Source organism: Dama dama, chromosome 23 (assembly GCF_033118175.1).
Source record: "Dama dama isolate Ldn47 chromosome 23, ASM3311817v1, whole genome shotgun sequence".
In the NCBI taxonomy this organism is placed as follows: Eukaryota; Metazoa; Chordata; class Mammalia; order Artiodactyla; family Cervidae; genus Dama; species Dama dama.
In genome coordinates, this window is record NC_083703.1 from 78,478,502 (window position 1) to 78,763,053 (window position 284,552).

At 49.0% G+C, this 284,552-nt stretch overlaps 5 protein-coding genes and 2 long non-coding RNA genes across 19 annotated transcripts; 4 read left to right on the forward strand and 3 right to left on the reverse strand.

The window, feature by feature from the left end:
* The first annotated feature begins 5,551 nt into the window (after positions 1-5,551).
* On the forward strand, positions 5,552-7,692 carry LOC133045224 (uncharacterized). The gene is made up of 3 exons (XR_009690151.1): positions 5,552-5,651; positions 6,416-6,544; positions 6,921-7,692. It is a non-coding gene; the product is annotated as an uncharacterized LOC133045224 (long non-coding RNA).
* Positions 7,693-9,647: 1,955 nt separating this feature from the next.
* On the forward strand, positions 9,648-66,357 carry BCAS4 (breast carcinoma amplified sequence 4). 3 transcript variants are annotated; one of them, XM_061127514.1, is made up of 5 exons: positions 9,648-9,810; positions 26,239-26,310; positions 34,030-34,131; positions 40,385-40,519; positions 65,805-66,357. In XM_061127514.1, the coding sequence occupies exons 1-5, from the start codon at positions 9,721-9,723 to the stop codon at positions 65,925-65,927; spliced, it is 522 nt and encodes a 173-aa protein (XP_060983497.1). In that variant the 5' UTR covers positions 9,648-9,720; the 3' UTR covers positions 65,928-66,357. The 3 variants fall into 3 exon arrangements, with proteins under 3 accessions (XP_060983497.1, XP_060983495.1, XP_060983496.1); XM_061127512.1 differs by having other exon boundaries at positions 9,662-9,810; positions 65,808-66,357; XM_061127513.1 differs by lacking the exon at positions 34,030-34,131 and having other exon boundaries at positions 9,662-9,810.
* Positions 66,358-75,038: 8,681 nt separating this feature from the next.
* Positions 75,039-111,412, reverse strand: ADNP (activity dependent neuroprotector homeobox). 9 transcript variants are annotated; one of them, XM_061127500.1, is made up of 6 exons: positions 103,844-105,540; positions 93,537-93,614; positions 92,916-93,072; positions 85,523-85,635; positions 83,673-83,765; positions 75,039-80,524 (listed from the first exon to the last, which is right to left on the reverse strand). In XM_061127500.1, the coding sequence occupies exons 4-6, from the start codon at positions 85,628-85,630 to the stop codon at positions 77,417-77,419; spliced, it is 3,309 nt and encodes a 1,102-aa protein (XP_060983483.1). In that variant the 5' UTR covers positions 85,631-85,635; positions 92,916-93,072; positions 93,537-93,614; positions 103,844-105,540; the 3' UTR covers positions 75,039-77,416. The 9 variants fall into 9 exon arrangements, with proteins under 9 accessions (XP_060983483.1, XP_060983481.1, XP_060983485.1 ...); XM_061127498.1 differs by lacking the exon at positions 103,844-105,540 and adding an exon at positions 102,834-102,848; XM_061127502.1 differs by lacking the exon at positions 103,844-105,540 and adding an exon at positions 93,778-93,793.
* On the forward strand, positions 105,778-113,132 carry LOC133045221 (uncharacterized). 3 transcript variants are annotated; one of them, XR_009690150.1, is made up of 4 exons: positions 105,778-105,880; positions 106,669-106,743; positions 111,771-111,867; positions 112,681-113,132. It is a non-coding gene; the product is annotated as an uncharacterized LOC133045221 (long non-coding RNA). The 3 variants fall into 3 exon arrangements; XR_009690148.1 differs by lacking the exon at positions 111,771-111,867; XR_009690149.1 differs by lacking the exons at positions 105,778-105,880; positions 111,771-111,867 and adding an exon at positions 106,316-106,339.
* DPM1 (dolichyl-phosphate mannosyltransferase subunit 1, catalytic) lies at positions 108,170-126,650 on the reverse strand. Its single transcript, XM_061127508.1, has 9 exons — positions 126,453-126,650; positions 123,352-123,451; positions 119,890-119,923; positions 118,299-118,375; positions 118,193-118,218; positions 116,433-116,528; positions 113,375-113,443; positions 111,301-111,415; positions 108,170-110,237 (listed from the first exon to the last, which is right to left on the reverse strand). Exons 1-9 carry the CDS (start codon positions 126,611-126,613, stop codon positions 110,133-110,135), a joined length of 783 nt encoding a protein of 260 aa, XP_060983491.1. The 5' UTR covers positions 126,614-126,650; the 3' UTR covers positions 108,170-110,132.
* Positions 126,651-126,773: 123 nt separating this feature from the next.
* On the forward strand, positions 126,774-129,732 carry MOCS3 (molybdenum cofactor synthesis 3). Its single transcript, XM_061127507.1, has one exon. It carries the CDS (start codon positions 126,907-126,909, stop codon positions 128,308-128,310), a length of 1,404 nt encoding a protein of 467 aa, XP_060983490.1. The 5' UTR covers positions 126,774-126,906; the 3' UTR covers positions 128,311-129,732.
* A 33,995-nt stretch (positions 129,733-163,727) lies between these two features.
* Positions 163,728-185,390, reverse strand: KCNG1 (potassium voltage-gated channel modifier subfamily G member 1). Its single transcript, XM_061127511.1, has 3 exons — positions 185,320-185,390; positions 173,224-174,023; positions 163,728-169,952 (listed from the first exon to the last, which is right to left on the reverse strand). Exons 2-3 carry the CDS (start codon positions 173,995-173,997, stop codon positions 169,182-169,184), a joined length of 1,545 nt encoding a protein of 514 aa, XP_060983494.1. The 5' UTR covers positions 173,998-174,023; positions 185,320-185,390; the 3' UTR covers positions 163,728-169,181.
* Between the last annotated feature and the right edge of the window lie 99,162 nt (positions 185,391-284,552).

A 284,552-nucleotide genomic window follows, 5' to 3' on the forward strand; every position in this document is an offset into this window, starting at 1 on the left:
CTTCGGCGCTCAGCCTTCTTTATAGTCCAACTCTCACATCCATACATGACCGGTTTGTCTCAACAGTTGCTATTGTTGTTTAGTTTCTAAGTCATGTCTGACTCTTTGGAAACCCACCAGCCTCCTCTGTCCATGGGATTTTCCTTCTGTAGGATCTTCCTGACCAGGGATCAAACCTGGGTCTCCAGCACTGCAGGTACATTCTTTACCACTGAATTACCAGGAAGCCCTTGCCTGAACAGACATTTTTTAAAATGCGTTCTTGGTGACCAAAACCTTGCCACCACTAGCCGTGTTACCTATCTGGCCATCTTCTCTGTCGTCCCTGGAAAACACTCTAGTTTGTCGATATTCCACTTATAATGTAGCATTTATTGAGCACTTACTCTATGCCAGCCAGTGCTTAAAGCAGTTGACATAGATTGTCTCATTGAATCACATCAGCAATACCGTGAAGTTGTATCATGCCACTTTATTGATGAGGAAATTCAGGCAGAGAGAAGTTAAGCAACTCCACCAAGACCACCAGCTTTTGGTGGCTGGAGCTCAGACCACTTGACTCTAGAGCCTGTGCTGTTAGTCACTGTGCCTGGCTTCCTCCCAGAGGTTCACTCTGAACCTGGCAGGGGCCCTCCAGGAGCCAGAAGACTGTCCACTTCTCACTCTTTGCACTGCATTCTGTAGTTCAAAAAAGCAAATGCTTCTTCTTTATTCTTTGCTAAACTTCACTGTTACAGCCAGAGGCTCCTCTTGGCTTATTGTCCACTGCTGGTCTGCCTGCAGGCTTCATACAGAGCAGAATCTCATTTACCGAGAGCCTGCTGTGTAGACAACGCTGTCCATGTTACGCCAGGGACAGCTCAGGGCCTTTGAACCCTAGTGAAAAGAGACACAGGTTCCTAAAACAGGAAAATAAATACACTCCCACGTCCCAAATAGCCTGACGAATATTGTTTTACCAGGGCACTTCCTTTTCTAACTTTAGATCCATCTCAACGTGATCCAAGAGAAAGAACCATGGGCTTGAAACCCAACTCCACTTAGTTACATGCACGGGCCTGGGCCACAGTTTCCTGAACCTCAGTTTTCCAGGCTGCAAAACAGAAAATCAAGTCCACAATTCCTTTTTTTGGTACTTTTAAAATCCAGGGAACAAAACCATTTGGTTTTTGCTACATCAGGCCAGCAGAAATGCAATGACCAGCAAAACCTGAGCCGAACTGGCATGAGACTTATTTAAGACCTCCAATTCACTCATGGAAGGTGAATGTTGACACATTTTGCTGAGAAATACAAAGCTTGATAACAGGGTGCTTCCTCCCTCCAAAACCCAGGAGTTCTGATTCTGAAACCTGCTGGCCCCAAGGGTTTTGCATTAGGAATGGTGGGCCTGTAATACCCAGTTCGGCCTCTGGCCAGCAAGAGAATTTACAGAAGGCCCTAAGCTCATCCTGGGTCACCCGAGTCCTGTCCCTTCACACTTTTGGCAGCATCTTCCCTCCAGCGTCTGTTTAGACGGAAGCAGAACAAACAGCCTGAGACCCACATTTCAGTAACTTGTTCAGTTGTTAAATCGTGTATGACTCTTTGTGACCCCATAGACTGCAACGACCAAGCTCCTCTGTCCATGGGATTTCCCAGGCAAGAATACTGGAATGGGTTGCCATTTCCTGCTCCAGAGGATCTTCACGACCCAGGGATCGAACCCTGCTCTCCTGCAGGGCTCTTGTAATTTCTTTTTTTTTTTTTAACCACTGAGCCACCAGGGAAGCCTCATATTTCAGTAGCTGGAGTGGGTGGGGGGGGAAGCTCCTCTTTTCTCTAAACCCGTGATTCTCCTCTCACTTCCCAGGAAACAGGCAGTGCTAGCCAGAAAGCCAGACGACGCTTAGGGAGCACTGTGAACCTTGCCCCTTGGCCTCTTGCCTCCAAAGCTACAAGACCCTTTGTGTAGCTTTGTTGCGGAAAGAAAAGCCACAGTGAAAGCGGATCAAATTCCTGGGGAGAAGTAGAAGCTTTCTTTTACAGAGAAAGAATGGGATGTGCTGTCTCCTATTACTATAGAGAGATCATTTCAAAACTGTGTTCGAAAAAATGCTTTTAGAGCCTAGCTTTTCACTGCGCTGCTCTCAAGAGGGGTTGTGTTCTAAATCATTTTGCTGGTGGGGAGGCAGAGACACTAAGCAGGAGAGCGACTTCAAATTCTAGAGAAGCGTGTTTACTGAGGACTGACCTGTGTGTGCAAAGGCAGCCACTAGACTGCTAGGGTGAGCCCCCCACATGGCCGCCGCGGGCGCGGGATCGGGAGCTTCCGTCTGACGGTGGCCCTGCAACTTGGCAGAAGGTACAAGGTAGCAGAAGGTAAGCTTAAAGGGCCCGTCTGTTTGGGGGTGGGAAAACGGGCCATGGAAGAAAGGCCTTGAAGACTAGGCGGGAAGGCAGGGAGGGTGGTGAGCCCCAGGGCAGCTGAGGCCTCCAACACAGACACACGGGCTCTGATGCGGAGCCCAGCAGACGTGGGGCGTGTTCAGGGGACCCCGGGGCCAGCACCCAGACACCTTCCTGGACCGAGAGGTCAGGGAGAGACTGAGGCCAAGTGAGGAAGAGTGTGCCAACTAGGGCATCCCATTAACTGCCCTCTCCCAGTGCGGGCCCATGGTTTCCTAATCTTTCCTTTTTTATTGACAGAAGCCACAGTTCAATGTCTGTGTGGACTGTCAAAGGGCACCATGTTGAAAGATACAGACATTTAAGCACAGTTCAGTTCAGTCGCTCAGTCGTGTCCGGCTCTCTGTGACCCCATAGACTGCAGCACACCAGGCTTCCCTGTCCATCACTAACTACTGGAGCTTGCTCAAACTTGTGTTCGTTGAGTCGGTGATGCCATCCAACCATCTCATCCTCTGTCGTCCCCTTCTCCTCTGCCCTCAATCTTTCCCAGCATCAGGGTCTTTTCAAATGAGTCAGCTCTTCACATCAGGTGGCCAAAGTATTGGAGTTTCAGCTTCAGCATCAGTCCTTCCAATGAATATTCGGGACTGATTTCCTTCAGGATGAACTAATTTGATCTCCTTGCAGTCCAAGGGACTCTCAAGAGTCTTCTCCAACACCACAGTTCAAAAGCATCAGTTCTTCAGTGCTCAACTTTATAGTCCAACTCTCACGTCCATAATGACTATTGGCAAAACCATAGCTTTGACTAGATGGATTTTTATCGGCAAAGTAACGTCTTTGCTTTTTAATATGCTGTCTAGGTTGGTCATAGCTTTTCTTCCAAGGAGCAAGCGTCTTTTAATGTCATGGCTGCAGTCACCATCTGCAGTGATTTGGGAGCCCCCAAAATAAAGTCTGTCACTGTTTCCATTGTTTCCCCATCTATTTGCCATGAAGTGATGGGATTGGATGCCATGATCTTAGTTTTCTGAATGTTGACTTTTAAGCCAGCTTTTTCACTCTCCTCGTTCACTTTCATCAAGAGGCTCTTTAGTTCTTCTTCACTTTCTGCCATAAGGGTGATGTCATCTGCATATCTGAGGTTATTGATATTTCTCCTGGCAATCTTCATTTTAGCTTATGCTTCATCTAGCCTGGCATTTCACATGATGTACTCTTCACAGAAGTTAAATGAGCAGGGGACAATATACAGCCTTGATGTACTCCTTTCCCAATTTTGAATCAGTCCATTGTTCCATGTCCAGTTCTAATTGTTACTTCTTGACCTGCATACAAATTTCTCAGGAGGCAAGTAAGGTGGTCTGGTATTCCTAGCTCTTCAAGAATTTTCCACAGTTTGTTGAGCATTTAAGCACAGTGATGTGCATTTCTAACACACCTGTGAATGTCTTTGTTTGGGCAATGCTATAACAAAACAAAGACGCTTACTCCTTGGAAGGAAAGTTATTATCAACCTAGACAGCATATTAAAAAGCAGAGACATTACTTTGCCAACAAAGGTCCGTCTAGTCAAGGCTATGGTTTTTCCAGTAGTCATGTATGGATGTGACAATTGGACTATAAAGAAAGCTGAGTGCCGAAGAACTGATGCTTTTGAACTGTGGTGTTGGAGAAGACCCTTGAGAGTCCCTTGGACTGCAAGGAGATCCAACCAGTCCATCCTAAAGGAAATCAGTCTTGGGTGTTCATTGGAAGGACTGATGTTGAAGCTGAAACTCTGATACTTTGGCTACCTGATGCAAAGAGCTGACTCATTGGAAAAGACCCTGATGCTGGGAGGGATTGGGGGCAGAAGGAGAAGGGGATGACAGAGGATGAGATGGCTGGATGGCATCACTGACTCCATGTACATGGGTTTGGGCGGACTCCAGGAGTTGGTGATGGACAGGGAGGCCTGGTGTGCTGCGGTTCATGGGGTCACAAAGAGTCGGACACGACTGAGCGACTGAACTGAACTGATATCAAAACACCTTAGCCTGCATGGCTTATAAACAGCAGACATTTATTTCTCACAGATCAGGAGGCTGTAAGCTCAAGATCGGGGTGCCAGCAGGGTCAGGTTCTGGTGAAGGCCTGCTTCCAGGTTGCAGGCTGCTGACCTCTCCGCATGTCCTCACACGGCAGCAGGGGCAGGGGAGTGCTCTTGGGGTCTCTTTAATTTTCTTTTTTTTCTTTTCTTATTGTGTGTGTGTGTGTGTGTGTGTGTGTGTGTGTACACACACACATGCTTATGTGAGGCTTCCCTGGTGGCTTAGAGGGTGAAGAATCTACCTGCAATGTGGGAGTCGCAGGTTCAATCCCTGGTTCGACCCCCAGGAAGATGCCCTGGAGAAGAGAATGGCTACGCATTCCAGTATTCTTGCCTGGAGAATTCCATGGACAAAGGAACCTGGTGGGCTATACAGTCCTTGGGGTCACAAAAAGTCGGACAGGACTGAGCAACTAACACTTTCACTTCTCATATGTGCATGTGTGTGTATATATATACATACACACATCCCTCCAGGGCTCCTGCATCTTGGCGTCAACCATGTGGAGGCGTCGCGGTGCAGATCTCCCTGTGGACTAGATGCCCCAGCCTGGTCTTCCTGGCTCACCGCTGTCAGCGCGCTACAGCAGGGAAGGGCTCCACCCTCGTGATCTAACCACCTCCCCAAGTCCCCACCTCCCAAGACCATCACCTTGGGGTTAGGGTTCCAATGTATGAAGTGGGGACACATTCAGCCCATAGGGTCAGGCTCCACGGCAGGGCCAGCACCCAGGTGAGGCAGGAGGGATGCCCAGGACAAGCACACCCCAAAAGGACACCCTTGCTCCTGGGGGCTGCTCCTGACCAGGAGGCCCCTAAACAGTCTGGCCTCCAGGGGTCTCTCTTGCCTCATGCCGGTCCTAGCTCTGCTCTGCCGGCTCCGACTGCCATCTCAAGGTTCAGAGAGAAAAGCAGTAGACACAGTGGCAAGGGAGGGCTGGGGGCGGGTCTGAACTGCACCGCTGAACCTGAAGTTCACTTGGGGAACTGAGAGCAGGAAGCCATTGCCCGCTGGTGCTTTAGGAGGGCAGTGAAAAGGGGGGGGGGGGGGGTTCTGGCACAGGGGCAGGGCAGCTGCCCACCTTCCCAGCAGGCCAGGCTGGGCTGAGGTAGCAGCACCGGGACCAACAGCAGGGTCATCCTGTAGGAGGCAGGATGGGAACAGCAGGTAAGGACTTGGGTTCTTTCATTTACTAATCATCAATATGTTGTGTTGTTGTTCAGTCGCTAAATCGTGTCCAACTCTTTGTGACCCCATGGACTGCAGCATACCAGGCTTCCCTGTCCCTCATCTCCTAGAGGTTGCTCAAATTCATGTCCACTGAGTCAGTGATGCTATCTAACCATCTCATCCTCTCCTTGGCAGCCTCCTTCTTTTGCCTTCAATCTTTCCCGAATCAGAGTCTTTTTCCAGGGAGTCGCCTCTTTGCAACAGGGGCCCAAAGTATTGGAGCTTCAGCTTTAGTCCTTCCAATGCATATTCGGGGTTGATGTTCTTTATGATTGACTGGTTTAACCTGCTTGCTATCCAAGGGACTCTCAAGAGTCTTCTCCAGCACAATTGGAAAGCAATCAATTATTCGGAGCTAATTATAATCCCTGACAAGTGATTTAACCTCTCCGGGTCTCAGTTTCTTCATCTCGAAAATGGGTATCAGTAGAGTAGCCCTGTCTCCCAGGGTGCGGAGGAGATTTCAAGGCAAGCATCTATGTTTGGAGTTTAAAACACAGTCTGGCCCCCAGGAAGCTTTCACATTCTCAGTGAGGCCAGCGGACCTTAGAAACGGGCCACAGAGATAACCAGCGTTGGAGCCGCACAGATAGAATCACCTGGGGGAATCCTTTCAACCTCCCCAACCTAGGCCAGGGTCCCCTGCACGATTAAACCCCGGTCTCTGGGGAGCGATCTGGGCATCAGTATTTTTCCGGAAGTCTCCAGGAGTTTACAACGCGCAGCTGAGTCTGGCAACCATGCTCATCTAGAACTTCGGGCGCCTGAGGCCTGAGCGGACAGAGGTCACCTTGAAAAGACACAGACAGGCAACCATTTTGCAGCTGGAGGTGAAGCCAGATGGGGTGGGGGGTGGGAGGCTGGGGGGCCTCGGGGCCCAGCCCGGGGGCGGCTGCGGCGCGCTCTCGGGGGTCGCGAGGCCCGGCGGGCAGGGCGCCCGCTGTCCCGGCGGGGAGGCAGCCAGGGGCCGGGCCCCGCGAGCCGGGCGGGCAGGAGGCCGGAGCGGCTCGGAGCGCGGCTCGGGCGCCAGGGGGAGCTCGCGGCCCCGCCGCGCCCCCGTCCCCGCAGCTGGTTCAGACTGGTTCGGGCAGGGTGCGGCCCGGCGGGCTGCATTCCAGGCCGCGGGCGCGCCGCCGGCTCCGGGGTCGCCCCGAGCGCCTCCGGGGGGCCGGGGAGGCTTGTTTGTATTTGTCTTCTTTGTTTCAGATCATTCATTTGGCCCCCCACGGGAGCTCCTGAGCCCGCCGACACACCCTGGGCTATCCTGGTGTCCTGCGTGCATCACGGACCACCACAGAGCTTTCCAGAGGGCCCCCGCCCAGCGCCCCTTCTCCCCAAAGACTCCGACTCCGAAAGCTGGGGTGGGGCTCCGGGCAGCTGCATTTTAAGCAAAATGTTTCTAATGCATCATTTATTTAGGAGGGGAAAACAAAAGACTGGAAGCAAAATGACTGTTGGCTGGCCAACTTGGCCCAGGGTAGGAATCCCCTTGACGCTTGTACGGAGCGAAGATCTCTTCCCCCGACACCCCGTCTCCAGGAAAAGCGGGTCGGGGTAAGCAGCGTTTTGAGCTAACACTCTAGGGTCTTGGTTTTTCTATTTTTTTCCCCCCTCCAATGAGTCATATTGGGCATCTTAAAAGTTTAAATACTGTAACAAGCATCAGCGGAAGAAATAGAACACTACGAATACATAATTGAAACCCCTCCCCAGTTTCCTTTCCGCCACCCCAAAGTAACCAGTTTCCTGAATGTGGCGCCGCACCCCCGTGCACAGCCTTATACTTTTACTCCATATGTCTGTATCCATAAACAATATATAGTGCGGTTTCGCGTGTTTTAAAAACTTTATGTTAATGGCAGCGTGCCCTACAGAGCCTTCTGCGACTTGCTTCCCCCCACTCCCCTTCCTTCTCTTTTTCTTAGCATTATGGTTTTGAGATTCCTCCCTCGGGGGAAGTTTGCTGCGCTTAGGCTTGTTTGGCTAATCTGAAGCCGTTTCTGGGTTTTTCCGAGGGGAGCCCGGGTCCCTCCGCAGGGGTGAGGGTCAGAGCTGGGCTCCTGGCTGTCTTGTGTGATGCAGAAGAGCTCTGGGCATCAGACGCTTCGGGACAGTAATGAATGTCCAAGTGCAGGTTCAGTGAGTTTCTGTGAAATCCTCTTCCTTAGCACCTGAGGCCCAAGTCTTAGCCAAGAATTTTCCAGAATATTCCTCTGGCCCGAAAGCCTGGATATTTGGGCCGCGATGCAGTGGACAGCTGTAGAAGGGGGAAGATGGATTACCCAAAAGACACACCAAGCATGTGCTCATGCCCCCCTACCTAAGCTTGTCGGATAAAATACAAACTCAGATTTAACAGGATGGGGATAAGGGGAGTCCCGTATACTTATTTCTAGCCTTAAGCCGAGCCCGATTTTTAAAAAACCAATGTAACACTTTAAAGAAAAATAATCATGGGAAAAATTAGACTGCTAGACCTCCAGATACCTCGTTACATTATTTAAAAACTTGACTCACTAGCAGGTCCGTCTAGTCAAAGCTATGGTTTTTCCAGTAGTCATGTATGGATGTGACAGTTGGACCATAAAGAAGGCTGAGCGCTGAAGACTAGATGCTTCCGAACTGTGGTGTTGGAGAAGGCTCTTGAAGAGTCCCTTGGACTGCAAGGAGATCCAACCAGTCCATCCTAAAGGAGATCAGTCCTGGGTGTTCATTGGAAGGGCTGATGTTGAAGCTGAAACTCCAATACTTTGGCCAACTGATGCGAAGAACTGACTCATTGGAAAAGACCCTGATGCTGGGAAAGATTGAAGGCAGGAGGAGAAGGGGAGGACAGCGGATGAGATGGTTGGATGGCATCACCGACTCAATGGACATGAGTTTGAGTAAACTCCGGGAGTTGGTGACAGACAGGGAGGCCTGGCATGCTGCAGTCCATGGGGTTGGAGTCGGACACGACTGAGCGACTGAAGAATGATAGCATTTCTTTGGACCCTGCCTTCTTCAGCCTCGGAGGAGTTTAGACTAGCCTCTTAGGGGGTGGGGGTCAAATTTAGTGCGCTTAAGGAGTCCCTGTGGAGTTTATTTTAAAATCTGCCCCGGGGAAGAAGAGGATCGCTACATCCAGCTTCCCTAACTGTTAGGACTGTCAGCCAGGCGCAAACAAGCTGCTGTCCAAGGAGAGGCATGGTGGGCGGGGTGATGGGGGAGGGGTGATCTTTAAAGAAAGGCTCCTCTAAGTTAGCTGTTCTCTATCCTGAATGCACGCTGGAACCACCCGGCGAGCTTTACAAACTACTGATGCCCAAGCGCCACCTCCAGAGATTCTGGCTGAATAGGCCTGGGGTGAGGTCTGACTTCCGGGCTTTTAGAAACTCCCCAGTTCAGTTCAGTCGCTCAGTCGTGTCTGACTCTCTGCGACCCCTGGAATGCAGCCTGCCGGGCTTCCCTGTCCATCACCAACTCCCAGAGCTTGCTCAAACTCGTGTCCATGGAATCGGTGATGCCCTCCAGCCGTCTCATCCTCTGTTGTCCCCTTCTTCCTTCAACAAACTCTCCGGGCCACTCTAAAGTGCTGTGGGAGCTAGGACCCGCTGCTCCACCGGATTTCAATGCAACGGGGTAGTCTGCAGCCAAGCTTCTCAAACTCAGCGGTGTGTTAGACTCACCTGGCGAGCATGAAACCATGCAGATGCCCAGGTTCCAACCCTAGAGACTGTGTGTGGCCTGGACTTGGGGTGTTTTAAAGGAGCCCTCGGTGATCGCCATCTGAAGGCGGGTTTGAGACTCTGGTTTGCCAGGTGGTGCGGGGGCCGGGCGCAGGGAGCGCGGCGCACCACTGGGCGGCGCTGCCCACTCGGCCCGGCGCTCCGCTCGGCGCGCACCGGCCCCGCCTCCGCCAGGCGGGCCGCGGGGCGTGCAGCGGACCGGGGGCGGGGCTCCGAGTCCGGGACGCGGCGTCGGGCAACCGGGCAGCCTCCGCCAGCCGGACTCTGCCGCTCTAGTGATGCTGCTCCTGGACGCCGATCGGCCGGAGCCCGTGCGCGGCGGGGCGCGCGAGCTCGCGGTCTTCCTGACCCCCGAGCCAGGGGCCGAGGTAGGGGACGCGGCTGGAATGGGGGAGGCGGGTCTCGTGGTTGCGGGGTCCAGGACCCGCGCGCCCCAGGGGCGAGTGGACGAATGGGGGTGGGGGACCCCTGAGCGCTGGGCCCGGACCCTCGGCTTCCCCGCAGCTTTCTCTCGTACCTGGCGCTGGGGCTCCGGGGACGCACGGGCGGCTCCGGGACTCTTCTCGGCGGCGCGGTGGCTTCCCAGGGTCACCCAGTGATGCGCGTCAGGTCCCTCCCGCTCCGTCCTCCAGCCAACACGGCTCTCGGGGGCCCAGACTCGCCTCCCATCCTTACCTGATCACCCCCTCTCTCCGACTCCCCACCACTGGCATCCGCCGGGATGCCAGAGAGAGGCGCGCTCAGAGCTGATGCCCTTTGCAAACCCGGGCTCTCGGGGAGGCCGAGCCCCGGTCCCGCCTCTGCCCGCGCGTTCGGCCTGCTCGGCTCTGAGCTGACGCCAGATTCCCGCAAGAGGCAGGCAGGCTGCGTCTGTGAGGATGCACCCGGCCTCGGTCCGCTTCTGTTGCTAGGAGGGAAAATTCCTCATCTCTGGCTGTTCTTGCTGTTTTAAAGGCACAGAATAAAAAGTAGATCTAACGCTGGATTCTTTATCTTCCACCTGAAGCCAGTATGTTGACAGTGCCACGAAAAAGTTATTTACCCAAGTTCACCCGGAGTTATTTAGGGCCAGAAAGTCAACCCATTCTCTTTTAAAATCTCAGAAGTGGTACGCAAGTATTTAAAATAAAGAGGAAGCACCTTCTTTCTCTCTCACTCCAGTTCTGGTTCCCAGAGATAACCATCTCCCACAGTTTGGTGTACATCATGCCAAGCATATTAAAAATGCATTTACAAATGTAGGTGGGGATGTATACTAATAATTATACATAATTAGTTTTTACAAAAAACCCGCTTGATACCAGAATACTTTTCTGCAACTTGCTTTTCGTTATTCAAAATAGCATGGACAAGTAGGAAGTGACTTAATGGTAAGGCACAAGGCTTCTTTCAGGGTGATGAGAATATTCTGGAATTACTGCTAATGGTTGCACAACTTTGTGAATTCAGTGAAAACCACAGAATTGTACACTTTCAAAGGTTAAATTTTATGGCATATGAATTCTATCTCAATTTAAAAAATAGTATGGACGTATTTCCATGTCAGAATGTAAGAACTGTCCAATAGAAATATAATTTGAGCCAAATATGAGCCAATAATTTTAATTTTTTAACATTTTAAATATTCTAGGAGCCATATAAAAAGGGGAAAGAAACAGGTGAAATTGTCAATATGTTTTTTTCCAGGTTTATTGAGATCTAATTGACATACAGTGCTATAAGATTAAGATGTACAAGTTTCAGTGTACTTAACATACCTATCCAAAATGTCCTTTCAGCATGTCATCAATGTAAAAAGAATTCAATGAGATTTTTACATTCTCTTCTTTGGACAAAGTTTTCAAAACCAGGCTTGGAATATTAAGCTTACAACACACCTAGGTGTGGACCAGCCACATTTTAAGCATTTAGTAGTCGTGAGGGGCTTCCCTTGTGGCTCAGCTGGTAAAGAATCCACCTGAAATGCGGGAGACCTGGGTTCGATCCCTGGGTTGGGAAGATCCCCTGGAGAAGGGAAAGGCTACCCACTCTAGTATTCTGGCCTGGAGAATTCCATGGACTGTATAATCCATGGTGTTGCAAAGAGTCGGACATGGCTGAGCATCTTTCACTTTCAACAGGCATAAGAGGCTGGTGGCTTCCATGTTGGAGAGTGTAGGTCTTCATCCTTCTTCAGCTTCCTAGTGTCCTGCCATGATGTTGTTGTTCAATTGGCAAGTCATGTCCAACTCTTTGTGACCCCATAGACTGCAGCACCTCGGGCCTCCCTGTCCCTCACCATCTCCCAGAGTTTGCTCAAACTCGTGTCCATTGAGTCAGTGATGCCATCCAACCGTCCCATCCTCTGTTGCCCTCTTTTCTGTCTGTCTTTAGTTCTCCCAGCATCAGGGTCTTTTCCAGTGAGTCGACTGCTTGCATCAGGTGGCCATAGTATTGGAGCTTCAGCAACAGTCCTTCCAATTAGTATTCAGGGTTGATTTCCTTTAGGATTGACTGGTTTGATCTCCTTGCTGTCCAAGAGACTCTCAAGGGTCTTCTCCAGCATCACAGTTCGAAAACATCAATTCTTTGGCACTCAGCCTTCTTTACGGTCCAACTCTCCCCTCCATACATGACTACCATTACATAATAATCCCGCCTATTTTCTGAGCATTTGCTATGTTCCAGCAGCTTGCTGCACTCTGTTCATGGACTATGCCATCACATCCTGGCAGTGACCCAGTGGCTAGGATGTTGCTATATCAACTTCATAACTGTGAAACCTGAGGCCCTCACCGAATACGCGGCGTCCTGTGGATGCCCGGTAATTTCTGAGCCACACCCCCAGGCATGGGCATCTAGGCTGTGTACCTGCTTAAGGGTTTAAGTAACCTGTGCGTCTTTCTTGTTCTTTCTCCGCCTTACTCTCAGCAGCAAGATGTCATTGTGCCCAGGGGCTCAGCCTCATTCTGTCTGATTAGGGACAGCCTCCAGGAGAAGCTGCATGCATTCATTTCATTTGCTCACTCGGGGCTCTCTCTAACTCAGACGCGAGCTGGCTCATGCTCATTTGTAAGGGCTGTAATGAAGAGCCGAACTCCCCGTAGCTCCATGCGGCAATAAAGGCACTTCGAGCTCTTGCTGAAGTTTATTTACCAAAAGAAGCAAAAACTGCCCGGGTGGAGTCACTTGCAGTGTCTACTTAAAGCTTAATTCATTAGCAGTTCCCCGTGCTGCAGCTGTCTGCAGAGATGGGCAAATGAGCTGGAAAAGGGAGGAGTGGTTTGGGATCAGGCCTGGGTGCCTGGAGCCTCCTGTCGCAGCCCACGTCCTCGGGCCACTTTGGGCTTTTAAATGGCGCGGTCGGAGTCCCAGACTCTAGTCCTGGGGGTGTCCTGGAGTTCCTAGGGAGGCGGGTCCTTCAACACCTCGAACCCCTGCTGTTAGAACCCACACGAGGGTCCCCCGAGCTCATGGCCCCACTCTCAGACAGTAAACGTGTAACACACCAAAGCTCTGCGCTGTGATGAGTGCCGTGGAGAATGCAGCTTGGGTGATGTGGTAGAGCGTGTCTGGGAGACTTGGGTGGGGACAGCCTCTCCAAACCCCTGAGGAGTGTGCAGGGAGGAGGGAGCACAGACGTCCAGGAGGCCGGGTAGCAGCGGGACCCCCACTTTGTCCGGGAGTGGCCAGGGGGGGCTTCCCTGAGGCGACGCCAGTTTAGGCTGAGCTCTGAAGCATGAATAGGAGTTGACCAGGCTGAGAGGGAGGAGAAAAATGTCCCAGGCAGAGGAAACAACTTGCAAAGGCCCTGGGGTGGGATGAAGCAGGGTAATCATGAGGGGAGAAGAGCAACAGGTAGAAGGGTGGGCAGTGAGGGCAGGGTGGAGCCAGTGAGAGGACCAGGAAGAGGACTTTGCACTGCCTGCCTGGATGGAGGAGCCACTGAAGGGCTGTGTGTTGACCAGTTGACCAGGGAGCATTTCAGTCTTTCTAGAGCCTTTGGGTTTTTCTGTCCAACCAACTTTTTTGTGCTTTACTTTCTCTCTCTTTCTGGTTTGAACTTCCTCTTGTGGGGGAACTTTCAGGCAGGGTCTCCAGAAGCTGCTTCAAGATGGCAGGGAGAGAAAGAGATGTTTGCCTCTTGGGGGCTCTCCTGGATGGCTGAGTCCTGATACCCACCCAGGGGGGAGTTCCTGACAAAACTCAGAGTTCCATTTGGTTCCTGTGCTGGGATGCAGGACAGGTTTGGCCCACAGACGGGGTTCATGGCCTGCCTGGAAGGAATAAAGGACTTCACTTGCTCACACTTGCTCTGTCTGAGTGAGCAGAGATGAGAGGGGAGAGTTAACCCATGGATGAGGTCCCGGGCCGCAAACTCGTGGCCCAGGGGCTGAATCCAGAACTCTGATATGATTGGTTCACTTCACATAGGGGTTCTTTTTTGTTGCTGTTGTTTAATTCTTTTTTCACATAGGGGTTCTTAAATGGAGAATTTTCATGAAAAAAAAAATCTGAGTTTCTTGTTTGTTTAAAATAATGGACAGTCTGGAAATCCGTGGTCCCTGTTTTCTAGTCATGGTCCCCTGTGTGCCACGGTCCTCACCCCTTCTTATTGTCTCCCTCTACTGAAGCTGCTATCAGTTACCACTTACCTTTGTGCTTGAACCTGTGACGTTCCTAGTCATGATGAGAGGAGAGGAAACTGTTTCTCCAAACCAGGAGTCTGGACTGAATAGGAAGACATGAGTTCGACCCAAATGCCCCTGGGTCTCAAGACAAAATGTAGAAGAGACCATTTCTTTGTGGAAGCAAAGACTATTGTGTCCAACCTGCAGACACCATGTGCCTCTGGGAACCCTGGCACATATCTTATTCTTTTGACCTACTGGTCCCCTTTCTGCTTTCAAATTTTGGATGTTCAGATTAGAACCCTGTGGGTGGATTCCAGGGCACAGTTTACTGAGTCTACTATGTCTTGAGATACAGTTCTGGGTTAGTTTATTCCTCTGATCCTTATGGTGGACTTGCTGTGGGCCAGACAGTGTGCCGGGCACAGGGGAGAGGCCAGCAAGGTAGACGCAGCGCCTGCTCTCAAGCACAGGAGATGAGCCGGCTAGGAACGATCCTACAGTTAGCGAACGGTGGTATATGCCCCAGGGGAGACACCTGGGGGCTGTGATGGAGACACACAGGGAGGACTGGAAGGAACATCAGGCAGAGACCTGGCATCGTGTGCTAGAAGCAAGGAAAGATGATGACCCAGGAGGTGCCCGAGTGGGTGGACCTCAGTGATCAAGGAGAGAGTGGGCAGGGCCAGACCAGAGCCTGGAGTCAAAGGGAGGAGCCTGGAATTTGATTCTAGGGGGTCATGGATGGAAGCTGTGAGCAGGGCCGGGCTGGGTGTGAGCAGGAGAAAGACAGGATCAGACCTGTGGATTTGGTGCAGTGCCGGAAGGAGCTGAGGGGCTGGCGCGGCCGCAGGGGCACCACCGGTGTGGACGTCCAGGTGACGTGGGCTGAACCGGCCGGGCTCCCTGAATCAGAGCTTTCAGGGGTGTGTGAGTCAAGGCCACAGTGGGCGCTTGGAGAAGGGCAGTGTTTCTCAGAAGAAAGTTCGTGTTTTCCCCGGGGCAGAACCGCCCAGCAGCGGAAGGACCCATTCCCGACTCTGAACAGTCTCTTATCACAGGACATCTGGGCTTTGGGGGTGGGTCACCTTGGAACCGTGGCTAAATGCTCCCAGTTTGCTGACTCTCAGCATTGGTCAAGAAGCTTGGAAACAGGTTCCCCAAAGGTGGGAAGTAGCCCTGGTGTCCACCCGCGCAGGCTGGTCACGTAGGGATGCTTCTGCACAGGGGGCAGCTCACGGTTGCAGCAGGAGTCCGCTCTGAACACACCATTCTGGAGCCAGGGGAGAAAAGAAGATGCCCAGAGGTGTGTGTGGTGTAAATACAAACTTTGAGGGCAAAAAACACTTATCTCATGCATCTATATAAATAAGAGATGAAGATAGATCCATCTCTGGGGGGTGGGGGAGTATGGCCAAGCTGTGAGCACTGGGGTAGGGCGTGGTCCCCAACTTCACCTCACATTGGCCTCATCTGTGACCTCCATCAACGACGAGAAGAACTGCTGCCTCCCTCCCCCACCCCCAATACCCTCATTTCATTGGTGTGGGCACCTCCTGGGCACTGGAATGCCCAAAGCTTTCCAGCAGAATTGAAAAGCCCGGGATGACCAAGACTGATTTGTCTGTTGGAAAGTCCCCGTGGCTGCTGACTGTTGGGGGCACCCAGGAGGCACCCCAGGCCTGGGGATCTGGACTTGTAAGCCCTCTCCGGAGATCCTGATGGTCAAGCTGGTGGGTAGCTCACGACTTGCCTCCCTGCAAGCGGGACCTGCCGCAGGCCCGGAGTGCTGTCTCCCCGCCCCCTGCAGAGGGCAGAAAACCCTTCGATTCTGCCTGCTGCCGTGTCTACACCACCGGCTACTGACTCCTCATGTATCAATTGAACCAGCATCCTTTGCAGCTGTGTGCCCCGCACTGACCCCACCTGCGCCCCTGCCCTGGTCAGGCTGCGTGGTGGGAGGTCAGCTCCAGAGCCACAGGGCCTGGGTTTGGATGTCGGCCCTGCACCCCCTCCGCCCTTCCTCCCGAGCTGTGGGGTTGGGGGAGGTGATGCCCGGGCGATGCTTGGCTCAGAGTCTGGCCCACAGTAAGTGATGGGCAGCATTAGCTGCGATTATCCATTTATTCATTCTGTAGGTGTTTCCAGAACAGGTACTGGGTGTGGACTCCGAACCGGGTGCTGGGAAGTAAGAGTGCAAGGGAGGCACGCCCACCCGCAGGGCTCCCCGAACCAGTGGGAGAGGGGCCAGGACACGCACTGATAATTCTACTCCGTGTTTGCAGGAGGGCGATTTCAGCCTCCACTTGCGCAGAAGATGGTGAGTTCTCACTAGCATGACCTCCTGGAGGCCTGGAAGTCCAGGATTAACTTTCTCTATCTGTGTACAGGAGGCCAACCGTAGATCCTAGTTTTTGGTTTGCAAAACAGTTGCTCCTTCCATGGTCCACATGAGCCCTCGGTTCTCTTAAACTGTTTCAGGATCTGAATTGATTCCTTGGGGCAAATGTGGTGGACATTTGGCCTGTGGGTTCCTCTAAGTGGATTGGAGTTGATTTGATTTTTAAATAATTTTATTTATTTTTGGCTGTGCTGGGTCGTCGTTGCCGCTCAGGCTTTTCTCTGCTTGTGGCGAGCGCAGGCCCCTCTCGGGTTGTGGTGTGCAGGCTTCTCGTTGAGGTGGCTTCTCTGTTGCAGATCACGGGTTCTGGGGTGCATAGGCTTCAGCAGTGGCGGCTCCCAGGCTCCAGAGCACGGGCTCAGTAGTTGTGGCACGCGGGCTTCGTTGCTTCTCGGCATGTGGGATCTTCCTGGATCAGGCTTCCCTGGTGGCTCAGCTGGTAAAGAATCCGCCTGCAAAGCGGGAGACCTGGGTTCGACCCCGGAGTTGGGAAGATCCCCTAGAGAAGGGAAGGGCTACCCACTCCGATATTCTGGCCTGGAGAATTCCATATAGTCCGTGGGGTCGCAAAGAGTCGGACAGGACTGAGCGACTTTCACTTTACACCTGCACTGGCAGGTGAATTCTTTACCACTGAGCCACTAGGGAAGCTGGGAGTTGATTCTCTTTAAATCGGTTTTGTTTAAAAATAAACACTGTGTGCGCATGGTACGAACCCAAAGGTCCCTGTGACCGCGGAGCGCCGCGTGAGGCCCCGCCCTGCCCCCATCCCGGCCACCCGCCGCCCCCATCGGCATCCTGCTTTCTTCACTCCTGTGTCTCAGCTCTACACGTGAGTGCACGGTGAGCTGGGCAATTGTTTCTAGCTGCCAAACAATCTCACCGTCTGTCTGAATGGTAATTTAGGTATCCGTCCCTCTCCTTTTGCCATCACAAAGTATTACAATGAGTATCTCTGTACCTACATCATTCTGTATTTGTGCAAATATGTCTGGAGGATAAACACCTCGCGGGGGAATTACAGGGTCCAAGGATACCTGCTTTTAAAATTTAAGGGGGACTTCCTTGGTGGTCCAGGGTTGGGGAGTCTGCCTTCCGACGCAGGGTACTTGGGTTGGATTTCTGGTTAGGGAGCCAAGATCCTACATGCTGCACGGCAGCTGAGCCCGTGTGCCACAGCTAAGACCCAATGCAGCCAAAGATCAATAAATAAATATTAAAAAAAATTTTTTTTTAGTTGCTGTTGCCAAATTAACCTTCTTGTCAGGGTCAGGGCAAGAATAGTCAGCCCTTTTGGACATTTAGACCTCAAGGTCAAGGGTCCCTTGGGGATGGGAACGCTTTCTTGGGCTGCTTTGGGGGCCTGGGAGGAAGGAGTTCCCGTGTCTCCTCTTTGGGAAGGGGATTATCATCTGATGGGCCAGGCCCCTCTGGGTTTGAGATTCCAGCGCAAGGAAAGACATTTCCTTCCTTTGCTCTTTCCAGGCCTTCATTCGTGGCTTGCCCCAGCTTCCAGGATCTTTCTGACATCAATCCAGCCTGTTCATCCCGTGCCCAGAGACGAGGCTGCTTCTGCTAAAGGCCTTTACTGAAGGTAAAGGTCTGAAGCGGCCGTCTGAAGGGGCCACCATGAGTGCTTTTGGAGAAGAGGAGGCATTCTTAATTTACCTGCCCTGAGTGTGGGCAGGCCTCACAGTCCTTGGGCGGGGTTCATTTTCACCCCCATCCTGCACTCATGGACCCTGGCCCAGCCTGGCTGGGGGAGAGAGGAGCAAGGTCAGGCCAAAGCACCAAGTGTTAAGCAAAAGCTGAACCCACCCCACCCCCCAGACTTGATCTGGTGGCACGTGGGTGTCCTATGGTTGGCCCAGTGATCTGATTTGTAAAATGCTAAGTAGACGCCAACTCTAAAAAAAAGTGGAGTTTTCACATAAAAATCCTAATGTCTGGCTTTTCTAAAAATGTTGTGACAAAAGGTGTAGATCTTCAGTGGCCTTGTTTCCAGGCTGAGCAGAGCTTGTGTTTTCTAGAAGGATTCTCCAGACAGAGAGAGAGAGAGAGAGAGAGAGAGAGAGAGAGTGTGTGTGTGTGTGTGTGTAAGCAGTGTTATTGTGATATAATTCACATAACGTTCAGCCCACCATTTAAAGTATACAGTTGCATTCAGTTCAGTTCAGTCGCTCAGTCCTGTCCGACTATTTGCGACCCCATGGACTGCAGCACGCCAGGCCTCCCTGTCCTTCACCAACTCCTGGAGCTTGCTCAAACTCACGTCTGTCAAGTTGGTGATGCCATCCAACCATCTCATCCTCTCTTGTCCCCTTCTCCTCCTGCCCTCAATCTTTCCCAGCATCTGGGTCTTTTCTAATGAGTTAGCTCTTCGCATCAGGTGGCCAAAGTATTGGACCTTCAGCATCAGTCCTTCCAATGAATATTCAGGACTGATATCTTTTAGGATGGACTGGTTGGATCTCCTTGCAGCCCAAGGGACTCTGAAGAGTCTTCTCCAACACCACAGTTCAAAAGCATCAATTTTTCGGCACTCAGCTTTCTTTATAGTACAACTCTCAAATTCATACATAACCACTGGAAAAACCATAGCTTTGACTAGATGGACTTTTTTCGGCAAAGTAATGTCTCTGCTTTTTAATATGCTGTCTAGGTTGGTCATAGCTTTTCTTCCAGGGAGCAAGCATCTTAATTTCATGGCTGCAGTCACCATCTGCAGTGATCTTGGAGCCCAAAAAATAAAGTCTGTCACTGTTTGCATTGTTTCCCCATCTATTTGCTATGAAGTGATGGGACTGGATGCCATGACCTTAGTTTTTTGAATGTTGAGTTTTAAGCCAGCTTTTTCACTCTCCTCTTTCACTTTTATCAAGAGGCTCTTTAGTTTCTCTTTGCTTTCTGCCATAAGGGTGGTATTATCTTTGTATTTGAGGTTATTGATATTTCTCCTGGCAATCTTGATTCCCACTTGTGTTTCATCCAGCCCAGCGTTTCTCATGATGTACTCTGAATATAAGTTAAATAAGCAAGGTGACAATGTACAGCCTTGACGTACTCCTTCCCAATTTTGAACCAGTCCATTATTCCATGTCCAGTGCTAACTGTCGCTTCTCGGCCTGCATACACATTTCTCAGGAGGCAGGTCAGGTGGTCTGCTATCCCCACCTCTTTAAGAGTTCCCCGCGGTGTGTTGTGACCCACACGGTCAGAGGCTTTGGCAATTTCCCTGCTTTTGGTTTATTCAGGTTGCACAACCATCAGCCACAATCCATTTAAAACACTTTTGTCATCCCCAGAAGAAGCCCTGTCCCTCTTCACTCTCACACCACCAAGAATCCCCTGAACGACTTTCTGTTTCTGAAGAGTGGCCTGTTCTGGACATTTCATAGATGTTTGTGCTTGAAAGACACTGGGAAGCCAGAGGGGTGAAGGCCACATTCCGCTTGCAGCGAGGCTTGTTTGGCCACCGTTGTTGTTCGGTCGCTCAGTCGTGTCCCACTCTCTGAGACGCCCTGGACTGCAGTGCACCAGGCTTCCCTGTCCTTCACCATCTCCTAGAACTTGACAGTCACAGTGTTAACTTTTTAGGTTAGTTTTCAACATTTTCAAATTGGGAGAGTGTGTAGGAAGACCTCTATCACTGTCCATCTTGAATAAAACCAGTTTGGTGCATTCCCACCTGGAATGAGCCACTCAAACCAAGCGGCAGGTGTCCTCTGTAGATGGGGTCAGGGGCCTGTTGGCCACAGTCTCCACCCCTCCCTTTTGTCTTCCTGCCTGAGTGTCAGCTGCCATTTATTACCCCGCTGATGCTACTGTTTCTTAGAGAGAAGTAAAAAGTCTCTGTCAAAAGTGGGAAACTGAAATAAGCAATGTGAGGAAAATATCTTCTTAAGCTTGGCTTCTTCTCCCTAGCATTCACTTCCTACCTGGCTTCCATGTCTTTCTGAGTTTGGAGACCCCAGTGCGTCACAGCCCTCTCCTGTGTGGGTGGAGCATCATGCCAAGAGTAACCTAGAGAAAGAACTTACCAGACCCTCCTCAGCTTCCTGCTCAAGACAGAGGAAGTCTGAGGCGTTCCCCCCAAAAACACTCTTTCACATGGGGAAACAGGCACGGGGATGGTCAGAGGCATCGTTAGGACCACACAGCGTGAATGGGAGAGCGGGACTCAGGCTATCCCTCTTCCAAGAGAGCACTTTTCCTCCTTCTGGCCTTTCTCTTTTTTCCTCTCTCCTCTCTTTCTTGCAACAAATATTCATTGAGCATTGTATTGGTTACCGGTTGCCAGGTAACAAACCACCCCCAACTTCAGTGGATAAAAACGACCCCCACTTTAGAGTGCATGATTGTGTGGTTGGCGGGCTCCTCTGAGCCATTCTCTCCCGTGGCGCTGGGTGGGCTGCCCCACGGGGCTGCAGACAGCTGGGGGTCCGCGGCAGCCGAAGGTCCAGCATGACTGCACTCGTGTCGGGCGGTTGGTACTGGCAGTTGGGGGCGCCTCGGTTCTCCTCCACGGCCGCTCGTTCTCCGGGACTGCTCTCGCCCTGTGGCCTCTCAGACGACCAGAACTGCCTGCTGTCGTCTTCCAAGAGGGTGAGCCAGAAGCTGCAGGGTCTCTAGTCTCGGAAGTCAAACGTGGAGCAGCGCGTTGCTTCCACATTTTATTGGTCAAAGCAAGTCCCAGGCCAGTTCAGGGGTGGAAAGCAATGACGCTGCCTCCCCATGGGCAGAGGAGCAAGGCCATATTGCGAAAAGACATGGAGAGAGTTGGAAGGCTGTCTTAGGAAACACAAGTACCTACTATGTGCCAGGCATTATTTTAGGCCCTAGGGGCACAAAGGTAAGTGAAACGAAAACCCCTGTTCACCAGGAGCTTTCATTCTGTTGAGGGAAGATGACAACAAATAAGTAAAATATGTAGTAAGTTAAATGGTGATGCAGGTTAAAGAGAGAGATAAATTGGTGCAGGATGGGGCATGGCAGGAAAGCTACAAGACCAGGGAAGGCCTCACAAAGAAGAATCATATGGACAAAGGCTGGAAGGAAGTGTGAGAGAAGCTTTACCAGTGACGGGAACAGCAAGTGCAAAGGCCCTGGGGTGAGGACATGGTTGGCATAGTTGGTGGGGCGTAAGCAGTCAGTGATGAGGTCAGAGAGAGGTGGAGGGCTGGGATGGTGTGGGGCTGGGGAGGCCCCCAGTAGGTGTTTGCTGACTGAGGCAGAAGATACAGTAAAAGTTAAGATATAATCCATGCAATATAAAATTTACCATTTTAGAGTATACAGTTCAGTGGTTTTTAGTATATTCCCTATGTTGTGCAGACATTACCACAACCTAATTCCAAAACATTTCCATCACCCAAAAAAGAAGTCTCATAACCATTAGCAATTATTCCCTGCTCCTCCCCACCCCGCACCGATTCCATGGGGGAGACAACCACTAACACACTTTCTGTCTCTGTGGATTTGCCTCCTCTGGACATTTCACATAAAAGGAATCATGTAAGGATTATTTTCAAGGATTATCAACATTGTAGCATGTATTAGAGCTTCATTCTTTTTTATGGCTGAATAGTATTCCATCCCATGCACATGTCACATTTTGTTTGTCCATCCATCAGTTTATGAACATCAAGTTATTTCTACTTGTGGGCTATTAGGAATAATCTAAAAGTTTTTCTGTAAGAACCTCTGTTTTCAGTTCTTTTGGGTACATTGCTGAGTCATAGGGTAACTGTTTAACCTTTAGAGGTTGGTCTCCAAACCAGGCTTGTTTCCAAAACAGCTGCACAATTTCACAGTCCCACCAGCAGTGGATGAGGGTTGCTTCATATCCTCACCAACATTTGTCACTTGCCATTTTTGTGATCATGGCCATCCTAGTGGCTGAGGATGGTAGAGTGGAAGATTGTGAGCTGAAAAGGGCTTTGGTTTTAACAGAATCTCTAAGGACCAGATTGAAGGGGAGCAGAAGAGGAAGGAGGGGACTAGTGAGTAACAGCCTGCTGCAATGGTCCCGTCAAGGGGGAGTGGTGCCTTGCACCAGAGTGGTGGTGAGGAGTGGTTGGATCTGGGATGTATTGTGAAGGCAGAACTGAGAGGGTTTGCATAGAGGATGGATGGGGTGAGGGGTGGGAAAGAATGATGAGCCAAGGATCCTCCCAAGTGTTTGGCCTGAGCACCTGGATGATGGAGTTTCCATTTGTTGAGCTGGAGAAGACCACGGATGGTGGAGGATCTTTTTGTGTTTTCTTGTGCCAGTCGCTGGTGGACAGGGCCAGTCCTTTTTCGGTTTTTGGCACATCTGGCTGGGAAGTTGGCTTGGCACTTTGGGAGAAATCAGGGGGTGTGGAAGAAGACAGTAAATCATAGTTCACACGTATTAAAAAATGCCCACCTGCCATCTCCACTGGTCAAGCCCTGAATGTCACTTAAAGAGGAACCACTTGCTTCCCTCCCCTCAGGGTGGGACAGTTTCTGCCCAGGGAGGTGCAGAGGATGATAAGGGCATTCATATTGCTTATGGGCTGGGTTAAAAAGGCATGTGGGTTGCAGCCTGCAGGAATCATACTTCTGGGGCCACTTTCTGGGAGAAAATTGTCCGCTGAATGATTTGTGGGGCACAGTGGGGTGGCTGATCCTTCCCTGTTGGTTGGGAATGTCTTGGGACCTGTCCCTCCCTTAGCTGACCAGGCAGTCAGCAGATCATTTCTTCACTCTCCTCCTGCTGCTCTGTGACCCCCTGGGTACCAGGAGGGGGTGGGGGGGTGAGGGTGACTGTAGTTGACAGGCAGCTGTAAGGTGGGCACGCTTCCCCCTCCCCAGAGAGCACCTTGGTCCTTACCAACTTCTGAAGTCAGAGAGGTCAGATGTTGGCTTCTGTATTTATTAGCTGTGTGACTTTGGGCAGGTGACTTAAGCTCTCTGATCCTCTGCTTCTCAATCCATAGAAAGAGGGAAATTATGGCACCTGCAGGAGAGAGTCTTTGTGAGAATCAAAGGAGATAATTCATATGTAGTGATTTGCCATTTCTTCTATTATCTAGTGAGAGAGATCCATAAAGCTACCGTTTATTCACGCTTACTGCATGCCCACACCCTGTTAAAGGACTTAGCCACAGCATGAAGTGGACCTAGCAACCCTGCCAAGTGGGCGTGGCCCTTCTTGTCCCGGGTGAGCCAGCCCAGATGCCCAGCGGAAGCCACTGGGTTAAGGTCCCACGGCTGGCAGAGGGAAGATGGGGTTAGAACTCAGGACTGACTTTCTTCCTGAACGTGCTTGGAGAGTTCCAGAGCTCTTCCTGCGAGCAAAGAACTGCACGTGTGTCTTGGGAAGAGGTCACCCAGCCAGAGGTCCTTCGTGTCCCTCCGGGGTTCCGTCTTCCTAGGCATGTTTGGACCTGGGGTGTAGATCATCTTGGGGTTTCCCTGGTGGCTCAGACACTAAAGGATCTGCCTGCAATGCAGGAGACCTGGGTTTGACCCCTGGGTGGGGAAGATCCCCTGGAGAAGGGAATGGCAACCCACTCCAGTATTCTTGCCTGGAGAATCCCATGGACAGAGGAGCCTGGTGGGCTACAGACACGACTCATCTAGACTGTGCTTCATCGCGGATCTCTGCCCTCTCCCGTTTCTCGTGCTTTCCTCTGTGTCCAAAGGAACCACCAACCTCCCCCCTCCCAGCTCAGTGGCCTCTCAGCTCCTTCTTTCTCCCTTAGTGCATTAAGGACATTTTTTTAAAACCATGCTCTTCTTTTTGGGGGGTGGGAGGGGGAGCTTCCTGTGTGTTTCCAATCCCCCTTCCACTGTGGTCCCCTTCCCCTGTCAAGCCTCCTCCAGTCAGGCACAGAAATAGTCCCAGCTGTGAGACGAAGGCTCCAGAGTTTAAAATTGCAGCTCTGTACTATTTATACTCCAGCCGGAAAGAGGTTTTTTTGCACTGCCGTTTATTTGGTTGTGGTAGTGACGGCCTAGGCTGCAGGCGACAGCTCCTACACTGTATAAACATTTCTCTGGGGACAAGTAGGCGCTGAGGGCAGCCTTCAGGTAAGGGGGCAATGCCAGGCCTGCCCAGAAACGCCTGAGAACACCTCCCTGCAGCAGAACAGTTCGGCCTCGTAAGCCAGAGAAAGTGCTTCATGTTCCAGCCGAACTTCCTTCTGAGATGCCTGGTTATTAGGGGGAAAAAAGACAAAAAAGCAGGTATTTTATTCGTCATGAAAATAGTACATGCTTGAGGGGGAAAAGGGTTCAAACTACTCCTTTACGCAAGTGATTGAAGCAGACTCTTCATGTTCTGTTTTGCTTGGCCCACGAAGCATTAAAATGGAAAAATAATTTTTTAAAAAATATGTGCCACTATTTAAAAAGTGGGACATTTTCTATAAAGTTAAAATTTCTGGCTTCTCTTAAAAATGGAAGATTCTGGCAACCTTAGCCTATTGTTGTCTGATTTCTCTGAATGGCTGGGTGCTCTCAAACTAGGCTAGTGCTTCTCGAGTCACTCCAAGCCCCAGAGGCCTGCTTCATTCATTTGCCTTACTCCACAGTCTTGGTAACTTTTGAGTTTTGGACCCTTCACATGACATAAACTATTCAAAGCTCCCATATCAGACTGTATTCTCCAGTTCCTACTCCCCAGGGCTAAATAAGCACGATTAGTAGGGTCTCCAGATAAACTACAGGATCCCCCGTCAAATATGAATTTCAGGTAAACAACAAATGCTTTTTTAGTCTAAGTATTGTTGTTTAGTCTCTAAGTTATGTCTGACTCTTTGTGACCCCATGGACTGTAGCCCACCAGGGTCCTCTGTCCATGAGATTTTCCAGGCAAGAATGCTGGAGAGGGTTGCCATTTCCTATTCCAAGAGATCTTCCCGACCCAGGGATCACACTTGCATCTCTGGTGTCTCCTGCACTGGCGAACGCCCTGACTATCTGCAGGTTGGTACATGTCATTCAGGTGGCTCCAGTGGTGAAGAACCCGCCTGCAATGCAGGTGACATAATGAGACTCGGTTGGATCCCTGGGTCAGGAAGATCCCCTGGAGAAGGAAATGGCAACCCACTCCAGTATTCTTGCCTGGAGTATCCCACGGACAGAGGAGCCTGGCGGGCTACAGTCCATGGGGTCGCAAAGAGTCAGACATGACTGAATTGACTTAGCATGCACGCACATGTCACTCCGGTTGAAATGAGATGAGGTAAAATCCCACTGTTGAAACATGCACATTTCTCGGTGTTCATATAAGGACAGTTTTATATTCTGCCTCTTGCAGTTAGTTCACTGTTTCTCTCCAGGGTGTTTCTCAGGAGGCATTTTTCGGTGTTGATAAGAGCAGGCTTTGAGGCTGGGGGCTCAAACCTACCTGAGAATGTGGGCCCTGACGCTTGTTAGCTATGTGACCTTGAGCAGGTTCCCTTACTTCTTGGAGCCTCAGTTTCCTTATCTGGACCACGGATGGTGCTAAGGGGCACTTTGTTATCTCCAGTATTTATTTTTCTCCTTTCTTTTGAGACCTGCATAGAGCAGATGGTCCACAGTGGCTTTAACCAGAGTGGTTAGAGGAGTCCACAGGCGTCAAGACTGCCACTAGCACTTCCAGGTTTCAAATGAGGCTTGAGAGGTTTTGAAAAGGCAAAGTAGGTCTGGAGGGAACTGGGCAGATAATCCTAAGATTTAGTTTGCTTTAAAAAAAAAAAAGAAAAGAAAATGAAGGGCGTTTGTCTCCCTGGAAACCACTTGCTAATCTCCAGGATATTGTCTCTTTTCAGGCGAAGGAGGTGGAGGAGACCATCGAGGGGTTGCTCCTCAGGCTGGAAGAGTTTTGCAGCCTGGCTGACATGGTGAGTGGCTGGCTGACATGGTGAGGGCCTGCCTGGGAGGCGTGGGTCGAGGCCCAGGCCAGGCTTCAGGGCCCTCCTGGGCCTCCCTGGGGAGCCATCTTGGTGGTGGCTTAGCGAGCAGGAGGCGTGGGCAGCGGCCGGCCTGGGGAAGCCACCCTCTCTCTCTCCTCCCTCTCTCTCTCTCTCTCCACACAAGGCTCCCTGAGGCGGCCATCTTGTTAACGCCCTTCCCCCCGAGACGCTTTCGCTCCATGGAGGAGGCGGGAGTCGGCCACCAGGTGGCGCTCTCGGCCCCGATGCGGGGCGCCGACCGGCGGGGATGCGAAGACTATATTTAACTTTCCTCGCCCGGCGCCGCTCACCAGGCAAACGTGGAGACAGCCAGGAAATGGCTGAAGGCCTGGGAGGCCCAGGGGGAGCCTCCCGGCCGGGCCCTGGGCCTGGCGGGGTCGGGCATGGAGTGCCTTCCTGAGCCCTTTGCTGGCTCCACTGTCGCCTCTTCCCCTGCTGTGTGGGGACGGCTCCTCCTGGCTGGAGGGAAGATGGTGCCCTCGGCCAGGAAGACGAGGTCTCCGGGATTGCTGCCAGATAGATGTGGGGCCCTGAGGAGCACTGACGGAATCTTCTGGAAGTTCCCAAGCTTATTAAAGGCGCACCAGCAGCCAGGGTTCGTGGTTTCTGTCTGGAGGCCCAAAGGGTTGAGCTCCATGTTGGGAACAGGCCTGCCTCTCCCCGGAGCCCCGGAGCGGGCTGGGTGCGGCCGTGTGGAACGGCCCCGGGTGTCTGGAGACGCGGTGGTGGGAGCCCAGGGAGCCACGTGTGCTGAGCATCTACTCTGTGCCAGGCTCCGTGCGGAGCCTGCTTCCCGTGTCCTCCCGTCTCACCTCAGAGCAGCCCGCCATGATGGGTGCAGCCCTATCCCCGGACGTTCAGCGGATATCTGAGCGCCTCGCTGCGCCAGCCCCTGGGGACACTGCAGTGAACAAGACAACAGACGTTCCCACAAGGACCTGCGTGTGTTTTTCTCTCGAGAGCCGAGTTTTTAGTTCAGATGTGGGTCCAGGTGGGAACCAGGTAACGAGACGGACTTTGAACAGCCTGAATAGTCCTTTCTTCATCCGAACATTGTGCGCCTTCTCCGGCTGGTCCCTTGAAGAGCCTGAGAACGCAAAGAGAGACCAATCTGTCTCCCTACCCCCCGCCCCCTGCCCCTCTGATCCCCTAGGTTACCGGGGAAACCGATCTGTGCATCAACGCTGGCCTGGAGGTGTGTACCAGGTGCAGAGTGGAGGCTTTGTGAAGGGAAAGAGCTTCTAGAAGGAACCAGGCACATAATCTCAAGATTCGGTTTGCTTTAAAATATATATATATATATATATATGAGGAGCAGAGGTGTTAAATTCTGCCTGGAAAATTGGGGAGGCTTTGCAAAACAGGTGGTGATTAATTTGGGGTTTGAAAGAGGAACGAGAAGAATTCAGTTGCTGGGAGTGGGGGGTGGGGGTGGCAGGCATCCAGGCAGAGGGACTGGTCTGTGGGGGCGATGTGCTGGGCGCAGCGGGACTGATGTGGGCCCCCACGGCAGGGTTATTGTGAAGGTGGTAGGGACAGGCGATCCTGGGACATCTTTGATTTCAGATCCCAGCCCATCTTCCTCCTGTGATGAGAGACCCACTCTCCAGCCTTTATGAGAGCTCTGGACAGAAGCCCGCTTGGATAGACAGAAAGGGGTCCAGATAAGGCTAGTTTTACTAGCCTTAAAAACGTCAAGGCTTCCCAAAGCCTGCGTTTATCTTGCCAGGAGGCCCAAGGTTGCATGCAGCATGGAGAAGGTCCTTTCTGAACTCAAAGTCTAGAGATGCATTGATGCAAAGGTTTTAAATCCAGAGGTCACAGGATGACCTGCGGGCCCAATCCTGCCTGCAGACATGTTGGATGCTTCTGGGAAAAAAGAAAGGAGGGCTAAGCGGCTGACATTTATAGAATGTCATGCAAAAAAAAAAAAAAAAAAAATCTGAATTTCCGGCTTCTCTTGGAAAAGCAACGATCTGTCTTCCACTCGCATCCCCCCACCCCTTGGGTGCTTTCTCTCACCCGGCCAGCATCAGCCGGAGCCCCTGTGGAGAGCACACGTGCTCTACAGCTTGTCACCGTCCCCGTGGGAGCCCCCGACTCCCCTGCAACCCGCCAGCGGCATCCATCCCGCGTGTGTGTCTTCTATGGTAGAGAAAATTTCTCTGTGCTTCGGGCCCTACTGAAAGCAGGCATATATCAAACAGAGCAAGAGAGTCCTGTGTTTTAAGAAATGGAAAAGAGTGCACTTCTTTGAAAGTAAAGACTATTTCTGTGCGCTTATATGCAGATGAGCATGTCTATGTCATAACAGAACGCACCTAGTATGATGCTTTTGTGGCCCTTGGAGGCGTTTTTTTATTTTGCAGTCCCTACGATGAGGCTCTGCGCTGATGCCATTTAGATTATAGAAACCCTGTCAGTCCCACCAGCTGATGGTTAGCTTATCCGGTGTGTCTGTGCTGGGGTGTCGTGGACTCCACGGTACAGAGAGAGATCTGTCCAGCTAGTGGCCCTGGCTTGGGACCTCCTTTTTTCTTCTGATCCAAGCTAGAGACAAGTGGGGACCTGTGGGAGGCAGGTGATGTCACAGCACAGAGCACCATCCCCTGCTTTGGCCTTTGTGAATACCAATCAGGTTAGAGGTCCCAGAGAGGCTGGGCTCCCCGGTGCCAGTCCAGAGAGAAACACTTCATTTCTGATGAAATCAGGCTACTGGAAATGAGAGTCCGGTTTCCAGTCTGTTGTATTAAGTCCTCTGCCAGCCTGTCCCAGATCACTCTTGAGTAAGCAGCGTTCACACTGTGTGCTCAAGACCTGTTCTGACCTTGGATGTAATGCCCCTTGCCATCACCCCAGGCTCTGACGCTTCCCAGTGTGAGGCTGTGGTCATCGTCACTCACCTCTCTGTGCCCTGATTTTCTCGTCTGTGAAATGGAGATGGTGGTTGGTTCCGAGTATCTATGGCAGCATCAGACTGCCCCAAAACTTCGTGATGTGAAACAACCATGAGTTTATCACTTGGGCCAAGACAGGGCACAGAGGGTACGGTTGGTCTGAGCCAAGTGGCACCTGCTGGGGTGAGGATGTCCAGGGTGGCTCCTTCGCTCACTTGTCTGATGTCTCAGCTGGGAGGGCTGGGTGGCCGGGGACTCGTTGGCCACATGGGCTTTCTTGTACCATGGCAGTCTGGCCTCCCGGAGCCAGCATTCCAACAAACACAACGTAGACATCTCTGAAGCCTTGGGTATGGCAATTGACAGAGAGTCACTTCTGTCGTATCTTATTAGTCAAAGGAGCCACATAGCCTACCCAGATCCAAAGGGAAAGGACATAGACCTCTCTTCTTCATGGAAGGAATGTGTGGCCATCTTTCATCCACCGCACATGGTACCCATCTCCAAAGAGTCATCGTGAGGAATAGACAAGGCAGGGGTGTGCCCTTTACATCCACTAGAATGACCAGAAGGCAAAAGACAATAGCACGTGTGGATGAGGGTGTGGGGACGCTGAAACTCCCCTTCATTGGCTGGTGGAAATACGCAAAGGGACAGTCACATGGAACACATAGCCGTTTCTTGTAAAGTCAGACATATACTTACGCTGCATCCCAGCAGTTCTAATCCTAGATAATAACCCACGAAAAATGAAAACAAGAGTTCAGAGACTTGCTGATAAATGTAGCAACGCTAGTATCTGTCAGCAGTTTTAGTCGTTGGAGTCTTTTGTGACCCCATAGACTGTAGCCCATGGATACTCTGTCCGTGGAATTTTCCAGGCAAGAATACAGGAGCAGGTTGCCATTTCCTGCTCCAGGGGATCTTCCTGACCCGGGGATGGAACCCACGTGTCTTGCATTGGCAGGCAGATTCTTTACCAGTGAACCACCAGGGAAGCCCCGGTCAGCAGTAGAAACCAGTAAATAGGGAATTCCCTGGCGGTCCAAGGGTTAGGACTCCGTGCTGTCACTGCCAAGGGCTCGGGTTTAATCTCCGACTGGAGAACTAGGGTCCCACAAGCCTTGTGGCATCGCTGAAAAATAAAATAAAAAGAACTGAGTAAACAAGCTGTTGTTTATTCATATGCTGGGATGCACAGCCGCGGAAGAGAATGACCAGCCATATACAACAACACGGGTGATTCTCACAGACATGCTGTTAAGAGAAAGAAGCTGGACACAGGAGTACTTCCTGTGTGGGGCTCCGTAATCTGAAGTTTAAAAACAGGCAAAACCAGTCCCTGTGATGGAAGTCAGATAGAGGTTAGCTTTGGGTGGGCGGTCATGACTTCACGGAGGCTAGAGGGAGTCTTATAAAGCAAGGGGTGTTCCATGGGTTGGTCTGGTTCCACAGATGTAAGCACATATACCAGTTCATCAAGCTGTTGACTAAAGCCTGGGCTCTTTACTGTATATCATTTGCACCCAATTAATAATAATTGCTTAGCACAGTGCCTGCTATGTCTTAAGTGACCCGTGAATAGGAGCTACTGAGGTCATCAGCGTCATCAGTTTCAAAGCACCAGAGGGTCATGCCACCCATGAGTTTATCCACACAAACTAGATTTGTGAGGCTGCTCAGCTCAGTGCCCTTGGGGGCTTGGGCAGCTTGTCTGGGCCCTCTGAAACCCCAGTGGCCTTGGACCCACCTTCTGGCAGGAAGCGGACTCTCCCCTGTCTCACGTAAGTGGAGAAAACTTCCTGTTGGCCTTGGCCCAGCAGTTGCATTTGGCATTGGTGTGTGTTCTTAGGTCAAGTGCATTTGGCTCTCCTTTCTGGGCCCTGCGTCGTCCAGGACAGCCGCGTTTGCTCTGTGATAACCCCCTGCATCCGCTGCCCAGACTTCAGGGCTCCGGAGACCAGCTCTGGGGAGTGGAAATGACAGGCTCCCAGGTCCATAATCCTGGCTGGAGGTTTGTCCGAGCAGAGGCTCGGAAAGCACTGATTCTTCCTTGCCACCTTTGTTCTGAGCAGTAGGCACAAGCGTGAACTCACATGTCTGTGATGTGATGATGTGAAGTGGGTTGGATGTAAGAAAAGCAATGTCTTCCTTTCCTTACACTCCCCTAGAAGATGAAACACTGTAGGGCGTGGCCATGGACACTATGTTGGGGAGACTTTAGGGAGCGGTGGAGGCTGTGGTTAACCCAAGGAGGCCATTGTCACCCGGCTCCAGCTGATTGTTGCCACGTGGAACATGGGCTCAGTGTGGCTGGGGCCTTCTGGCTTTTCACAAGAAGCTAGAAATCTGAGTTTCTAAGGGGAACGTCCTGAACTTTAGATCTTGGCACCTAGATTGGTTATACTTCTGGGGCTTTAAGCATTACACAGGCCAGCTCTGCATGGGCCTGCTGGAACACATCTGCAGACCTCTGGTATTAGCAGGTGGCCTCAGACCCAAAGAATCCACCATCTCCCACTTTGCAGCTGTGTGACCTTGCCCAGATGATGTGGCTTTTCTCAGTTTCGTCACCTATGCAGTGAGGTTGAAGAGCGAACAGTTCCTGCTGTTCATCATTCACGTGATGAATGCTCCTGGATGTTGGTGTCCCGCCCTCACTGGTTTTTGCCATTTGGTTCCCAGCTTACTGGGAGCCCAGGGGAAGGCTTGGGGTTGTTTCAGACGCCCTCCATTTTCCCCTCAAGGACCTGCAGGCTGCCTTCCGGGCAGGAGTGGACAGCTGCCCTCACCCTCAGCCAGGGGAGAGGCCTCTGCAGACAGGGGCCTTCCTGCTCGGCCCACAGACCCTTGACCTTCCAGTTCCTGCAGATCCGGAGGAAGGCGGGGAGTGGTCCCTGAATCTTCTCTCTACCACGTTCCCTTCACCCCATGGGTTGCTAGGTCCAGTCCCTGCTGATGCTCACGTGTTTCCCCTTTTTAGAAATCAGCAGGAAAAAAAAGATCTGCCTTTGATCCTGGTGCTCCCGATTGACACGAGTTTCCTGTTCTTCATTGTATCTTAGCAATTTCTCCTGAGGTTAGCCTTGTTTGCTGACAAAAGTCCATCTAGTCAAAGCTATGGCTTTTCTAGTAGTCATGTATGGATGTGAGAGTTGGACTGTGAAGAAAGCTGAGTGCTGAAGAATTGATGCTTTTGAACTGTGGTGTTGGAGAAGACTCTTCAGAGCCCCTTGGATGGCAAGGAGATCCAACCAGTCCATCCTAAAGGAAATCAGTCCTGAATATTCATTGGAAGGACTGATGCTGAGCTGAAGGTCCAATACTTTGGCCACCTGATGCAAAGAGCCAACTCATTGGAAAAGACTCTGATGCTGGGAAAGCTTGAGGGCAGGAGAAGGGGATGACAGAGGATGAGATGGTTGGATGGCATCTTCGACTCAATGGACATGAGTTTGAGTAAGCTCCAGGAGTTGGTGATGGACAGGGAAGCCTGACGTGCTGCAGTCCATGGAGTTGCAAAGAGTTGGACACAACTGAGCAACTGAACTGAACTGAACTAGCCTTGTTGAGGGATAGGCTTCTCTCTAGACATTCAGCCTGGGGGAACAAGGGAGGATATTGAGCACTTTTCCCTATTCCTGCTGACAAATGCAGGTGCCTGTGGGAGCTCCAGCATAGGCTTGGAGCTTGGCTGAAAACAGGTTGCCAGCTGACCCCACACAAGCTAGACCAGACTTGGAAGGGCCTGGGAATATGCATTAGGCTTCCTCCAGGGGATCTGGATGCTCCTTAGCACCTGAAAGTCATATGTATACTGACTCTCTGCATGATGAAGATGTGATAACATGGAAATTGTATCTCTCTCTCTCTCTATCACACACACACACACACACACACACACTCTTAAGGATTAGACTTGTCCTCTTGGCTCTGAAAGAAAATGGAGGCTTGTGTCCAATCTCAGTGATTAAGAGGAAGATACAACTTCCCAAACTTCACAGTCACTTTTGGGGTCCTTCCAAGCAGAAGAAACTTAAGTGAGATGCGTGATGTGCAGGAAATACTTCACACAGTGGCTACATATAGGAAGCACCGTGAGAGTGAGATTTGTGGTTATCATTATTAGTGTTAATGATTACTATTAACTCTTCTCATTAGGGCTTCCCCAGCGGCTCAGACGGTAAAGAATCTGCCTGTAATGCAGGAGGCCTGAGTTTGATCCCTGGGTCAGGAAGATTCCCCGGAAAGGGAATGGCAACCCACTCCAATATTGGTTTCAGTGGAACAAAAACTCGACTTTGCTCAACTTTAATTTAGGGGAAAGATTTTGATTCTTTCCATTTGGTCCAGTTCAGTGGTTAATAAAATAAAGATACTTAGTTTGAAGCTGGTGCTGTTTTAGATGTTTGCAGGGGACAATTAACTCCCTTTTCCAGGGGATCTTCCCAACCCAGGGATCGAAACCTGAGTCTCCTGCATTGCAGGCAGATTCTTTACTATCTGAGCCACCAGGGAAGCCCAGTTAATTTGTAGCTCAGTAAATCACACCTGGTTGGGTCTGGGTCCCCAGGGGCAGTGACATCGGTCCCTACCTGGGACTCTGGGTCATTCCTGGGCCTGTCCCTGGGCAGGGTGACACTTGGTGTCTCGGCCACTGGCGAGGTCTCTGCAGAGCCTGGCCACCCCCAGAGCAGGCGGAAGCAGGGGCCGGAGCAGGGGGGCTCATGAGCTGTCCTGTTCCCTGCAGATCAGGAGCGACACCTCACAGATCCTGGAAGAAAACATCCCCCTCCTTAAGGCCAAGGTGGTGGAAATGCGTGGCATCTACGCCAAAGTGGACCAGCTGGAGGTGAGTCCAGGGTAATTAACTTTGTGAGCCTGTGGACTTGTTCTGACTCTTCTGGCCTCTCTCCCAAGACGCTGATCTGGCGTTGATAGTGTTAGGCCCTAGACCCAGTGGAGGAGGTGGGCAGCTAAAAGGGGCCTATATGGTATTTTTAAAATATAACAAATATGAATTTATATAATCTCATTTTAAAGTCGGGGTACTTTCTATAAAAACCTGAATTTCAAGCTGCTTTTTGTCATTTATTTATTTTTGGCCATGCCACACAGCTTGTGAGAGCTTAGTTCCCTGACTAGGGATTGAACCTGAGCCACGGTTGTGCAAGTGCGGAATCCTAACCACTGGACCGCAAGAGACATCCCTAAGCAGCTTTTAGAAATTTAGCATTTCTCAGAACTCTGGGCCCATATTTCTTTAAATAGTTTGATCTGTTTACTTTTTAAGGTGTAAATACATAAAGTGTACATATCATAAGTGTACAATTCAGTGAATTTTAACATGTATCAACCCCCATGGGGGCTTCCCCGGTGGCTCAGCGGTAAAGAATCTGCCTGCAATTCAAGAGTCGCAGGAGACGCAGGTTCAATCCCTGGGTTGCGAAGATCCCCTGGCAGAGGGCATGGCAACCCACTCCAGTATTCTTGCCTGGAGAATCCTATGGACAGAGGAGCCTGGCGGGCTACACTCCATGGGGTTGCAAGGAGTCAGACACGCCTGAAGAGACTGAGCGCACACACGCGTGAACGCCCACATGAAGATGGCCCAGGTTGAGAAACTGAGCCTTTCCACCCCTGGGGCTGTTTCCTGGTAGAATTGGCGCTCAGACATGGCGTGGGCTCTTATTTCTCCACAGTCCCCACCCCGCCCTGTTGCCTCCCGCTGACTTAGTTCACCGGCCTTTTGTCTGTGTGGGCGCCGGGCCAGGTGCAGGGTATCTCATTTGCTCCTGGCTGCTTCCCGTCTCCCGGAGGAGGGGCACGAGTTCCTCAGGGTCAGCCCCTTCCCAGGGATCACACAGCTGATTCCATGAAGCGGGGGCTTCAGTTCACATCCACGAGAGCCCAGGCTTTTCCTCAAACTGGGGCCCTTGGGCCGGGCTCCTGGCTCCTTGCGCAGTGAAAGACCAGGAGGCTGGAAGAGGCTTCAGGGTAGCAGAGGTGGCCTGGACTGGACGTGAGCCCCCCTAGTCTGCCCAGGAAGGGAGCCAGTGGTGGGCCCTGGAGTTCGCAGAGAATTAACATTCTTGTCAGCAGAGGAGGCAGGAATATAATTAAAACTTTGCCCTTGGAATAGCTGATTCATTTGAATTTTATTCCACACGTTTGAAGGACAGAAAAATGCAAAGATGTGCAGCCCTGCTTCTTGCCTGGCTTGGGCCGCCCCACCGCATTGTTTCCTTGGCACTCAGTCTCCTAACGCTTATTGAGGGCCTATTTGATGCCGCTGCAGGCCCTCACAGCGAGAAGGACAGAGTTCAAGGCTGTGGCTCCTGCCAGGAGAAACAGCAACCGAGTGTAACCATTGTGTTTCCTGGGGCTGCTGTGACAAGTTATCACAAACGGAGTGGCTTCAAACAGCATGAACTAAGCATCTTACAGCTCCAGAGGTCAGCAGTCTGAACCGTGGCAGCAGGAGTCAGCAGGGCCGGCTCCCTCTGGGGGAGAATTCCCCTCCTGGCCTTTGCCAGCTTGCATCTCCCAGCTCGTGGCACCTTCCTCCCATCTTCAGAGCCACAGCACAGCATCTTCCAGGCTCTGTCCTCCTCTGAGTCTCCTGCTTCTGTCTTATAAGGACCCCCGTGATTACCAGGATAGTCTCCCCAGCTCAGCATCTTTTTCACACCTGCTGAGTCCCTTTGGCCATGGAAGGTGATATGTTCACAGGCCCTGGGAGTGAGGCTGGGGACCTTTGGGTGGGGTCATTACTCTGCTGCCCACATTCACCAAGGGTGATTTCAGAGGCGTGTGCTCTGGAGGGCAGTAGGGAACGGGCAGTGGACGCTCCAGGCCCTGGAGCGTGAGTGGAAGGAGCTGTGTTGAGTGGGAGGGGCAGGTGGGCGGCACAGCCCGGGTAGAGGTTCAGTGGTGGGAGGCTCTGGGCTCTAGGCAGCAAGGAGATGATGGACCAGAAGGATCTGAGATGGCCAGGTTACAGGGGCAAGGGGGGTGATGACCACAGTGGGGCTGGAGATGCCAGCAGGGTCCAGGACTGCTGTGGGCAGCCAGGGATGAGAAGGCCAGCCCCAAGCCACTCCTCCTTGTTCTCAGGGAACAGTTGGAGCTGAGACGCACTCTCCCTTCCCATGAGGTGTGAATCTTCAGGCCGCCGCAGTCGCCACTCTGACTTAGAGTCTGCCACCATCGAGACCCTTTAGCATTTGCCTCCTGTCAGCCCTCTGGGCTGCTGTTTTCTGTAGAGCAGAGAGAGATTTCTCTGCAGCTGGGCCCTAGTTAAAAAGAAGAAAAACTGCATTGGTCCAAGAGGGTCATGGATTTCAAGGCAAATGGGAGACTCGGTATTTCCTGCTGAGCTACATGCGACATAAGACGTAGGACCTGATCAGAACCCAGCGTTGTCCTGAGGCAGATGGATTCCTCAGATCTGCCCCTTGGAGACTGTTTTTTGTTTGGGGTTGTTTTTATTTTTTTGACTGCACCCTGCGGAATCTTAGTGGCCTGACCAGGGATCAGAGCGGTGCCCACTGAATTGGAGCACAGTCTTATCCACCAGGCCACCGGCGACATCCTGGGTCTGCACCGCGGGTTGCTCACTCCCCTCGCGCGGTCAGCTTCCTCCTCCAGGTGGGCTGTGTCGTCGTGAGGGTGTGAGGCTGGCCCCTGGCATCCTGCAGGTGCTGGGGAGGACAGGCTGTCACTGCGGGGGTGCCCGCAGGCCGAGAGCCGGGATCCAGTGCCTGCTCATCACTCTGCCCAGCCAGCTGGAGGCTCTGGGGAGCCCAGGAGCACTCTGCGCCTATATCACTGTGACCCGCTGGGGGCCGGGAGGCTTGAGAACCGTGGGGGTGACCTCTCAGACCAGAAAAAACTAAGTTACTGAGCAAGTGCTGTGACCCAGGGCCTCTAAGTGCTTTAGATGAAAGAACTTGCTTACCCCTCACAGCAGAGCAGGTCCTGGTATTGGTCCTGTTTTATAGAGCGGTGAGTCACAGAGAGGTGAAGGGATTAGTCCAGGGTCGCACAGCCGGGGAGTGGTGGAGCTGGGATTACAGAAGTCCGTGCTCCTGATGCCTCCTCAGTGCTGGGCGCTGGCACCGTCTGGACCCGGGCCTGCCCTGAATGCCGGGGCCTTTGTCACAAGGATGCAGGCACATCAGAACTCACACCTGTATTTTAAGACCACGTCTCACCCCTCCCCTCCTCCTTCCCTTCCTTCCTTCCTCCCCTCGCTTCTGATAATAAAAGTGGTTCGTTTTCACTGTAGAGACAATTATGTGGAAGTCACCTCTGCTCCCAAGGGCGGTCACAGCCCCCAGCCGTCCCCATCTGTGCCCTCTCCTCCCCTCTCCGCATGGATGCCTGTCGGGGTCGTCCCGCTGCCCCCGTCAGCTTTCCTGACCAGGTTCGGCCTCTCCCTGGCCGCGGCCTGGCCGGCCTGCCCTCCCTGGTAGGCGTTTTGGAGGCAGATCAGACCTCGTGAGCGCACATTCCTCCGCGTCCCTCACACTCCCCACCACAGTGGCATTAACACAGGGAGCGTAAAATTGGAATCGGCTGCAGGGAGGGCCTGCAGGACTTCCTTCTGTGCTTTAAAGCCAGATGTGCCAGCCGGTGAGGCCAGGGGAAGCGGCCCGGCCCAGGGCTCCTCCTGTCCCCCTCCACCCAGCACACACACACACAGAGACACACACACACACATACAGTTGATGTGCCTTATTCAGAGCCTTTCAGCTCTGCCCTTGCCAGAACCATAGGGCAGCAGCTGCACAACAGTGCTGCCGTCCGGGTTCATCCAATGTTTTTTTGCTGAGGATGCGGTCATTCATTTATTCACTGACTCTTGCATGTGTGCCTTCATTCCTGGGTGTGCATTCATGCATAGATGCATTCATATGTGTATGCGTTATTCATGTGTGTGCACCTTCATTCACGTGTGCATTCATGTATGTGTATGTTCATGCATGTGTGCATTCGTTCATGTGTACACGCATCATTCATGTGTGTGCGCCTTCATTCACGTGTGCATTCATGTATATATACATTCATGCATGTGTGCATTCATTCATGTGTGCATGCATTATTCATGTGTGTGCGCCTTCATTCACGTGTGCATTCATGTATGTGTACGTTCATGCACGTGTGCATTCGTTCATGTGTACATGCATTATTCATGTGTGCGCCTTCATTCACGTGTGCATTCATGTATATATACATTCATGCATGTGTGCATTCGTTCGTGTGTACATGCATTATTCATGTGTATGTGCCTTCATTCACGTGTGCATGCCTTCACCCATGCACACACGTGTTCTCCTGTGCGCACTCATCCTCTCACGCGTGCATGCGTTCCTGCCTCCGCCATCCAGCCGAGCAGGCCCTGGTCGTGGCCTGGTGAACAGCACTGACTCAGCACCTGCTCTTCCAGAACTCACATTCTGGAAGGAGATGGACCCTGAACCGGCAGACAGGAAGTTGAGAGGGCGAGGAGAGCGAAGAAGACGGGGACTGGGCAGCTCTGCGGTGGGGCCGCGTTAGCCTAGGTGGTCGGGGAAGGCCCCTCTGTGGAGGGCCCAGCGGACTCAGGGCCTGGGAGAAAAGCAGGGTTCACCCATGGAGAAGAGAGGTGCCCCGGCAGAGAGAGAGCTGATTCAAAGGCCCGGAGGAGGGTGAGGCTGGGGTTTTCGAGGAACCAGAGGGAGGCCTGGGTGGGACACAGGGAGGGGGCAGAGCGGGTGCTGGGCCTTGCTGGGTGGGTGGGCCTGGGGCCTTCCATCTGCGGAAGTGGGGCTCCCCCGTGGGGCCTGGCGCTGAGAGGGTCTCCGGCCTCTTCCTGATGCAGGAAAACATTCTGCATTTTCCTTTGGGAACGGAGAGGCCCACCGAGGGGAGGCTTGTCTGAGATGGACCTGGAGTCGCCACTTTTGGCGGCCTTCCCGGGTGTACGAGCAGTGCACGCACACGTGACACATGCGAACACATGCGCATGTACACACAACACACACATGCACACAAACGCAGGTGCAGATGCCGACGCACGTGCACCCAGCACACAGACACAGCAGAAGTCACAAACAAGTGGGCCTGCACAGCCTTTTTTTAAACGTTCCGGATTTATTGCTGACATTGTTAAAAACTAGACGTTTTTCATGAAATCTGAATGTCCTGTTTTTTCTTTTTAAATGATGTTATCTGGCATTAACTGAGCTCTTAATATGCCCTGGGCACTAAACTGCTGAGCAGGGTTGATATCGTTATGATTCCTGCTTCACAGATAGTAAAACTGGGAGGTAATAGAAATGAAGTAACCTGGCAAAAGGCATATGACCAGTGAGTGGTAGACCCCTGGGTTCTAGTCCAGCGGGTCAGACCCCAGCCTTCTCTTTTCTCTTCTCAATATTGGAGGTTTTGCAGTAGAGCCCCAAGCTGAGTGACCCCCGGGGCCAGGGACCTGGTATTCCAGCTCACCAGCCTATTTTCAGTCTGTTTCACTCGCTTGTCACCTGCCTGCCCCTTGGTGGTTTCTGAGTGTGAGACTTCCCAATACCCATCAAATATTAAACCGAGCAATTTTGGGGAATTCCCTGGTGGCCCAGGGGTTAGGACTCCACGCTTCCACTGCTGGGGGCACAGGTTTGATCTCTGGTCAGGGAACCAAGAGCCTGCAAGCTGCGCGGCATGACCAAAAAAACCAAAAAGAGAGCGATTTCTAAAAACTTCAGTTTTCATAAAGAAGGTCGTGCAGCCCGAGCCCCCTCTCTGCTGCTGCCTAGCTGTGTGACTTTGGGCAGGTGGTCCGACCTCTCTGACCGTTGGTTTCTCCCCTCTGTAAATAGTCTAAACAGAGGGTCACTAGGGGAAGGAGAAAGGATAGGAGTGGAGGCTCGGCAGGCCGGGGCCCCAAGAGGAGGCATCACTGTTACCCTCAGGGTTTCTGAAGGTGCTCCCAGCAAGGCACCAGCGAGCCTGAGGTCTCCCAGAGCCTGGCGCCGGTGGGGCAGGCGAGAGGGAGGCTGGAGGCACTGGCTGCTGGCGGCCGAGGGAGGCAGCCGTGGCATCTCGTCTCTCCGCTCCCCCGACAGGCCTTTGTCAAGATGGTCAGACGGCACGTCTCCTTCCTGGAGGCCCACGTGCTCCAGGCCGAGCGGGACCACGGGGCCCTCTCGCAGACCCTGCGGAAGTGGCTGGGCTCCTCGGGGCTCCCCGCGCTAGGGAACGTGAGTATGCCCACCTCCCCGCCCCCTCCCAGACCCCGGAGCCGGGAGAGGGGCACCGGAAACGGGAGTTCAAAGGACACGGCTGGCTTCTGCAGACAGGAAGCGGCGTCTGGCTGGCTGGTGGGGCGCTGGCCGGGCGGCTGGGCTTCGCAGACCCTCTCTTGGGTGCCCCTGTGTGTCCTGAGCGGAGGTGCAGTGGCTGCCCGCCCCCTCATCCACAGTTTAGTCAATGCCTGCTGTTTGCCTAGCACGGGTCTGTCTGGAGTTCCTGCACTGGTGAGAGACAGCTCCTATCCCTTCCTTCCGCATCTGAGGCTCAGGGCCATTTCCAGAATTCAGGTGGGGTTCCCCATCCCAGGGCACGAGTCAGCCTCCAGCTGACCAGAAAGGCGGGGCACCGTGGGAGGGGCAGCGAGCGCACAGCTGGCCAGGGCCTCTCCCTCCCACATTGCTACTTCCTTGGAATCTTCCCTATGCAAAAGGAAGGGTCCTTGTGCCCCTTATACTGGTGGAAAAACTGCCATGTGCTGCTTACCTGCTTGCCTCCAGGTGAGAGACTGCCCCAAAGCCAGTAGCAGCTGGATTGTGGTATCAGAGTTCATGGTCTCAGAATTCTTACTGATCCTTTAGAGCCCAAGTTAATGTCACCTCCTCTGAGAAGCCCTCTGGGATTGCGCTCTCTCTAGACAGATGCGTTCTCTTGCGCCTTCCAATGACAGTGAGGTCAGGAGCGGCCTCCTTGGTCCTCCTCTCCCTCAAGTTATGGTGACTATTGCAGGGTGACCAGGAGCCCCCCAGTCACACGGTGCTCTGCCCACCGATGGCTCAGAAGCACCACCGAGGAGGAAGGACAGAGGTCCTGGCTGCCTGCTGTCTGGAGCAGGTAACCTCACAGTCGGGCCTGCCAGGTCCTTGGGCTCTGCACCTTACAGTCTTTTTCTGTAACCCGCACGGCTGTCCCTTTGTGGTTGGCACCAGTGCCTTCCTTTAGTGGCAAGGCTTGGAGGGGAGAGTCAGGCATCTGAGGTCAGTGCTGGGGTTGGAACTCAGGCCCGCGGGGCTGTGGAATGGGGTCCCCCGCCCACTCCTGCTGCGGGATCCCATCAGGGTGTGGCCGGGCACGCTGGGACCTGCACCCTCTCATCTCTACCAGACTCGGGGGGCCCCCCAGCCCTACCTGTGGTGACTTGTTCCAGGAAACGCGTCCCAGCCAGGGCTGGTGAGTCATTCAGCAACCCCGGCGTGTTGATCTTGGCCCTGGGAGGGCTTTGTGTGGTCCAGGGGATGCAGGCGAGTGTGCACACACGCGTGTGCAAACTTGAGGGTTTCCAGGGCTGCATGTGCACCCGGGGTGCCAGCTGCAGGGGCTCTTCTAGATAAAGAGTCGTCACAGCTTGCCCTGGGGCCCAGACCCTCTGGCATCTTGCAGCCCATCCAGTGAGGGAGGCTAGTCATCAGATGAGGAAACTGAGGCACCAAAGGGTCAAACCGCTTGCCCGCCCGCACGTGGTGGAGCTGCGATTTGAACCTGCGGAACCGGCGCTCTGCAGTGCCTGGTCCTGCTGGGTCTCTCGGGGCCTGGTTCCGACCGCTGCAGCTGCGGTCTGGGGTGGGGTCCTTGAAGAGCCCCCACGTGGGTCCCCGTTTCTTCTGTCTGGAAGAACCCACCCAGCCAGGGTTCCACGCTGTGTCCAGTCGGTTCTCCTCCATCCCTGCCGAGGTGGACACCTCATTGACCACTGCCCTCGCCCTCGGAGGCCACATGGGCCCGGGTTCTGCCTTCCTGCCGCCACTCACCCTCCTTGCCCCATGCAGTGAGGGGCTGGGCAGGGCAGGGGCTCTTGGCTGAGGGTCCTGCCCCAACTCCTTTGGAAGCCCACCCCCTCAAAGGAAACGGGCGGCTCATCGCTGCCCCCAGGCCCTTCTGGAGTCAGGGGGCATCAGCGAGGGGCCTCCCTCCGGGGGCCCAGGCAGGAGGCCCTCCGCCCTCCCCCACTGGAGCTGGGCAAGGGCCTTTTGGGGTAGGTTTGCTCCCCTCCCTGCTCAGCCATCTGCTGGAGCAGGAGATCCTGGGGAGGGCAAGGGGTGGGGAGAGGCTGGGTCTGCAGTTCTGTTAACTCTGCCAGCGCCACCTGCCCTCCTGGCCTCCTTTCTCCATCTTTTCTCTCCCTCACTCTGCAGCTAAAGTGGGGAGGCCAGGGAGGGCGCGGGGCACCGGGCCAGGGTCTCCCAACACAGCAGTGGTGGGGCCAGAAAGCCCCCCTGCCCCCACTGCCCCTCTTGCCCATGTGCCTTGCTGCTGGCCGAGGCCGGGGCCAGCCTGGGGATGCCAGCTGAGTGTCCCTCCTCGCCACGCGCTCCCCCTGAAGGCTGGGCCTGTGGCCTCTGACTTGAACTGCCAGAGACATGCGTGGTCAGTGCCCAGACCGGGGTGAGGGCTGGCCTGGTGCCCTGGGCCCTCTGTGCCCAGACATAAGAATGTACACACTTCCAGGCTTCAGTTTTCATGCTAACAGACACATGAATATTTTCATGGTACAAAGGTTCGTGTTTCCATGCTGTGTGGCATGAAAGTTTCCTGTTATGCTTTTATGTTGATTCTTCCAACGCTGCAAACCTTTAGCTCAGAATCGCACCTCTCTTTGGCTATGGCATTTTTTAGCTGTGTGACCATGGGTGAGTCTCTTAGCCTCTGCAGGCCTCACATAGCTTACCTGTTGGTTACCATGGGCTTGATCATGAAACAGTCTGCCTGCTAGAGAACTGGTTTCAATTTGATGTGTGATGAAGAGGGCCTCCTCCACTAAAGCCCTGGGAAGAAAAAGAAGAAAGAGAGTCCAGAACTCCAGACGGAGGGTTCCAAGCACCGGTGGGTCTGCCGTCAGCTGCACCTTTAAATAATGGCTCAGGACAGACTGCCTGAGCCCTTTGTGGCGGTGGGGACAGAGAGCAAGTCCGGCCGTGCCAGCTGCTGTTCTCAGCCCAATACCTCACAAGGGAGGCGCTGTTTTTAATCCCGGCCAGGGAATTGAGGCACAGAGAGGTGTAGTCACTTAGCCAGGGCCACACAGCTGAGCATCAGGATGGGAATCTACATTCTTAACTCTGTCCCTCATTATCTTGGGAGAGAGCCGTGACCTCTTGCTTCAGGAAGCACATGTCCAGTAGGAGAATAGAGGCAGTGACCAAATCTCAGAAAATTCAGTAGCTGGACATTTCTAAAGAGGGCCTGGCTTGCTCTGAGGGATGACCTCTAAGGAAGGGCCACGTAAGCTGAGACCCGGACAGTGAGTGAGAGCAGGCTGAAGTCAAAAGCAGGGATATTCCCAGCAGTGAGGGTGGCGGGCCCAGAGGCTCTGGGGTGGGACGAGCTTGGGTCCTGAGGAACAGCAGTGAGTCCCATGTGGGGAGCCGGGGAGGGTGTAGGAGACGAGGTGGGGGGCAGCCTGGACAAAAGCAGGGGTCTCGGGCCACACCGGGGGCCCGAGCACTAGTCCAAGGGCAGCAGGGAGCCTTGGGAGGGCTCGTAGCCAGGGAGTGACTTGGTAGATGTGCTCTGCTTTAGGGAGTTTCCAGGGCTCATTCTCTACCCTGAGCTCAGGCTGGCATTTGGGGTCAGCGCTGTCTTGTTTAGACTTGACCAAGGGAGCTGAGCCGGGCACAGGCGTGCCCTCCAAGCTTCAGAGTTCAGCTGTTAGGGCTGCGTTTCCTCGGCCTGGAAACCCCGCATGCTGTGCCCGGAGCTCCCTGAGACCTTTGCCTTGCTGGGTCTCGGGGCCTTTGTCCGATTGGGAGAGAAAATGGGGGCTCTCGGGGGGCACCCCGGTCTCCCAGCGTGTGTCTGGTCCCAGAGACCCTGCCTGAGGAGGCAGCCCCCCTGCCCGCTCACACAGGGCCCCTCACATCTGGAGATCATTTCAGGCACATGTGGGAGTGAAAGTGAGATGGGGCTGGAGGCGTATGGTCTTGGAGGGGCGTGGAGAACACGCCAGGGGTCGCCGTGCCCCCCGGGGTCCAGGTCCCGGTGATGGCCGAGTGCCCACCGTAGTGTCCTGACCACGCCAGGCCCTCTGCTCGGCGCCTGCACCCAGAGGCACAGAACAGCCTCGCTAATTTGTTGTCAGTCACTGTTTGTTTTCTGCCAAACCAAAACATCTTGTTCACGAGGTGTCATTTTGATTAATTTCCCGATGGATAACAGTATAGTGTTTTCCAAGGAAGGCTGTCTGGCTAAGCGCAAAACCACTAGGGGCCAAGTCCTGACACTGCACAGAGCAGGCTGCCAGGGTGGGCTGTGGCCTGGGCTCGACTTGGGGCTGCCCGACCCACCTGTTTGCCCCACACCTGCCCACAGGGCGATCTGGTAACACAGATGGGTATATTCCGCCAGGTGTGATACGGCAGGGAGTGGTGCGGACTGTGGCGAATTGCAGAGCCCGTGCCTTAATGATAGAGGTAGCGAATTTCAGAAGCAGCTTTTGCAGAAACGGGATCAAGGAAGGCCAGATTTTCCTATTTGGGGGAGCACGCTGGGCATGTGGAGTTTTATATGAATTTTCTAATGAATGTCTAAAAGTCAGCAACTAATTTTTCTCACTGTTAAACATTTGAGGGGGGAAAAATGTGTTGTGCCGTGAGTCATACCTAGCACACTCCCCAGCTCTGGATTTGGGGCTGATGGCCGGTATCCCAGAGCCAACCCCCCCCCCCCCCCCCCCCCCGCCACAACCCTTCAGAGGCATTTGGGACCAGGGAGGAGGGGAAAGCCCATGGCATCTTCCTCCACTCTGCGCCAGCCCCAGCAGGGGCCCTCAGCTTTCTGCAGCAGCGTGATGAGTAACCAGCAGTTTTATTGGGCGTCTACTCCAGTTCCAACTGTGGTAGTTGTATTGAGTACTTTTGGGCTTCCCTGGTGGGTCAGGTGGTAAAGAATCCGCCTGCCGTGTGGGAGACCTGGGTTGGATCCCTGGGTTTGGGAAGATCCCCTGGAGGAGGCCATGGCACCCCACTCCAGTATTCTCACCTGGAGAACCCCGTGGACAGAGGAGCCTGGCGGGCTGCAGTCTATGGGGCTGCGAAGAGTCAGACACAGCCGAGCGGCTAAGCGCAGCACAGCACGTTGAGTACTTTCATGAAGGGCTTCCTGTGTCTTGTCTCGACGTCCCATAACAGCCCCAGAGGTGAAGGGACCCGAGGCTCAGAGAGGGCCGTTCACTTGCTCAGGGCCACACAGCGCAGGCAGCAGAGACAGATCTGACCAACTTTGACCTCGTTCAGGGTCTCTCCCTTCTGTCTGTGATTCTCCCAAGTGCAGGAACCGCAGCCTGGATGGTGGAGGTTGCAAACTGGAGATCCTGGGCCGGGTCTGCCCCACAAACATGTGTTCTTTGGCCAGCTTGGTATATGTACATGTTTAATTTGAATTATCTGCCAGCATCTAAAAAAGGAAATTTTACATAAGAATGTAGACCTCTGGCTTCTCTTGAGAAAGCAGAAGGGGGATTTCCTTGGTGGTCTGGTGGCTGAGATTCTGCCCAATGGAGGGGCGTCCAGGTTTGATTGCTCGTCAGGGAACTGGATCCCACATGCCATGACTGAGACCTGGTGCAGCCAAATAAAAATATAAAAAAGACAAAGCAGAGGTCTGGGCCCGCGAGCAGCATCCCTGCTGAGCCCCCGTCTGGCCCACGTCACCCTTTGTCATTACCTGCCTGTGGGCACTTGAGTTTCCTAGTGGGTTGAGCGCCTAGTAGGTGTTTAATAAACGTTAATCAGTGGATGCTCTGAAGGCATCCTTGGCCGTGGGAGGCCCCCTTCCCCCGGGTCCCTCTGGGGGTGGTCCCCAGGCAGTGGAGAGCTGGGCCGGACAAGGCCCAGGTCTGCAGGTCTGCCGGTCTGCCCAGCGGCCCGGGGCCGCCTCCTGGGCTTCCCTGGAGGTGGCGTAGGCTGTGGGCGGAGCTGCCCTGCCAGGCCCGCCTGCAGGCGTCCTCGGTGCCAGGCTTGGCGCTGCCCCGCCCCCCGCCGTCCCCCCACCCCGCCCCCAGCTCGCCCCTCCCCGCCCGGCCCTGGGGAAGCAGGGGCCCCCTGCCCCGCCCTCGCGCTGTGCCCAGTCCCCCGGAGGGGTGACTCCCGGAAGGAGGCCCGGCCCGGCTGGGCCTTTATCTCGGGGCCGCACAAAGAAGGTAGAGGAGATCCCCTGACGCCTTCTCCCGGCCTTGGAGCGGCCTCTCCTCCTCTGCCCCGTCGTCCCTTGCGGGGGAAAAATGCAGCCCGAGCAGATGGCAGATATTAACGCAGCAATGGAGGCAAGGGGGGGCTGGGTTAGTCCCCCCAGCAGGCTCGCTGTCCCCGAGCTCCTCAGCACTCACACGTTAACGGATCTTGTTTGAGTCCAGATAGTTGATGACACGGGTGCTAGGGAAGGACAGAGGGCTGCTAGCTGGCTGCTTTGGCAATCAGATTTTTTTTTCAGTGTTACATTTTTGTTTAGGTTTTGAGCGGGAAGGAAGCTCCTGTCCACAAAGAGGAGTGTTTATTTGGGGCAGGGGGCACTGTCGAGGCCCACGTGGGGGTACCCCAACTTCTCCATGGTTGGCAGGGCACAGCGCCCTGTCTCCTAACAGCACCGCCCTCAGGGCCGCCCCCGTGAACATCCTAGAGCCCAGTGCTGCCTCGTGGCCCATCCCTGGGCCTGGTGGACACTGTCTGTGCTCTTTGCTCACGCGGGTCCCCTGCCTGGAAGCCCCTGCCTGCTCCCGGCTTGGCACTGTTTATTCATCATTCAAGGCTAAATTGAGCGTCACCACCTCCGGGAAGCCATCTGGATTTCCCCGGGCAGCGTTCCTCTGGGCGCCCCAGTCCCCTGTGGGCACAGCACCCTAGGGAGTCATCTCTGTTTTCACCTGTTGTTCCCCAAGACAGAATTTCTCAAGGGTAAGGAGTGTCTTCTCTTGGATTTAACAGTAGTAGTTATGACGACGTTGGTGCCAGCAGGGAGCGTTCCTTGGGCTCTCCTTTGGGTCGACCCAAGCTAGCGCTTCACCGTCCCTGGCTCGGCTCATCTTCATGTTCATCCACCTGTTGCGTGTGTTCAGACGCTCAGTCATGTCTGACTCTTTGTGAGCCCATGGACTGTAGCCCGCCAGGCTCCTCTGTCCATGGGATTGCCCAGGCAAGAACACTGGAGTGGGTGGGTTGCCATTCCCTCCTCCTGGGTCTTCCTGACCCAGGGGTGGAGCTGGGTATCCAACCCACCGCCCGAGTCTCTCCTTGCGTCTGACACACAAGCCCGCACCATGACCCCTCTCCCCAGCCCCTCCCTGGCCTTGGCGTCCGTCCAACGTCCCTAGGGCTCTCACTGGGACCCTCCCCCGTCAGAGGGAAAGAGAGAGAGGCTGTGGGCCCGAGTGGGCTCTCGGTGGGGACTGGAGGGGCAGGCCGGCTGTGCGTCCAGTCTGCGCCTGCTGCCTGGGCAGCACCAAGGATACCTCCTGCCCGTCTCAGAGTCCGGGGGTCCTTGTTGGACATAAGCAGGGCCACAGTTGGTGGGGGTGGGGGGGGGTGGTCCTACAGAGATGTGCTTAGCGTGCTGGAGACTCTGGTGGGGGCGCTGTTAGTGATATCAGCGGTGAGCTGGGCACTGACGGATGCAGAAGTGATGACACTGGTCCCTGCCCCAGCTCACGCTCACCCTGGAGAGTAAACTCAGAGGCGGGCGTTAACAGCAGATAATTGTGGGTAGGGTGCGTGGCAGAAAGCAGGGGAAGAGGGGTCAGGAAAGGGCCATGGGAGGGGATGGTGCCCGATACGTGGCATCAGCTTGGCGCTGGGTGTCACGGTGGTCCTGAGCGAGGCAGGCCCCGGCAGAGCACCGGCAGCTCCCATCCGCGACTGCGGGTTGCAGGTGACGTGATGGATGGAGGGGTCCCTCCTGGTGTAGGAACCCGTGTGATGCCTGTAGCTGGGGCTGAGGCATCTGCAGAAAGTGTGATCCCTTTAATACCCAAGGAGCCCGGGAAGTTCTTGAACTTGGCTCCATTCACGGTCAGCTTTCTGCCAGGAAAATATACCACGTCTCATTAAGCAGTAAATTCATCTTGGTGCCTGTTCCGGCTGATACCATCACACCTTGTCACGTTGTAATGTCAAGGCCAAAGTTCCTGTTACTTGGAGAGTCCTAATAAGTAACCTGGGAAACCTGGTCGAAGAGTGAGGAGTCCTGGCTTTCCAATGGAATGAGGAGTCGGAGCAGGGAGGTGGCTGGTGCAGGGATGGCCCTAACTGAGCCCCGTATGGGAGGCGGCCCCTGGTGACCTGGGCTGGGGACCTCAGCACTGTGGCCCCAGCTCTGCCCTGTCCCCTCCTGTGTCTGGCGGCTCCTGGCTGGCTGGACCTGGCTCCAGAGGCCCCGAGCACCGCTCCCAGGAGTGTGTATGAGGCGGGGTGGTGGGCAGGCAGACGCAGATGGCAGCAGTCGTTGCTGGGGGGGACACGGGAGGCCATGGGCCGGGGGGTTGGTCTCAGGGCTGGTGCCCAGTGTGTCCCCAGAGATCTGTCCCTGTCTGGCCAGCAGGTATTCCTGAGCATCTCCATTGAGCCTGGTCACCAGGGTGATGATAAGCCATACCTGTTAGGGGCTGAGAAGTGTGCTGGATAGTTTTTGAGGGTCGTTGGGAATTAAAAATCAAAACAGTACCAGAAACTGGCTTCCCCAGTTGTGATTTAGTTTAAATATTCATGCTTTGAAACTGAATGCATTTAACACTGAAAAAAAAACTCAGTGTTGTAAAACTGTACACTTGAGCTGTTCCCAAGCTAATGACATTATTTAAGAGAACTGAGGGGCCTGACATCTGCAGCAAGATGGACGGGCCTGGAAACTGTCATTCTGAGTGAAGTAAGTGAGACACGGAGAGACGCATCATTATGTCACTTCTAAGTAGAATCTAAAAAATAAGGGAGGTACAAATGAACGTATTTGTAAAACAGAAGTAGAGTCGTGGATGTAGAAAGCAAATCTGTGGTTACCAGGGGACAGGGTGAGGAGGGATAAATTGGGAGACTGGGTCTGATAAAATCGGTAACTAATAAGCACCTGCTTTGTAGCACACGGAACTCAATACTGTGTAACGACCTATATGGGAAAAGAATGAAACGACAAAAGTGGACACAGGTATATGTGTGACTGATTCACTTTGCAGTACCGCAGAAACTACCACAACATTGAAAATCAAGTATAGTCCATTTTGAAAAGAAAAAAAAACATTCAGAGGGCAGTAATAATGAAATTCTCCAGCATTCATTGAGGAGTTACTGTGTCCTAAGCACTGTGGGGGTATTTGGGTAAAGCACCCTACGAGGTAGAAACGATTATTAGCTCTGTTGGCATATGAGAAAGATGAGGCACAGAGAGGTTAGGCAACTTGGCCAAGGTCACACAGCTCGACAGAGGGGCTGCTGCCGTCTGAGGAACTTGGAAATGGGGCATCGCTTACTGTGCTAGGGGGAGGGGTCTTGCTCTCAGCACTGGCAGCTCCAAGTAGGGCTTTCGAGGGGATGTTGAGAGCATGGAAAAGTCTACCAACAATAACTGCCGGAGAGGGTGTGGAGGAAAGGGAACCGTCTTACACTTTTGGTGGGAATGCAGACTGGTGCCACCACTATGGAGAAGAGTGTGGAGAGTCCTTAAAAAGCTAGGAATAAAGCTACCACATGACCTAGCAGTCCCACTCCTGGGCATGTGCCCTGAGGAAACCACAATTGAGACAGACACATGTACGCCAATGCTCACGGCAGCACTGTTTTCAATAGCTTGGACGTGGAAGCCACCTAGGTGTCCATCGACAAGATGCATGGGTGAGGAAGTTGTGGTACATGTACTCAATGGAATATTACTCAGCTACAAAAAGGAACACATTTGAGTCAGTTCTAATGAGGTGGGTGAACCTAGAGCCTATTACACAGAGTGAAGCAAGAAAAAGACAAAATATCGTACATTAATACATATGTATGGAATCTAGAAAGATAGAACTGACGCTCCTATGTGCAGGACGTCAAACAAGACCCAGACACAAAGGACAGACTTTTGGACACAGTGGGAGAAGGAGAGGCTGGGATGATCTGAGAGAATACCATTGAAACCTGTGCGTTTCCAGAGGTGAAATAGGCCGTGGGAGTTTGCTGTGTGATGCCGGAAGCCAAAGCTGGTGCTCTGTGCCAACCTGGAGTGATGGGGTGGGGAGCGAGGTGGGAGGAGGTTCAGAAGGGAGGAGACACGTGTACCTATGGCCAGTTCGTGATGATGGCGAAAACCATCACAATATTGTAAATAATTATCTTTCAATTACACAAAAAAGTGCCAATCGGAGGTCCTCTGTGACCCCTGCCTTCACCCCCGCCGCCGTCCCCACAGGCAGCTTGAGCTGCTTCAGAGGCAATGGGCAGGTGGTGGGAAGCCTTTACAGCTTGTCCCCGGGCCCCCCAAGAGGCCCCAGAAAGGGAGCTCAGCCTCCAGCCCACCCCAGTTTGTTGTCCTCGAGAGCATGTGGGCTGGACACCATGGCCTGGCGTGCAGGGTATTGTCCTGGCTGCTGTCCCTTTGTACCTCGGGCTTTGCTCCGGGAGACCTAGAGAGCGCGTGCCTGGAGCCCAGCCCGCCATCCCCCTGTGCTGGGCACTTCCTCCCCTTAAGTCTCCCCTTGTGTCCCCCGGAAGGCCTTGGCTGCTCCAGGAGCCACCAGTGGGCAACCCCAGCCCTTTACCCCTTTCTTCCGTAGCCCCTGGGCCGGGCTTGACTCCTTTGATGCCAGATCTCCGCCCAACACCTCCCTTTTCATTCATTCGTTCAACAAGTACTTATCATCCACCACCTACCTGAGCCAGATGCTGTTTCAGATCCTCCGAGCCCCGGGAGGACAGAGAACGTTCCCGCCCTCCAACAGCCGATAGTCTAGTGTAGCCTGTGAAGTGCCTCCTGGGGGGGAAGGAGGTGAGGGAAGGGGGTGACGTGGGTCTGGGGGCTGGAGGGGTCAGAGGAGGCCTCCCTGAGGAGGAGACATAGAGCTCGACGAGGTCCGGGAGGAGGTAAGGAGGGGAGTGTGCAGGTGTCTCAGGCAGGAGCCGGGAGGCGAGGCCTGGTGGACGGTGTGTTGGAGCCGGGGGTGAAGGTGGGGGGAGTGGGTGGAGCAGGTCGTGGGGTCCATGCAAGGACTGGGCCCTGGAGGGTTTCGAGATATGGAGGGAGATACTGGAAGGGCAAGGGTGGAGGTCAGGAGGCTGGAACTGCTGGGGTGGTCCAGAGGGAGACGCTAGGGGCCTGGGCTGGGGGCCAGAGTGGAGGTGGGGGAACGTGTGTGTGTTTAATTGAAGTTCTTCATTGACACAGTTAGAGATTCACATGCAGTTATAAAGAATAATAGAAAGTGCCCTTGTACACTTTGCCCAGTTTTCCCCAATGGTAACATTTTCCAAAACCGTGGTGCATCACAGCTGGGATTTCGGCTTTGATACACTCTGCTGCTGCTCTTGGATCTCCCTGGGTTTTTTGGGGTTTTTTGCTACATCACATGACATGCGGGATTCTAGTTCCCTGCGTGGTTCCGTTCCTGCCCAGGCACTTCAGTTGTATCTGACTCTTTGCGACCCGTGGACTGCAGCCCGCCAGGCTCCTCCGTCTATGAGACTCTCCAGGCAAGGACACTGGAGTGGGTCGCCATGGCCTCCTCCAGGGGATCTTCCCAACCCAGGGATGGAACCCGCTTCTCTTGTTTGCTGCGTTGGCAGGCGGGTTCTTTACCACTAGCACCACCTGGGAAGCCCCAAACCCTTCCCCCGCCCCACCTTAGAGGGAGTCTTAACCCCTGGAAGTCAGGCAAGTCCCTTGGGTTTCCCCAGTTTTACCTGTACTCAATGGTGTGTGTTTTAAGTTCTGTGCAGTTGGATCTGTTCTGTACAATTCTGTTTTATTGAGGCTCCTGTCTCCTCCACCACAGCGCGGGCTGAACAGTCCCAGCCCCGAAGGGGTTTCTCACGTCCTCCTGTGACCACCTCCACCTTTCCTCCCCAGCCCTCTCTCCAGCTCCTGGCAGCCACCAGTCTGTCCTGCATTTCAGAAATTCGGCTATTTCAGAAGTGTTCTATAAACGGAATGACACAACGTGTCACCTTTGCGGACTGGCTTTTCTCGCTCAGCATAATTCCCTGGAGATTCATCCAGGGAGTGTGAGTCGGGGGTCGCTCTGGGTGCGCTGGCAGGCAGAGCCAGGGTCGGAGATGCGAGGGTGGGGTTCAGGGCTGGAGGGGTCCAACGGGAGCCTGAGGCCTTAGCCCGGAGGCAGAGCGAGCACTTGTTGATTGAGCATCTGCTGTGGACCAGATGCTCCTGGGCGCAGTGGGTGCAGTCACGGAAGAGAGGAGAAGGGAGATGCCCCTGCGAGGGGCTCCGGGCTGATGCGGGGCTGGAGGCCTGGGCTGGCCCTGGGGGCCGGGGGGCGGCCCCGAATCTCTCTTCCTCTTTCTGGCTTTGCAGCCGGGGACGGGGCACCGCCCCTGGGTGGAAGGGGGAGACCAGAGGTTTCTCCCGGGTCCTGAGTCAGATGAGAGAAGAGCCTGGTGCTGTCCCTCAGGCCAGATGGAGTCCGCTGCGCCCAGACCGCCCTGTCTCCTGCACCGGCCTTTGCCCTTTCAGAATACTGGTATTTCTTGGACAAAGGGGTGGGGTTTAGCGTGGGGTGACTTGGGGAGTTTCTCGTGTGCCTCCCGGGCACACAGCCTGGGTTTGGATTGGGGAGGCCCCGCATCCCAGGACCGACTCCCCAGCTCCCATCACGTCTGCTCCCTGGTCCTCGCTGGAGCCCCGTTTCCTGTCGGGGCTTCTCTGGCGCTTCCCTCTCCTCTCATTTTCTCACCCCCACATCTTCTCCCTCCTCCTTCCCATCTAGCTCTTCCCTTTCTGAGCTCTCCTGTATCTGGTCGCCACATCTTCTCTCTCTCATATTTTTCTCTCTGTTTCTTGTGTGTTCTGTCTGTTTCCCTTTGTCCAAGTCTCCATCTCTGTGCCGCGCTATGCCTAGTCACTCAGTCGTGTCCGATTCTTTTCAACCACATGGACTGCAGCCCGCCAGGCTCCTCTGTCCATGGGATTTTCCTGGCAAGAACACTGGAGTGGGTTGCCATGCCCTCCTCCAGGGGATCTTCCCAACCCAGGGAGTGATCCCAGGTCTCCCACATTGCAGGCGGATTCTTTACCGTCTGAACCACCAGGGAAGCCCCCATCTCTGATGATGTTTGTCTCTGTTTCCACCAAGCTCTGTCTCTTCCTCTTTTCCTTTCTCTTGCTGTCAAATGTTCTATCGCAGACTTTGGAAAGCATCCTTTTTCATGCTCAGGGGGCCCAATGGATAAAATGTCCTAATCCGACCAGGAGAGTGCACGAGTTGAGTTCTTGTGAAAGGGCCTTGTGAGATCCGTGTCTGGGCCTCTGGGGCCACCCACCCACCTGGGGTCGGGGGCCAGAGCCCAGTGCCGGGCTGGGGCAGCCTTGCAGCAGGTTCCTGCCATCCTGGGTGAAGAGCAGGGGTGCGAGGCGGGCCCGTGGGCAGCTGCTCAGTGCCCGCCGGTCCTGGTGGCTGCCTCCGTTTTTGCCCTGACGGCTTGTTTAATGGACAACAGCTGCCCACGTGCAGGATGCCGACAAAACGGTCGATGGTGTCTGTCTTTGCTTTCTGCTTCCCAGAGCTAACTGGTGCTGTTTCCAACATCCTTTCATGGAGTCAACCACCTTCGAGGTCGGCCAACGAAGCCTCGAGGATTCTCTTGTAAATCGGCATCGGAGTGAAACAAGGATGGCTCTGATGAGACCGTGACCAGCTGCTGGGCCCTGGCCAGCTGTTGGTTTGGGCTCATGGACGTGGACGTGGAGAACCCCAGTGGGACAGGGAGGCCGCTGGCCGTGGGCAGCTGATTTGGTGCCCTGGCCTGGAAAAGCATCTTCTTTACCTGATCTGTTCTAGGACAGCCCCAGCTGCAGCCAAATCCATCCGCCAAGGTCCTCCCCCAACTCTACCGTTGCTCCCACAAGCCACCCTTGGCCCCATGAGGTTTTCTCAACCAGGAGCGCTGGGCCCATGCTGTGCATGGAGCTGACCGCGTGTGACCATCCCAAGGATGGAGAACGCAGATCCCAGTTTGTAACCCGGCTCTGTCACCGCAGACCGCTACAGCCCGGGACCCCTTTGTCAAGACTTACTGAGAGGGGCTTCCCCTTGGTGGCTCAGTAGTAAAGAGTCCGCCTACCAATGCCGGAGACACAAGTTTGGTCCCTGATCCGCGAGGAGGGATCCACATGCCACAGAGCAGCCAGGAGTCACAGCTTCGAACCCGAGCATGGCAACGACGGAAGCCCGTGTGCCCTGGAGCCCGAGCTCCCCAATGAGAGGAGCCGCCGAAGTGAGAAGGCCGAGCACTGCAAGGGGCACCCAGCACCGCCAGGGGCACCCAGCACTGCAGGGAGCACCCAGCAATGCCAGGGGCACCCAGCACTGCAGGGATCACCCAGCACCTCAAGGGGCACCCAGCACCTCATGGAGCACCCAGCACCTCAAGGGGCACCCAGAACCGCCAGAAATAAGTGAATAAAAGTTTCCTAAAATATTAAACTTACTGAGAATTTCAAGACAGTGATAGCATCAGATCAAGCCATTTGGCTGGCCCTGCCTGTCACTTGCAAGTGTCATGCTTTGCATGGAGCTTAAGCTTGGAGAATCTCAGTCACATGGGCTTGATACCCAGTCCTAGCCCCTGTCCAGGACTGTCCTGAGTAGTTGCTGAGATAAAGGAAGGTCCAGCTGCCGTCTCCATCACCGGCGTCGTTAGGACATCAGTGTGATTGTTCAGCCCTTCACGTGTTCTGCCGAGAATACACTTTGTGTGTTTATTTTTAAATTACCTTTTTATTTTGAGTAATTTTAGATTTGCGGAAAATCTTTTATAAAGATGGTACTTCCGAGAGCTTCCGCACTCCCCTTGTTTCGTCTCCCCGTCTCCCATCACCTCATGTGACAGGTGGGTTGCAGCCACCCAGGAGAGTTGTCAAAACCAAGACCTCCCGCCTTGGTCCAGTGTTATTCACTGAACTTTGGATTTTACCAGATTTTTCCTTCTCGTCTGTTTTCCGTTCCAGGCTTCCCTCCAGAGCCATGTGTTGCTTTTACTGTGTGCTTTTATTTATTTATTTGACTGTACCAAACAGCATGTGGGATCTCACCAGGGACTGAACCTATGCTTTATGCAGTGAAAGCACGGAGTCCTGACCACTGGACTGCCAGGAGATTCCTGAAAGCCTCAGTTTCCTCATCTGTGAAGGGCCTTTGTGATCTGCAGATTTAGGTCTCTGAAATGTAGCAGGTGCCCAGTTAAATATATATGTAAGTGCACAGTAGTTAGACTGTTAGCCTCAGTGGCTGTCTGATGAGAGGCAATGCCTAGGTCAGACACCCCCCTCCTCCAGGAGACCCTCCTCCTGCCCCGGGAGAGCAGAGGGGCCGTGGCTGGAGGGGTCAGGGAGCCCCCAGAGACCCAGCTCTGGGGGGGCCATGCCGTGACTCCGTCTACCCGCTGTCCTGTCTTGCCTCCCGGACCCCGTGTGCGTTTGCAGTTGGTCGCCAGTGTCTTGGCAGAATTTCCGGGGGCTCCTTCTCTGCTGGTTTCCATGTTAACGCTTTTCCTGCAGCTAAAAGTGGGATCCACAGGGCTCTGGAAGCCGCCAGGGTCAGCGTGGCCTTTCATGAGCCTGCACCAGCTCGTCCCTGCTTCTGGGGTCTGCCCTGCACCGGAGCTGTCCCAGCTGGGGACCCCAAGCCCTGTCCCCGTCACCCCAGCAGCCTCCGCTGCCGCCGGCAGCTGTGCTGAGCGGGCTGGCGGGGCCGGGCAGGAGGGCTCGGGGCAGGGGTGCTACTGCGTGTGGCCACCATGGGGCCGGCCAGCCCACCCCACAAGCAGGATTGGACACGCAGGGGCTGCTCGAGAGGGGTGGGAGGGGCCCTGCTCACAGCTGTCAGAGTGTTCTGGAAGGCTGGGGGCCCTGCAGCAGACACAGGCGCTGCTGGCAGGACAAGCGGGCGGGGTGAGGAGGCCTTGAGAGGGGCGGAGAGGCTGGGCCCGGGGGTGAAGGGCGTGTGGGCTGGCCGAGGTGGAGGCCGCTGCCAGGAGCTCAGGAGAGCCTGTTTGGCGCTCGGCTCTGCCGTTTAGCAGCTGTGTGACCCTGGGCACATGCCCTACCCTGCCCTCTGCCAGCTGGAGTCTCCCCACAGAACAGCCCTGGGGCGCACCTGACTCCAGGCCCCGGCATGCCCTGGGGGGCCCCGGGTTGAGGGTGGAGCTGCTGGTCCCAGCAGCGGCCCCGGCTGGCTGTTCCCCCCACCCCCGGGGACCAGGCCACAGGACGGGGAGCACCCACGGCCCCACGGTGACATGAGCCCGGAGCCATTGCCGGCCCGGAGCCCATGGGCCTGGTGTCCTGAGGGCGAGTGAGGCCGGCCAGCGGCAGACCGGACGACACGTGCCCAGACATCTAGGGGCCCGACTTGCCACAGCCCGCGGGAAAACGGGCCTGGCGCGGCCAGGTGGCTGCATTGTTCCGGAGAAGCAGGAACACGGTGTTCACGTGAACCATCCTGGTGCCTCCACGGTGGCAGGTAACGCGTTTTACAATTTGCACCAGCCCATCCTGTGAAGTGGCAGACTTTATTTTGAGGGGGCTCCAAAATCACTGCAGATGGTGACTGCAGCCATGAAATAAAAAGACACTTACTCCTTGGAAGAAAACTTATGACCAACCTAGACAGCATGTTCAAAAGCAGAGACGTTACTTTGTCAACAAAGGTCCGTCTAGTCAAGGCTATGGTTTTTCCAGTAGTCATGTATGGATGTGAGAGTTGGACTATAAGGAAAGCTGAGTGCCAAAGAGTTGATGTTTTTGAACTGTGGTGTCGGAGAGGACTCTTGAGAGTCTCTTGGACTGCAAGGAGATCCAACCAGTCCATCCTAAAGGAAATCAGTCCTGAAAGTTCATTGGAAGGACTGATGTTGAAGCTGAAACTCCAATCCTTTGGCCACCTGATGCAAAGAGCTGACTCATTGGAAAAGACCCTGATGCTGGGAAAGATTGAGGGCAGAGGAGAAGGAGACAGAGGATGAGATGGTTGGATGGCATCACCAACTCAATGGACATGAGTTTAAGTAAACTCTGGGAGTTGGTGATGGACAGGGAGGCCTGGCATGCTGCGGTTCATGGGGTCGCAAAGAGTCGGACACGACTGAGCGACTGAACTGAACTGAACTGGTCCTGTCAAGTGTGTGGGCCGGACGCTACCCAAAGGCCACTGGTTTGCTGTCTCTGAATAAGCTAGAGGGGGGTGCCTGAGGGTCCAAGGTTGGAAAGCAGATCCTGGAGGGACATCTCAAGTCCTGGGCGAGAGCACGGCTCCCTGCCCCACTCAGCCCCAGGGCCCCTGGGTCCTGGCTGTGCTAGGGCAGGGCAGGCCTGGGTTCGAATTCCGCTCTCTGCCAGTTCCCAGTGGGGCGATCCTGGGCAGGTGTGTCTGTGAGCCTTCATTTCCTCTTCTGGAGAATGGGAGTAGGGACACCTGTCTCTCTCAGCAGCTGGGCATGAACGGGCTGTGGGCCCGCAGGTCCCGCTGTGGGCTGGGCACTCAGGAAGAGCTCATTACTTGGCCACTGTGGTTGAGGTGAGAAAGACTGGGGGCCTGGTCTGTCCTGATGGAGCAAGATGTTTCTTCTGTCTGCCTGCTTCACCCTACCTCCACCCAATACAATTTTGTACGTTAGAATTAGAGACCAGTTGCTGTGATAATACAGAGTTCTCATATGCCGCTCACCCAATTCCCCCAAGCGTCTTGCTTGGCTGGGGTGCACTGTCACAGCTAAAGGACCCTCCTTGATACACTGCTGTCTAACTAGCCTCCGAAGTTTATTCGGGTTTCACTGGTTTTCCCCAGTGCCCTTTTCTGTTCTGTATTATAGATAGTCCTCGTGTCTGCTCCGCCACCTCTGGTTTATGACAGCTTCTCGGACTCTCGTTGTTTTTGATGACCTTGACAGTTTTGAGGATTATGGGTTAGGGATTTTGTTCACCGTCCCTCAATTAGGGCTCATCTGATGTTTTTCTCGTGGTTAGGTTGGGGTTGTGGGTTTTGGAGGAGGGGGAGACCCTGGAGGTGAAGTGCCCTTCTCATCACATCAGATCCAGGGCCCCTGCTCTCAACGTGACGTAGCACGGATGATGTTGACCTTGACTATCTGGCCGAGGCAGTGTTTGCCAGGTGTCTCTATTGGGCAGTTATTTTTAGCCTGCTCTCTCCCCTACTCTTGTTCTGTGGAAGCAAGTCACCACGTGCAGCCCTCACGCGAGGGGCGTGGAGCTTCTGGAGGGGGCAATGCATACATCAGTTATTTGGAATTCCATTTTACTTTTTGGAACAATTCTGAGATCCAGAAGTTTTCACTGTTTTGGTGATCATTCCATTCATCATATGAACGACCTGGGTTGAGTCCCTGCTCCACGCATTTCCTAGCTGCGTGACCTTGGGCCAGCTCACTATTAACTGGAGTGATGGTGAGCGTAATAGCATGCGTCCGTCAGGCTGTGCAACAGAAACCTGACTGAAGTGGTTTAACCAAGTAGGGTTTGTGTTTTTTCCTTGTGTGACAAGAAGTCCTGGATGGCCAGTTGATGCTCTGAGCTACTGCCCTGTCATCCTTAAGCCTCTGGCTTTTGTCCTCACAGTGCCAAGGTGGCTGCAGCACCTCCAGAATCACTGCTGTGCTCCAGGCAGGACTCCATGAAGTCGATGGCATTATCCTCATTTGACAGAAGAGAAACTGAGGCTCTAGAAAATGGGAAACCTCTACCTTGAAGGAGTGCTGTGAGGGTTAGAGACAAGCGTATTGAACAGGGTCACAGGAGGTGAGGTTGTTGTTTACCCAGTAGGTTGGGCCTCTTCCAAGTCCCCTGGGCTGGAGGTGCCTGGTAACTTGGTGGGTGAGTCTCTGGCTGCCTGAGCTTGCATCCATGGTCAGCCTGAGGCCTCTGCCTCCCAGAGGTGGACCACACCTTAGAGCCTCAGAACCCGGCCCACGTGTGGGATGGCGATGTGGTGTTTCTTTTGAAGTGGAGTGTTTCTTAGTGAATTGGGACAGGATGGAGGTGCAGTGATGTCTCAAGAGCAGCCGACCAAGCAACACTCTAGCCTGGGGACAGTCAGCAAGGTGGACCGGGCCCTGAGCCCTGCAGCCTGTGTCTGGTGGCCCCTTACTTGGTGACCACTTGCATGGGCGAGGGATGGGTTTGTTATGCCTGTTCTACTTAGGAAGACAGATTTAATTTAGGGGCAAACTAAAAATACCAAACCTGGCCTGCCCCCATCTTTTTTTTTGGCTGCGCTGGGTCTCAGTTGTGGCACACGGAATCTTTTAGTTGTGGCATGTGAACTTCTTAGTTATGGTGTGTGGGATCTAACTCCCTGACCAGGGACTGAACCCAGGGCCCCCTGCATTGGGAGCATGGAATCTTACCCGCTAGGCCACCAGGGAAGTCCGTGGGGCCTGCCCCCATCTTTGTAAATAAAGTTTTATTGGCACACAGCCACGCCATTACTTTATCATTGCCTGTGGCTGCTTTGGGGCTGGAGGAGCAGAGCTGAGTAGCTGTGACCCAGACCATGGGGCTTGCAAACACTTACTGTCTGGTCCTTTGCAGAACAAATGTGCTGAGCCTGGCCAGGACTCACGGGGGGCCGTGGGGGGTTTCTGGGTACAGGACTGAAGCCCTGAGGCAGGTGGGCCCGGCTTCAGCAGATGGTGCTCTGACTCGGGGGGTGGGGGGCTTCAGAGGAGAGGCCCCCAACCCAGGCTGGCCTGAGGCTTTCCTTTGCCACTTGCTGCAGCAGCCTGGTGGGGGCTTTTGTCAGAAGAGCAGCCGGTTGGGGATGTAGCCCGCCCGGGGGGGGCCAACCCCGAAGCACCCACCACCAGAAGCAGTGAGTTCTGGAAAGGCGACGTGGCCGCCAGGGGCCCAGGGCCGCCCGCAAGGGGCGCCTCAGCCCAGCCACCGGGAGCTTCCAGATCATCTGATTTTCCAAGAGAAGCTAGCTGGCAGGCTGGTTTTTCTGAGAAATCTGATTTTTTTCAACATGTTTGAAATTAATTCCAGTTTTTAAAAATCATGCAGCCAACCAAGCACGCGCGCACATACACACACACACATACACACACGTCTGGTGTGTGGGCTGCGGGTTTGGGAACTCGGGGGTCCGGGGTGGAAGCAAGGAAGACGTGGGAGGCTGGGCAGACCCGGGAGGGCCTGCCAGGCCCGGCGCCCCAGCTCCAGAGGCCCTCCTCCAGCTGGGGGCGCGGGCTGGTGGGGGTGGGGGGCCAGGGGGAGGGTGGCAGGGCCCTGGACCTGTGGTTTCAGGTTTCCTCCCATCCGGCTCCCCCCTGGTGGAACCTTCCCGCCCGCAGGCTGGGGGGAGGGGGACGAAGCCTCAGGGAGGTGAACAGTCCTCCTTGCGAACCTGGCCGCTCCTGGAGAAGCATCTTAGTATCAGCTGCAGGCCAGGGCTGGGCCGGGATGCTCTCAGAAGTCCCCTCCGAGATTCTGCAGGATTTGGGTTTGAGGCTGGAGCCTTGTGGGGCAAGGGGCAGGGGTGACCTGGAGCCGGAGAGGCCTGAGTGGACCCCAGCCCCGTGGTTGCCTGGCTCACGTGACCTCTGAGTTGGGGACCGCCCCTCCTGTTGCAGGTCTGTCCTGAGAATCCAAGAAAGCATGGGCGTGAGAGGGCTGGGTTTCCTTGGCACCCTGGGGGAGGGCCCAGGACTGGGGCCTGGCCTCCAGGGTGTGGTCCTGCTCAGCCTGACGGCATCTGGGGTGCCTGGCTGTCTGTAGCTTCTGCACCTGCCACTTTTGCCTCTGGTTTCCAGGCGTTTGCCCACACTCCTGTGAATTTATTATTTGCTTTAGGCAGGATGCTTGGTTGCAAGTGACAACTGCTCAGGTCACCCTGGCTTAAGAAGAGAATCCCGTGGTCTCATGAACAGAAAAAGTCCCAAGGTAACACTAAGTGTGTGTCAGTCGCTCAGTCGTGTCTGGCTCTTGGCGACCCCATGGACTGTAACCCGCCAGACTCCTCTGTGCATGGGATTCTCCAGGTGAGAACACTGGAGTGGGTTGCCATTTCCTTCTCCAGGGGATCTTCCCGACCCAGGGATTGAACCCCGGTCTTCTGCATTACAGGCGGATTCTTCACTGTCTGGGCCACCAGGGGAGCCCAACACTGACTAGTTAGCACTAACCTTGGGCAAAATGCGGTTCAGGTGCTCCAAGGATCCTGTCAGGATTCTGCGTTGCTTCCCCTCCCAGCTCTGCTCCCCTGTGTTGGCGTCTTTCTCGGGCAGGCCCTCCAGCGTGGTGGCAGAAGTGACCCCCAGGCTCGTGGCGCGTCCTCGCACAAACCTGCGAAGGGCCGATGGGAGCAGAAAGCATGCCTCCCCCAGTAGCCAGAGCCCCAAGCCTGTTTCTCAGCTGGATGAGCCTGGGTCACCTGCTCACCCCTGGACCAGTCACGGCCCGGGTGGGTCAGGCCTCCTCTCACCCCTCCTTCAGCTGGGGGTGGGGGGTGGGGAGGGCAGCGGGGATGGGGAGCTGACACCGGGGACCCCTCAAGATCATCAAGGTACTGATACCCACGCAGGACGTGGAGGCTGAACAGACTGAGCTAGCATCCCATGCCCACCCGCTCTCCAAGAGCAGCATGGAGGGCTGAAGCGGCCATGTTTGGAGCCCCCAGCTCAGCTCAGGGCACCCCACCTAGGCTGACAGCAGGCCCAGAGCTCCGACGAGCTGTGAGTCACTTTCCCACAAATTTCCCATGTGTCCCAAGAAGTTGTTAGGGGCTGGGCTCAGGGCCAGGGTGGAGGGGCAAACCGGCCTCCGGGGTGTCTCTCACCATCTCCCAGGCTGGGGGCCCCCACAGAAAAGGGGAGCAAGTTCGTCTGGGATGTCTCATCCTTATGAGTCCCTGTGGGGTCCGGGTGAGAGGCTTCCTCTTGCGAGCACACACGTGGCCACTCTCTAATAATCCACGGTGCTGGCAGAAGGCTCACCTCTCCGGGTGTTCCCCTCCTCCTTGAGTCTGAACGCAGGAGGGACGGTTCCGCTCCATCACCAGCAAAAGTGCCACCGCTTTTTGCACTAGACCTAGCTGGCACTAAAGATACAATTATATCTAAAGTTGCTCGGAGACTCTCAGGATTCCTTCTTGGTTCCTTCATCGTTATATGAATTTTCTCCTTTTTCCTGGAGCCTGTCTCCTTGAAAGAGGAGGCAGAAGCCTCATCCCCGTTGGGAGAACCATTTCAGAAAGAACATGGAAGGACTTCCCTGGTGGTCCAGTGCCTAAGACTCCAAGCTCCCAGGGCACGGGGGCTGGGGTTCGATCCCTGGTCAGGGAACTAGATCCCACGTGCCGCAACTAAGAGTTCACAGGCTACAACTAAAGATCTTGCATGCGGCAACCCAGTGCAGCCAGATACATACAATAAATAAATAAATATTCTTAAAAATACAAAAAGAACAGTGGGTCAAGAGGCCCAGCATCCCCAGGACAGGGACACCAGCTCTGGCCTGGCCCCTTTCGCTATGTCCCCAGATCAGGAGAGGAAGGTACACTTTAACCCCCAGGCCATCTGTTAGGACAAGGGAGCTGGTCTTTGAACTGTCATTACTTGCCTGTTGCATTTTCTAGATACTACAGCGGTCAGATCTCAGGAGAAAGAGGGTGAGGATAATTTAAAATGATGGCTTATCCACGGACGGCATCCTTCAGGCTGCGAGACGATCTTGGGGCTCCTTTCCCAGCTGTGTTTTGGTTGTGGTGCTATGGGAGGACTCCAGTCCACTCGCAGGGGTGGGGGGGCAGCCTAGGAAGATGCTGGGAGAAGGGGGTGAGTGTGTCCCAAGTACCGCCCCCCCCCACCTCCACCCCTGCCAAGCGGGCTGAGCCCAGAGCAGCTGACCCGGTGTCCGCTGGTTAAATGTTCCCTTTTATGAGGCAGACCCTTGTCCAAGGTGACTTGATTGCTTGTCCCAGCTTTCCAGATGTGGGTGGTGGTGACTCCGGGAGGTATGCAGTCCCTGGACCCCGGGTGCATTCTACCTTATCTGAAATAAGGTAGATAAGGTATTCTTTGGTGGTTTTTTTTCTGCAGCAGAGACAGGCTCTGGTGGGGAGTGGGGAGTTCAGGGCTCAGACATTAGAGTCTGTGTTTTCTCACCCCAAATCCGGCCACTCTCACCTTGAAGGGACGCCTGCCTGCAACAGCTTCTGCTCTGGTCCCTTCTTTCCCCTCCAGTCTGGTCTCTGCTCTTTCTAAAACACATCTCATTACACACATTCTCTGCCCCCCCATCTCTCTCCTGATCTCTTAGGATAAAGTTCTTACTATGACCTCCAAGAACCCATGTCATCTGGTCCTGGTTTACAACTTCCTGTCCACACGCTGACCCGCCCGACTCCAGACGGACCCACCTTGGTGCCCGTCGCCCAGCACACCCCCCAGCACTGTCTGCACGGTCACGGGGTGTCTGCAGCCTGGCCACCACCCTTCCCGCCGACCCCCACACAGCCCTCCTAGGTCCTCAGCTGCTGGGAACCTCTGACCCCTGCAGGAGCTGGGCCCCTCCTGGGCTCCGAGGGCCCCGGCGCCACCTCCCGTATTCCCCGTCACACGTTGGGGGTGTGTTCCCGGCGGCTCTCTGGTCTGCGGATAAGCAGGGAGCCCCTGATGTCGGGCTGCGTCCTGTTCACAGTGGTGCCCTTGGCCGGGTGCGAGCACGTGTGAGGTAGGAGAGGCGGGGACAGGTGCTCGGAGTTCTCGGGGTGGGGGGGTAAGGCACCTTCCTGGGCTTTGTCTCCCCCGCCCCCCGCCGCAGTGGGGAGGGCGGTCCTGGTGTTGCTGCGGGGACAAGCATGGGGCAGGTGAGGGCACACGCAGGGCAGCGTGGGGCTCATGGGGGTCTGAGCTTTGGGGGAGCTGTTATTAACCGTGGGCCGGAGCCCCACATCACGTGCTGGCACCTGTGGCGGCGGCTGAAGGCTGGCGCAGAGATGGGGCCCTGGGGGCGGAGCTAGGACCTAGGGGCGGAGCTGGGGCCCGGGGGCGGAGCTGGGGCCCGGGGGCGGAGCTATGGCCCGGGGGCGGGTTGGGGGCGGTGGAGGGGTGCGGAGGTGGCCTGTGGATCACACAGCAGAGGGAGCTGCGGGTGGGGGTGAGAGGACCAGAGGTGGTCAGAGGGACCCCAGGTGGAGACGTGCAGAGCTTCCTCCCTCTGCCCCCTGGACCCCCACATTACTGCCCGTATCTGCCTGCCGGGTCCACCTGGGAGCCTTGCAGACCTTCCCTCCTCCGAGCAGGTCACGGAATCAGCCCCGGCGCTGAGACTCACCTGAGAGCTTTGAAATACTCAGGTGCCCGGACCGGACCCCAGACCGATGACGTCAGGCTCTGGGGCCGGGGCCTGGGCATAAGCATCCATTACTCTCACAGGGGGCCCCCTGTGCAGCCACGTTTGAGAAGCACTATTTGGGGCGGTCCTCTGTGAAACCGTTTGACCCAGAGATGCCTATGTAACCTGTAGGGTTAGGAGAGCTTGGAGACCATTGCTTGATGGAAAATCTCCCCTCCTCAATCTCCCTGCCACAAAAACCCACAGGAGACATAAGTAAGCCCTTCTTAAAATGGTTCAATTAAAAAAAAAAAAGTAACACACGCATATGGCCCGGTCTTCAGGAGCACAGACGGGCGCTCACAGAACCATCGCCAACCCCAGATCCCCCAGCGGCGGCCTGTGGCGCTGTCTAGACTGCCGCTGCTGCGGGTCTAAGTGCCCCTTCCTGGCATTCGGTGGCCCGAGGTGCACCTGCGTTCTCAGCCATCCTCCCAGACCCTTGTTCCGCCTGCTCTCAAACACTGCAGCGCTCTGCGCACACGAGCCAGCCCTGCCGGTCCCCATCAGGTGTCAGACTGGCTGGCTTTGGCTGTCGCAGGCCGTGTGACATTGACCTTCATTCTTCACCATGATTCTTGGTGAAGAATCATGGACTCTGCTCGCCTGAACCACCCTCCTGCGGGGTGAACTGCGACTGGAGTTCTTGGCTCTCAGAACAAGTGGCTTCACGTGACTGACCGGGCACCTGGTTTTCTGTCCTTCCAGAAGCGGTGGGCACCGGTGGCCCCGACGTTCGAGCTGCCCGCGTTGTACAGAACGGAGGACTATTTTCCGGTGGACGTGGGGGAGGTGATGCCCCGACCCTCCAGCTGTCAAAGGCGTCTGTGAGCGCTTCGGTCCTGCCATCCCAGCCGTGGGGAAGTGAAATCTGTGTGCAGAGCAGATGTGGTTTTCTTCTTTTCTTTTATTGTTGTGGATTCGTTTTCTGAGTTTTCCCCCTTACTTCACGGGGGTGCATGGGGTTTGGAGAAGCACTTGGGACCCAGGGGGTGGGAAGTGCCTCAGTGATGAGCTGGGAAGGCCTCCTCCACCAGCTGTGGCCTGCTTGGTGGTCTGGACGAGGTGGTCACCCCTGGGGATAGCTGGTCACCCCAGGTTACGGGCTGTGGGGACATGGATATCTTTGCACAGGAATTGTGGGGGTCTTGGGAGGTGTCACCAGGGTGCATGGCTCCAGGTCCATCTGTATTGGCTGGTTTGTCTGAACCCCAGTGCCCACTGGCCCTGTGAACCATCTCAATAAAGTGTCAAGAGGTCACCTGGTGTAAATGTTTCCTCCTGCCACCCAGTCAAGCCAGATCCTCAGAAGCTGCTTATTCTAATGCCCCTCTCGCCTGAGGGGAGTGCACAGCTCTGGCCTTCAGATGCCCAGCAGAATGCTGAGACCATTAGGATTTCCTGAGGTCTCCCAAGCGGTGTTTGCTTTAATTTCTCCTCATGTAGGTGGGTTTTGAGCTATTGTCCTGAAACGTTGGGTTCCTCACTTTGGTGATGGCTATTTCTAGTTTCTGGAATCTTTCCCAGAGCTGAGAACACACACACACACCCTGTTCTGCAGACCTGCATTCAGATTTCACACACACACACATACACACACACACCCTGTTCTGCAGACGTGCATTCAGATTTCACACACATACACACCCCCTATACTACAGACCTGCATTCATATTTCAAGGAAATCTGACATCATGAATCAGGCAAGAGGGCAGTAGTAGCAAGGCAAAAAAAAAAAAGTTGAGCCTTGTCAATTTTAGGACACTTTTTTAAATGAAAAGATATTAAGTGAAGCCCTTGTTTCATGTAGAGCCAGTGTTTTTGTATACAGATAATTTTTGTAAACTTACTTTAAAACGTTGAGACCTTATTATCCATTATTGAAGTATAAATCCAGTGTTGAGGTCACTGAACTTTTGCACATGAACACATCTGCCTGACCCTCACCCCATCTAGAAGCGCGCACTCGTCAGAAGCCCCCCGTGCTTCCTTCCAATCCCCCCCACCCCCACCCCGAGCTGACAGCATCCTGACATCTCGCAGCGCACAGGGGGCTGCTGTCTGGGCTTCTGTTCTGGCCCTGGAGGCGGACTGGCGTGTGCAGGCTTAGCGTGGCGGCTTTGTGCCCGCTCCCCTGGCCGCCGCCGAGTCTGTTCTGTGGGCAGCGTCCCTGTGGCTGCTGACCGTTCGTTGTCACAGCTGCGTTGTATTGATCAGGGCTGTTTTTTAACGAAGAGAGAAGCTTAGACACTTCCCTGTGCCCTGGTCTGCTGAGGGAGAGCGGAGAGTCGATAGGAAGTTCGTTTTTTCAGACAAGCGGCGAGGGCACGCGTTTCTGGAAAACCGGGCTTGTGTCGATGGCCGGAGGTGCCCACGCTTCTTTCTCCTTCCGAAGCCTGGACCGAGGGCCGGGGAGGCGGGTGGGGGGTCACGTGATCAAGCCACAGCCGCGAAGTGTCCTGAAGTAGAGGCCCGGGGCTCAGGGCCATCACCTCCTGCACCGTGGCTTTCCCTCTCTGAGCCCAGCCTCCTCCCCAGTAAGAGGCAGAGAGTAAGGGCGCCTGCCTCTGGGGGTGCGATGAGGAGTGATGGCCTGTGAAGGGGCCTGGCGATGGGCTCTGGGCAGCAGGCGGCTGTGAAGGTGGCGGGGCTGGGCGTGGGGAGGGCCGGCCAACCTGCAGGTCTTGGGGGCCTCTCGGCACCCCAGGGCCCGGGCCTTGGGAACGGCCCTACCTTTGAGAGTAAGACTGGGGCAGTGGAGCGTGAGAGCTGCCGGAGTCCTGCTCCGCCTTGCCGGCATGCTGTCCGGGGACTCTCCGGGGGTCAGCCCTCACCCCCAGGGCAGTGAGGAGGGGTGAGGTTCCTTGACAGCATCTCGGGAAACGGTGACTCATGAGCTAGAGCTGGTTTTCCCAAGTTTCCTGGAGCCGCAGTGCCAAACAATGACATCTTAGGGATGCTTGGAGACATTGGGCGGGAGGGTGAGCCAGGGCACAGTGCCTGCCAGGAATCGCTGACCTCGGTCCTCTGAGCGCTGAGGTGCTGGCCTGGGGCCAAGTGCCCTGACGGGCGTCATCTTCAGGGCAAGTGGCAGATGTCTCCTAGCAAGTCGACGAAAGCCCTGGTGGGTCAAACCCCTTGGAGAGTCAAACCCAAAGCCCACGGCCAGGGTCACTTTGCAGCCAGGGAAAGGGTGATCTTTGTCTTTTCTTTCTTCGGTGGCTGTTTTCGGACAGGGGTGCCAGAACCTAGGCCATCGCGAGTCTTCGGAAAAGCTAGGTCCTTTGACCATTCCCACGTTCCCCATGGATGTGAACTTCACATCTGTCCAAAGCTAGAGGTTTCAGAACAGTGGCCCACAGGTTGGCAGAGCCATGTGGTTTACCCTGAACTGTTTCAAAATTGTTTTCATGTTGAGACAACGCGGTTACCATCTGGGAAAAATAAAGTGAGTTCCATACCTCACTCTGTACACCAGGAACAGTTCCAAAATTCCAAATGGATTAAGGAGGAGTTCAATGTGTAAAATGAATTTATAGAATAAGGAGGCGGAAACATTGGAGAATCATAAAAAATCCAGGAGCCATAAAAGAAAATTGTGATATTTTTAAATCCTCTGCATGGCAAAAACAAGCAGAAAATTCAACCAAAAAAAAATATGAAAACAAAACAACAGAATTCTAACCAAATGCAAAAGCCAAATGACAAACTCGTAAAATATATTTGCAGCTTGTACTACAAAGGGATAATCTCCCTAGTATATAAACATCTCCTACAAATAAATAAGAGGAAAGAAACCCCCCAAAATAGCAAAGAATATGAATACGCATTTCACAGAAAAGACTATGCAAAAGGCATTTTCAAAATATGAAAAGATATTAACCTCAATCTGTAAGTATGAAAGAATATTGAATACTCGGTTTTCATTTATCACGCTGGCAAAAATAAAATGTTTTTTATGACACTGTTGGTGAAATTTTGAAGAAAGGTGCATTCTTATACATTGGTGGTGAGACACGACTCTCATGGAGATCATGGGCAGTGCCTATCAAAGCTAGAAATGTATGTGCCCTTAGGCAATGTGCACACCCAGTTCCATCCCTAGAGATCTAGCCTCCCAATATATACACACACAGAGAAATGATAAATGCAAAAGTTTATTCACTGCACATTGAAACAGCAGGAGGTCAGAGAGAATCTGTGTCCATTAACTAGGGATTGGCTCAGTTACAGCACCTCTGTACATGCATGGATGGGTGGAATCCTATGAAGATGTAAAAGTAGATTAGGAGTTCTTTACGACTTGGTGAGGAGAATCCCCAAAACCAAAGTGGAAGAAGAAGGACACGATATGCTATCATCTGTGTAAGAAAGGAAAGCACTAAAGTTCTCTGGGAGGATAAACAGACATTTGAAAATGGTGAACATTCTGTTTTCGGTGAGATGTGGCCTTTCCATTTTTATTTTATACTTTTTGATATTTTGGTGTTTCCCTATTCAAAAAATTCAATTAAAATAAGTTGCTAGCAATTAAAAATCAGGACATTTCTCATAAAGAACTGGGTTACCAGCTTCTACTCAAAAACTAAAATATGGCAGTATTGGGCTCATATTCTAGCCGGACAATAAAGTTGAGTCCCTTTAGAAGGGCCTCACTCTCCACGTTTCTCTTGTATCTAAATTATCTCACAAATTTCTTAACATGCCTGGACTCACTGGTATTTGCATTTGCAGAAGTCCTCAACAAATTATTAGCAGACTGAATCCAGAAACATATAAAGAGGATTAAACACCATGACCAAGTGGGCTATCTCCAAGGGATGCAAGGTGGGTTTAACACCTTAAAATCAATCAGTGCAACATACTTGGATCAATAAAAGTATTAAAACCCCCCACAAGATCATCTCCACAGATGCATGAAAAAGCATTTGACAAAACTCAATGTCCATTCATCATAAAAGCACTCCTTCTTGGGGTCAAAAGGAGAGTTCCAGAGAAGAGGTGAGAAGCCGGGCAGACACCCCCAAAGTGGTCTGTTTCCAGGATTATCAGTTCTCTCAAGACAACCTGTTAACCGAGGCACCTGGAGGCCTCAGGGCATCTCCCTCTGCATCTTAAAGCAAAATTCTGCTTTGTGCTTTGTCTCCTGGTCAAGAGAACAACCATCTTTGGGTTTGCAAGAATTCAAAGCAATTATGACTGAGCAGCTGTCACAGAAGTTCCTCTCTGAGCCCTGTGTATTTGCTGTAGACATAAAAGCATCAGAATTCGTCTTATCAGGAAGCACCATCTGGATGCAGTTTAGCCTTGCAAGCAGCTGGGCAGGGCCGGTGGCCGGAGGCTTGCTTCTGCCTTCTTCTCTGGGACTTCTGACGACTGTGCTTTGCTGTCGGCCCGTGATGCCGAGTTTGAGGAAGGAGGTAGAGAGATGGCTGCTGGGGGCAGGTGCACTCCATCAAGAGAACGACAAGATTCCCTCAAAGCACCAAGTCAAGCCAAGCCTGACTGCTGGAGGTCGGCCCCTCAACCGGAAGGACTTCCTCATGAGGTCATCCAAGGGAGCAGCACCATCATACATGCTAACGGTCAGTGTTTCATCAGCAAGGCTCTTCCGGGGGGAGACGTGCCCGAGGAGCGGGCAAAGGAGACCTGGAGGAGCGCCCTGGACGATGAGGTCTGTGCTTTCCTTCTGTGGGCACCAGGGCTGGGGTGGCTGCAGCGGTGACCCCTCCCAGAGTAAGCGTGCCCAGTGAGCGCCCACGGTCTCCTCATGGCTCCCAGGGAACCGTGGAGACATCACGGCATCATCGTGCACACGTGCTGTTTTCTACACACAAACTGCACCCCTGGGTGTAGAGATGGGGGTTCTTAGGCTATCTGGCGACGGTGTGTTTGTTGAATGGAGAGAAATAGAATCAGTCGTCTTACCCAGGAGGCCACTGGTAGCAAACAGATGAACTGGGGAAGGCTCATGCTGTAGCATCATTCGCTTGTGTCTTTAGAATGGTGGGAAAAAATTTAAAATTCATTTAAAAAGGGACTTCCCTGGTGGTCCAGTGGTTAGGATTTTGCACTTCCACTGCAGGGGGGCACAAGTTTGATCCCTGGTCAGGGAACTAAGATCCCACATGCCAGAAGGCGCGACAGAAGGAAAAAGAAAAGAATGGTGGTTTTCCGGCTTACTTGTCCTTTGGAGTCAGCTGGGCCACAGCCTGTGACCAACTGCGTCAGAATCTCTTGGGGAGGGTCCTCAGGATCTCTAAGTGTTAAAACTCCCCAGGTGACTTGGAGATGACACATTTTCTAAGAAGAGCTGTTAAGAAAAATTTCAAGGTTTCCTTTGAAGTGTTGAGACCTCAATATCCGTTTCACATCCTCCCTAGTGTAATGGATGGGATTGGGTTTGAGTTGGTTTCTGGTTTGGGCTTCCCTGGTGGCTCAGATGGAAAAACATCTGCCTGCAATGTGGGAGACCCGGGTTCGATCCCTCAGTAGGGAGGATCCCCTGGAGAAGGAAATGGCAACCCACTCCAGTACTCTTGCCTGGAGAATTCCATGGATGGGGGAGCCTGGTAGGCTACAGTCCACGGGGTTGCAAAGAGTCAGACACGACTGAGTGACTTCACTTTCACTTGAGTTGAACTGATTCCGCCCCAGCTCGAGGTGGGCACTGCCTGACCGAAGCCCACCCAGGTGAACCTACTCACAGTGACTCTCCAGGGTAGCTCTGGTCTAAGCCTTGTTTGGTGGTGTTTAGTCACTAAGTTGTGTCTGACTCTTCGTGCCCCATGGGCTGTAGCCCGCCAGGCTCCTCTGGCCATGGGCTTTCCCAAGCAGAAATACTGGAGTGGGCTGCTATTCCTTCTCCAGGGGATCTTCCCTTCCCATGGATTGAACCCAAGTCTCCTGCACTGGCAGGCGTTTTTTTTTTAAACCACTGAGCCACCAGGGAAGCCTGTCTTAAGCCTACCAGCATGGAAACTGGTTCTGGAATGGTCCAATTGGCCCCAAGTTCAGGACTCTTGCTCAGTAGTGAGGGAGGGGATACCCTCTCTCAGGGCAGGTGAATGGGAAGCAACAGGAACACCAGGGCACCTGCTTAGAATGAAGGTGACCGCGTGGGTGGCAGGGCCAGAAGACAAGAGGCCCGGAGGCCTGCCCACATCGCCGGGCAGCCTGCCTTCTTTGGGCACCACTGCTGCTTGCATTTTCCTTTACTAAAAGCCCAATTTGAGTTGGAGTTCCCATTACTGCCAATGAGAGTCCTATGTCAGAAAAAGGGGTCTAAAACCAGGTAAGAAGAGTTGGGTACTCAGTGATGGGCAGAGACTTCCCTGGGAAACTCTGAACCAAAGCCATCTGTTGACAAATGGGTTTGGTGCCATCTGGCATGCGTTAGGTAACACGAGTCCAGAGAGACACAGCCAATTTTTCCAGTCTTGCCTGGGCCAAGGAAAAGGTCTCACCTTGGTGCTAGTCTGCCCTGGACCCCTCTGATTTTCCTTTTCAACCAACAAAGCAAGTCTCAGACTCACAGCCCTTGGCAAGCAATGGTAGGTGGCAGTTTGTCTTACCATTTTGCCTTTGTGTTTTTAGGGGTGCCTCCATTAATAGCAAATCACGCTGGTTGGACTTTTCTTGCAAAAATACAGTTTAGCAGCTGTTAGGCAGATGTGGCAAAAATGACGGAGATGGCAGTGTGAATGAGAGTCGTTTGGGAGACACTGTGCTGGGGAAAGTAGGACGTGTTGGTTTAAAACCCGGGGCTCACGTGTCCTCGCGTTCACAGCAGGGAAAGCCTTTCTCAAGAGGGTAGTCTTCAGCCAAGATCAGGCCTGGATGGTGTGGCTGGGAAACCGAGGCTGTGGACTCAAGATATCCTGGGTCCAAATGAGCATCTCCCCTCTGCCAGCTGGAGTCTTGGGACAAGTTGGCTTCGCTCAAGCTTCATGTCCTGAGTACTAACACTCCTTTTACAAGACTTTTTTTGAGGGGGTGGAGGTGGATTTAGGGAATTGGGGCAGGACTGTTTTGAGGATTCAAATTATCTTGGAACCTAGTGCCCTACACTTGTTGGGCATTTGGAGAGTTTGGAAAGTTCCTGTTGAGTCAGTATGTGCTCAGGACGTGTGTGGGCTCCGGGCAATTTTATGAACAGTGTCAAACTTCTGGGAAAAGTGGAATGTTGCCCCTGGCCTGGAGGTTCCCTCCTTGGAGGACTCTGTATTTAAGCCTCTGAAGTCCTCTCCCGGGGGAAGCTGATAGAGCCAGCCCAGCAGATGCAGCCATCTTTTCACCTGCCATCCTCAATGCGGGGTCTTAAAAGTTTTCACTCCCAGATGGCTGTCCCTCTTACACAGCGGTCACATTCTGCTTCAGGCTAGATGGCGACACTTAACACATGCATGCACTGGAAAAGGTCCTTTTTTTTCTAGCCTCTTGCTTTATCAGCTTCCAAAAGGTGGATGATTTGCTTATCAGGAAAAGATATTAATAAAGGTACAGCCAAACTTTTGCAAAAACCAGTTTAGGTTTGACTGTCCTTACATCTTTCTAAGGGGTCCTGCTGGTGTTCTGGTGCACAGGTGGGGGTTGGTTTGCGTAACAGATGCGCGTTGTACACATGCTGAAAAAACAGACACCCCCAGCACCTCAGTTACGTGGTGCAGAGCATGTGTCCTGGAAATACTGGGGCCCTTCCCTCCTGAATCCTTCGCTGGAGCCCTTTGAAAACATGACTTGATTTTCAGGACGTCTGCAGCTATGCCTTACATGCAGATTTCTTGAATACAACTCCACCAAGTTGTAATCCCTCTAGGAATCAAGTCCTAGTGAATATTAATTTTTTAAAGTGGAGTTTGTTGATGGAAGTAGCAGGATGCAAAGAATTGCCAAATAGCAATCTTCCTTTTGTGCAAGTTTTGATTCATTTTTGAGCTAACCTTCTAGTAGCAGTTGGTAGAAAACACCTTTTTAACTTGCCTGTCTGGTTTATCTCAGTCTTTTTCTAGATCATGTCAAGGTGGCCCTTGAATAACTGGTATGCTGGAATGCATTTCAGTTTGGTGAGAGCAGTCTCTTGCCTTTATTTTCGGTCCTCTGGGGGTTTAGGAGTTATGCTCCTACACGACACTTTGGTAAAACATGCCTGCAGCTGGCGCCAGGCCAGTCAGCGACGGGGCGGGTCAGAAACAAGGCTCAAAGGGGGTGAAAAGATCACCGCCTGAGGAGGGGCAGAAGGCTGACCAGCCGCTCTGTGGAGTCCAGATTCCGTGTCCTCTACCTAGTCTCTTGGTAGAAATCAGATCTTCCCATCACTCAAGCTAAGTGGCTCTCAAGCTTTAGTGGTGAGATGGTCTGAGAGCCCCACCTCAAGGTTCAGTCCTCAGAGTAGAGAAACACTCCTGTACATGGCGGTGCTCATCTGGCAAAAGCAAGCTGAATGGCCCCTAGAGAAGTGATTCAGGTGGGGCATTCCTCAGTCTTTGATACAGATATTTTTCAAATGTATTTTCTCCCTTCTGAAGAAATGTGCATCTTTACAAGTGGGTAGGCATTTGGCCTAGACACAGCCATGGGGGTTGGGAGGGGGAGGAAGGGGCATTTCCTTTTCTGCTTGGAATTTAAGAGGGAACAACAAGCTGTTTGCTGAAGACCCTCGTACTATTCAATGGTAAGGAACCAAAGATGGGACAAGAAAAGGCTTATACGTGCTGAAACGGGAGAGAAACCATAATGCTTACTCAGTTTGAGTCTGGAACTTCTGGCTACAGGGAAATTTGAACGGCAAAAAGTGCTCTGGAATTTTGTTTTTCCTTGTTCAAAAGAAAATCTCCAGGATTATTCATTCAGTCTACAGTTATAGACCTTCTCTAATTAGAAGATGGTAGAAGGTCAGCTTTTCTTTCCAGATTATTCCAAAAGCAAACAGTAGCAACAGCATTGTTTTAAAATGGCTTTTATTGAGACACTTTCAGGACTTCTCCAATAGTTCTTACTGGGGAATCTTTATTTCCAGTTCTTAGGTGGCTCAACTCTCTTCCCCATGCTGACAAGGCCCACTCACACCACCACAGCAAGGAAGTATACTCATCTCTCTCTGCTCCAATGTCCAGCCCGGAGCGCACCTCTCCACCCTCACCCCCTATTCTGCACAAGTCTCACTAGTACTTCATGTAGGACTCTTAAGACCAGGCTAAATTCTTCCTATTAGGCAGAGTAATTTCAAAGGAAATGTGAGATGGCTTAAATGCAGCTGGTATTACTATCCTCAGGTAAGCCATGTTCTCAATGCCACCTTTTCTGATTAGGTAATCTGTAGCATCTTGGACGTCCACAGCATTTATAATCTGTGAAACAGATTTAAAATAGCTCCAAAAAAAAAAAAAAAAAAAGCTCTGTGCCAGCCCCAAACACCCTAAAGGTTCTAGTCCATTCTTGTGCTTTCTGCTGTATTGTTCTGAGAGGCATGATGTTACATTCTGGGGGGAGGCTGGTCAAACTTTTGCTCTCAGGTAACAAAAGCGTTAAGCTGAACTTTCTGGAGTCTTAAGAGATCACGGAAACTAGCCAGTCTACAGAACTCTTTAGGCAGATGTTCCTGAAAGGGGACTGACCAGCCTCCGCATGGACTAAAAGAGCATCCATCCCATCACGTTATCACCACCAAACGCACTGGACCACTTCTGCCACCTCCTAACTCCCTGTTCTGTGGTACGGGGTCACTTGCACCCTACCAGCTCCTGCATCTTGACAGCCCCCAGAACGCGTGCTCTCCAAAGCCTTTCTCTTAATAGCAAGATGGTCCAGAGTTAAAATAAAAGCAGAGAGTAGTTCCCTGGTTAGTACAACTGTTCCCATTATAAGGTGAAAACTACTATGGACTTCATTTAGAAGAAAGAACACCAGGGTATTAAGATTCTGCTTGCAAACCAATGCTTATTTATGTTTACATCCTTTATCACTGAGACATTTACATATCTAAGCAGGTTCTGATCCTTGACAATGGGGGAATTGAAAAAATTCAAGGATGTTTATTTTAGTGATTAAAAAGGTAAAAGACAAAAGTCAAACTGAACCAAAGAATTTGCAACAGGAGCCTGGAGAGAAAGCGTCTGTTATGCCATTCTTGGTCTTCCACAAGTTTCCTCAGTGGCTGTGCCTCCATCTCTGATGAGGAAGCCATGGCATCAACTGGTATAAGACCTATCTGACACACAGGACTGGAAGGTGTAAGAAAGCAAGTATTTACATTAAGCACAATACAGCAATTTATTTAGATGCTTAAAATGAATACAAAGGGAAATAAAGATCACAAAATTATACATACTACAACAGTGTGTCATATATTAGATGGTATAAATGAATACACCAGGGTGGTGTTTAACTAAAGATAAAACTAAATATCCAAAAAGCAGCACTCATTGGTCTGCTGCTTCAACACAACACACTTCCATACAGATCTAAAAGGTGTCAAAATTAGTAGCTGCAAAGTCAATTCTTGCATGTGATTTTTAGCTTAAAAGATTTCAGAAAACATCTGAAATGCCAGTTTTTGTCAGCTGTCATGTCAAGGATATTCAGAACAAGAAAAATTCTATAGTACAAGAGAGTCCAGATATATATCTTATGTGGCTGGCCTCTGTCGCGAGATTGTACAAGGTTATGTGCAAAAACTAAGTCTGTCCCGAAGTCCACACTAGCGTAGTTTCAGGCTTTTGCTAGGTCAACTAGATACAGCGCTTATTACACAGCAAGGGCAACACTAAAAAAAGAAACAAATCTATGGTGGGTACACAATAACAATATCATAAGCATCACTTGAATAGGTCTAAAAGACTGTACAAATATACATTTCAACTATTCAGAATGAATACATGAAAAAAAATTGATTTCCCCAAAGTCTACTGTACACATTGGACTGGTAGCTTGTGTGTTGGCCCTACACTACCATTTTAATCAGGAGAACGCTTCTCAAGGACGTCCAACCAGACATTGTTTTACAGAGGGAAAGAAATGTTGAGAAGGCAGATAAAACAAACCTCTGCTTTTTCTTGTGTGCGATCATGAGCCACCAGCTTATTGGTTTTTCACATTTAGTTACTGTGTCTGTCACAGAGTGTTCTAAAGCAAGATCAGCCAATCATGTGTCACAGACTTAGAAATAACCACTGGGATTGGAGTGGCCACATGTCCCCACCGCCTGATGACCCGACACTCAAAAGGCAGTACCAGTTAGAACACAGGTTTGCAGTCATAACTGAAAGGAGAACAGAGTTCCAGGCTGCAGCATTTGTCACCAAAGCCAGAGAGGTCAGCCCTTAAGCCTGCTGGCTGCTCAGTTTAACCCCCGTCAAGCTGCCGTGCATGGGTTCAGCCACCCCATCAGTCATGTTGTCAAACTGCTCCCCATCCTCACTGTCAATTGTGCTGTTCTGCCACTCAATCTGTGGGTTGGATAAGCGCTCATCATTTTCAGTTGCATTCTTCCACTGTGACTGGTCCTTGGACCAAAACCCTTCAACTTTTCCATAGGAACTATTCTTCCACTTCAACTGCTCTCTGTCACCTTGCACAGTAGCCTTTTTTTTGGCAGCTGGCTTACTGCTCCTTGCGTCTTCACTCTGGGAAGACTCATCAGACCAGGTTCCTGTTTTCATCTCACACGTGTTGTCCTCAAAGTCTGACACTTGTTGGGAACCAGGGCCGCTCTCAGATGGAGAAGCACCATCTTTCCACTCGACAACATCATCTTGGTCAGCCTCACTATCAGAGGCATCATGCGTTAGTTTGGTTGGCTCCTCAGTCAAATGAATAGTTTCATATTTTGAACCATCCTCCTCTTTTTGGTCTAGCTTCTCAGATTCTAAAGCATCTTCAGAAATTACCTTCGGTATGTGTTCCTCTGGGTTATCATTAGGGACTTTAGGCTCAACTTCAAAAACAGGGTCAAAAGGGCTATCACTTCCATTGGATTCTTCCTCCAAATTTTCAAAACTGTCTGAGGAACTGTCATCTTCCTTCCCGAGACTGAGCTTTTTGTCCGCTGTTTTACTAGCATGGACTCTGGAATCCTTCTCATCATGGTTTTCAAATAGCCACTCAGCATCAAAATCCATCTCATGCTTAACTTTGTTTAACTCTTTCATGTTGAAGCCCAGTAACACACCAGGCTTGTACTTTTCACAGTCTCTGACACACTTCTTCCTCTTGTTACTAAAATGGGAAGCAATGTCACTCTTCCACAACCATAAGCTTGCCGCCAGCTTCTCAATTTCTCTCCTGGTGGGATAGGGTTGTTTGTTGAAATATTTTGTTAGGAAGCTTTTCCTGGCTTCATAGGAATCATCTTCATGACCCTTAGGGTCTAAAGCTAAAACAACAGGCTCCTCAGGCTTCTCTTCAAAGAAGCCTGGTGAGTCGCTATCTTCATCCAGCTTTCGCTTCTTCAGCAAGGGAAACTCCATCTGCTCGTAAGTGCGCTTCACAGGTGCCAGGCCTGGAGACTGGTTGAGCCGCGAGGGTGCGTTTGTCTTGTCTTGGCCATTCTGGGTCTTCCCCACGCCCCTGCAGTGAACCAGATGCAGGGTGATGGTCGAGGCGGTCATGTTGCTGGTGTACACGCCGAGGCAGTGGATGCACTTGTAGGTCAGCTTCTTCTCCACCGGATGAACCGTCTGAATCACCTGGTGCCTCTCTCGCAAGTGATGTGCAAGTGCATCGGATATGGGTCCTTTCAGGATTGAAAAGCAAAGAGGGCAAAGGGTTTTCCCGACATCCTTTTTATAGGGCACTGCAGCTTGAGGTGAGCTTTTAACAGGGATATCTGCCTTTTCCTGCACTTTTGGCTGTGGCTTTGGAGGGATGGGTGGGTTGTTTTGGGCATGGTAAGCAACAGACTCAGCAGGAGCATCCCGCAGGTTATACGTGGTGACAAGGAGATGGATGTTAGTGTGACTACCCTGCTGCAATGTCAGATCAAAACTCAGAGTAGAATCTGTTTTAGGTCCCATCTCTTCGTCCACGTGAACCATCCGCATATGAGCCGCCATCTTTTCCACGTCATTGAAGGTTGACCGGCAATACGGACAGGATAGACCATGAATCAGCATATGGTTGAGCAGAGTGTCTGTGGGCAAATAGCGATTACAGTAGAGGCATTTGCTAGTGAAATTGTGTATTTTCATAATGTAGTTGGCTACTGCTGGGACTTTCTCAGCTTTATGTTCTTTTTCGAAGTGCACGCTATATACATTTTCAGGAAAAAGCTCATTACAGATTGTACATATTTTCCACTTCTGAGTTGAGGAAGTATTGGGTGGTGGAGGGCCAGTGGCAGCTGCAGTTGGCTTGGAGCTGGACTGACCTAATACTCTGGATGCCTGTGACTGGGAGAGGGAAGGAGACTTTAACTGGCCTGAAGAGAGAGACGGGGCATTCGGCGACTGCAGTGAGTATCTTGCTGGTGCCTGGGTCCTCTGCTCTGACCCAAGACCGTAAGATCTTCCATTGCCACTTGGAAGCAACTGCTTCACAGACTGAGACTGTTGAGGGATGGAAACCGATGCGTTGCCACCTAGCCCCAGTCTCATTGACTGACCAACGCCATAGCCCTGGCCTACAGATTTGACTCCGTAGTTGTTCTGCTGCAGGTGAACATTGGACATCATGTTGACACCTGTGGAATTTAAGTTAGGCTTTGGTATTGAGAGTCGATTCACCATCTGCTGTGATGGCAAAGACCGTACGTTTCCAGAAGCGAGGGAACCAATTCTTGATTGGAGTCCCATGCCCTTCTTCTCTTGAGGTTTGGGAGCAATTAGCATCAAGGGTTTGGATCGGGGAACCACCACATTTGTGTGACCAATCATGGCAGTGACCTGATAGCCTATGCGTTCGTGGTCTTCAATGACATGTTGTACCAAAGCTTCATAAGACTTTGGCATAAAAAGGCATCGCTTGCAGTGAATACTGCTCTCCTCCCGGGCGTTTGCGCCCAAGGGGACTGCACCGTTGAGCGACTTCTCTCCTGCCTTTGCTATGTAAGGCGCTGCCACATGCTGAAAGTGTTCCCTGTAAATGTGCTTCCTGACTATTTCATAAAGAGGATCTCGGTAAGTGCACTTCTTACAATAATAAACAGCTTGCTCTACACTGTCAGCCTGCTTAGGTTTAAGGCCATCACTTTTGCTTTTATCTTTGAAAGTGCTGAGGCTGCTACTTGGTGCGCTGGCGTTTGGAGCATGGAATATTTTAATGTGTGTTTCCAAAGTCTTTTTGTCTGCATTGAACGTACAATAGGGGCAATTAAGGAGAATCCTATTTTCAAAGTCTTCACTATGGACATTCCGGAAATGACTTTTGTAGGCAGAGAAAAATTTTGAAGAAAATGGGCAAGCGCTGCAGCAAAAAGGTTTTGTCCGATAGTCCTAAAGAAAAGACAAAAACTGGAATCAGAATGCCACTTCAGATAAGCATTAACAGGTTCTAGATTTTTTTCCCCAAGATAGTCTTGAAGAGACAATGCTATTTTTAGAACTGAAACTGTAATGCATTGATCTGAGTAAAACTTCCTTTCGCAAAATGCATAATTTATAAAACATTAGGTTGGTGCAAAGGTAATTGCGGTTTTGGACTGAATTTTAAATAATTATAACTAGGCTCAAACACATTTTTATAAATAAAAATAGGAACCATGAAAATCAACACATTTTTGCCAATGAGAAATAAGTTTGTTTATTCCTGTAGCGTGGTAAAAATCTGTGCTTCAGGATTCAACAAACTCTTGGAAAGCATTTTCTGCCTCCCGCTGGTTGTGAAAGCCTTTTCCCTGCAAAAAGCTGTCAAGATGCTTAAAGAAGTGGTAGTTGGCTGTCAAGAGTTCAGGTGAACATGGCGGGTGAGGCGAAACTTCTGACGTGTGCAGCCTTCGAAGCGCTGGCTGTGCCACACGCAGCTGGCTGGTGTTGGCACAGAAATGGGGCCCTGCTGCTGACCAGGGCCGGCTGCAGGTGGGCGGGTTTCCGGTGCGTCTCATCGATTTGCTGAGCATGCTTCTCCGCTGTAATGGTTCCGTCCGGATTCAGAGAGCTACACTGGCTCAGACAGGCGGCGACCACCGAACTGTGATCATGCTCTTTTTCTTCAGTGCCAGCACGGGTTTGGGAAGCACTCTGGAGCTTCCTCTCGGTCACGACCGAGCCGGCTGTCGCTGTCTGTCTCATAAAATCCACTTCCTGCTGCACGTCATGACCCGATAAGAGAAATGGCTCGTCGTCATTGCGTGGAACAAGAGAAGACACTTCAAAAGGCCTTTTTTTTTTTTTTTTTTTAATTTTTGGTTAGCTTATCATGAGACACCCACTTATCGAATTTTTTCACTTTTCCAATTTGCTGCAAATGCCGAACAACTGTAGAATGGGCAATGTTGTTCTTTGGCAACTTCTCCTGTAGTAAGAAGATCCACTTCGATGATGGCTCTAACCCGGTCGTTGTCAACTTCCGATGAGTGACCGCTATGTTCCTCATCAAGGCTCCCGTCTCCTTCATGAAGCCTCTTGAACCACCAGCGTGCTGTAAGCTTGTGAGCAGCTCCTGGGCCAAATGCACTGTGCTGCTAGTTGATTCCGCTGCTTTACAACCCATTTTGAACACGAGTAAGAAAATCACTTGAATTTGCTTTTTGTCTAACATCCTTTCCATAGTCTAAAATAAATATAAACAGCAAGTAATAAGTCATTCACAAAAAGACATAAAGTGAGACACGTGCATTAAAATGTATAACATAACTACATTTATTTAAAGTGTATTCCAACAGCAAAGGTAAATTTCAACAACGCAAAAACCGCAATTACTTTTGTACCAACCTAATATAAACTCAAATGAAAAAGCTGTTGTAAACTAGTAGACACTTACTTTGGTGTTACAAATAAAAACTCCATTCAGAATTCTTCCTCAGTGTTTTTAGAAAAGAACAGTCACATTTGCTCACTGGTTTAGAGAAACCCAAAGATAAATGGCTTCAAGATAAACATTTTATAGTTAGAAAGGACAAAGAATAAGCTAGGTGAAATCACTACAATTACTCTGTAAGTAAAGCTGTTAAGTTGCCAAAGGTTTCAGATTCACTATATACTAAAACTCAGGGCCCAGAGTGTTCTAGTGCAATTAGGCAATACGATACAAAGACACACCTTTGATCATTTCCATCATGGAAAATTTTTCATGGAAAAAAAGGGCACATTTTCAAAAATCTCAAACATTTCCCCCCTCTGATCTAAGTAGAGTGTAGTATTCGGATTTCACTGAGATCAAAAAACCCACTGATCTGAAAAGGCAGCTTTCTTCTGTAAGCCATGCTGTTCCTTCTTCTCAAGCAAGAGCAGCTTCAAAAGAAGTAATGAAGTGACAGCCGCTCTGATTCAAATTAAGAAATTAAGTAAAAATTCCTACAGAATGTGGGGAATGCAGGATGTTAAAAGGCCAATAAAATAAGCACTGCAGAATTTACTAGTATCAAAGAGCAACTTACAGAAACAAGTTCATTAACATCTGTGCAGTTGGTCCTTTGATGATAGGGGAAACACAAATTTGGTGAGAGGTGATCTTTCTTCCTTATAAAAAACTTCCCTTGTTTCAGACACTGGTTACAACCAAAATGAAATACTGCATTTCCTTCTTTAGTGTCGGTAAAACTGAATTAACCTAGTGATGTGTCCTACTGGAAGGCTTTCCTATTTTAAGGCTGCTGGTTAATACCCTTCCCTGGGTTATTAATAAGAAAAGAACCAGATGACATCACATTTCTGAGGTGGAGTTTAAAAGTACTGACTCCCTGCTAAGTATGTTCCAATGGATGAACAGATAAATAATCCAGAATTACAATCACCACTGAAATAAATAATGGTACAGTTTGAATTGATAATCACGTATCCCTGTGGGAAAAGACACATCACCCATAGCCCTCTATTTTTTGTTATAACATCACCTACCGTTATTTGTTGGCACTGCTGGTGCCTTTGATTTCACGATACTGTTTTTAATTCCAATCGGTAACAATTAAGCTACCCACCTCTACCATCCTCCAGAGCCACCTATCCCACACCCCAAGTGCTGGCTCAGATTATCCCACAGAGGCTGGGTGACGATACAGACGAGTAAGAAAACCTAAATGGAAGAAACAGTTCCTACTTCCCCTTTATAAAAAAAACAAGGACTGCAACACAGAAAAATGATGGATTCCCTAGATAAACTGAACACTGGAAGGAACATTTTAGAATCAGAAGAACCAGAATACTTTTGGCAGGGTTAGGGGAGGAGAGGGGAATTCTGATATACACTGGGCATCATAACTTTTAAGTAACAAACTTTCCTATTCCTCTTACATATAGTTTCAGGACAATGAAAAAAAATAGACCAAAGTACTTCCTATTTTTCTCTCTCTCTTAGGAAAATATGAAATAATAAAATGTTAACACTTTCCACATTAGGTTGACTACCAATAATGCAGCACTATGAAAGCTCTAGAACTGAAAAGGGAAGATGCTGCTTTTTGGGCAAGTCTCCTGTGCCACTTACCTGGTTTTTTGTAAGCGAAGGGTCCCATAGTCCTACATCCTCCCATGTAGTGTTTTTCAAATAAAAGTCATTAGGTTCAAACTGTTTAAAGTCCTAGAAAACAGTGAAAGAAGTTTCAAAAACACAGTATTAATTGTAGCCCAACTTGACATATAAATCCTATCTCTAACTAGGGCTGGGGAGACGCACAGGAAAGTCAACCCCACCCAGAACTAGGCTAGGAGTACTAAGGTTCTCAGGGAATACAAAAGGGCACATGGATGTTACAGTGAACACTGTATCAACTCAACATTCCCCTCATGGTCACCAGGTTTCCTAAGAAACCACTGGAAGTTCTACTTCAGTAAAAAATTAAGCCATGTATTGATACCAAAGCACCCTTCTTAAGAGTTGTAACTCATGAGCTGTAATATCAGAACAGAGTGTAGATGTGGTATCCTGGTTCTGTGCAAGAAAAATGTTCTATGGAGATGGGGGTGGGATTGGACTAGAAGGAAAACTCAGGATTTCTGAACCCCAAAAGGAGGACAGCTGCTCAAAGAAAGCATGTGGTATTACGTTAAATTACTCTTGTGTAAAAATTTGATCCCCCCCCCGCCCCCCACCAACCTTGAGATAGGTATATAAGTTTTATGGTAAAATTCTTCTTGTTCCCAAAAGGTTCACAGTTCAGTGTGGAATATCAAGTATACATAAATATATTCCAGAGTACATAGTGGGTGTAATAGGGATGAAAAAATCAAATGTAGGATAGGAAAAGTACCTTTAATATTTGCACTATTTATTCTTGTGAAGATTACTCCACTGCATGGGAAGTAAATGGACTATTTCATCAGGTAGATCTACCTGCACTTGAAGTATTGGAGAGGGTGTGGAGTGAACTTCCACACTGGGGATGACATAGCTAGAGAAATCCAATTCTGAGAAGCTTTAGTCTTCATGATATGCCCCTAGAGTAGGTAAGGGAACCAGGAAAAGAAAACCTGTTGCATGAAGGAAATTGCTTTTTTACTTTCAATTTCTTCCAAACATTTACCAAGTGGCTGTGCCCAGCACTGTGCTGGGTGCTGAGGAGATACAGACGGACAAGGTGGTTACAGTCCCTGACCAGCTGGACTTAAAAGGCTAGTGGGAAAAACAGCTTTAAACGTTTCGTTCCAATCAGAGGTTTCTGATCCACTAACCACAAGATCAGAGTAATGAGATCTAGAAGAGGAGACCACTGCACTGGTTATCCCACAGGGCTGGTAGAAAGCTCACAGAATAAAAGGCGAGAAAAACAGTTTGTAAAGTCTAAACTGTTACCGAGGGAAAGACAATAGTCTATGATGGGTCAAAAGGGCCAACAAATGCTCAAATCCCAAGGAAAGAGACAACAAACACCCCAACTACTACGCCTCAACAATCAGAAGGTCAACCAAAACGTTCAGGCACACCAGAATGAGAGCAGGCTCTGGAGTCCCACAGACAGACCTGCCGCATGTTCAGCTGTGAGGTGGACCTAAGTCTTCACTGGTTCTTCGTCTGTATATTTGAGATAAGAATTCCTATATCCCCCTAGGGGCTATTTTAAAGGATTTGAATTGAGAGACCATTTTAAAGCACCTAGTAGCAAAAGTCCGACATGGTACATTCTCAGTGGTAACTGCTTTTTCTTCAGGATGCAAAGATGAAAAAGCCCACTTTAGGGAGAAGGGAACAAGTTAGGCTAATTGAGAAAGTTCTAGCAAAGCTAATGCTGCAGTTAAACTTCAGAATCGCACCTAAAAATTAACGATCCTGGCCACTGACACAAGGTAATGGAGCAGAAGCTGAGTTGTGTGAAAATTAAAAAATGACATGCTACTTACTTCTATGTGTTCTTTACAGTATTCCAACCCAATGTCACTAAGTATTTTTTTCACAGTTTTCCGGGCTTTTCTTAAACTGCCAAGATTGTTGACAGGAAGTTGGAACATAGTTTCTATTGGAAAAAAAAATTTAAGTCAAGTCAAAACACGAACAACTTGCAATATTTACTAATTCCACTGATGGTAGGATCACAAACCCTGGCCCAGTATGACAAAAAAAGGTGAGTAGATATCCTTATCCAGTATGTTCTCAGTCCTTAAAGGAAGCACTCCCTGATCTTTTCTGTTTTTTAACAGGACATTTTATGTTGTAGATATCATGAATCCAGTGTGGCACAATTCTGATTAGACCTTTAAAAAACTAGTTTGGGATGAACTTATTTAAAGTTGAGAATTAGGATTATATCCCAACCAATTACTTTAAAATCAAATGTGAATGTTTTTCTCCTTGTGATGTTGAACCTCTGAAAACAGAAACATGTTCACCATTTCAGCATCATTCCCACATAATCTTGAGTGCCAGAGGAAGTCAGTTTGTGTTGCCTGGGAACTATCCTGTAGATTGTGATGGTGCTGGGAATTCTGCACACTGCCCAACTAGACACGGGCGGCCGTGCAGCCTGCCCCAGCCGGCACCACTCCTGGACAAGGGCGCTCGCGCGTGGCGTGGAGCGAGTGCTGAGATGGGGAAAGCCTAGCACTAGGCGTCAGAGCAAACAGTAACTGACAGACATCAGGGAGCCTTTAGAGAAAGGAAAAGCTTCTGTGTGTGTGAGGGAACTGAAAAATTATTTAAATGGCCCAATACATTAAAGTAGAAATTCAGATCCACTTTTCCAAGTTCCTTAAAAACAGTGATTAAGAAAATAAAACTTGGGCAACTGATAATTTGTATAGCTTCCAAAGTGACCATGAATGTTTCCTACACAGCAGGGTAAAAATCTATTATCGACTTAATAATCTAAATAAAATTTACAGGCTATAAAGTAGCTCTAAAGACCAAAACCAGGCAGAAACAAAAGCCGATACAACATCAGGATTTAAAATTCAGTACCTGCAAATCTGACTTTCTAATTAATAAAGGCTGTCACTCTGTAATACCACTACCATTTGTAAACCACGATCACAAAGTCAACTAATTCAACTGTAGTAAGGTAAGTTACTGCACTTACTATTCTAAAAACCAATATTAACTATGAAAAATGGGGGAAAAATGAATCTTACCAAACCCCCCAGCAATTTCTAGAAATCCTGTATCTGGATGTATCACCAGAACCCAGAATACTCGAGGCCAAAAGCAGCACGCGGCTCACTGAAACCACCGCCCAAGACAGAACTCCTGGCTGTAAAGCATGACCACGGCGTCCCCCGCACACGCAGCCGTGTTTTGCCGACAGACTGAGAAGTCAGTTCTGGTGCAAACTGATGTGCACTGAGGCCAAATTCACTATCCCTTATGGAGATTTCATCACTAAATTGTTTTGAACCATCTTTTTGATTTAAAAATTCTATTGCTTAATAAACTGATTAAAAAGAAAAAAAACTAGGTTCCCACAAACTTGGTCATGCAGAGAGAACCACCTGACAGAAAAGTGTTTCAGAAATAAAGGAGGTGTTCTAGGCTAATTCTGAAGAGACCAAGCATTACAATGAGCTCTGAGAAGAGACATCTTGTTTCTCCATTCATTTCATAAACTCTCCATGGGCCCAAATCCAATTCTTGTGGAACTTCCATGTTAATCCCATTTCACTTCAGAGCAGAGACGCAACCCAAAGACAGCACTTTCCGGTTTCCCCTGCCTCCTGGAAAAGCAGCTCAGCATCTTAGTGAAACAAACAGAAAGATCTGGAAATGTCACCACACACAGAAAACATTCTGGGGAGTCAACCTGCAGCTCGGGATAAAAGAAAACCCCATTTCCTACGGAGAATACCGGCATTCTCAGTGCCGCCCCCCAAAGGCTAACAAAGTTGTTCTAAGACTTCCCAGTGAGGGGCGCCTCACGCTTCATGGTGCCCAACGTTATCCACCTGCAGTGTGAGAACGTGAGCGTGTGCTCATTGAGGGAGCTTAGCTACAAAATCCTGCATATAAAAGATGATTATTTCAGCCATAAAGTAAATTTCTTCAGTTTACTTGAGCTGAATTAAACAGTCTTATAAGTAGTGACACTGCCTACTGGAAAATGCTGCACAGAACATGGTTCTTCTACAATTAGCTAGGAGGAATCCAAGTTAAAGTTTACACTGAAAGATGAAGAATATTCTAGGTTAAGATTGTAACTGTCTTCATAAGCAGATTTCTGACATTTCTAATCATCTTGGGAATTCTATCATCTGTCCCTTTCCCTGGATGAAGGTACCCTTCATGGAGACCATCTCCAAAATTTTGTCCATCTGGAGCTACAATAACACATTCATATGTGTTAGTATCCTCAAAAACAATGAACACCTCCTCTAGCGTTTCACTTACTGAATAAAACACTTTTCTCAGATATAAAGCAGGTACACGGTAGAGAAAAACAGTAAGTAAAGAAGGCTCCCTCCTCCATTTCCTGTGTATATTTCTTCAGTTCTATGCCGAAGAACAAGCCAAAGGTTCCTTGAAAGAAAGTCTGCAACAACCTCTATCAGCTATGTTAGAATTATTATGCGTGATTAGAAAAAGAACTCAAGGGGCCTATGTTTTTTTTAATTTTTGCCCAGCTTACTGCTTGCTGTTAAGAAACAACTTCAAATCAACAGCTTCCTTTGGGGTTCATTGATGTTATCTATTTGATTCTTGTTTAAAAACATTTAAAAGACACTGGCCTTTTCTTCACCCCTTAAAATCCTTTGAATTAGAAACTGAATCAAAGGGCCCACACCTTCCTATTTATTCTGTTCTTAACAGGGGAGGGAGGAGGACAGAGTAAATAGGCAGTTGACTGCCTGAGGTTAAGGGGTATTCTTCACTTCTGAATAGAGCTGAAAATATTTACCATCATTACTCTTAGGGAGGAAGATGTCTTACAATAACATCAAAAACTGTCTAGAGGTGGGCACTGAAAAGAATGCAGAGGGATGGGCTTGCTTTCCAGATCTGTCCCCAAGTGGCTAACCATTCTCATGAGCCTCCTAGGCTATCAGGATGGCCACCTTCATCAGGTCAGCACCACTATCCAAATACCAAGGAAAGCTTCCTTTAGCCAAACCATAAACTTCTGGGCTCACAGCATAAAAAAGGGAAAAATATCCAATTTAATAGAATGAAACCACTGTTCATCAGTCATTTCTGGAGCACTTTATCCATTTATGTGCTAAATATAGAGAGCTGAACAGGATACAGTTCCTCCCCTTCAACAGCCCATCACTTCTTGGGTATACAGCAGGCACTGGGTCACTGGAGGAAAGGAGAGACTCACTCCCCTCCCTGCCCAGCTTCCTCTTGGAACCATCAGAGCAGAGAGTATATGATTCTGGTTAACCAATTAGTGTTTTCTCTATAGACTCTGGTAAGTACAGACTTCAACACGTGCCCCAAACAGGGCTGACAGTGAGCGTGAGAAAAGCACAGAACAGAAAGCTCTCCTGCTGCTGCTGGATCCTCAATCCAGCTGTGCCCGAAAGACAGCCCTCTTGATCCATTCCACCCCCAAACTCTTCATAAACAAGAACAAGCACATGATCACTGTTGCTTACATTTTGGTTCATGGTGCTTGCAACCAAAAGTTTTGGTAGTGGGAAGTAGAAGAGGAAGTAAGAGGGAAGATTGGGAATTTTATGCAAAATAATTACATTTGTGAACTGGGAGTAGAAAGAACAGAGATTTGTCAGGAAGATACAATTATTCTGAAATAGCCATCGGTCCCTGGTTTCATTAATTAAAAACAAAAACACCTTATGGGAAGAGTAAAGCACTTTGTAAATTCGAAAAGATTTTGGGAAAAGCTCAAACCCTTTAATAATGGAATTAACATTTCTAAGTGTTTTAACTGAAGTTAAGTAAATTTTGGTTAAGCATATGCCATCTGATGAACTACACTTAAATCTTCAATTTTTGAGAATGATTTAAATTCACTATTGAATAATTCAGCCATATTCCTTCTTATCAATCTCTGCAAAATATACCCACACCTACTGAATTGGGCCAAAACACTAAAGTTTTTACTAATAATCCTGGCCAAATTTCCACTCAGAAAGTAATTCCTTCCACAGAAAGGAAGAGTCAGATGATTGAAGTGAAAATATGAGATCTGCGGCCATAGGGTACCGATGATTTAAAACCATATGAATTAGCTATACATAAGACTGATCAAGTGCATGAACCTCATCTCAAAAGCTAAAATACTCCTTTACACCAACTACAAAGAGGTAAAACAAAAGCAGAAAGTCTGTCTCATGAGGAAGTATCTATAGGTCAAATCTTGACAGAAGGATCATGATACATCAATGACTGTGAACTTTATTTAGGCAAAGCGGTCATTAACTGACAAACATAATCATCGCCATTTCAGAAATGAGCTCTGCCAAAAGGCTGACGTCTTGTCGCTGCACTCAGGCTGATCTGGGCCAAGAACATGGAGAGGGACCCAAAAGATGGCAGCGCAGGTTCAGGAGGCTGGCGCTGAGGCCCGCAGGACCTAACGCCCAATGGCAGGGCTTGTCTGTATACTGTGGTCCCTCAGCAAAGACACCGTATCAAGGACAGCATCATTTAGGCCCTGTTTTTAGGAGAAAAGCATTTATAATTGCACCATCAAAGTAAAAACAAAACAACAAAAAGAACCCCCAGGAAACCCAATGTTAAACCTCTGACTAGGCATACATAATCAAGTCAGGAAAGAAAAAAAAAGCCTCCAGATCAAACTTCTACAGGTTACATTTTAAATAACTGCAAGTATGGATCTAGTACAGCATTTTCCTGTATACAAATTCTTCATATTTTTATGTGTATTCTTACATGTTTCAAGTTGCTAATAAAAATATATGGTGCTAATTTAACAGGCCAGAAAATACAGAAGTAAAAACAGCAGTGTGTCCTGGTCTCCAGCGCCTGCAGGCGTAACTCTGCTACTTTATAAAATGTGGGAACTGAAATCTGAACATGTACTAGAATGACAACTACTACATCAGTTATACTGGTGAATGCAAATCTACAACTTTCATGGAAAAAAACATTTCTAACACTGTATTGAGAGGTAGACCAGACCAGGTTTTTGGTAAAACCTGAACATAAGCTGCTTAGTCTAAACCAGGGGTTTCCACTGCCCCCGCCTGACCGTAAAGGGGTGAAATCCTTGTTTTTAAAGAAATCTTAAGTTGAAATATGAAAAGGATAAAAAGTGGAGAGAGGGGCTCAGGTTGACGGAAAGAGGAAGAAGGAAAAGTTCTCCATCTCCAAGTCTCTCCTTGAAATAGTCACTTGTCTAAACTAAGCTCAAAATGCAAATGTATGCCAAGGTCACCCAAAGCATTAAATCTGATGGCTAGAGCAGAATTCCAATGGTTTACTGAAAATCTCCCCTGAATAAAATTACAGTCTTATCAGAATACGGTTATAGGAAGCCCACAGTAAGCCTAATAATTAGGACACAGTTTATACTCTTCTGTTTTCTAAACATTTCTACATTAAAGCTGTTAAAAAACAAAACAAAAAAACACCTCTCTGGAAACATCTTTTTGGTAGGGAGTGGGGAAGAATCAAAGGGCAGAAATGATGCCATTATTAGTGAAGAAAAAAAAAAGGCAGTGATATATTCTAATAAAAAAATCAGGAAGACATTCAGATACATACTACAATAGATACTACATTCAAATACACTGCAATATAAACAATTTTGGTTCTGGTACATCATCAACCCAAAATATGTAAGAAATTCATATCCTAAATACTTAAAACAATATTCCACTTAACGTTGGTGCAAGTATTCACATAACCCACACTGGGGTTTTTAAGTCAGTATTTGAAATTTCTTTAAACCACTGATCTAACTAAAAATATTAAGTTATGCTCTTTTCTAAGAGGCGCAGGCATTTGAAGAATCACAGGAACAGAATTAAAGCATCAGTTACTCCACCGCTACCCATGACGGCACTTAAAAAAGTGTGTGCTCTGTCTCTGTGGAAACATTTTGGACACGTTAAGTTAAAAACTACTCAGGCAGAAGGAAAACGTCATTCCCATATTTCTGTCACCCCTCAACAACATATTTAATACTGTAAATATCACTCACTGAGTAGAAGTGTGGTCACTATAAAACACTTTCTTTTTATAACCAATTAAGTGTTTATCTTTCCTGACTATTCTGGAATCCAAAGTGGTTAACACAGACACCTTACATGCTTTTCAGGATGTCACTAGCCCTACTTTAAATTAAGCCAGATGTAAAAAGGTTTATAAATTTGTATTTTAAGAAAATGAACCTTGTAAAAGCCTTTCTACAACAACCCGCTGATGAGTGAACACATCGGGAGCCTAGAGCCTACATTCAGTCTGGAAGCAATCACGCTACTCAATCTTTTCCCAAAACACAGACCCGAACAGAAGCAGCTTATCTTTCAATTTCCTATAACCGTGGGCAAAAGACCTTCCAGATGCCACAGGCTCTTCACATAAAAGGCAGCTGGGTCTCCTCCTTTTCCTCTCTTCCTCAAATCCCAAACACCACAAAACAAGTAACTGACTATCCAGGAAGAGAATGCTACTCTGGATTAGTGGATAAAACTGTGCAGCGCAAAAGTAAGTTTAGTCTTCCTTCGCACCAGAAATGCTCAGTAGTGTTGAAGAATTTGGAAAGCCCAGAGGGATTAGAAAAAGAAACTACTTTGCCAATGAAGATACACTTGCACCAAAGGTAAATTTAAATACTGAACATCAATTATGTTGCTTAGGATAATCATATTAGGACACTGTTAATAAAGACAAGAAACAAGGAGGAAATGTAACTAATTTTTCTTCTGTTCTTAACTACTAACTGAATTTTTTTCACTATTCTTTCAGTTTGATAATAAATTAATCAAGTGAAGTGACAAACATGAAACTGCCTCCACTTCAGGAAAAAAAAGGTTTTCAAGTTTTTAACCAAATCAGTTATTAAATCCCTTATAATTAAGTGGTAGGTGGACTGTATTTATGCAAGGCAAAATGACTGTATTCTCTAGTACGGATTCCTGTACAAAACTGTTTTATCACAGGGATACTTTTGTCCCCTTTCTATAAACAGTATGTGCCTCTTCCACAGACAGCTCTGCTCTAAGAGACTGGCTGCCTGACTGCTCAGTGTGAGCGAAGCACAAACCCCGCCAGGCAGCCTGCCCCACTTGGGACAGTTCTGTTCACAAGTTCACTCTACAAGGCTCTGAAATGCCCACAACTCCCAGTTCAGCCACGTAAGTCTAAATACTTAGTTACCTAACAGCCGTTCAAGTTTTTAAGACACTTTCTCCTTCCCTCTCAAGAGGTCCCCTTCTCCAAGTTAATCATGCTCAGTGCTTGTCACCATTCCTTCTGTTTTCACCTAGGCCAATCTCCAACAAAGGGGCTCCAGTCGGTCAATCTCTTTGGTGCCCTGTTAAAACATGGTTACTTCAGGCGTGACATGATCAGGCCAAGAGGGACAATGCTTCTCTAGTTCTCAATATGATTTTTAAACTAATGCTCCTAAAAGGTGCATTTGTATTGGCTGGATCCACTTTACACACATGACTACAAACAACCTCTTTTATTTTGGCATTATGTGCCACCTTTTTCAGCATTAGCTGATTAGAAAAAGATACTCTATTCTGAATACATGTCTGGTTAGAAAAGAAATAACTATCAACAATCTTTAGGCATCTTCTCATTGAAGGGACATGGACATACAGGTCTTAAGAAGGACAAAAGACTGAGACTCATATTTCAACTAAAATCAATTATGAAAATGCAGCACTTTGAATCACTGGGAAGAATCTAGGGTTTTACCTAAACTCTTCCTGTTTTACAGAGTAGCAACTGAAAAGCAACTGGCTTAAAGGCAATAAGCGTGTCACTCACAGAGCTGGGTCTCAAGGTCATCTCAAGATCTGGGATGCAGCGTTCTTCCTATTATCCATGCAGATGAAGCTCTGATCACTGACATTAATTAAAAGTAAACAATGCATATGATATACACATATGAAAGTGTCAAGACTTTAATACTCAAGGTTGAAATAACCATAAATAATTCAGTCACACCAGCTCAGAGATATAAGATTAAGAATGCATACATATATCTCAGGTTAGATGGTCCCATTACCTTCAAAGAAGTGAAACATGAACTCAGCTCTGACTGAGACCACTTGCTCCAAAGCGCTTTAAACATCACTATGGATTCTGAGTTACTAGATGGTCACATCTGAGAGACAGCTTTCTATTCAAGTTGTAATGGCAGTATCTTGCAAAATGAGAATCACAATCTTAGAATCCTTAAATAAAGCAACAGCTTTAAAAAAGCCAGATGTATATTCTAGGCCACCCCTATGATAATGAACCAGTTAACCATTATCATACTCAAAGAATGTTCTGAGAACTGCCTAGAAAAACCAGAGGCTTTGGCAATCTTTTTTCTTTTTCTAAAGGGCAAGGGTAGACAGGGGACTAGTTTGCTCTCAACTATCTTCTAAAGTTCAGGTTCCTTTCCCCTGCCAAATTCTGCTCATTACTGTTACAAAGGCAATTGAGAAATAAAAACATATGCCTAGACAAAAACTTGTACATGCATGTTCTCTGCACTATTCATAATATCCAAGAAGGAAAATCAACCCAAATCTCCATCAGCTGATAAATGGCTAAGTAAAATGTGGTATTATCGATACAACGGGACATGATTTAGCCATAAAAAGGAGTGAAATACTGATATATGCTCAATATGATGAACTTTGAAAATATTATGCCAAATGAACAGTCAGTCACAAAAGGCCACTTATTGTATGATTCCATTTATATGACGTTCCTAGAAAAGGCAAATCTCAGAGACAGGAGATTGAGGCTGCCTGAGGTTAGAGAGTTGTGGGGGCAGGAGGGGATAGAAGGTGCCTGCTAATGGGCACTGAGTAGCCAGGTTCCTCGTGGGGCGAAGGAAGTGCTTTAAAGTTAATTGTGGTGATGGCTGCACAACTGAATATACTAGAAAACACTGAATCATACACTTTAAATGGGTGAACTGTATGAAATATGAAAAATATTTTAAGCTGTTAACAAGCCTAGCATAAGATCACAAAACGTAGATAAGGCGATAAACAAAGACAAGACAACAGTAAACACTGGGGTATACTTATCCTTCCAGATTTTATGTACGCATAAATTTTTCTTAAAAACACACACACACAAAAGAAGGGAATCAAGGTATTTCATTCAGCATTTACTCACACAGCAAGAGAACCCACACTGCTTGGAAATTTTCTAAATTAAAAAGAATTATGCGTTCCAATATGGCAGATACTAGCCACACATGGCTCCTATGCACTTAAAACGAGGCTAGTATGAACTGAACTGAGATGCTTTAAACTTCTTCCACCTAACATCACCACCATCCATCTCCACAACTCTTTCACCTTGCAAAACTGAAACTCTATCTGCATCAATCTCTCCCCTCCCATATGCACCTGGCACCCACCATTCTGTTGGCCTCTAGGATTCTGCCTCCTCTAAGTACTTCACATAAGTGGAGTCATAAATACCTGTCCTTCTGTGACTACCTATTTTACTTAGCATAAATGCCTGTAAGGTTTATCCAGCTGTAGCATCATGTCAGATTTCCTTTCCCTTTCAGGCTGAATAATATTCCATGCTATGTATGCATGACATTTATCCATTCACCTATTGATGGACACTTTTTCTATCTTTCAGCTACTGTGAATAACACTGCCATGAACATGGGTGTACAAGCAGCTCTCTCAAACACTGTTGCTACATCACATGGTAACCCTGTGGCTCTGCCATTTACACTCCCAAGTGTACAGGTTTCAATTTCTTCACCTCCTCACCAACACTCGTTTTTCTTTTTGACAGTAAGCATCTTAATGGGTGTGAGGTTATTACTTTCATTATAATTTAAATTTGCTCTTCCCTAAAGATTAGCGATGTTGAGCATCTTTCCATGCACTTTGGGGCAATTAATATATCTTCTTTACCCATCTAGATTTGCTTTTAAGCATAAAATATATTTGATATTTCCAATGCTTAGTATGAAAAAAATGCAAAGTATCTCATAAATAACCTTCTAAAAATAGACTGCATTTTGAAATGACAATACTTTGGATATACTAGATTGAAAATTATTAATTTCACTTTTTATTTTTTAAAAAGTAGCTACTGGAAATATGGAAAAACCTCAAAGATATTACGCTAAGCAAAATAAACCTGTCACAAAAGACAAATATTACATGATTCCACTCACTTGAGACACTAAGAGTAGTGAAACTCACAGAGATAGAAAGTAGAAGGGTGGCTGCCAAGGACTGGCAGGGAGGGGAGAATGAGGATTTACTGTTTAACGGGGACAGAGTTTGCACTCTGCAAGGTGAAAAAAGTTCTGGAGATGGACGGTGGTAACTGCTGCACAATGATCTGAGTGTACTTAACAGCACAGAACTGAACACTTACAAGTGGCTGGCTAACGTGATGCATTAATTTTATGTCACGTATATTTTACCACAATTCAAGTAAAAAAAAAAAAGTGGCTACCAGAAAATACAAGACAAACAGTAGCGAATACAGGAGCAGATAAGGCTGTTACTAAATGTCTGTTAAGACTGTTTAAAGCTTCCTTTGAACAGGGTAGATCCTTTAGAGCAAGTCCTGAATGTAATAAAAGAACTCTGAAGGCCTTTACAAATTTCTAGACTATTTTGGACTATATTAAACGAGTGTCTCTCTGGTAATATATGAACGGCCTCCAAGCTGTTAAGTACCTAAAAAGAAAAATCTTAGTAGAGTTCACTTTCCTGGCAAAACTGCTTCACTCCAAGAGGTCAGGAACAGAGGAACGTTATCACTTTTGTCAATGTCAAAGACTGTCAAATTCACTCTGCCTTAACTAACAGTTTAACCCAGTCAGGGTTACTTTAATAAGAAGTTCAATTATTTTTTAATTTTTCAAAAAATTGAAATGATTCTACAGCAGGTAGCAGCGGTACAGAAATTATTTTCACATAATTTTCATGTATTAAACTTTCAAATCACCTTATCTTTCAAAAGACAGTGAGTTTCTTTGCTATCTTTTGTACAGGATAGAACTGCATTAGAGAGGTCCTAGGAAAAACAAAACAGGAAGCCTTTCCAAAGGTAACAGAATGCTGAAAATTTTAATTTTTTTAACAGTTTAAACAAGTATTGTTCTCTTTAATGTTGGTGTGGTTCATTAGTGGCAAACCGAGAATCTAATGGGAAATAAACAACCTAGTCCACCACAATATCAGTCACCAAAATTATAATCACATTGTGACTTAAAAAGTTTTATTTTAAATCCTCATCACAGGTGACCTTGAGATTTAGTAAAACATGACTTGAAAGTATAATTCATATAACTGATAAAAAGATCTTTATGTCTTTACATTATAATCACTATGAATAATTTTTCAGCAGAGATCAATTTCCCTGATCTCAACTGATAGGCTAAACAGAAAAATTAAAATTGGCAAGAAGACAAGGATGCCATCTCACTATTCAAAGCAAAGCATGTCCATTAAAACATTTTTAATGTTTTCCTCTGCCGTATCTCTAACATGTCAGTCAGTGGCCGGCACGTGGCACGCGCTCAGTAAGCGTAGAATGAACAGTCCCTGCCTACAAAGGGCTTACAGAGATGACTCCCTATATGCATACACACACATATACATACACATACGGAAAGAAGAAATGTGTTCAGATGCGTCACAGATTAAATGTTCTGAGGCTCTGTAAGAGGGACAGTTCATTTCGGCAGGGGTGGTCATGAGAGGGTGGAAGAAACTATTGCACTGTGGCCACTGTGTTCAGAGAAAAACCTGCATTTACTGCATGGCTGCTCCATTGAGCTTCTGAGATCTGAGGGAGCTCACACACACTGCAGACCTATCTACTCAATCTGGACAGTCTGCAAAAGAGCCAAAACCTTAGGTTTAAGATAACAAGATACGGGATGGGGAATACGTGTAAATCTATGGCTGATTCATATCAATGTATGACAAAACCCACTGAAATGTTGTGAAGTATAATTAGCCTCCAACTAATTAAAAAAAAAAAAAAAAAAAGACTAACACTTATAAAAAAAAAAAAAAAGATAACAAGATACAGAAGTGATAGCAGAAGGACAGAGGTAAAAAGTTGAAGCATAAAACTACAGGCGACATAAAAATTTGTTTTCCAGCAAGACTATATTGGTTTTATGGACAAAAATTCAGCTTCCGTTATCAGTCACATGTAAAAAAATCTCTCCCCCTCATACCTTTAAACTCCTATAATACAATAAGTAGGGTGACACAGTACAGTAAAATTTTGCCCTGCTAGAAAAGATGGTACAATGTAGTGAAAAATACAGCTCTGGAGCTCAACAGATCTAAAGATCTGTTTAAATCTTTGCTCTGTGGCTTACTAAGATTTGTGACTCTAAAAATGTTACTAAACCTCTGGAGGTCTGTTTCCTAGGCCATAACCAGTGTAACACCATTCCACTGTTCAAATGTCAGAAGAATCAAGCAAGATGAAGCCAATTAAAGCTTGGAGCAGTTATTACCTTAAACTAGATCAGAAGGTAGAATAACTCTGCAAATTATGAGTTCTTATCAGGATATAGTCTTTTAAAAAGCACAGACTATTGTTATTACTGAGAATCAGATGTGGTTGCCATACATGTTCCTGAATGCATTATAATGTGCATTTACACTTACACAGAATAGTGTTTTTATACATCACTGTGAGTCATTCATGTTAAGAGTTAGCATATTAACTTCACAAGCTCTGTGGCACTTATAATAGTTATGCAATAGAGTATCCACAAGTACCCAAAACAAACCTGGGTGACTTAGAAATACAAAGGTGTGATCTAGAATTTGCTTATAAAATACACGTGTACTTATAAAATTTGGGTTACTCCTCTGTTAAAAGGCTTTCAGGCAAAAACTAGTGCCTGTAACTAGAAACTGTCCCTTTTGAGGATTCAGATTTCACACAAGAAGCCTAGCTGTAACCATGAGGACTCTAATGGAACCAAAAGCTTTCAGGGTGTACTTCTCAGAGTGTACTGAGAGATGTACAGCTGGAGGGAAAAATGACATTTGATGGACAACAGAAAAGCTGACCTTTTATCAATTTTAAATACTAGAATTCACATAAAATTTTATTTGAAATGGGGAACTATACCTCACTGCTTGAAAAAAAGAGAAAATGATTGAGAACATGTCTTACATCCCAATCTAGCTTCAGGGAGGGTGTGAGATGGGAAGCATTTCCACATTTACTCCATTTTAACAGGCCCCCAGCAAGGCAGGGACACACCCTGGTGAGGGGCTCCAGCACGCGCTGCCTACACGGGAACTCCACAGCCTCGGGACTGCTTGCTGTCAATGGACCAGGTTTAAAAGATGTGACAGAGGGAAATCAAATGAATTCACAGGCAGGCCTAAGAGGACATCCAGATATGTTCATTTATAAGCATTCCAGAAGCACATCTAAATAGTCTAAGATAGAAAGTAAGTTATTTTCAATTCCTTAATAAGTCTTCCATGCTCTAGCAAAACTAGTCAAAACAATTTTCCCATAGTAATGGGAAATGTCTTTCTTACTATTCTTGAATAACAAAATACATAATTTCCTTAAATTACCTTCTCACGTTTTTCTAAGCTATCTCCTACAGTCAAGGCTTAGCAAAAGCATTCTTCTTACAGCAGGTTTTGCCACTTGATGGCTCAATCCTTACACTTTCCACCAGTTTTACTTTTCTGATCTCAAACCAGGATTCTTAAGCACTCCCTGCATTAGAACACCCCGAGTCTCACTTCATCTTTTTCACCCGAGCAAGAATTCCTAATTTCTGACTTAAAACGTACAGTATGTAAAATTTTAATAAATCCCACATTTCCACTAGATAAGAGGTTTCTTCAGATACGTTAGGTTTCAAGAGACCACTCATACAGGTCCTCAATTGTTGCCAGCTCCCACCAGAAAAGGAAAGCCTTACAAATTTTGAAGGGAAGCTCAAGTTTCCGTAAGCTCTTAAATGGGAGCATAGAGGGTTCAGAAAAAGCAAAGGCAGAAGGGCAAAAGACAGCAATTATCTAAGCAAAAATTACTGCTCAGAGGAGAGAAGGCACAAGACTGCCCTAAAACAAAACACTGGGAAAAGCAATAGACTATAAACAAACTTTCTTTTTAGATCCTTATACAGGCAACTTCAAACCTTACACAGTTGCTACTTCTTCAACTACCTACCACCAGCACAACTCTCACCCATAAAGAAGCTAGTGTAGCTAGATGCTTTAACTGCACAGCCTACTTGGAATCCTTGGGTGTTAGCTGACATCCAAACACAAAACATCACTATGAAGTTATGAAGCACTTGTATGGGTCCTCATTAGCCAAACAGCTCACAGAGGCACTATAAAAGCCTGTGCTCCAAACACAGGCCTGGGAGCCAGGCCAGACATGTTCCAAAGCTCACTTCACTGCTGCACACCGTAGTGCCTTGATTTCCCTACTTGTGAAACAAGGACAGTCCTGAGAGAATTGAGAATGGTTTATAAAGTGCTAAGAAAATGACACCAATATTAAAGGCTTCGACCAAATCGTATGTGAAATGACGTACAAACAACTGAAAGCTAAGAGACTCAATTACAAATCTACACCCTTACTGGAGAAGGAATTAGGATGTGGAAGGATTTGTTTTTAATTCTAAGAGATGGTCCATGTAGGAATCTCTTACAGATTCCACGCATGTTTTTTAGCTACAACTCAGTCTTAAACTGTGGCACATGTTCAAGGCTATCTTACCCTGGTAATTCTGTTCAGTCTTTTATGTTCTTCTCCTTAATTTTCAAGCCTTTATTTCTGGAACACTGGTAAAATTCTTGAAATATCAGTATTTCTCTAGCTGCTGTCTTGGAACTAAGCTAGGGATCAATAAAACCAAGGAGGCCTGTGACTACACTTAAGACAGAGGACAGGAACACATACATGGAGAGAAACTGTAACCAAGGACTGTAACAGTGAAAGGAATTCTGTATTTTACACTTATTAGAACAAAAATGTGCACCCCCTCATCAAAACTCACTTTACATAGTTGGCTCACATTTTACCTGTGACTTCCTGTATACAAACATATCCCCACACAATCAAGTTGAGAGAGATATATATGTATCTCCCAATTTGAGAAGCCTGCTAGTATGTAGAGAGCCTTTCCCTTCCAGTGAAGCAGAGGATGAACTCTCATTCCCAGCGACCCCTCAACTGGCAGATTATCAAAGACAGGTTGTGATCAAAACAAAAGTATAAGGGGCACTGAGACCGTAAGAGACTGAGGGAACCCAATCACCCATCCCCTCAGGTTCCAATGAACTGAATCAGGCAAACAAAAAATACAGAGTCACATGGAGCTGTGGCCACTCATGCTGGGCAAAACACGGGTGGCTGCTCTTATAAAGTGTCTTAGCAATCAAGGTGGAAGGTGCCAATGTATAAACAAGAAACAGCCTCTACATTCAAAATATCAATTCACTTAATTAGTGTGGGGTTTGGCATGTCATACCAGTTTCAAACACCAAGTTTCCAAACCAACAACATAAAATGTGTAACTAACAGAGATGCACATCAGCAAAATCTGGCATTTGCTCCAGACTTAACACCACAAGTTCTTATAGAACTAGGGGAGGAAAATCTTTGTAAGTTTACGTGATGCTAGCAACACATCAAGGTCTGTGAATTTAACTATAACTAACACATAGTAACATTTCTCTTAATGTTCATGCCTCTTAGGCAAATAAATGAAAATTACACTCTCATGGAAAATATTTCACCTTCTGGACGATATAACAGACTTGATGACATTTTTTAAAAGTGAAAGTCCTTTTGAAGCCTAGGTTGAACAAGTAGTTTATTACACAACAGTACTTGGGCACCTTGATGTAAGCTATGAATTAGGTTCTAATCTTATAAAATAAGATTTTTTTTTTGTATTTTCACATTAAAAAAAAATGTTTATCTAAAGTTCAGATTAAAAAAACAAAAAAAAACCCTGACCATTTAATTGATTTTTTTCCCCATGCGCTTAAATGTATTGTTTTTTAAACTACTTCTGGTATTTGGACCTTTTATTTGTATTTTAGATGTATATATCACTTCAACACTAAAAAAACTATCATATGTGTATATATGTATCTCCACCCATCTATTAAGAAAACCAATCTGCCAAGGTCTATGACAGCTTATGCAATTTGTTATTTATGCAAGGTTCTGAAAAGAAAAAATACTACTTTCAGAATAAATTCTCAAGTTTTCCTTTTATTTTTTCCCTACCCAAGGAGGGATCCCTACTTGCTCCTTTATAACAGAACAGTCCTATCTTCCTTATTAAACTGTCTTTTTCACAATTAAATGTGCAGTCAGAATGTGTACATTAACCACCAGATTGCTACTTAAAATTTCATAATACTAAAAAGTACTTTTAATATTTTCTAAAACTTACCAGTAGTTACACTTCAATATATAATGCACCTAATATAATTATAGTTCTAGCAAGCAAATTAAATAATAAAGACATGTAGGAGTGTATGTCACTAATAAAAATCAAAAGCCATTTTTATTTGATAAAGCCTATTGATTATTTGCAAATAAGTACACATCCATGGAAAGGTTTGTTCTGATCAGAGAATGTTTCAGGTTTTTAGAAGCTTAGCAACTCTTGAGACTGGGTCATCAAAATAACAATAATCTACAACTTACTTGACATTTAGTCTATTCAACATGGTGACATTTTATTTTTAATATAAATAGCATTATAACTTTCCCTGCACTCCGGTTTAAGGGAAAAAAGACAAACTGAAGTAAAACAAATTCATAACGGGTATGTTTAAAACCAATGACTTTCAGAATAAGCAGGACCAAGCATCTTTAGAGATTCACAGTCCAACTTCTTCTATTTCCTACATAGAGACTATAAGAACCAAAAACCAAAGATTTAGTTAGTTCAAAGTATAGCAGTCTCTAGTAAGGCAGTGTTACTAGGAAATTTTCAAAAAGGGCCAACTACAAAGGAGTATCTACTTAAAGTTCAATTAAATAGAATACCCATTCCCCACCCTCTAGTTAATTGAGGCTTTTTAATAAACCCTCACAGTTTACCTAAATTTCAGCCCTTCAAGGCCAACTGTTTCACCTTTTTTTTTGAACGCCAAAATCAGGAAACCTTTGAAATTGCAGAATTTATGCTTTTTAAGAGCTCACAGCAAGTTTTCCTGTAGGGGGAAAATGGCTATTACCACTAAGGACATCAGTTAACATTGTATCTTATGTGTAATTTACTAAATCAAACAAAAACACCTTCACAAACTTAGCCTCCAACATAACCCTCAAAGAACTTTATTCAAATTAGTCATTTAAAAAGTTGTACAACTCTATATCAAACACAAATTCAGATCAAAATTTTATCTACTTAGCAAATACTAAACAGTATTTAAAAATTACAAGTAATACCCATTTAGATTATATATCTGATTCTTCTAATTACTAAACAAATTGTAAAAGCAATTATAGTTAAGTCTCTAATGGAATACCTGAACCAAGCTGCCTCCTTTTCACTCACCAAAATGTTACTTGGTAGCAAATGTCCAATGAAAATTCTTCCTTAAGCATCAACTGGTTAACTATGTTTCAAAAACTACAACATTTATTTTCCCAAAGATTTATCTTGGTGAATCTTTATAAAATACATGCATCAAGGTCTTAAAAGTACCCCTGAGTGTCAATAAACATTGTCAATCTTTGGTAGCAAGTACATGTTCATGGAAACACCTGTTCTGATCAGAGAATCTTTATGGTTTCTAAAAGCTTAGCAACTCTTGAGATTGGGTCATCAAAATAACAGTAATCAAATACTTAAGGTACTTCATACACAAAGAGTGCAGAATGCAAATCATTAAAACAATATTAGCAACTTTAAAATTTTCTCTTAAACAAGCCACAAGTCATTTCTCTGTTCAGAACCCACAGCAGCAACCAGCTCTAACCAGTTCCTTGAGGAATGTGGCTAGACTGAAATTTTGGAAGTGTTGGTTTTGGTGGTGACCAAAGAGGAAGAAATCTCTGGCTTCCCTGTTGCTGCAGTTCCCACCCTCCAAAATGAATATACCCACCGGTGTGAATTGACAATGTGGTCCAAAGAGCAAGGCAGGAACGGAGTCCAGATCCTCAAAATGGTAGTACAGGGCATAACCACTAGGCCACCTATCAGTTCAGTACAAAAAGTACAACCCTGTGCATCATGGTGCAAAAGCTGGGGCCTAGGTTTCGCATTGTGCATCTCACACCTATGGAAATAACAAGAGGAGTAAAATCTACAGAAATCAACTCACCCTAAGAAGGTGGGTGCTCACAGAAGACTGATGTCAATGCTTTTGCAAAGGCGGTTGGCTACTGGGATAACGAATGGCAATTTCAAGTCCAAGGTTGGAAAGAAGGGAAAGTTTACAATCAACTCGGTTGAGTTTAACAGCGGAGAACTCAACATGGTCTTGATGTTTACCAACAAGGCTTTGCAAATCATGACACCCATCTACACGCTTAAGAAAATTACTCCCCCACTAAAATCTAACATCCCTCAAGGATTTTGAACTCTCAAAGAGTTGAAAAGACATGGGGCCATGAAGAAGGAATGAAATCAACAATACTCCCCCAAACCTGCTACTCTCAGGTTTTGAATTTTTCCCTTTACCATCTGACCTTGGAAAGATATGGTGACACATTCAAAGCTTAAGGCGGAAGAATTCCAGAGAAGGGGGAATCTGTGTACCAAGGATGTGCCAAGGTGATTCGTCAAGAACAAATGTGGATTGCTTAAGGGTCAACACTTTGAAAAAGTCAAAAGAGAAAACTTCTAAAGTGCAGGGTGGATACTTTAAAAGAAATAAAATCACTGCTCTTGACTCACTTGATCCTTCACCATGTTGCTGTCAGCTCACCAACTAAGTGTCAGAGTGTCTTGCTGGGTCCATTTTCCCATGGTCTGTAGAAGGCGCTGTGAAGCACATCCTGTTCTAGCTCTGGGGCCCTTCCCCCCTCTGCAGCCTTACCCAGTGCAGGGAATGCGCCCCCTACTGACTCCAACACTCATCGCCTTTAGCCGACTTGGCTGCGGTGCATTTTGGGTGGGGGCTGGTATTTTCTTCATGGCCATAAACCAGAAGCAACAATGCAGATTTATAAAGAAACTCCATCAAGCTACCCAGGAGATTTTTTCCCCCCTTTCATTCTGAAGGTTCAAGACACTGGCACAAGAAGCATCAGGGAAAGGGCTTGGGTCTGTGGGGATGGACAGAATTAAAATGGCAAACACAGGAAACAGTTTGCTTCTTTTTCCCTCCTAAGCCTTTGTCTGAGAAATGGGGTTATGGCAAGAAGTGTCCAGAGGAACGGGGGAATGCAAGAACATCAAGAAGACTTAGTGTGGTATGTGTGTGGCTGAAAAGAATATTAGGTCTTAGCGCCTGGACTTGGGCAGAAGAGGAAGAGAGGTAATCGCGCCTTTTCCAGCAGACAGGCATCCAGATTTGGGGGGGGGAGGGGAGGGCAGGGAGGCAGTCCAGAGGAAGAGAAGATGTGAATAAATGGGTGCTCAAAGAACTACTCCCCATTCATTGCACTAAAAAAACAAAAAACCCAAACCAAACTCGCAGCTTTCAGGATTTCCATCTTTTACCATCTTATTGCAAAGTTGGGGCTCAGAATGCTCGCAAGATGTGGTGCTGACCAGGCAGCTGCGATTGAGAAAAGGGGGTGGTGGAGGACTCCGTGGTCAGGATAGAAGGGAGCTGGCGTGTTGGGGAGGAAGGACCGCGCAGGGGAGGCAAAGACTTTCACTTCGTGCCCTGCATGCTCCCCGCCCCCCAACCTGTCCCCCTCCCCCAGCTAAAGGTGGGGAGACCCGACAGAAGGCTCGTCCCAGGGACTGGGGTTGTGCGTGGGGGGCTCGTTTGGGGCGGGGGGCGGGAGAGAGGGATTGGTTCCAAGGATGGGAGCAGCTCGGTTCTCGCTGGGGGCGGGGTGGAGGGAGATGCCACTAGCGGCAAAAGCTCTGGCGGCCGGGGCGGCTGCCGGCCTCCGCGGGCTCGCGGGGCGGGGAAGGGGGGGTCGGGCTGCAGGAGGAGGCGCCCGGACCCCGGAGCAGAGCCCGGGTAGCGGTCCGCGCCGGGGCGGGCGCTCCGTCGGCACCGGAGTGCGCAAAGGAAGCGCGTGCGGTCCCAACAACAATGCGCCCGCAGGGCCGGCGGGCGGGAGCCGCGCGGGCCGAGGGTCGGGAGCCGGGGCGGCCGCGGGTCCGCGCGCGGCGGCCGCCGGGCTTACCTTGACTCGGCCTCGAGGCGCGCGCGGGGCCGGCGTGCTCGGGGGCCGGGCGGCGGCGGCGGCGGCGGGCGGATGGCGGCGGCACGGCGCTGGCGGCGGCGAGGGCGCGCCCGGGGCCTCGTCGCGCTCCGGCTCGGCGGCCTCGGCGGGGTCCGGCTCGCGCCGCGGCCGCGGCTGCTGCCGGGGGGCGCGGCGGGCGCAGCAGAGCGGCGGGCGGCGGCGGCGGCGCGAGCGGATCCCTCCAGTCCCCGCGCGGGCGGCGGCGGCGGCGGCAGCAGCGTCGTCGAGCGGTGCAGACAAAGGAGGGGCGGAGGGAGGAGACGGAGGGTGTGGGAGAGGCGGCTTCACCGGCGCGGGCAGGCGGGCGGCGGTGGCGGCCGCGCTCCTCTCGCTTCTCAGCAGCGGGGACCGAGAGAGGGAGCTGTGTCTGAGGAGACGCCAAAATCCCCCTTAGCGCTGCCTGCGGGAGGGGGAGGGGGCACAAGATGGCGGCGGCCGGGGGGGGGGGCGGGAGTTCAGTTCATGGATCCCGGCGGGCGGCGGAGGGGAGACCGGGCCGGCGGAGGCGGCGGCGGCAACGGGCGGGGGAGGGGGCTGATCCCGCGTCTCCCCTCGGCAGACAATACAAGCGCCTCGGAGCGACTCCCCGAACCTGCCCTAGCCAAAATGGCGGCCGAGAAAGAGCGGAAGTGACGTAAGTACCTCATTAGCATAAGAGGACTCATTGTCCAGCTAAGTAGGGGGGGCAGTGGGGGCCAGCACCCCTTCCCCCCATGCCCCCCAAAGACAACTCTCACTTCCATATGTGCTTGCACGTAACTTTTTCTGAGGGAGGGTGGCATCAGCACCCCTATCCCCGCCTAAGGGAAATTATATAATCCCCACTGAGGGGGAGCTCTCGCGAGAGCCAAAAGGATTTACCATTGACCCACTAGGAGGCGCCGCGGATAATGGCCGCAGTGCGCTTCCATGGCCCTTGTGCACGGCGGGCGCCTTCCTCTGGTCACAGCGCCGACGGCGGAGGCACAAGCAGCGGGCCGCAGCACGCCCTGCACTCAGTCAGGTGGCCGAGCTGGGGATCCCTGCGCGGGCCCGACTGGGCCCGGACTACATCTGGCGGGAGGGGCGTGTGGGCAGCCCCGCGGCTCCACGTGCTGGGAAGCCCGCGCTCCTGGGCTTGGCAGAAGGAAGCCCAGGACACCTGGCCTGCCATGCCCGACACTTCCTGCCTTAGAGGAGGCGTGAGGGCCTCGTGCTTCACACACCGACCTGAGATGCAACCCAACTCATGGGTGCTTGACCCCTTGCCGGTGGGGTGGGCTATTCAGTGGACAGGCCTGCGTTTTACAGAAGGCCGGCTGTTGCTTGGGGACAGGGCATTCTTCCAAATCAGTGACGGGCGCTTCTCTTTGGCCTGAAGAAAACAAATGGGGTCCCTAGTTTTTTGAGGCCATTGGACTAGTGAGCCCAAGGATGAGAAATGATGTTGCCAGTGGGCCTCCACAAGATCCTTGGAAAAACCAGACTAGTCCCAAAGACAGTCACTGTTAAGTGCTCCCACAATTTGAATAGCACAGGACGTCATTAATGGAGGCCTTTGAAGCCTTAGGCCAACCCCAGCCAACACATCGTCTCAACATTCTTGAGCCCATCTTTTATAGTTGAGTGCCTATGAGTGTCTATCATCCGCTAAACATACTAAACAATAATGTCTATTGTGAGGAATTAACCAAACCCGTTAAGATGTGCTCTGTACATCTTACACTTATTTTGCTGTTTCTCTAAATTTCAAATTAAGTTTCAAACAATAGGTAACATCCCCAAAGCTGACTTAATTGAAAACAGTACAAATTATGGTTACATAGACCTTACTGTCTAAGGCTTCAGTTAGCAGGTTTAACAAGCTGTTTCATCCAACTCAGTATTCCATTCATTTCTGAAATTGTGATAAAATATATCTTTAAAAGCCAAATCAGTACTTCAAGGGAAAACAATAGCTGGAAAAAGTTCTATTAAAAAGTGGGGGGGGGGGGGGGGAGGGCACTGAAAACAGTTTGATTTTAGAGACAAAGATGAGGAATCTAATTACATGTTGGCAGAAGACACTAGCAACTATTAATATGAAATAAACAAAATAATTTTTAGTTTTTTTTAGATACCATACTTAGATTCATACACAGATAATACCAATACAAATGGAGAACATCTGGATTTCATCCTTGGCCCCATTTACAAAGTAAAAAGCGATGCTGGATTCACATGCAAATGTTTAAAAAGATTTTAGTGTTTAAGTCACCAGATTTACTACAAAAATGCATCTAAATAGTCCAGATTCTTTTCTAATAACTTCCAAATGGTGAGTTTTCACTGCCCAAATACTTTACAGTAAATTCCAACAGTGATAACTGTTGTAATGATTGTAGGAGTAAGAATCAAAAGACTAAAAAAGGCAAAAGGTACCTAACCTACTCCAGTGACATCTAAGAAGGCAATACTTCAGTAGTGAGTTCTCTGAGGTGGTTCTTTAATCTCTGCTCCACATAGCTGACAATAAAGATTTAACTTTGGGTTTAGATGAAAAAGAAAACATACAAAAAATTACTTCTATTATGTTAGCTTAAAACTAATTTTACATCAGTGATGATAAATTTTCTAGTTATCATCAGTGATGACAGAAGTCATTTCCCCAAAGAGAGGGGTCCACGGTGGGCCAGCTATTCAGCTCTGCACAAAAGGGAAACACAATACTACTGGCCCTTATTAGAACATGTCCTATGATTCAACTACGGGAATAGGTAGTGTTCAAAATGACACCAAAGGTTGTATACTCTGGTATTCATTTCTGGTAAGATCTGTTAGGAATGCAAATGGAAAAATCAGATTTTAAATTGCTTTAGCAGCCAAATTAAACTAGGAAAATACACTGTCCGCTAGATATGTTTATTTCATTTAGAGGTGCCTCTCCCTTTTACTTGTAAATGAAAAGTCAACTTGATTTTAAGCTTATTTGCTCAAAGTATGTTTCACTCAAAATTTTAAAAGATACTACATGATCTAAAAGCTATGTTATAATTGGAAATTGATCTTATTTGCAATACCTACTTAAAATGGGTAAACAGAGTAATCTGTGCTGGCTTTACTGAACCACCTTTTAACTTCCGGAACAGTTTCCTCAAAAGACACCTAGGGGATTCACTCATATTACTGAAGATGTATGCTTTGTTAAGGGTCCTGAAATAACATGGAAACAGATTATTCTGAGGGAAAAAACAGTTGTTTAAAAATTGGTGGTAATTCCCTGGCGGTCCAGTGGTTAGGACGTGGGGCTTTCACTGCCAGGGACTCCAGTTCAAGCCCTAGTTGGGGAAGTAGGATCCCACAGGCCTCATGGCCTGGTCAAAAAATAAAAATTATCACAGCAGCTAGATTTATGCCTTAATGTCATCAATGTTTTTCTTTACTGAAAGAAGTTTGTGCCCAGAAGAGAAAAAAACCAACTATGCAATAAAATGTTGTTGCTTCCAATGCACGATATGTATTTTAAACAGACTTGCTCTGACACGTGAAATGCTTTATCAAGTCAACAGTTGCAAAGACCCAAATTTAAATTGTACTCTAAATGTATTATCTGGTTTAAGAAATTTGGGGTACACTGTAAAAGAGCAAGCAGAGGGGTGTATTTTTCAGTTCATATGGAAACAGTCATATATATATTTCATGAGTGTAATTAGCATTCATCTTACTTCTGACATGTATTAGGTATGAATTCAGTCTTTTTCAATATCTTTCCCAGGTAAGAAATCCTGCATTTATATACTTTAATGAAAGCAGCAGTATTTTTATGCAGAAATTCCATATACCTTTATTTATAGGTCTTAATACAGCAAAATGTAAACGAAAATTGACAACACTGCTCATTTTTCTAATTTAATTTGACATATAAAATGGAGTTTCTCCAGAAGATAGACTTGCCTTACCTTATAATTTATGTTCTAAGAGTACATTTTATAAAATTCAGCAACGAGGCTTTTTCCATGTTTAAATTGAATTGAACATGATTAAGTATAAATGAATAACTTTCTTTTATGTAGTAGCAAAAAGAGTCAGTAATCCTTTCAAGAAAGAGACTATTTCATTTCCTCCCAACTTGGATTCACCATAAACACGATCCACAAATGATATTGGAACCTAGTTAAAAAAATATATGTTAAGTGAGTCTTCAAAAATATGAGAAAAATATAGCAGGTGTACAACAATTACTCATACAACAGAAACAAGATTGTTCCTCTGCTAGCAAGTCCTTCAAGGTAAGTGCAAATTATGGATTCTTACAGTAACCACCGGCACCTCCAAGTCTTCAAAACTAAACATAACATGCATTTTATTATCTTAAAATAGGTCATATGAACCAGATCTACTGTTTTGAAAGGCACTGATCCTGTATTAAGTTGGTTTACTCAAGCTTCAAGAAAAAATTATCCTCCAAAAGTAAAATGGCCTGAATTTTCTCCAGTAGTCCATCAAGTTTAGTGTTAGTTGCTCAGTCATGCCCGACTCTTTGTGGCCCCATGGATTCTAGCACACCACACTTCTCTGTCCATGGGATTTCCCAGGCAAGAATACTGGAGTTGTTTGCCATCCCCTTCTCCAACATCAAGTTTAGCTGTCGCTATTTTAGCACGAAGCTAAAAATCTTACAACTTCCACAAAAGCAGTAGCATTCCAGTTAAACTGCTCCTCCAATTCCTGCCCTTTTCATTTATTCATAGACCATAGACAAAAGGGATTCACCATGCATTTTTTAAAAAAAAATTAATTAATTTTGGCCACGTGGCACGTGGGATCTTAGTACCCCTACCAGGGATCAAACCTGTGCATCTTGCAGTGGAAATAGGGAGTCTTAGCCACTGGACCACCAGGGAAGTCCCTCACCATTCATTTTTAAGTAGGGTGGCTAATGGCCGAGACAAGGGGAAAAGCAGCAGACAGACCATGATGCTGAGTGGTCAGAAGAAAAGGCAAGGATGAAGATACCAGTCACTTTTATTTATTTAAAAGGGAATACTGCCTTCTGTTAAGCTTTAGATCTTGGTACGTCAAATATGTTAATTTTAAAAGAATGTGAATTTTCACTCTTTTGCATGGACACCTGGAAGCCTTCCACATTTATTTAGTAGTTTATGAAAATTAAGCTTTTATTATAAAAAGTCTAAACCTTATGATTTCTTTATGAGGAACTGACACTACATACCTCGCCAATAGTATAATTCAGCTGTCTTGCTCGAACAATCATCTCCATCTGGAAGACGTAGCCTTTAGAAATACATTTTCCTATTAATTTCTGTAAAACTTCTTTTCTGTATAACCTATAAGAAATTAAAATGTATATGAACACCTGGATAAATATACATGCCTACATGTATCCTGACTTTTCCAAAAATTCACTGGTATTTATAAAAACTTAACTTTCACTGGCCATTTGTCTACAGGAAAGTTCTCACAGTTGATGATTATGATACATTTGTCTTGAACTGGAAAGGCCATAAAAATATTTGGTAAATAATTTAGGACAATTGTGAAAATGAATCCTTAGTATCTTTTAAAGAGTTATCTTCCTATCACACTATTAGAAATTATTAAAATATGGTAAAGTGAATCATGTGGAACAAAACCACCCATGGTTTGTAGTTTCAAAATTTTTCTTATTATTTATTTTTAAAGTTGAAAAAGAAGAAACTGTTTCAAATACTGGGACAACAGAGTTGATAGATGATGAAGCACAACATAAACTCAATAACAAGAAAGAAGTAATTATCAGGTGATTCCTCTTAAGTATCTAGGCAGTTTCTATTTCCTGAGATCTAAATAAATTCCTGGGATAAACTAAGTCCCTCTAGGTTAAGCCTGGTTAAGTTAAAGACAGGAAGTAGGGATCACAAGATTGAGGCGATACTGGTGGGAATCCGCTATCAGTAATGACGTCACAGTCAGACAATTAAAATGGGTGAATGCACCTCTTAACTTTAGATGGACTGCAGGCCAAAGGCAAAGCTCATCAGGTTTACAAAGACAGACAGGAGCTGGGAGGTCCTATGGGTGAACTCAATCTTGGTCTTCAGGAGCTGTGTTTTTAGAGTCACTGAGGTTAAAAAACAATTCCCCCTGAGCCTCAGTACATACAAAGGCAGCAATTTCTCCCTTTTTTTCTTGTAGTTTTTCAGAAAGCTATGAGAGAAGGCACTAGGTGATGAAGTAACTAGGGGAACTAGGCCCCAAAGCAAAGTCCCCATCTCCACAACCGATGAAGCTACCCTGGGTCTTCATTCAAAATCATTGTAACACATGTGGGCTTCATATATTCATTTGCCTCAAAGTGTGGAACTGAAGGATATATGTATGGATCTGTAGCTATCTTTCATACACCAAACTGCTTTCAAAACAACTTACATTTTAATTCTAGAGAGGTTTCGTTTTCATTATCTGACCTCTAATTTGTGATGGCTCCTCTCTTCACTTCTGACTCTCTCTTACTGTCTCTAAACTGCTATCCAACAGACTTGCAGCTGCAATAGAAGTACCCATTACCTTCAACAGCAGGCTCCTAACTTCTGTATTTGTGTGTTCTAACAAGGGCTTCCCAGGTGGCGCTAATGGGAAAGAACTGGCTTCCCAACGCAGGAGATGAGGGTTCGATCCCTGGGTCGCGAAGATCTCTGGAAGAGGGCATGGCAACCCCCTCCAATATTCTTGCCTAGAGAACCCCGTGCACAGAGGAGCCTGGTGGGCTATGGCCCATAGGGTCGCAAGGAGTCGGACACGACTGAAATGACTGAGCATGCCCACATGCATTCCATCAAAGGTCAGAAGAATCAACATTTAATGGATAGAAGCATACACACAGTAATATGATATATTAACTAATGCATGGAGTCTGGACCTTAAAGTAGATGAAGAGACATTTTAGTTTCAGAAATTAAAATCCCAAGGACCTAGCAGGAGGCTTTGCACCATTTAGACAAAAAGTTATGTTCTGAATGAACAGTTAGTGGTCACCTCAGGCCTCTCAAGGGCTGAGCGGTGATAGTAACTTTGGGCACACCAACCTATCTTTCCTGCTCTTTAAAAAGTACAGTATTTTCCCTTAAGAAGATGCTTAGGCTTCATTAGCACCTCTAAGCAACTTCAATCTGCCTTTTTTAGTGTTCCAGAACAAAAATGGGATACAAATGAAAAGAGTTTCTTTAAAATAAGTCATTATAAAACAGGAGATTTAGGCAAGAAATCATAAATAGTAGAAAACATATAGTTGTAAGTTTTCACTGTACCTGAAACTTCCTGTTAAATCAGACGCTCCTGGTCGCAGCAAAATCTGAGTTATAAAATTGGCCACACGGCTGTCAAAGAAAGATTTTCTTTATAAAATACAGTTTCTACATGAAAGAAATACAGCCAAGTGCACAACGCTAAAAATGCTATACTAATTTCAAAAATGCAACAAAGCAAGGATTTGTCAGTGAAAGGAGATCTGACAGTTCTCATTTTTCCAGAAAATAGGTATTTTTTATTCTTTGAATGTGACATATGGAGATGACCTATAAAACAGTCATTCTCCAAACACCAGTCATTCTTAGCAGGGTAAGAATGGTAATAGATTTTTAACTCCACTTGCATATTCTCCAATAGTCATAACTTAGATTACAAACATCTGTCAAGACAGGAAAAGTGATCTATCAGGGATTTCGAGCTGCTTTTTCAGATTCAAATCACCAAGGGAGGGCTGTTTCCAACCGCAGGTTCCACTCTTGAGACTGCTCCCTCTGCTTGGGCTTCTGTAACCCACAGACTGGGTGACTTAAACAACGGATACTCAATTCGCACAGTTCTGGAGGCAGAAAAGTCCAAGATAAAGGTGCTGTAAACTTGGTTCCTGGTGAGGATCCTGTTCCCAGCCTCCAAATGGTGCCTTCTTGGTGTGTGCTCACGTGGAGTGTGTAGGAGCTCAGGGTGGGGGTAGGGAAGGCCAAGCTTTCCCGGTTTCTTCTTCAAAGGGCCCTAATTCCACCAAACAGTGCCCCACATTCAGGACCTCATCTAAACCTAATTACCTCCCCCAAACCCCATTTCCGAACACCAACACTCCCAGGGTAAGGCACACATGAATTCGGAAACATTCAGCCCCTAACAATGACTTTAGGGTCTGTGCTTCAAGCACAACTATGTGTCAAATCAATTATAAGCTATTACTGACTAATAGCTATTATTAACATTTCAAAAAGATGTAAAGTACACTTGGAAAAAATGACTGGCACTGCGGCTATTTTAGTGTGCTCAGATTCAGAAAACTAGTTGTTCTGGAGGGAGGACGGTGGCAGGGAAGCAGCGTGGAAAAAAGTTTCTCTCCAAGGCCAGGAGAACCACCAAGGCACTGCTCAGAAGAGCCTATTTCATATAAAATTCACGGCTAGGGATCTAGTTGGGATAATGGCTAACAAAAACATACCCCGCTGCCCCGGCAATTTGATTCTAATCGTTACAAAAAAATTCCAAGACATAGTTTATCCCACAAAATGAGTCTGACCCAAGGAATGTGAGAGTATATGTATTTATGTGTATGTGTGCATGCGTATGTATATATTTATACATTATACATCTATTCAAGGTAATGCATTTTAAAATTGGGGTCTTTAACCAAAATGCTGCAGTCCATGGCGTCCCAAAGAGTTGGACATGACTGAACAACAATAATCAAAATACAGCAAGAGTCACAGACTTGGGTTCAAATTCCGGTTCTGGACTATAAAAATGAGACCTTGAGCAAGTGATACATAATCTTTCTCAGCCGTTTTTACTATAAAGTCAGTGCAGACATTAACAAGCCATGATGGATACAACTCAATACAACTAAATGATCCAACCAAAAGTTGTAAACTGTCTCTCACTGGGACTCCCTGATTTTAAATAATAGTTTTAATGACCAAATTCAGAGAGGCCTGAGAGATCACTGACTTGTTGGTCTCAACCATGGGTGCACAACAGAATCCTCTGGGAACCTGTGAAAAATACTGAAGTTTTTGCACCATCCCTGGAGATCCATTCAAATGGTCTCCAATGTGTGTACACACAAGAAAGGAAGGGAGGATGAATAGGGAGCAGATGTGTATAATTTCCTCCTACATGATTCCAATCCTCAGAAGGAATGAAAACTGCTCATTTTTCTAACCCCTTCATTTCACTGAAGATTGAGGCTTTTTACATGTTTTAAGTTTCACAGTTAAGAGGCAAAATTGAACCTAACAGAACCTTTGATAGGAATGAGTGATAAAAAGTACTATTAGTAAGAATTTATATAAAGTTATGTTGTTACACAAAAAGCAATAAGCTAGGTAGATCTTTTAAAGATAGAAACATCTCTCTCCAACAACCTAGGTGAGACAGACCAAATATGGTCAAAAATTCTTTGTGGGTCTTCCCATCAAGAGGGGGATTCTATTTCCCCATCCCTTGATTACAAGCTTGCTTTGACCAAAATTTAAAGTGGTGTTAGCCCCAGAGCTCAGGACTCAGAGTGCTTGCAGCTGCAGCTGTGGTGCTTCTGGGTGGCGTCCTTAGGCCATGTAAAGCAGCTGATGCAGCTTTCCAGGCGAGCGGCTACATGCAGGAGAACTGAGGTGGGCCCAGTCAACGACCAGCACCAACTGCTAAACAAGTGAATGAGGCCGTCTGGGAGCTTCCAGCACAGCTGACCCTCAAGCTGAAGGAAACGGCATAAATGAGCCCAGGTAAAGTCAGCAGAGGAGCCAGTAGCCAAACCAAAGACTTTACAGAAATAATAAATTTGTTTTAAGTCACTCAGCTTTGGGATAGTCTGTTACACTGTAACAGAAAACTTAACCAGCTTGTTTTACTTCCATTTCATCACGAGGACAATAAAGCTTAGAAAAGGTAAGATAAGCAAGGTAATTTAAATGACAGAATCAGGATTTTAACCCAAGTCTGCCTCCAAAGCTTCATCACTTTTGTTTCTTCATAAAAGCTGAAATCATGATGTATCTTAAATTATTAGAAAAATATTGAAAAGTTATATATTTAGTCCAAAAATAGATGAATAATTCACTTAGAGCTGAAGGTTCACACAGAATAAATTTTGCTGAATTAGATCATTTCTATGAAAGGTTTATGCAGATTTTCCCCAAGTGAAAAGCATCCAAAATAAAATACTCTAGAAAAATCATAGGTAAGAAGCTACCTGGGAATATTTTTTGGAAGTCACAATCTGATTTCACAAACCCCACATGGTAATTTAATCTAAATACTTGTTAAAAACCTATTTCTAATAGTTACACTAAAAGAGAAATCATAAGCACATTTTCTGTATGTATATACCTGATTATTTTTCTTTTCAAGTCCCAGCCATATACACCACCATTTCCTTTGTAGCGAGTTCCAGAGACAATGTCAAAATTACCCTCCTTTTGCTTCCTGTAGAAAAAATAAATTAGCTATCAATTTAAAAAAACCACTGAGCTTTCAATAAAATTGCTAAAGCAAAGCTCGTAAGTATTTTTAATTCTAACAGATATCACAAGAAATTACTTTCTGAAAAGGCTGCAGTAACTCACACTTCTTCCAGCAACACTTGTGTCCATTTTCTACCATCTTATCAGTGCTGGATGTATTGCTTCATAGGCTTTTAATTTTGAAAAACTAATGGGTAGTAAATAGTAACACATGGTTATTTTAATTGCATTTCCCTGACTACATCCCAGGGTGAGGTTCTTCTCTTAGGTTTATTAGCCATTTGGATTTCTTCTACATATGGCCTGTTTGCATCTTTCACCCATTTTCTAGTCCACTGGTTCCACTGCCTTATCAGGTCAAAGGAGTTTTTGGGTACTGGTGATCTAAGCAGAGAAGGTATTTCTGAGGTGACTTTATGCAGAGATCAGAGGAGAAGTAGTTGGCATTAAGGAGCTGTGACAGCACTTCAGACAAAGGGTCGGGGGGCAGAGGATGAGTTCAGATTGCAAGGCAGGGGCCACTTCAGAGTGGTTTGAGTGGCAAGTGGATTTTCCATGTGTTCACAGAACTCCTGGTAGTGTTCTAAACAGGTGAATGACATGATCTGACTGTTTTTCTATTTAGTTTATGTTCAGAACAGCTTCCAAGTTCTTTTTCTGAAAGGTGTCATGGTCTCTTGGATTTTCCAGAAATATTTTTACATTACCTGTAAATAAATAGAATTTTGTACCCTTTACTGATATATGTTAAATTCTTATGTTACAACATTACTTAAAATTTCCGTGTTTAATGATATCCTGTACACCTACAGTCATTGATGAGGTTTATTGAAAATTAATTCAACATTTCACCATTTGGTACGAGTTTCATGGGGAAATTCACTGGTGGTTAGGACTCCCGCTTTCACTGCTGAGGGCCCAGGTTCAATCCCTAGTCAGGGAACTAAGATCCCACAAGCTGTGGTGGTTTAGTCGCTACGTTGTGTCCAATTCTTGCAACCCCATGGACTGTAGCCCGCCAGGCTCCTCTTTTCATGGGATTCTCCCGGCAAGAATACTGGAATGGGTTGCCAAGCCATGCGGTGCAGCAAAGAATAAAAAGGTAAGACACCCCTGACTTAGGACTAGGTTGTCTTTAGTATGTTTAAGTGATTTCCTTCTATTTCTATACTAAAATTTTAAGAAGAAATGGATAGTGAATTTTATGACATACCCTTTAGCACCTATAGACTTAATCAGACTGCCTTCTTTGTTAATATGATAAACGAATTATTTTGACAGATTCCTGATTTTGGCATTCATTCCCCATCTATTCATAGGGTTCTACCCTTTTGATGCAAGGTTTAATTCCATTTAACAGGGAAATTAACTATACTTTATAGAAATTTTCTATAGTGTTTATAGAATTAGATAATACAGGGATTATTTTTCAGTTAGTCCTCTCAGGGCCCCTAAAATACTTCCTTTAGTCTTGTAACTATATTCACATGCCTCAAATCTATACACTGGTTTTATTTTTGATAGCAAACTTAAAACAGCATGAGCATTTTAATGAATGAAAAATGAAGTAAAAAATCAATATAAATGACTTGAATCATAATTCTTTCAAATATTAGAAATACCTACCTAATGAATTCAGGAATAAATTTTGGCTGAAATTAAGAATAAACAGTAGGTCAGTAAAATAGGCTAAGACTATAATAAATAGCTAATAAAGAAACATACCACTTACATGGTGTGAGAGGTCAGCATCCATGATGATTATGTAGTTGCCTGTGGCATGTTTCATCCCATGAATATATGCAGTTCCTAAAAATGAAGACATCTGTATCCATTAAAGGAAGTCACTGGAAATGCTGAGGTCTACATCTAAACAGGGAAGAAACTGCTAAGCCTCTCTGAAAAGCATCCATTAGTCCTCTAAAGCTGACACTGAACCATCATCTCTTTAGTCCTGGGCACCGTCTTGTGATGCCTGGACCCCACCTAACCCATTTCTCTGCTGCTGCTCGTTCCATCACAAGCCACCCCGGGAGTGTCTTCCACACTGTAAGCCTGGTACACAAGAGCCCTCTGTCTGGGACCAAAGGTGCAGCTAGCAATTACTTAGCCACGCTCATGCCTGAAAGTTCCTCAGGGACTTGGCAGGTAAGAGTAAATGGTCAGGAACAGGAGATAGGAATTCTTGCGTTCTCTAGCCCTAATCCAACACAGTATCTTATTAGCAAGGCTGAACTCTTCTGACTTCTGTTAAGAAGTGACTATCTATAGGTTTTTGGATTGCCACTGACTGGTTAATAATTCTTGGTGGCTTTCAGGGCAGTTTCAAGATTACTTCAATCTCGAAGAACCTTCTGGATTCAGATATTCAGAACATTTGATCATCCCATGAAATCAAGGATCTTCAGGACAACAGATACTCAATTTCCGAGGACTGTGCTTCCTCCATGCTCCCCCAATTTTTCAGTAATAATAACACTTTTCAACATAAAACAACTGTGACCCACAACAGAAATAAAGGCATTCAAGGTTTTTATCTCAGAATGAGACTGAGTTCATTTGAGATTTGCTATAACCTCTTACACTGTAAAGCCAGAACAGCTTTTTAAAAAAAATAAATAAATACCTTTTAAAAACGTTTGACTTAAAGAAATGTTCATGGACTTACAGCTAAGGCAGTGTGCTGGTCCAAATGTTTGCCCTTAGATCCCTTCTCTGTTCTAAATATATCGCAGGGTACTATATTTGTTCGCTTGTCAACTGATTTCCAAACAGCTTTGGGAAGCACAGGAAGAAGGGAGATTTCAAGCAGAAGGGGAAAAGTCCAAGAGTCCTCCCCCCACTCTGCCTCTCAGCGTGGACCAGACTCCCTCCACGGCGCCCACTTCCGCCAGGTATCCCTGACTCTACCATTCTAGCTCCTCCAGGCACGCAAACCCAGTCCCTGGTTCTAAAAACACCAGCTCCTCCATCGCTGCTCCAGCCCCAGGGGAGTAGCAGTGACCTCCAGCAGCTACTAATCTCTGAGTAGCCTCACTCTTCCATTTGGCTTCTCAGCAATTCCTTCACCAGTGTAACCAGATTCTCTATATTAAATTCCTTATATTGAAAACTTACAATAGTTTCTGTTTTCCTAAGACAGCCTTGGTTGATACAGGCAATTCAAGTTAAACCAACTAAATGTCATTAAGATCATTAAAAACCATCATAGGCGGTCACTGTATTTTGGCCCTGTTCCAAACTGGGAAACTACACATGGGAAATCTTACCAAGGTAAGGAGCAGGTATGGGGGGGGGGCGTAGGGTGGAGAGGTTCTGCTTACCTAGTCCCAACTTTTTCTCCCGTGGCCTTAGAAGCTGTAAGGATAAGAAATGGCATTTTAACACAAATAATCGAAAATCTAATAAAAACTTTTTAAATGAGTGCTCAAAATACAGCTGCATTTATTAGAACTTAAAGCAGAATATGCCTAACATTTTTTTTTCCAAAATAAAAAATGCATTTAGTAACAAAGTAAGTATAATTTAACAGCTTTTAAGGAAAAGTAACATTTTTACCCAAACCCCCCCAGACAAAATCTTAAACTCCACGCCCCATCCACCAAAAAACAATGTTTTTTTTGGTCTATTACTTGATTTATCATTTTAAGCAGCATCTATTGATTCCTTCCTAAGGAAACTGAGGATTTAACTCACTTATACCTTTTTGGAATATTTGATAACCATACTTGTATTCTCAATTCCCTCTTTGACTTTAAATGTTGCTATTCCAGCAACTTATCTTGATTTTATGCTTAGATGACCGTATCTCACTCTCTATTATTGGTCCACTCACATGATTTCAGGTTATATTCCTAAAAGATTGTTTTTCTTTCTCCTTATTGTTTGTCAGTCAGTCTTTCTACACTTTCTGGTGCACATATAAACCCTGACTTACTTAGTTTTTCCCTTTTTTCTCTAAATCCCTGGAAAAGTAGAATGCCAATGTTTGACACCAAGTTTCTGAGTGTACGGCACGAAGACTCACCACTGAGCATTTCCTACCCACCCCACTGCACTGGGCAGTAGGTAGGCAGACTGCCTCAGAATGCAAACCTCCAAACAAAGTATTTTCAATTTTATTCAAACAGGTTATACTTTTTAACTACGTGCAAGCTGCTGTAGGTCTAAAGGAGGAACAAAGATAGATAAAATAGATTCCTACCTGATGAGCTCTTATATACAAGAGAACTAGACATTCAATCAATCATCTATGATAATTACAATTCACTAAACAAAATAAAATGACGTGTCAGGTTTTATCTGATTCTGTGCTTGATGGTTACCGTCAAAATATTGACCTCATCAAACTCATTTAAAGTTTATTTTAGATTTTCTATAACCCTGTTTTGGCTTAAAATAAAAACTTCTTTTCAAAGAATAATTTTATAATTTTCAGACTTTCAAAGGTTTATATTAAATAGCTCCATCTTCCTCTCACTGCTGAAATGTTCCTTCCAGCCAGTTTGAAAGGCTAGCTAACAAAGCATCTATGAATATTTTATCTGAGATTTTGTAAGATAGTTCCTATTTTTCTTCAATTCCCCCCACCCCCCCCAACAACTAAATATACTTATGTGACCCAAAAAGCAAGCAAGTACCATCTTTGGCATAGCTTCTTATTGGCACACATATATACACACACCCAGTAATTTTCTTAAATGACCTAAAAATGATAAAATAATGAGTAGGCAATTTGAGCAATAATTTGGGCAATAATGAGCCCATGGAAAGCATGACAGTAAATGCTACTTTTTCCCTCATCATTTTAAATTTTATCAGATTGATGGAATTCTTTGAAGACCATGTTGTTTTAGAATTTGAGGTCAATTCAGCAGGCACAATCAATCACACCTCAAGGTTGAGGTTGGAAGATAAAAGCATTCAGAATTCTGTCAGGCTGATGAGTCCAGGCTACACGGAAGCACATAATGAGAATACTCCATGCATTACGTGAATCAGTGCTGCTGGCCCAGAATCTGTAAAAGGAGAACTGAGGAACTGTTGGCCGAAAATATTAATCAACCATTATCAAAAGTCACTGCTAGAAGGATGAAAAACTTAAGATTTTCATCCAAGTTTTCATTTCATTTTTATCTCCTCTGTAAGCTAGTACATCTGGAAATACTCAGAGGACTGAGGTGTGACAGTTCTGTGAGTCGTGTCTGTGAGATGGAAGAAGCTCTAGCACAGCAGAGATTTACACTGTACGTAAGTGTAACACATTTCCTGGGACTTCGCTATGGTCCAGTGGCTAGGGCTCTGAGCTTCCAATGCAGGGGACCTGGGTTCAATCCTTGGTCTGGGAACTAGAACCTGCATGCCACAACTAAGATCTGTCACAGCCAAATAAATTTAAAAAAAGAGAGTGTAACACATTTCTTTTAAATTCTTCTCATTAAGATCTCCTCTGACAGCACAGAGATTATTTCATTATTGGGATTAATTAAGAATATGTGGACTCAGAGTCTATTGTTTATGATGCTTAATTGCTACTTCTTGAAATACAAGTATCAATAAAGGTTCTCCAAGAGACTTCTTTATGCCTACACCAATGGGTTCTCTTTAGCACGAGGGGATTCTTTTGCTCACAAAGGGACATCTGACGATGCCCAGAGGTATTTTTGGTTGCTGCACTCCGGAGGGGGGTTGCTGCTGCATCCTGAGGGTAAAGTCCAGGGCTGATGCTGAACATCCTGTAACATACAGGACAGTCCTCACAGCAAAGACCCCTCAGGTCCCAAAGTTGGTAGTGCCAAGAACAAGAAATTCTGGTCTATGTGAATTACAAAATACTCAGTGTCTAAAGTGGCATTTTCTAATTAAATCGGGATTTAACTGTTTTTGGTCCAAGAATTAGCTGAAGTAAACAAAAAAATCTGCTCCAGCATTGATTAAGCCAAACCAGTGATTAAAAATAAAAACAACAAAGCAACTATAAAATGAATTCTACATCGGCCCAAGTTACTCCCGTAGAACAGGCTTTAAGGTACAGTGAGAAAGTTTATGACTCAGAAAGTCAATCTATTTCCACAAGACTATCCTACAGATAAAATAAAACTGCCAAGTTCTTTGAAAAATCATGTTTCACATGAAAACAATCAGTCACCTTTCCCAGCTACAAGTTTTTAGCTGCAGACAGTATCCTCTACTGAAAGTAGGAAAATACCGAGAGAAAGTGAGCAAGAAAGATCAAGGTACACATTACTAACTGCAACCTAGTTTTAAAAATTGTTACTTAGTCGCTGAGTTGTGTCCAACTCTTTTGAGACCCCAGGGACTGCAGCTCAAGAGGCTCCTCTGTCCATGGGATTTTCCAGACAAGAATACTGGAGTGGCTTGCCATTTCCTTCTTCAGGGGATCTTCCCAACACAGGGATCAAACCCAAGTCTACCTGCACTGGCAGGAGGATTGTCTTTACCACTGAGTCAGCAGGGAAATCCCCAGTTCTATAATACTCCTTCTGAATTCAGTATCACGCTTTAATTCTGCCCTTCAAGGAAACTGATTTGCAGAGTCAAACATAAAGAGTTCATCCAAAGGCCCACTGTTCTGCTATAAATCTACCAATGACTCAAAATACCAAAGGTATGTAAAACCTCAAGCACAATGAAAATGCATCTAAATCCCAAGCATATATACTGCTCTTTATCTTTTCAGTTTCCAGACAGATGGAATCTGTGCACTGTTCATTTATCATCTTTCCCCATATAAACGTAACTGACATGATAGAAAAATGACTTACAATTCTGTCTGACCCATAGATCTTCTCCAACTGTTCAGCAACGTCCCTTGTTCCATCTGGGCTTCCATCATCTATGATTATAATTTCATAGTTGAAGCCACTATAATAAAAAAAAATTTAAATTTGTATTGCTTGGAGACAGTAGTCTCAAATGAAAAAACAATTTAAAAGTCACTAACTCCTCCCTAGTATAAGTGGAAATCTATTGCCATGTTAATTACCAAGGAAAACTTCAATTATCAATTGAAATAAATGTCAAATATTCAGTATGTCACTTCCAAACTATGTAAGTGAAAGTGAAAGTGAAAGTCACTCAGTCATGTCCAAGTCTTTGCGACCCCGTGGACTATACAGTCCATGGAATCTCTAGGCCAGAATACTGGAGTGGGTAGCCCTTCCCTTCTCCAGGGGATCTTCCCAATCCAGGGATGGAACCCAGGTCTCCCGCATTGCGGGTGGATTCTTTACCACCTGGGGCACAAGGGAAGCCTGCGGGTGCCCCGGGGCCAGCAAGAACAACTCTTGCCTATTGCTGGGCCGGACTGCTGGAAATGCTACTATACAGTCCTGAGATGTTAAAATTCTCACATAAAACATATCCTTTCGTTAAAAAAAAATTATTGATCATAAATTTATATATGATAGGGTATCATATGAAATTTTACTTATCCACTTGGGAATTTTATTTCAAAAATACATTTAAAAGGTATCTAGTCAGCCGAGTAGCTCTGGATGATTATTGTTTTTAACTTAACCCTCAAGAGATTTAAATAACATAATCAGGAATTTGATTTTATTACACCCTTAAAAAAACTCCACCTGAGGATGGTGACAGTCTTTCATACCACTATTCCAAATAATTGTACCCATTACCCCACACTATCAAATAAAAAGCACAGCTACAAAAGATGTCAGTGCTTCTGAACTAAGGTCTTTCTATAGTTCTCATTAACTTCAGGTGATAGTCTGCACTCAAAAACAAGTCAGCATAATACTCGGCTGTACCTGTGCTCACCATCACATCTTTCCCCACCCCCTTTAAAAAAGACATTCTTTTTAACTTTACTGGGAAACTTATGGGGAAAGAGGAGGTACAGATAAACCCTCATAACACAACATTATGTTTCCTCTGGTCCTGCTTTAAGAAACAAATGCAAGGAAAACAACCAGAAAACACATTCCACTGTTACAATGCTTTAAAAAAAAAAAAAAAAAGTCAGCCCCCAGCACACTGGGAAGAAAGCAAAACCCGGTCTATCTATTCTCTAACAGGAAAGACGACTTCAGTTCCCCACAGGGCACTAAATCTGGGCAGTGCTTCACAAGTCAAAACAAATTAAGATGTTGATTCTATTTGTGGTGCTGAGATAATTCATAAACAAATGGAGTCATTCATAAGCAAAATTATTCTCCTCTACACTTCAAAGCACCAAGACCACCTGAGGAAGAGGTAGCTTAAACGAATCAAGCTGAGCGGACTTTAGGTAATTTGACTGCCATCTGAAAAGAAAACAGTTGTTCCCTATTAAACTTCATTCTCCACCCGGAAGTTACTAAAGATAAACTGCACTACATCAAAGAACAGAGCAAATATCGTATAATCATAAAACAAGACGGAACAAGATCAGTTATGTGACAATTTCTCTAACTTGGAAAAGAGTTTGAGAAATCAAAACATAACTTTAAAAAAAAGTTAAAAGCCATGAATAAAAACTTTGAAAAGCCATGAATGTGAAGATAATTATAATCAAACAGCAGTGTTTTTCACTAATCTGCATTTCCCACAATGTACGCTTAATACCGCTGGCTCGTTCGTGAGGAAAAAGGTCCCCTCTGATAAACGCTGCAGAGTTCTAAGCTGGTACATTTTTTTTTTTTTTTTGACAGCAATTTGGCATTAACTACCAACCTTAGTAGGAGTGGGAATCTTGGGATTCCCTAGTGGCTCAGACGGTAAAGCGTCTGCCCGCAATGCGGGAGATCTGAGTTTGATCCCCGGGTTGGGAAGATCCCCTGGAGAAGGAAATGGCGACCCACTCCAGTACTCTTGCCTGGAAAATTCCATGGACAGAGGAGCCTGGTAGGCTACAGTCCATCGGGTGGCAAAGAGTCGGACACGACTGAGCTACTTTACTTTACTTTTTTTTATCAATCTTAAGCACATCTCTGTCGACTCAGCAATTCCACCGCGAAGACTTTATCTCCGGAATACTAGTAAAAGAAAGAATGTGTAAGGAGCACTTACTACAAATACGTCGGGGAAAAAAGTCTCCGTTCTCATTTGTAAAACAAAAGTCAAAAGAGGAAAAACAAAAAAGTCTGGAAATAACGCGTACTCGCTTGAGAGCACCCGGTTGGAAAAATGAAAGATATATGATATCATCTAATTTTCAAAGCACTGTTATTTGCTAAGTTTGTATGTGCTGATACCTAAAGATCAAAGGTTTACACATGATCCCCAAAACAAGGTAATTCGTACTGATACCAGAATTTTCTGAAGACAGAAAAAAAAAAAAAAAAAAGTTTAACATTTTCAAGCTCAACACCAACACCTGCCAGTTATTTTTTTTTTTTTTTTTAAACAATCACATCAAACATCCACCTGCGAGTCTGCCCTTCTGCCTTCTCCAAAAGGTCTGCTCAGCCCAGAAGCAGCTCCCTAAAACACAGGGCCCAAACCTCCCGCTTACAGAAGCCCTGGGCACGGGGGCGGGAGACAGCGGGCTCGCTCAGAGTCCCGGCTCCGGCCACAGCGCCCGATCGTCTAGATGAGGGAGAAGCGAGTCAGGTTTTCGGACCCGCGGGCATTAAAAACGGTGGCCAGCCCTTCTAAAAAAAAGACGGGCAGACGGCTATCGGAGAGTGTACAATAAAGACGTGCTTCATAAAACCCAAGGGCGGGACTAAGAATCTGAGACCCGAAGAGAAGCGCAGAAGAATCCGCCCCTGCTTTCCTCGCAGGGCGACGTCCTCCCCAGGTTCTCCCGCGGGGGCCGAAGAAAGGCCGGGCAACGCCGCCTCGCGCAGCCGCCAACGGCCGACACCCAGGCCCGGAAAGCCAGCTCATCTCATTCCTCGGGGAGGGCGGCCCAGCGCGCTACCTCTCGGAGAAGCTCTTCACCAGCAGCCACACGATGAGCGGTAGGTTCTCGCGCTCGTTGTAAGTGGGCAAAAGCACCGAATACTTGTCTTGCCGCGGGGCGCGCCCCTTCGGCTCCCGCCGAGACCTAGGAGAACTACGACTCGCTTCCTCGGCAGCCATGGCGGAACTGCGCGACAGGTCGGAAGCGGAAAGACGTCACACGGAGCGGAAGGTGACGGGTTGGACCGGACCAAATCCTGTGAAGGGGGGGGCTGGTCTATGTGGCCGAGTTCTAGTCCTCCTAGGGTTCGTTTCGCGGTTCCTTTGGAAACAGTCAGAACTTGTGAATCTTTAAAACTGAATCTGAGTGTGGCGCAAGAAATGCGGATCTATTTATTACCTTTGCTCAAGCTCCATATAGTTTTTGTTTTGGTTTACTCCGGCCTCGCGACGAAGAAAAGCCGGAAACGGAAATGCCTTTCACGACGACTTCCGGAAAGAGGCCGGGCATGGCGGCCGGGGAGGAAGTGCTGGCCCTGCAGGCCGAAGTCGCGCAACGTGAGGAGGAGCTGAGTTCCCTGAAGCAGAGGCTGGCGGCGGCCCTTTCGGCGGGGCAGGAGTCAGCGCGCTTGGTTCCGGTGTCGCCCCTGCCTCCCAGGGCCGCCCTGTCCCGAGAGGAGATCCGGCGCTACAGCCGGCAGCTCGTGCTGCCGGAGCTCGGCGTGCAGGGGCAGCTGCGCCTGGCGGCCGCGGCCGTGCTCGTCGTGGGCTGCGGGGGGCTCGGCTGCCCGCTGGCGCAGTACCTGGCCGCGGCCGGCGTCGGCCGCCTGGGCCTCGTGGACTACGACGTGGTCGAAGCGAGCAACCTGCCCCGCCAGGTGCTGCACGGGGAGGCCCTGGCCGGCCAGGCCAAGGTCTTTTCGGCGGCCGCCGCCCTGCGCCGCCTCAATTCGGCGGTGGAGTGCGTGCCCTACGCCCAGGCGCTGACGCCGGCCACGGCGCTGGACCTCGTCCGCCGTTATGACGTGGTGGCCGACTGCTCCGACAACGCGCCCACCCGCTACCTGGTGAGCGACGCCTGTGTGCTCGCCGGACGGCCCCTCGTGTCCGCCAGCGCGCTGCGCTTCGAGGGCCAGCTCACGGTCTACCACTACGGCGGGGGGCCTTGCTATCGCTGCGTGTTCCCCCGGCCACCCCCGGCGGAGACGGTGACCAACTGCGCGGATGGCGGGGTGCTCGGCGCGGTGACCGGGGTCCTGGGCTGCCTGCAGGCGCTGGAAGTGCTGAAGACTGCTGCGGGCCTGGGCCCCTCTTACAGCGGCCGCCTGTTGCTCTTTGACGCTCTCCGAGGCGATTTCCGCTGTATCCGACTGCGGAGGCGCAGGCCCGACTGTGCCGCCTGCGGGGAGCAGCCCACCGTGACAGACCTGCAGGACTATGAAAGCTTCTGCGGCTCCTCGGCCACGGATAAGTGCCGCTCCCTCCGGCTGCTCAGCCCGGAGGAGCGAATTTCTGTCATGGACTATAAGCGACTTCTGGATTCTGGGTTACCCCACCTGTTGCTGGACGTCAGGCCTCAAGTGGAGGTGGACATCTGTCGTCTGCCTCACGCCCTGCACATCCCTTTGAAACGTTTGGAACGGCGGGATGCGGAGAGCCTGAAAGTCTTGGGAGAAGCCATCCGGGAAGGGAAGCAGGGCGCACAGGAAGGGGCGTCTGTCCCCATTTATGTGATTTGCAAACTGGGCAACGATTCCCAGAAAGCCGTGAGGGTCTTGCAGTCCTGGAAAGACTTAGACTCTTTAACAGTTAAGGACGTTGTAGGGGGCCTCATGGCCTGGGCTGCCAAAATCGATGGAACGTTCCCGCAGTACTGAGGTGGCCGGTGGAGTCTGACCAGCGAAGGCTGTGGGTTGCCATGTTACCTAAAGTTTCTTGACGTTTATTTATTTGCATTTGTTTTTCCCAGTATGTATGGAAGAGTCTGGGATTCTACAGTACCTGTGATTAGGTGGACTTCTTTTTATAAGGATCTTTTAAATTGTAATTTATCGAATGATGTCGTTATTAAGGGGTGATAACATTGTTCCTGTGAACTGTCTTGTGTTTGCAGCACTTGCTGCAAGTGGTGTCTTGAACTGGTGAGATACAATGTAAGTGACAGGGCTTTGTGATTTGAATTCAGGTCATTTGCCTGTGCTGCCCCCTCCCTCTCCTCCCCCCCACCCCCCCCAAATAAAAAGCTTCTCAGGATGTGAGGGCGATCTGGTTGTAACACCCGTCGCCCCTTTGATCGCCAGGGTTGGTGCGACTGACCTGGCTAGCTAGGCGGGTGTCTCCTTCCTCCTCCATCGCTGTCATGAGCGTTTCTCCTGAAGCTGTGCCCTCACTGAAACCGGACCGCCATCCCTGGTGGAGGAGGACGGGTCTTCAGTAAAGGGCCTGGGAGTAGCTGTGCTTCCCCGATAGAACGTCCCAGCAAGCTCCCAAGTTTACTTGCTCTTTAAATTGTACATTTTAATGCTTGGAAAGGTGTAGTAAACTTAATTGATTACAGATAAAATAGTTAAGCTCAGTTTATTGTTTGGTAAGGCATTTTTTGGATGTTATTTCTACTTCAAATGCTAAAACAAGTTTTAGAGCAGTGGTCCCCAACCATTTTGGCACCAGGGCCTGATTTCATGGAAGACATGTTTGGGGAGGGGGGTCGGATAATTTCGGTTTCCATTACCCACCTCTCCACTTTGCATTCCGGTACCTAACAAGCCACCAACCAGGACCGGAGTTCCGGGACCCCTTTTATAGAGAAATCAATATTTAAAATGTAAATTATTTAAACGTTAAAATGCAGATTACCTGGAACGTGGTCATTTTATTGTTTCAAATTAATAGCCAAGTAAGATACTTACAGTCTAGTAAGATAGAAGCCATCTTTGTAGTTTGTCAGTTTCTTTTATAAATCACTGATGTTTTTTCTAGGTTTAGCTTCAGGTTCCACCTTTTGTTGTGCAAATAGAAATTTCTAAACTGTATTGTGTGGCTTGCTTTGAAATCTTAAGGTCCAAGTCCCAACTTTCTGCCCTTCCCTGTCCTTTTTTCCATGTTCAACCTGTTACTTTAATTTTTGGCTTTACTGTGTGGCCAGGATGCCAAATACAATATTAACGTGAAATAATAAACATTTCTTCTCTCCTTCGCAATTTCGGGTGAAAAGCTTTGAATATTTGACCAATATTACCTGTTATTGCTTTACTGTAAGTAAATAACCTCTCTCAGATTAAATTTCTATTTATAGTTTACTAAGAGTTTTCATTGAGTTCATCAGATGCTTTTTCTGCATTCTTACGTGTTTTTTTTCTTCTGTTAACATTGTGAATTCCTTTTTTTTTTTTTTTTAATTGTGGCAAACAAACACATAGATTTCACCCTCCTGACAGTCTCCATGTGTACAAACAGTATTGTCAGCTACATGCATGTGCTGGCACCAGATTCCAGAAGCCCCCATCCTGCATGACTGAGACTACACCTACAGAGCACCTCCCCATCACTTCCCTTTAATTTACCTTTTCTATTTTTTAATCTATTCTAGCATTTTATGTTTGTTTTCTTACACAACAGCATTTTCATGAAATGGCAGGTAGTCTGCCCAACTTCCAACATACACAATGAAATTAAAAGTGAACATGTGGCATATGAGTATATATTAGAGGCAATCCACATATCCAAAGGGAGCCTCTCTTCTCCAGCTGATTGATGTATGCAAGCTTATAATTGTCAGAAATCACAGATATAAATGTAAAATGTTTGCATCTCTGAGTACAATTTTTAAAGTTTCAAAGCATCGTAGGCCAGGATTTCCCTGGTGGTCCCGTGGTTAAAAAGCTGCCTGCCAATGCAGGGGACACAAGTTCGATCCCTGGTCTGGGAAGATTCCATGTGCCTTGGGGCAGCTAAGCTTAGGCATCACATCTACCGAGCCCGCACTCCCTAGAGTGCATGCTCCACAACAAGAGAAGCCACCAGTTTGAGGCGCTCCAGCACAGCCAAAAATAGATAACTTACTAATTGTGAAAAAGATCTTGCAGCCCAAGGGACTCTCAAGAGTCTCCTCCAACGCCACAGTTCAAAAGCATCAATTCTTCAGCGCTCAGCTTTCTTTATAGTCCAACTCTGACATCCATACATGACTACTGGAAAAACCATAGCTTTGAGTAGATGGCAAAGTAATGTCTGCTTTTTAATATGCTGTCTAGATTTATCATAGCTTTTCTTCCAAGGAGCAAGCATCTTTGTTTAATGGCTGCAGTCACCATCTGCAGTGATTTTGGAGCCCAAGAAAATGTCTGTCGCTGTTGCCATTATTTCCCCATCTATTTGCTATGAAGTGATGGGACCGGATGCCATGATCTTAGTTTTTTGAATGTTGAGTTTTAAGCCAGCTTTTTCATTTCTCACTTTCAAGAGGCTCTTTAGTTCCTCTTCGCTTTCGGCCATGAGGGTGGTGTCATCTGCATATCTGAGGTTATTGATATTTCTCTGGGCAATTTTAATTCCAGCTTGTGCTTCCTCCAGCCCAGCATTTCTCATGATGTACTCTGCATATAACTTAAATAAGCAGGGTGACAGTATACAAGCTTGACATACCTCTTTCCCAACTTGGAACCAGTCTGTTGTTCCATGTCTGGTTCTAACTTGCTTCTTGACCTGCATACGGTTTCTCAGGAGGCAGGTGAGATGATCTGGTATTCCCATCTCTTTAAGAATTTTCCACTGTTTGCTGTGATCCACACAGTCAAAGGCTTTGGCGTCGTCAATAAAGCAGAAGTAAGATGTTTTTCTCAACCACAGCTCAGGGGCCAGAAAACAAATTTGGCTTCACATCGCTGTTCCCAGGTGGTGCTGGTGATAACCCGCCTGCCAATTCAGGAGACGTAAGAGACATGGACGAGATGAGGACGACAGGCTGAGATGGTTGGGTGGCGTCACTGACTCAATGGACATGAGTTTGGGTAAACTCCGGGAGTTGGTGATGGACAGGGAGGCCTGGCGTGCTGCAGTCCATGGGGTTGCAAAGAGTCAGACACGACTAAGCGACTGAACTGAACTGAACTGAAGAGGCATGGATTCGATCCCTGGGTAGGAAGAGCCCCTGGAGGAGGGCATGGTGATCCATTCCAGTATTCTGCCTGGAGAATCCCATGGACAGAAGAGATCTACAGTCCATAGTGTTGCAAAGAGACACAACGGAAGCGACTGGGCCCTGGCACTGGCTCTGTTCTGAGTCAGTCTTTTGAGGGTGTTTCTGGTGAGCAGAGCTTGCTCACATGCCTTTATCCTAGTCACAAGAGCCACTGGGATTTTGAAGTCTGACGTCTACAGTAGGGAGGCAGAACTCTTAACCCAGGTTTTTTTTCAAATTAGGGAAAGGTTTTTCAGTAGATAGACTGTTGAGAATATGACAGGTGTCCACCCATGCCGTTACAGGACTCAGATCTTTTTATTCTTTGAAACTCACTTTTCTCTTGTAGCTAGTAGGTTTTTGCAGTCAGATGGGATTTGAACTAGATAACTTTTCCCCTTTTCATTTAACATCAAGTGCACCAGTACTATTCTGAGCTCGGGGGTAAGGATGGACAAGAGGGAAATGCCTGCCAGTCCAGTCGTTAGGACTCGGAACTTTCACTGCCAGGGCCTGGACTCGATCCCTGGTTGGAGAACAAAGGTATTAAAAAAAAAACCCAAAGACCGAGAGATTTCCTATTGCTATCGAGCTTATATTTAAATGGGGGCGGGGAGAGACTAGTCAACAAGTAGCATGAGGTAACCCTGTCCAGGTCAGTGCTAAGTGTCATAAAAGAAATGAAACAGTGATGTTTTAGGTTGGGGGAAGAAGGAGCTATTTTGAATAGATTCAGAGAGGGGTTGATATGAAACCCAAAAGCTGAGTGGTGAGAAGAAGCCGATTAGACCTGGTGGAATAGCTCATACCAGAAGAAAAACAAGTGGGAAGACCCTGAGGCAAATATGCTTGTAATGTTGGAGAAACTGAAGAAGCAAGTTGGGTTGTGAACAGCTGGGGAGAAGTTTAGGGAGACGGGGAACATCTGTAGGTTGTGGACCATAATGCTGCTGCTGCTGCACCATAATAGGAGGTTTTTATTCAAAGTAAAATAACAACTAACATTTGCTGAGCGCTTACTGGTGACTTGGGATTTGAACCCAGATGGTCCGAGCAGAGAGCCTGTGCCCTAAGCAGTATGCTGTGCTTGCGTAATTGCGTATGTTTTCACTTTTGAAAAGCAATCTGTGCCTGGATCATCAGGGAAGGGAAAGAGCTTGCGTTTCAGATGCCCCAGGGTCGTACTCGGCCGCACTTGGTCTGCAGACCTCTCTCTGGGGAAGGAACCGCAGAGCGAAATCCCTGGGAACCAGCTGATACTGGGGTGTCACCTGCGTGGTGTCCACAATTGCAGTGCCTCCTTTGGTATGAAAGAGCCACTTAGGTTGGGGAGAAAGAAATACAGTCTCAACGTGGAAGTCACAGCCGGTAAATGGGACGGTTTCCAAGGAGAGGGGCCAAAACAGGGCAGTAAGAACCCTGAGAGTGTTCCCACGGAAGAGGAGGTGTTTTGTTTTTTAAGCCTGTTTGTTTTTAATTAGCTGCTCCCTCCTACACCTGCAAGAGGGTCCCCTCAGAGCCTGGAGTTAGGTATGTGGCCCAGTTTGCTCAGGAGAAGATTTCTTTACTTTCACAGATTGTATTTTCCCAGGGTTCCATATATAACATGAGGTAACCCTGTCCAGGTAAGAGTAAAATCTCATCACTTGAAATTATGCACCTGCCTTGGGGTTCAGATAATTTTGGAGTCAGTTGGGAATATTGGGAAAACTACTATGGTGCAGGAGTGGGAAAGTAATTTGCAAATAAAAATGGTAAAGGGGGTTAATTATACCTTTGATGAAGTATAGTTTCCAGAGCGCACTCAGGATGTGGGAGAAAGCTAATTAAACCATTCCAGAATTTGGCTGATAAGTAGTAAGTATACAGTTTGCTATAATTTACTATGAAACTGACTCATTGGAAAAGACCTCGATCCTGGAAAAGATTGAAGGCAAAAGAATGGGGTGGCAGAAGATGAGATGGTTAGATAACATCACTGACTAACGGACATGAATTTGAGCAAATTCTGGGAGATGGTGAAGGACAGGGGAGCCTGGCGTGCTGCAGTCCTTGGGGTCGCAGAGAGTCGGGCACAACTTAGCGACTGAATAACACCACCACCACCAACTATGAGGTCCTACATATTGACACTGATTCTTGTTTCTAATCTTTAGTCCAATTATTCAGAATTGAGGAAAAAAATTTGACTTATTCAGGTGTTTTGTTCCTGACACTTAATGCCAATTGTTGGATAGCTTGCTGAAGCTAAAGAAAAGGCTTATATCTTTTTTTTTTAAGGCTTATATCTTAAAATTTCCCTTCTTGGTGGCACCTTGGTTAAGAAGGTGCCAGAGTAGGGTGACATTGCTGGAAGATGTTTGGGGCATTATTTTTAACTAGCAGTATTTTCCTTACTCAGTGCTTCCTGATTAGGGAGCCCTGAAACCAATTGGAATTTAACAGACCAAAGTTCAGGTGAGTTGAAATAGTTGACTCTCAAGTAGAAGAAATCTCCCAAGCAAGCCTTGCTTATTCAGTAAGAGCCAAGGGAGGCAGTGCTTTCACAACCTGGACTTAGTCATCTGGGGTAAGCTCAGCTGTCTACCCAAAAGCCTCCCCACTCCCACCATCTTTCTTGCTGGCAGTGCTGTAAATGTCAGGCTCCTTTCCCAGCCTCCCCTGTGATTTTGGAAGAACCTGCACTTCTAAACAATTTTTTCCATCAAATACAGTTTTCTGTCTCCAGTGCTGCCAGCCCAATCGAGCCATCTTTCCATCAAATGTATCACTTTTTAGGAACGCACACCACCAATCGTGGATTACCAAAGAACCAAGCATTGGTCCTTAGGTCTCAAGATAACAGAAGAGGTACCTGTGGGCAGCAGGGACTATCAGCCTTATAAATGTCTTTTTGGCAGTCTTGATACCTGTGGAGGAAAACAGGACTTTTTACACATTTATTTATTTTCATTAGAGGCTAATTACTTTACAATACCGTGGTGGCTTTTGCCACACGTCGATATGAATCAGCCACAGGTGCTCATGTGTCCTCCTGTCCGGAACCCCCTCCCACCTCCCTCCTCACCCCATCCCTCTGGGTCGTCCCAGAGCACTGGCTTCGGATGCCCTGCTTCGTGCACTGAACTTGGACTGGTCATCTATTTTACCTATGGCAATATACATGTTTCAGTGCTATTCTCTCAAGTCACCGCACCCTCACCTTCTCCCACAGAGTCCAAAAGTCTGTTCTTTACATCTGTGTCTCTTTCGCTGTCTTGCATATAGGGTCGTCATTACCATCTTTCTAAATTCCATATATATGCGTTAATATATTAAAAGAGGACTTTTAGATCACCTTTCTCTTAATGACATAATGAACAAGCCTTATCTATTTTGCACAGACCTCAGAGGGATTTGCCAACTCAATAAGGGCAGGGGCTAGGCAAGTAGAGAGGCGAGCAAAGGTGGTCAGCCGGCTTCCCTGGTGAAGTAGAAACAGCTACTTGAAAGCCACTACCCAGCTAGCGCACTCTACCAGACAGGATTGTGGGTACAGAGTGGATGACTCTTCATTGTTTTAACAAAATCCAGGGCTTCCCTGGTGGCCCAGTGAGTAAGAATCTGCCTGCCAATGCAGGGAACACGGGTTCGATCCCTGTCCCTGATCCGGGGAGATTGCGCACGCCGTGGAACAACTAAGCCCGCCAGCCACAACCACCGCCCCAACTACAGGGGCGCTAGGGCCGGTGAGCCCCCGCCTACAGGCCCCTGAGCCGCGACTAGTGAACCCCCGAGCCAGCCTCCAGCCTGCGCTCCGCGCCGAGACGCCACCGCGATGAGAGGCCCCGGCGCTGCCGGGAGGAGCCCCTGCTCTGGGCGACTGGAGAAAAGCGTGTGACAGCAAAGACCCGGCGCGGCCAAAAGTTTACAAAAAAATTTTAAAGAAAACCTGAACATTTGGAGTTTTCTGTGAAACCTCCTAATTTAAAATGTTGAAAACAAATTTTAAAATTCCAAAACTCTTTTTGCCATTGAAATATACCTATAGGAGGCTGGATAGAGCCTTTAGTCTTAAATAGGAAAAACCAAATGAACCGACAAACAAAAAGCCCAGAAACACATGATTTATCTTATTTAATTTGGTGGCCATGGAGGTTACTGAGTGATGGGAGAAGCCTAAAGCAGTTTTAACAATTTGTTAACACCTGTATTTTACGTTTTTCATTGTTTTCTTATTTAGAAGCTAATCATCTTGGATGGTTAAAGTTTTGAAGGGAAGTACAATTTTCACTCATTTTAATGTCATGTAAATTAATATGTAGAGTAATTTGAGTGTGACATTTTTCCAAAGGCTGAAAAATTGGAATTGGGGAGCTGCATGTGCTAGCAGTCAATATCTTTTGTTTTTCCTGTTATTTTGGTGAATTGGTAATTGAATGTAGTTTTTTAGAAAACTATACCTGCATAAAGGGGATGACAGAGGATGAGATAATTGGATGGCATCATTGACTCAGTGGACATGAGTTTGAGCAAACTCCAGGAGACAGTGAAGGGCAGAGAAGCCTGGCGTGCTGCAGTCCACGGGGTCACAAAGAGTGGACATGACTGAGCGGCTGAACAATGACAAATAGAAAATCAGAGTGAAGGTGGAAGAGCGTAGTGATGGAAATGAGAGTTTGCACTTGATATTTGGAAACTTTGCACCTGTAATGTTGGGGACTGAATGACACCCATGAATGCACCTCTAATAATAGCAAGAAAAAGAGTTTTTGTTTAAAAAAATTGTTGAGAGAGATGATTCACAATCACTATCTGGAAAAGAGGTTTTATTATCCTCAAAAACATTTGCTTCTAATTTAAAGAAGCACTGTGCTGTCAACGCATCAATATTACATGACTGTTATGATCATACATTTCATTTTTATAAATGCTTGGTTTTTACAAAGTATTTCATGCTCATGATAAAATTTGAGCAGCTTAAAGGGATACATACTAAATGTAGTATGGGATCCTGGATTGAATCCTGGAGCAGAAAAAGGGTATCAGTGGAAAAACTGGGGAAATTCAAATAAAATCAATAGTCAATTTCTTAGTTTTGACACATGCACCAGTATGATATTAACTTTAGGAGAGACAGGCTGAACTGTACACGGGAACTCAGTTTACTAACGCTGCACTTTAACATTCTTTAAAAACAAAAGTTTAAAAGCAAAACAGAAAATAGTGCATAAAGAAAGTGCAAGTCTTCCTTCCCATTACTAACTCCTATCCTTTCAGTTCCCTCCCTAACGATAGTCTGTGTTACCAGCCTTAGAGGAGTGCTTTTTGTAGATATACCTTTTTAAGATAAATGATATTTACACCATTCATTTGCATCATTTTTTTAAAAGTAGTATATATTGTCCACTGTTCCAGTTCCTCTCACTTCACAAGGATCAGCTTCAGTGTCTGATTTTTATTTTTAAAATTTTGTGGTCATACCGCATGGCATGTGGGATCTTGGTTCCCCAGACAGGAATCAAACCTGTGCTTCACCCTCAAAATAGAACTGTGGCAGAAAGTATGTCCATTTCTAATGCTGGGTAGGCAGCACCAAACTCCCTTTCCAAGGGGCTGTATTAATACATACCAGTATGCTTAAGAAAGGCTGTTTCCCAGCATCCTTGCCAGCGTCATCTTTTTGAACGTTTAGATCTTTGTCTAATAGCTTTTAAAAATCTTATTGTGTCATTTTAGATTTTTTATTATAAGTAAGTTTGAGCAGTTTTTCATGTGTTCAAGTCTTCTCAAACAAAAAATTCCATTTATTCTTTGCTTACTTTTTTCTATGAGCTGTGTTCTTTTTTTTTTTTTTTGAGCTGCATGTTCTTATTGATAGATACAGTTAAGAAAAGACCATTTAGGGGCACTTCCCTGGTGATCCAGTAGTTAAGACTATGCACTTTCAGTGCAAGAGGCATGGGGTCAATCCCTGATTGCAGAACTAAGATCCCATATGCCTCGTGGACACAAAAATTTTAAAAAAAAAAGAAGAAAGACTGCGTAGGGGAAAAAGAAATCTATATTCCTTAGCAAAAGAGTTTTGAATTTATTCCTTCTACAGACACTTATTGAAAGTCTATGTGCCAGGCTCTGGGGATACAAGATAATGAGAATGTGGGGCTTGCCTTCCAGGCGTTCATGTCTCAACTACATAGCTGGAATTGACTTACAGAGCACTTCCCCACCTACATTTAATCCTTCAACAACTGGGAGATCATAGACTTAGCTCTATGCTTAGCTTGGAGAACATAGCTTGTATGTTTTTACCAACAATAGACTGTCGTTGTTCACTCGTTTAGTCGTGTCCGACTGTTTTGACCCCATGGACTGCAGCGCACCAGGCTTCCCTGTCCTTCACTATCTCCTGGAGTTTGCTCAAACGCATGTCCATTGAGGTGAATATATTACCTTGAAATAACATAGTTGGCAGGGAGCTGGATTCTCAAATCAGAATCCTGTCACTAATGAGATCAGGTTCTCTTGTCCTGTGTAGCCTTTTAGAAAAGTTTCTCTTGTAGACTGGATGAATTTTCCAGTTCTTCCCAAGTATTTTATGTGTCTTCATCATCATCAAACTTGGAGCCATAGCGGGCTGTGGTGAGTGTGATGAACGGCCGCTGTGAAGCTTGTCTCCTGTTGGTCCACTGTTGGTCTCTGGACGGGGTCAGACTCACTTCCGTGCAGACGTTGGTCTTCTTTTCAGACTACATGGTTGGAGTCAGGGCACTTGGGACACCTAGGCCGTTAGCGAAGCACAGATATTTCTGAGACATTCTTTATTCCCAATGCTTGGGTTGCATAAAACTGCTTCATTTAAGATTCTCTGTGTACATATTTAGGATACAGTTTCACACTTGAGTTTCCTGATCTGGAAGCAAGGATTTCATGGGAACTGTTTATCCTTGGTTGAATTTTTAAGAAGTATTTATTTTTTTATTTGCCTGCATCGGGTCCTAGTTGTTGCCTGGGGGATCTTTGATCTTCGTTGAGTCACATGAGATCTTTAGTTGCAGCATAGGGCATCTAGTTCTCTGATGAGGGATCCAACTCGGGACCCTTGCGTTGGAAGCACAGAATCTTAAAACACTGGACCACCAGGGAAGTCCTCCAAATTTCTGCTTTTTTAAGCCAGTCAATTCATGGTAGTTGGTTACAGCCATCCTAGGAATCTGATACAAGGTCTATCCAGATTTTTGCATGAGTGTTTCAGTAGTTTGTTCCTTTCTGTTGCTGAGTAATGTCCTGGTGTGGATTGCATGGCATTTTATTTAATCACTGATCAGAGTGATTTCCAGTTTTTGGCTATCATGAAGAAAACTGCTGCAAATATAGACTGGTTTTTTTTTTTTTTTTTTTAATCAATTTTACTTTTGATTTTCAAGATAAAGCTCCAGTGAAACTATTAACTCTGAGAAATCTCTCCTTCGCTGTTGTATTCTGAAATCTGGGTGCCCATTTTAAGTAGACTTGCCTTTGTTAGAGCGGGTTATATTGGTCTCCCGGGGCCTGCTGTCCTCAGTTCAGCTGGCTTTAAGATTTCCCAGCAGGTTGACTGGACTCCCGTTTTGTAGAAGGGAGGGCAAGCTAAATTGGCCAGAATTAATACAAAACAAAGGCCTGCCCTGAGTGGGTGGAGCTTGGAAATGCAGTGTGAAGGCTCTCCCCCTGGCCCTTATCTGCTTACATCTGGTGATTACCGCTCTGTCCAGCTGACACGGCATATGGAGCCCTCCAGAAAGGCCCACAGACCACACAGGGTACATTTGCCTCTTGACACGCTTGAGGAGTTTGGAAGAATGTTCCGGCAGCCTGGGGAAGGCAGGCTATTGAATAGAGAGACTTAGGCAGGTCGGCTGAGGTTATATTTCCTTCTGTTCCTCAGCGGGGGGAGAGGTTGGGGCCGGGGGTCGGGTGGGGATGGCAGCCCCAGGGCCTGGATTCAGCTTCTTCCTTGATCTTTATTTGCACATATTTTTCAAGCACTTTCTCTGTGCTGGCGCAGAGGGTGCCACAGTAAATAAGGTAGACGCATTCTTTGCTCCCAAAGCCAGTGTTGTGAAAGTGTTAGTTGCTCAGTGCTGAGAGAGAGAAGCATTTAAAAAAAAAAAAGGTAAGGACTTCCCTGGCGGTCCAGTGGTTAAAGCGTCCACTGCAAGGAGGGCAAGTTTGACCCATGGTTGGGGAGTTAGGATCCCATATGCCTTGTGTTCAAAAAACCAAAACAGGAAACAGAAGCAATATTGTAACAAATTTAATAAAGACTTTAAAAATGGTCCACATTAAAAAAAAATCTTAAACTGAGGTACATAAACAGAACCCAGCCACACAATTTGCAGGGCCCCTTGCTTAGACACTATTAAGAATATTATGATGGAAACAGCAGAACATTAAAGCACGTGTGGGAAATTTGGCAATGTCCGGAGACATTTTGTTGTCCCCCTGGGGATGGGCAGGGGAGTAGGTCACCAGCTTCTAGTGAGTGCAGGGCAAGGATGCTGTTAAACATTCTAAGATCCACAGGAGAGACACAACAAAGATTTCTGTGACCCTAAATTTCAGTTGTGTCGAGGTCAAGAAATCCTGCTTCAGTCAATGACAATTTTGATATGGGCCGGAGAGAAGGAAGGGCTGCAACCCAGGAGACAGCAATTCAATTCCAGGGTCGGGAAGATCCGCTGGAGAAGGGATAGGCTACCCACTCCAGTATTCTTGGCCTTCCCTTATGGTTCAGCTGGTAAAGAATCCGCCTGCAATGTGGGAGACCTGGGTTCCATCCCTGGGTTGAGAAGATGCCCTGGAGAAGGGAAGGGCTACCCACTCCAGTATCCTGGTCTGGAGGATTCCATGGACTGTAAAGTCCATGGGGTCGCAGAGAGTCGGACACGACTGAGCGACTTTCACTTCACTTCCGAGAGAAAGAAAATCCAGAGAGGTTTGTGAAAGCACACAGCCAGGGAATCTGCCTTGGGCTGGGGAAGGCTTCTTGGAGCGAAGCTTCTTTTTAGCTAATAGGTGAAGACTGTGTATGAATTAGCCAAGCCCTGAAGGAGAAAAGGAGGGGGCAGAAGCTGGAGTTTTGGGGGGTGTGTGTCAATTCTTACCATCCTTTTCCTCCCTAGGGAGGTTCACAACCAAGTGAGAAAGAGACCTGGGATTTAGGGAGACGGAAGTGAAAATTCTACCTTAATAACGGGAAGTGCTATTTAGGGACTGTGCTTAGGTTCAGCCAACCTTGCTAATACACCGTCCGCCCCCCAGCATGCACTCGGGGCACTGGTGGGGAGGCTCTGCGCCGGGGACAAAGGGGCCCTACTGCTCAGAGTACCCTTCCCACGCCTGCCAGTCTCAGAAAAGGGCCAGGAGGGGACGAAGCACGTATGCCCACTTCCCTTCCCCCAATTCATCAGCTGTAGAAATCATTCCTCCTCCCTGTAGAGGCTGAGGCTGGGTGAGGGGTTCGGAAGCCAGGGTTGACAGTGTTGATGAGGTCAGGTCTCAGTATTTTTTTAAAAACTCCACCTCCCAGCGTCATCTGATAAACTACAGGAGGCCGAAGTAACTTTGTATTTCAGCTAAACAACAAATAAAACTTTTCAGTTCCAGTAACATCTCGAAGATTGCGTGGACACACTTATTAATACATTGCAAATGTATTTGTTATCTGAGGGGCTTCCCAGGTGGTACTAGGGGTAAAGACCCCGCCTGCCATTGTAGGGGCTGCAAGAGACTCGGATTCGATCCCTGGGTTGGACAGGTCCCCGGGAGAAGGAAATGGCAACTCACTCCAGTATTCTTTTTTTTTTTTAATTAATTTATTTGTTTTTCTGGCTGTGCTTGGTCTGTGTTGCTGCACAGGCCTTTCTCTAGTTGTGGAGAGCTGGGGCTGCCATCCAGGCGCGGCGCACGAGCTTCTCATTGCGGTGGCTTCTCTTTCGCACGGGCTCAGGGTTGCAGCGCCCGCGCACAGTAGTTGCGGCTCCGCGGCTCTGGAGCGCAGGCTCAGCAGCTGTCCTGTCCGGGCTTAGTTGCTCAGTGGCATGGGGAATCCTCCCAGACCAGGGAACGAGCCAGTATCTCCTACATCGGCAGGCGGATTCTTTACCCCTGAGCCACCAGGGAAGCCCCACTCCACTATTCTCGCCTGGAGAATTCCATGGTCAGAGCAGCTTGGCAGGCTACAGTCCGTGGAGCCGCAAAAAGCTGCATACGACTGAGCTACTGAGCACCTTAATGGGTTGATCTGAAATACACAGTGAACTGAGACGTCTTGGGTTTTTAATGTGTGGGACCTGGCAAGCCTGTGAGCCCAGCTGATTCCCACCTGCAGCAGGGTTGAGGCCCGCGGACACAGGGAAACGGTGGAGTGGGGAACAGGCATCCTGCTCCCACGTCCTCCCACCTTCGGTTCTTCTGACTCTAAAACCTAACAGTGAAGCCTGTGGGCAACTGGGGGTGGGCTGTCCTCATGGCGGGATTGCAATCTTTTGGTCCAGTCCTGAGCCTGCCTTCTTGAGCCCCAATATCAGCCAGTGCTCCTTGTGGGTCCTCCTAGAACAATGACTCATCAGGGGGCTGGGAAAAAACTCGTTCTCTGAATCAACACTGAATCAAGCCTACCCAGTACTGTCCACTCAAAATGAACTCTGTTCTTTTCCCATCTCAAATTATGTCTGACTTTATAATCCAATGGGCTTCCCAGGTGGCTCAGTGGTAAAGAATCTGCCTGCCAATGTAGAAGACGCAAGATTCAGGGTTCAATCCCTGGGTTGGGAAGATTCCCCTGGAGAAGGAAATGGCAACCCACTCCAGTATTCTTGCCTGGGAAATCCCCTGGACAGAGGAGCCTGGTGGGCTACAGTCCACGGGATTGCAAAAGAGTTGGACACGACTTAGCATCTAAACCACAACATCATTGTTATTCAATATAGTTTATCAGAGTGCATATAGATTGCATCTATATATATTCCTATAATACAAGCCAATGGTATATTGCCTTCCGTTCGAATAGAAAGTCTTTACAATAGTCTCTGGGACAAATTAACGTCCAAAGATTCCTTGAAGCTGAAGGTGCAAATAGATTGAAGTTAAAAGGAAAGAAAGGCTGAGGCCAAATCCACTGGCCCTTATGAGTTGTCAAATTCAAGCAATTAGGGTCTGAATTCATCTGCCCTCATTTCGTATTCTGCTCTAGGACTGATGTCCCTGTCTTCTCCCTGCTGTCTGCAGAATCTTCCAGTCTGCTCCTAGAAGCTGCCCCGTGGTTCCTTGCCATGTGGCCCCCAGAAGCAGTTCAGGACCTGGCTATTTGGTTTTCTCCAGGCCAAGAGGAACACATTCTTCTGGCTTTTGTTTCAGACCTCTAGCTACCCTTGAGAGAGCTCACCTGATTAGGTGAGGCTTGCAAAAGATCATCTTCCTTTTGATGATCTCCAATGATTAGGTATATTATTTACAGCCACAAACATCCTTTTTTCACTAAAATGTAACATATTGCAGGAGGGGATATCTCTCATGTCATATTCAAGAGAGTCCCTAAATTACTTATACAAGCATCAGGGCCCTGAAGCCTGGCTCCACTCCATTCCTCGCCTTTCAACTCATTTCCTCCAGTGCCTCAATTCCAACAATGCCTTGGCCCTCCAGGCTTTATAAATTCCTGACCCAGCAGCCTTCTCTTTTCATCCCCTGGCTCCTCCCTCCCCGTATTCCAATTCCTCTCCAAACCATTTTAGATTCTGTTGTCCATTGCTGTTGCCACTTTTCAACATACTCCACACCCTTGCCCCTGCTGCTGTGTTGTATATTTTATGGGCAAAATCCCAGCAGTCATTGAATCCAGCCTCCTGGCTGACTCTTGCATCTGTGCGGCTCAATGTAGCAGGAGAAAGCAGTTCCGTGCTGGTAAAGTGCTGCTGTCAGCCCAGTGGGTCCTCGGGTTTCCCGCTGGGGAGAGCCTGCTGGAGAACTGAACCAGAGTAGCAACAGCAGAGATGAGACCTCCTCTCAGCCACTCTTCCCCGACTGGTCTAGCGAAAATCTCAAGACCGACTCTCATTGGACATTTAGCGAAGGCACGCAGGGATAGGATACTCTGATTGGCCAGATCTGGGTCACATACCCACCGCTGAAATGGGGCTAGAGGTGGGGTAAGCTGCATCCAGTCCCGAGGACTGCACGTCGGGTCGGGGGAGACGTCATTTTTGTTTAAAAATGCAGGTTTTGTATATATACTCAGGAAGGGTGAGGCTAACAGCTCAGGCGATGGCTGCCATTGAAAAGATGGTTTCAGAGACTTTGCTGGGCGTCTGGTGGCTGTGACTATGAGCTCCCAGTGCAGAGGGCCTGGGGGTCCATCCCTGGTCAGGGAACTAGATCCCACATGCCTCAACTAAAGATCCTGCATGCCACAACGAAGACTCAGCCCTGCAAAATAAATAAATAAACTTTTTTTTTTTTTTAAGAAAAGATGGTTTTGTACTGACAGATTCTAAGAGGTAGGGGCGTACCATGGGGCAGCTACAAGGGGAAGCAGTAGGGTTGGTCAGAGTGAGGGAGACAGCAGACTTTCTCGTGGTTTCCATGAGCGGAAACAAGGGAACAGGGTAAGTAGCCTCGGGACTGGCTAGTCTGAATAATTTCAGTGGGCTCTCAGGCAGAGGGGCTCCCCTAGTTGCTTGGTCCCTGGGTCTGGAGTAATTAGGGCAAGTCGATAGTGGCCTGGAGCGTGAGTACCAAACCAGGAGAGGAGGTGATGGGGGTGTGGCTCTGAATTGGTTGGTTTGCATATAAACATCAAGAAATTTACCATCATCTCTAGGAACTGACTAACTCTGAGAGGGATGTGTGTGCTAAGTCACTTCAAGCGGGTCCAACTCTTTGTCACCCCATGGACCATAGCCTGCCAGGTTCCTTCATCCAAGGGATTCTCCAGGCAAGACTACTAGAGTGGGTTGCGATTTCCTCCTCCAGGGCATCTTCCCTACCCAGGGATAGAACCTGAGTCTCTTCCGTCTCCTGCATTGGCAGGCGATTCTTTACCACTAGAACCATGTGGGAAAGTTGTTGTTCGGTCATGTCCGACTCTTCACGACCCCATGGACTGCGGCACGCCCGGCCTTCCTGTCCTTCACCAGTTCCCGGAGCCCACTACAACTCATGTCCATTGAGTAGGTGATGCCATCCAACCATCTCATCCTCTGTCACCCCCTTCTCCTCCCACCTTCAGTCTTTCCCAGCATCAGAGTCTTTTCCAATGAGTCGGCTCTTTGCATCAGGTGGCTAAAGTATTGGAGTTTCAGCTTCAGCTTCAGTCCTTCCAATGAATATTCAGGACTGATTTCCTGGAAAGGTTAGAGTCTCTCCAAACGTCACAGCATTAGATATGCATAATAAAAAGATGTAATTAATACAGTTCTCCAAATAAATAACTGATTTCTGTGGCCAGAAGTGGAGACAGACAGGTGCTGGGCAGGCAGAAACAAAAGATCCTACTGCAGAAGTAATATTCTAGTTCTCACCCCAAATTGGGACTCTGCTTAGCTTGTCAATTTTTCACCCTCACACTCCCAGAGGGACGCTCTTTTCTTTGTCCCTGGGTTTCACCACACCCTCGGGCCTCCTGGTTAGCCCCGTCCAGGGATCCCTGACAAAATGTCTAGGCCTCCTCCAGGCTTCTCCGCACCCGGTCGCCGGGTCCTCAGGCCGCACCTGCTACTGCCATTCATCCCGGATCTCTGTGGGGAGAGGCTGACAGTTGCCAGCGGCTGCAGTTCTCACTTCCCCTGGCACCAGGCCCTCTTGTTTTATTTAAAGCCACCCAGAAGCGGCGCCTGCTGTCGCCGGGAGCAGGGGTGATCTGAGCCGTGTGAGATGCTTGTCTTCAGGCGGTAACGGCCTTGTCAGACTTCCTCAGAGCCACGACTGTTGGCCAAAGTGAGAGACGCACCCTCCAGGCACTTGTTATTCATTTTGAGATGCTTTGGGCTGTTTAAGAGACTCGGCCCCTTTTTGTCCCCACCTCCTGTGTTGAGCTCTTTCTCAGGGGAGCTGGGCATTCACTCGAAGCTGCAGATTAGAAAGCATCTCCTTTGGGGTTCGGAGGTTGAGCCACGTTGGAAGTGGGAGCTGATGAACCAAGGATCCAGGGAGCCTGGGGCCTGGATTCTGTTTGGGGAGGGGGCTCAGGGGCACCCCCTCCTCCGGCAGGAGGCCTTTGTGCTCAGCAGTCATCCTCTTTTCTCCGGCAGCCCTGACTTACCTCTCAGCTTCATCAGTGGGAGCTTCTGCAGATTCTTTCAACAGCTGCCTCTGCAGCTTGTAAACTGAGCTGAGTAGTTTCCCTGGTGCTGGACTGATGTTTGGGGTTTTGCGAGTGTTTGTTTGGGTTTCATCTTGGTCTGTGTGAGTGCAGACAGGTCTGGTCTACGGCCATGATCTTCTCCCAGACCCACCCTTCCTACAGCAGAGTCCCCAGCTCTGAAAGTGGCACCTGGCTTCCAGGTGCTGAGGCGATGAGCTTTGTAAACATGCTTTTGCCTCTTCTTGTCATCCCACCTCCCCTCAACCCTTTTGGCTCTACCTGCAAAATATGCCCAGAACCTGCCCGTTTCTCGCCACCTCCGCTGGTCCAAGCACCATCACCTCTTCCTTCTGAAATATTTATTTGTTTGGCTGACGAGGGTCTTTGTTGCAGCTCTTGAGAACTTTGGTGTGTCCTGCGGGCTCAGTAGTTGCATCACACGGGTTTAGTTGCTCTGAGGCATGTGGGATGTTAGTCCCGTGACCAGGGATCGAACTCATGTCCCCTGCATTGGAAGGCATATTCTTTTTTTTTAAATCTTTTAATTCCCACATTTACTCAGGCATGGCTCAAAGATTTTTTTTTTTATTACTTCAATATTTCCCTCTTTTTTTTTTTTTAAAAACACTTTATTTTGTTTTGGGGTTTAGTCGATTAACAATTTCAGGCGCACAGTGCAGGGACTCAGCCACACGTACACATGTGTCCATTCTCCCCCAAACCCCCGTCCGATCCAGGCTGCCACATAACAGTGAGCAGAGTCCCCTGTGAGGAAGACCAGGTCCTTGCTGGTTCTCCATTTTAAATATGGCAGTGTGTCCATGTCCATTGCGAGCTTCCTAACTATCGGAAGGTGGATAGTTTTTTTTTTTTTAATGTTTATTTATTCATTTATTTTTGGCTGCACTGGGTCTTGGTTGCTGCACGCAGCCTTTCTCTAGTTATGGAGAGCGGGGCTCCTCTCTCCTTGTGGTAGGAGGGTTTCTCGTTGCGGTGGCTTCTCTTGTTGGGGAGCATAGGTTCTAGGGCGTGGGGGCCTCGGGAGCTGCGGCTCTTGGGCTCCAGAGCACAGGCTCGGCAGTTGTGGAGCACAGGCTTCGTTTCCCTGCATCATGTGGGATTGTCCTGGACCAGGGATCGACCCCGTGTCCCCTGCATTGCAGGGCAGATTCTTCACCACTGGACCATCAGGGAAATCCTCAAGCTCTGTCACTTCCAGCCCAAACAAGCACACCCCTGGTCTCTGCTCCCGCCTTGCCCGTCTCAACCTGATCTCCCAAAGCAAACAAAGGGAATCTAACCTCGGTGGTGTCCCTGCGCGCCTGTGCCCAAACCCCTCCCCGGGTGCCCATCTCACTCAGAGTGAAAGCCAAGCTGTCCCGAGGACTGCCAGCTGCCCTCTCAGTTCCGTGGCCTGGCCTCCTGCATTCTCTCTGCTCACCGTGCATCAGCCACAAGGCCTCACAGCTGCGCCGGCAGCACCCCGGACGTGTGCCTCAGGGCCTTTGCATAGGCTATGCCTTCTGCTTTGCCCAAATGTCACTTTCTCAGGGAGCCTTCATTTACTGAATTAAATTAAAAATTCTAAATGCAGCTTTAGGGAATTCCCTGGCAGCCCAGTGGTCAGGACTCCAAGTATTCGCTACCAAGGGCCTGGGTTTGATTGCTGGGTCAGGGAACTAAGATCCCATAAGTTGTGCGATCAAGTGCCTCCCCTTCCCCCTCCCCCATCCCGGCCAAAAGAAACTTTAAATTGTGTCTCCTCTTGGACTTCCTTGCTTTGCTTTTCTCCATGGCATGTCACACGTCAGCCTCTGACATCTTCCATGTTTTTCCTTGTTCATCTGTTGACGTCTGTCTCTGTCACCAGAACGTCAGCTCTGTAAGGGCGGGGACTTGGGTCTGTTTTGTTCCCTGCTGTATCCCAGCGGCGAGAACACAGTAGGTGCTCAATAAGGATTTGTCAAATGTTTAATTGACTCACTCTGACTCATCGTATGGTCTGGAATAAGGCTTTGGGATTGCTAATGACTCTTAAAGAAAAAAATCTGCATGCCAATTTGGTGGCTGGGGGACGGAGGCAACCGATTACCCTTCCTCATGAGTGAAAAGTTCCATTGATACTGTGTCTACACATTCTTTGAAAATGTCAGTGGGGGTGAGTCATGGGCCAGAAGATTGCTCGATGACTAAATCTCCCCCACGTGATGTCACCAGAGTCTGAATGAGCCCCCAGCCTTCGCCAAAGGGGAAAAGCATTTTCACTGGGGAGGCCTGACCGGACTCTGGTGCCTCAGGCTCGACCTGGGCAGCGTGGCGGCCGTCACAGGTGTGACCTCCAGGGACACTGCTGTCTGGCGAGTCACCCCTCTTCTCAAAGTCTCCTCATGTGTAAAGTGGAGATAATGCTCATCCATTCAACCAGCCTTCAGTGAATACTGAGTAGGGGCCGGAGATGCTGAGTGAGTGAGCCAGCAGATCTGTTTCCTAGGAGCTCACAGGTGGTGAGAGATGTAGATGACAAACAGGAAAGGAAAGAAGGACAGTACCCGCTCTGCTGAGAATGTCACGAGGGGAATAAAACAGGATAGTGGCATGAGAGTCGGGGGGTGAGCGGGGGTAGGAGCCGGTGTCCAAAGGCCATTCAGGAGGAGGTGGCACGAGGCAGAGCCCTGCGGGTGGGGAGCGAGTCACGTGGAAATCTGGGTGGAGAAACCACAGAGGCAAAGGGTCTACGGGGGGAAATGTCTGTGCATTGAGAACACAGGCCGGTGTGACTGGAGGTGGGAGGGGAAAACGAGGCTTCCTGGGACCTCTCCATGTCCTCTGCTTCAGCTCCTCTCTGAAGTACCTAGAGAATAGTATTTGATGCAAATTTCCTGAGTTGTTTTGCACAACTGAAGCACACCCCGCCCCCCAGTGGAAGACGTTAACTACTTGACCAGGAGCATGTAGCCCCTGGCCTCCTGGCATCTAAGCACTGTTCAAGTTAACCCTGTGTCTTTCAGCATGAGCCTGTCAGAGACCTGTGCATGAACTGGTCTGGTGCCCAGTGACCCCCTCCTCCCTCATCTGGCTTTTAAAAAGGCTTTGCGGAAACCACTACAATGTTGTAAAGTAATTAGCCTCCAACTAATAAAAATAAATGGAAAAAAAAATGCTTTGCAGAAACCCTTGGGGAGCTGGAGGCTGTTTAGGGCATGAAAGTGAAAGTGTTAGCTGCTCAGTCACACCCGACTCTTTGAGACCCCATGGCCTGCAGCCCACCAGGCTCCTCTGTCCATGGGATTTTCCAGGCAAGGATACTGGAGTGGGTTGCCATTTCCTTCTCCAGGGGATCTTCCCGACCCAGGGATCGAACCCGGGTCTCCTGCACCGCAGGTACATTCTTTACCGTCTGAGCCACCAGGGAAGCCATTTTTAGGGCCTAAGACCCCACATCTTGTATGGCCTGCAATAAACCTTTCTCTGCTCCAAACTCTGACGCTTCAGTCTGGCGTCACTGTGGTCAGGCACGTGAACGTGTATTAACAAGGGGGTAAGGAGAGTGTCCATAGTCGCTTCAGTCGTGTCTGACTCTTTGCAACCCCATGGGCTGTGGCCCGCCAGGCTCCTCTGTCCATGGGACTCTCCAGGTAAGAATACTGGGGTGGGAACCCATGCCCTCCTCTGGGGGGAGAGAGGAGAAGTTTAGGCGCAGAGGATGTAGGCACTGGGAAAAGTCGGGGTGTGTCCTATGGCCCTACCAGCTGCTAGCTGCCATGGTGTACAAACAGCAGGAGGGCAGGGAGACGAGTCCTTCCTTCTGATGTGTCTTGGCTGGCAGGGCCCAGACCCACACTGGAGCGGACAGACCTGGGCCTCCGCATCCCTGTAGACCTTCCCCCGAGAAAACCAGGCGGGCCAGGACCGTGCCACACTGGGGAACCAGAGGTGGGTCCTGGAGTGCGTGCCGGGTGGCTGGCTGAGCCTGGTCACCGTCTCCTTGGGCCACATCGAGCCCTTGATGATCGGTGAGCAGCAGTGTCTAAGGAAAGGGAGCCACGGAACTGATGCCCACTCTTCTCATTTTCTGCTTCCTAAGTAGGGGACCGGCACGACGCTGCATCCCCAGGACCAGGAGGGGGCGCCAGATCGCCTTGGGAAAATGTGTTACTTTGTATGCTTGAACTTTGGAAAAAATGGAACTTTCTTTAAATCAACTTTTAAAAATTAAAAACATCCTTTAGTCTCATTTTAAGCAGTACCATTCATGAAGTCATAGGTTAGCTGTTCTGGTTTAATTTTTTCCCCAACAGACATGAAAATACAGCCCAATCATCACATCTATAGCAGTCCTTCATAACAGCACTTCTGTGAGCCAAGTATTGTTCAAACAGCTATATAAACAGGGCTTCACACAGCCTTGTGAAGTGAGTCCTACTTTCATCCCTGCTTTGAGGATGACGAACCGGAGACAAGCTGACCTGACACGCTCTGGGTCCCATCCAAGGCTTGGAGGAGGTACTTCTTCCCAGGAGGTGCTCGTGATAAAGAACCTGCCTGCCGACGCAGGAGACATGAGTCGTGGGTTCCATCCCTGGGTCAGAAGGATCCCCTGGAGGAGGGCATGGCAACCCACTCCAGTGTTCCTGCCTGGGGAGTCCCATGGACAGAGGAACCTGGCGGGCTACAGTCCACGGGGTCACAAAGAGTCAGACAGGACTGAAGCGACTCAGCCAAGCACAGAGTGGATAAAATCACAGAAACGAATGGTGGTTTCCAGGGGCTGGGGCGGTGGGTGGGGCAAATGGGAGTCTTTCCGTGGGTATAGAGTTTCAGTTTTGCAAGTTCTGAAGGTCAGTTGCATAACGTGAATGTACTTAATACTAATGAACTGTGTGTATAGAAACAGTTCAGGTGGCACATTTTATGGTATGTGGCTTTTTTTTTTTTTAAAACCAAATTAAAAAAAAAATTTTTTTTTTTAAGTAGACAGGATAAATATTTTTTCTTCTTCAAGGTCCTGCCACTTAGATATTCTCCACCATAAAATAAAGGTTCAAGGACAATAGGGAGAAAGGTGTGTGTGGGAGACCCCACAGCAGGGTGTCCCTGGGAGAGCACAGAGACTGAGGACCCCCCCATCCACCTTCTGACAGCCGTGCTCCCCTGGGGTCACCCCCAAGGCCCCCAAGGGCCCTTTTCTGGGAGGGGACCCCGAGTATCGTGGGCCATGCACTTGACCTAGTGAGGCTTCTTTTTTTTTTTAAATAAAGTAAGTACGTAGTCATTTTATCATGTATTTACCTTTTTCCAACAAATGTCATGAGACTATTAAATGTTGTGGTTTCAAGGATTAAGCCTCAGATTTACTTAAACCTTGCACATTGAACTTTAAAAAAAGATGTTTGTAATGTTTGACAAAATCCAAACAATACAAAAAGATAAAGAGGAAAAAGGAACTATTATTCCCACCCCGCCTCTCAGACCCCCAGTTCCCTGGCTCAGAGCAGCCACATTATCAGTGTCCTGCATCTCCTTCCCGAGAGGTTAAGTGTGTGCACAAGTAGAGATGTAACAACGCCCTTCTCTGAAAGGTAAATATCACCGTAATACATACCATTCTACACCTTTAATGATGTCCTCTGGGATTGTTCTGGATCAGTGCACGTAGATAGCCTAGTTCTTTTAAACAGCTCTGTGACCATCCCACACTGTGCCCGTACCGCCGCCAAACCAACCCGTCTCCTTGGGTGCAGGGCTCGGCATTTTCTTCTGTATCCAGACAGCTTCACGTGTCTGATGCACAGTGAGGTCGGACGAATCAGAACGTCGGGGTCTGGGGCAGAGGGTGGTTTATGGCAGAGCCCTGCAAGGAGACAGAGTGGCTCAGGCCCTAAAAAGCCTCAGGCTCCCTGAAAGATTTTGGCAAAGCATTTTAAAAGGCCCAGTGAGTGTTGGGGGGCGGTGGGGTGGTGGCAAGGTAGGTGATGAGATCGAGCACAGTTCTGACTGGCTGATGATGAGGGCACAGGGTGGTGTCACCAAGGTTAACTTAATCAGTCCTTAGGGCTTGCTCCTTGGAAGAAAAGCTGTGACCAACCTAGACAGCGTATGAAAAAGCAGAGACATCACTTTTCCGACAAAGGTCCGTACAGTCAAAGCTATGGTTTTTCCAGTAGTCATGTATGGGTGTGAGAGTTGGACCATAAAGAAAGCAGAGTGCTGAAAAATCAATGTCTTTGAAGTGTGGTGCTGGAGAAGACTCTTGAAAGTTCCTTGGACTATAAGGAGCTCAAACCAGTCAATTCTAAAGGAAATCAACTCTGAATACTCACTGGAAGGACTGATGCTGAAGCTGAAGCTCCAATATTTTGGCCACCTGATGTGAAAAGCCAACTCACTGGAAAAGACTCTGATGCTGGGAAAAGATTGAGGGCAGGAGGAGAAGGGGGCGACAGAGGATGAGGTGGTTGGAGGTCCTCATTGACTCAATGCACTTGAGTTTGAGCAAACTCTGGGAGATAGTGAAGGATGGGGAAGCCTGGTGTGCTGCAGTCCCTGGGGTCACAAAGAGTTGGATAGGAACCAGCTAAGCTACTGAACAACAACAGCAGGCTCCCAGAGGCCTGGGGCTACATGCTCATGGTCCTCAAGCAGTTAGCATCTTCCGTTTGTTGGGGGTGGGGTGAGGGGCGGTTCTACTTTAGCAAAACAACTCAGGAAGTTTGCATCAAATATTATTCTCTAGGTACGTTAGAGGGAAGCTGAAGCAGAGGACACGGGGGCAGGGCCTGTCCCGGGAAGGCCCCAGAGGGTCCTGCTCAGTTACAGAGCTCGTGGCTGGTGCTCAAAACCCTGAACTCCCAGAGGTTTGGGGGGAGAAATTTTTATAGGCAAAATCTGGGATGAAGGCGGTAACTTTCTTCTGGTTTGTTGGTGGTGAGGTAACAGGGCGGTGCTCCAGGAAACTTGTGCTCAGCCTGAAGTTACTGTCCTCCACCCAGCTGGGGGCCTTAGTTCCTGAAGAACTCAGAGACACTGTATGTTTGTCCCTTGAGGAGGAACCAGGAACTTACTTTAGTTGCTACACTATCATTTCTTGATCGCTCCCTCTTTGTTTCTGCATTCCCTTTGGTTGCTGTTCAGTTGCTAAGTCATATCCGACCTTTTGCGACCCCATGGACTGCAGCACGCCAGACCTCCCTGTCCATCACCAATTCCTGGAGTTTACTCAAACTCATGTCCATTGAGTCGGTGATGCCATCCAACCATCTCATCCTCTGTCGTCCCTTTTCTTCCTGCCTTTAATCTTTCCCAGCATTCCCTTACTTCCCCGATTAATAACTGATTGAATCTGCGCTTTGATACTTGGCTAGGAGGGGGGGGGAGGGTGTCTAGGAGGCTGAAACCTTTACCCTGCATTTAAGAAAAGAGGAACCCAGAAAGAAATGTGCTCCAGAGGGCCCCACAAGACCCTGCTCCGTTCCACCATAGCTACCTTTGGCAGCAGGTGAAACTAATGGACATCTCAGAAATGTTTTTAAGAGCATAAAGTAAAATTCACAGGAACACAAGGGAAACCAATAGTGAAGGACAGGAAAGCCTGGTGCGCTGCAGTCCCTGGGATCACAGAGTCGGACACGACTGAGGGACTGGAAACAACACAAGGGAAGCACACCTCTGCCTCAGTCCGTGGGCCCTGGAATGAGGACCCCCTACCTGATTTCCAGTCTTTTTCCTCCTAAAAATTGCTTCAGTGAACTTCTCGCACTTATACCTACTTATTGCTGTGAAATAGCTTTCCAGAAGTGGAATTGCTGGGGTTGTTGCCAGAATCTTGGCTCTCTGTGCACCAGTGTTAAACAGACACATGGAGACAAGGTTACAAAGAAAAGAGTGGCTTCATTACTTTGCTGGGCAGAGGGGAACACAGTAGGCTAGCGCCTCTTCCACCCCTCCCCCTGGTAATCAGAGAGAGGTTACACAGTCAGGCAGGGGTATGTGATGAGGACAGGGGCAGCCACAGTCGTCATTCCTTCTTCTGCAAATTTCCCACTGTTTCCCCATCTATTTGCCATGAAGCGATGGGACTGGATGCCATGACCTTCATTTTCTGAATGTTGAGTTTTAAGCCAAACTTTTCACTCTCCTCTTTCACTTTCATAAGAGGCTCTTTAGTTCCTCCTTGCTTTCTGCCATAAGGGTGGTGTCATCTGCATATCTGAGATTATTGATATTTCTCCTGGCAATCTTGACTCCAGCTTGTGCTTCATCCAGCCCAGCGTGTCTCATGATGTACTCTGCATATAAGTTAAATAAGCAGGGTGACAATATACAGCCTTGACGTACTCCTTTCCCAATTTGGAACCAGTCTGTTGTTCCATGTCCAGTTCTAACTGTTGCTTCCTGACCTGCATACAGATTTCTCAGGAGGCAGGTTAGGTGGTCTGGTAGTCCCATCTCTTTAAAGATTTTCCACAGTTTGCTGTGATCCACATAGTCAAAGGCTTTAGTGTAGTCAGTGAAGCAGTAGATATTTTTCTGGAACTCTCTTACTGTTTCTACGATCCAACTGAGCAACTGAACAATAACAGTCTCCTAGGCAGTCCTCTCCTAATCTTGAGGAGTCTCTCCAGTCCTTTAATCTTGCCTCAGGTAGTTCCATTGTTGCTTCTCGTTTGATTAGCAGCCTTCTGACCTTTGGAACTCAGAGAGGGTCACAGAGGCCAAAGTATTGCCTACAAGGAATGGGGAACCAAAAGGCCTCCATGCCCAGCCCCACGGGGTCCACTCGGCATCAGGGCAAAGATCTCAACTTTCCATGAAAAATGACCCATCAAATGCCTGCATGACATAGAAGAGATGTTGCTGTTCAGTTGCTCAGTTGTGTCTGACTCTTTGTGACCCCATGGACTGCAGCGCGCCAGGCCTCCCTGTCCTTCACCATCTCCCCAAACTTCCTCACACTCATGTCCATCGAGTCAGTGATGCCATCCAACCATCTCATCCTCTTCACCTCCCACCTTCAATTCTTCCCAGCATCAGGGTGTTTTCCAATGAGTCAGTTCTTCGCATCAGGGGGCCAAAGTATTGGAGCTTCAGCTTCGACATCAGACCTTCCAAGGAGTATTCAGAATTGAATCCCTTTTGGATTGACTGGTTGGATCTCCTTGCAGTCCAGGGGACTCTCAAGAGTTTTCTCCAACACCACAGTTCAAAAGCATCAATTCTTCAGCACTCAGCTTTCCTTATAGTCTAACTCTCACATCCATACATGACTACTAGAAAAACCATAGCTTTGACTATACGGACCTTTGTTGGCAAAGTAATGTCTCCGCTTTTTAATATGCTGTCTAGGTTGGTTATAGCTTTTCTTCCAAGGAACAAGCATCTTGATTTCATGGCTGCAGTCACCATCTGCAGTGATTCTGGAGCCCAAGAAAATAAAGTCTGTCACTGTTTTCATCGTTTCCCCATCATATTTTCCATGAAATGATGGGACAGGATGTCATGATCTTAGCTTGAATGATTTCCCTGTGCCAATACGGAAGGATCTAGAAGAACATGGAGAAGAAAAGGAAACCTTGGAGAGAATGTCTTCCAGATGCATAGGTATTTTAGGGGTTTTGCCTTCTTTTAGGAGGAGAAGGGGACGACAGAGGGTAAGATGGCTGGATAGCATCACTGACTCAATGGATGTGAGTTTGAGCCAGCTCCAGGAGATGGGGAAGGACAGGGAAGCCTGGCGTGCTGAAATCCATGGAGTCGCAAAGAGTCAGACACGACTGACAGACTGAACAACAACAATCTCTTTTATGGAACTTTACAGACCTGGACCTTTACAAGCAGGGTCATTGGGAAGAGCTGTCTGGACTCCAGGTTGTAGTTCTTAGATGAACCAGTAGGTGGGGGTGAAGGACAAGAAACAGAGCGAGCTTTGTGGCCTCTAGCTGGTTGAACCAACCAATCACTCTGAGAGTGAAGTTCAGGAATGCAGGAATGCCAGCTTCTGGTGCCTTAATGTCTGAATACACGCGCGCTCCAAAGGAGCCGAGTCAGAGCATTTATGTAGCACTTGTCATGGGCCCAGGACCTCAGGCTTATTTGCTTGTAAATCTTTCCCCCTCTCCTCCTTCCTACTGCTGTGTAAGTCAGGCTCAGTTCTAAGTTCTCTCTTCTCATCCTGATTCCACAGCCGTGAGGTGTAGACAGCGCGTCTCACAATTTCCCACGCCCACCAGTCACCTGGGAAGCTCATTAAAGTGCAGCTTCTGGCGCAGTCGGTCTGCTTGGAGCCGAGCGTCTGCATTTCTACAGGCCCTCAGGCAAGGCTGACCCTGCACACAGGTCCTTGGACCTCACTTTGAATGCTGAGGGTTCCTTGTTGTTCTTTAGTCGCTAAGTCATGTCTGACTCTTTGGGGACCCCATGGACTGTAGCCCGCCACGCGCCTCTGATCAGGGGACTTCCCAGGCAAGAGTACTGGAGTGGGTTGCCATTTCCTCCTCCAGGGGATCTTCCTGACCCTGGGGTCAAACCTGCGACTTCTGAATTGGCAGGCAGATTCTCCACACTGAGCCCCCAGGGAGACCACCTAGTCTCTCTTCAGCCTGGTGTATAAGCCCTCAGGCCTCATCATTTCTCTGGGTCTTTGTCCTTATGAGGAAATATCACAAAAAGTTTTATTAAATCGATGTTTATGCTTTCCTCCTGTTTATCTTTGTTACCAAGCCCAGTTGAGAACCTAGAGGGTAGAAGGAAAAAGCTCTTCATTTCCCGCCCCCACATCTGCCACAGAGAAAATCCCCATTATTTTCATAGTCCATTACACTTGTTGTAGATATCTTGAAATACTGTGTATGTTTAGAAGCCCCAGGAAATTCTAGTGTGAGCAGGGCTGAGAACCTCTGGATAGCTTGAGAAAGAATCTTAGGTTGGCTGTGTGTGATGAGTTCTGACTCCATCCTGTTCAGTTTCTGGATTGGCTGTGCCTCTTTGCAAACGTGTATGAAGCTAGATGTCCCCTCACCTTTGTCTCCACAGGATAGTGGTCCCACCTGTGTAGGTTTAGACCAGCGTTTCTCAAACTTCACTGTGTATACAAATCACCTAGATTTTTGTTGAAATGCAGACTCTGATTCCACAGGTCGGGGGTGGGGCCTGAGAACCTGTATTTCTTTCTTTTCTTTTTTAAACTCTTTGTATTGGGGCATAGCTGATTAACAAACAGTGCTGTGACAGTTTCAGGTGAACATCGAAGAGACTCAGCCACACACAGACATGAATCCATTCTCCCCCAAGCTCCCATCCCCTCCAGGCTGCCACAGAACATTGAGCAGAGTTCCATGTGTTGGACAGCAGCCCTTAATGGTTAGCTCTTTAAAAATAGCAGCGTCTACACGTTCACCCCAAGTTCAGTTCAGTCGCTCCGTCGTGTCCGACTCTTTGCGACCCCATGGACCGCAGCACACCAGGCCTCCCTGCCCATCACCAGCTCCCAGAGTTCACTCTAACTCATGTCCATCGGGTTGGTGATGCCATCCAACCATCTCATCCTCTGTCGTTCATCCCAGACTCCCTAACTATCCCTGCCCCCAACCCTTCCTCCCGGCAACTGAAAGTTCGTAGAACCTGCATTTCCAACAGGTGTCCAGGGGACACAGGTCCATGTTTGGGTGGCAAGGGTTCAAACCACACTCAGATTCACTGGAAACAGCTACTATGATCACCCCAAAACTATGAACGAGAGAGGCTATGATCACCCAAAAAGCACATCTGTACCTCCTGAGGCAAATGCAATCCAGTCCCCTCTCTACCAGGTTGCCCAGGCCCCAGGTTTGCAGCAAAAATTAGCCGCTGAATATATTTTTGGTTAAAATCCAACGCACACCTCTTGCAGGCCACACCCATCACAGGCACTGTCTATCTGGTTTACTTTCCAATTATTGGATCCCTCCTGCTTGGGTGCAGTGGGGCTGCATTTCTCATCTTTCTCTTCCCTTCTCTCTTCCTTCTCTTTTCACTCCACAGAAGCCTGGGTCAGTGTGCAAATGAAAGACAGTCTGCTGGAAAATGGCAACTCTTGCTGGGCAGCCTTATTGGAAAGAGATTGAAATAAAATTTTTCTCTCCTCCTGCAGTGAGCAGAGGCCGATTTGTTGAAATTGCTGGGAAGGGATGACACTGACCTTTGAGCTTCTAGGGATGCTTTTTTTGAAGAGTATCTCAAATCTCTGTGGTAGCACCCCACGGCCTCTGTCCCCTCCTACTGCTGCTTACATAGAACGGCTCCAGGCTGGGCAGTTCAGCGTGGTGGCGCAGGGTGCTATGTGAATTTGGCAAGTTTCTTTTCCTAGCTGTAAAACGGGGGTCGTGACCGCTTGCTGAGCTGGACATACCCTGTTGTCCCCCAGACCCACTCTCTGCCCTGAGAGGTTGATCGCTACGACCTGCACCCTTTGAACGTTCTGTCTTCTGACTTTGGGTTGGGTTTGCAATGGGAGGTACCTGCAGAAGACAGGTGCTCTTATTTATTACCCGTCCTGTCCTCACTACAGGCGGCAGCTGTGCATTCCTCTGTGCCCACTGCTCCTGCCAGGCAGATGCTTCTACAGCTCTGGCCCTGAAATGTTTGCTAATTACCAATTATTGCTTCTCAGCTCCAGGTTCAGCCCTTCAATGCCAGCTCTGCCATGATGGCCAGTTCCTTCTCAGCATCTTTCCTTTGCAGGGAGTGCAAAGGTTTCTCAGTAGACGGCGCTAGAGGAACACTCCTGGCGGCTTCTGCTTTTAGCCTCCTTCGCTTAAAGAGATGGGAGTAACAGACCACCTGACCTGCCTCCTGCAAAACCTGTATGCAGGTCAAGAAGCAACATGGAACAACAGACTGGTTCCAAATTGGGAAAGGAGTACATCAAGGCTGTATATTGTCACCCTGCTTATTCAACTTATATGCAGAGTACATCATGAGAAATGCCGGGCTGGATGAAGCACAAGCTGGAGTCAAGATTGCCAGGAGAATTATCAATAATCTCAGATATGCAGATGACACCACCCTTATGGCAGAAAGTGAGAGAAACTGAAGAGCCTCTTGATGAAAGTGAAAGAGGAGAGTGAAAAAGCTGGCTTAAAATTTAACTTTCAAAAACTGGAGATCATGGCATCCAGCCCCATCACTCATGGCAAATAGATGGGGAATCAATGGAAACAGTGACAGGCTTTATTTTTTGGGCTCCAAAATCACTTCAGATGGTGACTGCAGCCATGAAATTAAAAGACAATTGCTCCTTGGAAGAAAAGCTGTGACAAACTTAGCCCTCATATTAAACAGCATAGGCATTACTTGGCTGACAAAGGTCTGTCTAGTCAAAGCTATGGTTTTTCTGGTAGTCATGTATGGATGGGGAGAGTTGGACCATAAAGAAAGTTGAGCGCCGAAGGATTAATGCTTTTAAACTGGAGAAGACTCTTGAGAGTCCCTTGGACAGCAAGGAGATCAAACCAGTCAATCCTAAAGGAAATCAATCCTGAATATTTATTAGAAGGACTGATGTTGAAGCCGAAGCTCCGATACTTTGGCCACCTGATGTGAAGGGCTGATTCATTAGAACAGACCCTGATGCTGGGAAAGATTGAGGGCGGGAGGAGAAGTGGGTGACAGAGGATGAGATGGTTGGATGGTATCACCAACTCGATGGACATGAGTTTGAGCAAGCTCCAGGAGACGGTGAAGTGCTGCAGTCCATGGGGTCGCAAAGAGTCAGACACGACTGAGAGACTGAACAAGGACAACTTTCAGTCCAGGAGTTGAAGCATGTTCCCAGGACCCTGCCCATCAGGGCCTCACTGATTGACTCAGATGTGCAGGTGGTCTGGGTACCAGTCAGAGGGAATCTCTGGGCTTAGGGCAGGAGGAGCTACCCCAAAGATACCCTGCTTTTTCCTGTTCGACGTAAACTTGAGAAGATGAGTGGCTGGGCTGCTACGGCCATGTTGTCACCGGGAATGGAGAGTCTTGAGCTGCCTGGTGGAGCAGGAGTGTTCACCACGGGAAGCCTGATGAAGTGGGGACCATCAGATGGGAGAAACGTGCCTCACGACACTGAGTTCTATCCTTGGGACTTTTCAGTGATGTGAGCGTGTAAGAGTCCTCTCTCCACATTCCTTTCTCCATCTCCACAGTCCCTCCCACTCACCCATCACAAACAAAGCAGTCCTGCCTGGCAGAATATCCATTTCATTTTTTACAAAATGGTTTTAGGGGAAAAAAAATACTAAGTATCTACTCTTTGCCAAGCACTTTGCTGCATTATCTCATTTAATCCTCTCCCCATCCCCTCGCAGCCCTTGCAGGGAGGAAGGAAGATGTGCGGTCATTATCCTCATTTTGCAGTGGAGGGAAACAGTGCTCAGAGAAGACAGGCAACTAGCTCAAGGCCACCCAGCTGGTCAGTGATGGGAGCAGATGATGGACCCAGCAGGGTGGCAGGCAGTAGTCCTTCTCGTGCGGTCAGAGCTGTGCATCACAGCAGAGGGGGTCCACCCTGGCGGCGGAGGACGCCAGGGCTGAAATCCAGATCTCTGAGTAATTGTAGAGGAATGTGGCCCCCCACATTCACTCTCTGCTAATGAAAAGAGCCCCAAGTTGTGGCTCTGCCAAGTCTTTTGGAATGAAGTTCGAGATGCATTTGTAATTAGCAGCTGCTGTGCAGACAAATGAGAAATATGCGAAAATCCCTTGAAATGTTATAAAAAATCAGGCAAAAGCCTACTTCCATTACCTTGTGTATGCTATTAATTTATCAGACTCTTTTCATTGTTTCTGGCTGAGTTTGAAGAGAATAATAAACAATCATAGCAACAGCTACTATTTATTGGCGCTGGGGATGGGCCAGATTCTGTTCCTGATGCTTTATATTCTTCATTTCATTTAATCCTCATGTCATCCCAGTATGTTGGGTGTTATCGTCCCTCCTTTTTTTTTTTTTAAACAGAGGATGAACTAGATGTTCAATAATTTGCCCAGGGACACACAGCAAGGTAGTGACTTATCATGGAGTTGAACTTGAGAGTCTCTGGCTTCAGAGCCCAAGTTCCGTCCGTTTGTCCTGGGACTTGCAATACTTCCTGCTCCTTCAGGGTGTCCCACTCACATAATAGTGTCTATTTGGTGTGACTCAAATTAAGAAAGTTATGTGGGCTGACTCCTCTGAAGACCCGTGTGCTAAGTTCAGCTTGAAGATGCTTTTATTGATAAAGGTGTCTTGATCGATGCTAAATGTCACAGAATCGTTCCTGGACTTCTAGTTCGATTCCAGTATGTATCAGTCAGTTATAAAGGACAGAAACCTAATTTATTGGATCACATGAATGAAAAACCCCGGGGAAGGGAAGGCTTCAGGCACTGCTGGATCCAGGGATTCTAGTTGATGTTAGAACCTAGTTTCCCTCTTTCCCTCTCTCTGTTCTGTTTCTTCGTATTGGCTCCATTCTTAGGCTCCCATGTGTATACCATTCAGGTTTATGTCCAGTGAGGAAGAGAGAGGGTTTTTGATGATAGGGCTTATATAAATCCCAACACTGATTTGAAGAATGGAGTCCAGGATGTGGCAGTCCTAAGATGCCCCCAAGGACCCAGGTACCCAAGTTCCTGTTCTATCATCCTTGGTATGTGGGTTATACAGAATCACCTCACTGTCCAATAGGGCTGCAAGAGATCCAACAATCACATCTGCATTCCAGGAACAGAGAGAACAGAAGAAGGATCATTTTCTCTCTCATTAAGAGCCTTTTCAAAGCCCCTACAAGTCTTTTCTTTTATCTTACTGGCCAGAACTGCTTTCATTTGGCCACATCCAGCTGCAAAGGAGGCTGGAAGATGCAGCATTTATCTCAGCGGCAGAGCACTTGGACAGATCTGGGGCTTGTTAGTAAGGAGGAAAGGGCGAGTGGGTGGTAGATGAGCCCCTAGAGTTTCTGTCCCAGGGACCATTGCCGGATGCTGGGGAGGCAAACCTCAGGTGCCCACCCAACGTGGCCGTGAGTGCTGTGCTGGGGTCTAATAACTCCTCCTTATAAGTGAATATTTTTGAAAGAGTGCTGGATTAGAGGTCAAAAGTTCATCGCTGATTTCAGCTCTGCCACTAACTGGCCATGTGGTCACATACACTTCATGTTGCCTCTTGTATCTTGGTTTCTTCACCTGTAAAATGGGAACAGTAGTCACATCAGCCAGATATGCCTCTGACTGCAAGCAGAGAATGCCTGACGAGCAGTGGGGTGACCAGCTCATCCTGGTTTTCCTGGGACTTTTCTGAGTTCAGCACTGAGTGTGTGCGTGTGTGTGTGTGTGTGTGTGTGTGTGTGTGTGTGCTCAGTCGTGTCCAACTCTTTGTGTCCCCATGGACTGCCAGGCTCCTCTGTCCATGGAGTTTTCCAGGCAACAATACTGGAGTGAGTTGCCATGCCTGCCTCCAGGGGATCTTCCCACCCAGGGATCAAAGCTGCATCTCTTCTGTCTCCTGCATTGGCAAGCAGGTCCTTTGCCACAAGCGAGTGCCACCTGGGAAGCCTTTAGCACCAAATGTTAAATGCGGCATCCCGGGGAAGCCTGAGTTCTAAGCAGACTGGGATGGTTGGTTCATCTAAGTAGCAGTAACTTAGAAGGCATTTTTGGGACTTCCCTGGCGGGCCAGTGGTTAAGACTCCACCCCAAGACTTTGCCAGATACCATAAATCTTGGTGTTTGGGGATGTACTTTCAGCTGGGCCTTCCAGTTTATTCTCCTCTGAAAGCAAGGCCCAGCCCAGCAGCCGTGGGTGGGTAAGACTGAATATCTGAGGGTAACAGAATAAGGTATTGCTTCTCTTCTGCCAGTGCCTCTCCTTCCCCACATCTGTCCCCAGAAACCTTGGTTAGCTCTCACTGCTGAGTAAATTTTATGCCTATTTCAACCCCCCTGAGCTTCTAAAATGAGACACTTCCCATTTAATCATCTTTATGGAAAAACAGCTTCTATTTAGCAGTGGTTCTGTTAAATCGGGTCACGTACCCACCTCCTTGGGCTTGTCCTTATTAAATGGCTGTATCATTTAGAGAATGATTCTGAGGACTTCTTTTTGGGGTCTCATGTATATAGAATAATGAACATGGTAGAGTGCCAACAGCTACCCAATAATTCAGACCTGGGATGTAATCCTATTAGGTGTTCCCCTGCATTTTTAAAGGCAAGGCTGGTTGGTGGCTTTACATTTGTTACAACAAATTTATTTATTTGTATATTTTCTGGTCATTTGGGTAAGTGGTATGTTCTTTTCAGAAAAGAAAATGAAAGAATATTGTGGGCTCTATTTTATGTTTTCAGACCAACTCCCACAGTATCTTGTCATAATACATGGATGTTGGTGGAGGACCACATTCCCAGGTGGAGGTGATTTCCAGACAGAAATCATCAGGTGACCTGGGGGTGGTGGTGGGTTATTTGCCCAGTTGGGGTGCCAGTAAACAGGAATAGATTATAATGAAACTCATGCCACCGTATGTATGGACAAATATGGTTGATGTGTGTGTGTATCTTGTAGGCCTCTGTATAGAGTAAGGGATTCACAGATTCGTTTAGTCAGTAAATTTTATTGAGCACCTACTATGTGCCAGGTGCTATCAAAGACTGTTGATACTATTATGCAGGTCCTAGCCCTCATAGAGCTGACCATCTAGTGGAGAGAGAAAGCCCATGAGTGATAAATATATAAGGTATTGGATGATAACTAGGCTCTTTGAGGAGGATGAAGCCGGTTAAGAGGCTAGGTGTTCTAAAGTATACATTTTATTTCTATTCAGGTATGGTGAGGCCAACAGGTCAGGAGACAATTGCCATTGAAAAGAGAGTTTATTATACTCATCGCTCCCCAAAGAAGGGTATGTCCCCCACTGCGGGGGGCCACGCGGGGAAGAACCAGGTCTGGTCAGAGGCAGAGGGAGGGGAAACTGTGGGCAAGAGCTTTGCTGTGGTTTTAGAGGGAAGGAGTGGGTGAGGCAGGGTGAGCAGGCTTCGGATGGGCTGGTCTGAACAGTTTCGGTGAGCTCTGGTCCTGGGGCTGTCCTTGGTGGTCTGATCTGGCGCTGGGGTGATCAGGACTGGTGGAAAGCAGCCTGGTGTGTGAGACCCCGAGAAGGGAGGTGGAAAGAGGTGGTCGAGGGGATGGCATCCAGGTTGGCTGCTTTGTATTTGAAAAGCACACTTGCAAGTGTGTGGTTCCCCGTCTCTAGGAACTGGCCATCCTGGGAGGATCAGCCCCTCCAGGGCCTGCCAGGCCCTGGGTGTCCAAGCATCGGAATATCAGTACCCTGGGGCATGCTGGGAGTGTGGTCTTCTGTGCAGGCTGGCAGCAGGAGGTCAGATAAGGCCTCTCTGTTTAAGTGCTGTCTGAGCAGAGACCCTGATGAGGAGAGAGGGGGCACGTGGACGTACCTTAGGGGAGAGCCGTCCAGGCAGAGGAAGCAGCGAGTGCAAAGGCCCTGAGGTTGGGCCATGTTTGGCTTGTTTGTTGAGTAAAGAGGTTGGTGTAAAAGCAGAGATAAGGAGAAGACCAGGCAGACCAGCTCCGGCAGGTGGGGCTGAGAGACTCTGGCTTTGACTGAGTGGGATGGGACGTCATCTGGTTGCGGGGACACTCTAAGCAGCGGGTGAGTGTGATCTGACTTGCATTCCGACAGGGCCCCTCTGCCGCTGTGCTGAAAGCAGATGGGAGGGGAGGCAGGCGAGCGGAGAAAGCGAGGAGGAGGCTCAGGCAGCAATGCACGTGAGAGAGGCCGGGGGCCGGCCCCATGAGGCAGGCTCAGTGGGCGAGTCCCCATGTACGTTAACAGGACTGGGTGGGGAGACAGGAGAACACTGTCTTTTTTTTAGGCGGAATACTGTCTTTTTTTCCTGAAGGAAAATATATGTAAGGCCATTTTATTAATAACAAATGCAAATCTGAATCTAAACCATGCTTTCTTTAGTTGATGCCTTTTTTTTTTGGCCATATCAAGCAGCTTACAGGATCTTAGTTCCCCAACCAGGGCGTGATTCCAGGCCCCAGCAGTGAAATCTGAGCCTTACTCACTGGAAGGCCAGGGAATTCCCAGCTATCATTTCTCCACGCTTGTACAGCCCTGGGCACCTGCACCCGGATCGTCCCGTCTGTGCAGAAGTCTTTTCTCATGTGTCTTTCCCCACGGATCCAGCAGCCCCTCTGTGGCAGGGACTGAGTCCAGTTCTGTGGTTTGCTTGTCTGTTTTGTCCCCAGCTGCTCTGAGAGGGCCGGGCTCCGAGTGAGGTCTCCGGAAATGTTTGTTCAGAGTGTCCGCTGTGCAGACCTGGGTCTCCTCCCTGGGAGGAAGGCTGCTCTCAGGGGGGCCGTGTTTCCGGGCCCACAGGCTCCCTCGACAGCTGGTGACATGCCCGGGGCCTCCCACCTCTGGGCTTTGCGCTGACTGTCCGGCCTGCTGGGAGGGCTGCCCCGCCCACTCCCCAGGTCCTCATTGCGAGTCACCTCCTCTGAGAGTCCCTCCCCGACTGTCTTCGGGGCCCACTCTCCGCCTGTCCTCTGGCCCCGGTCACTGTCTGTCGGGTCATCCTGTGCTCACCATCAGCAACCATTTTTTTCAGTTCTCATTTCACTGTTTCTCTCCCTCTCCCCATCGCTGTGCACGCCCCGTGAGGACAGGGGCCTGGTTCTGGAATGTTCACTCTGGTAGGGAGGGGGGATCAGGGGCCATTCTGATCCCCTCCAAGGGGAAGGGGCCCATGCCCAGCAGCTGCGGAGCCAGGGGCTATGGGCTTCCACCTGCGCTTCTTGGGAGATGGGCTTGGGTGGCTGGAACTGTGCTGCAGGACATTCTGGGGTCCAGGCAGGAGGCGAGGCGTGTGGGTCCAATTACGCAAGCACAAAGGCAGATCCTATCTTTGTGTTGGTCACTGTGAGTTTGTAGAACATTAATCTTGATTTAAAAGTTACTGCCTTCAAATATGATTTATCTTGATGACCAAGTTTTTTTTTTTTGCTCCCCTAAATTCTGTGCCCAGGGTGGGAGGTCCCAGCCCTGCTCACATGTGGGCCTAAGAATCTGTGTCGTGAAATCAACCTTCCCCAATGCCCACTGTGAGTCTTAGGGCAGCGCCAAGCTCAGCTGGAGATGGGGGCATGTCCATGAGTCCTAAAAAACTAAGGCAAATTGGGGAAAGTTCTGCTTTGCCATTTCCCCCAGAGCAGTGACTGTCACTTGCCATCTCCGGTTGTATGGAGTTAGTTGCCTGTAAGGGGGTCAAAAGGAAGGCCCCCATTACAGTCAGGGGAAGAATTGGGCCCCTACTTCAATTAGAATGGCTTTCATTTAATCTGATTTATAGCTGGGCTTGTGCATCAGATTTTATATTGCTAAAAAAAAAGAGTGGAAAAGCCATGATGATCAAGTTGATGATGGTTTTAGAAGTGGCTAGTTAGCTGTCCTGAGAACTTGGGATTCCTAATTTGGACCAAGGATCCTTAAGCCCCACTTTGGGCGTGAAGGTCAGTATCTTGGGCTCCTTTGTCCCTCAAGGGAGGTCTTGAGAGGTGCCCATGTTTGGGTCTCTACCTTGGCCACCAGCACAGACCAGAATCTGGGCAAGAAGATGCCAGAAACTTGGACCCTCAGTGACCCCGGCTCCTCTTCTGTCCCTGGAGCGGTGGAGGCATAGCTCTCCCCAAAGTGAGGCCCGGTCAAGGCTCCCCCAGACCTCACCATTTCCCCTCCCTGGAGTTTTTTTTTTTTAATTTAAATTGATTTATTTTTAATTGGAGGATAACTGCTTTATAATATTGCGATGGTTTCTGCCATTTACCCGCTTCTCCCTGGAGTTTTTAAAGGCTCTGTCTTAAATCTCTTTGCGTGTCCCACTTCTGTCTGTTTAGCATTTTCAGCTGTCTCCCATGTCTCTTAGCCACTTCAGAGTGGGGAGAAAGGTCATTCCATAAATCTAAGGTATTATTACTGTGACGGCAGTGCCCGATCGCTGTGACGCCCACTGGGCTGGGGACGGTAGAGCTAATTAGTCGGAAAACTTACTTTTCAGGCGTGAGTCACTGGGAGCAGGTGTCAGGGGAGCCTTTAATGAGGCTCTCGTGACTGGTGTGATATTTCCAGCCCGCATCCCCGCATGTCTACTGCGCAGAGGGAGCCCTCGTCCAACCTCCCCACCGGGGACGAGAGAGAGACAGAGAGGGAGAGAGAGACCCGGGGATGGGGAGAGCGAGAGGCGCCCATAAGCCCCAGTGTCCACCGTTAACAGCAAACGCCTTTCTGCTCTCGGGCGGCCTTGCTGGTTCCGCTTGCTCTTTCACTCTGAGTCCCGGCTGCCTGCCGGGCCCACTTCAGGTGCTGGGAGTCGCTGCGAGCCATGGCTGAGTCCCTGCCAAGTGCGCACGGGGCTCCTTGGGCGGGGGACAGACCCTAAGGGAGGAGCAGAGAAGTGAAGGAGGCGGTTCCAGGGCCCATCAGCGGGCGTGAGGATAGACTGGGTGGGGGAGAGGGCGGCGGCGGGGGCTGCCGGGCGGACCCTCTACAGCGAGGGTCAGGGCGGCGGTGGGACAGAGCCAGCCGCTTAGGGTGCCCAGGAAGGCTGTTCCCCGCAGAGGACTGATGTGTGAAGGCGCGCGGTGGGCAGGGGCTGGGTGCCTCTACACCGCAGCTTGGAGGCCGCTGTGACTGAGCGGAGTGAGTGAGAGACAGATGGGAGAGACGGCGGGCGGGCCCAGGCAATGCCAGGCATTCAGGCGTCATTCTCAGCATGATGGACACCTCTGCGGGTTTAGGCGGGACGGTGATGGGCCAGAGTTGCTTTGTTTACTTTTTTATTTTTTGGCTGTGTTGTGTGGTGCGTGGGATCTTAGATCTGTGGCCAGGGATCGAACACGGTGTCCCTCGCGCTGGAAGCGCAGGTTCTTAACCACTGGACTGCCAGGGAAGTCTCAGCTTTATCTTAGAGCTTGCGTTCTGCAGCAGGCCCAGGGGAGGGGGTGAAGACAGCAGTGCTGCTGCAGCATCTCTGAGGGTGGAGGAGGCACGTGCCCACCACCTGGATGGGAAGCCCCTCCCCAGACTGGCACCAAAGGCCTCTGAACCCTGAGAGCACAGTAGGTCTGGTGGGCTGGCCTGGGCTCAGGCCCTACCCCGCATCTTTCACACTACACGAGGTCGTGAGGTGTTCCGGTCAGGTGGGTGCTCTGCGGGTCTCTGAGGGGCCCAGAGAGACCCTTGGGGGCTTCAGACTGTGCCCTAAGGTGACCCAGAAAACTGAGGTCCATTTTTCCAAAGCATCAATCTAATGCAATTTAGGTTTATGTTTAGATTTAGGTAAACGGTTTGAAGCATTCCCCCTCCCCCCCAAGTTAAGATCACTGTGGCATAGAACAAAAAACCCACACTAATTTTTAAAGGTAAAATGAAGTGACTCCACCTTCATAGTCAGCAGGGCTGACTCGATGTCCACTTCGCTGTTGGGGGTGCCTCAGGGGAAAAGTTTGAGAAACAGACTTTAATGTGCAGAAGAGGAGATGGGAGAGAAGAAAAAGGTGGGGAGGAGGGCCTCGGAGAGAGGAAGAAGCGAAGAGAGAGAAGAGCGAGGGGATGTGCTATTTACCAGCAGTTTCCCAAAGGGGTCTACCCTGTCTCTTTCCCCCAACCTCACGGGGCCTCACTGGGTGTGAAGGAGAAAAAGACTAACCCAATAATTCTGGTACCACACTGGCTGGCTTACTGGAAAGTGCCATTTCCTCTCTTCACAGAGCCCCAGGGAAGGCCTTCTTCTCTTTTCACCGGTTTTCTTTAATTGCACGTGATCCACACTCAAGACAGACGTGTAGCTGCTGCTTGTATTGTCCCCTAGGCAGCCCCACAAAGCGAGTCTTTGCTGGGCATGTTATTTACACGGTGGAAAGAACAAGCCATCTCCTCACCAGGGAACAGGCTGGGGGCCTGGGTGGGAGGGACCATCAGGTCTGTGTGCTGGGCTTGGCTTCTGGACGTGGGGGACCAGGGACCCCCTGCCGGGATGGGGCCGTCTTCCCTGGGGCGTGGCTCAGTCCGTCCCAGGCCAGGGCCGCGCTCAGAAGCAGCACGTGCCTTTGGAGGCTTCTGCAGCGATGGCGATAGAGTCAAGCCTCAGAGGGCGGGCAGGGCTGGGGGCGGGGGGCGCGTCCTGGCGGTGGCGGTGGCGGTGGCGAGGTGCGTCGTCTGGGCTCAGTTATTGTCTCTGGTGTCCGAGGAGGCACTTCCAAACAAGATGTCACTGTCGTGGGACATGCTGCTCAGCTGCGACTTGGTCTTGATGAGAAACTGGGTCCTGCGGAACATCACCCTCTCCTGCTCCTGCTTGAGCTCCAGGTAGGAGCGGGAGAAGGTGTGGAAGATGGAGGTCACGGGGAAGGCCATGAGGAGGATGCCGCTGAGGATGCTGCTGAGCGCCACCACCTGGCCGGGCGTGCTCCTGGGTACCATGTCGCCATAGCCCACGGTCGTCATGGTGATGACGGCCCACCAGTAGCAGGCAGGGATGCTGGTGAACTCGGGGCTGTCGGCCATCTCGTTCTCGATGACGTAGAGGAGCGGGGCGAAGAGCGCGATGGCCACGCAGAGGAAGAGCAGCAGGAGCCCGAACTCGCGGGTGCAGCGGCGGGCCGTGAGCCCCAGCGTCTGCAGCCCCAGCGAGTGGCGCGCGAGGCGCATGACGTAGAGGATGCGCAGCGCCCGCAGGACCCGCAGCGCCAGCCCCACCTTGTCCAGGTAGCTGTTGCCCGCGCCGGGCTTGCGGCGGCCCGCGGAGGCGCCGTCCACCAGCAGGGTGACGTAGTAGGGCAGGATGGCCACCATGTCGATCAGCGTCAGCGGGCTCCGCAGGAAGGCGAACTTGCTGGGCGCCTGGATGAGCCGCAGGAGGAACTCGAGGGAGAACCAGCCCACGCACACCGACTCCACGATGAAGATGTTGCGGCACATCTGGGAGCACCGGCCCTGGAAGAGAGAGCCGGGGTGGGGGTGGGGGTGGAGGTCAGCGGTCCCACCAGCGGGGAGCGCGGGGCTCCGTCCTGGGGGCGTGCTACCTGGGCCAAGGTGGTCTGGGTGCGATCTTGTCCCTGGGTCCCCTCTCTCCGGTTATGCCCACTGCCTGGGCAATCCCCTGCAAACCTGGAGCTTGAAGCACCTTCTCAACCCTGACTATCCGTAATCTCTCTGCAGCCCAGACCTCCCCGTTGAACTCCAGACTCCAGAGGAGCTGTCTCCTGGGGGGTCTGATAGGTGTCTCAAACTCATCACATCCCCAAAGGAGCTCCCGACTTCTTTCTTCTGAAAATTTACTTTTATTGAGATGTAACTGACATATAACAAATACAAGGCATAGTGAGCTGATCTGGCACATTTACGTATTGCAATATGAATTCCACCAAGGGTGTATGCATACTCAGCCGCTTCAGTCGTGTCCAACTCTTTGCGACCCTAATGACTGTAGCCCGCCAGGCTCCCCTGTCCATGGGATTCTCCAGGCAAGAAGACTGGAGTGGGTTGCCATGCCCGCCTCCAAAATATGTTTTGTTATTTACTTACTTACTGTTTTTACGGTCTGTCTCAGCCCCGCTCACCTGCCTGCCCTGCCCTGGAAGACTAGGCCTACAGGCCAGGACGGTTTGTGTATTGCTCACTCTCAGGCCCCAGGGCCAGGGCAGGTGATCGGTTACCAGGATGACCTGTTACTGGGATGGATGGCAGAGCACTGGCCTGTCTCTAGACAGCGTGCCAAGTGAAGGCCAGGCAGGCCAAGGGGAACCAGGGGAGGTGGCCCAGGTTGGGTGCAGGCCCGCTGGGGAGCCTAGCCATCCTGCTCAGCACCCCCGAGGGCTGCCCCAGGCCAACTCAGTCTTGACGCTGCCTCATCCATTTTTTAAAGAGAGGCTGGAAACTTGGAGTTTTACATGGACTCTCCTGGGTTTTAAATGTTGTGACAATTTGCTACAGAGAAAGCGCTCTACATCTCCTTCAGACACATCTGCACGTTTGCCACGCAGGCTGTCAGGTTCCTGCTCTGATCTGAAGTGTGGTGGACCGTCCCCAGCTTAGACCTCAACCTCAAAGGGGCTTGGCAGAGGGGAAGGCATAAATGGTTCTACCTGGGGCATCTTGTCGGTTCTGGGGCACAGCCGGGTTCTATCAGACTCGCTCTTTCTCTGGGAATACGTGAGAAGCTGGAGAGATGAACTGATACTTGGTGAGGCTTGGAGGTCTCAGACTTCTGGGACAGGAAGCCCCCTCCTCTGGGAAGCCTTCCTGGAGTGCGTCCATCCACGTAGCTCCAGCACGGCTGGTGGGCCTCTCACAAGAGCCCTCTTGGCTTGTGCCCCATACTTACGGTCACGGGGCTGTGACCAAGGCTTGATGCGTCCTGAAGCTGGAGACTCACTGTGGTCACCCCGACTGCCCCATGGAGCCTGAATACAGGAGGCACTCAAATGCCTGCTCGGGTGAGACGGTGAACCCCACTGGCCCCGCAAATGAAACTGAAGAACAACCTTTTCACTGAGTCGTGAAAAAGGCTGGGTATCTTTTTTTTTTTTTTTTTTTTTTAAAGCAGGTATGAGAAGTTGAATAAAATTGTGGCTTTATTAGTATTTTCCTGATAAAATCAGCATTGCGGGTGTTGGGGCCAAGAAGAAATCAACACTAAGTGTGGGTGCTTCCAGACAGGTCTCCAGTGACACGCACTTGCCCTTTTTTTGGGAGGGGCGTATAATCCTCATAGTGATTCCTGAATGTGCAGTGCCAGGCGCTGTTCCAATCGCTTCTCACTCACTGAACCCTCCCAGCGCTGTGAGGTGGGCCTGTTCACAACCTCTTCGACATGTCAGGAAACGGAGGCACAGAGAGGCCGAGTGACTTGTCTACAGAAGCACAGCCGGAGTGCACAAGGTAGGATTCAAATTCAGGCCGCCTGGCTCTAACCCTGCTTGGTTCATCACTACCCCTCATGCATCTCAAATGTTCACTTTACTAATTGAGAGTTCATTTTACTGATTGAGTATTTTCCTAATGCTGGTTTTTAAAACTCAGTGTATTCAAAAAGAAGTGTCAGAAACTCCCTGAGAGTTATAAATGTAACACTATTGCTACTTTCCCCACAACACGTGTGTATGGAAAAACCCTCACATGGTGAGTGGTTTTAATGTTAAATCAGAGGGTTCACATAAAACCCTTAGCACATACATGGTACATAGCCAGTGCTCAATAAATGCTGGCTGGCATGATATTTATGTTCAGTTCATACTGCCATACCTATTTCTCCAGTGCCTACACAAGTTGCACCTATCTGAACTTTTCAGTCTGTCTTGAGCCTTGACTCTGGAAGGCCTATGTATGGGGAGAGGGTCCCAGAGATGGGTCTCATACAGACGGAGGCTGAGCTGAGTGGCTACATGAGGGCCCAGGCTGCCACTGGGACCCATACTTCCATGATAAGAACCCAGACTTCAGACTCAGTTAGACCTGCATCTGGGCAAGCTGCTTTTCCTCAGTGTTCTCAGCTGTCAAGTGGTGTGGGAACACCTCCCATACTGGGATGCTGGAAGATTCGCTGGGGAGATAAGAGACAGGCAGAGTCGCAGCCCAGCCCTTGGCTCCCATTAGCCGCCGGTAAGTAAGTGGTATCCCTGAGAACTGGGCATGCACCCCATCATGCCCTGGAGTAAACACGTATGGGAACTCCCTTCTTTAACAGAAAGCAATGCTCACTATTTGAGGTTGCCTGCGCACACACATCTATCAATGAACATCATATTCAGGACCCCAAAGAGCTTTCTGGGATCTTTTCATGTAAGGGAATTGGGAAGGCTGAGAAAGAATGCAAGCTGATGAAACAAATTTTGGTGGTGCACGTCACAGCTTGGGGCCAGGCACATCATACATCGCGTCATCATCCATCCGTCCATCCATTCAACAGAGTGGCTGAGCGCCTCTCCCATGCTGGACAGTGTTGCTGTGGGCAGGGGGCACAGGCGGACCTGAAATGGCTGTGGAGCTCAGGTCTGCATGTGGAGGAGGACGACACATAGGTAGACACTTTTGTAAACACACGTAAACACAATGATGGAGTGGGATGCTACTGAGCCAGTGCGGTCAGCGAAGGCTTCCTGGAGGAGGCACAGGGCAGGCAGAGAAGGACACGCCCTTCCGGGCGGGGAGCAGTGTCTGCGGCAGCAGCTCCACCCTCCCCCCAGGGCAGGGGCGGGGCCCTTACCTGCTCCTCCTCCTCCCTCAGGCTGGGCAGGGTGCTGATGGAGAGGTTGACAGCGGTGACCGTGACAAACAGCACCGACAGGCAGGCGAACACCTTGCCGGGCAGCCCCGAGTGCGGCCTCTCCACCATATCACGCAGCCGCCGCATGCAGCGGCCCAGGCGGCCCTCTTCCTCCGCCGGGCCCTCGCTGCCGGGGTCCTCACTGTCCGGCGCGTCGTCCTCGTCCTCCCGCTCCACCGTCTCGGCGAACTCCTGGATCTTCTGCAGGTAGCGGCGCTTGCAGCAGCCGTCCAGGTGGTCCTCGGCGATGCCCCAGTAGAGCAGCTCCTCCTGGAAGGACAGGGCGCACATCTCCCGCAGCAGCCGCAGCTTGCCCGCGCGTAGGAAGGTCAGGATGGTGCCGAAGGCGCCCGGGTTGCGGTCGAAGAAGAACTCGTTGCAGCTGACGTCGTAGTCATCGCACACGTTGAGGATGTCGTCGAAGTTGGTGCAGGCCTTGAGCTGGCCCAGCCGCGTCAGCGGGAACTCCTCCAGCGTGGTCCAGGGCAGCGAGTACTTGATGCCACCCACGTTGATGATGATCCGCCGCCTGCGGTCCTCGGGCTGGCCGCCCTGCCGGGGCTCGTCCTGCGGCCGCAGCCGCTGGGCCCGGCGGTAGAAGACACCCTTGAGGGACTGGCTTTGGGGAAAGAAGGCCGGATGGAAGGACGCGTCCGACGTGCAGCTCAGGGCGCTGTAGTCGTAATCAGAATTGTCTCCCGGTAGGAGGGTCATTTTGAGCTTTCACATCCCTCTCCAGCCTGGGGGCGGGGTGGGGGAGAAGGGAGGAAAGAGCCTCAGTGACTCCCAAGTCTCCGGACACAATGCGGATCCTGCAGCTATTTGCCGATAGGGACCGCATTGTGTTCCCCCTGATTCATAGGGGGAGGCCCTAACCTCCAACTGGATGGTGTTAAGACGTGGGGTCTTCAGGAGGTCATCAGGCTTAGATGAGGTCGGGAGGGTGGAGCCCCCAGGGTGAGATTAGTGCCCTGATAAGGAAGAGACACCAGGGCCTCCTCTCTCTCCACCGAGTGAGGGCCTGGTGAGAAGGCACCCAAGCTGCAAGTTAGGAAAACAGCCCTCCTCAGAACCCGACCTGACCTCAGACTCCCAGACCCCCCAGATGGAGAGCAACCCATGTCTGTTATTTAAGCCCCCTGGTCTAGATACTCTGTTACAGCAGCTTGAGGGAAGATACTCAAGAGTCAGAAGAGCCACTCTATGGTTCAGCATCTCCTAAACTTCACCATTCCCCCGTATCCACATCATTTACACCATAGAAATGCCCTGAGTGCTACGTAAGCCAGAGGCTTCAAGCACTGGGAGTTCGCAGCCATGCGTAATCAGATGTGGCCCCCAACCCCACGGAGCTGACAGCCTACATCGGTACTGTGACTTACTTAATGCTTTAAGTTTGTCTGACTTTGGGGAATATTTATTTAGCTTGGAAAGGTAGTTTAGTGTGGGCCAGTGGTTCTCAACCAGGCCTGATTTTGTCACCGGGGGACAGATGGCAATGTCTGGAGGCATTTTTGATTGTTGTGACTAGGGGATGCTACTGGCATTGAGCAAGGATGCTACTAAAAGTCCTATGGTCAGACCCCACAACAGAGAATTATCCTGCCCCCCATGTCCATAATGTGAGGAGGAGAGGCTCTGCTGTGGTGGTTATGAGCGTAGATTTGGAGCCTGAGCACATTTTCAACTTTGATGTTGAATGTCCCCATCTGTAAAATGGGTATAACCATACGATCTACCTTATAGGATTACTGAGAAGATTCAGTGAATTATGTACCCAAGACCACTGAACACAGTATGTGGGACATGGTAGGTACTCAATACTTGCTGTCTACTATTTTTTTATTACTTTATTATTATTCTGTTATATTTTATTTTTTGGTTGCGCCATGTGGCTTGTGGGATCTCAGTTTCCTGACCAGGGATCGAACCTGGGCTATGGCAATGAAAGTGTGGAATCCTAACCACTAGGCAACCAGGGAACTCCCACTGTCTACTATTATTACAAGTATTAAATTCAAAGGGACCACCTGTATTCATTCCAGGCGTGGAAAACATATCACTTGCCATAAATCAGAGGGAATGTCCAAAAAATGTACAGTTGTCATGACAGCGACATGTTTTGCTCATGGGTCAGCAAACGTCATCTTGAGGACCCAGGACTGAATTGGACAGGCTCGCTCACTCCTCCAGGACGTCCTCCTTGGCTCTTCCAGCTAAATCAAGTGTCATCCCCACTCACCCCCGTTTATTTTTGCCACTCTTGCCACCCGTTTCAGAATGATCTGTGTGCAATCCTGGCTCCTTCCGTAGACTGCTTGCTCCCTGGGGGAAGAATGTGCTCTACTCATTTCTGAATCTCTGTACTCAGCAACATAAATGCTCCAAGAAATGCTCAACAAATAAGTACATTTCGTGTTGGTGAGGCCAACCCGATGAGGGCACTTCCGGGAAACCAAGGCAGAAATCTCAGCTTCTACAGACTTCTTCCTCCCCTGTCCTACAAAGCTAAGGGTTTGTGCCATTAGAATCAGATTGCTTATGCAGTCACAGCTCATGGGCTGCATTTGGTTCACAGATATTTTGCCTGACTTGGAGAAGATTTTGAAAAATGGAGACACTGGCTGATTCATGTCGATGTATGGCAAAAACCACTACAATTAAAAAAAAAATCATATATGTTTGTTTTGAGGGGGGAAATCAGATTATCTGCAACCTTTGCTCCAGATTCCAGCTGAGAAATGCCTGCCCCCTTTAGGCAGGACGGGCATGCTACGATCCACCATCATCCCCACCTCTCCCTGTTGTCTTCCTGACACCCACTTTACCTCCCTTATGTATGTTTCTTTCCTGGTCACTATGGGCACTTGAATTTGACACCCCTAGATGACAGCAACAGAGCTCTCCAGAATTAAGCTGATCCGGGGAAGAGTAGTGTAGTACGAGCCTACTTGGCTGTTACAGTTTTTCTTTTTACTTGGACTGCACCGGGTCTAATTTGCGGCATGGGGGATCTAGTTCCCCGACCAGGGATGGAACCTGGACTCCCCGCATTGGGAGTGCAGTGTCTAAACCACTGGATCACCAGGGAAGTTCTAATACTTTGCTTTTAAAATTCCCCATCACTCCCCCCTGCCCCAGGTCAACCACCCATGGATGCACATGGTACCAGCCAAGTCTATCAATTCCAAATGGAGACCCGTTTCTGATACCTGAGTGGCCATCCATGCTATGGGCATGTTCAGGGAAAACACATGCAGGTGCACACATATACACACAGCTCCGCGTGGATGTGAAGCAGTGTTTAACAGGAGCCACGGAGGTTTCTGTATCTGAGAGGGGCACCTTCCTAACAAAAATTCTTTCACAAATGCAAATCATCACTCCATGCATTTATCTTTGGGGCAAACTATCGTTTCTCAGCTCAAGTTTTGGAAAACTAGGGTACACCTATATTTGAAAAAACATGATTTGACTTTAAAGCATTAAGCGTGTTTTTAACTTCACCTAAAATTGGAACTCGTCTCCTCAGGCAGAGCCTGCCAGAATCCCTTGGAGGAGGAAGATGGCTTTTAGTGCCACAGCTTTTCAGCTATGCTGCTTTATCTTTGCCACCAAAGACAAGAGGGAAAACGACATTCTGTTTGGCAAGCATAGTGATGGAGGCACGGGAACCTTCCTCTCATCCTGTAAGCTCTGGAGAGCGCTTGTGAAACCCCACGTCTGTAACCACCTCTTTTCTTGCAGAATTTTTTCTTTCAACCCTCCTCGCTTTCCCTCCAGCAGAAAGAAGCTCCCCCAATTAGCAATTCCTCATTTTTTCTCTCGTGATCTGTATCAGCTGTGAGTCAAAGCCTCAGCCTCCTGCATGGAAAGTTGTCCTGCCTCAGAGACAAGTGTGGAGAGGAGAGAAAAAGATGCTTCGTTCAGGCTGCTTGTACACGGAGGGCCAGAGGACCCGGGGGAGGCTCAGATGCTGAATTTGCTAAACAAGGGAGGGGCACACTTGCCCTGAGCTTTCGGTCTTGGGGTTGTCCAGCCTGATGGGAGTGCAGGTGACAGTTCTGCCTGCTAGAGTCTCTGGTAAGGTTCATAGATCAAACAGGCTCCAAAGTCCTGCTTCTGGAAAAGAAAGCTACTTTTCACCCAGTCTGATATCCTCACGAAAAAGCTGATCTTTTAAAATTTAAAAAAAAAATTTTTTTTCCCTACTGTTAGGTCTGTAAGTATGGTGGGATCTAGTGATTTTGCCTCTTAGGGTCTATATGTCTACTTAGGAAGGGGAAGCTGTTTAAGAAAGGGGCTCCGATGGTGAGAATAAGGAGGAGTCCTGAGGGAGCTGTCATTCATTCATTCATCCAACACTACCAGGTGTAGGACTGGGCCAGGCCTGGAGGCACAGCAAAGGGCAAGACAGACCCAGTCCTTATAGAGGTGACGTTCTAGTCTCTAAATAAACACACAGATCATTTCAGGATGTAATGAGTGTTGTGATGGAAACAGAACTAGGTGACCAATGGGAGATGACCGGGGTGGGGGTGGGGGGTCAACATTAGCTGGAGGGACCCAGGAGGGCTTCTCAGGGGAGGGGACCCTGGGGCAGAGCCAGCCCTGGGAGGACCTGGGGAGAAGTGTCTCGGGTGGGATTAGAAGAGCTTGCTCCTGACCTGGGGATGGGACTGGATGGTCAGACACCAAAGTAAAGGCCAAGAGGCCAGGCGGAGTGAGCGAGGCGGAGGTGGGAGAAGACGAGTGTGTGTGCGGTCAGCTGGTGACAGACGTGCTGGGGTTTGTTCATGGGTGGGCCACCCTCGGGAGATGTCCCAGGCTGGGCTGGGGAAACCACCCTGTCTCTGGAATGAGACCACCGAGGTTTGGACCAGTGGAGGGGTCTGGAGAGTCGGAAGGATTTGGGGTGGGCTTTGGAGAGAGAGAGCCGAGGGAACTCTTGCTGTGGGACGGGAGTCTGGTGAAGGGGAAGGAGGAGGATGCAGGGTGATCCCAGGGGTGCCATTCACCCAGGCGACCGACAGGTGGCGCTAGGAGGCCCAAGTTGGAGGCAGCCTTTCCCGGCTGCAGGATGATGGATGGAGAAATTGTGGGCCAGTCAGAGAGAGACAGGGGTCAGGGATGAGGCTCCCAGATGCGTGATGGGTGGTATCAGAGCACCAAGGCCGACCTGATGATTATTGGGGAGGCGGAGGGGGAGCTCTGACCCGGCTGGGCTGGACGGGGCAGGAGGGCCCGGCGAGCAGGGACATAGCAAAGCCTGCAGGCTGGTATCCCCTGTGCTCAGCGCCCAGCACCCACCCCCTTGCTGAAGCTGCACACCACCCCAGCCGTGAGTGTCAGTGCAGGTAGACACTCCCCTACCCCTACTCAGCCCTGGCCAAGAGATGTCTGTGTGCTTATTCTGACTCCTGGAAGCGGTGACTATCTTAGCTTCTCTGGAAAGCAGGAATCAAGGTTACAGATAGAAATAAGGTTCTAACCAGCTTCCTTTGAGGTGGGAAGATTTTCCTGGACTCTCTGGGGGCCCCATGCAACCATCAAAGTCCTTAAAAGATGGAAGAGAAAGGCAGGAGGGTGCATCAGAGTGATGAAACGCTGTGAGAAAGACCCGACTGGCCAGTGCTGGCTTTGACGATGGAAGGGGCCACAAGCCAAGGAAAGCGGGCAGCGTCTAGAAGCTGAGACGAAGAACAGACTCTCCTCTGGGCTCTCCAGAAAGGAACACAGCCTTTCCACGCCTTTATTTTAGCCCTGCAGCACCCACTGCAGACCTCTGTTCTCCAGAATGTGAGGCAGTAAGTTTGTGTTGTTTTAATCCACTCAGTTTGTGGTGATGTATCACAGTAACAATTGGAAACAAATACAGCCAGTGTTGAAAAAAAGCTGGTTAGACTCCAGCTTGGGGGTGGGGTGGGGGGTGGCAATTTGCTGACGACCTCAAGGTGGGGAAGCAGAACAGCCCGCTAGCTCTGAAGTCAGGAGACCTGGGTTCAGGGTCTCCCGTGACTTTGAACAAGTCATGTCCTGCCTCTGAGATGCAGTTTCTTTATCTGTAAAATGGGGATATTTGTTGCTCTGACCTCCCAGAGTTATGGTCAGGACTAAAGCAGAGGACACAGATGACAGGTGCTTGGCCCAAAGCCTGACCTGCAGGGGACCCTCAGTGGGTCTTCTAGTATTATTACTAACTATGAGGGGGATCTGTCATTCTCCCCTCTTCCAGACAAGGGTGACTCCTTTCTTGACCTGATTAGGCAGGACTAGACCCCAGCATTGTCTGACCCCCAGCGCCCGTTGCTGGAGGGAATGCAGTAATATAGCTGCTGGGAAAGCCTGAGGGGTACCAAGGAGAATGAAGGATGCTGGTGTCTTATGACCCGGGAATCCCACTCTTGGGTATATCCCTCAGACTTGGACCCACAGGGGTTATGACAGACATTGTCTGTGATATATTGTTTATACTCCAACCCTTGACTCAGGATCCGCTTCTGGGGACTCAGATGTTAGCAAGAAACAAGACACAAGAACACATCTTGTGTTGCTTTGGTGCTAGGGGTCTCCCAGTGTCCCTCCCGGGGGTGGGGGAGAAGAACAAGTGATCCAGATGGCAAAAGCCTGTAGATTGCACAGGACCTGGAAGCAATGGACTAGATGCAGGTTTAGCAACACATTTAGATCTTAAAAACATGGTCCCAAGTGAAAAAAAAAACAACAGAAGTTTATAGCACTTTGCTGTTAATGAGCACACACACAACAGTACATATCTTACAAAGACTCGAGCACGTGTAAGGATCTCTGTCAACCACAGGGAGGGCGCCTGGGAGGGCAGGGGGAGGGAATAAGCTTGGGGATTGGAACGAAGGGAACAGTGACTAAGACAGCCTGGTGATGCAGAGCGATATGAATTAAAGAGTGTGGTTAGCACAACCCTGGGTTTTAATCCAGGTTAGTGAAAAAGAAGAGCACAAAAACTGGGTTTTGCATCTCCCTGGACTCAGTTCAGATACAGACCCCCAGGTCCCTCCCAAGACCCTCTCATCAGAATCCTTAAGGAGGGGGGCAGGAACCGGCATTTCTGAAGGCTCCCTGAGAGCCTGCTGATGCTTGAGAGAGAGGAAAGGCAGGGGCCAGGAAAGCCGGCAGGCCTTCCAGGTGCTCTGGGCGTTGGCTGGGAGCCCTCTGCCTGACTTCCCAATCTCCTTGGGGTTCTGGAAGGCTCTGTGGGTCCCACGTGAGGGGAGCCTTGCTGGAGAAGGGGAGACCCTCTGGTTTGTGGGAAAATCTTTCTGCTCTGGGGCTGCCTTGATCAAATGCCCCTTCATGAGCCCACAAATCTGTGGATTCTCCCCAGGCAGCTTCTTTTCCTCCTGGGAGAAAGATGACATTCAGAAGCTGTGATAGAGGGCTGAGTGTACATTTCCAAAGAGAGATATTCACTGAAACCAGAGGGGTTCTGAAGGGCAGCACCCCCAGCTGGAGGCTGCGCTGTGGCCAGTGTGTGACTGGGGTGGGGTGCAGGGCCCGGGGGCGGGGGTAGGACTCCGGAGAGGGGAGCAGGGTGGAAGGAAGATCTCCGTCAGGCTTGTCTGGCTATTGCTGCTGCTTCTGCTGTTTACCTTTCGGCCTGATACAGCCATCTATATCCACCAAATCACCGGCCCTCTTCCGGGCCTGTTTCCCCCACAGAGCAGGAACAAGCGTGCCAACCTCACAGGCTGTTAAGAGGATCTGGTGAATGGAGGTTTCACCCCCATTTTACAGATGAGGAAACTGAGGCTTTGAACAGTGAAAAGTCATGACTCTGGTGGCAAGTGGTGAAGCCAGGCTCCAACTAGGTGTGTGGGACTCTGAGCAAACCTCTTTGACCCTGCATTCTACTGTCTCCCTGCATCGCTGGTTCCTGGTGGCGGAAGGGTGTCCAGCGCCAGCAGCAAGCCAGCGACTGGGTCTCTCGCCTCTATTTTCTAGGCACAAGCTTTTGAAGAGTCTTTGGGGATGGGGAGAAGCCCATAGCTGGGGAAACATCCTTGTTTCTACCGGGAATTTGCACAAGAGCAGAGTAAGGAATCAACAAAACTGGTTTCATCGAGTTCTGGGTTGCCATTTCAGCCTCTGGGCAGAAGAACTCTCCTGTGGGGTAGCAGGTACCAAGCAGGGCTCAGGGTGTGGCCTCTGGACCACGATGCCAGGCCCACCGTTCACCAGCTGTGTGGCCTCCTGCAAATAACTTCACCTCTCTGTGCCCGTGTCCTTAGCTGTAAACTGGGGTGTCATCACACTCGCCTCCTAAGTGCCTGGAGCCATGCCTGGCATGTTCGAAGGGCCCCCTGTTTGCTAGAACGGCTTCTGGGCAGCATGCCTTGCACCTCACCTGCCCGCTCCTCCCCCGGCATTTCTTTGCTCAGAGGAGCAGTGTGAAGCCGACGACGCCTTCCGGAGGGTGGGACCTCAGTGCCCGCTGGCCTCGCCTGGCTGAAATCGAGTCCCTCACTCTGCTGGGCCTCCGCTTCCCAGGCAGTCAACAGAGACTGCCGAGACACAGGCCTGCGGTCGGCAGAAGGGTGGCCTCCCGAAGAGGTCCGCACCCTAAGCCCTGGATGGAACCTGGGAGTGTAACCTTACGTGGTGAAAGGGAGGATGTGACTGGGATTAAACTGAGGATCTGGAGATGGGGAGACGGCCCTGGATCGACTGGGGCCCAGTGTCACCCCAAGAGCCCTTATCACAGGGAGGCAAGTCCATGGGGCTGCAAAGAGTCAGGCACGACTGAGCAGCTGTCACTCAAGGAGATCAGAGTCAGAGAAAGAGACGTGATGGCAAACGCTGAGGCTGGAACGTCGTAAAGCCAGGAGCCAAGGACGCAGGGAGCCCCCAGAAGCTAGGAGAGGCAAAGGAAGGGGCTCTCCCCGCAGGAACACGGCCTTGCTGCCCCCTTGGTGTCAGCCCACTAGATCCATCTGGACTTTTGAGCCCCCCAAACTGTAAGATAACAAGCTTGTACTGCTTTAAGCCACTACACTGTTAGTAACGTGGCAGTAAGAAACGAACCAGGCGCAGTGCAACTTTTTTGAAAAAAACAAAAAAGCATTTTTCCCCCGAGCTCCTCAGGCTTTGGTTTCCTTCTGTCCTCCCCACACTTGCCAACCCACGTCATCCCTTAATGCTGAGCGGGTTTCGAGGGGGACTCCAGCGGTCTCTCCCTGCAGTCCTTCCCCTGCCAGGGGAGCTTCATCTGTCATGGTCAGGGTTCCTGGCTGGGCTGACTCAGAGGCGGATCATGCCGCATTAATCCTCAATTAGACCGTTAATCAAAACGGATCCAGCCGTTAGGCTGGCCCAGGCCCTGGCACACCGGATCCCTGTGAGATGCTGTGCCCGCATGGGAAATCCATCTTCCCTGACGCTCTCCTATCCACCCTGATTACGGTCCAAGGAGCCTGGCCCCCGGCCCTGTTTCCAGTGAGCTGGGGCCTCAGTCACCGGGGTGGGGGGATCATGTGGGAGCTGGGCTCTCTCCTCCACCCCACCTGCCCCCTAAGGGGGAACATCCAAGACCCCCTTCCCCACCCCCAGACAGAGGCGGCCTCTGGAACCTCCCTGCAGTGTTCCTCTGGCAAAATAAAAGCACCTGCATGCTTGCCTTCTACCACGAGGGGCTTTGGGGCAGGAGCCAGGGGGTTCTTTTCTGTTTGTCCCCTGGCAGCCTCTGATTCGGGAGCACAGGGGGCAGTGGGAGCCTTGGGGCAGCAGGGGGGGAACACTGACTTAAACAATCCTTCGCTTCTTGTTCCTCAGTAAGTGCTGAGGCCACGTGTCTGTGGTCAGCTGCGGTGGGACGGAGCCGGGAAGGAGGGACGGTGTGCCCTGTGAGGCCGTCATTCGGATCCCACCTGGACCACCGTGACTCCATGCGTGGATTCTGTCAGTCAGATACTGTCTGCTAGGGAACAAAAATGGCCAGGAGGGACTGAGTGTTGGCAGCTAGCCTTCCTTGCCTCCCCCTTTGTATCAACTCTCTTTCAGAGTGGCTTTTCCAGCTGCCATTTTCCAACCATGGGGCTCCATCTTTGGGTTTAGTGACCCAACCAAGGGTGGATTTTCAGACCCTCTATCTCCGACCACTGGAAACGTTGACTCTGCCTCACATATTTGGAAAGGGGACATGGAGAAAAGCCGGCTGGATCAAGAGGCCTTTGAGGGGCCCCGGGGGTCGACTCCTCAGTCCTGGTTGGAGTCTCTCAGACCTGCGTCCCTGTGCCCTTCTGATCTCTGGGGCATCATTCTCACCTCTGGCCACGGCCCAGCTGTGTGGGGTGCAGGGAATTCAAAGTGGCGGCGGGATGGGAGCCTGACTCCCAGATCTGCTTCCGACAGAGTCCAGGGCTCCCCTTGCCTGGCCCTCAAGGCTTGGGACAGGGATCAAGGTTGTACACTCACGGCCCCTGTGGGTTTGAGTGTGTCCCATGACAGACATCCTTCCACTGGAATGGGCTCTTAGGGAATGATGGATGAAGGCAGTCCCAGGAGCCATCATCGCCTGCCTTTCAGACGTGCCTTCTCTCCCTCCCCGCTTGGCGGGTGCCTCTGCAGAGCTCCAGGACAGAGGACACAAGGTCAAGCTCAGGTCTGACAGCTCCTGAGAAGTCCACCCAAGAAAGCCGGCATGCGCCCTGGCTCGGCTCTGGGGCCGGGTCGCCAGCAGTGCCAAACCTGCCTTGGAAACGTGAGCGGGTGGGGCTCCCTGGAGCGACGCTGAGTGTGCTGCCATGTGTGTGGGTATCAAACACACCCTAGTGAATAAACCTCGGCTCAGATTCATGGAGTCAGAAGAAGCCACCCTCCTTAACACACGCGATGAATCAGAGCGGTTCCGGCTCCCTTCTCTCACCTCCCCTGCATTTATCTTCAGGGGTCAGCAAAGGGGGTCTCTGTGACTGCCTCGTTCACCTTGCTGACTCTGATGCCTGGCACCCTGGATGTGCATATGGACAGCAAGTGCTTCAGAAAACGCCTGCTGAATGGACAACTTCCGTAGTACACCCCATCGGGGGAGCCTGCCTTCATCAACATGGTTAGATGGGCTTTTCTCAATCCTCCTCCCCATTAAAACCCTCCCCCTAAGGAGCTTTTTATACATCTTTTCTTCTTATCCAACAACCTATTCCAGCCTCCCCCTCCCGGTGAGAATGAATGCAGTAGAGGAACCAAGGAAAGGCCATTCTGCAACCTGTCCAGTGACCTGCCTGGACACAGGGGGCGAGGGGCGCTCTCTCCAAGCTGCAAGCTGGCTCCTTCTTATCCTGCCCCCATCCCACCCCTCTCCGGCCCAGTTCTCTCCCCAACACAGCGCCTCAATAACTGTTAGTGAGATCATGAACAGCTGAGATTCGGCATGGTGAGATGCACATAGTAGGCGCTCAACCCGTCTCCCAACCAACCTGTGAATGAATGAAGGAGCTTCCCTCCTTTTCCTCCTCACCCAAAGATTCCATCCAGGCTGAGCCCCTTCTGGGCAGGGAGACCCCCGAGGGTGAGGAGGCCACCTTCCCCTCCAAGGAACAGAGTTGTCTCAAGAGTCCCCAGCGCCTGGCACACAGTGGGTTCTCAATAAAAGCTTGTGGCCCTAATGAACGACTCAATAAACCCCACTGACGCCAGGCTCCACTCTGCCTAAGGATGGAGTGAATGAGCGGGTGACAGACGGACGCCCCCCGCCCATCCACCTCTCCCCACCCTCCTCCCTGGATCCTCCTGCGAGACGGCGAGAAACCTCGGCCACAGCTGGGATGCGGCCCCCGCCCTGTCACTTCGCGCGCCAGGGGACCCCAGGGGAGCGCAGAAGCCGGACCCGCACGGTGACGGCCGCGCGCAGCTGCTCCCGGGTCCCCTGTCGCCCCAGACCGCCCCCCTCGGCGGCTTTCCCGGTCCCCGTAGGGGCCACAGCTACGTGCGGCTCCCCTCGCCGGGGCCCGAGTCCGCCCGCCCGGCGGCGCCCGGCGGGGCTGCAGCGCGCCAGGGTCCCACCTCAAGTTCTCGGCACGGCGTCCCCGCCGCGGAGTTGGCCGGGCCGCGGCTCGCGTCCCCCGGCGGCCGGCGGGTCCCGGCGAGGACGCGACCAGGGGCTGGAAGCCGCCCGCGCCGCCTCCCGGAGCGGCCGGCCAACTTCGGCCCCGGGGCCCCGCTCGGCTCCAGCACCCGGATCGAGGGCCACCCGCCTGTGCCTCCCGGTCCCCGCCGGGCTCCGAGTGCGCCGGGAGCGCCGCGCGGCCGCCGCCGAGGGAGGGAGGGAGCGGGGCGGGAGGCGGGCCGGAGGGAGGGGCGGGGCGCGGGGCGGGGAGCGCGGGCGGCGGCGGGGTGCGCGGGGGGCACGCGGCGCCCGCCGGGGGTGTCCGGGCGGCCCAGCGCCGGGCCTCGGCTCTCGGGTGAGCCGCGCGGCGCCGGCCTCCCTCCGAACCTCCGCCCGGCCGCCAGCGCCGAGCGTCCCGCCGCCGCCCTCTCCGCCTTCCCCCGCGCTCTCGCCCGCGACCCCCGCCGGCCCGCCCGCCCTCGGGGTCCCGGTGCTCAGCTGCCCTCGGGCTGCAAGCGCCCCGCGGCGCGCAGGCCTGGCGGGGTCACGTGCTTCCCCGGCCCCGCAGGTCGCGGACCTCTCGCGCGCTGCCCGGGGCTCCAACGTGCCACGTGAAGTGCCCCCGCTCCGCTGTCCCGGGGCGCGTGCCGCGGAGGCCGGGTCTTGTGTTTTTCCGGGGAGGTCCGGGTGAGCCGTTGCCCCTGGGCGCCTCGTGTGGCCGCGGGGCAGGACCGCAGGCGCCGGGCGCCGTCGACTTCCTAGGACAGCCCGTGCCACGCCAGGTGCCTTTCCCTCCAAGTCCCCGTGCGCCACCGCCCCAGAGTCCGCGCGGCCCCGCTGCCCGCACCCCCGCCAACGCGGGGCACTCGGACTGGGCCCTGGGGTCCCGAGCCGGCTCAGAGCGACGCCTCGCCTCGGAATGGGTAGGAGTCGCGCTTTTGCCCGGGGGGTTGGGTTGGAGGGTTCTGCCGGAGAGGGGGGCTCCACCGCGCAGCCGGCGTTTCAGGATTGCTGGCCTCGGGACAGCGCGCCCCACCCCGTTCCTCTTTTCCTTCCAGTCTCTACGCCCTTTTCCACCATCAGAGAACCAAGCAAGGTCGTGAAGAACCTGCCCTGGGAACAGCCTGTGGCCTCCTCCTCCTCAAGGATGGGGGGCGCCCCCTCTTTCTGGGAATAGAGTTTGTTGTTGTTCGTTGAGTCGCTCAGTCGTGTCCTACTCTTTGCGACCCCATGGACTGTAGCCTGCCAAGCTCCTCTCTCCATGGGGTTCTCCAGGAAGAATACTGGAGTGGGTTGCCATTTCCTTCTCCAGGGGATCTTCCCGACCCAGGGATCGAACATGCGCTTCCTGCATTGGCAGGCGGATTCTTTACCACTGAGCCACCAGGGAAGCCTGGGAATAGGGTTAGAGTGTTGCTTATTAGGCAGATGTTTGCTCGCTGATACTGTTGAGGTGACCACGACAAGAAATTGCCCCCAAGAAGTCATGTTCTGCTGGGAGAGAGGCAGGACTAGGAAGGCCACCGGAGGCGCAGGATTGGAGCCTCAGAGAAAGGCAGGGAGGAAGCCAGAGCAGTCTGGTGGGGGTACAGAGTAAGGGGAGAGACTGCTTCAGCTCGACCTCAGGGTAAGTGACTCGGAACCCTGGACAAGGAGAAGGTGCCCGTCTTCGGAAGATATGATAAGAGGGCTTTCCCTGTAGATGGAATGGTGAAGGCCACGGCCCTGAAGTTGGAGCGAGGAGACGTGTTTGAGGAACAGCAGGGACATCAGAGAGGGGTTGGGGGATGTAGGAAAGGAAATCCACCTGAATTTGGGGGCTCTAGTGCTCAGGTGGTCCCTAGAATGCACTGTGAGAAACAGCTTTATGTGGTGGGCCACGCCCTGCCTTCCTCTCGCTTCTGAAAACTGGCATTTCTATCTTTTTGCCTCGCTCATCATCTGTCTCCATCGAGAGCTAGACCCCACGCTCCGTCAGGGTCAGGATTATGTGCTGTCCCCCAGTATCACCCTCTGTGTCTGGCACAAACAGACCAGGCTTCTGAAATCGTCGCTGGAAGGATGCTGAAGGACCGTCCTATAGGACAGAGTTGATCATCGCAGTGAGGCCCAGGACTTGCTGATGACCACAGGGCAAAGGTGGAGAGCAGGAGTTCTCAAACGTATTGTGCATCCGAATCCCCTTGTTCAAACCCGGATGGTGGACCCTACCCCCTGAGTTTCTGTCTCCATGGGTTTGGGGTGGGGTCCTGCAAACGCGTTCCCTGCTGCTGCTGCCTAACAGCACGACGGCTGGTGGTCTGGGGTTGGGGGGGGGCGGTTCACATTTTGAGAGCCTCTGATGTTGAAGATTGGAGACGCGGCCCAGCTGAGTCTGACTTCAAAGTTCATGTGAGCTACCAGATCCCCTGGGCCTTGCTTCTGATTGGGTAGGATCAGCTGGGCCTTCCGAGCATCTCTGTGGAGGGGCTATGCCCGGGGGCTGGGCCTACCAGAACCCCGCGTGCTGAGTCCAGTACTGGGGTGACTTGTGGACAGAGCCCCCAAAATGGTGGTGGAGACCTCAGTAAGGCCAGACCCTCCCTCCCACCCCCCACCCACCCCACAGGCACAGACTCACTTGTGGGGCCCAGGAGCTAAATTACTGTCTAATCTTATCCCTGACTCGTGGTTAACTATGCCCAATAAAATTCTTTTAAATCCTTTTAAGGAATTCCCTCGGCGGTTCCCACCTCCCTTTGGAGCCTTCCATATTTTCAGCTCTTCTTTTCATATCTCCATGTCCCACCCCGAGAAGCATTCCTTCCCAAGCTGTTGTGTGGAAATGGATGTTGATGATGCTTGGAGAGTTTCCGGAAAAGATGCAAACGGTCCGTGTTTGCTGAGCACCCGCTAGGTGCCAGGCAGGTTGCTGGGGGCTTTGTGGATGTCAGCAGCACATACTGGGCCTGTTGGTGGGCTCTGGCTCCCAGACCTGTTTTATTTGGCCCTGCTGGGTTAGCATTTTCTTAAATGTTAAATTTCTTAAATTTCCAGCTAATTTGAATTAGTTGGCCAACTTTTAAAAATCAGAAGATTTCACATAATTTTTTTTTCTTTTGAAACACAGGGAGATCTGGCTGGCATCCCCCGTGTGAGGAGGGTGTTGGTGCTGGATTGTGCCTGCCCCTTTGGCTGTGGTTTGCCCATCAGCCGTCATCATGTCCTCTAAGTTACCCCGGACCTCCCAGCAGCATGAGTTGCTGTGTCTCGTCTTGGTATCTTGTCTGGGGACTCACAATAAATGGCAAAGCTGGATCTGAATCCGGGCCTGGCTGACCTAAAAGCCCAAGCCTGTCTCTGAAAGACAAGCTGCTCTTCGAACTGGGGGCAGGGGTAAGACATGTTGTCTCTGGCCCCAAGGAAATACCTTAAAAGGGAGTTACTGTCAGCGGTTTGAGGATATGCTTTCCCTCCCATTCATAACCCCCTGTCAGTAAGTCATAAAGTTCTGGGTTGTTTTTCCGTGGCAAGAAGAGTTATCCAGAGCTGGCCAAACTTTTTAATCCATCTTGCCCCTTGAGATGAAAAGGCGAAGATTTGCAAGACAACTGGTTGGAGTTAGGAGGGGGATGTCAGGGAGGGGGGCCCGGAGGTGCCATTTGCTCCGTGAGCTTTCCTGGCAGGGTCTGGCTGAGTGTCCTTGGAGCGCAGTTTGTTGCAGGAAAAATGCAGCTTTGCGAGTTGGGATGGGGATGGGAGTGGAGGTGGCATTCGTCTGCTACCTCTCCTGGCGCTCCGCTGCTTTCCTGCCCTCTTCCTGGACTGATCTTCCCGTAGATTTCCACACCACCGTTTTCTCCATGTCTTGGGCAATTGTCACCTCGGGACTCCTAGTTTGGGCCAGGATCAGGGTGGAGGTTTGTGATGCCAAGAACTGACTCATTGGAAAGGACCCCGATGCTGGGAAAGATTGAAGACGGGAGGAGAAGGGGACGACAGAGGATGAGATGGTTGGATGGCATCACTGACTCAATGGACATGAGTTTGAGTAAACTCCAGGAGATGGTGAAGGACGGGGAGGCCTGGCATGCTGCAGTGCATGGGGTCGCAAAGAGTCAGACCTGACTTAGTGACTGAACCACAACGGCAAGGTGGAGTGGGGGAGGTTGAGGCCCACAAAAGTACAACTTTACATCTTTATTTTAGAAGTAGCTATCTCTGTTATCTTGGGTTTGTCTTGCACTAATTTCTAGTTTTAAAAAATATTGCATCAAAATGTTAACTTGATCACGGAGCCTTGTGGCCCCTCCTTACATTTGGCTCCCCAGGCAAGGGCCTCAGCTGCCCCTCCTAGTCCCAGCCCTGCTCTGAGTCTAGAGTGTTCTGGACTGGGAGTCAGGAGTGCTGGGCTGCGGTCCAGCCTGTGCCCCTTGACTCGCTGAGTGTCTGGACCCACATGGGCTCAGGGCCCGTCCATGCCCTGAGCCTCTCAGCTGTACCACCTAGCCTGGAAAGGGCTTAAAATGATACGGTAGTTTTTATAATGTACTGATTCTAAAATGATCCCAGACACCCACTAAGGTCGTGCATCGTGTCCATCCCCCAGGGCTTTGGGGCTCAGGACGCCTCACTGACTCTGGTCATCATGGGGTGCCACTGTTATCTTCCCGCCACCCCACACGAGGTGTTTCTCTGGACAAACACCAGGCCTCTGTGGCTGCCGAGTGCAGTGAGCTCTGATGACTGTTCATTTCCCCCTCGAGGGAGATGCTCAGTTCTGGAAGTGTGGGCACGCACCCTCTTCTTTGATGTCTTGTTCTTGGGCTTCTCTTGTGCCTCAGCTGGTAAAGAAACTGCCCGCAGTGCGGGAGACCTGGGTTTGATCCCTGGGTTGGGAAGATCCCCTGGAGAAGGGAAAGGCTACCCATTCCAGTATTCTGGCCTGGAGAATTCCACGGACTGTATAGTCTGTGGGGTCACCAAGAGTTGGACACGACTGAGCGACTTTCACTTTCACTTTTCTTGCTCTTTGGTTTCATTCACTGCCTCACACGGCACATGTTCCTTAAGGATCTTCCACATGCCCAGCGTATAGAAGACACATTTCTGGCTTTGGAAGAGCTTAGTTCTAGAAAAGGAGGCTGCATGTACCTGATCAGCGGGGTCTGCTCGGGGTAGAGGACTTCCAGTTAATTCCACATCCGGAGATCTGAGCACTGCCTTTCCTCCTGGGAGGAGCCTGCATCCTTGGTGCTGTCTCCAAGGGCCCCCAGCCCGGAGCAGCGTACGATCACCTTGCTAATAGAATCCTCTCGAGAGTGCTGCAGTGTGACTTTCTGCATCCGCACTTGAACGGGCACACCTCTGAGTTAGAGCCTTCAGTTCCCCCTGACTCCCCATCTCCACCCCTCCCCCCCACCCCCCCTCCACATCCCGTCCCTCCTCTAGATTGTGCTTTGTTTTTTTCTGGTCTGACAGCCCCCAAAGCCCACTTCAAAGCCCACCCCCTTTCTTTTAGCTTTCCTCCACTGCTCCAGCCCTCGGGGGACTCTGGCCCTCACTCTTTCCCAAAGCCTTTATCAGCTAATAGGCGCTCCTCCTGGAGCTTAATTAAGATCTGTCTCCAGCCCAGCCAGAGTGTTCTGATTTCTTTCCAGAGAGATGGCACTTGCCCAGCAGCCAGTAACAGCTGGGGGGGCTCTGCCCCTCAACTGAACTGGGTGCAAACAGATGAATCTTGCTATAGGGCTTCCACGTTTTTAAAAAATAAGGAATTCTGTGCCAATATTTAACATCAGGAGATCGCACACAAAAATCTGGATCTCTGGCTTCCCTTGAAAACTAAAAGATGTGCCAGCCCTGGACCTACATTCCTCCCTGGCAAAAGCCGGCTAGAGACGGTAGCAGCTTTTTCCCTCCGAGGAGACGTGGGTTCTCTAGTCTGCCGCAGTCGCCACTGTTCCTTGATGGCTAACGCTGGGCTCCCTTTTAAACGCCTCTGCTTTACCTTCCTGGCCCCTGCAGGCATCTGAGATTTTAACTCTTGCTTTCAACTTTTTCTCTTCTAAGAGGAGAGGCAGCTCATCAGAGCACTGTGCCCTGGCAGAGGCTCAGCAAGGCTCAGAGGGAGGCTGGGTGTCGTTGCTCCACATTGTTGGGTGGATGGGGGAGGGGAGAGTCAGGCGATTGCTTGCCGTGAATCCACGCTGCGGTTTCTTCGTATCAGTGAACTTAGATGGCTCTTTGAACTTGGCTGGTACTATGTTGCTTTCCTTGTATGTATAGCAACATACTTAATGTGACTATAAACAGTACAAAAATTAAAATACACTAGCTTGTTGAGACCACCGACTATGTGCCAGAAACTGTTCTCAGATTTTTTTTTTACATTAAATTCTCACAATGACTTTGCATGGTTGGTGCTATTATTTCCTCCGATTTAGAGACAAGGGAACAGGTAAGTCACTTCTCAGGATAGGACATGGCCGGAAAACAAGAAGCCACGATTGCCATGTCCACAGAATGACTCTGGAACCTGGGGCTTAGCAGGACTGGAGGTGCCGGTAGACGATGGTTTTTTAAAATCATCTGTGTCATCTGTCTCATTTCCTGGCATGGGAAACTGCCACCTCCTGCTGGGAATCTGTGAGCCTTGAGGCTCCCTTGCTCCGGCACAGGGTTGGGGGTTAGGCGGCCCTGCAGGTCTGGTCCTGGAGGTCTTTGCCCTGCAGACACCCAGGAGGATAATAAGGCTTCAGCAAGAGGAGGATGGAGTGGGGCTGGGGCAGGAAAGCAGTGGCCCTGCAAGCCAGGACCGGGTCCCCCAGCCAGCCCATGGGTCCCCGAGACTCAGGTGCCCCCCGCCAGCCTGGGGCATCAGCTCGTTTCCTCTGTGTCCCCACGTCCAAGGTCAGTGCCCCGTTGCTCGGCTCTCTGCATCCGTCTTGCTGCAGTGGAAGATTTCCGTGCCCTTGTCGTTACTTTGCATTGCTTCTGGGCTGCGTTCCCTCTTATTTCATTTTCATTTGAAATCCTGAGCTCACCCTCCTCGGAGCTGACGGGACCATTTATTTCCAAGGCTGCAGCCAGTCGGAGGGCGGCCGACAGCTGTGTGGAGTCCTCTGGGTTTCTGCCACCTTGTTTCCTTGGACAGGGGTGGGAGATGGGGGAATGTCTTCATTTTGCAGCAGCAAAGCTGTCAGAGCCTCAGAGCTAATCTCTTTGGCCCCAGAGGCCACCGCCTGGGTGGACTCAGTCCCCCTGTCTTTTGTCCTTTTGGACCCAGAACCGTGAGAGGGCACAGGAGGTGCTTTGTAAGTGTCCTGTCCGGTCCCCTGGATGATCATAATCGGGAAGACGCCTAGAGACGGTTTGCAGACCCTCTCTGAGTGTTCAGATAAGGAGACAAAGCCAGAGAGGGCAAGAGATTTGTGGAGATTGCACAGCAAGCGAGCCACAGAGCCAGGCTGAAGGGCTCCAGCTCTTTCCATTAATTATACAAGCTGGGCTCTTCAGAATCTCAGAAGGCTCAGCTTCGAGACCTCCTGCTCACGCACCAGCCGTCTGGAAAGCTGTAGCGCCAGCCCTCCTCCTCCTTTGGTCTTAGCTCAGGTGTGTCTTCCTCAGGCGGCCTCGGTCGCCTGCATCCAGAGCAACCCTCCCCCACATCACGTTCTTTCACAGCTTCTGCTTTCTTGTCCTGAGAGCTCTGATCAGTCCCCCAAATAATCTCCTATCCGAGTTTCATTTACGTGTTTATTGTCTCCCCCACCAGAACGCAAGCTCCATGGGGGCAGGGACCGGGTCTGGTGTCTGCTTTATTTACCCCTCTTTCTCAAGCAGCGGGCACACCAGAGGTGCTCCATGGCTATATACAGAACAAAGAAATAATCCAGGTGGATTTCAGGGGACTTCAGCTTATCCTTAGTTTAGGAAACGGTTTCCCGTAAGCGATGAATATGTAAATGTCTGTGGAATCACTTTCATTCGCTCTGTTGTTCACTTCAGTGGTGTCTGACTCTTTGCGATCCCATTAATGGCAGCACACCAGGCTTCCCTGTCCTTCACTGTCTCCGGAGTTTGCTCAAACTCATGTCCATTGAGTCAGTGATGCCATCCAACCCTCTCATCCTCTGTCATACCTTTCTCCTCCTGCCCTCAATCTTCAGCATCAGAATCTTTCCCAAGGAGTCGGCTCTTTGCATCAGGGAGCTCCAGGTATTGGAGCTTCAGCATCAGTCCTTCATTTGCTTTAGATCAGATTTTATTGGTGGAAATAAAGTTCACTCCTAAAAATGCTTCAAGGCCGTACGTCGATTTGACTGGTTCATTTGATACCGTTTGCTGAGCTCCGGATCCATGCCACGCCCTCTGTAAGGTGCTGGGTGTGCAGAGATGAGGAGGAGCTGGTGTTCACCAGGCTCAAACTGGGTCTTGCCACAAAGGAGAAGCTGTTGGCTCGTGTGGCTGAAACATCAAGAGGCTCATCCGCCTGGCTCCAAAGCCCATGTTCTTAAAAAAACCTCCGAGGGACTTCCCTGGTGGTCCAGAGGCTAAGACTCCACGCTCCCAATGCAGGGGGCCTGGGTTCCATCCCTGGTCAGGGAACTAGATCCCACATGCCGCGCAACTGAGAGCTTGCATGCTGGAACTAAAGATCCCACATGCACCAGCTGAGACCCGGGAGAGCCAAACAAATAAACAGTTAAAAACAGCTACTTAAAAAATTATGGTGTCACTTACATATAGTGAAATGCGCAGGTCCAAAGTGTGTGGACTGATCAGTCTTGACAAAGGCATGCGCTTGTGTAACACACAGCTGTCGAGGTACAGAGCATTTCCATTATCCCAGGACGTTCCCCTCCTCTCCTATGAGGCCTTCCTCCCCCAGACCTGCCATCCCAGGGGCCACCACCATTCCCATTTCATTCACCATAGATTAGCTTTGTGTCTTCTGGAGTTTCATGAGAGTGGAACCACACCGAATGTACTCTTTTTTTTGGCGTCTGCCTTCTTTGGCTCAGTGTCAAGTTCAGTGCTTAGCTTTGAACTTGGCTTATCATAGCATGTGTCACTAGTTCGCTTGTTTTCATTGCTGAGTGGTATTCCGTGGTGGGCTTCCCTGGGAGCTCAGCGAGAAAGACTCTTGTCTGCTAATGCAGGAGATGGAGGTTCGATCCCTGGGTCGGGGAGATCCCCTGGAGAAGGCGATGGCAACCCACTGTGGTGTTCTTGCCTGGGAAGTCTCATGGACGGAGGAGGAGCCTGGCGGGCTATAGTCCACGGGGGTCTCAAAGAGTCGGACATGACTTAGCAGCTAAACAGCAACAAACAGGTATTCCACTGTGTGGACATGCCACATCTGGTTGCTCCATACCCTTGTTGATGGCCATTCGGGTGTTTGTTCCCTGTGAGGGGCTTCTGTGGATAAACCTGCCGGCGGCGGGTGGTCTGCAGGGGTGGGCTTGGCTTTCATGGCCCTCTTGTTGCTGACTCAGATCCTGTTCTTGGTACCCCCCCAGGTCTGGACTCCCAGTCTCTCTGAGTCCCCTCGGGCACCCCTGGGATGGAGCTCTCGGTAATTTCTCTGTCCTCTGCTCGTACCCTTATTATGGCTCACGCTTCACATTCTTACCCCTCAGGGCCTCCCATTTATTTTCAAGAGCTTCCTTTTGAAGTAAGGAAAAAGGGGACCTCATTCATTTCTCCTTTCATTTCTGCTGAAACAGTTTTAATCCTCTTTCACACAATGTGGAGTCTTCTGATGTATGGGGCAGAGTCTTGGATGGGGAAGAATGGGCACAGAAGGCAACCGAAACATAGCCTCCTATTTCGAGAGCGTCTGTTGTGGCCTTTACACATTGTGGGGTGGGTTTGGAGGCAAATGCTTTCTCGCTCACTTCAGGCTACTGGTCAAGTCATTGAATATTTATAAAGCACCTACTGTGTGCCAAATGCTTTGTTGACTCCTGGACCCTGAATGCTTAAAAGATATGCTTTCTTCTCGGGGGTGGGGGTGGGGGTAGAGTGGTAGCTCTTGCCTTTAATTTCATTGGGACGGGAATGAAAAGTCTTTGGGGGAAAAGAAAAAAAATTAGCTGTCAGCCATAATAGTAGTTTGTGCGTTCATCGGTCCACTCTTTTATGCATCATGAAACAAACATTTATTGAGTGATTGCTTTGAGGAAAGCCTTCTACTGGATCTTGGGGCTATGGCTTTGATCATGACTGGTAAGATCTCTGTCTCCATGCATGTTTTTTACTTTTTAATTTTTTTTTAAGATTTTTTTTTTGGATGCAGACAATGCTTTTTAAAAGTCTTTATTGAATTTGTTACAATATTGTTTCTGTTTGATGTTTTGGTGTTTTGGCCACAAGGCATATGGGAGCTTAGCTCCCCGACCAGGGATTGAACCCACAACCCCCAGCATTGGAAGGTGAAGTCTTAGCCACTGAATCTCCGGGAAGCCCCTTTCCTGCGCTTTAAAGATTAGTGACTGAGAGAGGCAGTGAATGATAAATACGTATGGAATGAGAGGCAGTGGTTAAGGAAGGGCGGACAAGTCAAGCGGTGAGGGTTCCAGAGCAGTGGGGGCAGCTCTGGGGAAGTGACGTCCAGGGCTGAGTCCACTCACGATCAGAGAGCTGAGCCAGAACCTTCCTCCAGAGTCTGTCCCTGGTGCTCCTTTTCTGCGAGTCAGGGGTTCACTGTGCGGAGCCGTGGTCGCCCTCATCCCGCTCTCCCTGGCTCCCGCCCCGCCTGCATTCTCCTGAGTCCAGCCCATCGCCCGGGACAGCAGTCCGCTCGTGCCCGGACCAGCCCCAGGGCAGCCTCTCCAGCTGCCCTTGTAGGTGCTCCAGCTCCCCAGGCTGGAGAATTCTGCCCTGAGACACCTGCACGGCTTGACCATTGACTTGTTTTTAGGTCTTGGCTCAGACATCACCTTCATGGTGAAGTCCTTCCGGGTCGCCCTCTTTAAAGGTACAGCCACCCCATCCGTGCTCTGGGACCGCCCATCCTCTGTCCTGGGTCCTTTCCCTCTTGGCTTTTGATCACCTTTTGACAAACTGCAGATTTTGATCATCTGGGATGCGGGGAGGGAGCGGTTACCAGAATCCTAGGGAGAGTGCGGTAGAGACAGAGGGCTGTCTGGGGAGAACCCTGACCTCGGGCTGAGGGGCTGAGGGACCAGGGCTCCTGGTGAACGTGCTGTCTCCTCACTCCTCCCTAGGCTTCCCATTGGCCAGGCCCGGTCAGAGGATGGAGGCGGGCACTTGTTGGCCTCTAAGGGCCCAAAGAAAGGTGGAAAGTTGATCTGGAGGGGGTGGACTTCAAACTCTTGTTTGAAGCCCTGAGCTTTTACTAAAGAGTTGTTGGCGGTCACAGTGGGCAAGGAGTAACCCAGTGGGCTGGACCTTGGTCAGGCCAGCAGCATTTCCACCAGGATGTGTGGGGAGAATTACAAGGCCTGAATCTGAACTTCAGCTTTCCCCTGACCAGGTGGGTGATTTTGGATAAATCATCATGCCCTCAGAGTGCAGATCCTCATTTGTTAAAAATCCTTGCTTGGGTTTCCCTGGTGGTTCAGTGGCTGAGACTCTAAACTTCCAATTCAGGGGGCCTGGGTTCCATCTCTGGTCAGGGAGCTAGATTCCACATGCTGCAACTAAAAATTCCACATGCCACAGTGAAGATGGAAGATCCCAAGTGCTGGAATTAAGGCCCGACACAGTCAAATAAATAAATAAATATTTCTTAAAAAGCACCTGCAAATCAGAAAGAATTAAGGAAAAAACCTCTCTTCTTCATCCCTCTCTGGATGGTTGCACAGTTTCAGTGAAGATTAGGGAATGCTCTGCAAATGGCAGAGTCTTGGACAAAATTGGTTGTTTTAATTCCAGCCACCTAGCACACTGCTTTTTTTTTTTTTTTCTTTCTTAAAGCACATTGCTTTTGTTGACTTGGGAATTCCAAATCTAGATGCAAAATGGGTTCCTGGTCACCATGAGGAACTGGGAATGACAGATGTTTCCAACTCAACTGATTCCCTGAAATTGGTGTCTGATGGAAAAATCCACAAAATGCTTAAACTCCCAGGTGTGGGTAGCAGTTCTGTTAACCATCAGTATGCAAGAGCCCCAGTTTCTGCGGGAGCCCTGTAGACAAGCTCTTGATTCCAGCTTTTAATAAACGCTTCAGGCAGTGATCGGTACATCCCCCTCCTTCCTCCATCGCTCCAGTCAAGGGGAGCGCCCCTCTGGGGATGAGAGAGGGTGCTAGGGTGGTGGGCAGAGCTGCAGGAAGAGGGTGGGGAACACTGCCCGCCCCCATCTCTTTGTTCCAGGACTCTCAGGCCAGGCGATGGCAGGTAGGAGATAGCCCGCAGCCAGAGCCCGGGACGCCCTGCTCCAGGGAGAGCAGGGGACACCGCCGTGGATGCCAAGGCATTTAGAGGCAGAGGACGCGCTCTCCGCAATCTGGGCCACTAGCCCAGGGTGAAGTCAGCTGGTGGGCACGGCACGGCTAATTGCAGTGATTTGGTGTTCGGTGCTAGGAACAGGCATTGTCCCGAGTGCCCGCGTTAGGGGCGGCTCTCAGCCAGCTGCCGCTGCGTGGCCAGTCTCTGGCTCTGCTGGCGGGAATCGTGTTTGCCGTCGGGGATGGGGACAGAGCCCTCTTTCTCTCACTTTGGTAGCTTGTTGAATCCATCCTGCTTTCCTGCCAAGGGGTCTCAGGGTTCAGCGGCCCAAACTCTAGCCTTGGCAAGGGAACTACGAGTATTCAGCTCTGCCACTTCCTTATTCCATCTGTGGACAAGTTGCTTCATTTTCTGGGCCTCAGTTTACCTATAAATAAAATGAGAGAGTCGTATTGTGATCTGTGAGTTTCCTTCCAATGTGAACGCCTTGTGTTTTGAGGTGGGGTTTCTCAGCCCAAACACAGCAGGATACTTCCTGTTTTTGTGCTTCGTCTTATTGCACTTCACAGATACTGTGTTTTTTTGTTTTTTTTCTTCTGCAAATGGAAGGTTTGAGGCAACCCTGCCCCTGGCAAGTCTCTCAGGGCCGTTTTTCCAGCAGTATCCTCTCACTTCACGTCTCTGGGTCAGTCAGTTCATTCACTCATTCGTATCTGACTCTCTGCGACCCCATGGACTGCAGCACACCAGGCCTCCCTGTCCATCACCAACTCCCAGAGCTTACTCAAACTCATGTCCATTGAGTCAGTGATGCCATCCAACCATCTCATCCTCTGTCATCCCCTTTTCCTCCAGCCTTCAGTCTTTCCCAGCATCAGGGTCTTTTGCATTGAGTCAGTTCTTCACATCAGGTGGCCAAAGTATTGGAGTTCAACTTCAGCATCCGTCCTTCCAATGAATATTCAGGACTGATTTCCTTTAGGATGGACTGGTTGGATCCCCTTGCGGTCCAAGGGGCTCTCAGGAATCTTCTCAAATACCACAGTTCAAAAGCATCAATTCTTCGGTGCTCAGCTTTCTTTATGGTCCAACTTTCACATCCATACATGACTACTGGAAAAACCATAGCTTGGGTGTTCATTGGAAGGACTGATGTTGAAGCTGAAACTCCAATACTTTGGCCACCTCATGTGAAGAGTTGACTCATTGGAAAAGACCCTGATGTTGGGAGGAATTGGGGGCAGGAGAAGGGGACGACAGAGGATGAGATGGCTGGATGGCATCACCGACTCGATGGACATGAATTTAAGTGAACTCCGGGAGTTGGTGATGGACAGGGAGGCATGGCGTGCTGCGATTCATGGGGTCGCAAAGAGTCAGACCCGACTGAGCGACTGAACTGAACTGAACTGACTAGATGGACCTTTGTCAGCCAAGTAATGTCTCTGCTCTTTAATACCCTGTCTAGGTTTGTCATAGCTCTTCTTCCAAGGAGCAAGCCTCTTTTAATTTCATGGCTGCAGTGATTTTGGAGCCCGAAAAAATAGTGTGTCACTGTGTCCACTGTTTCTCCATCTATTTGCGATGAAGTGATGGGACCAGAAGCCATGATCTTTGTCTTTGAATGTTGAGCTTTAAGCCAACTTTTTCACTCTCCCCTTTCATCTTCATCAAGAGGTTCTTTAGTTCCTCCTTGCTTTCTGCCATAGGGTGGTGTCTTCTGCATATTTTAGGTTTTTGATATTTCTGCCAGGAATCTTGATACCAGCTTGTGCTTCATCCAGCCCGGCGTTTCGCATGATGTACTCTGCATAGAAGTTAAATAAGCAGGGTGACAATATACAGCCTTGACGTACTCCTTTCCCGATTTGGAACCAGTCTGTTGTTCCATGTCTGGTTCTAACTGTTCCTTCTTGACCTGCATACAGGTTTCTTAGGAGGCAGGTAAGGTAGTTTGGTATTCCCATCTCTTGAAGAATTTTCCACAGTTTGTTGTGATCCACACAGTCAAAGGCTTTGGTGTAGTCAATAAAGCAGAAATAGATGTTTTTCGGGAACTCTCTTGCTTTTTCTATGATCCAACAGATGTTGACAATTTGATCTCTGGTTTCTCTACCTTTTCTAAATCCATCTGGAAGTTCTTGGTTCACGTACTGTTGAAGCATTACTTTGCTAGTGTGTGAAATGAGTGCAATTGTGTGGTAGTTTGAACATTCTTTGGAATTGCCTTTCTTAGGGATTGGAATGAAAACTGACCTTTTCCAGTCCTGTGTCCACTGCTGAGTTTTCCAAATTTGCTGGCATATTGAGTGCAGCACTTTCACAGCATCATCTTTTAAGATTTGAAATAGCTCAACTGGAATTCCATCAGCTCCACTAGCTTTGTTTGTAGTGATGCTTCCTAAGGCCCACTTGACTTCTCATTCCAGGATGTCTGGCTCTAGGTGACTGATCACACCATGGTGGTTATCTAGGTCATGAAGATCTGTTTTGTATAGGTCTTCTTGCCACCTCTTCTTAATATTTCCTCCTTCTGTTGGGTCCATACCGTTTCTGTCCTTTATTGTGCCCATCTTTGCTTGAAATATTCCCTTGGTATCTCTAATTTTCTTAAGTCTCTGGGTCACCTTTTGGTTATTCTTGCCACATTTCAAACATTTTCATTGTTGTATCAACATTTGTTATGGTGGTTTGTGATCAGTGGTCTTTGATGTTACTATTGTTCTTTGTTTTGGGGTGCTGCAAATCATATCCATGTAAGAAGATGAATTTAACCAATGACTGTTGTGTGTGTTCTGACTGCCCCCCACGACTGGCTATTCCCCCAGCTTGCCCTCTCTCGTGGCCTCCCTATTCCCTGAGACACAGCAACATTGAAACTGGGCCAATTAATAGCCCTACAGTGACCTCCAACTGTTCAAGTGAAAGGCAGGCAGAGTTGCCTGATTCTCACTTTAAATCAGGAAGCTGGAAATGATTAGGCTTAGAGAGGAAGGCATGTCTAAAGCTGAGAGAGGCCAAAAGCTAGACATCTTTTGCATCGCGGTTGGCCAAGTTGCGAATTCAAAGGAAAAGTTCTCGAAGGAAATTAAAAGCACTACTTCAGTGAACACATGAATGATAATACAACGAATCTGCCTTATTGCTGATGAGGAGAGAGTGTGAGTGGTCTGGATGGAAGACGAAGCCAGCCACAGCATTCCTTTAAGCCCAGACCTGATCTAGAGCCAGGCCCTGACTCTCAGCTCTGTGGGGGCTGAGAGGGAGTACGGACTGAAGAAGGCAAGTCTGAAGCTGGCAGAGGCTCATGGAGTTTAGGGAAAGAAGCCGTTTCCATCACAGATAAATGCAAGGTGAAGCAGCAGCCAGTTATCCAGACGACCGAGGGGAGAGAATCCACGAAGGTGGCTGCATTAAACAATGGATTTTCAGCATAAAAACAGCCATCTATTGGAAGAGACATCATTTTGTTGACAGAAATTGGTATAGTCAAAGTGATGGTTTTTCCAGTAGTCATGTAGGGATGTGAGAGTTGGACCATAAAGAAGACTGAGCGCCAAAGAATTGATGCTTTTGAAATGTGGTGTTGGAGAAGACTCTTGAGAGTCCCTTGGACTGCAAGGAGATCCAACCAGTCAATCCTGAAGGAGATCAGTCCTGAACCCTGAATATTCACTGGAAGGACTGATGCTGAAGCTGAAGCTCCAGTACTTTGGCCACCTGATGTGAAGAGACAACTCACTGGAAAATACTCTGATGCTGGGAAAAGATTGAGGTCAGGAAGAGAAGGGAGCGACAGAGGATGAGATGGTTAGAGAGCGTCATCACTGACGCAGTGTACATGAATTTGAGCGAACTCCGGGAGACAGTAAAGGACAGGGGAGCCTGCGTGTTGCCATCCATGGAGTTGAAAAGAATTAGACATGAATGAGCAACTGAACAACAGCAAAATTGGAAAAAGATACCATCTAGGACTTTCATGGCTAGATAGGAGAAGTCAGTGCTTGGTTTGAAAGTCTTTAAAGGATGAGCTGCCTCTCTTGTTAGGGGCTAATGCAGCTGATGATTTTAAGCTACAACCACTGTTCATTTGCCATTCCACAAATCCTCATTGCTGGAAAATGAAGGAAGAATTCTCCTTGGGAGGTTTTGGTCACATACTGTATGACCAAATACGATGTACTGGACACTGGGAATATAAAGTTGAACCAGAAAGACCTGTCCCTGCCCCACACATGAAACACATATTCTAGAGGGAGCTTGGGGAGAAGGAGACGATATTCAGGTGACCACGTAAGTGATAAGGCATTTTCAAATCTCATCCTTGAAAAAGTGATAAGATGGAGTGCTCCATGGTACCTAATTAATTTTCTTCTTTAACAATTTTGAAATTTGCACATTAAGTATTAAGTAATTAAGTAGTGTAATCAGACTTTATTAAGCATTAGGTGACATACCTATAGATAAGACTAGAAAAAATATATATATTTTCAGCTTCAGAATAGATAGAGGTTAGGTGGGAAAAATCCTTTGAATTCCTAAGGTTTGTGTAATTTGTACATAGCATTTCTTCTATTATTAATCAATTTATTTTGTGGCCTCACCTTGTGGCATTCAAGATTTTAGTTCCCTGACCAGGGATAAGCTTTGTGTAATTTATTGAGGAGTGTGTATGTGTGTGTTTAGTCACTAAGTCATGTCTGATTCTTTTGCGACCCCATGGACTGCAGCCTGCCAGGCTCCTCTGTCCATGGGATTTCTCAGGCAAGAATACTGGAGTGGGTTGCCATGCCCTCCTCCAGGGGGTCTTCCTGACCCAGGGATCAGACCCACCTCTCCTTCACTGGCAGGCGATTCTTTACCACTGAGCCATCTGGGAAGCCCCTTATTGAGGAGGAAGTAATCTTATTAAAAGTCTGGATTTATTTCTTATGACTGCAGTGACAAAGTGCCACAAGACAGGTGGAATGAAATAATAGAAATGGATTCTCTCATATTTCTGGAGGCCAGAAATCTGAAATCAGTGTATTAGCAGGGCCTTAGTCCCTACAAAGCCTCCAGGGGAGAGTCCTTCCTTCATTTCCTACCTTTGAGTGCACACCTGTGTCTCCGTTCCTTCCCTGCCCATTGTCTTTTGAACCACCCCATCTACTCAAGTGATTTGCAAACTCTCAGCAGCATTTGACGCAGGTGATCTCTCTAACATTTTTTAAAATTTGCTTAAAAAAAAATTTTGTTTTTAATTGACTTTTATTCTGGCTGCACCAGGTCTTCATGGGGCACGTGGGCCTCTCTGGCTGTGGCGAGCGGGCATCACGGTGCGTGGGCCCAGTACTTGTGGCGCATGGGCTTGGTTGCCCTACGGCGTGTGGGTCTTAGTTCCCTGGCCAGGGATCGAAGCTGCATCCTCGACATTGGAAGGCTAATTCATACCCACTGGGCCACCAGGGAAGTCCCTGACACGGTTGATCTTGTCCTTGAGCTACATCCTGCTTGGCTTTGGGGACCTCACGTCCTCCTGGCTCCCCACCTTCCTCCCTGATGCCCCTTCCCCAGCCTTCTTTGCTGCCTCCTCCTCTTCCGTCTGACTTTTGAATACTGGAGTAAATCATGACTTGGCTTTTGTCTCTCTCCCCTCCCCTATCTGCATACACATCCTGTGCTGCGCTGTGCTTAGTCGCTCAGGCGTGTCTGACTCTTTGCGACCCCGTGGACTGGTAGCCCGCCAGGCTCCTCTGTGCATGGGATTCTCCAGGCAAGAATACTGGAGTGGGTTGTCATGCTCTCCTCCAGGGGTTCTTCCCGACCCAGGGATCGAACCCAGGTCTCCCGCATTGCAGGTGGATTCTTCACCGTCTGAGCCACCAGGGAAGCCCAAGAATACTGGAGTGGGTAGCCTATCCCTTCTCCAGGGGATCTTCCTGGCCCAGGAATTGAACCAGGGTCTCCTACATTGCAGGTGGATTATTTGCTAGCTGAGCTACCAGGGAAGCCCATACAGACCCTACGTGATCATATTCTTTCCCAAGTCTTAGAATACCATCTATACTGGGATGAATCCTAAGTTTATATCTACAGCACTGATTCTCTTTTGCTCTCCAAACTCCTGTAGCTATGTGTTCATCAACTCCACTTAACGAGAATTTCCACTGATCCCCTCCCAAGCTTCCCCAGATCACTCTTGCCTCATCTTCCTCACCCTAATGTTATCAGCCTAAAGCCCTCAGAGTCTTCCTTTATTTCCGCTCCCCCTCCTCCATCCCACATCCAGTCGATCAGCCAGTCACACTGGTCTTCCCTTCAAAACGAATCCTGAGTCCAGCTTGTCATCCCTCCGTGGTCCCCCCTCTGAGCCAGGCCACAGTCATGTCCTGCCTGGAGGGATGTGGCAGCCTTTTAACTGGCTCCTTGCTGGTGTTCTTGCCTTCTTACAAGTCATCCTCCTCCCTGCTGCTCGAGGGATCTTTTCAAAACTTAATTCAGATGATGTCATCACCTGCTCAAAATTCATCAGTGGTGTCCCATTGCACTTAGGAGGAAGAAAAAAGTCCCGATTCCTTCCCGGGTGTCTGGTAGGGCTCCCCCCCCCCCCCCCCCCCCCCCACTGACCCAGCCTGTCTTCTCACCTCTGCCATGTCTAGGGTACTACCCCTGGCTTCCTTCTGCATCTTGAACAGGCATGGGGCTTTTGTCCTTGGTGTCCCTGTAGATCCTTTCATGGCTGCCTTTTTTCTGTTCTTCATGTTTCAGCTCAAAAGCCACCTCTCCTCAGAGGCCTGTCCTGGTGGGTGACACCTAGCAGTCTTTGGTAGCTTCTCCGATTTCTGATATAAGAAATCCCAGACTCCTGCTATGTACTTCCTGCCCCGGGCCTAGAGTCAGTCATTTCTCCAGGGGGTTCTGGTTCCTTTATTGGGAAATGAAACCTAGAGACCATGATCCAGGTACTAGGGTGTTCATTGCGACTGGGTTGGTTATTGTTCCTAGGTATTTTCAGAAGATAGCATTAGGGTGCTATTGTTATTTTAGTCCCTAAATCATGTCCAACTCTTTGCAACGCCATGGACTGTAGGCCACCGGGCCCCACTGTCCGTGGGGTTTCCCAGGCAAGAATACTGGAGTGAGTTGTCATGTCCTCCTCCAGGGGATCTCCCCGAATCAGAGATTGAACCTGCATTGGCAGGCAGATTCCTTACTGCTGAGCCACCACGGAATCCCACTCTAGAGTCAGTAAATAGGACTTAAAATACATACAATAAATCGTGATTTCATACTTCAAATTCAGGAACTACAGGGTTTTTACTTAGCTTCATTGATTTTACATTGTGTCTCCTTTTCCTCACACCAAAACCTTCATTCTTTCAACAAAAGCATAATTGCTCATCTTCTTTATTCCATTACACACACACACAGCAGTCTCAGAATAGCAAAATATCAATGTTACCATCAGCAGTATGATGAACTAAAGCAATTTAAGATTTACTTGCAGTCCTTTTTTCCCTTGGAATGAAAAGTGAAAGTGACAGTTGCTCAGTTGTGTCCAACTCTTTGTGACCCCATGAACTCTATAGTCCATGGAATTCTCCAGGCCAGAATACTGGGTAGCCTTTCCCTTCTCCAGGGGATCTTCCCAAGCCAGGGATCAAACCCAGGTCTCCCACACTGCGGGTGAATTCTTTACCAGCTGAACCACAAGGGAAGCCCAAGAATACTGGAGTGTGTAACCTATCCCTTCTTCAGAGGATCTTCCTGACCCAGGAATCAAACTGGTGTCTCCTGCATTGCAGGTGGATTCTTTACCAACTGAGCTATGAGGGAAGCCCTTGCCCTTGGGATAATGCAAGTTAAAATACTGTCATTTAAAGTCACTTGGTGGGGGGGACTTCCCAGGTGGTCCAGTGGTTAAGACTTTGTCTTCCAATGCAGGGGGTGCAGGATTGATCCCTGGTTGGGAAGCTAAGATCCCACCTGCCTTGTGGCCAAGAAACCAAAACATAAAACAGAAGCAATATTGTAACAAATTCAACAGACTTAAAAAATGGCCCACTTAAAAAATCTAAAAAAACAGTAAAACCACTCGGCACACCTCCTCTCTGTGAGGTGACGGTACCAGCTGGACACACGATGTCTTCTGTTTTAATTTGTTGTCATTTTCCAAGTATTGCTTGGTGAAAAATCCAACTTTGTCTATGAGTATGTAAAATATTTTTGTGGTTTTCATATCGATTAATTCTCCTGCTACTGCTCCCAGAGGTCCACAATCTAGTCTCTGGACTGGAAGCTGTGAATATGTTACTTTTCATGGCCAAGGGATTATTGCAGATGAGACTGAGGACCTTGAGGTGAGAAGATTATCCGTGATAATCAGGTGGGCCCAATGCTTGTGTGTCTGCGTCCTTAGATGTGTCCAACTCTTTGCGACACCATGGACTATAGCCCACCAGGCTCCTTTGTCCTTGGAATTCTCCAGGCAAGAATAGTGGAGTGGGTTGCCACTTGCTTCTCCAGGGGATCTTTCCGACCCAGGGGTCGAACCTGCGTCTCCTGCCTTGCAGGTGGGTTCTTTCCTGTCTGAGCCCCCAGGGAAGCCCCATGGAATCATAAGGGTCCTTACAGAGGGAGGCGGGAGTGGGGGAGTCAGAGTGAAACTGGCAGTGAGGTCAGAGGTTGGAAGGGAGAGCTGAGGCTGCAAGCCAAGGAGCACGAGTGGCCGGCCAGACTGGCGAGGTCTGGGACTGCATCTCTCTGAGAGCCCCCGAAAGAGCACAACCCCGCCAGCACCTTGACTTTAACCCAGGCCCCCACCCCGCACTCTCAGAGAACAAGTCTGTGTTGTCTTGAGCCCGTTGTGGTAACTTGCCCGTTGTGGTAACTTGTTATAGCAGCTATACGAGACGCACACACTTCCCAAGACTAGGTCTAGTGTTCACTCCTGCTGCCCCCACCCTGTTCCCCCCTCCCTAATAGTCTTTAACATGTGTTTGGGGCCCATCCTTCCATCTTTAAAAAATACACGCATTTATGTCATCAACCAGAAGCCCCTGGTGGCTCAGTGGTAAAGAATCTGCCTGCAATGCAGGAGATGCAAGAGATGCGGGTTCGCTCCTTGGGTAGGGAAGATCCCCTGGAGGAGGAAATGGCAACCCACTCCAGTATTCTTTGCCTGGAAAATCCCATGGACAGAGAAACCTGGTTGGCTACAGTCTAAAGGGTCGCAGAGAGTCAGACATGACTGAGCATGCACACACAGCACACGTGTAATCAACCATATAAATATACAACCAAATGCACATATCTTTGTATGCCCTTCTTAAATCAGTAAGTTCTATGCATGCTCTTCTTTCCCTTGCTTCTTTCACTTAACTGTATATGCTGGAGCTTACTCTGTTGCAGCATGAAGAGTTATTTCTCTTTCCTTTTACAGCTGCAGACCATCCCCCTGTGTGGAAGCACCGTACTTTCTTTATGGTCTCCTTTTGATGACAGTGGATTGTTTCTAGTCTTTTGCTGATACAAATAGTGCTGCAGTGCATATATCCTTTTATATTTTGGCCAGCATATCTTTGGGATGGATTCTTGGAAGTAGAATTGCTGCATCAAAGCGTAAATGCATGTGCAATTCTGCAGATATTGTCACTGCCCTTAACAGAGCGGATAGCGTTTTGCATCACCACCTGCAGTGTACAGGAGGGTTGTTTTTTCCCCCCAAACTTTGTGTATAAATCTTTGGGTTATAGCCAATATGATAGAGGAAAGATGCTCTACCAGTGTTATTTTTTTCCTTTTAATTTTTATTTTACATCGGAGTCAATTTGTAATGTGTTAGTTTCAGGTGTGCCAGTGTGGTTTTAATTTGCATTTTTCTTGTTATAAGTGAGACTGAACAACTTTTTTTTTTTGTTCATAGATGTTTGCATATCTCTTTTGTGAGTTGTTCCAATTACATTAGTATTGAATAATTCGGACGAATGAATGAATGAGTAAACAAATAAATATATCAGGACTTCCAGGCAGAAGATGAGCTCTTTGAGGAAGAGCTAAAAATCTCCCATTTCTTTGACAGCGGTAGCCACCACTACTCCTTCAGACGCCCAGCACCATGCCGGGCACCTCAGTGGTCCTTGTTGTTATTCTGTTGCTCAGTCGTGTCTGGCTCTCTGTGACCCTGTGGACCGCAGCACGCCAGGCTCCCCTGTCCTTCACTGTCTCCTGGAGTTTGCTCCGATTTATGCCCATTGAATTGATGATGCCATCCAACCATCTCATCCTCTGCCGCCTCGTCTCCTTTCATTTTTGATGGGTCTTTTCCAATGAGTCAGCTCTTCGCATCAGATGGCCAAGGTTTCGGAGCTTCAGCTTCAGCATCAGTCCTTCCAATGAATATTCAGGACTGATTTCCTTTAGGATGGACTGGTTGGGTCTCCTTGCAGTCCAAGGGACTCTCAAGACTCTTCTCCAGCACCAAAATTCGAAAGCATCAATTCTTCAGTGCTTGGTAAACATTAATTTTATCAGGCTAGATAGTCAAATCTGCTAGCCTTTCACTTCCGAAAAGGGAGCGGCAAGAGCAGGCTTGTGAATATGAGCACTGGGAAGCTTGCCGATCAGACTGTGTTGTGGGTCGTTAGAGCTGGGAAACTGACCGGCAGTGAAAGGTAGGGATGGACCCTCGTGTCGTGTCTGCAGCAGCCGCGACCCCTGCCAGGACTGAGCCCTGGCTGGGAACCCCTGGCCACTCCCGTGCCCACTGTCTCACCCTCCCCACAGCTGTTCTACACCCTCTGGCCTGACCCGGCTCTCTGCCTTCAGGGAGTGGGAGCTGTTGGATGGATAAGGGGGATCCAAGGCAGGTACCATGGTGGAAACATGGCTGGCTTTGAGCCTGCTAGTGCTGGGTGCAAATCCTGGCTCTGACATGCCCTTAGCTCTGAGGACTTGGGGGAGCTGGTTAATCTGCTTCGTGGAAAATGAGGATAGTTGTACCTTCAGCATCATTCTTTTAAAAAAATGTATGAAATTGTATCTGTGAAGCACATGGTATCTAGCAGTGATGGCTATGCCGATAAGTGTGGTCAGCTATCGGACACCTAGTATGAGTGAGGTCTGGTACTTGGTGTATGCTTTTTAAATTTATTGATTTTCTCTGGCTGTGTCGGGTGTTGATTGCTGCGTGAGCTTTTCTCTGGTTGTGATGAGCAGGGGCTGCTGTCTAGTTGCCGGGGCACATGGGCGTCTCACTGCAGTGGCTTGTCTTGTTGCAGAGGACGGGCTCTAGAGCAGACGGGCTTCAGGAGGTTCAGCTCCTGGGCTCTAGAGCACAGGCTTAGCAGTTGTGGTGCAGGGCTTGGATGCCCAGTGGCATGTGAGATCTTCCAGGCCCAGGGATTGAACCCGTGTCTCCTGCATTGGCAGGCCAGTTCTTGAGCATGGAGCCACCAGCGAAGCCTGGTGCTTTGTGTTTTTACCTGTCATCTCCTGTATTCCTCACGGTAACCCTATGAGGTCACTGTGTGATCATTCTGCTGACTCAAGTGGGGAAACTGAAGGGCAGAGTTCTGGCAGTGGCCCGAGGTCTCAGAGCTACCCACTGGCAGAAGCAGCAAGTGAATCCAGATACATTCCCAAGCCAGGGCGCTTCCCTGCCTTGCTCTCAGCGGCTGACTCTGCAGACCACACCCCAGCCTCACCTGGAGGCTAGTGAACCCGACCTGGCCACCTCGCGGTGGGTGGTTTTCCAGACTGGCTAGGGAGTTTGCAGGGTCCAGTGTGAAATGAAAATGTGGGCCCTTATTTTTTAAATATTCAGCATTTTAAGATGGCGACAGCAGAACATTCACCCAGGCACAGGGCCTTCTGAACAGGGGTCGCGCTCCCAGCGGCCGACCCTGGGGGTCTGTGCCTCCCAGCAGACTCTGGGTTGGCTGGAGATACCCTGCCTCCTCCGGAGACCCCCCAAATGCCTTGCCAGCCTCCTAACTTCTCCAAAGGCCCAAAGGAAACCCTGAGATCGGCTCCATGGCCCCCAACATGAACCCTGAAAATCTTCCTGGCTGCCCTTAGCTCCACAAAGAGCATTATCGCATCTGCATGAACTCTTTACATGTGACTGAGGGTGGCCCAGAACCCTGATGTGCCCAGGTGATGTCAGGAAATGCTCCAGGAGGTGATTTCGCTTCCCTCCTCCTCCTCCTCCCCTGAGGGATACTTTTCTGGAGACGTTTTTGGTTGTCACGACTGGCACCTGGCGGGTAGAGTCCACACATGCTGCTAAACACTGCAACGCACAGCACAGCTGCCCACAAAACAGAAGTATCGGGCCTCCGCTTGTGCTGACATCGAGAGAGCCTGCTTTAAAGATTCACAGGCCTCTCTTTTCCCAGGTTTCTGACTTCTGACCACTTCGCAGTCTGGGAACCTCTTTTTTCTTTCTCTTCTTGTTGCTCTGAATGTAGCTTCCCCCTTGTTGTCTTCTAAAGTAACGCACGCTTCAAAGAGCTTAGTCTTCTGCCAGCCACAGAAATGAACTATGACAGTCTAAGCCAGTCGTATGCACACCCCAGTGGTAGACACTTCTTGCGTCTCTTGCAGCTTGAGGTTGCCATGTGACACAGTTCTGGCCAATGAGATGTAAGGGGAGATGTGCTGGGGGCTTTTGAGAAAGAAATTTCTCCTTTCATGAGGTGTTCTGGAGAGGAGAGCTGTTTGATGTCAGATCCTAAAGCCTCCCTGCCTGAGTACCCGTGTAGGGATGTGGTGTAAACATCCTTATGAGTTTAGACGACACTCAAACATCCTTATGAGTTTAGGCCATACTCAAATATCCTTAGAGTTTAGACTTGATACCCTTGGGCAAGCAACTTAACTAGTCTCTGTCTCACTTTTTGTGTAAGAAGCAAAGAATAAATACTGCATAAAGTTAGTGAGGACGTTTAATGAGATAATATATGTAAAACATCTAAGTGTCTGGAATATAATAAATATTCAATGTATTATAAATGCCTTTGTTACTGTCACTGTTAACTGAATTAATCATAATTGTAGGTCTTATGGTAAGTTTCTTCTATTAATTAATTCTCACTTAATTATCCAACAAATATGTTTGAGAGCCTGCCATGCTAATATACTGGAAATGATAGGAAACTATTTAAAAAGAACAAAGTGAGAGGGAAACAATACCCAAGAAGTTGTTTATCAGATTCCATCAAAATTCCATTTTATTTAAGAACAATATTTTTCAAACTTTAGTTTTCTGCATTCCTTATATTTGTCATATCCATTTATCACGTCCATACCATAGTACAATACCTATACTATTACTGAAAAATTTTCTGATTCTTTTTGGCTAAATGGATTTATTTTATGAAGAAGCTTTGTATCATTACTATGGTAAATGAAAAAACTAACATCAATTGGCATAAGTAAAAAATAAAATAAAAATGTAATAAGAGATTCCCTAATGTTATTAAATTAAAACAAAATAGTCATTTATGTGCTACCTAAAGTCACCTTCTGCACCACAATCGAACCACTTAGAAAACACTGAAGGGAATAATCATAATTAGTGAAAACATTTAAAAATCAGCTACCATTCATAAATGCTGCAGTGGGTCTTGATGTAGAAGTTAGACATAAATAATATGATTATTATGCCTAATTATTCCTCAGCAGTTCAACATACTTAGAGGAAAATCACTATGAAATACAGTGTTAGCTTTCTGGTTAGCAATGTTCTTCCCCTCCTTATTAAGTTTATGAAACATTTCTCTATCATAATCCCCCAGATATTTCACTGTGAATGTAGGAATCCAGTAATCCCTTTCAATAGTAATTTACTCTGCATTCAGCATCACATTTACTTAACTTTGCAGGTTACGGACTTTCTGAAAAATCAATGGTACCTAATCAGCCTGTTTATGTCTGAAGTTATAAACTGCTTTTTCTTTCCTGTGCCGGAAAAACTCTTTAACACCACTGTTTCCTGTAAAATTCAGCCTAATATTCCAACACCTTTGCAAGTTGTTGGCAAAAAGGTCACCCCCCCCCACTCTCCCTCTGCCTTGGGATTTGGGGGTGTATTTCTCTGATGCTGTAGGCCCCCCAAATATTCAGGCCCCTTGAACTTGTCATTGAATTACTTCAAGTGCTTATTTATTTGTTTATGATTGCTGTTCCGGGTCTTTGTTGCTGCACTCAGGCCCTTTTTAGCTGCCGTGAGAGAGGGGGCGACCCTCTAGTTGTGGTGTGTGGGCTTCTCATCGACAGGCTTCTCTTGTTGCCAAGCAGGGGCTCGAGGGCACATGGACTTCAGTGGCTGTGGCTCACAGGCTTAGTTGTCCTGGGTATGTGGAATCCTCCCGGACCAGGGATCGAACCTATGTCCCCTGCATTGGCAGGCAGATTCTTAACCACTGGACCACCAGGGAAGTCCTGAAATTGCTCTTCTGATGCTGCCTCCGGCCCTGAATCAAATGCACTTCTCACCATACGTTTAGATTCTTCTCCTGGACGCTGTCATTCTGTATTTCCCTTTGAAAACAGTCTGAACTCAGTTTAGCATTCGGGGTTCTCCACGATATGATTCTCACCTGCCTCCCTAAGCTTGACCTCCTCGCCTTTTGCACCTGGCCACTGACTGAACGAGTACATTGTTCTCTGCACACAGCTCCACCCTCTTGTGTCTGGCCTATTTGTCCTTGTCACCCCTTCCTCCCCGATGCTCCTCTCTCAGCCTGCTCCATCCCTCCAGATTGAGTTAGCAGTCGCCTCTTACAGGAAGGCTCCTGGATTCCTTCTGTTTACTGCTTTTGATCAAAAAAAGACCACTGCTATCTTGAGCATCACCTTGTAAGCTGTAGTTTATTATTTGTGTCCTTCTGAGAGTTTCTCCAGCCTGTTTCCAAGCTTCCTGACTAAGGAAGCACTTGTGATTCATTTCTGTGTATCTGGTTGTGATTAAAGGGGTGGCACATTGGGATGACAATGGAGAAAAGACAGTAATGTGAGTGGGTAGGGGTCTGGTGGAGATACAGTGGGGGTATGGCTAGCTGCCCTGGTGGGGAGAAGAGATTCAGCCAGTTGTTGCCACAAGAGACCACAGTTCAGACCTGTAGATGTCATTCAGGCACTCAGTCGTGTCCGATTCTTTGTGATCCCATGGACCACACACACACACAGCACACCAGACTTCCCTGTCCTTCACCATCTCCCGGAGTTTGTTCAAACTCATGTCCTTGAGTCAGTGATGTCATCCAACCATGTCATCCTCTGTCGTCCCCTTCTCCTCCTGCCTTCAATCTTTCCCAGCATCAGGGTATTTTCCAGTGACCTGTGGAGCTCCTGTTTTTCCAAGAGGAGGAGACTGAAATCTGGAGTTTGATGAGAAACCTCATCCAACGGGCCATTCTGCACGGGGTCTCTGATTTAACACTGTCGATATGCTAGCCTGCTACCTGCCTGCAGGGTACATTATGGAGCATGTGGACAGAGAATGTCGCTTGCCATTTCAGTAAACAAAGGATGTTGTGGTCATCAAGCCATCAGCCACTGCAGTCGCCCTGGATGCTTCGCCCTGAGGGGACTCAGGAAGGAAGAAAACAGGATTCTGGCCCTCCATAGCTATGCTGCATATCATACCAAAGGCGTAATTCCAATGAGTCCAAACTCTTGCATCCATGTGTTTAGATGGTTGCTGGTACTTGAAGTTTCCGTTTTAAAGAGACTTTAATAATGACCATTTCATAATTACAAGGTTTATGATTGTGATCTGGTAGACAGTGGTAATATGAAAAAATAACAATGGGTGGGATATAATAATGTGATAGTGTTGGATCTGTATGTAACATTTTCTGGTGTGTTAAGATGTTTTCACATATATCTTCTCCTTTGCTCATGAAATTTGCATTATTAATTAATAAACAGGCAATTTTATTTTAAAGAGAAAAAAAAACAAACAAACTCTTGCATCCTTCCATACATGGAAAAACACTACAGTCGTTAACTTGAGATATCTGTTTTTTATGATAAGCAGTAATTTTTGATCTTTACTTTTTTTTTCAGCAAAAACCTCTTTAGAACAGTCCCTCAGAGCTCTATGAGAGGCTGTGATCCTGGTCTATAGCTGCCAGAAAAAGCATAATGCTCAAATTTTAGGTGGTGCTTTTTTTTTTTCAATTGACAAATGATTAACTGTATACTGAATAATTTAGAAATGGAAAACCAGCTTGCCCCACTAGCTACTTTATCTGTTCTGCGAAAACACTGGTTTGCTGGTGTTTTTTTTCACCCAGATGAATATAGCAGTAATGCAGCTGCAGTTTATGGGGTGTTTATTCCGGGGAGGGGGGGGGCAAGTTCTAGGTGCTCTAGGGGAGCGTGCTCATTTCATCATCCCGACAGCTGCGATGCAGGCACGATTATCATGCCTGGAGGGATGCCGTGAGTGGAAAGGTGGCAGAAGGGACTTGCATGGGGCCGAGGTAAGATTTGAGCCTGGGGCATCACGTTGGAGGCAGGACTGAGCCCGAGGCGTGGAGTCACACCCCAGAGGACAGGCGGTCAGGGGCAGAGGGCACAGAGCCGTCTTCATGCCAGGGTCTGTAACTGTGCCCCATTTTGGCCCCCTCTTCTGGGCCCAGCCCTTCCAAGAGTGCCTTACGCCATCTGAATTCCAGCTTTGTTTCACACTCAGGGCAGTGAGGGGCCTTGCCTAGGAGAGGCTGGGGAGAGGCTTAACCACGGTTAAGCACCGTTAGAGGGTCTTGAAGGGCGAGCGAGTGATGGTGAGGTGAGGATAGGTAATTAGGTTGGAGAGGAAGACCCCAGACCGTGAGACTGCTGCTGTCCTGAGGCGACCAGTCTGGGAGATGGATCACAATTGGGCACCTGCCTCGGCTTCGTGTCCTGGAGGAAAAAGTCCTTCTGCACGTCTGGCATTTGGCGACCAACGTTACTGGCCCCTGTTCCAGGCAAACTCCATCTCCTGGAACATCTTTCTTTATTCTTCCCACTATTTGGACTCAGAGTAATAACAATAACAACAATACTGGTAATAATGGCTAGCATTCGTTAAGGAATTATGTGCCTGGCACTATTTTAAGGGCTTTACACGTTTTAGTTCATGTAATAACCCCAGCAACGTATGAAGTCGAGCTATTGTTTCCTTTTTAATAAGGAACGGATGAAGAAACAAGAGGCCGGGAGGTGAAAGTTGCTCGGCGGGATTTGAATCCAGGCAGCGTGGCTTGAAAGCCCCGCTCTCACTTCCGGGTGTGGAGAGCGGCCCCGCGGCTCAGCGCGCCCCCTGCCGGCCCCGCCCAGCGCTCGCAGTCTCTTCCTGCCCGGGAACGACCACCGTCAGGGACGGGTACTGTGCCCTGGCCCTTTAGCTGTGTTCGCAGTGGTACCATGCGCTACTTAAGCCTTTCTGTTCCTCTCTGTAGGGGCTTCCCTGGGTGGCTCAGACGGTAAGAATCTGCCTGCAATGCAGGAGACTTGGGTTCGATCTCTGGGTTGGGAAGATCCCCTGGAGAAGGAACTGGCTACCCTCTTCAGTATTCTTGCCTGGAGAATTCCATGGACAGAGGAGCCTGGCTGCAGTCTATGGTCACAAAGAGTCAGACACGACTGAGTGACTTTCGCTTTCCTTCTGGTGGCTCAGTGGTAAAGACTCTGCCTGCCGATGCAGGAGACACCGGTTTGATCCCTGGTCCGGGAAGATCCCACATGCTGCGGAGCAACTCAGCCCGGGCGCCATGACTACTGAGCCTGTGCTCTCCAGCCTGGGGGCCGCAATGACTGAGCCCACGTGCCACGCTGCTGAAGCCCACAGGCCCTAGAGCCCCTGTTCCGCAGCTGGAGAAGCCACCCAAGAAGCCTGTGTACCGCAGCTGGAGAGTAGCCCCAGATGGCCACAATTAGAGAGAAGCCCATGCAACAGTGAAGACCCTGCACCGCCAAAAATGAGTAAATTATAAAAAATACGAATCCTCTCCTTAAAGTAAATTTGTGTGTTAATTAAAGGTCTGTTTTATTCTCTTTTTTGTGGTGGTGCTAGTGGTAAAAAAAAAATATATATATATATATATATATATATAAAGTAAAATATATATATATTATATATATAAATATATACTATATAATATAAAGTTTGCCATGTTACCCATTTTTAAGTGGATATTTCAGTGGCATTATAGTCACACTTGTTGGATGACCATCACCACCATCCATCTCCAAAACTTCTTCATTACTCCAGACTGAAATTCTAGACCCATATAACGCTAACTACCCCCACCCCCCACCCCCGACCTTGCCCAACCCCCAGCCCCTGGCAAGCGCCATCCTGCTGTTTGTATGATTTAGATTCTAAGTACTTCATCGAAGTAGAACCCAGAGCCCCGTGTTCTTTTGTGTCTGGCTTTTTCCCCTTAGCACAGTGTCTTCAAGGTTCATCCATGCTGTAGCGTGTCTCTCTATTTCATTTCTTTTTAAGGCTGAATAATATTCTGTTGTATGGATATACCAATATTTAGTTTATCCATTCTTTTGTTTATCCATTCATCTGTTGATGGACACTTGAGTTGCTTCCACCTTTTGGCAGCTATGAATGATGTTCAGTTCAGTTCAGTTCAGTTGCTCAGTCGTGTCCGACTCTTTGCGACCTCATGAATTGCAGCACATCAGGCCTCCCTGTCCATCACCAACTCCCGGAGTTTACCCAAACTCATGTCCATCGAGTGGGTGATGCCATCCAACCATCTCATCCTGTGTTGTCCCCTTCTCTTCCTGCCCTCAACCCCTCCCAGCATCAGGGTCTTTTTCAATGAATGATGTGATGTTGCTATAAACATGTGTGTGCAAATATCTATTTGAGTCTTTGCTTTCAGTCCTTTGGGGTATATGCCTAGAAGTACAATTGTTGTGTCTTATGGTTGATCTGTGTTTAATTTGTTGGGGGAGCCACCATACTGTCTTCCACATCTCTTTCTTTTTATGCTGCTTTATGGAAATCTAGTCCGTTTGGTTTCAGTTACAATCAATGCTGCAGGGACTGTCTTTGGACATGTCTCCTTGCGCACAAAGCAATGTCTATGCAAGGTAATCTCTGACCAAATCAATGCTGTTGGGTTGAGGATACACTTAATTAAAACGTTTATTTCACTGGAGTAGAGGTTCAGCCTCCTCTGCCAAGTCCATGATTACTTACAACCTCACTCTTCTTCTGTTGCTCCAGCTGCGCCCAGTAACTCCCCCTAGGACTGGCAGAGCCACCTGCTGCCTCCATCGACGGAAAGGCAGAAACACAGCCCCGGTGACCCGGCCTTCAGCTTTGTCTGTCTGTCTGTCTGTCCTGAGGCTGTGTCACCTTCCAGCGCCACCATCTGTGCCTCTTGAAAGTGCCCTCCTTTTTGTGAATCCCAGCAATTCAGCGGTCATCTTTCCATTCGGTCTGTGCAGTTTCATCTGCCAGAGTTACTACCCTAAGTAGTTCCTGCTTAATTCTTCCCATCCATTTAGTTATTCCTACTTTGACTCTGCCTCTTCCAGGAAGCCTTCCCTGCTTATTCCTACTCCTTATCTTCTTCTTTTCTGAACTCGATAATGATGGTTTCCGGTACAATCCATGTATTACCTCTCAAACTCCTTACACAAGCTCTGTAGGGGAAAACATTTTAAGAGGAGACTATTTACATTTTAAGAGGAGGAAGCCAGCACAGACAGATGAAGTAACTTGCTCCAGGTCGCCACACTGTCGGGTTTGGCAGAGCTGGTTCCAAACTCAAGCAATCGGGCTTCAGAGTTTTGAAATTCGCAGTGTGAATCTCATGCCTCCCACTTTTGCCGCATTTCTGTCTGAACTCTGGTTTGTCACATCATCAGAACCCGGAAGCCACCTGGCGTCATCTCTCACGCACAGCAAGGCTGGTGCCCTTCCTGAGAATGCTGCGTCCTCTCCTGGCGTTCTAGTGGATGCAGGGGCTTGGTCCTTCTCGTCTTTGCCTCTTTATTATCTGTGAGTCAATCTGCAGGCTGTTTTCCAGGAAAGACGGGAAGTGATTTCCTGTCATCAGTGGAAACAGGCCGATGGCAAAGGATTCTTAAAAAGAAGTCTTTCTGTTTGTGAAAAAGAGAAAAGGAGACAGAGCCAACTCAAGAAGCAGAGTGAGTCACTGACCCTCACTTCCAGAGGGAAACGATGAACGACATTAACGTGTTAAAAATGTATTGATGCCTGTAGACATTAGACCCTAAAAACAGGCAAACAAAATCTCAGTCCCTGATTTCAGGGGTTCACAGTGGAGCCAGACTGGGTGGTCAAAATGCAGTGACAAGAAAGTTTGATCAATCCTAAGAGCAAGGTGTTAGAGACAAGGGACGCTTCATGCTCACTGGTGTGTGAGTGTATGTGAGAGTGTGTGTGTGTGTGTGTGTGTGTGTGTGTGTGCACATGCATATGCGAGAATGTGTAAGGACATAGGCATTCATGGATATGTGGGAATGTTTGGGAGTATGTAAATGTGTGTGAGAACGTGTGAGTAGGTGTGCAGGTGTGATTATGTGTATGGGAATATATGTTTGAGTGAGTGTGCGTGTCTGTGATTGAATGGTAGATGGCCGGTGTTTGTTTGTGGTCAGTTGTGTCTGATTCTTTGTGACCCCATGGACAGTAGTCCCCAGACTCCTCTGTCCATGGAATTTTCCATGCAAGAATACTGGAGTGGGTTGCCATTTCCTACTCCAGGGGATCTTCCTGACCCAAGGATCAAACCTTCATTTCTTATGTCTCCTGCACTGGCAGGCGGGTTCTTCACCACGGCACCACCCAGGAAGCTAAATCTTCCTAAAGAAGCTGATTGTATTCACTGTGTGTTCCTGTGTAATGAGTGACAAGACCTGATGGCTTGAATAGCAAGCGCGGGCTCACAGGTTCTGTGGGTCAGAGATCAGGGCTCACTTAGGAGCTGCCTGCCTTCAACATGGGGTTTCATCTGAAGGCTCGGCTGGGGAAGGATCAGCTTGCAAGCTCTGTCACACAGGTGGTGGGAAGGACTCGGTTCCTCATGGGCTGTAGGACTGAGCCCCGCCCCCCCTCAGTTCCTTGTCACATGAGCCTCTGCGTGGGACACTCACCACTTGGCAGGTGGCTTTCAACTGAGCAAATGAGCTAGCGAGGTGACAGGGAGCCAGGTGGAGACTGGAGTCTTCTGTCACCGAATTTCTTTTCTTCTTTTATTTGGCTGCTCAGGTCTTAGTTGCGGCACACGGGGCCTCTGTTACTTCACACGGGGCCTTTGTAACGTCACGCGGGGCCTCTGTTACGTCATGCGGGGCCTCTGTTACATCACGTGGGATCTGTTCGTTGAGGCACATGGACTCTGTAGCTGAGGGTGGGTGCAGCACACAGGCTCAGGGCACGTGGGTTTCAGGAGCTGCAGCTTGCCACTCTCTAGTTGTGGCTCACGGGCTCAGTTCCCTGGGGGAATGTGTGATCTTCATTCACTGACCAGGGATTGAACCCGCGTCCCCCTGCATTGCAAAGTGTATTCTGAACCACAGGCCCACCAGGGAAGTCCTGTCACCTAATTTCAAGAGTAACAGTCCATCACTTCTGCCACTTTCTGTTTGCTAGAAGTGAGTCAGAGGGTCCAGCCTACACTCAAGGGGAGGGGCTTACACAAGAGTGTGAACACCAGGAGGCAGAAATCATCAAGTCATCCTGGAGGCTTCCTGTCACACAATTGCTCTGCTTGAAACTTTAAGGGTGACCCAGAGTTAATCAGGTGACTAAGGGTCAGAGGGTGCCGTAGGGAGACAGAACCAGTGAGCAGAAGCACAGAGAGAAGAAAGTCCGCGGCATCAGGAGAAACTAATGCCCGTGTAGCTGGCATTAGCTTGTATGTGTGCTTGCACAGACGTGTTTACATGCACATGCATGTACACACAGGCTTCCCAGATGGCACTAGTGGTAAAGAACCCACCTGGCAAAGCAGGTAGACATAGAGACGCGGGTTCGATCCCTGGGTTGGGAAGACCCCCTGGAGGAGGGCGTGGCAACCCACTCCAGTATTTTTGCCTGGAGAATCCCATGGATAGAGGAGCCTGGCGGGCTACAGTCCACGGGGTTACAAAGAGTCGGACAGGACTGAAGCAGCTCAGCATGCATGGACGCAGGCATGAGCACACATGTAGTTATGGGGAAGCATGAGAAAAGAGATGAATCTAGAGCATATATTTGCTGCAGAGGCAGTATCACCAACAGGGAAAATAATTAGTTCTTGTAGGGAGTGAAAAATCTTAGATATTACAATGGTAAATGGTCCTCCAGAACTCAACCCTGTGCAGTATATCTGAGGTATTAAATTTCATGTGGATGAGAGGGTCAATTAGGGAAACACTCCCCAAAAGGATCCTTACTATAAGAGTGATAATGAAATAAATGTCAAGAAATTCTGATCTGAAAAAAGTGAGAGAACCAGTTATTGGATACTTATAATCTATCAGACATTGTGTTAAGCATTTTCTATGTTTATAATTAAATTTTGCAACACCTCTGTGTAATTTGCGCCTTGTACTGTGGTAAGTTGCTCAGTCACGTCCAACTCTGCGACCCCATGGACTACAGCCCACCAGGCTTCTCTGTCCATGGGGATTCTCCGGGCAAGAACACGAGTGGGTAGCCATGCCTTCCTCCAGGAGATCTTCCCAACCCAGGGATTGAACCTAGGTCTCCAGCATTGCAGGTGGATTCTTTACAGACTGAGCCACCAGGGAAACCCAAAACCCAATTTGCACCTTAGGGTGAAGGAAACTGGGGGTGGGCAGCTTCTGATGTGGCCCCCAGTGATCCTCACCCTCTGGTGTTCGCACATCTGTGTAATCCTTTCCCCTTTAATGTGGGCTGGACCTAGTGACTAACTTCTAACAGTATGGCAGAAGGTGTAAGATGTCATGCCTATGATTAGGCTATAAGGATGGATTACTTTTATAACCACCTAACCCTTGGACTGCAAGGAGATCCAACCAGTCCATCCTAAAGGAAATCAGTCCTGAATATTCATTGGAAGGACTGATGCTAAAGCTGAAACTCCAATACTTTGGCCACCTGATGTGAAGAGCGGACTCATTGGAAAAGACCCTGATGCTGGGAAAGATTGAGGGCAGGAGGAGAAGGGGGTGACAGAGGATGAGATGGTTGGATGGCATCACCGACTCAATGGACATGAGTTTGGATGAACTCCAAGAGCTGGTGATGGATAGGGAAGCCTGGCGTGCTGCAGTCCATGGGGTTGCAAAGGGTCGGATACGACTGAGCGACTGAACTGAACTGAATCATGTAAGTGACACTCTGGCGCTTTCTGTCTTTCAGCTCTTCTCACGTGGTTGCTCTGATGAAGCAGGAAAGATCTGGGTGGAAGCAAACTCAGGCGGCTCCTGCCGTCTGTCAGGAGCTGAGGCACTAACTCCAGAAGCTCCTGAGGTGCTGAACGCTACAAACGCCAGAGGCGTGAGCTTGGAAGTGGATCCTTCCTCAGTTGAACTTTCAGATGAGACCGCAGGAAAGCCTGACACTTTGCAACCCGTAAGAGACTCTGATCAGAGCACCCAGGGGAGCTATGCCTGGATTCCTGATCCCCAGAAACTGTGAGGTAACAAAAGTGTGTTGTTTTAAACCTTCTAACTTTTGAAGTTATTTTATTATTTTGAATTTTTTGGCCATGCTATCTAGCATGTGGAATCTTAGTTCCCAGACCAGGCATCAAAACCATGCCTGCTGCATTAGAAGCATGGAGTCTTATACACTCTATCACCAGGGAAGTCCCAGGTGGTAATTTTAAAATGCAGCAATATATAATAAACAGGCTCAGAGAGGTGAAGGCACTTGTCCAAGGTCACACAGCTATGATCCCAAACCTGGGTACTAATGCTCAGCTCAATTCTCTTTATCATCCCCCCTGCGCCTCTAGAGTCTAGATCGGAGTGGCCTTAAATGCTTGGTGCAGGAGTGGGGCCCCTTTCATGAAGGTGATGGGAAGCTGGGGAAGGTTTTGGTGGGGGGTGACGTGGGCTGGGGGAAAGCGTGTGTCTTCTTGAGTTGAATGTCTGTATTCCAGCTGGCAGTGGCTAGCCTGGGAGCTGGGGACATCAGGATCATGCCAGCAAGACCTTGGAATGTTCTCAGGAATGAAGCTGAGGGTCAGAGGTAGCAAAAGAAATACCCCCTTGGTCTCCTTCCCATCATGGTTTCCTGAAGACACCTGTGCTCAGCAGGAAGGCAGGCAGAAGTCCAAGGCCGAATCAAGGTGCTGGGTCTGTTTCCTGCGACAGTCCCGGAGTCCCGAGGGTCGTATTCTCTGCGTTTGGGCCGTCACCACAGTGGCCTCCCTCTGGACGCTTGGCCACGCTCCCGGGCGGGCAGCATATCTGCGACCACCCGTGGCCCCGGCACGAGCCGCTCAGGAGGCTGGCGCCTTTCATTTCCTTGTGACAATAGTGCTGGAAAATAGCTTTCTGAGCTTGGCCCCAAACTGATAATTAAAGGAATGCTTTATCGCCAGCAAGGGCAGAAGCATCCACCAATGGCCTTTCAGAGAAAGGAAAAAAATAAAAATAAAAATAGCCTCACTCCTTTCAGTGTCTTTATGGTTAAATGGAAATAGCTGACAGGTTTGGGAGCAGCCTCAGCTGTTTGTCTCTCCTCTGTTTTTCTGCCAGGGACGCGAAGGGACGTACTTCGCAGGCTGAGAGTTTTAGTTCTGTTTCTGATTCTGCATGGACCCAAAGGCCCCATCTGTTCTGTCTTTGGCTTCCTCAGGCCACGTTGTTAGAAAACGCCTTAGGGTCAGCTGCTGGGGGCCACGCGGACCTAGGCAAGGCCCAGGCCTCAGAAGTGGGGTGTGAGTGTGCAGGCTTTGGACTCAGATTGCCCCGGAAGCCAGCACTGGTCTGGCATTCTCTAGCTGCGGAGACTTGGCAAGTTACTTCAATGTTCTGAGCCCCAGGTTTCTGACCTGTCAGCTGGTTGTACCTACCAGATGGGAGATCATGAGGATGAAAAGGGAAGATGCAGGGAAAGCACTCGGCCTGGTACCCGGCATATATGAAACGATCCAAAATCTTAGCAAGATACTGATGCTAGTGGGGGCCGGGGGGTGGGGAGAGTTGGGAGGGTGGGCAAGGGCAAGCCTGTAACCCCTGAAGATCATACCCATGGACCTGAAGCTGCTTAGTTGAAGCAGCATGTCCTGGAACTTCCCTGGTGGTTCGGTGGTTAAGATTCTGAGCTTACAGGGGGTACAGGTTCAATCCCCAGTCAGGGAATTCAGGCCCCACATGTTGCATGGTGTGGCCGCCCCCCAAAAAGTGTAACCATTTAAAAGAAAGGCTTGATGTCCTCCAGGAACACCAGTTCTGGGGCCTCCCTAAAACTCGGCTTTGCTGTCCTGCTTGTTGTCCACGAGGGGCCGTAGTCATTGATGGGAATCAGGTTATTAAAGATGGTAAACAGGTTAATCATGTTAGGGATTAAGGATACCACAGATGGGTTTGCATTTGTCTCGGGTTGTTTGAAGTAAAAGATCCAACTGATGTGTGTGTGTTAACAAGAGGTTTTGGTTTTTTTGGTTTTGTGATTAAAGACGTAATCCTGACTAGAGGCTGAAAGGTCTGATGTGGTTGAAGGAGCCCTGTAGGGCTCTGGACGTCTGGTCCGAGGCTGACGCGTGTTCCACATCCTCTTGGCTCAGTTTCCCTAAGTGGGGCGGCAGCCCCCGGCATCTCTGACCTTGTGTTGGTTCCTCCCGCTTCGTCTGTGTGCCTTTGGGCAAGTGGGCTCGGCAGTCTCCGCCTTTGATGTCACCTGTGAAACGCGGCTGACAATCGCCCCAGCTCGTGGGACTGTTGTGAGGTTGTGGCTGCGACCACGCCTCCCTTCTGCAGGCGTCTACGGAGAGCGGGGCTGCTGGAGGCGCGTCCGTGCAGGAGAATGCAGGGGTCCTCTCGGGGATGGAGCCCGAGCCGGGATGGCAGAGGCTGCGCTGTGCTGGGGGTGCACCCCCACGACACGGGGGGCTGAGGCAAGCAGGATGGGGCAGGAGAGGAACTGAGTCAGCCTGGGGTCTCACCTTCAGCCTGTTCCCAGTGGTGGGCGGGTGAGGGGGGCTCTGGCTGTAAACTGCACAGAACTGGTCCCACCGTGAGGCAAGAGGCTAGACCCTGTGACCCCGTATCGGTGGATGCTCCCGGGGCGGAGGTGGGGGTTTCCTTGTGCATGAAGGTCATTGGCCGGGTTGGGAGGAGCTGGGAGCCATGGGATGCCAGTCCTCACTCATGCACTGTAGGCAGGGCCGGGTGCGTGCCTGATAAGGGGTGGAGGGCGGGCACCCGCAGGACCTTCTGCCCCTAAAAGATGGAGACAGCACGGTCCTCACTCTTGCCATGCGGACTCTCTTGGGATCACAGCCTGTGATGGGGACGGGGACTGCAGACCGATTGACTCACCCTTCCCGTTGGCGTCGTCTACCTGGGCCCCATGCTTCTTCACCTCCACTGCCCTGGTGCTGTCTGGCAGCGGAGATGGGAAGGTGTCTGAGCCCTTTGCACGGTCCTTCTTGCCCTTTGCTGGAAATGAAAGCAGCCAGGAACATTGCCCCCTCAGAAGCCAGAGAGATGAGATCCTGGGGGCTGCTTGATGTGAGAGAAATTGCTGTAAAATGCACATTACCACAGCGACGGAGAGAAGGATGTTAGCAGGCAGTCCCCAGGGAAGCGAGGTACCTTGGCCAGGCATCAGAAGGCTTCCCAGGGGTGTGAATAGAATTCTTCCCTGTGCTAGAGGCTGAGCAATTCCAGGCCATGAAATTTGCTGCAATTTGGTTCTGTCCTTGCAGATAAAGTGGGTGGGTATTAGAATTTGACAGATGAAGTCCCCTTGGCTAGGGACAGTGGGCTAGGAGACAATGTCTCAGGGCTCTAGGGGGCCGGGGGGAGAGTCCTAGAATCAGCAGAGAGGCAGGGCTGAGAGAAGCTGTGTTTCATAAACTAAAGACCTCAGACACAGCACAGAGGCCGCCGCTGCTAAGTCGCTTCAGTCGTGTCCGACTCTGTGCGACCCCACAGACGGCAGCCCACCAGGCTCCGCCGTCCCTGGGATTCTCCAGGCAAGAACACTGGAGTGGGCTGCCATTTCCTTCTCCAGCGCATGAAAGTGAAAAGTGAAAGTGAAGTCGCTCAGTCGTGTCCGACTCTTAGTGACCCCGTGGACTGCAGCCCACCAGGCTCCTCTGCCCATGGGATTTTCCAGGCAAGAGTACCGGAGTCGGTTGCCATTGCCTTCTCCACAGCACAGGGGCAGTCAGCCTCAAATTGGAGATTAGCCTGGGAGCAGCCCCATCCTTGTAATTGGGGTGTGGGGTCCAAGGGGAGGTATTGTGGAGCAAGTGTGTGGAATGGGAGCTGTATATACACTCATTTTTCTGTCTACCCATCCATCATCCATCCATCCATCCGTCTATCCATTCATCCATCTATTCATCCAGCCATCATCCATCCTTCCACCCATTCTTCACCATTAATTAAAAAATTTCTTTTGAACAGTTAATACATTCACATGGAATAATTCGAATAGAACAGTGGAATAAAAGGTAACAACAGAAGCAACTTGGCTTTCCTCCCTAGAGAATAAGTTACCAGTTTCTTTGGTTCCTTCCAGAAATATTTTGCAGTCACACAAATGTATCTGTGTGTACAAATGGCAGAAAACTGTATTCTATGCCTTGCTCTTTTAGCATGTCTTTAAGACACAGATGGCAACTGTGTCAGCTTGGGCAAGCTCAGGGTGTGCCTCGTATGTTTTGGGAACCAGGGTGAGTGCAGAGAATTGTAGACCCAGGCTTTGAAAAGTTCTGCCAAGTGGCTTCCCAGAAATCAAACATCAGTAAGATCTAATTTTTCACTTTCTGTCTGAGTAGGGACAGCTGGAGTTTCATTCATCTGCAATACTTGATGTTAAATGGTTTTCTTTGCTACTTCTCCAACCCCCCAAATAAATTAACAGGGCATTTTCCACTGATGTTGGTGAGTAACCAGTTTTTCAGAACAAAGCTGTGGACAACTTACCTGTTGTTATTCTAGCAACGTTCACACCTATTGCTGAAAGAGGGCTCCCTTTATCCACACATGGAAACTGGATTTTCATGCCCAATTCTTCATTTTCCCCAACTTTTCAAATCTATAGAAAAGGTGAAAGAATAATACGATGACCAGTCAACCTTATCTCTTCATTTAGACTCACCAATTATTGGCGTTTGACTTTTTTTTCGCCACATTTTTCATTTTTCCCCTCTACCATTTGAAATTAGATTGTGGACATCATGATCCTTCATCTCTTAGGAGTCTCCATCTCCTAAGAACTAGGACATTCTCCTACGTAGCTACAATATCATCATCATCCTCAAATATTTAATAATTGGTACAGTTGTTTTATCTAATGTAAAATTCGTATTCAGAGTTTCCAACTACCTTTTTATTGTTCTTTGAAGCTATTTTTTTCTTTTCTGATCCAGTCAAGGATTACACATTACATTCAGTGGTCATGTCTCTTAGGGCTCTTTAACCTAGAATATTCCCCACACCCCCTTTCCATTAACTTTATTCTTTCTGCTCCACATGATGCTGGCATTAAAACATTTTTTTTTTTTTTTGGTCACATACCACAGTGTGTGGGACCTTGGATCCCTGACCAGGGATTGAACTCTGGATTGGAAGATGGAGCCTTGAGCGCTGGACCACCAGGGAAGTCCAACACTGGCAATTTTTGAAGAACCAGCCAGCTGTCCTCTATAGAGTGTTCAGTAACCTGGATTTGTCTAATTATTGCCTTCTGACTAGATATAGAATAACTCGTTTCGGCAAATGTCATGCACAGGGGATGTTTTCGCTCACCACTGGGTCCCTCTGGAGGCACATCATGTCTGTTACTCTCCATCATTGGTAATGCTGCTTGTGAGCACTGGTCACGGTGGTGTCTGCTAGTAAAGGTACTTCTTTCCTTTTCTAAGGAATAGTTGAGGCTGCCAGTTCTGTTCCAAACAGCCTTTCTTCAATGGTTTTAACATCCACTGATGATCCTTCCCTAAATCCATCATTATATTGGTGGTTACAATCTCTAATTGTGCCTTTCATTCTACATTTGTTATCTGGTGCCTGCATGGGTGCTAAATTGCATTAGTCATGTCCAACTCTGTGCAATCCTATGGACCATAGCTTGCTAGGCTCCTCTGTCCATGGGATGCTCCAGGCAAGTATAATGGAGAGGGTTGCCAAGCCCTCCTCCAGGTTGCCAAGCCCTCTTCTTGACTCAGCAATCGAACCCATGTCTGTTACATCTCCTGCAAAGAAGCCAGCAGGGTTCTTTACCACCAGCACCACCTGAGAAGCCCTTATTATCTGGTGTTCTTGCATCAAGAAGGGCTCCATCCGCCTGTCTCTCCCTCTCACCTTTAAGTTTCCTATTTTCAGCATCATTGCGGTCTTACAGAGCCTCTCCACTTCCCACAAGATTTGGCCAGCAGCAGTCCCTCCAAGCTGGCTTCTTTGGCCTTCTCACAAATCCCCATGAGTTTTGAGGAACTTCCTTACTCGCTTACACAACAGATTGTTGCCCCAGAAATGGAATCAGTCATCTCCCCTTTCAGAAGAGGCCTGGTATTTGTTTCTTTAGTTGCTTATTTATTTGGTTGAGCTGGATCTGCGTTGCTGTGCATGGGCTTTCTCTCGTTGCAATGAGCAGGGGCTTCTCTCTAGTTGCGGTTCTCCAGCTCCTCATCACAGGGACCTCTCTTGTTGCGGAGCATGGGCCTGCTAGAGGAAATGATTGATGCTGGGTGTGCTTTTTTGTTATTACTTCTAGCTCTTTTGAGTGCAGAGCTAGGTTATGTTTGTATTTAGGTCATGAGTGCATAGTGATACTGCCAATTTTTCCTCACCTTTCCTCATTCCATATTTGTATCTTCCTTCTCCCATAGTGAGAGTCCTAATTTAAAAAAAAAAAAAAATGTAGTATAGTTACTCATTTAATCTATTAAGACACAGAATACTTTCAGAATTACTGTTCTTGTATCACAAATCTACTAAATCAAGCTCAGAGTTTCTTTACAGTTTTTGTCCCATCCACGGAGGGTGTCCAGTTAGAATATGCATCTAAAAGTTACTTGAATCAATTATTTTCTCTGTGGATTACATTATTTATTTGCTGTAGGATAGAGTTGTTTCTGCTTGTTTTCAACTTTAGGGTTTGCATCCTTCTATTCCTTTTTATTTAATTTATGTGGTTCCGAAGCAAAATTATATCAAAAGCTACACTCAAAGGGATATGCCTCTGTTCTCGACCTTTGACCCCATCCTCATCTACACACTCTGGCAAATAGTTTTCATGAGTTTCTGTATTTTTCTTCCCATGCTTTGTTTTGATGAAACCATCACACACACACACACACCCCGCCCCCACTACTGTTTTGCACCTTGCTTTTTCTCCTTGACAATGATAATATATCCAAGAAATAACTGCATATCAGGTCACAGGCTGATTCATCTTCTTCTTTTTAACACTTTCCTATTAGTCTACTCTGTGGTGGTACCATATTTTATTCAATCACTCTCCCATGGATGATCATTTAAATTTAGATGATTTTTCATATTTTGCTCTTACAAATAATGCTGCAATGAATAGTCATGTGCATATTTTTCATATTCATGGAGTTATATCTGCAAATAAATTCCTAACAGTGGAATTTGGCAGGTCAAAGAGTAAAAGCATATGTAAATTTACCAATTTGGTAAGGGAGAAATAACTCACGTTGTTTTAATTTGCATTTCTCTTATTATGAATACAGTTGAGCATATTCTTATGTTTGTCTCTTTTATTTTCTGTTAACTGTTCATGTCCTTTGCCTATTTTTCCAACAGATTTTTGGTCTTTCCCCCCAACTATTTTTAAGAGTTCTTCATATAGTTGAGAGATTAGTCCTTTATATACACACACACACACACATATATATATATATGCCTATGATATGGCTGTAATATATTATTAGCTGAAAAATTAGTTGCAGATATATTCTCTTGGCTTCTCACTTGTTTTTTGAAGTTTCTTATTTTAAAAATGTCATAATTCTTCATTTTAATTCATGTATTTTTATAGTCTCATAACTCTAGGTTTAAATCTGAGATTTCTCTTTCTTTTGTATGTCTTTATTTAACTAACTACAAGACTTGATGTTTCTTTCTTCTTAATATTTCTTGACTCTGTTATTTCCCTTCCACAGACCGTGATTAACATCTTAGTGATCGTGCCCACGTGTCTATGAGATCCATTCTCCTGGATCCAGATTTTCTGCTCCTAAGCAGCCTGGATAATCTTCTTAGACCTCTTAATGTTGCCCTGAAAGTTTCAGAGGTTTTATTTACTTTTGAAAAAAATATTTTTTTCCATCTGTTCTTCAGATTGAATAATTTCCGTTGACCTATATTCAAGGTGAGCAAGTCTTTCCTCTATCATTTTCATTCTGCCATTATACTTGCCCATTGAGTTTTATTTCATATACTGTATTTTTCAGACCTAGAATTTCTGTTTGGTTTCTTTTTGCATCTTTTCCTATTGAAGTTTTCTGTCACGTTTATTATGATCATGTATTCCTTTAAATTTTTGGGCAGTTATAGTAGCTCTTGAGAATGAGCTACATTTTCCTATTTCCTTATATGATGAGTAATTTTGCTTTTATCTTAAATATTGTGAATATTATACCATAGAGACTTAAGATTGTTTTACATTTCTAAAGAGTGTTTGGTTTGGGGATTCTTTTTTTTTTTTTTTGGTAGGCAGTTGACTTGATTGAAATAAAATTGTAAAAATCTGTTTCTGAAATGGTGGCTAATATCTTAGTTAAGTGGGTTTTTTAACCCTTAAATAAAATTGTAAAATCTGTCTTTTGAATGGTGAGTAATAGTTTAGTGTTTTTTTTTAACCCTTATCTAGGCTTCTTGCAGTCTTCTTCATGCTATTCAGGGGTTAGACCGGTCTCCCGCCTTGCAGGCAGATTCTTTACCAGCTGAGCCACGAGGGAAGCCCAAGAATACTGGGGTGGGTAGCCTATCCCTTCTCCAGGGGATCTTCGTGACCCAGGAAATGAACCAGGGTCTCCTGCATTGCAGACGGATTCTTTACCAGCTGAGCTACCAGGGAAGCAGACCGAGATTTGGGCAAAGTTTGTATACAGAGTTTGGAGCCTTTCCTCTCCGTATCTCTCCCTTTTAGGATTCCCCACATCCCTCACTTTCTTGTGGCTGCCGTTGCTCCAAACTCTGTCTTCCAGTTATTCAAGCCAGAAAGATTGTGACGGTTTTCAACCAGAGTTTTAGCTTCCCCTGTAGCACGGATTGTGCCCTGACCTCAGGCTAAAAAAGTGTAAAGAGTCAGGAAACCTACCTCCTGCCTTTTCTTTCTTCCAGGGCCACTGCCTCCGTACAGCCCACCTGCTTTGGCTGGCTTTCCAGTGCCTCCATCTAGTGGCGTCCTCTGCCCCCTGAGTTTGCTGCTGTTATTTGTGGGAGAGTCAGTTCAGTAGGCGCTTACTCAGCAAGAAGCAGAACTCCGATTAATTTTTCAAAAGCATTTTCAGTCCTTCCCTCTTTGTCAAGAACTGGCTCCTCTTTTACTTGTCATGTGTCATAGGTCAAGATGCACATGGCAAAATACTTGCAGTTCAAGTTGTCTGTTCCTGTCTGCTGATGCCTTTACTGTGCAGTGGATCCAATCACAGAGCCTTTACTTAACCATGGAGAATGAAAATATCAATGTGCTGTTTGAAAATAAAGATAATATTTAGAAGAATAGCAAGCATGTCTAATTATTTCTAATGATTAGTATTTATACTTACTCAGTGGAGGGTGTAATTAAGAGCATGTTCTAAAGGAATACAAACCCCTCAATACAATTAAGTATCATCTTATCATCTTGCATTCTCTGTTACCCATAGTTGCTAAAATTAACTCTGGCTTTTCCCATTTTGCTTGAAGAAATACCCTTTTACCTACCTATACCTTAACTTTCGGCTTGCTCACAGGTTTCCTAGCAACTAGGCTAATGAATGCAGTATTTTTTTTTTTGTATTCCAGTATACTATGCTATTTTTAAGTATCAAAATACTGCCTTTAAAAAATGTAATAGTGTTATTTTGGTATTTTAAGAAATCTGAAGCTGAATTATTTACATCTTGAGACTTTAAGAGAACTTTATGCTTCCTTGAGAGTTTTAATTGAACAAAAGATCACCTGTTTAGAAAACGTCTTTCTCATCTCCATTAACCTCAAGAGAAGGAAAAAATAACATGTATTTGACAAAGCAAAGCATGTGTTTCAGAGCTGCCACTAATGAAAGTTCTCTGCATAAGTGTGATGTGGACACGAGCGTATTGGGACTGAGGTGGGGCTTCTGCAGCCACAGCTGAACCCAGTGATTCTGCAACTGTTTTTATTAAAAACATGAAAGAACTTGAAGGTGAGTTGGCAACAGTTGCCTTAAAGGACAACTCCAGGCTCCTATCAATAAAAAATTATACTCTCTATGAAGAAATCAGTTATTTCAAAGCATCTCAAAGTTATTTGAATATGAAAGTGTCAGAAGGAAATACCTGGATTAGCTAACTCTCTCCTCTCCATTCCTGTGAGTAGATTTTTTTTAATAACTTGGCAATTTTTTGTGACAAAATGCTCGGGAATCAACTGTGACGTCACTGATACACACTTTTATTTTTTAATGATTGCGTTTAATGAATCATAATATTTTTTAAAAATTCCCCAGTTATTAAAGCTTCCTTTTATTTTTATTCAATGTTGAATATGTTATTATGATTCATTTCAGTGGTTTAAAATAAGTTTATTCATTTCATCCACTTTTTGATAAAACTGCTGTCTTAAATGCAAAATGCAGGTATGGTCATTTTCCAGTGGTACCTGTACTCATGTGTCTGACCACTAGTAGAGTTATATCTGCTATTAAATTCCTAATAGAGGATTCTTATCTGCGCTCTGCCAATCTCAGGGAGGCAGTCTGGGCGAGGACCAAGTCCTCAGAGGCTGCCCGGTGGATGAGAAAGAATGGATTCAGGTGTTAGACAGAATGCACCACCACGTTTGTATCCCAGTTACAGGGTTCACTCCTCTGAGCCTGAGTTGCCCTGTTTGTAAAGTGGGTTTTGTCTACACTGGGGGGTTCCTGTGATCCTTAAAGTGGATTTTGTCTACACTGGGGGGTTCCTGTGATCATTAAACGAGCATGTGCCACCGTGGCTGTCTCCGCGGAGACGCTGGCCCCGGGTTCGTCTTCTGTCATGCCTTCCCTGAAGACTCCCTGCTGGGAAGCACCGGGCACCGCGGCTCGATGAGGACGTCTGATCCGCACCGTCTGATGACACCTGGCTCCACTGGAGCGGACGCGAGGGTCTGCGAGCCCAGAAGGAGCCCGCTTCAGTGGGGCCAGGGAGGGAAACTGACAGATGGAAACGGACTGAGGAGTCTAGAAGCAGAAAGCAGCCCCCCAGATTCACACGGCATTTACATTTCTCCTTGGATCGCCTCTTGACTTGAATGAACAGTAAATTGAAACAGTGGGAACTGCAGTGTGGGAGCCTGGTCATTTGCCTGTGGAAGTGCTGTGAGGCTACCCGGCAGGGAGCAGTAGGGCTGTGAGAAGGTGTTCGTTTCAAAGAGCCTTTGGGTGGGAGGGTGAAGGGGGGCACTTCTGCTGCGCCCTTTGGAATTGAGTTAGACCTTGCAAGCGGCTTCAGGAGACCTCGAGTTACTATTGACATTTTCCAGTGACTCTGCCACACATTGCCCCATCTCTTTCCTTGCTAAATAATTCAGTTCAGCAAGCTTAGTGGCCAAGAAGGCGAGCGTGCGTGCGTGCATGTGTGTGTGTGCACACGCGTGTGTGCATGTGTGTGTGCACGTGCGTGTGGGGGGGGTGGTCATTATTTGTGGTGATTCCAAGTTTATTCGATTTTTGTAAACCTCATCTGTTTATCTGATTCCATGACACAAATCTGACGGGTTTGAGAGTCTCAGCTGACAAGCCCTGTCCCGCCCAGCCACCGCCCAGGCTGTGATGAGCTCCCTGAGCAGCCTGCCATGCATCACTGCCCCAAGTCCATTTTTTAAATGCTGGCGACACTGTTTATTTCATTAAGGCTTTGTGCCTGCGCTGATTAAACAGACTCATCCATGGGAGGGAGATGTGGGTTACGAAGCTTTAGCCCCCCTCCGCCCCCCACTGGTGGTCAGGTCTGCCTGTCCCACTCTTGTGAACAGGAACTTTCTCCTCTAACCACAAGCACAGTACTGGGCACATGATGGGACTGTGAATCCACTTTCACTCAAGATCCCCGAGACGCTGACTAGATCCACATGTTTATAGTCGATTTCTGGGGACACTCTCTCCATTCATTCAGATCAGGACTCAGTTCAGTAGATGTGTATTACTCAGTCCCAGGATGGCTACTGGGTCTTCCCAGGCGGCTCAGTGGTAAAGAATCCGCCTGCCAATGCAGGAGACCTGGGTTCAATCCCTGGGTCGGGAAGATCACCTGAAGATCACATGAAGGAACCCACTCCAGCATTTTTGCCTGGAGAATCCCATGGACAGAGGAGCCTGGTGGGCTACAGTCCATGTTCCAAATACTGAGATACAGCAAGAGGACAAAGTGATGAGAATCCCTGAACTTGCCTTCTGGGTTTTGGGGTAGGAAGCATAAACAAAGATAATAATCAATAAACAGATGTACCCCGGAGTGTGATAAATGCTAAGGAGCAACATATAGCCGGGGAGAAGGGCAGACAGTGGGTGGAGGGCAGAGGAGGCACCACATTCCTGCTGGCCCCACAGACGTACCCAGAGCCCAGCTGATGGGTACTGACCGGAAGCCAGGCCACTGTCTGCAGGCCAGGACGGCTGATTAAAGTCTGGCCAGAGTGGGGTGGAATGGACGTGTCACAGTGGCTTTGGGACTCTCGGTCCCTGAAGACTTGCCTGTGGGGCAGGGCAGACATGGGGAGAAGGAGGGGATGGCCTCAGAGCATGGAGTCCACCCTGGCATGTCTACACCTGCGGTCTTTATCTGATCTCTCTCTGGTTTTCCTCCTCTTTCTCTGACTAATGCTTATTCACTCTGTACATCCTAGTTTAAGCAGCACATTCTCGGGGCCAGGGAGGGGGTACACTGTTCCCCAGACTAGTTTGAGGGGCTTCCCAGGTGGTGCTAGTGGTAAAGAACTGTCTGCCAATGCAGGAGATGTAAAAGATCCAGGTTCTATCCCTGGGTCGGGAAGATCCTCTGGAGGAGGGCATGGCAACCCACTCCAGTGTTCTTGCCTGGAGAATCCCATGCACAGAGGAGCCTGGTGGGCTATGGTCCATAGGATCACACAAAGTCAGACACTGCTGAAGTGACTCAGCACACAGACTGAACTGAAACCTTCTTCCCAGGATTGCTCAGTGCCCTGCGCCTTCCCATCACCACCAGGTACCCCTGTGACTTTTTGGCATGCCTGTCACTTCAGTTAGACCCCAGCACTGGACGGTGGCCTCACAGCTACTGGAGGCTAATGGCACAGGAGCTGCCCTTCCTTGTTCTCTGAGCTCAGGGTCTTGCTCGGTGCCTGGAACATCTTACAGGCAGGGGCTCAAGAGCGAGAGAAGGAAACGGAAGGAAAGAATGGATGTTCACAAAGCAGAAGGGAAACACAGAGGGAGCAGCGGACTCGGGAGGTGGGGGAAAGCGTCACACGGGGAGCTGATGTCAGTTCCATGCTGAAGGGTGAGTAGGCGTGTTCCAGGTGGAGCGCGAGGGTGGGCGTGTCAGGGAGACAGGAGAGCAGGTGTAAATGCATGGAGGTGCGGAGCTGCACGATTTCCTCGAAGAGTCATTTGTGTACCAAGTCTGGGGAAGGATGTCAGGAGGTGGGGCAGGGAGCGGGTCAGTGACTCCGAGGCGGTCGGCAAAGGTCACGGTATGAAGGGCCTCGTGAGCTGTGTTTGACCCTGGCTTTACCCCGAGGCTCAGTGGAAGCTACTGCTTGCTTGTGAGTGGACGGCATGGCGACGTTTGTGTTGTAGAAAGATGACGGGGGATTGTGGAGTCGGGGAGGCGGGGCTGGGAAGGTATCGATGCTCATTGTGATAGATCCAAAAGCTAGTTCCTGTCCTTTGTCCCAGCTTCTGGGACAGGAAGCTGGACAGTGGCCCCCACCGCTACACCAGCCCTCTCTCCATCACGAGGGCAGTGTGAGAAAGCGCAGCCAGGGTCGGTATGGACCAGTGAAATGAGAGGGGTTCTCCATGCCCCTGGCTACCATACAGGTGGCTGGAAGGGGGTGCATTTGGGGAAATCTCCCCTACTCCTGGGCTTCCCTGGTGGAGCAGATGATAATGAACCTGCCCAGAATGCAGGAGACCCGGGTTTGATCCCTGGATTGGGAAGATCCCCTGGAGGAGGTCATGGCAGCCCACTCCAGTATTCTTGCCTGGAGAATCCCATGGATGGAGGAGCCTGGCGGGCTACAGTCCATGGGGATGCAAAGAGTCGGACATGAATGAGTGACTAACACATAAACCCCTGCTCCCAGCGGCTCGGGGGCGGCTCCTGACTGAGGCTCTGCTCCTTGTCTGGCCTCCAAGATGGGCTGAGCCAGGACCGGAGACGTCTGGATGAACCCAGCAAGGGCAGTCACTGGAGCTGATTAAGACTTCAGAGTAGGTTGGGGCTCCTCCAGGAATCAAGGCTCGTTTCAGTCCCTGTGAAATCCATAGGAAATTGCTGCCTGGCCACTTGTGCCTGGAGATCAGGCTTTCAAGGAGAGCCCATCTTGAAGGTGGACAAGGTCCTGGACCCACCATTTCTTGAGGATCAATTCCGTGCCAGGTGTTGTTCCATGTCATCCTCGGGCAACCCTCCCAGGGAAGTGCAACTCCAACTTTCCAAAGAAGAACCGAGGTCCGGAGAGGTCAACGACCTTGCCTGAGGTCACAGGGCAGGCTACTCGAGCGCAGGGCAGAGCCTGTACTGCTTCCCCTGGACCAGCCACCAGCTTCTCTGATTCTGTCTCAGACGCGGTGTCACTGCTCAGCCCAGTCCCTCCGCAAGTGAAAGAGCCAGTGCGTATTAAACACCCTCACAGTGCCAGGCACTGTCCATTATGTTATTTCAAATTCTTGCGACAGTTCATTCAAGGTGAAGATTTTTATCCCCATTCACAAAGAACTGAGGCTCCAAGAGCTTGGTCAAGGTCACACAACTGGGAAGCGATGAAAGCAAGTTTGAATCTAGGTGTTCCGAGTGGTCTGGGGGCCGGGGCAAGGGGTATGCCAGCTTGCAGCAGGACCTCAGTCCCTGTCTTCTGTGAAGAAAAAATTCAGCAAAAAGGCGAAGATTGTGAAGCAGACGAAGTGTTTGTTAGAAGCAAAGTACATGTGAAACAACACTCCGGTGAACTTGGGGAGTGAGCTGCACCCAGTGGGTGTGGCTTACATCACATGCATGGGAGCGGACTTCCGGGTTGTCTCTGGCCGCTCAGCTTACATCACGTGCACGGGGGCGGACTTCCGGGTTGTCTCTGGCCGCTCAGCTTACATCACGTGCATGGGGGCGGACTTCCGGGTTGTCTCTGGCCGCTCAGCTTACATCACGTACGTGGGGGCGGACTTCCGGGTTGTCTCTGGCCGCTCACCTGATATCACGTACGTGGGGGCGGACTTCCGGGTTGTCTCTGGCTGCTCATCTTGCTTGTGCCCATATCTGGCCTGACTCAGGGCCCTTTCTGATGGGTGCACGTGCATCCTTCAGTCAAGACGGACTCCAGCTGGAAGGTTTCTGGCAGGCTGACAGGACATATTATGGGCTGGCAGCTCCTCCTTCCTTTGGCCCCTCCCTAGACTGAGGATCTTCTCCACACAAGTGTCACTCTGGAAAATCCGCTTGACCACAAGAATGAGAAAAATGTGGTTGCTTTGTCTTCTACCATGGCATCCGGTCCCATCACGTCATGGCAAATAGATGGAGACACAGTGGAAACAGTGGCAGAGTTTATTTTGGAGGGCTCCAAAATCACTGCAGATGGTGACTGCAGCCATGAAATTAAAAGACGCTTACTTCTTGAGTGAAAAGTTATGACCAACCTAGACAACATATTAAAAAGCAGAGAAATTTCTTTGCCAACAAAGGTCCGTCTCGTCAAGGCTATGGTTTTTCTAATAGTCACGTATAGATGTGAGAGTTGGACTATAAAGAAAGCTGAGGGCTGAAGAATTGATGCTTTTGAACTGTGGTGTTGGAGAAGACTCTTGAGAGTCCCTTGGACTGCAAGGAGATCCAACCAGTCCATCCTAAAGGAAATCAGTCCTGAATGTTCATTGGAAGGACTGATGCTGAAGCTGAAACTCCAGTACTTTGGCCACCTGATGCGAAGAGCTGACTCATTTGAAAAGACCCTGATGTTGGGAAAAATTGAAGGCGAGGAGAGAAGGGGACAAGAGAGGATGAGATGGTTGGATGGTATCACCGACTCAGTGGACATGAGTTTGAGTAAACTCTGGGAGCTGGTGATGGACAGGGATGCCTGGCGTGCTGCAGTCCATGGGGTCACAAAGAGTCGGACACAACTGAGGGACTGAACTGAACTGTCTTCTACCCAATCAGGGATCTACTTCTGGCCTTTTATCTCCAGGTATCAGCAGGATACCCAGGGCTTCCCGGGTGGTGCAATGATTAAGAATCCACCCATCAATGGAGGAGATGTGGGCTCCATCCCTGGGTTGGGAAGATCCCCTGGAGTAGGAAATGGCATGCCACTCCAGTATTCTTGATGGAAAATCCCTTGGACAGAGGAGCCTGGTGGTCCGTGGGGTTGAAAAGAGTCAGGCACAACTGAACACATGCACACATCAGTAGGACGGGGCTTCCCTGGTGGCTCAGAGGTGAAGAATCCACCTGCCAATGCAGGAGATGCAGGTTCGATCCCTCGGTCGGGAAGATCCCCTGGAGAAGGCATTGGCAACCTACTCCAGTGTTCTTGCCTGGAAAATCCCATGGACAGAGGAGCTGGTGGGCTACAGTCCATGGGGTTGCAAAGAGTCAGACAGGACTGAGCGGCTAACCAGGAATAACACCAGCAGCAGAAGACTGCCTGCAGCTCCTAGGTTGGGGCCCGTCTGTCTCTCACCGTGACTTCACCACGGGCGCCCCTCTCACTTGCTCTTTCTCCTTCCATCCCTCTCCCTGCGGCCAGCACTTCTTCCCATCTAAGTCCTTCTCCAGCCCCCTCTCCTTCCCCTCTCCTCCCAAGCAGAGTCTCCACCCTGGCACTTCTGCTCAGACATGTCTGTTAGGGAGCTTAGAAAGCGAGCATGAGTGTGTGTTAAAATGAGTCAGCAGGTTGTCCAAGCACAATTCTCTAGACAGCAGTGTGCGAGGCAGATGACAGAGTCAATTACGCAGCCCCAGGGAAGGGCTGTTTAGCATCTTGAAAGAATTAACCAACCAGTGCATAATTATTGCAAATGAACCTCCTTTTAATTATATCCGTGTTTCCATTACACACCCCGGTGTGCTCCAGCCCCAGGCATCCGTGGCCCCGGGTTTATTAAATCCCCTTGGCCAAAGCCAACTTTTCAGGGGTGTGTGGGAACAGCTCCTCTGCTCAAACTATCAACTTAAATGCCATGTCTTTGCTTGTGGACATGTCTGCAGAAATATAGGAAAAGAGCAAAGCTGTTTCAACAGGCTCCAGCCTTACACTGCTCCCGCAGAGCTGTCTTCCGCCAGATTCAATTCAAGCCCATAGTAACAGCTACCTTGGCTGGCATATTTCCCGTGCGCCAGGCACTTGCTGTCATTCTCACCTGCCCGGAAGGTGTTGTTGTCTCCCATTTTACAGGCTGGGAAACTGAGCCTTGAAGGTCATGGGGACTTGTCCAAGGTCATCTGTTTGGTCAGTTGCAGCCAGATCTACCTGGAATCTGAGTCTGTGTCTTGTGTCTCCTCTCGAGTCAGCCCGACAACACGTGTTCCAAAGAGCTCAGCTCTGGTCTCTGGTGCCCCCTCCTCTTACCGTCTAGTTAGAGCTTGGCCCCAAGTTTCTGAGAAGTCTCTGGAGACCTTCTTGCCTGTTGTGTTGGGTTTGGTTCTGGCCTTTCCGACTAACTCTCTCCACTGCCCCTTGTTCCATGTGGTACCAATTTGAGGTTGACTCAGAAGAAATAGTCAGTCTGTCCCCCCACTTCCCACAGAATAAGCCCACCCCCACGAGGCATTTTTGTATAAAGCAGGCTTTAGAAAAAATGGGGAAATAGGTGGTTTATGGGGCTGCAATTTCAACAGTTTTCAACTGAATGTTAGGTGTCCGGTTGTTGTATGTAAACTTTTTATTCCAGTACCCACAGAAGGTGGTTAAGTCACACGTGTACAGCTTCGTGAATTTTCACAAAGTGAACTCGATCGTGTAACCGGTGCTCAGAGCAAGAAGAAGCGCTTCCCTCCTAAGGTGTAGCTAGTATTGAGAGAACACTGACTCTTTCTCCAACACTTCACACACATCACCTCGTTTAAATTTTCCCACTTACTCTCAGAGAAAGGTGCATTTGTTGTTTTGGCCCACAGTGTAGCAGGTGGGATCTTACTTCGGTGACCAGAGATGGAACCCGTGCCTCCTGCAGTGGAAGCGTGGAGTCTTACCCACTGGGCCACCAGGGAATTTCCTAAGAGAAAGATGAGGGAATTGAGGCTTAGATTTTTTTTGCCTCAATTTTTTCTGCCGGTAAGTGGTAGATGCAGGATTTGAACCTGGGGCTTCCTGGCTCCAGCATCCCGATTCTTAACCTCTGGTTTGGGAGGGTATCGTCACGCGCTTGATTCTTCTGTGTATGTTCCAAGCCATGGTTGAATGCTGACTTCACTCTCCAAAGCTAGGGTCTTGGAGTGGTCTTTGGCGTCTGATATGGTGCGATGCATCCAGAAGGCATTTAATAAGTCCTGGATAAATGAATGTGGTTGTTTGAGGCATAAGTTGTCTACTCAGATCCTACCTAAAAGGCAGTAGCTTGTAGCTCTTTTCTAAAAACCAGCCCTTTGTACTAAAACCAGCCCTTTGTGCTCCCTAGGTAGCAGTGGATTGTAAGGCTGAGCAATCCTTTGGTCTGGTATCATCAACATTTCCTTGTCTTTTAATTTGTGGTAACAGGGCATGAAAAGAAATAAACAGAGTGATGATGGCACGGTGGGGGGAATGACTTCTTCCTGGCTCCCGTATAAGGGGAGGCATATAAGATGGATAGAGCGCCCTGCCATCCTCTCAAAGTTCATGCTGTTTTTACTCCAAAGTTCTTGCCCTGTGTGATTTATCGTACTCTCTGGAAACTAATTTTTTTTTCTTCTCGAGACCACAGAAGAATCTCTCTGTTTCAAAACACATTTGTGCCTTTAAAACTAGCATATTCAGTCTTATTGCCTTTGGTATCTATAAGCAGACCCATTCCATGCTATTTTTAGGGTCATTTCCAGAAAAATAATTTACTTTTCATTGTGGAGTCTGTCAAGCTAAGTGAAGTTATTTTCTTTGTGGAGTTGGATGAGTAAATTCAGTGCTAAAAGATGGGGTTTTAAAACATTTCCTGCAGCGATGGGGCTCATTGCTGGGTTTATCTTGTGGATTAAAAAGAAGCTACCAGAAGGTCAGCATGTCCATTATGCTTTGTTACCATCTATCAGGTCTGTTTTCTTAAGTAGACGGAGCTGTTGGCTTGAATAATAATAATAATAGCTCTAGCAATAATTGGTTGCCTTTGGGTGCTAAAAATAGCTGCTTTCCTAGGGTTGGAGTTGGATGAAACTGGAGTCAAATCTGGGCAAGTTACTTAAGTTTTCTGGCTTCAGTTTCCTGATCTAAACAGCAGGAAGACTTCCAGTACCTTCACCCTCGGGTTCTATTGGGGTAAAGCATGAAAAAGCATGAGTGTCAGGATGGATGGATGCCTCCATTAGGTGCAGAAGGTACAGGACCCATGATCCTTGTAGGAACCACAAAACATTTCCATTTAAATTTTTAAAAATCATAAGGAAAACATGAATATAATGCTAGTAATGAAATCATAATAATGAATCTAGACAAGATTATATCTGTCTTTGTACCTACATAGTCATACAATATAATTTTGAATTTTTTTATGGAGGAAGGTGCTCATGAAGGTACAGGTACTGAGAATCCATGAGTCATAATGCAGCCCTGATGTGTATCCACTGGAATTAGATTATGCAGTAACAGTAGCTTCAAAAAATGGAAGCATATTTTTCTTTTATGTAAAAGAAGCCCAGAAATCGGCAACCTGGATTGGCAACTCCTTGGTCTTCAAGGCCTTGGACTTCTTGTGTTTTCCTGCAGCACTGCCTTCAAGTTTGCCTCATGGTGCAAAATGGCTGCTGGAGCTTCAGCCATCATGCCTGCATTCCGAGGATCAGGTAAAAAGGGCAAAAGAACAGAGGGGGCCCACTTCTCAGCTGGGGCAACTTCCTTTAAGAAACTCTAAGAATTTTTGCACAACACACAGAACTGTGGTCACAAGGCCACAGCTTAGCTACAGGGGGCGGGAAAGGAGGCTGGGAAATGTCATGTTTTGCTTGGATTCATTGCCTTTCCATTGATCAAGCCAGTCAATCCTAAAGGAAATCAACCCTGAATATTCATTGGAAGGACTGATGCTGAAGCTGAAGCTCCAATACTTTGGCCACCTGATGCAAAGAACTGACTCATTGGAAAAGACCCTGATGCTGGGAAAGATTGAAGGCAAAAGGAGAAGAGGGCAGAAGAGGATGAGATGGTGAGACAGCATCACCGACTCAATGGACATGAACTTGAGCAAACTCCAGGAGATAATGGAGGACAGGGAAGCCTGGTGTGCTGTAGTCCATGGGATCACAAAAAGTTGGATGTGACTTAGTGACTGAACAACAACAATTGCTTTTGCAAACAATAAGTTTATACCAGAGAAGGGAAAAATAGGGCTAAGGGCGCACGCCTCAGAAGTGAGGGGGCAGTAGCTCTCTCTTATGGGGAACACCCCGAGGGACCAAGAGGGAGACCAGAGAGAGCTGGGCAGACAGATTCCTCCTGCCAGGTACATCTTGTTAGCTCCATTTTACAGACGGGGGTAGATAAACTGATGCAGAGAAATTAAATAACTCACCTGAGGCCCTGTGGTTCTTACTTGCTGACTGCAACTCTTGGCTTCAAATCTCTCCATTTCTATCTACTGGCTTCATAGCTGGTGAATGTTGGGAGAGAATTCTCTGTACTCTAGACAGATGTCACACCCTATCTATGAGTAGGTGATTCCAGAAGCTGAGCAGTAGACAGGGCCAGTGTTTGTATTCTTTTCCCACTCTCCAGTAAAGAAAGGAAAGCATTCACCTCTGTGCTCGTCATTTGTACTGCAAGACCCACGCCACACGGTGGTCCTACTGCTCACAACAAAGCGTTTACAAAACGTGTGCACAGAAACGTTTCCCCAAATGAGGGGTTTCTCTCTAAAAGACAGTATCTGTAGTACGCGTGCGGCTTCCAGTCCTTATTGTTACATTTTCACACCCCTAGCCCTGTACCTTCTTATTTCATGCTCCTGCCTACCCCTGGCCCTTGACAACAGTCTTCAGAAGGTGGTTCTTGTAAAACTTGTCCTATTCAGAATTAAATTTCAGTGACTTGATAAAACCCTTACCAAGGAACAGGAATGCCGCAGAGTTGGAATCACATTCTCAAGTGTTCCTGCGGCCTGCTCCAGGCACGAAGGCATTCAGAAATGAAAAGGCGTTTGCCCTCTGTGGGTTTCCAGGAAAAAAAGACACTGAGCAGTCATTTACCTTTTCCTACAGTTTCCTAATTTTCTCAATCTGTTCCTATAGCAACCCTAATAGGGATTGGGTTGCTAGAAAAGCATTCGTTTCTATAGAAACAATTTGTTCTATAAGAGAAAAAGTTTACTTGGTAGCACATGAAATCTAATATTAGGATTTTGATTTGGTTGGTGCATTTTTTTTGTCAGTCAGAAGAATATTTCCTGAGCCACCTACAGACGTATGTTGCATCTTTAAGCTCAAATCTTCATCTCATAGTGTGTTCTTATATAGATTTAGGATGGAGGTTACAGAGTCTTAGTCCCTGGGATTTTTAGTAAGAATATAAAATAAGATTTTAAAAAATTTAGAGCACTAGCAGGCTCATGTGCAAGGGAATATATTAAATATTTTCGTGAGACTTTTTCTTTTGGTATAGCACTTGGCTATTTCTCTCTACTTTCTTATGAAAACCCTAAGTTTTTTTTTTATTATTATTATTCTAGACTCAGATAGATGGTTTTGGTTGCAAGTGACAGAAATCTAACTCAAAATTGTTTAAGCAAAAAGGGTGGTATCTAGCAGCTCTCATATTTTAGAAGTCTGGAGGTTTCGGGTACGGCTGGATCCAGGGCTCTCCGAAGCCTGATTGCTTTCCCTCACTCAGCTCTGCCTTCCACTGTGTTGCCTTTATTCCCAGGCCAGCTCTTCTCAGGAGGTTCCAGCAGCTCCAGCCATACCCTTGGCAGCTTCCAGCTAAGTGTCTCCAGTGGAAAGGGAGCACTGCTTTTCCAATAGTTCCTGGAAAAAGCTCGGGAGGACTCCAACTGGACTGACTGAGGTCACATGCCCAACCCCGATCCCATCAGTGAGGACTTGGGGAAGTGAAATGAGCTGATTGGCCAGACCTGGGTCCTGTGCTTACCTGTGGAGTGAGAGGTGAGGTCAGTACCTCCCAGTCCCCACAGAGAGAGGGAAGAACTCCTCTACAGAGGAAAATCAGGAGGTGGAGCTAGAAAAAAGAGGGCCCCAGACAGACACTCAAGTGGGTGAGTGCAAATTACTGGAGCAGACTCACTTCACCACATTCTGAAATGAGAGGGCTGGACCCTAAAATCCCACTTCTCAGCTTGGGCAGAGAGAGAGAGCCAGTTGGATTTTCCCTTTCCCAATCATTTCATTTTTCTAATTAACCTGCTACCAGCTACACCTCAAGAACATCTTTCACATAAGACTTTTCGCCCCCTTCTGAAGGGAGTTGAAAAAAATCGGAATACATTTGCATGTTACCTAAAACATTTGAAACCCATGTCTTATCTTTGTCACTGCACAGCTTTTTCTTTTCAATGCTGGTAGCTATATAATTACAGTCACCTTCAGCATCACCAATTCCTTCTTGAAAAGGTTATTGTGGACAGGGGACAAGAAATCATTTGGAAACACAGCCTAGGTCTGTTTTTCAATTGTCTTTTCATCCCAAAGTTCAGAGATTTCTAGAAAATCTTATGTCAGCAGAAGTAGCGTATAAACAATCCCCTGTTTTGTTTTTTTTTTGGTGGGGGGCAATATTCCCTGAGATGATTGAAGCTGTGAGTTATTTCAGGGAGGCTATTGATGTTGGGCCACTAATTTAAATTAACTGGATTTCCAGGGCTTATTAAGAGCTTAAAATAGAATTGTTAAAATTCAGAGAATGTTTTAGTTTGAATGTAATTTCTGCTATAGGGGTTCTTTCCTTTTTAAAAAAAACGCTTTGTTTTCATTGTCATTAGCTCACAAAGATGTTTAAAAGTTTAAAATAGACTTAGATTTTTTTTCCTTGTTAATAAATTGGGTTAATGATTTCCATGGAGACTACTTCCAACAAAGCTCTTGTATTTTGGGTAAGGAGCTATCGTGTTGGCATCAGAAGGGAATCATTTGGAACCTTTAATCTCAAGACAAGACTAAGTATTTCCTATGGATAAATCTTTGGGTTTCAGTGGGACATTTGAAAGGTCCTTTAGGATAGAAAGGCTTGTGTTTCAGAGGAGAAAACCTTTCAAGCAGGGCTCACAAGTGAAGGATTTGCTAAGCGTGGTTGTAGGAAGTATGCTTGTGTGTGTGTATGTGTGCACGTGAGCAAGTGCATGCATGCACTGAAGGTTGGAAGAATTTGTGTTCTTCTAGGTGAAGGTGTCACTTGTAATAACAATGAAGGCCAATGTTCGGCTTGAAAGCCCCCTGCAGGACCCCTCCAGAGGCCTTGGCATCAGGGGAGATTCAGATCCACCCAGAGAAGCAGGGATCAGTGCATCACAGAGCTGGAGGCACAGCATTTTGTTCACGTCCATGTGCTGAAGCAGTAGGTCTGGGGTGGGGCCTGAGATTCTGCATTTGTAGCAAACTTCCGGGTGATCCCTCTGCTGCTGGCCTGTGGACCTCACTTTGAGTAGGGAGATGGTAGACTGTGTCATCATTTTGCCTCGATTGGGAAAGAGATTGAAAATCCTATTTTGGATTCTACCAGCTCCTAGCAGTGCTGGCTCTGGTGTATCTTGGGACTTGATGTCACACCAGAAAAAGAATCCCATTGGAAGGGTAAAGCCCAATCCCCATCTACATCAGAAGGGCGAGACAATGTCTTAATCCTGGCAGAGAATAGGGCTGCAAATGGATAGAGGGGGAGAGAACAGTTCAGCAGTGACTCAGACGAAACTCATCTTTCAAAGCAGGAATGGAAATGAAGCTGTTGTTCCTTCCGAATTTTTTCTTTAAGAATCTTTTTCAGCTAAGGGGGCTGTATTCCCCAAGGGGGGTGGAGATGTTTGGTGATGTCTTTGTTCATTTAGCTGAAGGCGGATTTCTCTGTTCTTCCTGGGGATGATCGTGCACCTGAGTCTTTAGTTAAGAAGAGGCCTCAGTGGAGCTTTTCTTTAGAGTTCTTGATGGCAGGTTTGGAGGGGAGAAGGCAGCAGGCACCCCTGAAGTTTTGGGTGAATCTCAAGTCAGGCAGCCTGTATCAGGTAGCTACTGCTGCGTAACAAGCCGCCCCCAAACTCAGTGGTTTTAGACAGCAGCTTGTTATTGTTTCTCATGAGTTTAGGAATAAGCTGGGCAGTTGTGCTGATCCCAGCTGGTCTTGCTGACGTGTTTGTGGTCAGCAGGTGGGTGGGTTAGGGGCTGGTGGTCTAGCATGGCCTGGGCTAGGATGACTCAGACTCTGCTTCCTCCATGTCTGACCACGTCCCCCACAGTTCGGGCATGTTCCCATGGTGGTGGCAGTGGTCCGAGAGAGACCTGATGTCCCAGTCATGCAGGAGGACAGGCGGCAATAACCACATGCTTTTCGGGCTCTGCTGGCATCACATTCGTTAATCTGTCCCACTAGCCAGAACAAGTCATATATCCAAGCCCAGCCTCAGAGAGGGACGGACAGCAAAGCGTGTGGCTGCAGGGAGGCCTTTAATTGAGGCCACTGGTGACATTAATCACTTGGTCAGCCCTGGTTTAAAGCTTGAATCTCTATAAATATCTAAAGACGTGAGGGAGGATTCCATTCATTCATTCATTCATTCATTCATCCACTCACAAAACATGTATTGTCTTTCTATTATGCAAAGCACAGGCTCATCAAACTTAGCTTTTATTTAGAGTAATTTCCTGATTGTCTCTCTTCTTATCTTTTTTTAGAGCAGCTTCGTTGAAAGTTAATTTCCATGCAAAACTGTCACCTTTTAAAGTTTGCAACTGAATTTTCGGTATATTCACAGAGTTGTGCAACCATCAGGATGATCTAATTTTAGAACACTTCCACTCCCCTGAAAAGAAAACCCAGACGCCCCTTCTCCCCAAGAATACTCAAAGACACTGGATGTATCTCTGGGCTTCTGCAGAAACCACCTTCCCTCCAGCCAACTGCGCTCAGGGGAATATGTGTGTGGGCGGGGAGGGGGGCTGGGGTGAGTAAGGGAGGGGGAGGTTGGGTGGGGAGGGGAGGGGGTTCACGCTCACATCCCAGGTCCCAGAAAGCTTCACCTGATTATATTGAGCTATTTAGCCCCCCTCCCTCCCGATGTGAATGGCGAATATTTAATTATTTCCAGGGCCACAGGCTGTTCTCATTTTATTGCCTTGTCATCCCCCCACCCTGTTCCCCCTACCACCCCAATCTTCTTTGGTTTGGGGAGAAAGCAGGTTTGGGTATAGGCAGGCCTCCGGGCTGTCTTCGCCTCTGATGAGAAGCCTCTTTTGTTAAAGCTTTTCCTCTCTTCGGGTATTCCCGCTGCCTCCTTTCGGCTGCTCCCTCTCCTCTGCCACTAACATCTGATTTTAGGCGCCAGGATGGAGGAGCAGTGATTGGGACCCCCTACTGTGTCAATCCCAAAAATAGAAACTCAGGAGTACTTTTTCCAGACCAACCTGGAGGCAGCTGCTTGGTACTTAAAAATCAGGCTGTGTTCAGTCACTGGGGGGAAAATATATGTCAATTGCAGTCTGATCATAGTATTGTCTAAACACCCTTTGAATTTGTAAATGACATGTGGCGGGGTATTTTTAGCTCTTGTTATTTAGAAGCTGAACAGTCCGGGCCCCCCCTCCCCCCCAATGCCTTTCTGTATTACACTTCTCCTGTGATAATCTCTGCTTCTGTTAGTTTCACCTTCCTTGGGGCTGTTAAATATGCAAATCCTGTTCCTCTCCTTCACCTTCCAGACCTTTTCTTTGTTCTGTGGTGACTGTGTAAAGGAAAAAAAAAGGTGGTTGAGCAAAATAATTTATCCTTGGTTGTTTTTGAGGCTTGAGATTCTTCGATTTGTTAGCAGTGCCCTGTGGGTGTATTTGTATTTCCTGGATGCTTTTTTTCTCTTTTAACAGTGAATCCATTTGGCATTTGGGGAGAAAGAATTTCAGCAAAGTCCAGTCCCTCCCTCAGCTAGAAAAAGACCCAGTGGTAGGCCCCCCTCAAGACTCACGAAAGGTCTCCTGGGACCCTCACCCCAGTGCCCTTGAGTATTGTATCCGGGATTGCACGTTTAGACTTAAAGGCCAGCGCTTGGCCTTGTCCACAGAGCACTACTTCCCCTGTGGACTGCAGGCCCCTCCCTGGGGAAGGAAGTCAGTGGCTACTTGCGCGCATTCGTGCTCAGTCTCGTCCAACACTTTATGACCCTTTGCGTCGTAGCCGGCCGGGCTCCTCTGTCTATGGGATCCCCCAGGCAAGATTCTGGAGTGGGTTGCCATTTCCTCCTCCAGGGGATCTTCCTGACCCAGGGATCGAACCCGTGTCTCCTGAAGTCTCCTGCATTGGCAGGCGGATTCTTTACCCCTGTGCCAGCTGGGAAGTGCTCATGATGACTTAGTGAGTGAGTAAGCTTCGGAAGCAGAATGCCTGAGTACACGGAGTGGTTTTTCTTCTCTCCTTATTGAAAGTAACCCGGGCTTCCCAAACTGTAGCCGTGTTGTGAACATCATGAACCCAAGTGATCATAGCTTTGCTCCGTGGCGGGTGCGAGTGCACGCGCGTTCCTCATGCAAACGCTTCTATCTTCCGGGACGGCAGGTCCTCACCCTCAGCACCGGTGACATTCGGGGTCGGTAATCCCGGGCTCCGCAGGGCTGCCCTAGCTACTGTAAGGTGTTGACAGCATCCCTGGCCTCTGTTCCAGAAGCACCTCCGTCTGGAATAACAACCACAAATTCTTCAGGCGTTATCAAATGTCCCCTGAGGGGGGGACGGGGTCACCTGCAGTTGAGAACCACTGAAGTTTGTTTGAGGGGGCACCAAAAAATAGAAGGAAAACAGTAGGGGAAGGAGGAGTCAGGACACAGGAGTGCAGCCAACCCAGGGGGAAGGCCAGCAGTGAGCACAGGGCAGGGATGGTGTTGGAGACGGGATCCGAAGAGTTGGCCTTGGCTGTTGGCACCACGACCCAACTGGCTGTGGGAGCCCCGGGTGAGTCGGCTTTCCCCGTGCCTTTGTTTTCTCATCTGTAAAATGGGCGTCTGCAGCACAGGACTAGTAGTAATGAGCAAACAGATGGCCTGTTGTGAAAGTGCGAGGCAGAACTGAGTTATCACTGCTGCACATGCTGATGACAGGCCTGTAGACTCAGGTCAGTTTTGCCTTTTTGTCAGAATCAACTAGGTTTCAGAGCGAGGAGACTCTTGTGTTTCCTGTCCACCCTCTGATGATTAGGACTGCGGCATTACCCTCTCGTTTATGATAAGAGAATAATTTGATTAAAAGCACATTTGGACATGCAACAAGGCAAAACATTTGGTGAGGCCAACCAGAGGTGAAAGACGTTTTGTGGAAGGGAAAATAGATTTGGGACTTCCAGGTCTAGATGCCTCTGGAGTGCCCTTTATTCCTTTCTTCTTTTCTCTGCAGAATTCAGCTGCAGGAACTTTCCAGTAGTGTGGAAAATGCAGCGTTGAAAATGACACTTGGCAAGTATAGCTCTCTATCCACGGACTTAAGAGGCAAGAAATAGAGCGTTTCTTTATTTAAAAATATTTTTATTTCCAACCCTGATATTTTGCTGATTCTTGGGGCTCTCTGAACCACCCCCAGCTTCATCCCCAGGGTGGAGAAAGCTTTGGGGGCTTAATCAAGCCCCGAAGCCCTGGGCAGGCTCCTGATCATGTGTCCACACGTGTTAGCTCAACCAGCCTCAGGTCTGCTCCCTCCTTCAGGCTTCTCGCGGTCAGACTCAGACCCTGTAAGCATTCCTTTCCAAGGGCACGACATACTCCCACCCACATGCAGCGTGGCTAAGACCCCCGCTCTGTCGAAGGCTCACTGTCTCAAGAAATCTTCTCAGGCCCCAAGGTCCTCTCTCCTGCTCCCCTCTTGCATTCCTCCGGGGGGCTCTCATCCCGCCCAGATTTTCCGGGTCTGAATCCCATCCGCAAGCTGTTTGTCCTTTAAAGCAAGGCCGGTGGTAAGAGCCTCGCGCAGACCCTTCTTTCTTTCACGCTCCTGCAACCCCCCCGAGCTCCCTTCTACCCCCAAGCGCAGACAGGAAGCACAGAACTGGCCTTGCTTAGAAGTGGGGGGCGGGGGGGAACAGGAAGAACGAACAAGGAGAAACCCAGACGTTAAAATTCTGAAATTTGGTCCTACAACTTATTTGTCATCTCCTGAATTCTTGGCCCAGTGGGCCAAGGTTTCAAAGCATGGAAAACCACCCGAGGCTGGAGCCGGGACCTGTGCGCTTGCTGGTGCCTGGCTGGTGCTCAGCGCGTGTTGGTGAGAGAGAGAATGAAGGGAGTTTCTCTCTAAGTTAGAAGGGTCTGCAGCCCCCGTCTCCCGCGTCCCATACCCTCAAGTGGAAATTCATCCGATCGCTGAGATGTGAGTTTCGACATTCCTCCCAGCTGCCTTCCTCATGGAACAAAGAGCCATTTTTGTTCTCTGCTCCGCTGCTTGGTACAAGTTGGGGAACTTGCTCAGCCATGCCAAAGGGGCTTTTGCTTCTTTAATATAGCATTGCTGCTCTGACATTTCCCCCAACTCTGCGTCCCCCTCCATCTTCCTGGTTGTCAAGGAAACAGTTTCCTGGACAACCTGTTGACTTATTTGCTTGCCGAGTTTGTATTATCCAGTGTGGGGAGCTATAGTGGAGGATTTTTTTTTTTTTTTTTAATGTCACCAAGGTAACCGCCGGCAGCCGCTTAATTATACTTTTAGGTAAAGATGGATTCTCTTTTGCAAATGTTAGTGTATTTTGGGGTTGGGGGAGGGGGGTGGAAAACCACCCAGAGACTAGCATTCTCTAATTACATGCTTTCCATTGTGGACAATTCAGTTTTATTTGCAACTAAACTTGGTTTCATTCAGGATTAATTTTTTTTATCCTCTAAAAAATCAGGGAAGACAAGTATCATAATGAAAACAAGGAAGAAAAAGGAATCAGTTTGGTAGGAAGCGGGCACTGAACGTGGAGGGGATGGCTGAGATGCAGGCATCACTGGGGGGACGTCACTAGCACCTGTTTCCTGAAATGAGAATTTGTTTGTGGCTCTGAGAGGCAGTGCGGTATAGTGGTTATGCCCCTGACCTCTGGGGCTGGACTGCCTGGGCTTAGATCCCATCTCTGCAGCTTGCCGGCTGTGGACCTCCTCCAGTGACCACGTGTGTGCTTTAGTGCTCACAGTGGTAAATGGGGATGGGAGGACGAGTTCGTCTTTGTTACAGGTGTGCTGTGAGGCTTAAGATATGTTTCTTAGGTCCTTACGAAGAAGGCAATGGCACCCCACTCCAGTACTCTTGCCTGGAAAATCCCATGGACGGAGGAGCCTGGTAGGCTGCAGTCCACGGGGTTGCAAAGAGTCGGACAGGACTGAGCGACTTCACTTTCACTTTTCACTTTCATGAGCTGGAGAAGGAAATGGCAACCCGCTCCAGTGTTCTTGCCTGGAGAATCCCAGGGACGGGGGAGCCTGGTGGGCTGCCGTCTATGGGTCGCACAGAATCGGACACGAATGAAGCGACTTAGCAGCAGCAGCAGCAGCAGCATTAAGTCCTTAGGAGACTAGTCAGCATGGCATAGGCACTCTACAAAATTAGCCATCATTCCTGAGGCAGAAGGAGAGAGTACTTAAAAAAAAAAAAAAAGTTAAAAGATCAAAGTCTTAAGGAATTTATGAGTAGTCTTCTGTGAGCTGGGTGTAACTGTTTTATTTTCCCTCCTTGGTGGCATAGTATTGATCAAACCAAGAATCAAAGTGCAGGCTTTGGGAGTTAACCCTTTGTGCCGAGAGTTTGAGTGTGGTTCAGGAAAGCTCTTTGCATGCGTGCTCAGTAGCTCAGTTGTGTCTGACTCTTTGCGACCCCATGAACGTAGCACACTGGCCTCCCTGTCCATCACCAGCTCCCGGAGTTTACCCCAAATCCTGTCCATTGAGTCGGTGATGCCATCCAACCACCTCATCCTCTGTCGTCCCCTTCTCCTCCTGCCCTCAATCTTTCCCAGCATCAGGGTCTTTTCCAATGAGTCAGCTCTTCACATCAAGTGGCCAAAGTATTGGAGTTTCAGCTTCAGCATCAGTCCTTCCAGTGAACACTCGGGACTGATTTCCTTTAGGATGGACTGGTTGGATCTCCTTGCAGTCCAAGGGACTCTCAAGAGTCTTCTTCAACACCACAGTTCAAAAGCATCAATTCTTTGGCGCTCAGCTTTCTTTATAGCTCAACTTTCACATCCATACATGACCACTGGAAAAACCATAGCCTGGACTAGATGGACCTTTGATGGCAAAGTAATGTCTCTGCTTTTTAATATGCTGTCTAGGTTGGTCATAACTTTCCTTTCAAGGAGTAAGCATCTTTTAATTTCATGGCTGCAGTCACCATCTGCAATGATTTTGGAGCCCCCCACAATAAAGTCAGCCACTGTTTCCACTATTTCCCCATCTATTTGCCATGAAGTGATGGGACCGGATGCCCCGATCTTAGTTTTCTGAATTGCCGGGGGCCGTTATGGGAGGTCCCGCCCTTGACGGGGTCATGAAGAAAATACCGGCCAGGCAAGGCCGTCCGGACCCCATCCATGACGAGGTCACGAGGAAAAAAACCTGACAGGCAGGGCCGTCTAGGATAAGGGACCCTCCAGGTTGGCCTCGGCCTCTACCCCACCCTGTATCCTCCCCCCTTCTCTGTTGTTGTTCTTGTTTACCCTGCTGCAGATTCTTGTGTTGCCTGCCGAAAGCTCTCCTGCTCCTCTTTCACTGAATAAAGACCAACTTAAAACCCTAATTAATAAATCTCCTGGACGCTGGTACCCTATGCAGGGGCCAGGGATGAAGGAAATGCTTCAATTCAAACCCTTTTGCTGGCATTCTGGCTTGTTTGATAAATATGTGCTCTCATTGCAAAAAATGCTCTTGATTGTTCTAAACATCCTAAGCACAGTACGCTAACAAAAGAAACTATTAAGCATAGGCCCCTTCATGGGGTGAGAAAAGCTCCACAAATATGATAGCCACAAATGTGCCTAATAGAAAATAGTATAGATAGAGATTAGCTGGTGACTTCTTGCAGGTAGTTAACTTTTAGACTAAGAGCCTGTTTTGTGCCATATCTGCTGTTTCTTCAGTCCTTCACATTTTTCTGTAAAAATGTAATCCTATCTAGTTCCCATAGAGATGACACTTATTAGAAAGAAAATAGATTAATTATAAGAAAAACAGGGTCGGCTACTGAAGTTGCTTAGGTCACACCAGGTGCAAGCCATAAAATGTTAGCAGGCCTGAAGGCCAAATGATAAGAAAGACTCTTGTGAACAAAAAGTATGTGGGTGACGTCCTGTTTCTGTTGAAGGTCAAGTTGCTGTAATGTTTTGAGATGCCCTGTGTGTAAGCAATGTGCACTTCCCCCAAAGATGTTGTTACGGGTATAAAGGGGCCGTGCGAAAATAAACTCCAGACTCAGCCCCGAGCTTTGTCTCACTGTCTCTCTCATTCGCCGACGCCGTTCATCCTGAGGGTTCCCCTGGATCCTGCTGGGGCTGGACCCCAGCACTGAATGTTGAGCTTTAAGCCAACTTTTTACTTTCCTTTTTCACTTTCATCAAGAAGCTCTTTAGTTCTTCTTCACTTTCTGCCATAAGTGTGGTGTCATCTGCATATCTGAGGTTATTGATATTTCTCCTGGCAATTTTGATTCTAGTTTGTGCTTCTTCCAGCCCAGCATTTCTCATGTTCTAATCACTTGATTACACTGTAACAATAAGTGTTTGTCTTAGCTAGCTGGGTGGCATAGTGATGGTAGAAATAGTTAACGCTCAGCCGGGCATATGCAGAATGTGGTTTCTATATTTTCTCACTTAATTCTCCTCATCATTGTGTGATGCTTCTAGAATAGAGTTCCTACATAGGTTTATGTATCATTAATCTTGTTTTGTAACTTACATTGTATGGGCAGTTTTCTCTTCCTTCATCTTTGTAAATCTCCCATTGCCCCACCCCCTTTAAAAACAAAAACGAAACAAAAAAACCTCCTTCAATTGAAATTCAGCTGTGTGGGCCAGCCTCCGTCAGATCTACCCGCTAAGACCCCCGGGGAATATTTGTTTGGTGTGTTTTCCCCCTCCTCCTGTGGATATTGTATACGTTCATTATTTTAGAACAAGGACCGGGACAGCTGTGGACATGTTGATTCACAGCAGCTGGAGCTGTGAGTTTGGCACTAAAGGCTCTGTGCCCACTGAGATGGATTAATTAGGTGTCCAAGGCTGCTGCTTAGGCCAGCGCTTCCTCGAGTGGGTGAAGAGCAGTTACGTGGCTGTTTGTTCCCCACCCCACCCCTTGCTGCGTATCTTTATTCATTACAGGCTTTCATGAGGAGCACAGACACAGTATCCATCTCTGCTCACTGTCCCCTTCAGGGACCACGGATATCTCTTTCTGGGCATTGAAAATACATGTCACCCCTTCCCCCTTCCCTTTTTTTTTTTTTTTTAAGCTTCAATGTTAGATTGGCAAGCACACATTTCCCCCAGGATGATTGAAGAAAGGTGATTATGTATTATTAAATGCAAAGAAGAAAGAAAAAAGAAGAAATGGTTCTTTGCAACACCCCTGTGGCTTGGCAGAAATGAAAATAGCAAGATGCTTAGATGGTTTCCCTGCCAGTGGGCTGGATGGATGCTTGTGCTTCCTGTTTGAGGTCATCGGCCATGGGGACAGTGCTCGGTGTGCGTGGGGTCCTCGAAGGCTGCGGATGGATGGCTCCATGGCGAGGCCTTTGTGAGGAGTGGGCTACAGAAGGGCAGGGAGGATGGGGTTCAGAGAGGAGCTGGCTCCTGGGTTCCCTGGGTTCAGAAGGCGGGCAGCCTCTGCATCTTGGGGCAAGTCACAGCCTTTCTGTATAAGATGGGGATCGTGATACCTGATAATGAGGGTCAGTTTCTAGGTTTCCAAGTGTCCTGGTGCGGAGTGGAAATAAGCTTGGGCAGAAGGGCCAAAATGCCAGGGTTGGAATCTTTTAAAAAAATTTTGTTGGGGTATTAGTTGATGTTATGATTGATGTGGGCTTCCCAGGTGGTGCTAGTGGTAAAGAGTCCGCCTGCCAATGCAGGAGACGTGTGTTCAAGCCCTGGGTTGGGAAGATCCCCTGGAGCAGGGCATGGCAACCCACCCCAGTATTCTTGCCTGGAGAATGCCTTGAACAGAGGAGTCTGGCAGGGACTACAGTCCATAAGGTCACAAAGGGTCGGACATGACTGAAGCGACTTAGCACATGGTTGATGTATAATGATGTGTCAGTTTCAGATGTCTAGCGACGGGTATCAGTTATACATACATGTATACACGCTTGTTTTTTAGATTCTTTGCCCCTGGGTTGGAATCTTAACTCTACCACTTATCAGCTGTGTGACCTTGGACAAGTTAGTTAATCTCTCTGTGCCCCCATATCACATCTGAAAAACTTGGATGATAATGATATATAGCTACCTAATAGTTGTTGCAAAATGAGTTAATGTTTATAAGCAATTATTACAGTGCCTCCTAAGTACTGTCTTAAATGTTGGTTATTGTCATTACAGCTCTTCCCATCACCAATATCCAAACAGATGAAGTCAGCAAAACTGGCTCAGCTTCACGACCGAACTGCAAAGTGGAAAAAACCCAGCATTTAAACTCAGACCTTCGGATCTGGAATCTGGTTGAAGTTTTTTTATGCCCCACAGCTGTCTCCTGAGGGAGGGCTTTTAAACATTTTATTTTTGAAAAACTCCAGCACTGATGATATTAATAGCTTAGTAACCAGGTCTAAACACAAAGTCACACACACGGTTAGATGACTGCAGGTTGAACTTGCAGAACCCGCCTTCCAGCTCCTCTGATTTTCTCTGCAAACTAAACTTTGTGATGGGGATAAAGTGACCCGGCTCCGTTACAAACGGAACTGAGACGAGTGGCGGGGAAGTGGGAATCAGCCAGGCTGCCGGGCACTGGCCTTGGAAGGTCAGGAGGGCCGCTCCGGGAGGTGACCTCTGCCCTGTATGTTCCCTTAAGAAGCTGGCAGGTGAAGGTCAGTTTTCAGAACTTCCAGGTTCTCCAGGGCATCCTCTTTTTTGACCCTGGAGAAGGAAGGCAGCTTTTCCAAGAGGGGCTTGCTCATTGAAATTCACAAAGCACATCTGCTGGGCATTACTTGTTCTGCAGAACTCGAAAGAAGGCAGCAGCCTCTCCTTTGAAACAGTCATGAGGGCCTCGTTGCCTTTTGATGAGTCTCAGGCTGGGGTTGAGGATGAAGTTGGAAACCTGTCCCCTTGGGCGGCTGTGGGCTCCAAAGCAGGGGAGGCCACCCGGCCGTTTAGTCCTGGATGTACCTCTGCACCCGCCGGGTCCCGGGATGCCTATGTATCCGTGCGTGCAAAGTCCATTCCCAGGGACCTGGATACTCTGCCCAGCTCAGGACGCCCGCTTCAGGGAACCAGGAGCGCTGTGCCCCGGGAAGGCTGCCCGCCCCCACTCTGGGTGGGGTTGTTTGGGGTCTGGGTGACGGGGTGTGGAAGGGAACCTGCCTCCGTTTTGCTCGATACACACTGATGAGATGCTGGTGAGAAAACTGCCACCGTTTGGAGGGCGTTCACTGTGCGGTAAGTGCTTTATTCACATACCAAGCAGTGTGGAGTGCTGCTCGGCTGTTGTCTGCTTCCCAACATCCATCCGCTCCTTCCTTGCTGAGCAAAATGGATGTTATGCTGGGTGGCAGGGTGCCCAGTTCTGGATGAGTTGTGCTTGGTTTAAGGCTTAAACTTTAACAATCCAGTTTCTTATTTTCCCATCTTCCTGTGAAGCCGTGGCTGGCTGTGAGACCCATTTGAGACCAATGAATCCTATGTGGATGTCTATTCTGCTGGCTCATGAAGAAGCGTCATTTTCTTAAATGAAAGAAGTAGATATGGGTGACATACACTTCCATCATGCCTTTTTGTGCCTTGCCTACAAATGTGATGGCTGGAGCTGCAGCAGTCATTTTGTAGCCATGAGCAAAAAGCCAAGAGTCTTGTTATTCAAAGTGTGGTCTGAGGAGCAGGTTGCTAGAAATGCAGAATCTTAGACTCTACTCCAGATCCACTGAATCAAAACGTACGTTTAACAGGCTCTCCTGGTGATATGTGTGTGTGTTAGGGTTTGAGAAGCTCTGCCTGAAGAACCACAAAGACCGCCGTCCTGATGTGGTTGAGCTGTTGAACTATAGCCAATAAGAACCAACCTCTGAGTTTTGGGTCATGGGTTTTCTGTTACTTGCAGCCAGAAGTATTCTTAATTGATGTAAGTGCTTGAAAGTTAAACAGGTTTATATGTAAACCACCCTAATTTACCCAGGAGCCCTATGAATGAAGAAAGGACTATTATTATCCTTTCTTATGGGTAAGGAAACAACCCCCGTGTTATTTCCCAGTGTAAGACAGCTCATGAGCTTGGTGAACCCAGATCTGCCCCACCCTCGGCCTGGGCACTGAAGTTACAGACCTCCCTGTAACTCTGATGGAGGCACATCCTCTAAGCCAGCTGCAAAGAGACATCACTGCCCCTCGGACAGGCCTATCCATCCTTCCACTAGTCCTGAGCCCAGGTCTCTACTCAGCTGTACCCTATTTGTCTCGCTTTGTATCACTAGCCTTTTTCTTCCCTCATAATCCTGCTTTTTGGCTATTGCTTCCCAAGGGCATCCTCTTGATGTGTTATTAGTTTCAGAGTTCAGGGGAGAGTCCAGGACTCTGTGATCCCCCTCACCCAAGGCATGTAAGCTTCTCTCATTTATCACCTTCAGGATTTAAAGTCGGAGACCATTGCTTTATTTGTTATTTTTTTAGCCATGCTGTGATTTATTTGGTAGACTATCAGTGAAAACATTCACATGAAAGCAACTTATTCATCTTGTAACATCATAAGAACAGCATTTTGAGAACAGTGCTTGCCTTCCTGGCGTGGTGGCTTTTAAAAAACATCTTTGTCTATTTTTAAAAATAATTTTTATTGGGGTATAGTTGCTTTACACAGTTGTGTTAGTCTCCGCTGTACAGCAGGATGAGTTGGCTCTGCGTGCACATCTGCCCCCACTTTCTTTGATTTCCTTCCTGTTCAGGTCAGCAGTGCGTCAAGTAGGTTCTCTATTTTGCACATGGCATCAACAGTGTAAACGTATTGATCCCAATCTCCCAATTCTTCTCCCCACCCCTTTCCCCCCTTAGTGTCCGTATGGTTGTTCTCTATGTCTGTGTCTCTAGTCCTGCCCTGCAAATAAGACCATCTGTACCATTTTTCTGGATTCTATATATATGCATTAATATATGGTATTTGTTTTTCTGACTGACTTCAGTCTGTATGGCACTCTCTAGGTCCATTCACATCTCTGCTGCTTTAAATAGGTGCATAAGGATCACCTGGGTGAAGGGGCGGACACAGCTAACATCCAGATTCCAGAGCCATCGTGCTCGGAGACTCTGAGCCAGCAGGCCTGAGATGAGGGCTGCGAGTCAGCCTTTCTCCGAAACGGCTTCCCAGGTGCCTCTGGGGATCACACATGAAGAGTGTTCGTCCGAGCTGGGAGGGTTTGGCAGAGAGGTGAGGGCAGCAAATGAAATGGCCCTCCTTCTTCTTTCTCACATTTTTTTTTACAGCTGCATGATTAATGTTTTATTTCAGTAGCTGCAGCCCACTCGGTGATGGCTGCATAAAAAACCATTGAAACTCTCTCTGAATGCAGTTTTCCTGGGGAGAGGACAGTCAGACACCTCTGCACCGCCCCGAACTCAGACAGCTGACGTTGGTGGGTACGTTCCAGCCCTGGGCCAGTTAAGTTACCTGGCAACATCTGGAGGTGGGGTCAGCTGGGACTCCTCTGGGTTGGATGCAGAATTGGAGGCCCATTCTGATGTGTGGTGTCAAGGGATCAAGAAGTCAAGTCAAGAAGTGATTAGGAGGAAAGAGTCTTGGGGTCTGTTTGAGGCAGAATGGCCCTGCAAAGGAAACCATGCTCTAATCCCTGGAGCCTGTCAGTGGGTTACATTACAAAGCAAAAGAGATTTGACTGATGTTACTAAGGTTGGTGATCTGTCACTAAGGCTCTTTGCAACCTGGTAAGTGTAGCTCACCAGGCTCCTATGTCCATGGGATTTCCCAGGCAAGAATACTGGAGTGGGTTGCCATTTCCTTCTCCAATTGTTAAGGTTATAGACCTTAAAATGGAGAGAGATTACCGTAGGTTATCCAGGTTGGTCCAATCTAATCACTCGAGCCCTTACAAGCAGAGCAGTGTCCCCAGCTGGAATCAGAGAGAGGCTGCAGAAGGTGAAGTCGACGAGATTTGAGGCATGGACAGAGGAGCCTGGTGGGCTACAATTTATGGGGTAGCAAAGAGTGGGACACAGCTGGGAGACAGACAGACAGACAGACATACACACACACATGCACACACTAGAAGACCAGCCCTGGCTGAGAGCCGGTAAGGAATGGGGACCTCAGCCCTACAACCACAAGGAACTCAATTCTGCCAGCAACCTGAACGAACCTGGAAGTGGATTCTCACCCAGAGCCTTCAGTGAGGGATGCAGTCCTATGCACACCTTGATTTTAGCTTTGTGAGACCCCAAGCAGGGGACCCAGTCCAGCTCACCTGGCCCTCTGACCTGTGAAAACCACAAGACAGTAAATCTGTGTTGTTTTAACAACACAACGACAGCCGTAGGAAACCAACCAAGAGTCCCATTTCTGAATTCGGGAGAGGACCTTTACCATGGTGTCATCTCATTTCGACCCTCCAGTCTCATCTGTCCAGGAGGGCTCCTAAGGAATGAAGTAATAATGCACAGGGAAGTCCCGTCTGCACCTCACATGCTACCTTTGTTGTTGTTCAGTCACTCAGAACGAAATCTTCTCTGAACTGCCAATTGTTGTTCAGTTGCTAAACTGTGTCTGACTCTTTGCAACCCCACGGAGTACAGCACCAGGCTTTCCTGTCCTTCACCGCCTCCTAGAGTTTGCTCAAACTCATGTCCATGGAGTCAGTGATGCTATCTAACCATCTCATCCTCTGCCACCCCCTTCTCCTCCTACCTTCAATCTTTCCTAGCATCAGGGTCTTTTCCAATGAGTTGTCTGCATCAGGTGGACAAAGTATTGGAGCTTCAGCTTCAGCATCAATCCTTCCAATAAGTACTCAGAGTTGATTTCCTTTAGGATTGATTGGTTTGATCTTGCAGTCTAAGGGACTCTCAAGAGTCTTCTCCAACACCACAATCTGAAAGCATCAATTCCTTGGCTCAGCCTTCTTTATGGTCCAACTCTCACATCCATACATGACTAATGGAAAAATCATAGCTTTGACCATACAGACCTTAGTTGGCAAAGTAATGTCTCTGCTTTTTAATACACTGTCTAGGTTTATCAAGCTTTTCTTCCAAGGAGCAAGCATATTTTTAATTTCATGGCTACAGTCACCATCTGCAGTGATTTTGGAGCCCAAGAAAAGAAAGTCTGTCACTGTTTCCATTGTTTCCCCATCTATATTCCATGAAGTGATGGGACCAGATGCCGTGATCTTAGTTTTCTGAATGCTAAATTTTAAGCCAGCTTTTTCACTCTCTTCTTTCATCTTCATCAAGAGGCTCTTTAGTTCCTCTTTGCTTTCTGCCATAAGGGTGGTGTCATCTGCATATCTGAGGCTATTGGTTTTTCTCCCAGCAATCTTGATTCCAGCTTGTGCTTCATCCAGCATGACATTTCACGTGATGTACTCTGCATATAAGTTAAATAAACACGCTACCTTGGATAGTTATAAAATCATTTCCCCCGAGTTTGTCATCCTTCTCTACTCCCCTTCTCCAGACAATATTTTACTGTGTTTCCTTTAGGCTATTTTTCTAACGCATTTTATTCACACATTCAAGATGTGCAAGTCTGTATCCTGCTTTGCTCCCTCACATGAAATATTCTCACATCACTGAAACCTTTACATAAACCTCACTTTTAATGGCTGCCTCATAGTTCATCTGATGGACATACTGTAATCTACTTGTCCATTCTCCATTCCTTGGACTTCAATGTATTTCCTTTCCTCTCCTCCCCAGTTATGAATAATTTAACTTTTTACCTAAAGAGCCCCCAGCATTTCATATGAAATCCTTATCACGGATTCCCCGAAGGGGGATTACTAGGCCAAAAGGCACAACATTTTTCGAGGCTCTTGATCTAAATGCCAAATCACCTCCAGTGTCTGGGCACCATCTAGGCAGCTTAATTTTGCTCCCTAGGAGTGAGTGGGGCCACCTCTCCTCCTCCTGCCTCCTCCACCATGCCCTGCAGGACTGGGCGCATGGCAGGTGTTCCGTTAGCTCTGGCAGCTTCATCGTGTTCCCTGTCATCCTCAGGGCCTCATTATGATGTCTGACCTATAGACAGAAGGGGAAGGAGTTTGGGAAGCTGAGTATCACTCGCCCCATTTTGGAGACTCCTCCTCCTGCCATTAACCCTTGTTGGAAACACGAATCCCAGCCACTGCCTCCAGCTGTGCACCCAACCCTGTGTCTTGTTGGTGTTATCGATGTGCTTTTAAGCACTCTCTGCTTTCCCTGAGCTGCTGTGCTGTTGGGCTGGTAGGAAATCTGTCTTGGTCAGCCTTGGGCTTTTTCTCCCTTGGTTCTGTAAGCTGGCTCCGGAGGGGCGTCTCAGACAGCAGCGGGAGTTGTGTCTGGAGGGGGCGCTCCTGATTACCGGGGTGGGAGAGGTGGCTCCTTTGGTCTGGAAGCTCTGCAGCTCTGGGGATGGAGTTCTTGGCTGGGCCCTGCGTCTGCGGGGTCCTGCCATGCACTTGGAGGGGGCAGGGACTGCCGCTCTGCAGGGCTCTCAAGCCCCAGGGTGTTTTCTGTCTCTAGTTTTGCACATTCTTCCTTTTCTCTCCTTGCCTTCTGTTTAGCCATAGTTTAGGCATAACCGAATGCCATAACTGGGTGCTTTAAATAACAGTTATTTCTCACAGTTCTCAAGACTGCAGAGTCAAGTTCAAGGCACCAGCAGATCCAGTGTCTGGTGAGAGCCCGCTTTCTGGTTCACAGATGGCCATCTTCTCGCCGTATCCACACGTGGTGGAAGGGGCAACAGGGCTCTTTGGGTCACGTTTATAAGAGCACTAGTCCTGGCACGAGTGGTAAAGAACCCGCCTGCCAGTGCAGGAGACAGAAGAGACCCGGGTTTGATCCCTTGGTCGGGGAAGGTCCCCTGGAGGATGACATGGCCACCCACTCCAGTATTCTTGCCTGGAGAATCCCATGGGCAGAGGAGCCTGGTGGGCTACAGTCCAGGGGGTCACAAAAGGGTCTGACATGACTGAATCAACTGTTCCCCAGGGCTCCACCCTCATAACCTACTCACACCCCTGGCCCCGCCTCCTAATGCCATCACATTGGGTATTAGGATTTAACATATGAATTTTGGTGAGGGACATATTCAGACCCTGGAAACCCATCGCCCTTTCTCTGCTGCTAGAGGACACCCCACACTCCCCTGCCATGTTACTTTACTAAAGGCAGAAAGAGACTTTGGTTTGAGGCTGCTTCTTGTTCCACCCTGCAACCCACCGGCCCCAGGGCAGGAAGCACAAATATGCTTCCGTGCCTTCTAGGAACAGAACCCGCAAAAGGGAGGAAGAAAAAAATTAATTTTTCAAGAAAAATTACTCTGTCATTCTCAATAAATGCTCTGAGAAGTCCTGCAGTAAAGAAACTTAGAAACTTGCCTAACCTCTTTTAACCCAACTTTTCCAAACTTACTTTACCACATTTCTTAATGTTTCAAACTTCTCTTCATGGTTTTGTCAGACATACTGGAAAATACTGGTTTGACCCAGTTAGTGTATTGGTTGGCAAATGAAGAATCTGATACTGGGCGAATCATTTTGCTGCATGCTCATTACTCCTAAGCTGACCCCTTTATGAGGTAGGACTTAAATGTTTATCATCTGAGAGACTTTCCTGGACACGGTGAAGTCAGGCAAGCTCCTTTTCAGGAAAGCCATGCTTTCGTTCTCTCAAGGACTCACAGTTTGAAGGCGTCCTATTTAAATTCTTTTTACAAAGCAAAGGATCCAGTGGATCATTTGTGTGTGTGGACCTCACGTTTCAGCCTTTGGATCAGCCCGGACTGTGAGTGTCCCCGAGGACCCGAGAAACCAGTGCAGAATCAAGACAGCTGACCTCGCCACGCCGCGGAGCCCAGTTCCTCTCTCTGAAACCCCGAGTCTCATGGCCTTCCGGCACAGGGGGCCTCAGTCTGCAGGGCTGGGCAGCTGCTCTCAAGATGTGAATTGTTGATAATGTTCCAGGAGACAGAATGGGACAGATAAAGAATATCCTGTCTGAGGCTGTCTGAGAGTGGCTTTGACAGTGGAGAAGAGGGAGCAGAAATAGAATTTATTGAGACTGTTCCAAGCCAGACAACGAGCCAGGTGTTTATTTTAAAACTTTATTTACTCTTTAAATAAGTAATACATACCCAGGGCACAAAATCCATACAGAAATGTGAACACGAAGCATCTCTCTTCCAAGTCAAAGTCCGGCTCACCCATTTATGTGTTCTTGTGCCCCGTTAATGACATCCTGTAAACAAATGAACAAATATGCAAATAAGGGGAACAGAAAATTAGCTCGCTACACATACTGTCCTGCTTCTTGAATTTTTTGCTTGAAGATGGTTCTGTGTCTATTCCTATAGGGCCGACTTAACGTGCTGAGTAAATTTCACTGGGTGGATGCACCATGCTTTATTTATTTGATCCCCTTGGAATAGAATTTTAAATGGCTTTTTGATCTTTTTATATTTGGTCAAGTGGTTCTCCACTCAGGGTGACTGTGCATGAAAAGAGAAATTTGGCAATGTTTGGAGAGATTTTGGGTTGTTACAACTGGTGAGGGTGATGCTCCTGGCTTTTTGTGGGTGGAGGCTGGGGATGTTGGCAAATGTCCTATGATACACTGATGGTCTCACCTGAAAGAATGATCCAGCCCACAATGTCAGTCATGCCATGGCTGAGAAGTACTGTGCTGGGTGATCCCTCTAGCCTGTGTGTTGGGGTTGGGGAATCGGGAGAGGGTGAAGTGTCAAGTCCAGAGTCACAAGACTGTAGCAAACGCTCATGATACAAGAATGCTTCCCTTTTCTGAAGGAGGAGGTGGACGCTCCCAGCGTATACGCCCCTCAGAGTCTAGAGGAGGTGTGTCTGGACCAGTGCGAGGCCAGAGGGCTACTCTTGTCTCTCAACCACTTATTTTTTCCCTCTAGATGCTGCCTGGGAACCCCAGAAAAGTGGGTAGATGATGTGGTTATCCTCCACAAACCAAACATAGTCATTAAACGGAATCTTGGAGCTTTTAATTACCAGCGTATTAGCATATTACAAATGGGGACGCGGCATTTCACATATCATAGCAGAGGCCTCGGGAAGGAAGGCCTATTTTTACCCCGAATTAAGAGAATATTATGGCATAGAGAATTAATTGTACTCCAGTACATCTTCATAAGGGAGATAATTGGGTAAAGATTGTTTCTTCCCTCCCACATCACAATATTTGCAGGCAGATGGCATTGTTCGGGCTGAGACAGTGTGGTATCAACACACGCCGTCTCCTCCCTCAGAAGCATTTAATACGTTCGTTGGTCTCCTCCTTGCAGGATATTATTATGATTATTTACATCTGGGCAGCCCTCTGCAGTTTTCAGACACACCCATGTGCACTAAGGTGTGGCCTTTCTGGGACGGCCAGGACACTATTTCCCCTTCTGATGGGTGATACCTTGGAGGGACCAGAGTGACTTGCCGAAAGCCAGCAGCTCCACACAGGTGCAGCTGGGATCTGAACATGGGTCCTGCCTCGGAAACGTCGACTTCTGGTCTGTGAGCGAGTCTTCATTTTCTCCCTAACCCGGATGGTCTAGTGTACCACTACCCTCAGTGGATGTGTGCAAAACCTTTAGCTGGGGAGGTGGTCCCAGCTAAACATCCCAACGAAGGGATGTTTCCGAACCTGTGCAGTCAAGAAGAGCCAAGTTTCTATTCCAGCTCTGTCACCTTTGGTCGTTTGACTCTGGGCAAGTAGACGAATCTCTTCGGACCTCAGTGTCTTGACCTGTCAGAGAGAGATGGTGATTCTTACGTCCTGGGGCTGCCGTCAGGACTCAAGGCCACGGTGCCCGCAAGCTGCTCAGTGCAGGGCCCCCTGTGGTCCAGCCGTTGAGAACCCGCCGCCAGAGCAGGGGGCTCGGGTTTGATCCCTCCTCTGGGAAGACCCCGCATGCCTTGGGGCAGCTAAGCCCATTCACTGCGAACCTGAGCCCACGCAGTCTGGAGCCTGTGCTGAGACGAGGGAAGCCGCCGCAGGGAGAAGCCCTCACTCCACAACCAGAGACCAGCCCCTCCCGCCTCAACCAGAGAACGCCCTCAGGCAGCAGCGAGGCCCAGCGCAGCCAAAAGAAAAATAGACGCTCAGCGTGGCTTCTGCGAGGAGGCGGACGTGGCTGTGGCTGTTACCAAGGCCTGGATTTGGGGGCTTGTCAGACACTTCTGACTGTAACTGGGCTTCACGTGTGGACACGCAGTACCCACGTGGGTGACTTCCATGGCCGTGGTTTTCGATGCTTCCTCTGGGCTGCTTGCCTCTAAGCCCTGTGGACCTGCCCATGCTTGGGAGCAAATCCCTTTGGTCTCTCCTGCCACCAGAGTTTCCCATCTTCATGTAACTGGTCAGCCCATCAGCTAAGGAGGGCCCGTCTCCTGCCCTTGGGACGTACCCTGGTGGGGGATCACGGCGTGGGCTGTGGGGCCCGTGATGTGCGCTGCGCTCGGGGCGGTGAGGGAGCTGAATCCCCTTCTTAGGGAAAGCCTGTCACCGAGCGCGGGCTCGCTGCCAGATGCACAGAGGAGCTGATACTGTGGCCCAGCTTTTGAGAAAAGAAAGCTTATTGCCAAGTTGATAGGCAAGGAGGCAGGAGGCAGGAGGCAGGGCTCAAATCTGTCTCTGCGATCCAGGGTTCTGGGATAAAAGGTAAGGGTTTAGGGAAATTTCAAGCCTGGAAGCTGATGGGCTAGTCTTGAGTCAGTCCACATAAGCTACTCGTGCTGCTGGAAGCCAGGTTTTTCTTAGTGATGGGCTTCTTGCTTCAAAAAGGGCGCTGGTGGCGACATCTATATTGTTACCACAGACTGAAGATTTTTGGATCCAGGGTCCTGGAGACACGGAGACATAGAGACATCCTGGAGACACGGATTCCATCTCGCATGTGTGTCTCTGTAAAATAATTCAGGGTTCGGTTAATCAAGAACCTATTTAAGGAGGCAAAACCAGTTTAAGCTGGTCAGCGTTTTATGAGCTGTTTCAAGCCCACATGGTCAAGGCCACCTAATGAAGGTGGGGTCAAGTTCTAGACCTCACGCTGTCCAAGATTCACACCTTCCCTTGGAATCCCAGGCTCAGCTGCCAAGCTAGAGCCTTTCCTTGAGATGAGCTCTCCCAGGGGACTATCCTGGGTGATGGGGATTCTAGGCAACCCAGAATCCTTTGCCCTTAGTTTGGTAACCGAGCCTCACTTTTCCTGTACTTTATGGGGGAACTGCCTGCTCTTCACTCTCAGTCTCTGCGATTTGAGAGGGGTTGGCTCCAGGGCGGTCCAGGTTGCAGATGGCAGCAGAGGCTGGGATCCAGCTTTCTGGACTGTGAGGTCGTCCCAGCCACTGCTGGGGCAGCCTCTGTTGAGGGGCATGCGTGGCAAGGAGCGCTCAGCTTGCTCCCTGGGGTGGAAGTGACCATGCTGGTCATCCTTTGGAATTTGCAGTGTGGCGGGGGTGAGGGACCAAGTTCATAGGGACCCCGTCTCTACACTAGGTCCACACCCTGTCCCTGGAGACAGTCACCACTCTCCCTTCTGGACCTGACAGAAGCAGAAGATGTCTAAGAAGAGGTGGCAAAAATACATAGAAGAACTATACTAAAAAGATCTTAATGACCCAAATAACCACGATGGTGTGATCACTCACCTAGAGCCAAGCATCTTGGAGGGTGAAGTCAAGTGGGCCTTAGGAAGCATCACTATGAAAAAAGCTAGTGGAGGTGATGGAATTCCAGTTGAGCTATTTCAAATCCTGAAAGATGATGCTGTGAAAGCGCTGCACTCAATATGCCAGCAAATTTGGAAAACCCACCAGTGGCCACAGGACTGGAAAAGGTCAGTTTTCCTTCCAATCCCAAAGAAAGGCAATCAAAGAATGCTCAAACTACCTCACAATTGCACTCATTTCACATACTAGCAAGGACATGCTCAAAATCTTTTAAGTCAGCCTTCGTCAGTACCTGAACTGAGAATTTCCAGATGTTCAAGTTGGATTTAGAAAAGGCAGAGGAACCAGAGATCAAATTGCCAGCATCAGTTGGATCATAGAAAAAGCAAGAGAGTTCCAGGAAAACATCTACTTCTGCTTTATTGACTACACCAAAGCCTTTGACTGTGTGGATCACAACAAACTGGAAAATTCTTAAAGAGATGGGAATACCAGACCACCTTACCTGCCTCCTGAGAAATCTGTATGCAGGTCAAGAAGCAACAGGGAGAACCAGACATAGAACACCATGGTTCTTAATTGGGAAAGGAGTACATCAAGGCTGTATATTGTCACCCTGCTTATTTAACTTCTGTGCAAAGTACATCATGTGAAATGCTGGGCTGGATGAAGCACACACTATAATCAAGATTTCTGGGAGAAATATCAATAACCTCAGATATGCAGATGACACCACCCTTATGGCAGAAAGTGAGGAGGAACTAAAGAGGCTCTTGATGAAACTGAAAGAGGAGAGTGAAAGATCTGGCTTAAAACTCAACTTTCAAAAGACAAAGACCATGGTATCAAGTCCCTTCACTTCATGGCAAATAGATGGGGAAACAATGGAAACAGTGACAGGCTTTATTTTCTTGGGCTCCAAAATCACTACAGATGGTGACTGCAGCCATGAAATTAAAAGATGCTTGCTCCTTAGAAGAAAAGCTATGACAAAACTAGACAGTGTATTAAAAAGCAGAGACATCACTTTGCTGACAAAGTCTGTTTAGTCAAAGCTATGGTTTTTCCATTAGTCATGTATGGATGTAAGAGTTGGACCATAAAGAATGCTGAGCACCAGAGAACTGATACTTTTGAACTATGGTGTTGGACTACAAGGAGATCAAACCAGTCAATCCTAAAGGAAATCAACCCTGAATATCCATTGGAAGGACTGATGCTGAAGTTGAAACTCCCAGTACTTTGGCCACCTGATGCAAAGTGTTGACTCACTGGAAAAGACCCTGATGCTGGGAAAGAGTGAAGGCAGGAGGAGAAGAGGAAGACAGAGGACGAGATGGTTAGATGGCATCACTGATTCAATGGATATGAGTGAGCAAGCTCCAGGAGATGGTGAAGGACAGGGAAGCCTGGCGAGCTGCAGTCCATGAGGTCATGAGTCAGACATGACTGAGCAACTAAACAACAACAACAACAACATGTGAATCTGCTTCCAAATGGCCATGAAGATGAAAAAGAAAAGCCTGGACCACAGCATCAGTGGTTTCGACTATTACTCTGCACATGGACCGGAAAAGTATGTGGGACTTGAAACTCACCTTCTTTACATATATCAAATGATGACCAGTAGGCTGATTTTCTATATCTTTGCTTGTAGCAAGGGACAGCTTAAATAAATATTAACAACTTAGATTGATCATGAAAAAGAAAACGTTAACCAGACTCTTGGTGCCAAGAGTGGACACGTGGCCAATGAGAATGCTTGTTTCCCTGATCACAGATCGATTTAGGGATTGGCATGTGATCCAGTAGGCCAATCAGAGCTAACTCTGAGATGTTTTAGGGAGTTACTAAAAAAAGAGATGATCTTCCTGCTCTGGTTGCTCAGCTGATAATAAGTATGCCTGGGACCATAGAGGCCACCGTGTAAGGACAAGGGCCATGCCTTCTGAGAGTGGAGACAACACCAAGGAGGACAGAGACCAGACATGGCCATGCCTTCTGAGAGTGGAGCCACCACCGAGGATGACAGAGACCAGACATGGCCAGATTGGTTATATCGTGAGCGCCTGGACCCGTCCATGCCTGAAGGTGGAAAGCTTGATTGAGTTTCAGTCACTTGCCACCAAAGACGTCCTGACTAATTCAGGGTCCTGTGGCTGCCCCAAGCATTTAAGCTTCTCTCAAGTCTTCCCCTTCCACTACATGAGAAGTGCTGACATTTGTCTGAATTCTGTTAATGGGCTGACTTCAAGTTCTTTTCATAGACAGCTGAAAAACAGATACTTTCAAGGGGGAGGACAGAGGGAGAGGGGAAAGACAAAAAAAGTCCCCTAATTTTCCATGCTGGATCTCTCCCAGCCTGGCTGAGACACTGTCTTACATTTTATTAGGCTTTTTTCCCCCATTTACTTTCCAAGACCATCTTAGAAACTGGCTATTTTCAAGAGGAAATGACCTGGATTATTTTTTCATGATGGCTGCCCTTTTGTAACCTGGCAGATGTTTAATTAAAAATTTTATTACCTCCTAAAGTTAACATAGAAATTCATCTATTATGGCAGCATAAAGCCCCATCTTTGAAACTCTCCTTTTATACCTTAGTCAGGGAAACTGTCATTAGCCAAATCCCAGTATGTCCTCTCTAGACAGCGCTGGTGGTATTTTTACAGCCCTGAACTTCAGCTTAGACACAAACCCCCTTGTGACACATCCCTCGAATCCCCAAGTGTGCCTTCTGATTTGGCTTCATTGTCCCTGCCCTGAGCCTTCTCTTAGCTTCGGGACACTCTGTGCTCTGACTTGCTCACCCATCCCTCTTCCTCTCCAAGCTCCTTGAGGGCAGCGATTCTATCTCCATTCTGCAGTGTATCGGTATTTTTGCCTGCATTTTATTCATTGGCTATCTCCCCTCAGCTAAGTACCTGGTACCTAATCTGTGCTCAATGAATACTCACTGAGTGCATTTCTGCATTGCTCATCCATTGCACCGGGCTTAGCAGAGAAAGGCAGGACTGTATGAAGGGAAGTTGCTTCCAGTGTTCCTGAAACCACATTCTCTGAGACTCGACCATGATGGGCTCGTCTCCATCCTTCTATCCAGTCAGACACCAGCTACACTTTCTTTTTCATCGATTCATTTCAGGTACCCCCCCAGACGCTGGGAGATTGATGTTTATGCTGTGTTAGGTGTGAATGGATGAATAGATTCCTAACATTCTACGTGAACACATTCAATCTTCACAGCACTGTAAGGAAGGCCCGTGGCTCCCACTTCACAAACGGGGACTCTAGGATTCTGAGAAATGAGAGAGCCAGAGGTCGCCACGTGTGAGTGGTGGGACTTGGATGAACCCTTTTTTTCTCCAGTTGCCTTACACGTGCGTCTTATCCACCAAATACTATAGTAGTTTCTGGAAAAACAGAAGTTGGTGTCTTCTATTTTGAGGGAAATACATGAGGCCCCAGTGGGCTCTCAGGAGTCAACCGCTGAAACCTCACTGCATGTGTTGCTCTGCCTTTTCAGTCTGCAAAGCGATCCGGTCATCTGGTCTTTGCTGGGAGGCAGAAACCCCTCTGTGTTTCACGATGGACCTGATTCTGAACCTTGTGGGCGTCTAGCAAATGACATCAGCTATTCCTGACTTCAGGATGGACAGAATAGCTGGTGCCAAAGAGACAGGGAGCTTGTCACACTGCCTAGAACAAAGCCACTTTCCACAGAGCTAATGTGAATGGAACATGCTGTGATTGCACATACACAGCTTTACATGGCGGTGCTAAATAATTCAGAGAGGAAGCTGGCAGCTCAGTGCCTTTTAATAGTAAATAATTCAGGGGCTCTTTACATTCCCCCCACCTGTAGATCGGTCTGTCTGCCTGCTGTGGAGAGAGAAGCAGGAGTTGGAGAGTAAAGAATGCAAGGGCCATGATAACGAGAACGTTCTCCCCCATGTGCGTTTACAGAGAAAATTTGCACTTGTCCCTTTTAAAAAAAATTATTTATTTATGACTGTGTTGGGTCTTCACTTTTGCATGCGGGCTTTCTCTAGTTGTGGTGAGTGGGGGCCACCCTCTAGTTGTGCTGGATTCTGTTGTTGTGGAGCGAGGGCTCTAGGCACCTGAGTTACGGTAGTTGTGGTATGTGGGTTCAGTAGTTGCAACTCATGAGCTCTGGGGTGCCATAGTCTCTCTGTGCCATATGGGATCATCCAGACAAGGGATCAAACCCATGTCCCCTGCATTGATAGGTAGATTCTTAACCTTTGGGCCACCAGGGAAGTCTCTGCACTTGCCCTTTGATTTAGGGGCAGAGAAGTTCAGGCTTTCAGCACGCTGACTTTTGCAACAAGTTTTCAAAGGCAAGTGAAACAAGAAAACATCTTCCCCAGACATTGACTCTGATTAAAGACTAGCAGGCGTGTGCCATTGTGCATGCATTTCTCAGCGATTTAAGTCTCTCTCAGCCAACTGTTCAAAGTGAGTGAGAAGGTTGGAGCTGTGGGCGTCTTGAGCAGAACAGTGTCCTGGTACATAACTCCAGAGTCCGGGTTCTACCTCACTAGCTCTGCAACCCTGAGCCAGTGATGAAGCTTTCATGTGCCTCGGTTTCTGCATCCATTAACGAGGTCCACAGTAGTAACCCCCTCCCCAATAGGATTATCATAAGGACCAAATAGGAGTATGCATGTGACTAGTTTAGCTTAGGTCATGGATGGACCTGGAGGGTATTGTTGTGTGTGTGTGTTTGTATGTTAGTCGCTCAGTCATGTCTGACTCTTTGTGACCCCACAGACTGTAGCCCTCCAGGCTCCTCTGACCATGGAATTCTCCAGGCAAGAACACTGGAGTGGGTTGCCATTCCCTTCTCCAGGGGAAGTTAGGGAAGTTGCTGGACCCAGGGATTGAACCCAGGTCTCCCACATTGCAAGTGGATTCTTTACCGTCTAAGCCACCAGGGAAGCCCAGAAGGTATTATGCTTAGTGAAATAAGTCAGACAAAGACAAATACTGTATGCTTTCACTTATATGAGGAATCTAAAAAATAAAACAAGGACAAAAGAGAAACAGGCTCACAGGTACAGTGAACAATTAGCAGTTGCCAGAGGGGAGAGAGGAAGCGGGTAGGAGCAAGACAGGAGCAGGGGATTGAGAGGTACAAACTTCTGGGTATAAAATAAATGTTATATGGATGGAATGTACAGCATGGGAAAATAGTGCATGTTTTGTAACTCTGACGTGTTATCTATAAAAATATTGAATTACTATGTTGTATACCTGAAATCAATATAATAGGTCAATTATACTTTGGAGGGGAAAAAAAAAAAGGCTTAGCACAGGGTTGGGCAGTTTGAAATGACTTCGTAAATAGGACCCAGTGCCGGCAGTAGATAAAATTCCTCCTTTTACTAAGGAGGTCACCTCGTCTCAGACAGACAGTAAACCCAAGGTCACACAGAGATAGCTCCTATGATGGGGCCAGAGATCGAATCCTTCCGGGCCTCAGCTTCCCATCTACCTGACCTTGTGGCCGAAGGGAGGGACCGTGTGGCCTGGTGGGCTGGGATATAGTGAGGAGACGTCTTTGTAGCTAAAGAGTTCTTTGGAATATTAAATGTGATCATATAGAGTTTGTGTTTCTCTGTGTCAGTATAAAATAACATTGACTCCTTCCAGTGAGCACATGTATTTAACCCCTACCAGGTACTTTGCAGGGGGACCATGGTCACAAGCAAGACCGACCAGGTTCCACTCAATGAGTAAATAAGTTGACAGATGGTTTTATATTGTGGTAAGTAAAAGTGGGGTAAGAAGCCGGAGAGTGACTGGCAGCGCCTTCTCCCAGGAGCCTGGGTTCGGGGAGGGCTTCTGTGTGGAGGTGACGTTCAGGCAGGGACAGGAACCGTGAGAAGGAGCTGGGCCCTGATGAGCCGGGATGGGAGGGCACAGGAGCAGAAGGGCTGGTTGTGCAAAGGCCCTGGGGTGGGGGCAAGTGCAGGGACTTCACTTCCCTTTTTAAAGTCTGCAGTCATTTTCATGGCTGTATTAGTTTTCTGTGGCTGCTGTAACAAGTTCTTATACAGAAGGTGGCTTCATAAAACAGAAGTGTATTCCCTCATAGTGCTAGAAGCCAAGAAATCTGAAACCAAGGTGTCAGCGGGCCACACTCCCTCTGGAGGCTCGAGGGGACGCTCTCTTCAGCTCGGGCTGCGGCCAGCATTTCTTGACTTGCAGCGGAGTCAACCCCCAGTCTCTCCATCCTCACATCACGATCTCCACTCCCATCTGTCAAGCCTGCCTCGGCCCCACTCTTATGAGTGTGGATTTATAACAGTGGTTTTGCCATTGGATTTGGAGCCCAAGCAGATAATCCAGGATAAACTCCTCCTCTCAAAATCCTTAAATCACATCTTTTGCCTTATACGGCAGTATTCACTCTTTTACCAAATACGGTAGAATTCACAGGTTCCAGAGACGAGGGCATGACAGTTCTTTTGGGGGGCCACCATGCAGCCCCCTACAAGCATTAAGGAAGACAGGTCAGGCTCCATACATTAAAAGCAATGAGAAAAGGGGCAAAACTCCACCTGTTTTTGAGTTTAGCTGAAAGCAAACAGTTTCCAGTCGGGTGAGCTGTTTCTGACAATGTCAGCTTCTCAATATTCAGAATTGGCTCCAAATACACTGCTGGGGGCTTCCCAGGTGGCGCTAATGGTAAAGAACCCAGCTGCCAATGCAGGAGACGCAAGAGATGTGGGTTTGAGCACTGAATTGGGAAGACCCCCTGGAGGAGGGCATGGCACCCCACTCCAGTATTCTTGCCTGGACAATCCCATGGACGGAGGAGCCTGGCGGGATACAGTCCATAGGGTTGCAGAGAGTTGGATATGACTGAAGTGACTCAGCATGCACGTTTGCGTGTTGCTGGACCCACACCCAGCTGAAGTACGGACCTTTATCTCAAAGTCTGCGGTCTGTGCTTTCTCTGGTCCAGTTTTTACTTACAGAGGGCTTACAGTTCAGTGGACTCCGTGCTGACCACACACACTCCTCAGGGAGCTTACTCACGACAGGCTTGGCTCACCTGCAGGCATTCTCCTGTAGTAAGTCTAGTTGAGGCCTGAGAATCTGCATTTTAAGCAAGGCACCAGCTGATTCTGATCCAGCTGCAGGCACTCTGGGGTCCCAGCCTGGAGACATGCTGCTGTAAGGGGTGGGGCGTGTGCGTGCCAATTTGCTCAGTTGTGTCCAACTCTTTGTGACCCCATGGACTGTAGCCCACCAGGCTCCTCTGTCCATGGGGATTCTCCAGGCAAGAACACTGCATTGGGTTGCCATGCCCTCCTCCAGGGGATCTTCCTGACCCAGGGATCAAACCCAGGTCTCATCTCCTGCACTGGCAGGTGGGTTCTTTACCACCAGCACCACCCGGGAAGCACAAGGAGAGGGGACACTCATTTAATTGTCAGGCGGCCATGGTGGAAAATGTCCTGTTTGAGCTCTGTTTGGTGCAGACACCATTGAAATATCATTTCCATTTGCAAGAAGCCTCAGCTGCCTGGAATGGTTTTCTTGCACAGAGGGTTCAGCTGGTGGAACAAATCCGACCCAGGCTTCTAAGCTTGGAGAGAGTTTTGCGGGGAGCCCCCCAGGGCCAGAGTACTGGATTCAGCTCGGTTGCTGATCCTGAGGTCTTGGCAGGTCCCTCCCCTCTGTGAGCCTCAGTTTCCCGCCCTGTGAACAGGGTCAGCCAGACTGCCGCATCTGCGTCACAGCCCTGCCTTGAAGAGTCACCGGGAGCGTTGGGAACCCCGAGCATGTCGGGACTTTGGTGAGCTGGCGTTTCTCGGAGGCCGTGACACTGGTGGTGTGTAGGGTCCCTGAGACCTCCACGCCCCCTGGGAGGACTCATCGGACTCAGCAATGGTCCCCCCTGTGCCTGTGACTCATTCCAGTGAAAAGATGACGAGCAAAACCAGCAAAGGCAAAAGGCACGTGGGGCAGAGTCCAGAGGAAACCAGGCGCAAGCTCCAGGCGTCTTGTCCCGGGAGGCCCCTGGGAGGCCGTTAGCTCCCCAGCCACGAGGGGTGACGGTGCCTGTGGAGTGTTGCCCACCAGGGAAGCTCCTTACAGACGAAGTGCCCAGGGTTTGTAGTGGGGGCTGCTCACATAGGCAGCCTGTGCCTGGCGCCCGATTTTCCTCCTGGTCCCAGGAGGACCGCAGGGGTCCAACACGAACCACCTCATATGTACAAACACTTTTGGGGTAACGAGCCATTATCATCAGTTCATAGCGGTGGGACCCCCTCTCCACATCTGAGTTCCTGAGTGTAAGCCCAGGGCCAACCCTGTCGGCGGAGTTTCAGTGGAGAGTGGCCAGGCTGCGGTGTGAACCCACTTCCACACTGGTGTTCAAACCCCCTTTCTGTGCCAGGGGAATCTCCTATATCCTGAGACAAAAATCCACCTCTCATGATAGAGGCTGAAGATGTCAAGTCCTCATTTTCCCAGCCATTTCTGCAGCAAGGGGACAGTGGCATGAGCCCAGTCCTGCCAATCAGATGAACCCACCCAGATTTTAAATTAGAAGCTAGTAGCTCAGCTGGTGGGAGAAGGAAATGGCAACCCACTCCAGTATTCTTGCTTGGAGAATCCTGTGGACAGAGGAGCCTGGAGGGCTGCTGTCCATAGGGTCGCACAGATTCAGACATGACTGAAGTGACTTAGCATGCACGCATGCATTGGAGAAGGAAATGGCAACCCACTCCAGTATTCTTGCCTGGAGAATCCCAGGGACAGAGGGGCCTGGTGGGCTGCCGTCTATGGGGTCGCACAGAGTCAGACATGACTAAAGCGACTTAGCAGCAGCAGCAGCTCAGCTGGTAAAGAATCCACCTGCAATGCAGCAGACCTTGGTTCGATTCCTAGGTTGGGTAGTTCTCCTGAAGAAGGGATAGGCTACCCACTCCAGTATTCTTGGGCTTCCCTGGTGGCTCAGATGGATAAGAATCTGCCTGCAATGTGGGAGACCTGGGTTCAATCCCTGGGTTGGGAAGATCCCCTGGAGAAGGGCATAGTAACCCACTCCAGTATTCTTGCCTGGAGAATCCCATGGACAGAGGAGCCTGGCGGGCTACAGTCCATGGGGTCACAAAGAGTCGGAGACACCTGAGCGTTAAGCCCAAGAACAAGAAGTGAAGTCGTGGCCACACTGGTAGGAGGGGGTAGTGGCAGCCACGTCCTGCTCCTCGAGGTGGCGCCGACAACAGGGCTCCTGCTAGGGGCCCCATCCAGTCTCCATGGCGCTGGCAGTGCTGGGCAGCGTGGACCTCTGGAACTGCCCTGGGTTTGCGGGAGGCTTTGGGCACCGTGGCCCCTGCCTGGGTCTCTGGTCCTCCTGGAGCGTTGGTGGGTTCCTAGTAACCAGCTCCATAGGAGACTCTCGTCTTGACTGAAGTTGGACAGAGCTGGGTTTCATTTCTTGGAGAGGAGAATCACTTTAAGATGGTGCTAAACAAGATTGCATCACAGAGTGAAATATTCCCTTTTCTATTCTTTTTCAGTTTTTTTGTTCTTGTTGTTACTTAGGGGACAGTGTCTGCTCCTAGCATCCTTAGTCTCTTTAATCTCTTTCTAATAGTTGTGACTCTCTCTTTTATTTATTTATACAGCATGATTCAGGTACAATTGACAAATAAAATTATAAGATATTTAAAATGTATATTGTGGCACTTTGATAGACATATTCATTGTGAAAGGACTCCCCCAACCATGCGATCTCCCTTTGATATTTATTTATTTTTGGCCAGGCGGAGCAGCATGTGGGATCTTAGTTCCCCAACCAAGGATCGAACCTTTGCCCCCTGCAGTAGAAGAAGTGCAGAGCCCTAACCTCTGGACCGCCAGGGAGTGCCTACAATCTCTTTTTTAAACAAAATGGCAACCCACTCTAGTATTCTTGGAAAAATTCCATGGACGGAGGAGCCTGGCGGGCTCCAGTCCGTGGGGTCACAGAGTCAGACATGACTCAGTGGCTGAGCATGCTCCCTATTAAACAAAGAGTGCACTGGAGACCAGGGTCAGTATCTAGGTAGAATTGAATCACGGATATTACAAAGTGGGTACCTTTTGTTTATGGCAAGTATAAAGTATCAATACAATGATTCCTTTTAAAAGTCTTTAAGAAAAAGAAATCACAATCCAGTTCTTGAAAAATGAACAATAGTACAGTAGTGTATTATGAGCACGGTTATTGGGGGAAGCAATGTGGTTGGGCCTCAAATCAGACACCAGACGGGTCCAGAGAAGTGAGTGGGGGGTTCTCAGAAACACAGCCGAGCTCCCCGACCCCGAGGGCTGCTGGGGGCGCTGTTCCTTCCCCAGTCCCTGTGCTGGTGAGCTGGGCCCCCACCACGTGCCCTGGAGGATGTAGCCGGCGCCCCCACGCCTCCCACCCCATCTGTAGCGTGGGGACACGAGCTCCAAGACCCTCCTGGGCTGCAAGCCCTCGAGCTGCAGAGCTCAGTGCTCGGCTGGAAACCTCCCTCCGCTGCAGAACCCGGGCTGGGTGGGGGCTGCTGGGAGGGAGGGAGGGAAGTTCTCTGGTTCGGGATCAGCCTCAGGTCTGGCAGGCTGGGCCTGGAGCTCTGACGCGGGTCCAGCTGCTTTCAGCAGCCCCTACCTTGCTGGGGGTGGGGATGGGGGTGGCAGGGGCTGACCCGGCCTGGCCCTGCCCTCTGGCTCTCCCAGCTCAGTGGTCTGTTCCTGCTCCAGGGCCTTTCCGCTTGCTCTTCTTTCTCCTGTCTGGAAGATTCTCCCACCCACCGCCCCTGCTCCTGGCTGAGGGCTCCGGCTGGCTGCCACCCTCTCAGGAGGACTTCCCTCCTGTCACCCTCTCAGGGAGGACTTCCCTCCTGTCACCCTCTCAGGGAGGACTTCCCTCCTCTCACCCTCTCAGGGAGGACTTCCCTGCCCTCATCCGCTCAGGGAGGACTTCCTGCTGTCACCTTTTTAGGGAGGACTTCCTGCTGTCACCTTTTCAGGGAGGACTTCCTGCTGTCACCCTCTCAGGGAGGACTTCCTGCTCTCACCCTCTTAGGGAGGACTTCCCTGCTCTCACCTTCTCAGGGAGGACTTCCCTGTTGTCACCAGCCAGTACACACCTCAGGTTACATTTTAGAATTTATTTAAAAATATATATGGACACATATATTTATATATTTGGCTGGGTCAGGTCTTAGTTGTGGTGTTTAGGATCGGTTGTGATGCGCAAGCCCTGTGGCTTGTAGGGTCTTAGTTCCCTGACCAGGGATCGAACCTGTGTCCCCTGCACTGGAAGGCAAATTCTCAACCACTGGACAAGGAGGGAAGTCCCTTAAATTTATTTTTAATTGGCGGACAATTGCTCTACAACGTTGTGTTAGTTTCTGCTGTTCTACCGCGTGAATCAGCTCTAAGTGGTCACATATCCCCTCCCTTCTGAGCCTGCGTCCCCAGCCCCACCCCTCACCCCGCCCTCTAGGCCATCACAGAGTGCCGAGCCGAGCTCCCTGTGTCTACAGCAGCTTCCCCCCACCGGCTATTCCACACGTGGCAACGTATGTATGTCAACGCCCCTGTCTCCATGTGTCCCACCCTCTCCCCTCCAAACCCCTCCCACAAGCCTGTTCTCTACATCTGGCATTTCTATTCTTGCCCTGCAAATAGAGTCATCAGTACCATTCTTCTAGATTCCATATATATGTGTTAATATAGCTTACTTTCTTCCTGGCACTTCTCATGGCCTGAAATCTGGGTTCTATTTAGTGCCCGACTCCCCATGAGAACATGAGCGCCCTGTAGGTGCAGCCAGGACTGTGTCCAAAAATGACTGCAAATCTTGAGAGGGCCACAGCAGAGCACGAAAGGGCGCGGAGCCCTTGTAAACCCTGGCTCCTGTGTTGCTCCCCGGTCTGCACGCCCTGGAAAGCAGCCCCCGCCAGGAGCTGTGTCTTGTTCAACAGTCCCCTGGGGCCCGGAACAAGCCTGGCGCATAGCAGGCCGTCACTAAATATCTGACGCTGGCTGAACTGATGAATGAATGAGCCATGTGACTCCAGAGCTGATGGCTTTAGCGCTACTTTATCTGCGAAACAGAAATAAAATACTCCTAACCATTTATTACCGAGATCAACTTGTCCATTAAGATTTAAAGGCAGGACCAGACCAAGAGGCTGGGCAAGGGCAGGAGGTTTATTCTAAGGGCAATTCTAAGAGTTTCTGAGGTTTTGCAGCAGGGCTGTGATGAGCTGGGGTCACTATGTGAAATAATGTCCAGGTGGCCATGGGCAACACAGAGTAAACTTGGAGGAAATTGGAGCAAGGAGATTTTTGCAGTGGTCCAGATGATGGAGATGTGGAGAGGTGGGGCTGCTGGTTTAAACCCATGTCAGGGGGACCCCAGTCTCCTGTCTTGTGTGTGCTCAATCGCTCAGTCATGTCTGACTCTTTGGACTATAGCCCGCCAGGCTCCTCTGTCCATGGAATTTTCCAGGCAAGAATACTGGAGTGGGTTGCCATTTCCACCTCCATGGGGTTCTTGGTCTTCCTGACCCAGGGATCGAACTCGTGTCTCCTGTGGCTCCTGCATTGAAGGTGGACTCTTTACCATCTGAGCCGTTGGGGAAGCCCTCTAGCATCCTGTCTTACTCCCCACCAATACAGTGGGGCACATTTAAAGGCTTCAGGGTAATATTGTTTGGCTTGGGCTTCCCAGCTGGCGCTAGTGGTAAAGAGCCTGCAGGAGACACAAGGGAGGCTGGTTTGATCCCTGGGTCAGGAAGATCTCCCGGAGGAGGGCATGGCAACCCACTCCAGTATTCTCGCTTGGAGAATCCTATAGATAGAGGAGACTGGTGGGCTACAAGTCCATGGGGTCGCAGAGTCAGACACGACTGAGTGACTTAGCAGCAGCAGCAGCAGCTGGGGAGGTACCTGGTGGCATGAGTTTTCACCACAAGGTCCAGGCTTGGCCGTATACACACTTCCCCCTAGCCCCGACCCCGTGCGTGTCCCAGTCCTTCCCCTAATCCTGTGGATAGAGGAGATGGTTTATGATGAGAGCACTACACACCCCATAAAAGTTAAGTGTATTTTTACATAACAGACCTGGAAAGCCCGCAGCAGAGTAGTTACAGGAAGAAATGTAGCCCTTGGAAGAAGGCTGTTAGAACCAGTGACACGGAGCCAGGGGCTCCATTTGGAGGAAAGGTGTCCCCTCGGTGGGACCCAGAAAGGTACAATTCAACTTGAATTACTTCTAACTCATAGTGACTCCACCCTGGTGGCTCAGTGAAGAATCTGTCTGCAATGCAGGTGACCCAGGTTTGATTCCTGTGTTGGGAAGATCCCCTGGAGAAGAAAATGGCAGCCCACTCCAGAATTCTTGCCTGCAGAATCCCATGAACAGAGGAGCCTGCTGGGCTATAGTTAATTGGGTCGCAAGAGAGTCAGACACGACTGAATGACTAAACAACAACAAACATGAAATGAGGATAATAATAACATCAGGAAATACCTGTAGAGTGTTTGAGTATGCAAGACTGAACGTTTACCTGCACGTCGTCCCAAGGGAGGCTAAAGCTTCACAAGGGCATTTCCCCTGGGAAGGGGTACCTGTGTGACTAATGCCTAGCTAATTCATCTTGAATAAGTCTATCTTTGTTTCTAGAAGCTGGAGACCTAGTGAGGAAGTCAGCATTAGCTGATATGAACCACTTTGGTTTTTTTTTTAAATACAATTTTCTTATTTTTTCTTTTTTTTTAAGTTTTATTTACCTATTTTCTGCATCGGGTCTTAGGTACGGCTCGCAGATTCTCTATTTGTGATGCATGGACTCAATAGGTGCCTCACGGACTTAGTTGCTCAACGGTCTGTGAGGTCTCAGTTCCCTGGCCAGGGATCGAACCCCCATCCCCTGCATTGCTAGGGGGATTTTTAACCATTGGGTCATCTGGGAAGTCCTGAACTGCCTGGTTTTAATACTGGTTGTTAAACTATGGTCAACAAGTTGTTATATTCCAAACCCCTTCCTCCACCCAGGTTGCTCCCCTGGGACCTCCCCATTATCCAGCAGTGAAAGGGTTAACGCCTAACCCAGTTGATGAGCTGCCCTGGAGTCACAGCCTCTTCTGATTGGTCAGGGCCCCTGGTGGGGCTCCCAATTGTTAAAAATTCAGAATATCACCCTGGACGCAATTTATACAATAATGAAACAAGACAGTAAAACACCGCTGAGTGTCACACGGGCCAAAGCCAGTCGCAATCACCACACATTACAGCCTGCAGTAGCACGCTTCTCACCTGCGCTGGGCCACGCCCCTTCCTGTCTTGGGCCACGCCCCTTCCTGTCGTATCCCGCTCTGGGCCGTGCCCCTTCCTGTCGTATCCCAAGCTGGGCCACACCCTTTCCTGTCTTAGCCCATGCTGGGCCACGCCCCTTCCTGTCTTATAAGGATTCCTCGTTTAGCCTCCTTCCTTAGCCTTCGCTCCAACCTCACTTCCTCCATCTTCAGCCCCGAGTCAAGGCATCCTCCACTCACCAGGCAGAAAGACAAATCACTGGCCTCAGCGTAAAACCATCAGATGCCTTCTCGTGCTCAGGGTCAGGTGAAAGCTCCCTTTGGAGCAGTTGCTGCAGTTTGCAGTTATATATTTGTGTGGGGTTTTTTTTCGGTCTCCCCCACAGGGCCTCAAGCTCCAGCAGGACTCCCCAGTGTTTATATCCAGTGTCTAGCATGGTCCCTGGCACTCACTAGATGCTCACTCCATGTCTTTTTAAGAACGGGAAGGATAAATGAACGGATGGATGGACACTCCCTGTGACGTCTGGAAGAGCCTGGAGAGGACCACTGGTTTCCTGGGAGGGTTACGACTTGTAGGCAGAGAAGAGACTGGCATTCAAGGCCGGGGGACAGCCAGGCAAGGGCCAGGAGTGGGGAGGCAGAGGACGTCACTGCCCTTCAGTAGCCCTTTAAGCAGGAAAATAGTACAAGGAAGAGATTGAAAGCCAGGGGTCTGGAGTGGGAATAGCTGGGTTCAAGTCTTAGCTCCCAGCCCGCCCCACACCACTGCCAGCTGGTAATCTTGAGAAAGAGATCCCTTTCTCTGCCTCAGTTTTCTCATCTTATAAATGGGGAAAATGGTGATATCTACTTCGGAGAGCTGTTCCGAGGACTAAATGGGATAAACAGGTATGTAATACATATTAGCCAGCCTGTTTGGTTCTGGGGAGAGAAATATTTAGTAACACTTGACAAGTATTTTCTATGGGAGGCACCCTCCGAGCCGATCCTGCTTAAGCATTCTAGCAAGCTTTACCTGGTGTCTCCGTTTGACAGGTCGATCTGACATCCACCCCCGTGGGGCCCACTGTCCTCACCCTCTGGGTCATTAAGGGTTGGTCCAGTGCAGTGATATTTAACCCTCACTGAGCCATTGGGGTCACCTAGTGTGCAATATAAAATACCCACACTTGCACCCATTTCGGCCAAACGAATCCGATTTCTGGGAGTGGGACTTCACTGGTGGTCCAGTGCTTAAGAATGCACCTTCCAATGCACAGGGTCCAGGTTCAATTCCTGGTCAGGGAACTAGGATCCCACATGCTGCAGGGCTTAGCCAAAAAAAAAAAAAAAGAATTTCTAGGAGTGACCTGAGTGTCAGTATGTTTTGAATTTCCCCATATGATCCTAATGGGCAACTAGAGTGAGAACTGTTGGTCTGAGTTTGGGGTTGAAGATCATGGAGTTGTCACCATGAGCCCCATGGAAAGGGGTTGGGGTGGGGGCTGTGAGTCATGTCTCACCCTGACTGCTGACAGCAAAGCCAGACAAATGTAGGTGTGCTCTGAGGGGTGGTTTTTAAGAGCTTAGCTCTGTTGCTTGGTGGGGCCTATGAATTCCAGGCATCCTTCTCTTTAATGGGGTTGTCTGAAGCAGGCAGCCAACTTGTATCAGTCAGCAAAGCCCCAGATTCTTTCATCAGTTCAGTTGCTCAGTCGTGTCCGACTCTTTGTGACCCCATGAATTGCAGCACGCCAGGCCTCCCTATCCATCACAAACTCCCAGAGTTTACTCAAACTCATGCCCATCGAGTTGGGGATGCCATCCAGCCATCTCATCCTCTGTCATCCCCTTCTCCTCCTGCCCCCAATCCCTCCAAGCATCAGGGTCTTTTCCAGTGAGTCAACTCTTCACATGAGGTGGCCAAAGTATTGGAGCTTCAGCATCAGTCCTTCCAATGAACACCCAGGACTGATTTCCTTTAGAATGGACTGGTTGGATCTCCTTGCAGTCCAAGGGGCTCTCAAGAGTCTTCTCCAGCACCACAGTTCAAAAGCATCAATTCTTCGGTGCTCAGCTTTCTTCACAGTCCAACTCTAACATCCATACGTGACCACTGGAAAAACCATAGCCTTGACCAGACGGACCTTTGTTTGCCGGAACCTGCCGGCAAACGAACATGGTCAAGAACGCAAATTACCAGAGTACCTAGGAAAAAGAAGACTCAGAAAGAGAAAGATGGGGTTGAGAGGGACGGAGTCCGCTTGCGTCTGACTCCGCCAACTTTATTGAAGAACACCACGCCTATATATACGCTAACAGGAGTTACTAAGAATAGATCGAGGGTTTGCATACGTGCAGAGCTACAGATGTTTTAAATTCCCACACTCAAGATCAGTAAAGCATTAATTACCCTAGCGCCCAACATGATTAAGATCAATAGAACATTAGATAGAAAACAGGCTTCATCAATAGAACATTTAGATGGAAAACAGGTTTCGAACATGATGAGTTTATCAGCACCAGAAAAACAGGCAAAAAGGTCACTGGTGTGTTTTTTCCCTGAAGGAGACAAATGCCAGTCTATACTTTAACAAGAAGGGGTGGCAGGACAAAGAGAGACCCTTTGTTCTCTCTTAGGGCCGTAAGGGGCCTGTACGTTCAGGCCGGCTCCCTGCATTTGTTGACAAAGTAATGTCTCTGCTTTTTAATATGCTATTGAGGTTGGTCATAACTTTCCTTCCAAGGAGTCAGTGTCTTTTAATTTCATGGCTGCAGTCACCATCTGCAGTGATTTTGGAGCCCCCAAAAATAAAGTCTGACACTGTTTCCACTGTCTCCCCATCTATTTCCCATGAGGTGATGGGACCAGATGCCCTGATCTTAGTTTTCTGAATGTTGAGCTTTAAGCCAACTTTTTCACTCTCCTTTTTCACTTCCATCAAGAGGCTTTTTAGTTTCTCTTTCTGCCATAAGGGTGGCTGTCATCTGCACTTCTGATTCTTTCATAGTAGGGTGTAACAAAAGGGATCCTGAGATACATGGTGATTTCCTCCGAGCCTGTCTGGGAGCTGACGTGGTTCCTGGTCCTTGTTGGAGGAGCTTTGGGGCCTGAATCTCACTTTTTCTAAAATCTCAGGATTGCTGCATTGCTTTCAAGCTTCCCCCACGGCAGTTTGCAGATAGAAGTCATTTCCCTACAGAAAACAAACAAGATGCCCAGTTAGATTGTAACTGAGCAGGACCCTATGGAGCCTTCCTAGGACAGACCCCTCTCCCATGTTGCTGCTTTAGCTCCACTCTAAAGTGCCCAGATAATAGTATCTGATGCACATTGCCTGAGTTACTTTACAGATGCTAAAATCCCCATCAAATGGAAGAAATTAAGTGTTTAATGACCGTGAGCACGTAGTACCCAGACCTATTGAACCCTAGGGATTGATAATGTTAACCCCTGTGATACCACCCTGTTACCCACCATCAACCAATCAGAAAAT

Excerpts from the sequence above, each read along its gene's own strand:
- DPM1 (XM_061127508.1), bottom strand. The coding sequence starts at position 126,613 with ATGGCTGCCGAGGAAGCGAGTCGTAGTTCTCCTAGGTCTCGGCGGGAG. Across the intron at positions 119,924-123,351 it reads TCTATGGGTCAGACAGAATT|CTTCTAAGGCCACGGGAGAA; the intron begins GTAAGTCATTTT and ends TTATCCTTACAG. Across the intron at positions 111,416-113,374 it reads GATTTAACAGGAAGTTTCAG|GTTATACAGAAAAGAAGTTT; the intron begins GTACAGTGAAAA and ends AATTTCTTATAG.
- ADNP (XM_061127506.1), bottom strand. The coding sequence starts at position 85,630 with ATGTTCCAACTTCCTGTCAACAATCTTGGCAGTTTAAGAAAAGCCCGG. Across the intron at positions 83,766-85,522 it reads ACTGTAAAGAACACATAGAA|GACTTTAAACAGTTTGAACC; the intron begins GTAAGTAGCATG and ends ACTGTTTTCTAG. Across the intron at positions 80,525-83,672 it reads CTTCGCTTACAAAAAACCAG|GACTATCGGACAAAACCTTT; the intron begins GTAAGTGGCACA and ends TCTTTTCTTTAG.
- BCAS4 (XM_061127514.1), top strand. The coding sequence starts at position 9,721 with ATGCTGCTCCTGGACGCCGATCGGCCGGAGCCCGTGCGCGGCGGGGCG. Across the intron at positions 26,311-34,029 it reads TTTGCAGCCTGGCTGACATG|ATCAGGAGCGACACCTCACA; the intron begins GTGAGTGGCTGG and ends TGTTCCCTGCAG. Across the intron at positions 40,520-65,804 it reads GGCTCCCCGCGCTAGGGAAC|AAGCGGTGGGCACCGGTGGC; the intron begins GTGAGTATGCCC and ends CTGTCCTTCCAG.
- KCNG1 (XM_061127511.1), bottom strand. The coding sequence starts at position 173,997 with ATGACCCTCCTACCGGGAGACAATTCTGATTACGACTACAGCGCCCTG. Across the intron at positions 169,953-173,223 it reads TGAGGGAGGAGGAGGAGCAG|GGCCGGTGCTCCCAGATGTG; the intron begins GTAAGGGCCCCG and ends TCTCTCTTCCAG.
- MOCS3 (XM_061127507.1), top strand. The coding sequence starts at position 126,907 with ATGCCTTTCACGACGACTTCCGGAAAGAGGCCGGGCATGGCGGCCGGG.